This window comes from Rhinopithecus roxellana, chromosome 6, assembly GCF_007565055.1.
Source record: "Rhinopithecus roxellana isolate Shanxi Qingling chromosome 6, ASM756505v1, whole genome shotgun sequence".
In the NCBI taxonomy this organism is placed as follows: domain Eukaryota; kingdom Metazoa; phylum Chordata; class Mammalia; order Primates; family Cercopithecidae; genus Rhinopithecus; species Rhinopithecus roxellana.
This window is the reverse complement of record NC_044554.1, coordinates 2,526,041-2,814,398: the sequence shown is the minus strand read 5'-3', so window position 1 is coordinate 2,814,398 and position 288,358 is coordinate 2,526,041. Positions and strand designations below refer to the sequence as shown.

The 288,358-nt window shown below is 43.3% G+C and overlaps 1 protein-coding gene and 1 long non-coding RNA gene across 2 annotated transcripts; one reads left to right on the top strand and one right to left on the bottom strand.

Annotated features, from left to right (window-relative positions):
- Nucleotides 1–71,447: 71,447 nt before the first annotated feature.
- Nucleotides 71,448–263,649, top strand: EGFR (epidermal growth factor receptor). The gene is given in 29 exon segments (XM_010380548.2): nucleotides 71,448–72,476; nucleotides 195,418–195,569; nucleotides 196,436–196,619; nucleotides 199,764–199,898; nucleotides 204,463–204,531; nucleotides 206,034–206,152; nucleotides 207,495–207,636; nucleotides 209,508–209,624; nucleotides 210,217–210,343; nucleotides 210,442–210,515; nucleotides 211,343–211,433; nucleotides 214,352–214,551; nucleotides 215,728–215,860; nucleotides 217,965–218,055; nucleotides 219,518–219,675; nucleotides 224,624–224,662; nucleotides 226,432–226,573; nucleotides 227,384–227,506; nucleotides 228,192–228,290; nucleotides 234,646–234,831; nucleotides 245,016–245,171; nucleotides 246,064–246,139; nucleotides 252,002–252,148; nucleotides 253,547–253,644; nucleotides 254,413–254,580; nucleotides 254,947–254,994; nucleotides 255,730–255,792; nucleotides 255,794–255,839; nucleotides 257,250–263,649. Coding segments are annotated over 29 exon segments (3,633 nt in total). The 5' UTR covers nucleotides 71,448–72,388; the 3' UTR covers nucleotides 257,612–263,649.
- LOC104675887 lies at nucleotides 233,103–242,277 on the bottom strand. The gene is made up of 2 exons (XR_749849.2): nucleotides 242,184–242,277; nucleotides 233,103–235,815 (listed from the first exon to the last, which is right to left on the bottom strand). It is a non-coding gene; the product is annotated as an uncharacterized LOC104675887 (long non-coding RNA).
- Nucleotides 263,650–288,358: the final 24,709 nt, after the last annotated feature.

The window sequence follows — 288,358 nt, the reverse complement described above, 5'->3', positions numbered from 1 at the left end:
ATGAGTTTGAATCCATGAAGTCAAAGTAAGAAACAAGAGAAGAAAGAAGAAGCAGGGCAATTAGAAACTGTAAAATAAAATGGCAGAAGAAATGCAAATATACCATTAATCACAATATATGTAAATGAGATAAACACATTAAAACAGAGTTTGTAGGATTAGATTTTGATAAAGTCTAACTAAATGATACTTGAAAGAAACACTTGAAATTGCTACACAGAAAGCTTCAAAGTAAAAGAATGGAGAAAAAATAAACTCATTAAATACTAATGAAAAGAAGTCTGGTTCAGAGTTAAGAATGTCAGACAGATTAAATTTTAGGCAAAAGGATTATAAGAATATATCATAAAACATTAAATTAAACAATAACACACAGCAGTTTTAACCTTGTATAAAACTAATACATAGTCTCAAAAATAAAAAGAAAAAATGTACAGAGTCAAAAAGGTAGACTGAGAAATATAACAGCACATGAGAGATTAAAGAGAAAAAAATTTTGAACAAATAGTTACAGGTTGCTTCTTATGTGCCAGACACTCTTTGAGTTTCAGGGGATGCTACAAAGGGAAAAATTAATTCTCATAAAAATGCTTGCCCTCATGGAGCTTATACTCTAGTAACATGTATATGGTATTCCACGGGGGTGAGTACTATGGAAAAACAGAAGACAAAGGAGGAACATAGGGAGAGGGTTGGCCTTGCTGAAGAGTGTTTAAGAAAAGCCTCTCTGGAAACGGAGTTTTTGAGCAATATTTAAGGGAGTTGAAGAAGCAAGGACAGACATCTGGATTTCTAAGGGAAGAGTATTTCAGCAGAAATAACAACTTCTAAGACCTTAAAGGGGGCATGTCCAAGAAACAGTAAATGGGCCAGTATTTTTAGAATGTGTTGATTTAGAGGATGACCTAGTGGCAGGAGAGTAAGACCAAAAGGTAAAGACTGGAGAGGGAGAAAGTCACGCAGTGCCTGTAGGCTATTGTGTGAACCTGTGAGGAGGAGAGGCTGTGGAATGGGAAAGGAAGGGAAGAGTCAAATCTCAACAAGCGTCACACTGACGTATTTCATGAAGAGTGGAATTAAGTTAGATATCAGTGAAGAATAAGTTAAAATTTACACAGTTGGACATTTACAAATGCATTTCTCAGCAACTTGTGGATCAAATATTACACATAATAAATATTTTAAGATACCTAGATGTGAACAAAACATAAATACACCATATCAAAATGCATGGGCTATAGTCAAAGTATTATGAGGGCAATTTATATTTATAAATGCTTATTTATAAAAGCCCAAAAACCGGCTTAACAAGTTAGAAAATGAGGCCAGGTGCGGTGGCTCATGCCTGTAATCCCAGCACTTTGGGAGGCGGAGGTGGGCGGATCATGAGGTCAGGAGTTTGAGACCAGCCTGACCAATACAGAGAAGCCCCATTTCTATTAAAAATACAGAATTAGCTGGAATTACTCAATGATAGCTTCATTGAGTTGAAGAAACAGTGATTCGAGTTCAGTGAGTCTAAAGTCACTGGAATTGCAAAAAGTATTGGAAAAGAGTGAGCAAGGCAGAGAAAGAGCACCACAGCGTTCACTGGAGTCTTGGGCTGAATACCAAGCTATGCATGGTTAGAGTATGGATCCATGAGACTAGGCGCAAAACTATAGGGGAAAGAGCAGCTACTAGGAAACTAAAACTGAACACTTACTAAAGCTTGCACAGGGCGGAGGAATAACTGGCATCTGACCAGGCAGAGTGTAAGAAAGCTCGTTAAACACAAAAGGCATTCAAAAGAGCGCTCAGAAAGGTCAAGAATTAACAGTAGGGCTAAACTATCTAGCATAGGGAACTCTAAACCTGCCCTGACAGAATGCTTTTTTTTTCAAAAGCATTTTAAAATGCTTTTTAAAGATGTTTACAAAAATGCTTTTTCTAAAAAAGCATTTAAAGAATCCAGCTGATCCAAAAGAAACTTAACTGCCTGTTAAAACAAAACTCAGTGCTTTTAAAAGAAAAAAATCCTGACCTCAGTAATGTGATATTCACATTGTACAGTGTAAAAAAAAAAAACCCAAATGTGAAGAAACAGGAAACTAGGACTCATAACCAGAAGAAAATCAACGAATAAAAATAGACGCAGAAATGACAGAGATAATGCAACTGACAGACAAGGACTTGAAAACAACTATTATATAAAGGTTTTTAAAGGAAAGCATAAAAATAATAAAAGCAAAGTAGAATAAAAATTACTATCATGGAATTCAAGGAAGTTGATGCATACAAGAATGATGAGATGGATAAAGATCCTACAGGAAATGTGAACACATTGAATCAAGGTGCAAGGCAACATTGAAAATGAGAAGCATTTTTCTAAACTGGAAAAAAATGAGATAGAATAGATGATAACGCCATCTCACACCAGTTAGAATGGCGATCATTAAAAAATCAGGAAACAACAGATGCTGGAGAGGATGTGGAGAAATAGGAATGCTTTTACACTGTTGGTGAACGTGTAAATTACTTCAACCATTGTGGAAGACAGTGTGCCGATTCCTCAAGGATCTAGAACCAGAAATATCATTTGACCCAGCAATCTCATTACTGGGTATATACCCAAAGGATTATAAATCATTCTACTATAAAGACACAGGAACACATATGTTTATTGCGGCAGTATTCACAATAGCAAAGACTTGAAACCAACCCAAATGCCTATCAGTGATTGACTAGATAAAGAAAATGTGGCATATATACACCATGGAATACTATGCAGCCATAAAAAAGGATGAGTTCATATTCTTCACAATGACATGGATAAAACTAGAAATCACCATTCTCAACAAACTATCACAAGGACAGAAAACCAAACACCACATGTTCTCACTCATAAATGGGAGTTGAACAATGAGAATACATGGACACAGGGAGGGAAACATCACACATGGGGGCCTGTTGGGGGGTGGGGGGCTAGGGGAGGCATAGCGTTAGGAGAAATACCTAATGTAGATGATGAGTTGATGGGTGCAGCAAACCACCATAGCACATGTATACTTATGTAACAAACCTGTATATTCTGCATATGTACCCAAGAACTTAAAGTATATACACAAATATATATATATATATATATGTATGAATATACATGAATGGATGGTAATGCCAAAAAAACTATTTGTATCTAAGAAATAGTAAAAGCTTTCATGTCACATGGCCTTGTTGAGAATGAGAAGTTTCATGGGAAAATCAGAAAAAGTACGAATTAAGAGAAATAAAATGATGCAAGAACATGGAAGCAAATTATAGGACAAAACTAAAATATATATGTATATATATATAAGATGGTTTTGAAGATCAAAGCTATGTTAAATATATTAATTACTAGTGGAAAAAAGCTAACATATTACATGATTTTTGCCATCATAGTTTTAAGATTAGGAGGCCAATATGATACAAGGTTAGTCAATAACCAAAAAAAAAGTAGAGTGTTAGTTAAACCAAGCTACACAGAAAGATCTCAAGATAGAAACAGCATAATTAAATAATAGAAAGCTATCAACTTTCTAGAGATCACAAAAATGACAGAGTTGATTCAAGAGAATTTGGGGAACGGCGACAGGAGAGATGACTGTGTCAGAGAGAGCACAACACTTCAGAAGAAGGTCTGAATCAAGGCCTGGTCCTGCATGCAGGTGATTGAATTAGAAATGAAACAAGACTGAATTAAAGTAAGGATATAATGGAGTTGATAAGAGAAAGGTGTGGGTGTGTGTGTGTGTATGTGTGTGCATGTACCCCGTGATGGGGTAGATACAAGTACAGAAACATTCAAGGAATTTTGAGGATCTTTCTGTTGATTGGTTGACAGGGAATGTCATACGTTCAGTCACATGTTACTCTTTTGGGAGGATGACATGTTAGGAGGCCCTTACTGAGGCATGAGATATATAAGTTCTCATATTTGCTTTAAAAAGGTATCTGGGTGTTATGGTAACAAGAAAAACACACTAGCCCAGACCACATTCCTCTAGCCTGCCATGCTTGTACACCAACTCTATTAACAGACCTTTAGCTTAAGGTTTTGTTTTCTGTTAAAATTTAAAATGTTCTTGAAAGGAGTATTCATCTAAACTGATCCTTCATTTCTTTTGTGGAGCTGATGAATTTATCGAATCTTTTTTTCTGACAGTAATTTGAATAAAAAGAAAGGAGGAAAATACTAGGCCATAGAGAAGTTCCAGTAAGAAGAAAATACTGCAGTAAAGAAGCAGCTAGGAATACAGAATACATTATTTAACTGAGCTCACTTCTGCGTGCTACACTTTGTACATACCTGGGCCGTACAACTCTGAAATGAGGTGTGGCCCAGTGTTCCAGGATGAGTCCAGGCAGAGAATTTCCTGAACTCCTGTCAAATTTGCTGCTCAAAAAGCTTGAGTTTAAGCCAAATCCAATAAAAGGAAAGATTTCACTCACTATGTGGTAAGCTTGGTTTCCCTGATTTCTCAGCGAGATTGTCTACAGAAGATCTAATGGAAAAAACATTGTTATATATAATCTCTGGGTGTGCCTGAGATTGGGGGCAGGGTGGGAAAGTGAAGAAAAAGGGTGCATGCTATTTGATTGTCTGTATCCAGGTAGTTAATCCCTTTCTTTGAACAAGTCGAAATGATTTGACAGCCATTATTTAAAAATAGGTTCTGTCTTAGAACTTAAAAACAGATGAAAGTACATTTCCTATTTTCCTACTTGAATATATAGGTATCTAGTGTTTATTCTTTATTTTTTTCATCTGTATGTGTGCTTTTTGAAATGTATAACTAAAGCAACAAGATTTTAAGAATCTCTGGTTTGTCCTTGTTCACGTAAGAGTGAGGGACAGAGACCAAGTCTCAGGAGAATCTTGTCCTTCAGTGGTTACTCAGGATTCTGACGCTCACTCTATGCTTATAGGGGCAGGTTAATAGCCTTTTCACTGCAGTCTAGCCCTGGGCCTTTGAAATGCTACCATCCCAGTGAGATTAAAGGACTGCTTAAACATAGTTAGATGTTGGGAGTATGTGGTTTGCAATTCTATAGTTCATTGATTTTGACAAAACATTTTAACTATCTACATAAACTGTGTCCAAAATAACCAATTATTGTGTTATTGCAATGTTTCCATTGCCAAACTTCATGAACAGAGTTTCTAAAACTATGTGGCTTTATATAGATAATAGTCTAATGATGCAGTAATCTATGATATTCAAGATTTGTTATTAAATATATATACTTTATAATAAAAACTGAGTTTAGTAAGAGATATCAGTGAAAATGCTAGAGGCCGGGCGCGGTGGCTCAAGCCTATAATCCCAGCACTTTGGGAGGCCGAGAAGGGTGGATCACGAGGTCAGGAGATCGAGACCATCCTGTCTAACACGGTGAAACCCCGTCTCTACTAAAACGGGGAGGCTGAGGCAGGAAAATGGCGGGAACCTGCAAGGCGGAGCTTGCAGTGAGCTGAGATCGCGATACAGCACTCCAGCCCGGGCGACAGAGCGAGACTCCGTCTCAAAAAAAAGAAAAGAAAAGAAAAGAAAATGCTAGAAAAAGGAAATCCAAAAATTCTGTTCTTCAAAAGAGCAACATTCTCATCACTATCAAAAATTGCCAGAATGAACATTTCCCGAACTATGGAAATTGACCAAAGGTTCTCAGCAATTTAGGGAGCAGTTACTAAAGACAAATTCTGACTCTTAATAAGAACAGCAGGCTGTGGGGCACTTTAACATGCCCTCTTCCCATCCCTCTTCCCCAAAACTACAGCCGACTTGACAACGCATAGCCTGTGATCATGATGCACTCCAGCAATTTGGCTGCCACCACAGTAAGAACAAGCTTGGACCTCCTTCAAAGTCCATTTTCAATATTACCGTCATTATTTGACCTGCCTAGTAGTTCCCTACTCACAAGGCGATCTTCATTTTACCTGACTCAGAGTATGCCTGGTGCCAAGAATCTTTTCTCCAGGGATGTTTGGTCAAAAACGAACAGCAATATTTTAACATTGTGGATAGATATTGGGGTAAACAACAGGATAAGCAAAGAACTTAAAAGAAAATTCTGGGAAATGAGCTGTCCATAGGGGCTTCAAAAAGCTCCAATAAATTTCAGGGAAAATGGAAGTTCATGCCCATCCCCAGGGTTGTGTACATACTCAAGAAAGATCAGAGAAGACCTTAAACTCTCACCACAGGCAAATTTTGAGGCTCTGAACAAGCAGAAAGTAAAGGCTAAGGTAGAGTTGTTAAGTACCTGGCTGCATGTTAAAAGTGTGCTCCAACACACACACACACAGCCCATTGGAAAAGGCTGAAAGATTTCTATGTCTCAGGAATTTAAGCTAACCAAGCAGAAACTTTAGTGGCTCCAAATGACAAAGAATACAGATTTTATAGAACTAGTTCATAAATGTAACTAAACAAACAAGAGGAAAAAATATTAGTAAAAACAAGCCCTGGGAAGAAAAGAAAATCTGATTTCTAAAATTCACACATTATCTTATTTTAAATGCTCAGTTATCAACAAAAGATTATGAGAAATGCAAGGAAACAAGAAACGACGGTCCATACACAAAGGCAAAAACAAGTCAATAGAAACTACGCTGAAGTAGCCCAGACATTATATTTACTGAAAAGACAGCAGATCAGTTATTTTAAATATATTCAAATAACTAAAGGAAACCATGTTTAAATAACTAAAGGAAAACATGAAAATGATATCTCCCTAAGTAGAGGCTATCATTAGAGATTATAAATTATTTTCAAATACCAACCAAATAGAAACTCTAGAGTTGAAAACTGTAATAACTGGAAAAAATTAACTGAAGGTGGCCAGGTACCATGGCTCATGCCTGTAATCCCAGCACTTTGAGAGGCCAAGGTGGGTGGATCACCTGAGGTCAGGAGTTCGAGACCAACCTGGACAATATAGTGAAACCCTTTCTTTACTAAAAATACAAAAATTAGCCAGGCGTAGTGGCACACACCTACAATCCCAGCTACTCAAGAGGCTGAGGAGCAGAATCACTTGAACTCAGGAGGCAGAGGTTGCAGTGAGTGGAGATCACACCACTGCACTCTAGCCTGGGCAACAGAGTGAGACTCCATCTCAAAAATAATAACAATAGAAAAAAACTAACCAAAGAGCTCAGCAGCAGATTTGGGAAGGCAGAGTTTATAACTGTACAGCCTACACAACCTGTTTTTTATATATTAATAAAAAATTGATATACATATATAACTATGTATATGTATATACTTGTATGTGCACACACGTGCACACACACACACATATATCACATGAAATTGCCCAGTCTGAGAACAAAAAGAAAAAAGAATGAAGAAAAATTAACAGAGCCTCAAAGAACTGAAAGACATCATTCAGCACACCAACATACACATAAAGTGAATTCTAGCAAATGAGAGGAGAAAGGGGCAAATAGAATATTTGAAAACATAATAGCTAAAAAATTCTCAAATTTGATTTTTAAAAAACATTAATATACACATCCAAGAAGCTCAACAAGCCTTAACTAGAATAGATTCAAACAGATCCACACTTACATACATCATAATCAAACTTTCAAAAACCAAAGACAGAAATTAAAAAGCAAATTAAAATACTTTGAGATGAACACATCTCAAATAAAGACACAGCATTCAAAAACTTATGGACTGCAGCTAATACAGTGGTCAGAGGAAAATTTATAGCTTTATATGTCTATATTAAAAAGAAAGAAGGATCTCAATAACCAAATCTTTCACCTTAAGATACTGATAAAAGAGAAGCAAAATAAGCCTAAAGCAAGCAGAAGGAAGAAAACAAAAATATTAGAGTGGAAATTAATGAAATTGACACTAGAAATGCATTGGAGAAAATCAAGGCGAAGGTCAGCTCTAGGCAAACGTAGGAACTGATCCTTCAAGACAGAGAAACCCACCAGAGCAAAGTCCCTGAAGCAAAAATGTTTCTGCTGTGCTTAAGAATCAAAAAATAAAATAAAATAAGAGGCCATGGTTGATGGAAGGGAATGAGAAAGGAAGGAGATACTATAAAGGAGGATCAGAGAGGCAAGTGGGGCACAGATGATAGGGCCCCGAAGGGCACTTGAGGACTTTGGCTTTTACTCTGAGCAAATGGGATTTGCTCTAAGCAGATCAGAAAAGATCCCACCGGCCACTGTATTGCAAATAGACCTTGAGGAGGAAAAGAGTGGAGTGAAAGGGAAAGCCCAGATAGGAGGCCAGCAGAGAGTTCCAGGTGAGAGAAGATGGTGGCTCAGAATAGGAACATCAGTGCAGGAAGATGGTGAAGAGCAGGCAAACCCAAAGAGAGACCCAGGGAGATTCCCAAAGAGATTAGATGGGGGTAGTTTAAGGGGAAAAGATGAGTAAATGATGATCCAAGCGTCTTGGCCTGAACAACTGGAAAGATTGAACGCTCATCAGCTGAGATGAGTAGCAGCATCTCAGGTGGAGCCAGCTTAGAGGGAGCATGGGAAGTGCAATTTGTGCAGGCTACATATGAAATGACTATTTTGACATCCAATAGGGGATGTGAAGTAAGCAGTTGCTTACACAGTCTAGAGTGTGGGAATAAGTCCCAACTAGCATCATAAATTGGGGAGATCTATGGCCTTACAGAGGTTATACAAAATCAGAACCTGAATGAATGAATGAATGAATGAGCTAACCCTGGGAGCAAATGTCAACAGAGGAATGTAGACAAAGGATGACATAAAACCGAAAAGCTCAGAGGAAACATTAAGAGTTTTGCTATTGAATAATTTGAAACTTCTTTGCATTAGAAAAGGAAAAATATAAAACAAAAATAAATTCCAGATATAGAATTACTAACCTTAATGTACGAGGATGTCTTAAAAATCAGTAAAATAAAGACAACTGCACCAATAGAAAACTGGGCAAAAGACACCCGTATCAGTCCGAGTTCTCTTAGGGGGACAGAATTAATAGGATACACACACACACACACACACACAAAGAGGAGTTTATTCGGTATTAACTTACATGATCACAAAGTTCCACAATAGGTTGTCTGCAAGCTGAGGAGCAAGGAGAGCCAGTCTGAGTCCCACAATGGAAGAACTTGGAGTTCAATGTTCAAGGGCAGGAAGCATCCAGCACAGAGAAAGATGTAGGCTGGGAGGATAGGTCCGACTCTCTTTTTCATGTTTTTCTGCCTGCTTTATATTGGCTGGCAACCAATTAGATTGTGCCCACCAGATTAAGGCTGGATCTGCCTTCTCCAGACCACTGACTCAAATGTTAATTTCTTTTGGCAACACCCTCCCAGACACAGCCAGGATCAATACTTTCTATCCTTCAGTCCAATCAAGTTGACACTCAGTGTTAACCATAACACCACCAGAGACAGACAATTAATAAAAGGAAGAAAAAAATGATGAATAAGATTTGAAATGTCACCCTAAATAATAAACAAATAAATACTAATAAAAACAAGAATAAATACCATGATTTTATTATTAAATTAGGAAACAATTCTTTTTTCAGAGATGTAAGTAAATCTTTATTGTGTTGTGGATATTCAGTGCAGTGTAAAACAGACAAAATTGCAAACTCCCCAAAAAGATTAGCAAAATCCAAGATGCACAAATCCAAGATGAAATAATAAGCAGCTGATAAAAATCAGGGTTTTTTTTTTTTTGCATTTTTATTTTTTGTAATTTTTGTGTATATGTTTATGGGGTACACAAGATATTTTGATACAGGCATGCAAATGTGTAACAATCACATCATGGAAAATGGGGTATCCGTCTCAGGAAATAATTTTAATAATAAGACACTTGGGGAGATAAGATGATCTTTGTACTTTGCAAAGTAAAAGAGCATGTTGCAATGCAATATGTGCAGAATATTTCATTTTCATACAAAATAAACATATGTGTATATAATATTAACTAATCATAGAGTATAACTTTTTATATATAACATGATATACACTATAAAGGGGATGGTATGTGCACACATACAGAAAAATATTTACATGCAGAAGGAAATACATCAACTATGGATAATAACTGGTCCTAGGCCATGAATTATGGATTCCTTTTCTTGTGTGTTTATACTGTCTCTGTTTCTCAAAATGTCAACTGTCAACATGCACATTTTTGGTGAGCAGGAAAACTGTTGTTGGATAAAAATAATTGAGAATAAAAATTCCAGAGGAAAACACAGCTTACCTAAGTACTGATAAAATGTTAGCTGAACATAAAATCAAGCAGCTATAAATGAGGCAACCAAAATTTAAACTTTCTGCTCTAGCTACAAATAAAATATCCCACAAAGATTGGATGTATAATGTCTTTGTGTCATTGTGATATTTATAAAACTAAATTTGCCCAGTTCTATAATATTTAAGAACTAAGTGAACAGCACTGTTCTATATAGAAATGCTAAAATCTGAAATAAATGAAATCAATAGTGATCTACCCAATGCAGCTATCCCTACTCCACGTCCTGCATCTCCTATTATTTGGGTCACTTCCTGAGATTACCCAAGGCAAAAGCATATGCCCCTTGGATGAGAAAGAGGGGGCCAGATCTCTCCTTTGCACAGGAATTGAATCAGCCCTTGAGCTTGACTGACTGGACCTGCAGAAGGGAAACCAGAGTGTGGCCTGAGAATGAACTTCAACACACACCCTGGGTGAGGCACGACAGATTGAAACTCTACATTTATCTCCAGGAATTCCTGAAATTCCAAGACATTTTCCAAGAAATTTAAAAACTGATGCCTCTATCTGAATCTCTCCAAATGGAAAATGGAAACGAAAGAGGGAAGAAGGTAGGTGAGAGGTGGCAGCTGTGGACAGGCTTAGGAGGAGGAGAAAGGAGGCCACCCTGCAGTGGGGTGAGGAGGGGAAGGCAGCAGAAAGAACAAGCTAGTCTAGGCCCATGGAATCTCTAAAGGCACCACAGCTGGTAGCAGAGTCACCTCTAAAGGTTGGGCTTGGAATGTGGCTGAAGGAAGGGGTGGGTTAAAGGTCCACATGAAACAGTGACACCCCAGATGTCCAGTTCCAGCCACAGCACAAGAGGCCATCCCTCTCCATCCTTAGCATGGATCAGCCACCCATGCAGGCTCCTGAAGCAGCTAAGCAATTTGAGAAACATTTCTTACTATAGATTCTCTCTTATAAGTGAGAATGAGTCCAAATGAAGAAAGACATGCAGCCCTGGGCTTCAAGATACTGAAATCTGTTGAGTGTCATGCTGAGCTTTGATGGGTCTCATGCCTTCAGAGCTGGGGCCGTAGACATCAGAAGGTTGTATGAAGAAGGCACCTGTATGAGAAGCTTTGTGACCCCTTTTATTTCGGGAAGGCTTTTATTTGGAACTTTGAGCTTACGGTAAATACACATTTTAGAGGGTATTATTGCACAGTAGTCAATAATCTCAAGGCTTTTATGACTTCCGTGTGTCAAAATGAAGAGCAACCAACCAAATGAAATTACTCATGAATATTTTTTAATTAAAATAGAACATAAAATTGACTTAACATGCATTCAAATGCCCTACCATTTATTTGTTGCACTTTGTAACAGAGGTCAACATGTGCCAAAATTGTTTTCATTTATTTCCTTAATACTAAATCAGCTTTAGCAAAGAGGAATAAAATTCCCAAGTACTTACTGTATCTGAGCCAAGTTATTCAATCACCTTGGAACTATTCAATCAGTTTAATTTTTTCACTGGTAACTTCTTATTCACAGTTCTAGATGTTTATTCATGTAACGAAACTAAATACATTGAAAACAGCTTCAAATTATGTGCAAGATTACAATAAGAGGTTGTGCGTGTGTGTGTGCAATCTTATATCTATATTATATACATAGATATCACAGAGAAAGAGGGAGATTCCATAAGTACATTTTGGTTTGTGTTTGCTATCTGCTGTGGTTATGTGCAACCACATAGTTGGCACATAATGCATGAACTACTTTTATCCCTGCTTTTCAGTCATGCCACACAAATAATATTTAGACTGTCTGCTGATATATTTTGTATGGCTAGAAGAAAATTTTTTTTCATTTCCCAAGTTCTGAAAGCAGTCACACCAGTCTCACCTCCTAGGAGCTAACTCTGGGGCAACTTTATAAAGTCAATTAACAGAAAGTTTGAAGGAAGTTGCATTTGCCACAGTGCAGAGAACAAGAAGCAGTGGGGAAATTGCAAATCTTGCCAATTGTGGGTTCTGCCATTCTGGGATGCAGAAATAAAAAAAAAAAAAATTAAAAGGCCAGTGCTGGCCCCTGGGATTTCCTTTTCTCTGGGTCCAGCACTTTGGACTCCAGTCAACCCCGGCAGCTGGCATCCCAGACCAGTTTTAGTCGTCAGGTTGGAATCCTGGCCATTCCCACTCAGCGCTTCATCTGTACCCACCACACACAAGGGGCTGTTTGAATGAGACCTTAAGAATCAGAGCTCTGCCTATTCTTCATTTTGGGCAAGATTCATCTTTGTTCCTCAAGAGACAATGACTGTGCTCCCTTTCCTCTCAGTTGAACTCTTGGCAACCCACAAAAAGTAGGGCATCTGCTTCTGCATGTTCACTTCCCACTGCACTCACCATTCGGATTGCACACATCAACTCTCCAAATGCATTCGAAATAGATCTGTGGCTCTTGAGTGAGTTCTGTGAGCTTCACAGATGAGATGTATGTCCTTCATCACCAAATAGATGTGGGAACGGTGAGGATGACTCAGAACAGGAATGAAGCTGTGCTCCTCCCCCTGCAATCCTGGAAGCCATGACATTTGATTATGGAGGAAATATGTGGTGGGTCCTCATGTGTATGAGGTCTACACAAGGTGTTGGCAGTGTAAAGTCAGGGGAAACATGATCCCAGCCCTCAAGGATATTTCAGTTCAGAGATGAAGAATCTATCAGAATGAGATGCATAATACACGTGTCCATCTACTACCTGCTGACCTTAGGGGAGGTCATTTTAAGCTTGACTCCCAGTTTTCTCTCCCACCCACATCCTACTTGTTGCAAATCCTGCCCCATCTTCCGTGTATACTCAGGATCCAACCTTTCTTAAGATTGTCTCCAACCTGCCTGGAGCCATCAGCACCTCTGCCAAATGGGTACTCAGTTCTACTGTTTTTTTTTCTTTTCTTTCTTTCTTTCGTTTTTGAGACGGAGTCTCTCTGTCTCCTGTCTCCCAGGCTGGAGTGCAGTGGCGCGATCTCGGCTCACTGCAACCTCCCTCTCCCAGGCTCAAGCAATTCTCCTGCCTCAGCCTCCCCAGTAGCTGGGATTACAGGCGCATGCCACCGCGCCCGACTAATTTTTGTATTTTTAGTAGAGATGGGGTTTCATCATGTTGGCCAGGCTGGTCTCAAAATCCCCACCTCAGGTGATCCGCCCACCTCGGCCTCCCAAAGCGTTAGGACTATGGGTGTGAGCCAGGGCGCCCGGCCCCGGTTCTACTCTTTACCTCTGCTTTTTGTTCTCCAGGCAACAGCCAACAATCGTTATTGTAAAACGTGAGTCAACAATGAGAGGTCCTTGCTCAAACTACTGCAGAGGTTCCCAAACAGATGAGAAATATGACCTGAATCTCCCCCGTGGTCCACAGGCCTCACAGGATCAAGGTCACCGTAAGCCCGCTGAGCTCATCTCCTCTGGCTCTCACCAGCACTGGCATCCTGCTGGCCGCCCCGGCCTTCCTTGCTGTCCTTTGGACATCTCCCTCCCCAGCGGACCTCAAGTTGGGGCCTGCCCTCCCTGGGGACTCCCTGCCTGCAGCTCTCTTCCCTCACAAGTGCACAGGGATCAGCTCACTCAAGTCTGTGTTAGATGTCACCTTCTCGTGGTGGCCTTCTCTGACAGTTGAAAAGTCACGATGCCTCTTCATCCTCCCTCTCCCTTACTCATTTTCTCTCATTTCTCTGAAGTGCTTATGACATTTCAGCATGCTTCACAATCAGCTCTTGCATGGGGTCAGCATGTGCCTCCATGCAGTAAAATGCAAGCTCCCTAAGGAGCAGTTTTGTTTACTGCTCTATCTCCAGTTTCTAAAACAGTTACTGCAGCAGAGGAGCACGAAAAAAATTGAGCAAGACTGAGTGTTGGACCCCAAAGCACTTTTCAAAATGCTCACTCCCTGGTGTGGATGATTTATATACTAACTGGCATTAACAAGCCCACGCCCCTGTCTCATGTTACAGGGATGGACAACGTGCAGTGGGGCATGGAATGCACTTGCCTAACCCAGCCTGAGGGGATGAGGAGAGCTTCCAAAGGAGGTAGCATGCAGGCCGGGTCTTGCAGCAGAAAATGGGGCTCTTCTAAGAGATGGGGTGCGGGGGAAATGCTGGCAGGCAAAGAAAGCGCCTTCCTTCCTCCTTGTCAGTTCTCCTTTTCTTTCTTGCTATAACGAATGAGAACACGGCAGGTTTGGTGATGCAGCCAGTAAAGCACACATGCAAGATGCCACGCAGGCACAGAGCAAAGCTCCCTTAAAGGTGAGGTCGGCAGAGGTTCCTAGAGGAGATGACCCTGAAAACTAAGTTTTGAAGAATAAGTATGGAATGTTTGGAGGTTCTGCAGGACCTCAAGTAAGAAACAATGAGTGACTGAGCTAGTGCAATGACCATGGAGTGAGGAGGACAAGGTTGATATGAGAGGTATTAAGGGGATGGCATCACCGGGCATGGTAGCTTATGCCCGTAATCCCAGCACTTATGGAGACCGAAGTGGGCGGATCACCTGAGGTCAGGGGTTTGAGACCAGCCTGAGCAACATGGTGACACCCCGTCTCTACTAAAAATACAAAAATTAGCCAGGCATGATGGTCGGTACCTGTAATCCCAGCTACTCATGAGGCTGAGGGAGGACACTCACTGGAACCCGGGAGATGGAGGTTGCAGTGAGCTGAGGTTGCGCCACTGCACTCCAGCCTGAGAGACAGAGTAAGACTGTAAAAAAAAAAAAAAGAGTGAGGGGAGGGATGGAATCTGAGGAGTTGGACACTGACGGGATGTGGTGGGGGCTAGAGGAGGGAAACCACTCAGATGAAGCACTGGGGTGCTGCCTGGATGGCTGGAGGAATAACAGTGCCATTAGCAGAAGAAACAGAGGCCAGGAGCTGGGCAGAGGAAAGGACGTCTAGAATCAATGACCTGGAGATGCCTGTGGGAAATAGAGTGACGTCTCTGTGACTACCTAGTGTATAGTTAGATGGATTTGGAGCTCAGATATGGATGATGTTTAACTTTATTATTTGCTGATTTATTCTAAAACATTTAAACATATACTGAGATTAGGAAAATAAGATAGTGGACCTTATAATATCCATCACCAAGCTTCCAAGATTGTCATTCCACTGCCAATCTAGTTTTATCCACGCCCTCACCTAGGACCAGCCTTAACTATTTTGAAGTAAATAGCAGACATCACATCTTTTCATCCATAAATGTCTCAAGGATGAAGTTTTTTAAAAACACACAATACCTCTACCACACCAAAATATTAACAATAATTTCTTAATATTATCAAATATCTAGTTATGTACAAATTTCTCCCATTGACTAATACGTGTTTTTAAAATTTGAGTCAGAATTCAAACCGGGATGTCTCTTAAGGATTTTGCAGACTCTAAAATCTTTCTCTCTCTCTCCCTCTCTTTTTTTTTTACCTCCATTCTTCCCTTACTCTTTCTCAATTTATTTGTTGAAAAAAGTGAGTAGTTTGTTGGCAGAAATTCATATAGTCTACATTTTGCTAATTGTATCCCAGCAATGCACTGTCTCCTATATTTCCTGTTAACTGGTAATTCAATCTAGGTATTTTATCACATCCAAATTCAAATTTTAGCAATAAAATACAACCCGACTCCATATCTGTGGGTCCTGCACTCATGGATTCAAGAAATTGCAAATAAAAAATAGTTTTTAAAAAATTGTGTCTGTACTGAACATGTATAGACTTCTTTTTTCTTGTCATTATTTCTTAAACAATACAATATTATAACTATGATATAGCATTTACATTGTATTAGATATTATAAGTAATATAGAGGTGATTTAAAGCATATGGGAGAATGTATGTAGGCTACATGCTAATATGAAGCCATTTTTTATCAGAGGCTTGAGCATCTGTGGATTTTGGCACCCACGGGAGTCCTGAAAGCAGTGCCTACAGATGCTGAGGGATGCCTGCCCTCAGGCAATGCCAGCATTTCCAGCACTAGGCACAGAAGCCTGCTAGCCTCACCTTTCTGACATTAACAGACACTGGTGGTCAGGGCCCAACCTATTTCATTAGATGTGAAAAGATGCTAAGAATCAACTCCACCAATCCTTCCTTATTGTTTATCAGCTGGAAGACATCACCAGAAGTCACAAAACAGCAGTGCCAGGCCGTGATAAGGACATCCAGAAAGAGGGTACAGGGTGAGGCCTGGGGACCATCATCACTTCGGGAGAAATGAGAATGGGGGGATGCTGAGAGCAGCCTGGAAAGTGAAGGTCCTGTCAGAGGGGAGAATGCCATCAAATAAGCCAAGGTGGAGGACCATCATAAGAGATAGGGAGGACTACAGTACCTGGCATCCTGGCATAACACAGAGATAAAGCAGGAGAATCACATGGAAACGACAGTTCCTTGGGACAATTTCCATCATTGTATTTGAAGTAATGAAAGGTGATTCACCTTGATTTAGTGCCCTATATGACACCTCCAGCCTCCAAAGCTGGCTTCCACAGAGGAAGCATGACTTTCCCTGGCATTCCCATTCCCACTCACCTTCCTCTGCCTGTGGGGAGCAGTCAGGATAATTTAGGCTGATTTGCTTGAAGAAGCAGATGATATGTGATTGGAAGAAAAGCAACAGACTGTCCTTGTTTTTCTTTTTTTTAAAGTCTAGTCTCTAAGTAAAAGGAAAGTCTCATAAAACATAGTAGCAACTCATTTAGAAGCTGTGATGAGAAATGGCAGTTTCCTCATTGGTCAACCCAGAGAAAGGCTTTCCTCTTCAGGGGGAAGGCACAGAGATGGAAAGGAAATGAAGACAATGCAGGCAGTATCGGTGGACTCCTAAGAAAATGATGACACAGGCAGTTGGTGTCACATTGTCTGAGGGTGTCCAGTTGCAAGGGGGAATTATGCCCCTTAAGTAGGTGGAACCAAGGGAGGTAGCAAGAACTAGCCCAAAAGTATATATGGATGTGACTAGTCAGATGGCTGTAATAGTCACACAGGGCTCCCTTCCCACCACAGTCCAGGAAGCAACTGACTCCAGAGGCCTGAGAAAGGTCCTGAAGCAGAATGAAATCCTCCTTGACCCTGAAAATACTGAAGCAAAGTGTGATTCAGCAGCAAGTCACCCTCCGGAGGCTAGGACCAAGGACTAAATGGATTTTCAGCCATTGTCAGAGTGGATGGGTAAAGTCAAGGACCTGCCTACACAGATGACCCCCCCACCCACCCAGCATCACCACAAACATGATCTGTGTTCCTTCTATGCAAGCCCCTGATTGTTTGTGAAACACTGGGAGTGGAAGCAAGACACAAATCCAAATTAGATTTCTGTCAAATAGCAGGATGGAGTTCAAAAGGAAATTAAATTAGTGTTTAAAATAGAAAGAGAGAGGACAGAAAGAGGGAAGGAAGAAAAGAAAACAAGAAAGTTACAATTCTTTATATACAAGTTCATGTCTAGATGTTTATATATTATACACTCTCCTGCCCACACCCACCCACCTCTAAAATTTGGAAAACAGTAATTTTGAAAGCCCAATGTTTGCTAATTCTTAATTTCTTCTGCTAATAGCAACAAGGAGTTAAATTTTCTTTCCTTCTATTTAGAGGCATTTCTGCCCTTAGAGACCAGCCCACATCAGGTAATAACACGGCAGCCTCAAATTCAGACCCTTCATGTTTGTTATGCTCATTTCATAATCATTGTCTTCTCTGATGAGTCATTTCACCCTCACCATAAATCATTTATGACACTTGAATATAAATATGAAAATAGAAAGCTTTGTTTTAAAAGTGTAAGCAGGTTGGGTGTGGCGGCTCACGCCTGTAATTCCAACACTTTGGGAGGCGGATCACCTGAAGTCAAGAGTTTGAGACCAGCGTGGCCAATGCAGTGAAATCCCGTCTTTACTAAAAACACAAAACTAGCCAGACGCGGTGGGGGGCGCCTGTAATCCCAGCTCTCCGGAAGCTGAGGCAGGAGAATCACTTGAACCTGGGAGGCGGAGGTTGCAGTGAGCCCAGATCACACCACTGCCCTCCAGCCTGAGTGACAGAGTGAGACTCCTTCTCAAAAAAAAAAAAAAAAGTAAGCAACAAATTCAACTTTTGAAAGTTTTGCATCCCTGAGGCCAGGTAGCTAGGCAGTGGCTGGGCAGTGAGCACTTGGTCTGTTAGCCTCATGTTGCTCTTTGTCCTAGGATCAGAGCTGGGGCTGACAACACATACAAACCACCCACATCTTGGCAAATATATGCCGCCTTTGTCACATTTCCACCAGCTTGAAAGTGAGGTTAAAACAAATAATCCTTACCGGCCTCAAGCTCTAAGAAGGGAGAATCATTGCAAAAAGATCAGAAGGAAAAAATAAATAAATAATTTTATTCTCTTCTCTATAGCTTATCCACACCCTAATTAGCAGCAGGATCCTAATCCATATCCTGCTAATATATATCCTATTGGTTCTGTTTCTTTGGAGAACCCCTGACTAATACATCAATACTCTGCAGAGATTTCTTGATTTAAAATAACCATGATATTTTGAGTGAGGAGTAATTAAATGATTCTAAAGTTTATCTGTAAGCATACATAGAAGAGTTAGAAAAGAGTGTTTGCTATTGTGAATAGTGCCGCAGTAAACATACGTGTGCATGTGTCTTTATAGCAGCATGATTTATAATCCTTTGGGTATATGCCCAGTAATGAGATGGCTGGGTCAAATGGTATTTCTAGTTCTAGATCCTTGAGGAATCACTGCACTGTCTTCCACAATGGTTGAACTAATTTACAGTCCCACCAACAGTGTAAAAGTGTTCCTATTTCTCCACATCCTCTCCAGCACCTGTTGTTTCCTGACTTTTTAATGATTGCCATTCTAACTGGCGTGAGATGATATCTCATTGTGGTTTTGATTTGCATTTGTCTGATGGCCAGTGATGACGAGCATTTTTTCACGTGTCTTTTGGCTGCATAAATGTCTTCTTTTGAGAAGTGTCTGTTCACATCCTTTGCCCACTTTTTGATGGGGTTGTTTGATTTCTTCTCGTAAATTTGTTTAAGTTCTTTGTGGATTTTGGACATTAGCACTTTGTCAGATGGGTAGATTGTAAAAATTGTCTCCCATTCTGTAGGTTGCTTGTTCACTCTGATGATAGTTTCTTTTGCTGTGCAGAAGCTCTTTAGTTTAATTAGATCCCATTTGTCAATTTTGGCTCTTGTTGCCGTTATTTTTGGTGTTTTAGTCATGTTACTGGGTGCAGCACACCAACACGGCACATGTATACATATGTAACAAACCTGCACATTGTGCATATGTACCCTAGAACTTAAAGTATAATAAAAAAATTAGATAGGGGGAAAAAAGAGTGGTGACCTATATTAGTTGTCTATTGTTGCATAAAAAGTTAATCTCAAACTGAAAAGCAACCGTTAAAGCCATTGGGCAGCAGTTTTGGCAGAGTGTTCATATTGTCTTTGGAAGCCATGCACTAATCTGGAAATCATTCCCATGTGTATATCAGGAAGTAAGTCAAGGGTAAGCATAAAGAGTTTCCAAAGTGTTGGAACCTGGTGTTTCCAAAGAGGCAACACGTTTCTGCCAAGGATCATAGACTTTGCCAGAATTCTCAGGACAAGAGGGCTCCAGGTGTAACCAGAACACCAGTAATTCACATGTCAAGCTGGGAGTTAGAGTCCATCACAATATGAATACAGCTAAAGTTTGTTTTTAATAAAGCATTTTCTGTAAGGCAAATAAGGATAACTACTAAGGCCTCACAGGTGATAAATGGCAGAGCAAGAATTTGAATCCTGTTCACTTTGTTTACAAAGTTTGTGATGATTCTGGATTCTGGATGCTGATATTAGCCCTTTATGATGTTTAATTGTGATGATTAATTTCATGTATCAACTTGACTGAGCCATGGGGTGCCCAGATATTTGGTCAAACATTATTTTAAGTGTGTCCATGAGAGTGTTTCTGGGAGATTAGCATTTGAATTGGTAGGCTGAATAAAGTACTACCACTGTGCCCTGCCCACTGTGGGTGGACCTCATCCAATCTATCGGAGGCCTAAATAGAACAAAGTCTGAGTAAGAGAATTTGTGCTCTTGGTCTTCACTTGCCTTCAGACTCGGAATTGGTCTAGAACTTAGGACATCAGCTCTCCTGGTTCTCAGGGTTTTGGCTTCCTGGGTCTCCACCTTGCTAACTGTGGATCTTGGGACTTCTTGGCCTCCACAATCACATGCCAAGTCCTTATAATAAGTAAATAAATACAAATCCTGTTTCTCTGGAGAACCCTGACAAGTACATCAATATGCTACAGAAAATTCTTGACTTAAAGTAACAATGATATTTTGGGTGGGGAGCAATTAAATGATGCTGAAGTCTGTCTGTAAGCATAAATAGAAGAGCTAGAAAAGAGTGGTGATCTATATTCATTGTCTATTGTTGCATAAAAATCACTCCAATATTAAACAGAAAACAACAAACACTCATCATCTCACGATTTCTTTGGTTTGAGAGTTTGGGAGTGGCTTAGCTTAGTGGTTTTGGTTGAAAGTCACTCAGAATATTTGGCAATGATAAACATTTTATTAATGTCTCAAAACTGGGTTGTGGGGTTGGTTAAAATTTACTAAAAATTATTAAATGGATCTATGGTCTGAGCATTTGTGTTCCCTTCAAACTCTTACGTTGAAACCTAATCCCCAATGTACTAGTATTAAAAGGCAGGGCTTTGGGGGTGATCAGGCCATGAGGGTGCAGCATTCATGAATGAGCCTCGTGCCTTTACAGAAGAGCGCAGGGGAGCATGCATGCCCCTCCCACTCGGGAGGCTGCAGCAAGAGGTGTCATCTACGAAGGGAAGAGAGCGCCCTCACCAGACACAGAATATGCTGGAGACTGTATCTGCAACTTCCCAGCCTCTAGAACTTCCCAGCCTCTAGAACTTCCCAGCCTCTAGAAGGAATACATTTCTGTTCTTGATAAGCCAGCCAGTTTATGGAATGTTTGTTATAGTAGCCCAAGAGGGCTGAGACAAGTGGTAGGTGATGGTATGATGGGTGAGTATATGAATCCTATCTCAGTAAAGCTGTTAAAAAGAGAAAGAAAAACAAAGCCAAAAGCTGTTTCCTTTAAAAAATTAGTGAAATCAATAAAGTTTAGCAAGACAGATCAAGGAAGAGAAAAGGAGAAAACACAAATTACCAATATCAGGAGTGAAAAGAGAAATATAACTGTGTATCCTACAGATATTAAAAAGGTAGCAAGAGTATAATATAAACAACTTTACAACCCTGAATTTGACAATTTAGGTGAAACAGACAAATAAATTCTTTGAAAAAAATTCCAAAACTAATAGGAAAAGAAATAAAGAATCTTAGGTATTTTATGAAGCCAGAATAACTTAGATACCAAAACTTCACAAGCACCTTAACGAAATACATACATGCAAAACTCTTAAATAAAAATTAGCAATCAAATATAATAATATACAAAAAATACATTATTACCAAGTAAATTTATTCTAGGAGGTTAATAGTAGCTTAATACTTGAAAGATATTCATTATAACTCACCACATGTGGTGAAATTCAAATACGTCCACAAAGGCTTTAATACTCCTCCTTCAATACTGTGGTAGAACGTAATTCCCCTCCCCTTGAGTGTGAGCTGGACTTACTGACTCCTTTGTAACTAATAGAATGAAACACAGTGATGATATCTAACTTCAGAGACCAGGTTATAAAAGATACTGTGATTTTCTCCTCTCTCCCTTTCTTGGATTATAGTCAACTCTCTATATCTGTGGGTTCCTCATCCATGGATTTCATTGACCCCACATTGAAAATATTCAAAATAAATAAATAAATAATGCAACAATAAAAAATACAAATAAAACATACAGTGTAACAACTATTTACATAGCGCTTACATAGTATTTGGTATTATAAATAACCTAGACATGATTTAAAGTATGTGGGGAAGAAAGGTATATGTGTGTAGGTTATAGGTGAGTATTATGCCATTTTATATCAGGAACTTGAGCATCTGTGGATTTTGATATCTGCAGAGGATACTGAAACCAATACCCGACCAATACTTAGGGATGACTATGCTCACCTTGAAGTAAGCAAACAGCTTTATGGTAACATATATATAACATAAGATTTGCCATTTTAACTATTTTTAAGTATAAAATTCAGTGGCATTAATTACATCTCCACTGTCTCTTTCCAAAATTCTTTCCATACCCCAAGCAGAAACTCTGTACCCATTAATCCGTTACTGATTTTAAACAACAAAAGTTTTAATTTTCTTTCATTATCTCATTGGAGATAAGATATAGTCAGCAATAACTTAGTTAAAGCCTTTTCTTAATTTAAATTTAATTATAGGATACTTCTCTTGGGAAGGGAAGAATGACAATTGATTCTAACCACGGTCTAATGACTTTAACTGTTCTGGAGCTAACTTTACCTGTCTTTAGAAGGTTTGGAACCACGGTATTAACTACATCCTCTATTACATGAACAGCTTCCTTGGACACAATAGTTATATTCTACCCATTGAGATAGGTACAAAACAGGGTGAGATGTGTTCAGGAAAATAAGCTCATGACATCTCAGCAATGTCACTGAGCCACTAATACATACACACACTCTCCTTTAGGTAACACCTTCACTACCTAAGGCAGGTGAAAAAGGAAACGTAACCATGAGAGCTAGGTCAGGGGACATAACTATGTGAGATAGGTCAGGGGACAGGGTGGAATCAAGACACCAGGTTTACCCTGGTGAGAAAAGCAGATGTTTTGACATGTGACTTGAGTTTTCTTTGTTTGTGTTGGGCATGCCTCACATAGTGTGGTGTTGAGTACATGGGTTGACTCTGAAATAAAGCCATCTGGGTTTATATGAGAGCCATGGAATTTATTAAGTCTTAGAATTTACTAAAGCTTTTACTTATGAAGGCAAGTTAACAAACCTGTGTAAGTCTCTACTCTGAATAATGCACATAGAAATAGTAATCATGTCATAGGTGTGTCATGAAGATTAAATGAGGTAAACCTTGTAAATTACTCAGCTTGGTGCCTGAACCATAACAGCAGTTGTTACATTAAAAGTATTAAATTAGGGCCGGGCGCGGTGGCTCAAGCCTGTAATCCCAGCACTTTGGGAGACCGAGACGGGCGGATCACAAGGTCAGGAGATTGAGACCATCCTGGCTAACACGGTGAAACCCCGTCTCTACTAAAAAAAATACAAAAAACTAGCCAGGCGAGGTGGCGGGAGCCTGTAGTCCCAGCTACTCGGGAGGCTGAGGCAGGAGAATGGCGTGAACCCAGGAGGCAGAGCTTGCAGTGAGCCTGGGCAACAGAGCGAGACTCCGTCTCAAAAAAAAAAAAAAGTATTAAATTAAAATGAAACAGATCAATAAATAATTGTCAGTAAGTGAAGTGTTTATGTGCTGCTTTTGAGATGCATAAACACGGCTGGAAAGAGAAGGAGTTTAATGAACAAGACTGTTCAAAATGTCAAGTTTACAGATTATCAAAACTGTTTCTTTAAATAGTGTTTGGATGTCAAGTTTTGGAATGGAACAAATTAAATATTCCTTTCACAATCTTTCCCTTCCAGTTCTCAGATACCAAGTTTCAGACAGACAAGTGCCTGAATTCCAAGTGACATTCCAACATAGTTCTGTTATACAGTGCTTTTATGCTCATTCTTCTATAACCTCGATTTAGTCCATTTGTTTTTGGAGGGAGGAGGGTTTTGCCTTCAATAGCTACGTGAAAAGTCTAGAAATGCATTCAAGTTTATGAGAGGTTTGCACTTTGCATTGTTTGGGATTATTCTGACTCAAGCTGAACATCCCATTTCCCCGTATTGCGAAAGCCCGGGCAATTGCACACCTGAGCATGTCCTTGGAATGTGTGAGACACAAACATTCCAAGTTGTAGGGATGCCAACTATTCCAACTATGTATCCAGAGTTCCCCACACGTATCATAGCAAACAAGAACAAAACAACCCAATTCCATTGCTTGAACATGTTGGGCCACCTCATGCTCTCAGGCCACCATCCTCCACTTCAGGTCACATGGAGAATATTCATAAGTATTATTCAGACTGAAGGATAACAAGTAAATAAATAAATGACCCAGGAGAAACCATAGTATCTAGTTCAGGGTTTTTTTTTAGAGATTGTGGATAGAACAGTCATTGGGTCTACTCATGACCAGGGCAATGATTTCCCAAAGTCTAAATACATCCAACACATGCGACACACTGGACTGCCATGGTCTCGGTAGCCAAGGAATTTGCTCCCAAGTGGAAGAGAAGGGAACAGTGGTGGTTCTTGATATCCTGTGGGCATTCTCAGCCCAGAAAAGTGAGGCTGTTATGAACCCTCTGAGGAATAATACGTGATTTTAAACACAGAAGAATCTAGCAGAAGCTTATACAGGGAGAGGATTGCAAGTGTAAACCAAGACCTAGCACCTGGCAGGCCAGTCATATAACCTGGCCACACTTCGTGGTGGGGAGAGAGGAAGCCAGCCCAGTGTTCCTATAAGCACTGCCCAGCTCGATTTCCGGGCCTGTGCTAAAGCACACTTGCAGTCTTCATTTCACTCTGGAAGCTATCAGTACAGCCCAGGTGTTTCTATTGCAGGCTGGAAAGGGCTGAAACTGCCGGTGGCCATTTGGGGTTGGGGTTGAGAGACAGGGACTGACAGTTGCAAAGCCTTGAAATGCCACCACTACTAATCATAAGGAATGAAAGTATTGCTATGTTGACTATGCAACATTTAGTAACAATAGTACAATTTAAAATCAGTGTTTGCTTAATTGTTGCTCAATTAAATTGATGCTGCTATCCCAAAATGCCAAACTATTTCCACTTTTCTGTTGCAGAAAAAAAGAACATCACTTCTATAGTTATAACCTTGACATAGAAAATAAGTATATATTTTGTTTTTGTATTTATGCTAACATTGAACATATTTTGTGTTGCATAAACTCCATAGTTATTATTTTAAATTCTGCATTTTAAAAATTATTTCCATTTTTATCTTATGGTAGAATATTGAGGTTGATGCCAATATTTTGCTATTATATGTAAATACTACAATGATCATCTTTTTACTTTTAGATGAAGTCACAGTAGTAGGATCCTGATCAAAAGTATTTTTACTTGTCAGAATGTTTGTCTGTCAGTTATCACAGGACAGATACTGCAAACCTGGCTTCAGTAACACTGCATTCATTACGTCAGGTATATCACGGAAAGGCACCACCTTCACTGCTGACACCTCATTAATCATGAAAGGTATCTTATCAGTCTTTTAAATATAATTTCATTCACACATCACAATGTTAATCATCATTTGATGTTTGCATATTAAAAATATTTCCTACTAGGCAAATTTTCCGTACTTAAACTTGAAGCTCTCATTCAATTCTCATTCGTTTGAATAGCAAATACATTTTCCTATATAAGCCAAAAACATTTTCCAAGTTATCTGTTTTTCCTTTTGATAGGTATTTTCTTATATGTTTAGTGATTTGTGTAGTCTCATGATTGGGAGTCAGCGGGAGATCTCACCTCTTGCAGCACCCATGCTCCCACACTTGACACAATCCTAAAACTAATGACAGCATCATCTCACTTACACACAGGATGTAGCAAGGGTGGACTCACTTATGTGCGTGGAGAGCAGAACGGAGGTGAGCAGAGTCTGCAGGGAGAGACTGGGGAGGTGTTTGTCAAAAGATATAAATTTCAGTTAGACATGGGGAATAAGGTCAGGAGATCCATTGTACGACATGATGACTATAGTTCCCAACAATGCATTATATTCCTCAATATTGCTATGAGAGTAAGTTTCAAGCATTTTCACCACAAAACGATACGTTTGTGAGGTAATTCGCATGTTAATTCGTTTGATTTCACCATTCCACAACATACACACATTTCAAAACATATTGTACGTTATAAATACATACTATTTTTGTTACTTAAAAATAGTATAAAAGAAGCCACTAAGAGAAAAAAACCATGACAAATGACTAATATGATGAATCATTTGAGGAATATTGGTGAAGTAAGATTGAGAGAAGATTACACTGAAGAAGGACAGACCCACAATCCCTATAGAGGAAGGACAGTCACCAAGGGGAGCTCGCAGGGTGGCGGCGCTGCCAGGACCGCGAGGGCCACGTGTGGAAGCAGGGGCCATGAGGAACTGCCAGAGCTCACCCTTCTCATCCCTGCACTTGTCACCCAGGAGGATGGGCTTGAAGCAGGGTCTTCCCATCAACCTGCTGAGTGTGGGGTGTGAGGGTGTGAAACTCAAGTGTGTACAAGAGGTTACATTTGTATAAAAGCTTGTTTTTGTCTTTTTGTCTGATTAGATTTTTCTTTCTAAACTGAGCTATCGTTGACCTGGTTGTGTAAATTCAGTGAATGTCAATTTCCCCTCCAAGCCAATCTCTATCAGAAGGTTTTCGGTCCTTACTCAGCATGGTGTGGAAAGTAGGCATCATGTGAACCATTTATTGATAGACGCTAAATGAATCTGGCACACCCTGGAGCACGACATTAGAAGACATAGAAATGTCTTCTTCCATGTAATAGTGAAGAATATATTGATACTGAAGATGCATGTGAAAAGACTAAATAAATTTTTTTAATAAAAATGAAAGCATCAAAGATATCCTGCAATAGAGTCATAGTTCTGAGAAAAATTTAATGTATTCTGTAACTAAAAAACCCTGAAGTGCAAGAGAGGCAAACCATGTTGAAAAGAGTAAATACTTTTTCCTTAAATAGGCTTAGTATAAATTGTAGGAAAAAACTTTTAAATATTTTTCTGAGGTTTATTCTACATATTATTAAAAGATATAGGACATCTATGAAACATGTAAGTAATACTGACGAAGAAGCTACAACATACACGCTCCACTGGTATGGAGAGCCAGACGCTCTGGTCAACACTCACGCTCTGCGCAACACCACTCTTCTGGAGGCTCCTCAGCAGGAGGGCCGGCCTCTGGTGTGCTGGGGAAGGAGCCAGAGGCAGAAGGGCAAAGGAGATGGGCGGGACTGCCCTGAGGGCGGGCATCCAGTTTCAGGGCAATCAGAACACTGAGCACAGGGCGACAGAGGCAGGGGAGTGGGCTCGGGACAGAGTCGGACTCTCTAAGTGGGTGGCAGAGTCCCTGAACTAATTTCCTGTTTCTTCGACAACAACTAACTACAAATTCGGGCCTCAAAACAGCACACATTTATCATCTTACAGTCCTAGAGGTCAGAAATCAAAAACAAGTCTCACTGGGCTGAAATCAAGGTGTCAGCAGGGCCACACTCCTTCTGGAGGCTCTGGGGAAGAGCCTGTTGTCTCATCTCTGCCAGCTTCTGGAGGAAAACCACCGTCATGCCCTGGCTCATGGCCCCTTTTTCCAGTCAGCAGTGTCAAGCTGCATCTTCCTCATGCGGCCATCACCCATCCTTCTGAATCTCTTGCCCACTCCTATAGATCCTTGTGGTTACATGGGGCCTACCTAGATAATAAAAATATTTTCAGCATCTGTAAGTTAATCACAGGGACAAAGTCCCTTTTAAAATATAAAGTTAATACATTCATATGTACCGGAGATCAGGGTGTGGAAAATATTTGGAGGGGGTCATTATTCTGCCTACTGTAGCCCCTATATCTGTGATACTCCCAGGGCCTAATCGAGGCAGATGCACAAACTCTCTGGACAAACACATCCTCCGGAGAGGCCTGCAGGATTCACACACATGAAGACCAAGCAGCAAGCCCACAACCAACACCAGCAAAGCCCGAGGAGGCAAGCCATGAGAGAGGTGCAGCATCAGGCACAGACGGCAGACTCTCACCCTGCAGGAAGCAGGCATAGATGATCAGGAATGAGCATGAAGATCAAAGACACACACACACACAGAGAGAGAGAGAAAAAGAGAGAGAGACAGAGAAAGTGAGATACAGACACAGAGAGAGACAGAAAGAGAATGAATATGAAGGAGAGGCAATATTTGAAAAGGAAATGGGTGAGAATTTTCAGAAATTATGGAAAAATATGCAGATTCATGATGCAAAACATATATTAAACTGAAAAATAAGAGTAAAATGTACAGGACACTTCTTCTGCCCTCCCTCACATCTTCTTGGCCACTATTTACTATAATAATTGCTGCAGCAACCATCTTTCTGCAGGGACAGCTGACAGCATCATGCCTCAGTTGCAACTCATATCCCTTGCTTTTTGTCCCAGTACTTTTCTGATGCATATGGAAACCTGATAGACACCCACACATACACCAAACTTGAAAACTCAAGGAGGTTAGCATTTAATAGAATGATCCTTGACCACTGGGAAACAGAAACTGGTGGATAAAGTCTCCCTCCCCTAGTGCATGCCCACACAGCCAATTCTGGGGCACATTCTAAAAAGCACTCAGAACTTCCCAGAGGGCTTCAGCCCCAAGTTTCCACAAAAGTGATTAGATCAATAATGTACCCTTGCATTGGGTGTCCCTACATCCTTATTCTATTTTTCCAATCCCATTTTTCCTCTCCCTGGCCTCAATTTCCCCAAAATAAACTACCTGCCTTCAAGACTGTGAGTCAGTTAGGCTCTGATTTCTGGGGGGAATCAGAGCTAATTTTAAAAAGTGAATTTCCATATATGTTGGAGAGTAACTGCAAAGTACCAAATACAACAGAAAGTCTTAAAATTATTCAGAGAGAAAGAAGGAAACACTTAAAAAAATTATTGTAAGACTGATAGCAGATTTCTCAACAATAAGAGAATAAAACAATAGAACAATACTTTAAAAGGCTGAAAGAAAACAGCTATTAATCTAGAACTGCGTAACCAGCAGAATCATATTTTAAGAGTCAGAGTAAAATAAGAAAAAATTCTAGATAAATAGAAACTGGAAAGCTTACCGTCAATACACCTACATTAAAGAAACTTCTGAAGAATGTTCTTTAGGATGTAGAAAATAAACTTAGAAAGATGTAATCAGATACAAAAGAATGGCAGGAAAGCAAATTGGCAAACGTATAAATCTAAACAAGCAAAACCTCTAAGACATAATAAAAATAATGTCTAATTTCAGAGTTAAAAAATAAAACAAACTTAAATCTTGGGCAACAATAAATGTAAGGAAAAAAAGAGCATCCAATGTTAAAATGTTGCAAGTATCCCACAGTAGTGGGTAGAAAGGTTGAAATATTAATTTTAGACTTAGTTCAATATACATGGTAACATTTTAAAATTTAGCCTCCAGAAAAGGAGAAATATAATTTTAAACTTCCAAACACACTGAAGACTAAACAGAATTAAAATGAGGAAAAAAGAAACAGCAAAGTAGAATAAATGAAGAGCAAAAAACATGAAATGAGAGAAACAAATTCAAATATATCTGTGACCACAATAAATATAAACGATCTAAACTCTCCCACTAAAATATAGAGAATGTCAGGCTGGCTTAAAAATAAGAATAAAATGAGTCTATCTCTATGCGGCTTGCAAAAGGCTTGCCTAAATCATAAGAACACAGAAGAGTTGAAACTAAAACAATTGAAAATTTTACCAAGCACATACTACCAGAATGTATATTTCTAAATGCCTACAATAAAAAAGAAGTACAAAGAAATTTGAAAGCAGAAATCAGCTAAATAGAAAACAAAGATAAAATAGAGAAGTACAACAACAAAAAAGTAGGATCTTAGAAAAGACTGTTTAATAAAAAAGGTAAACTTTCACTGAGATTGCCAAGAAAACAGACTCAAGTATATGATAGAACTGAAGAGGAAGGCATGCCTACATGTAGAAAAGAGATTAAAATAATGAAATTACTAAAAATAACCTATTCCAATACATCTGAAAACAAGCAAAATGAACAAACTTCTAGAAAAATATAGCTAACCAAAAGCAAGTTCAAGATGAAATTTTAGAAACCTTAATATTCCTATAATTATAAAGAAATTAAAATAATGTTTCAAAATTTTATGCTCAAACTTTCTTGCAGACAAATTAAACAAACTTTTCAGAAGCAGATTATTTCAAATGTACATAACTTTTCCCAGAAAATAGAGAAAAAAAGGAAAATATTCCATAACCTTATAATTCATATGAAGCCAATATAACTTTATAATAAAAATAGAGATGAACAGCATAAAAATGAAAAAATCCAAATTAATTTTTCTTTACAAACATACATGAAATAAGTCATAACTAAATTATAAATATTAATTAAAATCATAGCTTAATGCAATAATATATAACAAAGATAACATATCATGAGCAAATTGCAAATGCCAGGACTTTTGCACTAAAAATAACTATAAATACCATTCAGGACATTAAATACTTAAAGAGTAAATATTTTATGACCACTAATAGATGGAGAACAAATTTTGATAATTCATCTCTATTCATGATTTTAAAAAAAATTTCTCTCGAACTTTTTTAGCCTGAAGAAGAATTATTTACAAAAAGGTTATACATAAAACATCAGTCTTGATGGTGATATCTTTGAAATAACATCTTTAAAATCAACAATGTACCAGACCTGGTGGCCCACACCTGTAATCCCAGCACTTTGGGAGGCCGAGGTGGGTGGATCACCTGAGGTCAGCAGTTTGAGATCAGCCTGGCCAACATGGCGAAACCACGTCTCTACTAAAAAAAATACAAAAAAATTAACCAGGCATCATGACACACACCTGTAATCTCAGCTACTCGGGAGGCTGAGGCAGGAGAGCCACTTAAATCTGGGAGACGGAGGTTGCAGTCAGCCGAGGTCACACCATTGCACTCCAGCCTGGGTTAAAAAGTGAGACTCTGTCTCAAAAAAAAAAAAAAAAAAAAAAAAAAAAAATCAATAAAAAGCTAGGGTATTCATTATCATAATCTCATTCAACCTTGCACTGTAGATCTTCCCCAGAGCAGTAATGCAAAATATAGAAATAAAGCCATAACAATTAGAAAAAGCAAAGCTGTCATTATTTGGATATAACTTTCTACATATGAAATCCAAAAGAACGCACGAAAAAATTATTAAAATAATTAAAAGACATGAATAGATGGAAGACTAATGGGAAAAAGGAAACAAAAGAAAGGAAGCAAGCAAGAAAAGAAGCAAGGAAGAAAGGAAGGAAGGAAAGAAGAAGAAAAGAAAACTTTCTCAACTTCATTAGTAATTAAGGACGTTTTATTTTCAAAATAAGGACACAATATGACATTGTTGTCAAAATAATAAAATAATGATAACATTCTATACCTACTCAAAATTGGCAAAAATTTAAAAGTCCAATATACTATGTGTTAAAAAGAATGTTGACTCAACAAGAATTTATACTTTTACAATGGGTACGTAAATCGGTACAATCATTTTTTGAGGAATAACTGGTATTAATCAAAACAGCATGGTACTAGTATGAAAAGACACAGAGATCAATGGAACAGAATAGGGAACCCAGAAATAAAACCACATATTTACAGCCAACTGATTCTGACAAGGTGACAAGAACATACACTGGGGAGACGACGCCTTTTCAGTAAGTGGTACTGGGGAAATTGGATTGCTTTATGCAAAAGAATGAAGCTGGATCTCTATCTCTCCATATACAAAATCCAACTCAAGAGTGATTAAAGACTTAAATGTAAGACTGGAATCTAAAAATAGTATTAGAAAACCTAGGAAAAACTCTTCTGGACATGGGCCTAGGCAAAGAATTCATGACAAAAACTTCAAAAGCATAGGCAACAAAAACCAAAAACTGGACAAGTAAGACTTCATTGAACTAAAAGCTTCTACATAGCAAAAGAAATAACCAACAAAGTGAACAGACAATCTGCAGAATGGGAGAAAATATTTGCGAACTATGCATCCAGCAGGGGACTTCCTTGGGAAATTCCAAGGGAATTTCAACTCAACAACAAACAACTCAACAACAAAAAGTCAATCCCTTAAAAAGTGGGCAAAGGACATGAATAGACATTTTTCAAAAGAAGATGTACAAATGGACAAAAAGCATATGAAAAACTGCTCAATATCACTAATTCTCAGACAGGTACAAATTAAAACCACAATGAGATATAATTTTACACCAGTCAGAATGGCTATTATCAGAAAAACAAAAAATAGCAAATGTTGGCAAGGAATGCAGAAAAAAGGGAGTGCTCATACACTATTGATGGGAATGTAAATTAATACAATCTCTATGAAAAACAGTGTGAAGATTTCTCAAAAAGCTAAAAATGAAACTACCATTTGACCCAGCAATCCCTCTACTTAGTATCTACTCAAAAGAGAAGAAATCATTATACCAAATGATACCTGCACTCATATGTTTATTGCAGCACTATTCACAATGGCAAAGATATAGAATCAATCTAAGTGTCCATTAACAGGTGATTGGGTAAAGAAAATGTGGTACATATATACAATATTATTCAGCCATATTAAGAATATTATTCAGCCATAAAAAGAATGAAATCATATCTTTACAGGGATGGAACTGGAGTCCGTTATTGTAAGTGAAACAACTTAGACACAAAGACAAATACCTCATGTTCTCACTTACAAGTGGGAGCTAAACATGTGTACACGTGAACATACAGTGTGAAATGATAGGGGAGACACGGAAGGGTGAGTGTGCAGGAGGAGAGTGGATGATGGGCAATTATCTTACGGGTACAATGTTCACTATTCAGGTGATGGCTACAGTAAAAGCCCTGGCTTCACCATTACACAATCTATAGTAAAAGCCCTGGCTTCACCGTTACACAATCTATCCATGTAACAAAATTACACTTGTACCCCATAAATTTATACCAAAAAAATTTTTTTTAAATCCAAACATTCACATACCCTGTAATACAACAATTCAATCCTTACGTGTATACCTAGAGAAACATTTGGGCACGTTTCTCAGGGGGCATGTACCAGCATGTTTATACAGTACAATACAAGTGCCCTTAGACAGAAGAATAGTTACATAAATATCAGTGTATTTGTACAATTAATATTATGCATCTGTGAAAATGAATAAACTATAGGTACAGGAAATGATTTTGATGAGTCTTAAAAATTCAAAGTTGAAAAAGAAAATCAGTTTTCAAAAGATTACATATAGAGTATACTATAACATTTATATAAAGCTCAATAAGCAACTATATATATATAATCCCCAATATGTATGTATATCACTAATATTTATCTCCCTAAAAATACACATCTCATATACATATAGGGATATGCCAATCTTCCAAATAACACTTCTTAACTTCTTTCATTTTCTCAGTTAGATTCCTTGGTCTGTCATGTCACCGGCACTCCTGTTAGTACCTTAAACTGTCTTTCTTAATATTCTACTCACCTGGAAAAACCCCTTTGCTCAGGCAACAAGTATAGAGAAAGTCCAACAAAAATTCAGAGGTTCCTACATAAACTCCGGCTGAGCAGTCTTCACAGGCCCTCAGTCGTTCTGGCTCCTCCAATCTCACTCTTCACTGCTTCAAATGTTTCACTGTTACCCAGCTTACAACGCCACCCTCATCCCCAGCACTTACGACAAATGCTTACACTTTTTACTTTAAAAGTAAAACACACCTTTGTCACCTGGACAAGAAACTGATAAAACTAACCCATGTACTCACACTTCCTTCCTATTACAAAAGAAACTGCCAATTCTCCAATCTCTTGGCCTAGGCTTTCTAGCGTCTCCACCCCACTGATTATTATAGAAACTTTTGTCACGTTTGTGTAGTAAGCTTTTCTCTCTCACTAATGCAGAACCAGATACATAATTTGTGGGTCCCAGTGCAAAATGAAAATGCAGAACAGCTGGCTCAGAAGTTATAAAGAATTTCAAGCTGGCAGCATCAGAGCCTTAACTCAAGGGCAGGGCCTTGTGAATCCAGGACCACCGCAAGTCAGCTTTATGGTGGGATCCTTTCCATCAGCTCAGAGAGGATCCACTCAAAAACAGCAAATCCACCTCTATCACTGTTCCTGTCCTGCTATGGAAGACCCTCTCCTCTCCCTTAGAAACTTACCTAGCGTCTCTATTTGTTGTCTCTCACACCTGCCCATACCTCAGTGCATTTCAAGCCGCCTTCCACCCAGTGACTTCACAGAGAGCATTATGTCCCGGGGCTGCCACGGACTATGGGGTTGCCAAGTCCAACAGTTGTTTTTCTGTTCTCTCCCCCTTCTGAAAACACTTTTCTTAGCTTCCATGGGCCACAATGTCTTGTTCTTACCTCTGCAAGAGATTTTTGCCTTCTTGCAGAATCATCCTCTTCACCTAGACAGTCAGTGAACACTAGAATAGCTTAAACAAACCAGCCCTTCCCTCTTGCAAATATACCTTCTTCCCTTGGTGTTCTCATTGGAGTACACATCTTTAGTTTAACTTCTTTATGGTATATACGTGATGGTATAGGATTGGCATATTTTTATGTAGTTAAAATCGCCATTTCTCTCCCTTTGTAGTAGATTGGCCTATTTAGGAAGGCTTTCTCCCCCAAATCCTAGGAACAACCTATTTATTTCTTACCACTTTTATGGTTTTTAATCTTTTAAAAAACAATTTTTGTATACTATTCCAGCAGAATTTATTTTATATGTGGTGTCTACGTTTTAAACCAATTATTTTAGTTTCCAACATCATCTGCCTAATAATTTGAAATCTCACTTTATCATTTTTTTGTAATAAACACACACTATTCTCATGATCAAAGAAAGTGACAAGTTTTAAATAAGAAAATAATATTGTATATAGTGAAATCTGTTTTTTCTTCACAATTTATCAGAGTAATAAATGATCAAAATTAAATAATTCTTTATCACATTTTCTGATAGTTTTACAATCATTTCATTTTCTATTCAAATCTTAAAGAAATCACAATTTTTAAAATTTTTTTCTCACTTCAGGATATAAGCTCTGTGAGAGCAGGGATTTTGTATCTATTGTTCAATGCCATATCCCTACCCTAGAGCTTGAAACAGGCAGGAAGTGTTTAATACACATTTGTTGTTAATAGGTAGGTAAGTAATTGAATGAATGATTTGCTAGCCAGTTTCTCTAATCTTGTACTTATTTATTTTTTCAAGGTGTTTTAAATCACCTTGAGCAATCTTTTTTTTTTTTTTTTTTAATGTGATAGGATCTCGCCCTGTTGCCCAGACTGGAGTGTAGTGGTGCACTGCTACCTCGGCTCACTGGAACCTCTGCCTCTGGAGTTTAAGCAATTCTCCCACTTCAGCCTCCCAAGTAGCTGGGATTACAGGTATGCAACACCACACACAGCTAATTTTTGTATTTTTTGGTAGACATGAGGTTTCACCATGTTGGCGGGGCTGATCTCCAACTGCTAACCTCAGGTGACCCGGTCCCCTTGGCTTCCCAAAATGCCGGAATTGCAGTCATGAGCCACTGCACCCAGCCCGAATAATCAGTTATTAAACTCTAATATGTCATTGGTCTATAATTACAATTATAAACCCTATTGGTTCCATTGATTTAATTGTCTAGGGGCATGCCCGTATGACCGCATTCCAATTACTGTGCCCATATGTTACACTTGTATAAGTTTTGGCTACGATATCTGAACTTCCCAGAATACTTTCCGACAGTCTTATATTTGAATAAATAGCATAATCATTTAGTTTTGTTCAACAAACATTATTTTGTGACTTCTAGTTGACTCAAAAACTATTTATTAATTTGCAAAAGCTTGTTTTTTAGCCTATCCATGTACATAATTTGCATTCGGGGATCCAGGGTGTGTGTCAAGGAGGAAGCAACACAGGCTCATCCCCAGGAGGCCTCTTGCCCCAGGAAGCCCTCGGGCGCCGTGGGAGAGAACTGTAGATGCTCTGAAGGCAGGGCCACCCCACTGGCCAGGAAGACAGAGGCAAGCAATATCCACGTGCACCGGGAGCACAGACATGGGCGGAAGAGCAGTGGCTTCCAAAGGCCGCAAGCAGGAAGGAATATCTTCAAAAAGAGGGGCTGAGAAAAGGAGCCCGCAGAGGCGGTGCCGGGACCCCAAGCCTAGGCAGGAAGAGAGGGAGGCATGAGGAGGAAGGACTCAGGAAAAATGGAGGAGGACTTTATTTCCTTGTATTTCCTGATCAGAAATTTAATGCTCAGCATAAGAAAAATATAAAGCAGGCCGGGCGCGGTGGCTCAAGCCTGTAATCCCAGCACTTTGGGAGGCCGAGACGGGCGGATCCACGAGGTCAGGAGATCGAGACCGTCCTGGCTAACACGGTGAAACCCAGTCTCTGCTAAAAATACAAAAACTAGCCGGGCGAGGTGGCGGGCGCCTGTAGTCCCAGCTACTAGGGAGGCTGAGGCAGGAGAATGGCGTAAACCCAGGAGGCAGAGCTTGCAGTGAGCTGAGATCCGGCCACTGCACTCCACTCCGGGCGACAGAGCCAGACTCCGCCTCAAAAAAAAAAAAAAAAAAGGAAATTATAAAGCAAAAATTTATGAAAAAGAAAATAACATTCACCCATCAGGTGAGAAATGAGGACTAATAACTTTTACTTTCTAATGTTTTACTTTGTAGCCATAAAAGCTAATATTTTTATAGTTTCATGTATATGTTTTCCCCTTCCCTATCCATTTCCTGGACCTAACACTTACATCTTTTTTTTCCCCACCATTTTGATCATATTTTAAATCTTTCTTTCAAACAGAAGATAGCTGGATTGTATTTTTTAGTTGAATCTGGTATGCAGTCATTTCTATGATCACGGGGAGGACCCACAGCCAAGACCCCTTGCCAGGTTTTTGCCAGGCCTTGGGTCGTTGATGGCTCTCAGTGGTGAGAGACTGAGTACACAAATGGACAATGGTCAGAGCATCTGTAAGAGTAGAAGTCCCACCCACCCCTCGCAACAGCCAGCCCAGGAGGCCAGCCTGCTCCAATGCCAGGCTTGTAGGAATTCAGATTGCTATCTCTATAAATAATATGGGAAATTAAACATTGCAGTCTGTAATAATCAGACCTAAATAGCCAGGACTTGATTAATAACTTAAGTTTCCTAGCTTTCGTCCCTGCTTCCAATCTAGGACCAACCAGAGAAAGTCCAGTATGTCCCCTAGCCAATTCCATGGGATGCCCACTTCTCACCAGCCGCCTCTGGCTTCCCCAGGCCCACAGCCTCTGCCAGGGCCCCCAAAGCCTCCCCTTTCCCACAGTGAAGGTTCCCCACTCCTCACCTGCCTGAGTCTGTCAGGACGCAAGTGATGGTCATGGACCCCCTTGCCATAGCAGCTCTGAATAAACAGCCTTTGCCTGTTCTTATTTGGGTGATCTTCGTTTATTTCTACAGTAGGAGACATCCGTTCCTTGCCACGTGACCCTCTCCACAGGGCAGCTCAGGACATGGCAGCCAGCTCCCCTCAGAGCAGAGATAGCAGCCCAAGGCTGAAACTGCAGTGTTCATGTCCCTAACCTCAGCAGTGATAGCCATAACTTCTGCTCTGTCCCACTATTAGAAACCAGTCATTGGGCCAGCCCATACACAGGGGAGGGGATTACACACAGGTGTGCTGACCAGGAGGTGGGGATGACCACCACCCACCCCACCTAGTGTAGTGACGAATGCACCTGATGTTATCCAGTCATAACATGTGTGTTATTTATGGCTTATTTTATACCGTTGTTTCTTCCTTTTGTTTTTGACTTTTTTTGATGTTTGTCATATGATTTTTCCACATGATTATTTTGAATGTCCTCTGTAGGTTTCCATTTCATTAACTGTAGTTTTCCTTTTCTCTGCTCTCAGAGATAGATGCATTTGATGAGACTACTTTTTAAAACAAGGGACCCACTATTTTCCCTCCATGAAACTCAATGTATCATTACGACGAGACTGTCTCATCATACAATAAGAGGATGCCTCTAAAACAGATCCACCCTAAAGTCTCTCATCCCATCATGATCTTTAAAACTTGTTCACACACTGCTCTCTCTGGGCCACCCCAGGGAACTCCAATGCCTTGCTAATATGTTGGTCATTTGTTAGGATTCCCTTCACATGTGTTTTCAGTTTCAAGAGTCCTCATTTCCTACTCCTAAGATGTTTAGTCTTGTCAATTTTCATACACAGACAGACACACACACACACACACACACACACACACACACACCAATTGCCAGGTTTGCTTTCCACTGCTATTTCCTCTTCTGTTTCCAAACTCCCATGTTAAAATTTGTCCTCGTGGTTTGTTTTTACTTTTTTTTTCACTTTTTACTGAACAGCAAAGTGAACACACCAAAAATGAACAACTTGATGAACAAATGTGAACATGCTCATGTAACTTTCACATGGCAGGAACCAAAACACGGCCGGCACCCAGCAGCTCCATGCCCCCTGCCTCAACCCAAGAGTAGCACCATGCCAACTTCTGATGCCAGGGGTTCATTCTGCCTGGCTTCGAACTTTCTATCAAAGGAATAATCATCATTCATTAATCTGAGCCTGACCTCTTTCACTGAAAATTACGTTTGTGAGATTGATCCATATAGCTTTAGTTAATTATTTTTAATTAATAGATAGCTTTTACTCATATGAATTACCATTTACTCATCTATTCTACTCATGGTGGACATCCTGGTTGTTTCTAATTTGAAACGATTACAAACAATGCAGCTATAATCCTTTGTATGTGTCTTTTGGCACATGTGGGCTTGAATTCGTTAGTTCTATATCTAGAAGTTAAATTACTGGTTTGCAGGAAATGAATTTTTAATTTTAACAAATAGTTTCCATTTCCAGTACTTGTACCTCTTTGATTCCCACCAGCAATGTCTAAAGTTTCCCTGTTCATTTTTTTTCTCTTTTAACTCAGCATTTGTTATGTTTAATAAAGACTTACTTGAATATTGACAACAAAAACAAAAGAATTTCAGGATTCTAAACTTTCCAATTATTTACCATGACTTTATCAGTATCTTCAGAAAATCAGAGCCCGGATGTCCTACCCATGTTCCCAGTCCCATGTTGAACACTAAGAACAGGGTCAATCAGAAAACTTACAGAAGGAGGTGCTATCGTGGCCATAGAATACTTGCCACCTAGAAATTCATTTAATTCTTCTTACCTATACAATTCCAATAGTAATTATAACAGCTAAAATCTGGCAGACCCTAGAAACTTAATGAAGATTGCTATATTCTTTATAGCTATATTGTTTATTTGTTGCTGCTGTTTTAATTTTATTTTTATTGAGGTAAAACATACATGTAAAATTTACCATCTCTACCAGTTTTAAAATGTTTTATTTTTAATTTTATGGGTACATGGTAGGTGTATATATTCATGGGGTACATGGGACATTTTGACACAGGCATACAATGTGCAATAATCACATCAAGGTAAATGGGGTATCCATCACCACAAGCATTTCTCATGTCCTTGTGTTACAAACAAGCCAATTACACTCTTTTAGTCATTTAAAAATGTACAATAAATTATTATTGACTGTAGTCACCCCATTATGGTATCAAATACTAGATCTTATTTATTCCCTCTAACTACATATTTTTACTCATTAGCCATCCCCACGTCCCCACTACCCTTCTTAGCCTCTGGTAACCATCCTTCTATTCTCTATCTCTATGACATCAATTGTTTTCATTTTTAGCTCCCACAAATGAGTGTGAACATGTGCAGTTTGTCTTTCTGTGCCTGGCTTATTTCATGTAACATAGTGACCTCCAGTTCTATCTATGTTGTTGCAAATGACAGGATCTCATTCTTTTTTACGGTTGAGTAGTACCCCCCTGTGTATATGTACCACATTTTCTTTATCCCTTCCTCTGTAGGTGGACATTTAGGTTGCTTCAAAATCTTGGCCATGGTGAACAGTGCTGCAATAAGCACAGTAGTGCAGACAGCTCTTTGATACACTGATTTCCATTCTATTGGGTGTATACCCAGAAGTGGGATTGCTGGGTCATATGGCAGTTGTATTTTTAGTTCTTTGAGGAACCTCCAAACTGTTCTCTGTAGTGGTTTCACTAATTTACATTCCCACCAACAGCTCACAAGGGTTCCCTTTCCCCCGCATCCTCGCCAGCATTTGTTATTGCCTGTCTTTTGGATAAAAGCCATTTTAACTGGAGTGAGATGATATTTTATTGTAGTTTTGATTTGCATTTCTTTGATCAGTGATGTTGGTCAACTTTTCATATGCCTGTTTGCCATTTGTAGGTGTTCTTTTGAGGAATGTCTATTCAGATCTTTTGCCCATTTTTTCATCTGATTATTAGACTTTTTCCTACAGAGTTGTTGGAACTCCTTATGTATTCTGGTTATTAATCCCTTGTCAGATGGGTAGTTTGCAAATATTTTCTCCCATTCTGTGGGTTGTCCCTTCACTTTATTGACTGTCTCCCCTGCTGTGCAGAAGCTTTTTAACCAGATGGGATCTCCTCTTTACCATTTTCAAGAGTACAGTTGAGTGGTAATAACTATGTTCAGAATCTTTTTTTCTCTCTCATCTCTCCCTCCCCATGTACCCTTCCCAGCCTCTGATAACCACCAATCTACTCTCTATCTTCAGGTGATCCTGTTTTTATCTGCACATATGAGTAAGAACATGTGATATTTGTCTTTCTATGCTGATGTCTTTCACTTAACATCCAGTTACTGCAAATGACAGGATCCATGTTGCCGCATATGACAGGATTTCATTCTTTTTCATGGCTGAGTAATATTCCTTTGTGTATATACCGCATCTGTTTTATCCTTTCATCAGTTCATGGACACTCCATATTCTTACTGCTGTGAATAGTGCTGCAACCAACATTACTGGACTATAATGATCATTTTATTTTCACAATGGAAATGGATAACAATAAATCATTTACTGGGTTTGTATGTGGGCAATTCAGGAAATGGTCAAAAATACTAAATGAGTTCCTCATGACTCACTCAGTCACAGTTGTCAGAACCAGTCTTGGTGATTTCTTTCAGCTGATTGCAGCCACTCTCATCTTCGATGACTCTGCTCGGTGCAGAATATCACTTGTGCATCTGCTCATTTGTCCAAACATTCCGTAAGGATTATCCAGCTCTGCGTCAACACAGCCCGGAGTAGGAGGAGAGCGAGGTGAAGAGGGCCAGGCTCTTCCTATTCAGATGGACCTTGTCATTTTGTTTTATTTCCCCTCCTTGAGCCATTCATAAACAATTCAAAGAAATGTACAAACCCATGTGACCAGCAGTGAAGCTCGCCTGTCAGCCACTGCCTCTCTGGGGCCAAGACTCAACTGTAGCTGAGCAAGACAGAGGGTTCCCAGTCAAGCGGCATGAGCCATAGATAGAGCTATAAGATGCCCTGACGTCTTGAGGACAGTGAGTGTCCCCTGAAGATCACATCAGCACCACAAGATGCTAGGGAGAGCTGTGTCAAATGCTCTTCCTATGGACTCCCAGCCAAGAGGGTCTGCCAGAGGCTAAATGAATTGTTATTTCTTATGAAAAGAACAGGAAAAAGTAAACAGAAAATATTCAAAGCTACGAGAAGGCTTTTCTAGAATAAGGAAACATTTCACAATGCAGATTAACCCAGAATAAACACATTCTGGAGAACACACAGCAAGGCACAGCCAGTGAAATTACTATATCTCAAGGATAAAGAATCATGTAAGTATTCAGGGTTAAAAAAAAAAGCAAGTTACATTTTGGGGAGGAAGTAGGGTTCCCTGTAATAACCAGAAATGCCGGAAGATAAATGGAACTATGCCGAACAGAATTGTTACACAGTCAATTTTTCCTTCAGGTAGAAAGGCCACAGATGTTCTCAAACACTTAAGAATCTACAGAGATTATTGCTCTCTAGATTTTTTTAAATAAGATTTTTCAACACAAAGCACAACAAAAGTGCTTCATAACATCCCTACACTAATCAAAGCACAGCATTTATGGTACTGAGTATTCAATCCATTTAAGTATGTAACTATGGAAAGAAATAATTGTGGTGAATAACGATTATAGAAAAGGATGTAACGGTTATTACCATGAGCACTTAATATAATACCAAACATTTGTAAGGATACAAAGAAATGGGATGGCTCACACATCGCGGGTGGGAATGTAAAACAGTCCAGTGATTCTGGAGTGGGGCAGTTTCTAATGACTAAACCTGTGCATATCACACAACCCAGAAATTGCACTCACATGTGTCTATTCCAGGGGGTCCCTGAAAATCACGGAACAACCTGCACATGAGTGTGCACAGATGCCTACTGGCGATACCTTAAAACTGGAAACAACCTAAATATCCTTCACCAGGTGACTGGTTAAACAAACAGTGACACATTCATGCCACGGAATACTATTCAGCAGTAAAAAGGAATGAAATACTGATACATACAACAACATGGGTGGATCTCGGGGGATTATGTGGAGTGAAAAAAGCCAGTATCGAAAGGTTAGTTACATAATGTGTGAATCCATGTACGTGCTATTCTTGAAATGACAGAATTACAGGGATAGAGAACAGATTCTTGGTGCCAAGGCTTGAAGAATCAGTGATAGAATTATTCTGCGTCTTGGTTTGTGGCGGTCACACAAATCTACACATGTGATAAAATTGCATGGAATTAAACACATACACATATAAGTACATATAAGGCTCGTGAAATCTAAATAAGGTCAGCGGATAGAATCAAAGTTGATTTCCTGGTTGTGATTTTGTACTATATAATGTCTATATGCAAGATGTTATATTTGAAGGAAACTGGATGAAGGGTAAACACAATCTCTGTACTATTTCATATATTTCTTTGTAGATGTGAATCTATAATTATCTCAAAATAAAAGTTTTTAAATTAAATAATAATGTAAATAAGAAAAATTAGGAGTTATAGGATAACAAATAACTAAAACCTAATGCTAAAATGCTTAGTTAATCAAAATAATTACTTAGGTCTTTTAAAGATTTTTATAACCTTTGCTTAAATTTAAAGAGATAATTTAGAATCAAGATAAAAATAAATTTCAGTTGTTCTAATTTCACTTTAGTTTCTTTTAAGTTCAAGTAAAATTAAATGTAATTTATTTTAAAATAACACATGCAATTTGATTTTATTGTTCTACAATTATTTCTGTCCATTTTTTCTTTCTTGATATCTGCAACTACACATAGATACTAGACTTAGAAAATTTTGCACCTAATGCCAAGAATGATCACTTCTTGTTAATGGGATTTGGTCTAAATTTGTAAACTTTCTTTATTATATTTTTAAATATCTGATTTTTATTGTGGATATGTGTTATGTTTAACCCTGAATAAAAAACAACCAAGAAACAAACAAGCCACCAATAAAAAAGCAGCCTCTGACCTTAAGGAGATCATTGTCCAGAATGATGACAAGCATGTAAACAAAGATTTACAAGGCAGGTCAAAGTCTTCACAAATGCACAGAGAAGGAAGAAGCTCAAGCTGCCTGAAGTCAGGAGCTAAAGAAGGCTGCCTAGGGGTGATGAAGCATTTACAATATTGTTTTTTAAAACAGTCACTCTTGGTAATTTTACAAGTTCTGGCTGGAAAATCACACCATAGTAAAAACGGTTTGAAGTCAGACTTTCCACTGTAAAATCCATTTTGGCTAGTATTCATAATTTATTGATACAACTTTGTAAAAAGTAAAAACTGTAAGTAGAAAAGCATGGATTTGAAGGCCAAAATGTGGACTTTTGTTTGTAATAAAGAATAGTTTTCATAAGCAGAACTTTACTTAAATAAGATACTTTTCAAAAATCATTTCCATGATTTCATCTACCATTTCTTTTTATCTTTGTAAAGATGCTATTAAGGCCAAACACTGCAGTATACTAGAAACCTACTGTTTTCACTTATACATACAATAAAAGAGCTTACAGATGATTAATTTTCATAATTAGTTGGCAATTTTTTTAATCATTAAATAGCAGGTATTAATTTGTCCCTTTATCTTCTTAATCTCTGAATATACAATTCATATATTTTTCCTCAGGACTTGACACCACACGAAAAGCTCTTGTAGTCACAGGGATGCATAATCTAAATCTTTCACTGAATCTATGTCTAATATTTGTACAGTTGACTGAGCATGTCTCCATCTATTTATAAGGCCTAATTGTGTAATAAGGTAATTGGCTATCATAAAATCATGTAAGTGGACATTCATCAGTCCAATCTCACCCACAGTCCTAGCTCTCCTGACCTGACACATGGTCCCTCAGCTCCCAAGTAAGTAACTAGTTTAGAAAGCTAGTTCTTCACAATCTAGACAGAAATGTGCTGGTGGAATTGATCTCGTATCTCTGTAGACATACCTTGCGTATTTTATATTATCACAGTTTGTGTTCAGGAAGGCTCTGTAGGTTGCAAATGACAATAACCATCTCAATCATGTGAAAGAAGAATGAGATGGTGAGAGTTCTTTGCAGGGGTGCTGAATGAATTACAGAATCTGGGAAATACTGCCACCACCACCACCAGCAAACGTGAAACAGTCCTTGGGGTTTTTTGTTGTTGTTAACCCAAGGACTTCCACATCAGGAATTTGTGGACCTTCCCTTTGCAACACAGCCATCAACACCTGACTACACACTTGTCTCTGTGTTTTAGTTCAAATAAAACAAATAAAACAGCCTCTAGGGAGCTGGTGCTTGCGCAGTGAATACCCAGGGTGGAGTATGAGTTCTGTAGGAGAAGACTGAGAAGAATACATCAATATATTGTGATGCCATTAATATTGCTAATTCCATTGATTTCCCTTTTTTCACTGAATTGCATATTGGAATGTTGACTAGACACAGCCATTGCTTATAAACTGTAGCACTGGCAATGCCAGGTTTGGTTTCACAGTTCTTCTCAAGTGTCCGCAATAACACATCACACATGTGAGTAGTTAATGCCATTTTTTATAACAATGAAAATATGGTTTGAAGCACTTTCACAAGTTAATAATCCACAAGCAACATATAATTGCAAAATTGTCCACATACTACATAAAAGAAATGTCATTTTTGAAAACCAGATGTGATGACATTTGTGGAGTATTTAACTCAGAATACGTGTCACATGGCTGAGCAATGTTTATTAAAACCTCATGTTGTATCTCCTGATTGTACATGTAAATGTGTTTTTATGGGTTTTGGAACATATGTGCTTCTGTTTTTTTGTGGTTCTGAAAATGAGTAGAACAGGGTGGGAAAGAAAACCGAGACCTGTCTCACCCTGTAGTGACAGGTTGCAAAAACCACATTTTTACACAGATTTTGTGACAGAAAGTTGCCATGTTTGTTCATTAAGAAACAATATTTGAATTTCATCATGACAAGCAACTACTGTCTCTCAGTAGAAATTCAGTAACAACTTGCCATTGAGGGGTGGAGAACTGGAAATTAAGCCAAGATGCTGAGGTACTCTGTGATGTTGAGGAAATTACTCTGTCTCTCTGAGTTTTACTTTCTTTGTCAGTAGGAAATGAAATTGCATATGAGGCGACTAAGACTCTACTGTATGACAAATGATTCACTTACATTATGTCTAAGCCTCAGAACAAAAATTCAACCATCCCCCAAATGTTTAACAACCGGCAGATAGAATTTAAAACCAAATTCTAACAGCCTCTTATCTTCTATGTGCTCTCAGTATACACACCCCTACTCATCCCTAAGAAACTCACAGAGGATCCAGGCCCAATGCACCCTCAAGAACAAGCCTGTGTCACCTGGATGTCCACATCTCCATGGCCTGGCACCTCCGCTGTTACTTCCTGGCTATCCCCTCACTTCTTCATCTCCCTGGGTCTCACAGGCTCTGCGAGTCCTCAGTCCCTACTCCTCTGAGAATGTGCCTTATCCAAGGCACTTTTCCCAGGACTTCCAAAGCTGCAAAGCTTTTGCAATAACCCCAGGCATTAAATACTCAAGCTTCTCCTTCTGCCTGCTACCATCTACACTGCCAGCAAATTATCCTCTAGAGTTACTTTTTGGAGTTAGAGTAAATATTTCTCTTTCCCTCTTGCAGTGGCAGTACCCAAAGAACATACAGAAAACCCTTAGCAAGAGCTATATAATGCCCAACTCAACATGACCCTTGTCTTCCTCTCCAGCCTTATCTCCAGCAAATTCCTTGTTCCTAGAAACTCAGGTTCTAACAGTAGTGAGCAGCCCATAGGCAGCTTCATACCTCTTTGCCTTGTGTAATCTTGCTCTCTCTCCAGCTCCATTCCAACAGGGTTGAAAATGTGCTTCCTCCATGAAGACTGAGAGGATCTGTGCAGCAGAGTTCATCTTTGTGTCCTCTGTACCCTATGGTTTGTCCAAACACATTCTGCTATTGCCAAATCAAGTTCATAGTTTTGCCTTGTTTTGTTTTAATTGGGATCTTCTATACTAGTCTGCCCCTCAGAGGTGCAGCCAATGTTTAAATTCCTTTGGACATCTTTGCCACTTAGCAGAGTGTCTGGCCCACAACTGACATTCAACGAACAATTGTTAGTGAATGAGTGAGTGAAAAATGAAAAAACAAATTACAGTCTTCAAAGGAACATGGTAGCAAGGGATCACCATAGGGACCTTCATGGATTGAGCTGAGGGTTGCCCTTGAGAATGGCATCGAGCTCTCCAGCCATCACTAGTGTGACAAGTAACATAAGAGGTAAGAGTGCGTGAAGAAATGCAGAGAGCATGACCAAGTTCCAAATAATGGCAGCTGCTGGCCTTTCTCATGAGAGCATCGGAGAGCTGAGACACATTAGGCAATGGCCGCTGCTAGGAGCCAAGGGAACCACCAATGGCAGACGCACTAGTGATGCTGGTTCGGGAAGGGCTGTAATTCCAAGGGCCACTGGGCGGAAGATGATGACAGGCTTCCTGCTGCCAGCTCGCATCAGGAGAGCGTCCACCCATCGGGAGGCATCATACACAGGTCATCCAGGACTGTCATCTCTGCCAGAAAACCACGACCCTCTCCCTCCCACACGGCATCCTCTTTGCTATTCCAGTGGGCAGAGCAGAGATTGTTTTCAGTACATTCTCCTGAAAGAGAGAGAAAGTCATTTTCCCCCACAGAAAGCCAGGGAGCAAGAAGATCTCAGTGAGCTTTCAGCCAGCGACTGGAAACTTGAACTAAAACCCAATCTTCACATTTTGGTTGAGGGCAAGGGGCAGGGAAAGGGGTTAGAGCTAGAAACACGATAACAAGAACTGATGTCACGTGAAATCTAGTGAGAGAAGTGTTCAGTAAAAACCAATACAAATACAAAAAAAAAAAAAAGAGAGAGAGAGGAATTTCAAACCAAAATGAGGGATTAATGATTCTTTTATTGCTGGAAAGAACTGAGTTCTTCCAATTTCTCATTGTGAGAAAGGAACTATGTGCCTGATGCTGAAAGTCCAGCAAACCATTTAAATTGCTGAGTTTTCCAGGTAATGGGATATTTCTTTTGTAAAAGCTAATATTTCCTAAATTTTCATGTTTTCTTCCTCTGTTGCACCTATAGCATATGAAATTCAAACAAGTCACCTAGATTAAAATATTTTAACCAGCACAATTCTAACCAACACAATTGTTAGATTTCTCAGCCACAAATAGATTAGAAATCACAAGTGTTTAAAAGGTTATGATTGACTTGCTCACCCGGCAGATTATGAAAAGGAAAGAAAAATGTTAAAAGTTAGTGAACGCATAGCCACCTAGATTAGAATCAATGTAGAGGTGAATACACCTGCACGTCAGTAGCTTCTCAGGGGTCTCCACAGATAGCCCCATCTATCAGTGAATGCCAAGAAAGACAACTGTCCTTGGCTCCATCATGCCCTTTAGATAGCAGCTTATACATCAAATTTTCAGAAAATCCTTCCTCGATGGCTTTGCTTGAAGCATCCCCAGGTCCTCATTCTGTTTCTAAGCCCCCATTGTTTCCTTCCCCGGAGCCTATCACAGTTCACAGTCATGTTCTTCATGACTCTTCTGTGTTCCACATTTTCCTACCTCCTGCACACGTGGCACGTGGCTGTGTCCTTCTTGTTCATGGTTGGCTGCCCATCCGAGCTCTGTGCTTGTCACATGGAAGGTGCTTGATAAATAAATGTTGGATGAATAAAGAAATGTCACAGGGAAGCATTTACATTCCCTGATTACAATACATCACTTTAGGAATACTCATTTCAATCTACGAATGTGCCACAGAAAGATAGGTACAAGGACATTAATTTCTCAGAGGGACAGGAAAGTTGGAAGAAGGTAACCAACATTGATTGAGCAACTGTCATGTACTAAGAGCTTTAATTTTCACAATAATATAGTAAAATAGGGGTGATTAGGTCTCACCTCACTGAAGAAGAAACTGAGGTTGAGTAACTTTCCAGTTTTATGCAATTAGTGGTAAGCTGAGCTGAAGCCTGAGCTCTACATGCCATGACTTGGATGGGTAAGCTTCAATTACCCTCGCTTAAAGGGTAGCTCATGTGTTGTCAGGGATGCTCGATGGGCCAGAACCAAGGATTGGGTTCCAAAGAGAATAATTAGGATTGGAGCAAAACCTTGTAGATTGGGGCTGAGTCAAGAGTGAGCATCAAAACAGAGAGACCAGGTTCAAAGAGCAGACGTGGAATCATAAAAAGATAGAATCAAAAGACAAGAGTCCCATAAAAACAGGATCTGAGTCAGTCTTCAGCCCACTTCAATCTGTCTTCCACCCCCAAACTTTCCCCAAACAGCACTCACTAAGGTCACCAATGACTTCAACATCATCAAATCAAATTGGTAATACTTTGTCTTTCTCTTGCATGGCTTCTCAGCAGCCTTGGCATTCTGAGCACTTCCGCCTTTATGAATCATTGTTTACCTTGGGCTTCCCCGTCTTCCTCTTACCTATCTGTCTACTTCATCTCAATCTCATTTGCCACTTCATCCTCCTCCACCTCACTCATAAATGTGGGATTTTCTAGGATCAATGTGAGACTTCCTCTTTCTCTTTCTCTTTCTCTCCATCTCTCTCTTCTCCCCCTGCACCCCTCCCCCTCAAAAACTCTTTCATTCCCATGACTTTAAATATTATTGACAGATTGATGAACTTTTAAATTTTTATTTCCCATCCTACACTACACCTCTGAGCTTCAGACTTGATTTTCTCACTCCCTACTTGGCACTGCTTCTTGCATATTTCCAGAGAAGCTCAAATTTAATGATTTCCAAAACAAACTCATTATCTTGATCCTCATTTTCTTCAGTAGTCCCAACTTGAGAATGAGCACCCACTTGAGCCAGCCAGAAATGCAGTATGCATTCTCATTATCTTCCTCTCCCTCAATCCTCAGATGTAAACCTATCCATTTAAAACTTCTAAGCATCTCTAGACTTTGCCCATATCTCTTTCTCTCTAGCCACCATCCTGATTAAAGAAACTATCTGTTTTGTTTTTGTTTTAGTTTTTTTTCCAGCAGAACCACCCCTGACTAGCCTCTCCACCTTCACTCTTGGGCCCCTCCAGTTCATTCTCTATGTTGTCAGGGGGGACATCTTTTTGAAATATAAATCTGATTACATGATCCCACTAAATATAGAATAAAACTTCAAGTTTTAACATGGTCTATGTGTCCCTGCATGATCGACTTCTGCCTTGACCACTGCTCAATACATGAGACTGAGGAGTGACAGGCAGGGCCCCAGCTCCAGGGTTGGTGAATTATCCACGCCTGAACCATCAGAACACTCTGCCATGGAGACAGACACCACATCCAAGCCAGACCGATGGGACTCGAGCTCAGTTCTTTGCGCTGAGTGGGAAAGAGAATTTCTCCTTCTCCTTTCCTCTGCTGAGTGGGTAGGAAGCTCATGTGTGATGGTGCCACCCTCTTGCCCACACAGTATGAAAATGGAGCCAACACACAGGAAGGCAGTGGGGGCAGGTGGAACGATGCCAGTGGATGTAGCTCAGTGCTAGCACCATTGAGCTTCCAGGGCAGGGCCACAGACTTTCTCTGTAAGGGCCAACTAGTAAATCTTCTAGACTGTGTGGGCCATGAAGTCTCTGTAGTGATTCCTCAACTCTGTTATCCTAGCGTGAAAGCAGTACAGTGTGTAAACAAAAGGGCATAGCTATGTGCAATAAAACTCTGTTTATGGACCCTGGCATTTGAATTTTCACATGCTCTGAAAGACTGTTCTTCTGTTGATTTTTTCCCCCAGCCATTGAAGAGGTATAGGAACCATCCTTAGCTGGCTGACCCTCCATCAGGCAGAGGCCAGATTTGGCTCACAGGCTGTCACAAGCTGCACCTGCCTCTCACTCTGGGCTTTTAGAAATGGAGCCTGTAAATTCTCTCTCTCTCTTTTTTTTTTTTTTTTTTTTTTTTTTTTTTTGGCTTAAGCCAATTCTGGATATTTTGTTTTTCTGTCACTTGTAAGTGAAAGAGTCCTGAACTTCTTATTCTTCATGTTTAGTATCTGGGATTTAGTTTCTCTCTTTTCTTTGCTTAAACAGCTAAGAAATCTAAAACAAACAAACAAAAACAAATAGAAATGAATGCTTAAGTGAATATAAATGAATGCTTTTCACATTTGCTAAGATTTAAAAAAAAAGTTGAATAATACCTTAGCTGGTAAACTGTGGCGAAGCTGGGACTGAATGCATGTTTCAACACTAAATGAACAATTCATACATAAACACCAAAACAGTTAGTTATAAATTTACTAACTTAAAATCCAGAAATGTGATAAAAAGAATTTATTTTAAAATGCCATATTTGTGATTGACACTTTCAGCTTGAACACCCATAAATGGAAACTATATTAGACTTTACTAGTAATATTTTTGTCATTGCCTTAGGTGGAATTTATTACCAGTGCAGAATACATAGTTAAAAGTGATTTCAACAATACTTTCATTCATTTACCCCAAATTCAAGTTGTCTGTGTCAACTCTCCATTTATCTCTCTTTCTGTCCATTACCTCTTTTTTGGTCATTACGTTGGTTTGAGGTATTTTAAAAACTGATCTTTTGGTTTAAAGTAGCAACAAAGGAAAATGAACAAATAATTCTGATAAATTTATCTCTATACCAATAATTAACTTAATACACCTACAATATTGAAACACACGCTTAAAATTACTTTTAAGAAAAGAAAATTAATTTTTGTTGCCACAATGCACACCCCGAAGTGGATTCAGATGTGCAAACTCGTAATGAAAGGAGATTTAGATCATGTACTGAAAAGTTAGCAGAGCATTAACTTTAGTATTTGGACTACTCCTATAAAATAGCTTTAACAGTATACTCAGTGGGCCCAGGGATACATTTTTGTGGATCCTAAAATTTTTTCCATATTGGTCTCAAAAATTTAGAAAGTTACCAGCAAGGAATATGTCCAGTTTCATCTTGACCTCACCAGCATTATATAAACATATATTATATATGTAATATGTTTACATATTTATTTATATATATTACTAAAAAGTAATTTAAGTTTCCTCTTCTCTGATTCCTAAGAAAGAAAAATATTTTTAATCTCTATTTGTTTTACTCCTGTTTGAGTTAAACGTTCACATTTTATGCCCATTTTTTAATATGATTATTATTATTTGAGACAGAATCTCACTCTGTCACCCAGATTGGAGTGCAGTGGTGCAATCTCAGCTCACTGCAGCCTCCACATCCTGAACTCAAACCATCCATCTTCCATGTCAGCATCTCAAGTATCTGGGACCACGGGTGCCAACCACCATGCCTAGCTAATTTTTTTGCATTTTTTGGTTTCACTATGTTGCCCAGGCTGGTCTTGAAGTCCTGAGCTCAGGCAATCCATCTGCCTCAGCCTCCCAAAGTGCTGGCATTACAGATGTGAGCGCCCATGCCCAGCCTCGTGTCCATTTATTTTGAGGCCTTTTGCTTCACTCTTCTCTGTCGTTTATAATTTGGTTTCGATTATTCTCTAGTTGTCATTCTCTGCTATCTTTTTCCATCATAGCTTTTTAAAATATATGAATTATGCTCCATTTACTTTTATATTTTTTATGTTAGATAGGTGTTAAATATCTTTTTAATACCACATTTACTTTAAGCCCTCTCAAATAGATTACTGTAACTTATATACCTAACAAATAAAAAATATTAAGACTCCAATTGGGTTGGTAATTAACGTTGTATTATGTGTGCACTTTTTCTAATCTCTATTAGTTTAATTGTAAATTCTGACACATATGTGATTTTTATTTCAACTACAACTAAACATTTTAAGTAATTTAATTAGCTTTTTTATGAGAAGTAGGCAGTGCAATTTCATTAACATTTAGTCTCCCCATGGTTTTCCGAGAAGTCTGAAAAAGTGCCCCCATCCCCACCCAAGAAGAGAAATCGGTATCCAATTTTAATTTGTTAATTAATACTATGGTTTCAATCTTAAATATCATGTAGGCAAGAGATACATGCTTCTCGTAAATTCTAGGTGACTTGTATTCTTTATCAATCAAATATATTTGACTCCAAAGGGATATCCACTAAGAATTAACTTTCTGTTGTTTCATTTCATGCAGGTTTAGGCATGGCAAGGAAATGGCAGGGCACACACCCTCCTGAGGAACACCACGGTTATCCATCCAAACCCACTTCCAGATCTCACCTAAAGAGAAACTAGTCAAGGCCCGAAACACTGAAGAAAAGCATCACTATGCTAAATTTTTAGAGTCTGATGAGATAAAACACTGTTTAGAGAAATGTGTCACCACCTTCTTTTTTAACTAGTGGTGAATGGATAAACAAAAGGTTGTTTATAGCCACACAATGGAGTACTATGCAGCAGGAAAAAGAAACAAACTACCGATCAATGCAGAAACATGGAGGGAAATTATTGAGCTGAGTGACAAAAGCCAAACACAAAATGCTTCATAATGAATGATTCTTTTTGAAATCTAAATTCTTTTTCAACTTATAAAAAATGCAAACTATTCTTTGGTGACATCAGATAGATCAGTAGTTGTGTGAGGCCACGGGCAGAGGCAGAGGGTTTTGCAAAGTAGCATGGCAACCTCTCGAGGTGATGGAAGCATCCTGTGCCTTGATTGTAGCAGTGCTCATGGTGTCACAGCACATTGAATGGACACCCTAAATAGTGCAGCTTTTTGCTTGTAAACTATGCCTCCATTAAGTTGAAGATAAATGGCTAATGAGTACATGAACAAAGCTTGATGCCATTAGACAATAAGGAAATGCAAAAACAAGATAAAACCATTTCATGCCTGAATTTTATTGCATAGAAATTTATCTTAATATTAAAGGTGTAGATCTTTTAAAAAGAATATAAATAAAAAAATTAAAATTAGAAACAAAACACTCAGAAATTCTACTTGCAAATGTGTGAAATCATATTACAGGTTATTCAGTTAGCATTGTATGGAAATACTCTAAGTGTCCTTCAGCAGGAAGCCAGGTAAATAAATTAGCTTCAACTTAATGGAGGTATAGTTACATACAATAAGCCGGATCTATTTAGAGTGTCCTACATAGATAGATAGATAGATAGATAGATAGATAGATAGATAGATAGATAGATAGATAATAGATAGGCAGAGAGAGAATGTGTGTGTGTGTGTGTGTGTGTGAGAGAGAGAGAGAAAGAAAAAGAAAGAAGAAAGAAAGAATGAGAGAGAGAGAAGGAAGGAAGGAAGGAAGGAAGGAAGGAAGGAAGGAAGGAAGGAAGGAAGAGGGAAGGAAGGAAGGAAGAAAAAATATACTAGGCAACAAATAATAAGTAACACTTAAGTATTGACATGGAAAGAGCTCCAGGATATATTATTACACATTTTTTTAAGTGCAGAAAGAACACTGTATATATAGAGACTATCTCTGGTTTGAATGTCCTCTCCAAAACTCATGCTGAAACTTGATTTCCAATGTGGCAGTATTAAGAGGTTAATAGATTAGATTAACGAATCAATGTGTTATAATGAGAGCGAGGCTTGTGGTTTGTAAGAAGAAGAGGAATCTGAGCTAGCATATTATGTAGCACGCTCAGCCCCCTTACCATGAGATGCCCTGCGCTACCTGGGGACTCTGCAGAGGGCGCTACCTGGGGACTCTGCAGAGGGCCCCACCAGCAAGAAGGCTCTCAGCAGATCTCAGCAGATGCAGTTCCCCAACCCGGTACTTCCAAGCCTCCATAAATGTAAGAAATAAATTTCTTTTCTTTGTAGTTACTCAGTTTCAGGTATGCTGTTATAAGCAACAGAAAGCAAACTAAAACTCCCAAGGAGCTGATGAGCATGATCATCTCTAGTGGTGGCTGGAGATGGGATGGGGCTTTTCACTGTACAGTTTTAAAACTAATTTTGAACGAATGAATTAAGTATTCAAAATTTAAATGAAATTAAATTAATAAAACGTGTGGACATAAACAAGAGCAGGTGACTTTTCTCAAAGGTCCATCTCATTCACCGTTTCTAAGGCAAGCCTTGGTAGTGATGCTTGCCAGCCACCCTGTTCCCTTCCTCCTCCTTCCTGGCACCCTTAGACACTCTGCTTTGATGCCCACCCCTTCAGTACCCTCACTTCCCATTGTAGTTGCCTGAAGGATAAGCACTATCCCGCCATCCTCCTTCCACAGACACCTTTCAGATCCCTGGCAGAGCAAACTTTTCACTTGATATCTGCCTAGGAAATATGTGAAAAAAAGAGACATAAATGGGAAGGCAATGTGAAGACTTAATAATATAAGGAGGTACAGAAAATATTGTGAAGATATCAATACTTCCTAACTATGCCCATAGATTATTAAAATTCCAACTAAAACCCCACTCAGATCAGACTCTTTCCTCATCACTCCCATGAATCTTTTCCTTGATAAGAACACCAGGGATATTCTATTTGCTGGAATCCGCTGACTTATCTGCAGCTTTGGGTAAGGCTGATTAATGGTTGCTCTTCCCCTTGCTCTAGGACAATCACATCCCTCCCTTTTGGTGCCTCTGCTCCTTCCTCGTCTCCTGGGTCTCTTCCCCTTGCAGGACCCAGGGCTCAAGACTCAATCTCTTCTCCTTGCCCTTTATATTCTCTTCTAATCTCTTTATGATCTGGCTTAATCTCAAGACTTTAAATAGCAACCGTATATTGAAGATCCCGATTTTTATCTCTTGCCTAGACCTCTCTCCTGAAAACCAAGCTATATATTCAACCTTTAGCTCAATACCTCCATTTGAAAGTCCAAAAACTACCTCAAACACAGGAGACTCTGGGGTTTTCTCCTTCCCTCTCCTCCCTCTCTGTTTTTCATCTCAGTGAAGTCTCATCACCAAGTTGCTGATCAAAACCTTGGAGTCACCCTTGGTTTGTCTGTCCCTCACACCCCAGATGTGATCTGTCAAGAATTCATGTCAGCTGTTTCTCCAAAGTACAAGCAGAATCCAATCACACCTCTCTGCCTGCTCCACAGCTGCAAGCCAGTCCTGTGTCTCACCTGAACTATTGCAGCAGCCTCTTATCTGCCTTCCTTTCCTTGTGGACACAGCTGGAAGAAGGATCCCACTAAGACCAACTTGACAATGCCTGACACTTGTCTGTTACAGTCTTCCAATTTTTTCTCATCTATTTTTCATTTGTTTGTTTTTTGAGACAGGGTCTTAGCTCTGTCAGGCTGGAGTGCAGTGGCATGATCATGTCTCACTGCAACCTTGGCCTCTGGGGCTCAAGCGATCCTCCTGCCTCAGCCCCCAGTGTAACTGGGATTTCAGGAATGTGCCATCACACCTGGCTACTTTTTTAAATTTTTGTAGAAACAGGGTGTCGCTATGTTACCCAGGCAGGTCTCAACTTCCTGGGCTCAAGTGATCCTCCAGCCTCAGTTTCTCGAAGTTCTGGGATTACAGGGGTAAACCACTGCTGTTCCCAGCCTCCATCTATTTTTTAATAGAAGCTGAAAACATTACAATAGCCTACCAAGGCCCTACAAGACCCCTTCCCTACATCATCCCCTTCTTCGCCCCCCCCATGCCCTCCTCCACTGAGCCACGTTGGCCTCCCTCCAGTTCTCTAGGTAAACACGGTAGAGTTCTGCATACACGGAAGGCTGCTCCTCCCAGACACACATGGCCTCCTCTGTTAGCCCCTCCCTAAGCATCTTATTTAGGAGGCATTCCTCTCTGTGCCCCTTCCCTACTTCATTTTTTTGCATAGCACCTATCCCATGATATCTACGATTACTGGATGTTCACAGGCAGTTTTTTACCCCCTGGAGTATGTGCTGGGCACTATTTTAATAATTTGGGGTTTGGACAGCAAGCAACGCCGAAGTCCCTCGACCAAATTCACGAATGCACATACGACTGAGGCGTTCATTACACAAATGAAGCAATTTCACTTCGAACTGGAATGAGCTAAAGGCCATCTCCCACTCACTTTTCTCCTGAACCCCAAACAAGGCCTGGAAACAAGGCAAAGGTCTGTTCTGCACAGCTCCACGCCCCACATCTCCTGTGAGAGGTGACAGATCAATGAGCATTCGAGGCTTTCTTGAGTGGGACCAGAAGAGAATCCAGCCTACCTCTGGAGACAGAAAGGACTTAGTGGCTTCTGTGAATGAACAGCCTTGAGGACACAGCCTCCTGAGGTGGCTCCTGGGTCAAGCTAACAGTCTGTTCAAGGCAAAGGTACAACTGCTGTGCCCTGGGTCAGGCAACATGTCAGAGGCAGAACCCTAGGCTTGGAGATGACAGAGGGGAGGCGGTCCTGCATGGGATTCGGCCTGCTGGAGTTCGTCAGCGTGCAGAGGGTCTGCATCCCCAGAACAGGTTTCCCGCTGTTCCACCCCGTTAGCAGCCTTCGGTCCTGCACAAGATCCAGCACTGACCAGTGCTGGTCCTTGAAACTGTCCCATGACACAGACTTTATCTTCATACTAACCTAGAGCTTGGGGTCTTTAGGTCTCCTAAAGCCAAGTAAAGGCCTTGCCTGAGTGAACACAGCTGGCTGAGCTCCTTGAGGCCCTGCAGTGTGAAGCCTCCAGGGTGTGTGAGAGCAACTTCCCTTCCAGGTCCTGCAGCTCAGGGCTGAGTGTTTCCTCTGGAAGATGGGAGCTCCTTAGGGAAACTCGAGCCTCCGTGAGGTCACCCACGGATCAGACCGGCTGTAGAACCGGGTTTCCGGGCTCCTGTGGGGAACTTCTCTGAGGACCTCTTAGCACTGTGTCAAAGGACCAGGTCTGCCTATTCACACTTCTTGGAGAATGAGTTAAATCTGGTGGCCTGGAGGGAGATGATGTGTCCCCTCCTACGAACCGAAGGATGGCATTTCCTGGATGCACTTCTGTGAGCCCGGTGCAGCCAGAGCAGGGGGTCCAGGTTCGCCGCGGCCACGGGGAGCAGGGCGGGCCTGGCTGAGGCCCGCAAGGAGGGAAAAATGTGCCCGGGCAGGCTGGCCAGCCGCCCCTCGCTCAGTCCGCGGAAACCCTACCTCAGAAAGACCCATTAGAGAGGTGGAGAAGGCGATCTCAGGCCTTGGCTACGGAGTCACCGCGTCAGAACCTGGCCCTGACAGTGGGGTTGGGCGCTGAAGCCGCTGCTGCGTGCGGGCCCCGAGGGCTGAGGCACCTGCCCTTCCCTGCCGCCCACGGAGGGGAGACCTCAGCCAGATTCCAGCGCGACTTGTGCGACCGCTAGCTTCGGTGCCAGGTGCTGGGCAAAGCCACTGCAGACTACCTAATAATTTGAAAAACAAATTCTAGAAACATCCCAAATTCAGAAAAGGAAAGGAAGCAAAAGCCTCCAATACCCCTGCTCCATCCCGCAGAAATCAACCCCCCCGGCCAGTGAGGCCTCCAAGTCCTCAATTAAGACAGAAAGATTTAAAATAAATAAACAAAAAGTTCCGGGGCGGGGGAGGGGGAGAGCCAAATTGGTAAAACAAAGCAGTGAGAAACCCAAGCTTATTAGCAAAGGCCCAATAAAGAGCCAGGCAGTGAACTCTGGCAGCATCGGAACTCACCACCTCCCCGAACACGGCCTCGGAGGCTGAGAGGCCTGGGAGGCAGGGCCGCGTCCTGCAGGCTCCAGCAGAGCCCTGTGAAATGCCAGTCAGGTCCTGGCCCAGCGCCCGAGGTCCGCCCGCAGCTTCGGCAAAGCCCTCCCGGCGCGCTGGAAATCTCCTGCCAGGCCCGAAGGCCGCGCGCAAGCACGCAGCTCACTGTCACCTCCACCTGCTCTGAAACCTCAGGCTCAGCCCAGGATCAGAGTCCCCCATCCCCACCCCACCAAAACGCCAAGGGACGCAGGATTGACAGTGACCCTGAAGAAATGCAGTCGGGAGCTATTGTGAAAGGCCGCTGGCCCCGAGGCCCCCCAGCCCGCGCAGGACAGGCCAGTTCATCGTGTCGGTCCCAGGCCCCTATTAGCGTGTCCATCTGCGACAGCAGGACACGCCTGCCAGTGCCAGTGGCTTTGGGGCCCACGCGGCCCTTTTTCCCTCGCAGCTGCTGCAACAAATAGCAGTTCTTTTGAGGGAAGGAACAGTGTGGTCTTCAAAGTTCATAATGAGAAATCTCAGAGAAAAGTCATAGTTGCTAAGCTGCGCCATTGGAGACTTGAAGGGGTCTTCTTAAAAAAATTAATGACTAATTCTATGTTTTGATTGTTCATATGACGACCAATTAAAGGGGAAATCTAATGGGCTGGGCTCCACTTCAGGCTTTTTTTGCTCTATCTGCATATGCGGAGCTGCTCACACAACTTACAGGGAAAGGAAAGAACAGTAACCCTTTAAGGGTTTATATAGGCAACCCTTCAGCTGGAAAAAACGCCTGTGCACAATGGTTCTATCAAGAGCCGACCATGTGCCGGGTGCTGTCCCTGCATTATTTCAGGGCAGAGCAATCCTGTATGCAAACACCTATGCCAGTCCACAGAAGATCACACAAGGCTGTTGCTCGGAGAGATTGAAAAAATATCACATGCTCAAAGTCACAGTTAATGGCAAATGGTCCTGGCATTTTTGGGTCCCTGTTCATTTGGATACTCCACGTTATCTCTCTCTCCCCGCCACAAATACACAGAAAGAGTGTGTGTGTACAATGTACATATTATAGAAATATATATAGTGTATGATAATATAATGTATGAATGTTTATATATTAAACATAAAATAATTTAATCTCAAGTATATATAAAATATATCATTGAAATATTTAACAAGGGGTTGACTACCTTCTTCTATACATTAAGGTGTGTTGTGTTATGATGAGTGACAAACAACCTGCACCTCCCGTGAGCCTAATGAGGGGGTGTTTCTCTCTCTACACACCCATTGTCAGAATGCCACCTATGAGTCCAGCCCAAGGGGCTGCTCCCCTCCCTCTGGGCCCAGGCTGAGGAGGAGGTCACTGGCCAACATGAGGGAGGAGGAAGTGACCTGGGGAGGCATGGCCTGGTTCAGGGAGCCTCTGCCCCAGAGTGACAGGAGTCCTACCACCAGCAGGTTATGCAAGCCTATGGTGGACTTCCAAGGACCGCCAAGAACCATCCACCAATGGGGAGAAAAAAAAGATGCTTCTGATCACAGAAACAGTCTACCCTTCTCCTTTAGGCTACAATTAACTGGCCTCAGTGACATTACTAAGAAGGAAAGGCAGTGCACACCTGCCAAATGATCTTAGCAGGTGACAAAACTGAATGCCACAACGTCAGAACAACTCCCTAATCTCCAGTGACACAGCAATTGCCCTAAATGCAGGCACTGATGATTCTAATGCTTGTGTCACCACTAACTAGTTGTGTTTGACATTTATTTTAACAGTGGATAGCAAAACATCCTATTTTTTATGGTGTTGAGAAACCAGAGAAATTGTTCATTACGGAAGAGTAGAAAGATTTCTAGTGCTACACACACACACACACATACACACCTGGTTAGCTTAGGTGACCTTTTGTAGGTTGACTGTAAGTTCTGCAAGGCAGGAACTGGTGAGTGACCGACCTCATATCCCCTGCCACCTCTGGCTCTTCATAAATTAGCGTTGAGTAAATGCCATTTACTCCAACTCTGAATTTTAATAAAATAGCCAACAACCCTGAAAACTCCTATGTGTTTTATTTTATTAATAAATTATTATTTATTAATCCTTTGTCTCTTTCGGAAACAATTAACTTGGACAAGGTGCTTACCTTGGCATCTAAAAAATGGCGAAGAACTATCTGTGAGGTCCTTTCCAGGTCTGTTGCAATGACTCAGGCTTTGTAAGCTCAGTCCCTCAAAAGTAACAACTGCAAGAATTTCTGCTGATTTTTTTGGAGGGGCCCTAGAAACTCTAATTTTCCATTCAATTGCAGAAATAGAACACCAATTTGCTTTGGATTTCTCTAGCCCTGTCATTTTTAACGTACATATTTTTTGACCTTGCAGAACCTCCAAATTTTCTGCCACCTAAAAATGCCACTTGAAATTTAACTTCTGGAGACCTCTTCTCAAAAGCGATTTATTTCCTTCTATACTACAGGTGGAAACTCCATTCTCTCTGTTTATATTCCTTGTGAAAAAAAGATAAAGTGACACAATTTTCTCAGTTGGTGATCTGCCTTGATTTTCTCCTTAGAAAAATACAAGCTTGAGAATAGGTCTTTGCTCCAGGACCTTTATTACATAAGGTGAGATGTAATCACAATAATTAAAATAATGAAATCAGACATAACTAAAATGCTTCAAAATGTCTCTTTAGTTGTGTCCTAATAAGCACTCATTCTCACTTATTACAGTTTATAGACAAATTAGCCAGACGAAACTTGCTGCTTTGTAAGATTGGCAGTGAAGTTGACTCCAGCCACCTTCCTAAACCTCTATCCCCTAACCCTGATTACCTGCAAAGCCAACTCATGGTCAACTCATGCAACATGGTCATTCCACATGTACCATGAATTAATGGATAGATCCATTTTTCTCTGTTCTGCAATAGAACTGAATTTGCTCCCAGAAATGTTTAACTGGTTTTTTGAAGGTCTGCCTATAAGGATAATAATGAGCTGTGATAAACATTTGTGCTTGAATATTACTCCATATTTGAAATACGCAATTGAAAGAGATGTCTATCATGATATGTTATGTATTATGGCATCTGGACAAAAACCTGTCAACAGAAGGATGTATATACATATATGAGATGAGAGAGAGAGAGAAAGAGAGAGAGAGATGAATGAAGAAAGATAAGGAGAGGGGAAAAGCAGAGATAGGAAGCATACCTATAAAATGGCACTACCATGATTTAACCACCCGGGATGAGCTGCAAACTCTAATGCCTACAGTGACCTCACAGACCCATGAACAAGAGAATCAGGATGGCAGCTCCAGTGTGAACTGGAGATCAAATGTACCTCCTAAAGGGGACAGTTACCGTTTAGCCACTTGCCATCTCCCATGAAAGCAAACACAGTTGGCTAACAATTCCCATTTTTCAAGAAAAACACAAAATCTACAGTTTAAATGTAAAATCTTCTGATTTTCAAATGTTGCCATTAATTAAACTAAAAGAAACATTGAATGGACCTCACAGAACTACATCTGTACCCTGAACTTGGTTTGTAGACCACCAGTTACAATCTCCAGGCTAGTGTTTCTAGTAACATCTGTCCCTGAAACAAGCTATAATACCTTGAACAAAATTATTTCAGCTCAGTTGTAAAATCATCATTAGGGGGGAAGCATTGTGAAGGATTCAGAACTTTCTACAAGATCCCTCTGCAAAGTAATTAACAAACATCTCAACGATTCTGAAATTAGCATTTAAACATACAGTCATGCTTTTTCATTGTTGTTGTTAATTCATAAACTTTATTTTTTTAGGGTAGTTTTAGGTTCACAAAAAAGTTGTGCTAAATGTATAGAGAGTTTTTGTATACCCCTGGGCACACACATAAATAGTCTCCCCCAAAAAAGTGGTGTCTTTTTACAACTGATTACCAACACTGACGCATCATTATCACCCAAAGTCCATAGTTTATGTTAGGGTTCCCTCTTGGTGTTGTACATTCAATGGGTTTTTACAAATGTAAAATGACAGGTATCCACCACTGAAATATGGTACAAAATAGTTTCTCAGCCCTAAAAATCCTTGTGTTCTGCTTATTCATCTCTCCTTCCCACCAACCACTGGCAGCCACTGATCACCTTACTGTCTCCATAGATTTGCCTTTTCCAGAATGTCATATATAGTCATGCACCACTTAACAATGAAAATATGATCTGAGATGTGTGTCATTAGGTGAATTTGTCATTGTATGGTCATAACAGAGTGAACTTACACAAGCCAAAATGATATAACCTACTACACACCTAAGTTATACGGTATAGTCTATTTTTCCTAGGCTACAGACCTATCTGACATGTTACTATACTGAATACTGTGGGCATTTATAACATAATGGTAAATATTTGTGTATTTAAACACAGAAAAAGTACAGTAAAAATAAGGTACTATAATCTTATGAAACCACTATTGTATATGGGTGCCACTGTTGACTGAAATGTCATTACGTGGCACATGACTGTAGCAGGAGTCATAAAGTATGTAGCCTTTTCAGATTGACTTCTTTCACTTAGCAACATGCACATAAGTGTCCTCCATGTCTCTTCATGGCTTGATAGCATATTTCTTTTTAGCACAGAAAAACAATCCATTGTCCACATGTACCACTGTTTATTTATCCACTCATCCACATGAGGACATCTTAGTTGATTCTAAGTTAAGGAAGTTATGAATAAAGCTGTTATAAATATTCATGGGCAGATTTATGTGGACAACAGTGTTCAACTCATTGGGGTAAGTATCAAGGAGGGAAATCTTTGGATCATATGGTAAGAGTATGTATGTACACTTTTATAGGAAACAGCTAAGCTGCCTTCCTAAGTCGCTGTACCATTGTGCCTTCCCATCAGCAATGAATGAGACTTCCTACTGTTCTACATCCTCATCAGAATTTGGTGTTGTCACTGATCTGAATTTTTTCCATTCTAATAGATGTGTAGTGGTATCGTACTGTTTCCTAATGACATATGATGTTGAACATCTTTTTACAAGCTTACTTGCCATCGGTGTATCTTCTTTGATGAGGTGTTTGTGTAGGGCTGTGGCCCATTTTTAAATAAGGTTATTTATTCTCTTGTTACTAAGTTTTAAGAGTTTAGTTCTTTGTATATTTTGGATAGCAATCCTTTATCAGATGTTTCTTTTGCAAATTTTTCTCTAGTATATGGCTTGCCTTCTTCCCTTGGCATTGTCCTTCTCAGAACAGAAGTTTTTTTAATTTTAATAAACTCCAGTTTATAAATTAGTTATTTCATGGATTATGCCTTTGGTTTTGTACTTAAAAAGTCATCGTCATACCTAAGGTCATCTAGGTTTTCTCCTACATTATCTCCTAGGTGTTTTATAGTTTTGAATTTTACATTTATATGTATGATCAGTTTTGAGTTTTTATAAAGTGTGTAAGTTTGTATCTACGTTCATTTTTTGCATGTGGATGTCCATTTGTTCCAGCAATATTTGTTGAAAAGACTATATTTTCTCTATTGTATTGTGTTTCTTTTTTGTCAAAGATCAATTGACTAAATGTGGGTAGATTTCTGATCTCCCTGCTCCATTGATATATTTGTCTATCCTTTCACTAATACCACACAGTCTAGACTACTGTAGTTGTATACGTCTTGAAGTCAGGTAGTGCTGATCCTCCAATTTTGTTCTCCAATATAGAGTTGGTTATTGTGGGTCTTTTGCTTGCCCATGTAAAGTTTAGGATCATTTAGTCAATATTTACAAAGTAACTTGCTCGAATTTTGAATGGGATTAATCTACAAATCAACTTGGGAATAAGTGACATTTTGACATTATGGAGTCTTTCTGACCATGAACACAAACTATTACTCCATTTATTTAGTTATTTGATATCTTTCACCAGAGTTCTTTGGTTTTTTTCTTATAGATCTTATACATATTTTCTTACATTCATAGCTCAGTATTCCATTTCAGTGTGTTAATGTAAATGGTAATGTATTTTTAATTTCAAATTCCCTTAGTTCTTTGCTGGTATATAGGAAAGTGATTGGTTTTTGTATGTTAATCTTGTATCCTGCACACTTGCTATAAATGCTTATTAGTTCCAGGAGCTTTTTAATTGGTTCTTTTGGATTTTCTAAGAGATAATTATGTTGTCAGTGAACAAACACAGATTTATTTCTTCCCTTCCAATCAGTATTCATTTTATTTATTCTTTTGTGTGTTATTGCATTAGCTAGGACTTCTAATACAATGTTGAAAACCACTGGTGAAAGGAAACATCCTGCTTTGTTCCTGATTTTAGCTATAGGTTTTTGTAACTGTTCTTTATTAAGTTGAGGAAATCCTTCTCTGTTCTTAGTTTGCTGAGAATTTTTATCATGAATTGGTGTAGGATTTTGTCTGTTTTCTTCTATATCTATTGACATGATCATGTAATTTTTCTGTATCTGTTGATATGATCTGTTGATGTGATGAACTACATTAATTGATTTTTCAAATGTTGAACCAGTCTTGCATATCTGGAATAAATCTCAGTTGGTCATCACGTATAATTTTGTTACACTTTGTTGCATTTGATTTTGTAATATTTTCTTGAGAATTTTTACATCTATGTTCATAAAAGATATTGGTCTACAGTTTTCTTTCTTTTCTTGCAATATCTCTTTCTGGCTTTCCTATTAAGGTAATTCTGGCTTCACAAAATTAATTATGGAGGCTTCCCTCTATTTCTAGTTTCTGGAAGAGATTGTAGAGAATGGATATAATTTCTTTCTTAAATATTTGATGGAAATCACCAGTGATCTCATCTGGGTTTGGTGCTTTCTGTTTTGGAAGGTTATTAATTATTTATTCAATTTCTATAGTAGATATAGGCCTATATTAATTGTCAATTTCTTCTTGCATGACTTTTGGTACATTCTATTTCAAGGAATTGGTTCTTTTCATGTAGGTTGTTAAATTCGTGGGTATAGCTGTTTATAACATCATTTATTATCCTTTCAATGTTCATGAGATCAGTAGTGATGTTCCTTCTTTCATTTCTGATATTCATAATTTGTGTATCCTCTCTTTGTTTCTTAGCCTGGTGAGAGGCTTATAAATTTTATTGATTTTTTGAAGAATCACCTTTTGGTTTTGCTGATTTTCTTGCTAGGATTACAGGTGTGAGCCACCACACCCTTGCTCATTTTTTCTATTTTTGTTTTCCACACTTTTTCTGCTTCTGTGGGTTTTACATAGCATTTTGTAAAATTCGATTTTCTCTCTTTTCTTAGCATATCATTATTTTAGTTTTTAACTTTTTAAAATCAGTTGCCCTAGATTTTTTTCTCCCAACACTTTGGGAGGCCAAGGGGACAGGATCGCTTCAAGCTAGGAGTTTGAGACCAGCCTGAGCAACATAGCAAGACACTACCTTTACAAAACATAACTTTAAAAAGTCCAGGCATTAGCTAGGACTGTGCCTGTAGTCCCAGCTACTCAGGAGGCTGTGATGAGGAGATCCCCTGAGCCTAGAAATTTGAGGCTGCAGTGGGCTGTGATCGTGTAACTTCACTCCTGCCTAGAAGACAGTTAGACCCTGCCTCTAAAATAAACAAATAAATAAATAAAAAGAAAGGAAGAAGAACAAAGGCAGCAAACAGAAAATAGTAATAAATATGGTAGATATTAATCGAACTATGTCAATAATTACCTTAAATGTTAGTGGTCTAAATATACCGCAATGGACTGAATGTTTATTTCCCCCCAAAATGTATATGATGAAATGTAAGTTCTCGAAATGATGTTATTAGGAGAGAGTGTTTTTGGGAGGGGATTATGTCATGAGGGTAGAGCCCAGATGGTGTTAGTGCCATAAAAGAGACCACAGAGAGCTGCCTTGTTCCTTCTGCCATGTAAGAGCACTGTGAAATTATGGCCATCTATGAAGAAGTGGGCCTTTATCAGACATCAAATCTGCAAATACCTTGATCTTGGATTTCCCAGCCTCCAGAACTATGGGAAATAAATTTCTGTTGTTTACAAGTAAATCAATTTATGTTATTTTGTTACAGAAGCCCAAAAAGATGAAGACATTCACCAGATCACTCCATTCTCTTCTTGCTTGCATGATTTCTGAGGATACGTTGGATGTAATTCTAATATTCTCTATAGGTATTTTCTTTATGGCTCCTCTACAGGTAAGGTGTTTTTTCCCTTTAGCTTCATTTAAGAATTTTTCATTAACCTTTGATTTTCTGAAGTTTGAGTATGTTATGCCTAGGTATCATTTGTTTGTTTGTTTGGATTTTCTTGGCATATATCTTCTTGATGTTCTCTGAGCTTCTCAAATCTGTGATTTGTTGTCTGACATTAATTTGGAGGAATTTTTTGTATTATTGCTTTAAATATTGCTTCTGCTCCTTTTTCTCTTTCTTCTACTTACAGTATTCCCATTACATGTAATTATCCCACAGTTCTTGAAAGTTTTGTTTTGTCCTTTTTGGTAGTCATTTTTCTTTCTGCTTTTCAGTTTTGGCAGTTTCTGTTTACATATCTTCAAGCTCAGAAATTCTTTCCTCAAGCATGTTCAGCCCACTAATGTGTACTTCAAAAGCATTCTATGTTTCTTTTAGAGTGTTTTTGATCTCTATAATTTTTAAATTCTTTCTTAAAACTTTCATCTCTCAGGAATTCAAGACCAGCCTGGGCAACATAGTGAAACTCTATCTCTACAAAAAATTAGTCAGGTGTAGTGGTACATGGCTGTAGTCAGAGCTACTCAGGAGGCTAAGGTGGGAGGATTCCCACTGAACCTGGGAAGTTGAGGTTGCAGTGAGCCAAGGTCATATCACTGCACTCTGGATTGGGCAACAGAGTGAGACCTTGTCTCAAAAAAAAAAAAAAAAAAAAAAAAATTCCACTTCTCTGCTTACATTGTCCATCTGATCTTACATGTTGTCTATTTTTTCCATTAAAACTCTTAGCATATTAATCATAGTTTTTTTATAATTAATATCCCTGATATGATAATGTCTTAGTCCAGTTGCTGTGGTTATAACAGAATGCCACAAACTGGATGATTTATAAACAAAAGAAGCTGATTTAGAGAGTGGGGAGTCCAAGAGCTTGGTGTTAGCATCTGATGAGTGCCTTCTTGCTTCATCATAACATGGGGGAGGGTATCACGTGTCAAGAGAGCTTACTCTTATAACACAGCCACTTGCACAAGAATTAACCCACCACCATGATAGCCATGTGAATTCATTTATGAGGACAGAGGATTAAGTTTCCAACATATGAACTTTTTGGGGACACATTCAAACCACAGCAGTTAGTTATAACGTTTCTGTCATGTCTCATTCTGGTTCTGATGCTTGTGCAGTCTCTTCAAATGGTGTTTTTTGCCTTTTAGTGTGCCTTTTGATTTGGTTGTGGTGGACATGATGTACTGGGTAAGAGGAGCTGCAATAAAGAGGCTTCTAGTGATGTAGTGACAAGCTGTGGGGAGAGGGAGAGCTGCACAGTCTTCCAGTGAGCCTGTGTTCCTGAACTGTGAACTTCAGCTTGCTCTCGGGTTCCCCAGCCCCTTAGATGATACAGAACAGTTGGAGGGGGATGGAGGTGTATATTTCCCTTGCTCCAGGCAGGTCACGCTCTGATAAAACACCAGGTTAGGCCTCTAGTGAAATAATTTCTCCTGAGGGCAGACCTTCTATTAATAATAGAATGTTCCAACCTATTTCAAAATGATTCCCCTTCTCCTTCCACTGCCAGAAGCATGATGAGATTTTCCCCCTAATATTCGTTGTAAGGACCTGGCAGAGCTCTAGGAAGTAACACTCTCAAGTGTCTCATACCACCCTGCACCATGACTGGGCTCTGCTGGAGTTCTTAATTCACAGAGCTGCCCATACTGAGCCTCCCGCAATTTCTCAATTACAGGGCAAACTTTCTCACCCAGCACTGGGTCCTTGGAGGTTTCTGTATGCTGCTTTCTGCCCCTGGAGGTTGTGCTTCTGTGTTTGCCTGTCTCTCCAATTTGGGGGGCAGTGGTTTGCCCGATGACCTCAATTCTCTGAAAGATCTAAGAAGAGGTGTTAATTTTTCTGTTTGCTCAGCTTTCTACTTGTTGCTAGAATGAAGTGCCAATTGTGCCTCCTATAGTGACATGTAACCCTCAACTCTAGAGATAATGAAGCATACCAATGACAAAGGAGAAATACTTCAGCAGTTTTCTGTCAGCGCATTATCCCTTGAAAAAGCTGCTTCTTCCATATTCTGCAAGAGATGGATCTTAACTCAGAGCTCAAGGCAAATGAGTGCCTTCAAGGAGAAGGAATAAACAGTCTCAGAAACCATGAAAGACTGCCCCCAGGAGTGTCCCTGAACCTCGGCAGGGGCCACACTTACCTTGCAGAAATAGGCGATTCATGTTCCCAGTACAAAATCCCAACGGTATAGAAGGACAAATAATTGAAAAACAAGTCTCGCTACAAACCCCTGACCCCGAGCTACCTAATTCTCCTCCCTAGAGGCAAAGCTCTTACCAGATTCTTGTATCTCCTTAACATATATCTTTAGAAGAGCTGTCAAGTGAACATATAAAACCCATTTTAGAAGTGCATTTTCTTAAGGAACTTTAGAGTTGGAAGGAACCTGTGTCAGTCCTTAATTCACAACCTCCATTAGTACTTATTGTTCTTGCACAAAAATCTTTCTCAAAAAAGCCCTTTCCACTCTGAAATAGCTTATTCTACCTTTACTTAGCTACAGTAGTTTATAAAACATATTTTTTGAAAGTCTAAACTCTGCCACTATGTTGTTTTTTTTTTTTTTTTTTTTTTTTTTTTTTTTTCCTAATCAATCTTTACTTTGACCTCCAAGCCAGAGAAAACAGGTGGTCAAATGCCTTTTGCCTAAGATGGAACTTGGAATATTTGAAGACCTCAGATCTTCACCCTGCCAAATAACCTGTTTTTCCTCCCCTTTCACAGACAATTTGGTTTTAGAAAATTCAGAGCCACGTTCCTTACAGACAAGACTAAACTCTTATTCAACATACTCAGAAACTTCTTCTAAGAGGATAACCACTCATCAGAGGAAAAGTTTCTCATGTACAGCTGGCAAAGGGATGGAACCATCTGTGTTATTAAAATTGACAGACACTTATGAGATTTATTAAGGGAAATACTAGAGTCTTAGTACATGCTTGCTAATATAGCACACATGAAGGCTTTATCTATAATTTTTGTTGGCCAAGCAGAAATTTTGGTATTATTCACCCTAACAAATTTCCAAGATATTTTGAAATAGAATTTTAGGTCCTGACATCACCATTTGTCTCAGGTTTAGAAGCGTTGCTGGACAAGAGGGATAAAACATGGCTCTGCCTTGGGTTCAAAGTTGGCCTCTCATACTAGCAAGCATACTTTGGGATCCTGGCCACTTCTCGCGGCCACAGCATCACATTGCTATAAGAGGCAGATACAAGTATTAACCGGCTCATAGGTTGTCAGATAAGCTTAGTCTGACCAATGCTTAGTGTAGCAACTGGGCTGCTATTGTCATTCTTATGGTGGTGGCACATGGCACCCAGCCTCTGTCCGGGCCACGATCTGGGACCACCCTCCACAGAGGCTGTGAGCTGGAGCCCTAACTGTGCAGGGCCCTAACTGTGTCAGGCTCCTTATCTCTCTCAAGAGGCCATCATTATTGCCTGCTTGGCCATACAGTTCTTTACTTACCAAGTAGCACAGTTATCAGCCCACTCCAGGTACTAGCCAAGGACTACAAAATCAACATGAATGTCAGCTTTTGTATAAAAAGTTCAAAGGAGAAACGCAAACTTTACATAGATGTCCCAGGAGGATGTTCAGCAAACCCATTCTTCTCTGTTCCCTGGAATCCATCCCAGTATTGTGCTGTGTGTGTGTCTAGTAATTCTTTACAAAAAGCTCTGTTTCTTGTGATGCCATCAGATCACATTGAAGAATATACAAGCCGTACTATGAAGGCTGTTGTCTCATATAGTCCTAAGGTAGTGAGACTATGTTCTAACATACTGTTTTTTTTTTTTTTTTTTTGGTCACTCAAAGGAGAAATTCCTGTGCAGTCTTACAAATCAGTTGTAGCTTAAATTGATTTGTGTTGTGACTTGTGCACATAGGTCACATTCCCTTGACAGAAAATGTAGTTTAGAACCAAATTTGCAGCCGTTGTTCAGTGAATGCACATGAGTTTATTGTATTTAGGTCTTTTATTGTAAGACTCACTCCTATCTTCATTTTATGTTCCACTGTTGTGCTTCGCATTTGCCTTTCTCTAGTTTTGTTTTCTATCTCTGTGTTTCTATACGGACTGCTCTCAGCCCAGGTGTGCAGGAAGCACACATGTGCCTGCAGAGCCTTCACGATCTCTGCATCCAGGGGCTGATTTCAATGCACAGTGGCTGAACTGATTTGTTAAAACAAGGAACAAATTACTTCTCATAATTCACAGGGAAGTTCCAGGTTGTGCGGGTGGTGAGGAGCCTTGTGTCTGTCTGCGCTTGCCCTGGTGAAAAACCCACCATTCAGGCTGCAGGGTGTGAAACCCAGGCACAAACACTTCTCTGAATGCGGAGGAAAGATGCAAGGTTGCTCCCCTTCAGAGACAGCAAAGGGCAGGTCTGTAGCTCCACTTACTTCAAGATTATGATTTTTGACAGAGCTGGGAGATCAGGGTTGTTGAACCAGGCCTGAAGGTCCTAGTGAATCTCGTGAAGAGAGAAGGGGTCTGACTGTAACATGGACCTAGAGGACATTCTTACTGCAGGAGAAGCAACAGTGGGGATGGGGTGGACTTGCCAAAGGATTGTAGCTCAAGTTCCTGCAGCCTAAAGAAGCTCAGTTTCTTTTGGCCAAACTTTCGTGAATTTCCCTGGCATTTTCTCCTGCGGGAGCTACCGGTGCAGTGGGACACTTAGCCTCTCTAAAAGCATCTCCACAGCTGTTTGTGTCAAGCCTTTATTCCAAGAGCTTCACTTTTGCGAAGTAACGTGCTTCACACATTGGCTTCAAAGTACCCACCACCAGTTGCAGTAAACATTGAGGAGGACTGTCTCTGCGCCCAGAGTTGGGTGCCCTCATTTCAGACGATTTCTAGGGTGCTTCACAGGATCTGAAGGACCCTCGGACTTTAGAGCACCACCTCGGACCCCTGGCACCCTTGCCGCGCGGGCACCGCGACCTCCTCAGCTGCCAGGCCAGCCTCTGATCCCCGCGAGGGTCCCTGGGTGCTGCCGGGGAGGTGGGGACCAGAATAAAGGAGCAGTTTCCCCGTCGGTGCCATTATCCGACGCTGGCTTTAGGGCTCGGCCAGTCTGTCTAAAGCTGGTACAAGTTTGTTCTGTAAAACAAAAGAAGGGAAAGGGGGAAGGGGACCCTGGCACAGATTTGGCTCGACCTCGACATAGGCTGGGCCTGCAAGTCTGCGGGGACCGAGTCCAGAGGGGCAGTGCTGGGAACGCCCCTCACGGAAATTAACTCCTCAGGGCACCCGCTCCCCTCCCGCGCACCACCTCCTTCCCGCCGGAGACCGGGTCCCGCGGGGGCCACCGCTGTCCACCGCCTCCAGCGGCCGCTGGCCTTGGGTCCCCGCTGCTGGTTCTCCTCCCTCCTCCTCTCATTCTCCTCCTCCTCTGCTCCTCCCGATCCCTCCTCCGCCGCCTGGTCCCTCCTCCTCCCGCCCTGCCTCCCAGCGCCCCGGCCCGCGCCGAGCTAGACGTCCGGGCAGCCCCCTGCGCAGCGCGGCCGCAGCAGCCTCCGCCCCCGGCACGGTGTGCGCGCCCGCCGCGGCCAAGGCGGCCGGAGTCCCGAGCTAGTCCCGGCGGCCGCCGCCGCCCAGACCGGACGACAGGCCACCTCGTCGGCGTCCGCCCGAGTCCCCGCCTCGCCGCTAACGCCACAACCACCGCGCACGGCCGCCTGACTCCGTCCAGTATTGATCCGGAGAGCCGGAGCTAGCTCTTCGGGGAGCAGCTATGCGACCCTCCGGGACGGCCGGGGCCGCGCTCCTGGCGCTGCTGGCTGCGCTCTGCCCCGCGAGTCGGGCTCTGGAGGAAAAGAAAGGTAAGGGCGTGTCTCGCCGGCTCCCGCGCTGCCCCCGGATCGCGCCCCGGACCCCGCAGCCCGCCCAGCCGCGCACCGGCGCACCGGCTCGGCGCCCGCGCCCCCGCCCGTCCTTTCCTGTTTCCTTGAGATCAGCTGCGCCGCCGGCCGGGACCGCGGGAGGAACGGGACGTTTCGTTCTTGGGCCAGGAGAGTCTGGGGCGGGCGGAGGAGGAGACGCGTGGGGCACTGGGCTGCGGGCCGGCCGGGAAACGGCCGCCTGGACCTCCGGCGCCCCGAACCGCTCCCAACTTTCCTCCCTCACTTTCCCCGCCCTGCTGCGCGGGATCCGCGTCAGTGGGCGAAAGCCGAGTGCGGGTGGGTGCCTGGGGCCGGGGTCCCGCACGTGCGCCCCGCGCTGTCTTCCCAGGGCGCGGCGGGGTTGGGGCGCGCACCCGAGGGGCTGGCGCTGCCCACCCGCCGAGGCTGCGCTGTTTAGGGAAGCTGAGGAAGGACCCCGAAAATAAAGCCTCCCTTCGGACCCCGCGGGACAGGCGGCTTCCTGAGAGAACCTCCCCGCCTCCGCCCTCGGCGCAGGTCTCAAACTGAAGCCGGCGCGGGCCAGCCTGACCCCGGACCCTCTCCAGGTCCCCGAGATCCTCGTTCCCGGGTGTGGAGTCGCAACCTCGACCTGGGAGCTGGGAGAACTCGTCCGCCACCACCCGCGGCTCCTGGGAAGGGGTGGTGCTGGCGGCGGTTAGTTTCCTCGTTGGCAAAAGGCAGGTGGGGTCCGACCCGCCCCTTGGGCGCAGACCCGGGCCGCTCGCCTCACCCGGCGCGCCCTGGTCTTGCCGGTCCAGGTATGCCCCCCACCTCCCGAGGACCCAAGCTCCCTCCTGGGTGCCCGCGCAGAAAGCCCCGGGCTCTCGTTCGGTGGCCGCCTCGCGGGGACGTCCGGGTCTGCCCCACCTGCAGCCCTTCGGTCGCGCCTGGGCTTCGCAGTGGAGAGGGACGCTGCTGTCCGGCCACTGCAGGGGGGATCGCGGCCTCTAGTGTGGAAGCCCAGGAAGCAGAATTCATCCTGGCCAGCACCACGGTGTTTCAAAATGGGGCTCACAGCAAACTTTTCTCCTCAAAACCCGGAGAGTTTCTTTCTTGGATGTTACTTTTTGCTGTCTGAAGAATTTGACATTGAGCCAACTAAAATATTAAACCTGTCTTACCCACACACACACACACACACACACACACGCACACACACCGGATTGATGTCCCTGGTTCAAGTGTGCCAAGTGTCCAGACAGAACATGAGCGAGTCTGGCTTCGTGACTACCGACCATAAACCCACTTGACACGGGAAACATGCCTCGGAAGGTTTAATTGCACAATACCAACCCTGAGCTGCGCGGGTTCCAAGAGCCAGGCCCGTACTTGCTGTTGATGTCACTGGCATGGGGAGTTGGGGTTTGGTGCCCAGCGCGGTCGTTGGGGGAGGGGCAAGGCATAGAACAGTGGTTCCCAGACCTTGCTGCACGTTAGAATTACCTGGGATTTAAAAAAAAATCAAAGCAAAAACCAGTGTCTGAATCCCACCCCCAGACATTCTGATTTAATTGGCATGGGGCAAGACCTGGACATGGGATTTTTTTTAATGCTCTTCATGTGATCTGTTGGGGAGCCAGGTTTGGGGATCACCGGACGGAAGAAGGATTGTTAAAGTCTCCGGAGAGATTACTTGCCAATGCAAAGAGCTCTTTGAGGACATCTGGAATTTTAACAATCTTGCCAAATATAGGAAAGAGGGAAAAGGTGGGGTGTGGTTCCAATAATAAAAGATTCCTCTTTTCATTGAAGGAACTGGTGGAAAGGTTTCTTCTCTGCTGAGCTTGCAGGGCCCCTCCTGCCTGCCTGGGGGCTGACTGTGGGTCCTGTTAGTCAGGTGTCAGCCCTGTCTCTGCCGAAGAGACTCTTCTCTTTATTTTAAATTAAACCCTCAGAGCACCTCCAAAGCATCACTTTTCTCCCTCCAGTGGGGTTCTCATTCTTTGATGTTACTTGCTTGAACACCACTATTAGTGATTGGAGATTTGTTCCTGAGAAAAATATAAATACCACTTAATTTGTCTGTTTGTCCCATATTCACTCAAAACAGAAAGCTCCTGAAGACAGAGAGACTAGGTGAATAGGTGCTATTCTCTTACAGTAACATAAAAGACTGAATTTTCAGGGGCACCTTATTAAAGTAGGAGATGAGCTCTTTTAACTGAAATTTGTTTGAGACCTGTGTCTTATCAAATTCAGTCGGTTTTATTCAAGATGCACTTTGTTTAGTGAGGGTTTTGTTTGGTTCTGGGACATGCTAACTTCTGGACTTGCTGCTCTTAGAGGTAATGACTGCCAGACACCGTTTCATGTGTCCTAATCCCCACATTAAGCATAAGAGGTGTACACTCTCCTCCTATAGGGGAAACTGAGGTACAAAGAACTAAAGTGACTTTCCCACAGCTGGTAGGAGGCAGACGTGAAACTCACACCAGGGGCTTCCGACTCCAGATCCCTCTCTCAACTTCCAAACTCCACTGCCTTGTCTGAGTTCTGGTTTCAGGAAATCCAAATCAGGTGTGTGCGAATGTCTAACGACAGAGCTGGCAAGGGGAAAGGGCCCAGGGAGCCAGCTCATGAAGATGGGTCTGTCTGAAGCTTCAAAGCGGGCTGTCCAGCAGTCTGTGTTCCTTCAGAGTTCCTCAGCCCTCTGTTCGGTCACCTTCCATGGAAGCAGCTCCGTCCCCAGGTCAGTGAGCATGGAGTGGAGACTGCTTGAGGGGTGCTAAGCAAAGCCCTACCTCTTACAGGATGAAGGTGCTCTCCAGAAGGGACCTTGGAAAGTATTCCAAGGCGAGTCGGAATTCCCAAATGAGGGAGCTTTGTGGAAATAAGCCTGCCCAGCCCCACTTCTGGAGACGTTCCTGTTCAGTAGGTCCGAGCTGTCTTAAAGAGAAACCAAAGTGGGGATATTAATGGTATCCAAAGTGAGATCCACCACCCTCCGTCTTCAAAGGAGGTCAGATCTAGAAAGCCCAAGCCTGGCCTGGCAACTGGGACCTTTCTTCTCACTCCAGCCCAGGGCAAAGGTGGACAAGTCACTTTGACCCTTCAGGCTTCTGAGCTGTTGTTTCTGAATTCAGTGAATATTTACTGAGTGCATAGAATATGCTAGATATTCTGGGTTAAAGGGTGAAGCGGGGTGAGTTTTAAGGGTTTCTGCTCTTGCTTCCAGATTGCTTTCAAATCTGGAAAGGACACCAGTGGTCTGTGTGTTAGACCCACACTGCTGTAGCACAGAATACAAGAAACTGGCTGAGAGCTCCAATAGGCTTTTAACGGTAATTTCTGGCTTCACGTATATAGTTTCATCACTCATAATTTTTCAAAAACTTCTGGTTTGAAGACACCGATTGCCAAAAGTCCGTTGTGCTGCATAATTACACTTGGTCCACGTGACAGCACTAACATGTTCTGAAATGTTTTTAGAAGTAGTCTCAGTAAAGATGAAGGATTCCTCCCTGTTTGAAAAGAAAATATTCTTTGTTTTTTCTTTGATCCAAGCTCCAAGACTAGCAGCTAGCATCTGAAACTTTTTTGACGAGAGTGGCAAACCAACTGTAATATTAAAGGCAACTGATGATTATGGGCACTGAAAGGAAGGTAACCCCAGGCTGGTGCCCTGGAATAGGAATGGGTCACAATGTTGAGAACATTTCGCCTATTGCAGAAACCACTTGCAACACAGTGTAGCCCTTGCCGTGTGACTTGTGTGCATGTCTGTGGTCTGTGTGTGTGTGTTTTAATTTTGACTTCATATGTACTCTAGTTATGAGCTTATTTAACATTAGGTTTTACTAATAGAGGTATGTTTTGAGAAAATTTCAAAGTTTTAGAATATGGTTCACCCACATGTTGCTTCCCTATAAATACAATTTTTAAAACAAGATTCTGGGCTGGGCGCGGTGGTTCATGCCTATAATCCCAACACTTTGGGAGGCTGAGTCAGGCGAATCATGAGGTCAGGAGTTTGAGACCATGCTGGCTAACACGGAGAAACCCGGTGTCTACTAAAAATACAAAAAAAATTAGCTGGGTGTGGTGGTGGGTGCCTGTAATCCCAGCTACTCAGGAGACTGAGGCAGGAGAATCACTTGAACCTGGAAGGCGGAGGTTGCGGTGAGCCAAGATCACGACACTATACTCTAGCCCGCATGACAGTGTGACTCCGTCTCAAAAAAAAAAAAAACACAGATTCTGTTCCTCAGATTCTTTCCATTTTTGTTTCCTTTTGTCACTTACAGACATTTGAAATTATGGTGATAAACATTTTTAGTCTCAGTTAATTATTACTGGTTTATTCTTGAACCACTAACCTATAGAGAATAGTGTAAATCTTAACTTGTTCCTGTAGGCCATCCCCATTAAACATCATAGTGTTTTCTCATTCATTCTTTTTCATTTTCCTCCTGCAGGGCTGAATTTTCTAAGAAAATTTCAGCAGTTGGCTCTTTGGACAACATCATTAGATTGTCCTCCATTGGGCCCATAGGCACAAGCTGGCCAGTTTGAATTTGGCAAAAATCCAGGCATTGGAACTTATTCAAATAACTAGTTTGCCTGTAATTTTCACTTTTTCAGAGTCATCTGGTAAAGCTTTCTTGTTACACATTTAGATAGATACACTCAATCCAGTTGTCTAGAAAGTTCCCTGAGCCAGTTGGGAGCAGGAGGGGTAGCTGGGGCCTGGAATATTGGGGACGTGTTTACTGAGCCCCTAGAAAGTAAGTGCTAGATTTAACATTTGAATCCCTGAAGACCCTGAAGTTCAGTATCAGATGACTGGTCCTGTGGACTGAGCATCTGTGAATTGCATATGCTTAGAATAAATTTTACTCCCACCAGTTTCAGCAGCTTGCTTTAGCAAGCAGTATGAAAACACTAACATGGGGGAGTAGAATTTCTCTCTCTGATCAAAGTTTTTATCTCATTCTGGTGGGTTTTCAAGGAAAGACCCGGAGTCCAAGTGTCCTTTCTGAATATATCTGGAACTTCTCATTAACAAAAGACTCAAGTTATAATTTAGGGGACAACGCACCCAATGAGAATGCCTTGCGGACAGCCCTAAGTACACCTGCAATTACACCATTACTAGCGGGGCAGCACACATGGCCCTGACTTGGTTTAAATAATTACATAAGTCAACCATGATTGTTTGCCCTTTGAGTAGAAGGGCAAGTATTGGTACCTGTTACAAACTTAGGCTTTTTTTTCTTTATGTTTGAGCCATGATGAGTGATTTACACTGTTCCATCCATATGTTGAGATGTAAAAATAAATTAGACTTGGTACTTGCCCTTAAGTGTCTGGAAGTCAACTGGAGGAAGAGAGAGCTAGAGATAATAAGTGTGAAACAATGTCACAGAATTAATGACAGAACTCTTCCCAGGACAAAGGATGACTTTTGAGTTCAGTCTTTGCCTTTAATTCTACATGGGGAGGAGAGCACGTTTAGCCACAAATGGAAGGGATTACTCATTTGAGCTATTTGGTTATATGGTTATTTCCCCGGAGAATAGGTTGTGGAGGGCATTGCACAAGCAGTTCCAATAGGAGCAAAGTTCTTGACAGTGCCAGTAATTCAAATGGCAGGAAGAGAAGGAATAAATGGTAAGGCTACCTACAGTTCACAGAGAGCTCCATCCCGTGGCTTTGGATTTTGTCCTGTGTGAAAGAGAAGTGACTGTGAACTGACATGCTGTGTTTGGTGTTTTAGAAAGATGGCTGCAGCTGTGGTTTGGGGAATGGACTGCAGGGGTGGCATTGGAAACAGGGAGGTTTGTGACTATTGCCAGAGACAATGAAGCAAGAGCAAAGAAGATTCAGGACAGGGGACTCTGGGACTGATCAGGAGGCAGAACTGGTTGATAAGTATATGTAGCAGCATAAGAAAGACAGAAGCCCAGATTGACACCCAGGTTTCTTACTTGGAAGCCTGGATAGATCCTGAATGCAATCACAAAGGCTGGGAAGTCAATGGGACTGCAGAGAAGGGAAGGGCAGGGAGGGGAAGGGCAGGAGAGTCCAATATGAATATTCAGCTTTTAGATGTGTTGAGCTTGAAGTGCTTAGATGGAGAAGTCCAAGAGGCAATAGAATATGGTGGTCCAGAGCACAGGAGAGCAATGTGGCTTGAGTTGTCATTTGCTCACATATTTCCATGTCAGTTACTTGTCTTAGGTCACAGAACAACTCCTCCCCTCACAGTCTCCTGGCTCCACCTGTCTCATGCTCACCATCAGCATTGAAATTGAGACACACCAGGGGTTCTGGATACCACCTTCTCTCTAGGTGAGGTTGCTATAGTCAGTAGCTGATTAGCTGCAGTTATCGGCCACTCGTAATATAATATATTGTGTATATAAGTGTACTGGGAGTCATGTTTGTATATTGCTACAAATCCTCAGAATGGGGATCTCTTGTTCCCTGCTTAAGACTGCATCACATTACTTGGTTTTGTACATTAGTGACTGAACCAAAAAAAGTAGGAGATTTTTTTTTCTTTTTTCTTAAAGCAGTAGCTTTTGAACCTTGATCATGCCTTGTAACCAGCTGAGGGGCTTTTGAAAAAGAGGGTGCCTTACTGTGCCCCAGATCAGGACAATCAGTATTTCTGGGGAATGGAACCTGGCACGCACACATTTCTTAAAGCTCCCTTGACAATTCTGAGGACTGGATTAGGTGTTGTATGTAGCTTGTAACGGAAGAAATCTTGTCTTTGGTCTCAGACCCCCATTTCTTACTCATCTCATGAGCTCCTTTGAGATCCAGAAACAGTTGCATATTTCATTAGTAAATCAGTTCCAGAGTCACATTTTATTTCACAAGTTAGTCCATTAAAAGTTTCCTGCAGTGAGGAAGTAGCCAGAAAGAACACGCCGTCCCTCGTCCTTTTTATAACTATAGGGTCTGGCTCAACAGAGCAGGAGCATCGCCATCTTGGACAAGCCCATCATTCTTAAGTTCACCTTAACAAAAAACTGCCTAAATTCAAAGGGCATCAGCCTAATGGCTAAGGTCAGCATGACCATAAATCACAAATAACATCTCCAACCAGAAACATTCCAAACTCCTCCCTGACCAGAGACATGCTAGCCTCGACCAGAGACATGCTAGCCCCAAGATAACCCCCCTCCGGCTGGGAAGATGCCAGTCTCGAGATAACCCCCCTCTGGCCGGAAAGATGCCTTCCCCAAGATAAACTCCCCTCCTCCCAGTGATATTCCAACCCTGCCATAAAACTTCTCCCTCACACAGGCACATTCCAAGCTTCTGATAATCCCCCTCACCCTAAAACCAATATATACTCCTAGTCGTAAGAGAGAGCGCTCCTGACCAAAATTGGCCAGGAGCGCCTCTCAGGTTTTAACTAAAGAAAACGTGTCTTTAGCTACCAAAAAAAAAAAAGAAAAAAAAGTTTTCTGCAGTGGCTGTCAGTGGGTCCAGCATGGCAGCAGCACCTGAGAACCTGTTGGAGATGCACACCCTCGGACCCCATCCTGGCCTCTGAGTAAGATACTGGAAGGGCAGGCCCCGGTCTGTGCACACAAGTCCTCAGGGAGGTTCTGACTGATGCATGCCAGAGTTTGAGAACTGCTGATAAACTCCAGGCACATCGCATGCTGGGATCTAGATACACCAAGGGAACAAAATAACTGCACTTGTCCTCCAAGGACCGACTTACCTTCTGGAAGGCCTGAGAAAGAGAGAGACATACATGATCACTCCCTGTAATGCAATGTTTTATAACAGATGTGATTTGGGATTTCAATGGGAGCCCAGAAGGGGGACTGACTAATTCAGACTCTGTGACAAGGGGAGTTTCTCAGAAACAGAATGCTTAGCTGGGCCTCCAGGCACAGGGACAGGAATGAGGAAATACTTGTAGGCCCTGTGCTCCTTCAGCAAACCCTCAGTTTCTTGTTATTTTTATAAATGCAAACATCTTATTAAAGTAGATGCTAAGGCGTTAGAATTTCCTGCTTTATTTTTCTAAATGACCCTGGGAAACTTGGAATATCAAAGGTAAAGTGCAACACATTTTGCATTTAAAAATTAAAATGATCCTTTTTTAAAGTAGCAACCAGATGTGAAAAATTGGACTAGAGTCTAGAGTATAGTTGATAGCTTTAACTTTCTCCCCAACAGCACGATTTTCCCTGAAATGTGTTATGAATAAGTAAAATGACTACTTCACATCCTTTAACTCTTCCTACAGAAATCAAAGAGAGAAATGAAACAAAAGTTTGCATAGTTCTAGACATGATAAATACATGTGAAATCACACAACTCAGAAAATGTCCCTTAAATTAATTGAGCCATTGGTACTTGTGAATTAGAAGAGACATCTATTTTCTGATTCACTGTTGAAAGTTGTACAACATTACCTATTTATTTGCAGAGATCATTTGGAAACAAATAGGTAGATTTGTAACAAATAAAGAGTAGAGTACAGCTGCTGGTGTTACCTTGTGCATTCATGCCTTTATGTAAAAAAAAATACACACACACACACACACATATATATATATGGAAGTAAAACCACTGCTTGCTTTGCAGTTGTTTTAAGAGGGTTCGTGAAGGATTTTATTTTATAAGCAGAAATATGATATCTAACGATTTTACCACTACGTACTTGCAGGCCGGCGCACAGCAGATGACGTCGTGATTGTTTTAGCAGTCCTATCGTTTTACTTATGATGTCATTACAACCCTTTGCTAAAATTTCTTTCTTTTACCCCAGGTTTTGGATAAAACTGATGCATTGCACATAGTCTCTCTGATAAGACAAACTGGCATTTGTATGTGAAAAACTGTGCATGTAGTGTCTCTACTGATACTCAAATCATCCATTATTTTAGTGCCTGGAATAAAAACAAACCACTTAGTGAATTTGTGCAGGTCCTTAAGGACAGGCAAAGGTGTCCTGAGATTTTTGGATCATTGTATACCAAATTTTAGAAAGTGTTTCAAAAACATTTTTTTTAATTTCAAAAACCTGGTTTTGTTTATTTACCAGCAAACATTGAATACCCAAAAGCTTTTGGGAGATTTTATTACAATGATTTCTCTTCACTTACAAAATTATCTCCTAGTTCATTTTCATACACTGTAAGCCATTGTAAATGCTTCAAATTGTGCTGAACAAGATAAACTAGACAAACTATTTTAAGTTTGCTCTAGTGCTAACTTGCAAGATCTAGTGGCTCCAACTAGATTTTTAAACTAAAGTATGTCTTAATATATTATTAGAAAGTTAAACAGTTATCTGTTTATAGGTAACAAAAACCCCAGAACCCCAATGTCAGATGTCATCCACTTTTGATTAAGTCCAAATATATGACAGATAAACAAAAGGTGATTGGCTGAGCACGGTGGCTCATACCTGTAGTCTCAGCACTTTCGGAGGCTGAGGCAGGCGGATAACGAGGTCAGGAGTTCGAGACTTGCCTGTACAAACATGGTGAAACTCCGCCTCTACTAAAAATACAAAAAAAAAAAAAACTTAGCTGGGTGCCTGTAGTCCCAGCTACTCGGGAGGCTGAGGCTGAGGCAGGAGAATCGCTTGAAGCTGGAAGGTGGAGGTTGCGGTGAGCTGAGATCACTCCACTGCACTCCAGCCTAGGTGACAGAACAGAGCAAGACTCAGTCAAAAAAAAAAAAAAAAAAGATGGTCATTGAAGAATTACCGTGTCACCTGTTGTTTTCTAACGTACTAATTTTGAGGAGCTTTTAAATAGAGTGCACTATAGAACTTTTTATTGGCTTCAATCTGCTACAATGTTAGTAGAGAATCAGAAACCTTATCCTTATAGATACTTAATGGTTTTTTAAGAATTTCTGATGACATTTATGAGTGAGAATACTGTATTGCTCTGTTTTCTTTCTTTACTTCTCTTTCTTCTTCCTTCCTTGCTTTCTTCTTCCCTTCCTTCTTTCTCTTTCTCTCTCCTTCTTTTTTGCAAGCTGTAATGAATTAGCCTTCACAGAAAAAGAAAAATTTTGATAAATAACTGGAAATGAAACTTAGCAAAGGACTGCAGATGAAAAACTTTGTCAAATGACTGTAAAAATATACTATACAATTTGAAAGTTAGAAACTACCAAACACTCAGTATTCGTGGTTATACAAGTATGCATACACGTGTATTGTCCCTGAAAAGTGGTGTTGCTAAGGGAGTTTTTCTCAGTACATGGCTTAACATATTTTTTTTTCTGTAATTTGTTGTTATAATGGAGAGAGAAAACAGGTTAGAGTCTCCCCTCTCAGTTTCACCTTCCATAGAATAGTTAAACTAGACAATCCTCAGACTCCTTCCAGCTGAAAACATCTGTGAAATTAAAAACAAATCTAAATGTATGCAAGATATATATTTAAACATGCTGGTAATAAGGGTGCTGTCCCTATAATTTAGATGCTAAAACATTGATGTCATAATAATAACAACACCTCGCATTTGTACAGCCAGCACCTCATAGTTTACACAATGCCTTAACATCCTTCTGTCTGAGCCTCCTACAACCCCACAGGATTGGGATAGCTTTCCACACTGGGAGGTGAGGGACCCAGGCTCAGAGCAATTCTGCAGTTGTCCATAATCACCAGGCTGGTGAGCACTGGGCGCTGGGTGCTCTCCTGCTACACAGCACTGTCTCTCAACATGCAGGTCAAAGTTCCTTATTCCTCCTTCAAGACATCACTGGGTTTTTTAGCTATTGATGCCCCTATCACTTTCAGTTTATTTGTGAATCAAAGGCTAAATAAAGTATTCCTCAAAATTTGTTATACTTCTATTACTAATGCTTAATGCCCCTCACAATTTCTGTATGTTTCTGTGTATTTCTGCTCTGTTTTGGCTCCTTTCCCAGTTTTCTTTTTTGTTATGAAGTAGTTTTTAGACTCAAGTCTCTTCTGCGTGTGTTATAACTGCCCATTCCATAAGATACAGGGCAGTGAATTTGTGAGCCTTGAAAATATTTACTTTAGAAATGAGAAGTACGACTTTTCAACGTTGTGTCATCAACTTCTGTAAATTTTCCAGACCTATAAATACTTGCAGGGAAAACAAAATGAGGGGAGAAGGCAACTTGACTTAGCAGTTGGGTCAGTTAGCAATGCTTATGGCAAACTGTAGTAATTCCCTTACATAGATCTGTAAGACTCATTTCTGTGATTTAAATGAAGGCATACACTTAACCTCATTAGGGTGTGAAATAGCTTTTACAAAAAGAGACAAACTTAAGTAACAGTGTGGCCCTCCAAGAGTGTTCATTTTCCATATCATACCATTATAATAAGCCATTCTGGCTGGAATTTACTTGCAAGCATTGGCTTTTAAGAAGAGATGGTTACACACATCAAATTATTCACTTGGAGGCACTTTCTGGGTTGAAGGAATGGAAGGGAGAGTGTGGCAGTGAGTAGATCTATCAGTGATGGTGATGTGCCTCTCACAGAAGAAATTTTAAAATGCAGTGTTCGTTTTCCTCCACAAGAAAGGAAGAAACTGTTTTGTTATTGTTTATTCCTAACATAGTGGAAACTTTTCCATACTCTGGCAGAAATTTCCAAAAAGCAATTTTCTATTTCATGATTATAAAGTGGCAAAGGAAAAAGTCCTGCATTCCAGCTGAGCAATGGATCTCCAGTTGTTATCTAGGTGCTGTAGGTTTAGAGAGTACTGCCAGGAGAACACATCGATTTTTCAGGCCTGTGATGACGTGTCTCTTGTTGAATAAGTAAACCCTTCCAGTAAATAGACAGTGAGTATATTGATTTCAGGGTGGCTTTAGTCACTGAACCTCTAAGTCTTGCAAAGGTTACTTGGGCAAAAGCGTCATTATTTTACCTTCAGTCAACAAAAATCTACCTAGCCAAGGCAGAACAGAAAGTCCAGCAACATGAAGGACAACATGAAGAATCAGGTGAGTTGCCTACTTTTTCACTTCATTTTCCACCTTTAGAGATTCTTGTTTAGATGCAGAGTAGTGACATGCCTGGTGTCGGGGAGAGATAGTTGAATGAGAAAAGTCCCAGAAGGGCAGAAGACTTGGGTGATTATCTGAGTCCATCGTTCCTTATCGCTGGACAGAGTTCTTAAAGTCTTGGCTAGAAATGCTAGGCTTTTAGATTTGTTGGGCAATGGCTACTAAATGTTCAAAATGTTGCTCAGTTGCAAAAACAAGACATTCAAACTATAGCCAGGGAGATAAGTAGTCATGAACTCAAGGCCTAAACTCTGCTGATGGAGCCAATGAGAATTGGGTGCTAAAGCAAGGAGACTTGCCAATATTGTATTCTTTGGGGTTTTGTGTTTTTATTCCCATTTTGGAGAAGGAAAATATTAGCATTCCTCTGACTTGATACGGGGCAGACATTGGGCACTCTTTTTCCTCCCACAATTGTCTTCTTTCACTAGGTGACAAGGGAAGAGGTAGCAAGAGGTGGTGGTCACAGGTGAGAGGGGCTGTTGTGAGCACAGGCATGTTGAGTGCACATTGGTCACCTAGTAGAAGTTTTATAGGCTTGGTGACTTCTGAACACTGTTTTCGAGGTTGACTTTTAGTTGAGAGAACCTCTAGGTACCATGTAATGTGATAACAGTAGTACTGATCTCACAATTGCCCTATGTCCCATTCACAAGATGTTCTGCCAAGCCGTCCTTATAGGTAGACAGAGGATGATTAAATCATTCATCCCATCTCTGTCTGAGGAAGCAGCTTAGCACAGCATGATGGAGGCTAAATGGGCCTTAAGGGAAAAAATGATGTCTGAAGATGCATTTTATTTCAAAAAGAGTTTGCTCCTGTGAAGTTTCACTCTCTATGTAGATTGGCACCAGCGCACACTTTTCCTGGGCCTCTGCATGTGTGGCAAGTAGCGGCCTGGCAAGATTCAGGTCAGTGCCAGCGTCCTGGGGAACTGAATGAGGACGCAGATGACCAGGATGTGTTCACAGTTGGACGCATCTGACTCCCAGATCAGTGACCGCTAACTCTGCTGGCTGGTTAAGCTGATGATTCCATCTTTACCTGGTTCTCTGACTGTCTCATGCTTTCTGTTATTATTATTATTTTGTAGCAGATATTTCTGCTCATTGTCAATCATATATGCATCCTGGATGGTATAGAGTTGATTCTCCTAACGAATCAGTGTCCCTTTGTATTTTTTTCTGGTCATAAGATAGAATATATATGTCATTTATTAAAAATGGAGAAAATGTTCAGGAGTTTCTTGACTCAGAGAGGGAAAAGGGATACTCAGGGCACTTTTTCAGCCAGGAATTTACCACCTTCGTAGGGTTAAGGGGACTCACCATGCTGGAAGTCAAAATAAGCCACCAGTGCCAAGTGTTCAAAGCCCTTAGAATCGTAATACTCTTAAAACAAAGTCTTCAATGCTTGAAAACTTCCACTGGTTCTCAGTGTGTCCCAAACTGTCGTGTCTATGAATGATTTTCTCAATCTGAAAATTTTTATGACAGGCTAAACAATGGGGTAGGTCAGTGATTCTAGGACGAATCATTAACATTCAATAGATGACTTTTTTGTCTAGAAAAACCAGCAACTTTCTATTTACTCTCTATTTTGATGGTAAATTCTCTGTAAGTAGAAAAAGCAAAATGTGGACATGGGACTAACATATGAATACACAGAGCAAATGTACCAAAAAAATCTTAAGACCTGCCTTGTGGTGTTTTGTTTTTGTTTTTGTTTTAATTAAAGTGACTTGTTAGCCTCTCACTCCCTGTGGAGCACAGGGAGGTGATGTGACTTGCGCAGGGCAGACTCTGCCACATGCCCTAGCCTTGAACTCAGGCCCCACTGGGGGCTGCAGGGGAAACTGGTCATGCTGAGCAATGCCTGTGCGTATTGGTTTCCTCATCTGCAGAATGAGGGTAGGCTTGGTGCTTATCTCATAGGGTTGCAGAGGGGATTCAGTGACAGGGTGGTGTAGAGGCTGGAGCACGCCCCATGTGTGCACAACAGCCCTCCGACTAGGGGAGGCAGACCTGGACTCTCACCAGTGAGCCTGTGTTCTCCATGGCTACGTGACTGTTCCCCAGACGTCCTTCCCGTGGTCTGGACCCTAGGAAGTCGCCAAGAGCCAGACAGGAGAAAGGCTCCACTTGGCTCACCTCTTTGGTGATCATCCCTTGCCTCCATGGCTGGACTCTCAGATGACATCCCAGCAACCCTCACTTTCCTTCCCTGGTGGGTCTCACTTTCCCTCAAGATTGTTGCTTTTTTGTTTCCTACATAGTCCTGGGCCAGTTTTGATAACCCTCTTCATTTCGTTTCAGAAACCCTGATGCTTTCTTCCTGTGCTCTTTTTGCCTTAGGACTTTTACTGTGACGACTGTGAATGGCCCATTTCTTGTTTTTTTCTCTTGCTCTGCTTTTTCCCCCATCATCACTAAAGCAAACATGGCAGTGATGGCCATGCACACTTTCCAAGGGTCCAGCTGTATATCCTCATGGTTCCCCAGGTGCCTGGACCATCTCACGAGGAGGGGGGCAAACACACCCTACCTGGCCCTTTCGGCAATGTTTCAGCTTCCTCAAGTGAGAAAAGAATGGATTTGTATTCCCCCTCTCCGTTATTGTTTTTGCTTTGTTTGTTTTTTGTTTTGTTTTGTTTTGTTTTGTTTTGTTTTGTTTTGAGACAGAGTTTCACTTTGTTCCCCAGGCTGTAGTGTAGTGGTGCGACCTCACCTCGGCTCACTGCAACTTTCACCTCCCGGGTTCAAGTGATTCTCCTGTCTCAGCCCCCTGAGTAGCTGGGACTACAGGTGCCTGCTACCACGCCCAACTAAGTTTTGTATGTTTTGTAGAGACGGGGTTTCACCATGTTGGCCGGGTGCCCATTATTATTTGATCTGGAATTAATTGAGCTACTGCAGGAATTGCTTGATTCACTGATGACTGGTGTTGAGCCAGTCCACACCCACACCCAAGGACTGTGGCTGTCATCTGGGGTCCATCCTCAGAAATTCCTGTCTCTTCACCTAGTATATAATAAGGCCTGCACGTGTTATATGGAACTGTAAAGAAATGCGTCGACCATCTGTCCTTTCTCTTTATCTGATTATTTATCATTGTTCTCTAATTTGCAAATTAATAGACTGATCATAAATTAATGCATGCTGGAGACTTGCTGTTTCCTACTAGCAGCATATAAAAGTTATTTTTAAAGTTGTTTTAAATCTGTGAGTAAAAATAAATCGCTTTGCTGCAAGAAACACCAAAAATGGAAAAGCTAACGGTTCAAAGTTGGTCATTTATCTTATGGACATTGCTAGTGGCATAGTTGCCTTAAACAGTGAGAGGATTTATTAGATATTTAATTTGCAAATGGGATAAAGGGTGGTCTAACCTTTGTCCTGTGTTCACCTTCCATGAGATCCTAGAGGTTGTAGAGCACAGTAGTGACATGTGACACACTTGAGAGTGCCTGTTCTGTTTGGAAACCTGGAAGCTATGAAGGGAAGTGGCCTTTGAGCTTAACATATACGCCTTGGGAGGCAAAACTTTTTATTATCTTTAAATATTCACTTTAGGATAAGCATTTTTTAGGTGCTAGGAACAGGGAAAAATGTGTGGTTAGGAAGGAAGAAAGAAGAAAGTTAACTGTTGTACATTCCCTAGGTAATGTTTTTAAGCATTGTTATTCATTTTCAAAACATTTTATTTATTTGAACTTAATATTTTGATCTTATTTTTTCAATTTCTTTTAACAGACAGGAAGAGTTTTTTACAGTCGTATTACTTAGAAATTATACTAAAAATGGCCGAGTGTGGTGGCTCACACCTGTAATCCCAGCACTTTGGGAGGCCGAGGTGGGTGGATCACTTGAGGTCGGGAGTTCAAGACCAGCCTGGCCAACATGGCAAAATCCTGTCTCCACTAAAAACAACAACAACAACAAAAAAAAAAAAAAAACTAGCCACACAAGGTGGCAGGTGCCTGTAACCCCATCTACTAGGGAGAGTGAGACACGAGAGTCACTGGAACCCAGGAAGCAGAGGTTGCAGTGAGCAGAGATTGCACCATTGCACTCCAGCCTGGGTGACAGAGCAAGACTCTGTCAAAAGAATAAAGAAATCATACTAAAAACAAAACAGAATGCTGACCACCTTATAGAAATATAAATAGTGGTTTGCTGTGATAACAAATTTTCTTGTTAACTTTTTATTTTTAAAGAATTGCACATTCACAGGAAGTTGCAAAAAATCTACTGGGAGGTCCTATGTACCCTTCCCCCAACCTCTTCCATTAGTAACGTCTTAGTAGCAAAGTTTCGTGTATTTATTTTGATATCATTATCTAAGTTTGACATCATAATATTAACCTAAGCCAAAAGCCCACTATTTTAATTACCTCGTGATGCAGTGTTATAGAACTCATAGCCTTTCACAATATTATTTGGAAGTTAATTTTCTTAAGGGAAATGTTTTTGGTCTTTAAGGTTTGGAGGCCATGGAGGCATGAGGAGAAATGGGAGGAGGGAGAGAGAGCTAAGATAGATAAACAGACAGAGATCTGGTTGAACAAACCAGATACTTCCTTATAGTTTTTGGATTAACTTACATGAGCTAAGTGTATATTCTGTTCAGATCACAAATGGTCAAGTTTGTGTGTGTGTATGTACCACTCTACCCATCCTGTATTTATTGCCCTGTATTTGGTCTGTTCTGCCTTCTTTATTTTCAGGATAGGTGTCCTAAATGAGGGTCTTTGGAAAGCTGATGATGCCATATTTCCCATTTCAGGTGCTCTGTGTTCAAATGTATTCATTTCTTAAAAAATTCAGGGAGTGTACCCTTTTGTACACTTTCCTATGTGTATATGATACCATTATAAAAATCTTAACAATATATATATGGTTCCCCTGAACTCCCAACCATTCGGTAGAGAAGATAGAAAACCTACAGAGGAGGCTAAGATTTTATTAGAAAATTCAGCTTCTCGACGGAGGTATTGGACTTTAAAGTCAAGGCAAAGCATCTATTCTTTCTTTTGATATAACTAGTAGCTAAAAGATCTCTTAAATTCAAAGTGGCCCTCCTCTTACTGTTACTGCAATTTACTCTTAATTACAAATTATATAAAAAATAGGGTTTGAAATACTGTAGCAACAAAGTAACATACCCCTGCTCCATTACACAGATAAAACCTCTAAGGAACGCCTCCTCTCTTAACAGGCATCAACCAACTGCAGAAACTGCAGAAGGACAGGGCTATTTGGGAATAACCACAGCTCCCTTCCTTGTCTGTTCCCTCCCATCCTCAGGCTTCTGTGGAGCCATATTCAGAGCAACGTAGGGAGAGGGAAGAGAAAATAAACCCCTTGGTGAAGGAAAGTTCCCAATTCACTGAGCAAACATGGGTACTCTTGTTTGTGGGAGCTCCCGGGGCCTCCCAGCTCACCCAGCATTCTGAGCCCTGATCCTTACACCATTTGTATTATGCAACCGTAAGTGATGTTTGCGGTACCAGCAGGGACAGTTTATTTTAATAGATTGGTATAACTTGGCAGAATCTTATCTGCATGTTTCATCTTGGATTTTTAGCTCAGTTCAACTCGACAGGCATGCGTCAAATGTCTACTGCAGACTGCGCACCGAAAAGCTGCTGGGTACAGGGTTACATGGATAGAAAACATAGCCTCTGCCCCCTTAGGAGCCTGTAATCCAGATCCCCATTCTTTCCATCCCATTCCCGCAAGCAAGAATTTACCTAATGTGGTTTGAGAGAATTTAAGAGCTGAAAAGGTGGTCCGGAGAAACCAGAATGGGTTCACTAAAATGTGTCTATATAATTAAGTGTGATGTAGCTTTGCAGCACACTTCACAGCTTCCTCAGAGCGTTCCACACATGGTGTCTCATTTGAATACTTCTGTGAGGATAGCCTCATTCCCCTCAGTGAGCTCTTCATGGAGTGATGCAGTAAACAGCAAGCCCCACATTTCTATGCTCACGGAGGACCAAATTCGCCTTGAAAATCTGTATGATCTCTTTGCATTTCTAAGTTGACATCAAAAATCGGTTATTATAAAAGCCTAAGCCTGAAGAGATGTAATTTCAATTATTTGGTAAAGCTGACCTTCATTGTCAAAGCAATTAGTCAACTCAGGTTTACTTTCTCCCAGATAATAGATTTTGACTTCTTTTTTTCTGATTAAAAAACTTAATTCCTTCCTCAGGAGATCTCAGTTCTGAATGCTGATTCTAACTAAGATGGATATTTTGTTACATACTGGGAAGAGGGGTACTGAGGCATGCCGTGATTCCATGCCAGCATTTCCAGTTAGTCGGGTACCTCTGCACTCCCAGTGTTCCAGTGCCCAGTTAGTTGCTGTGTACTCCAGGCTGTCCCTATACTAGAATTCTAAAACGCTTAATGATTGCAGATAGGGGGCAGGATTTCCAAAATCTTGATTCTGAAAAGCCACAGAAGGGAGATAGAGAAGGGGAGGGTGGAGCCACGGTACATTCAGGTGGGTCAGTTTTTGGAAATAGTACAAATTGGAGGTGAAAACCTGGAAGTTGCTCTGTCGTTCCCATACTTCGTGCTAAGTCCTTGTGGACCCACAGAGACACACTCGTCCCAGTTTGAAGGCTGCTAACTTGATTCCAAGGACACCAGCAAGGTGGTAGTGTGCAAAAGACGTGTGAGGAAACTTTGGAGGAGTCTCACCCTGCCTGGAGCACGTGGCCCCTACAACAGTGCAGCCTCCCAAAGAGAGAAGATGTGGACTGTTGAGGAGCCAGGTTCGGTGACCGCTGCTGGATGGAGCTTGTCCCACCAGAGGCTCGCTTGTTTCATTGAGCATCTGCTACGTGCTTGTGGGATGAAAACATGCGTGTGGGCCCTGCCCTCAGGTTAATAGGTAGGGGTGGAACAGTTATGAAACTGCTCTAAAGTCATTTTCTCAAGCTGGGAGTGACAAATATATCCACTGGGCAAAGACTGAGAATTTTATAAGATTTTTAATTTTTATTTATTCACATTGAGGAGAATCTAAATTATTTTGAACTTATGTATAGATTTCACCATTTGATAGCAATAAATCAGTCCTTGTGTGTGTGTGTGTATGATAAACCTCACCTTACAATATTATTATTTTAAATAGTTACTTGCATCTTAAGGAAATTAGGACAAAAGAAAAGCTGCTGTTTTATATGTATTCACATATTTACCGGGTGCTTCCCTGCTGGCAGGTGCTCTGGTTCTGCACTGCCTGTTGTCCCTTGCCTGAAAATGGTTGCCTCCAATATTTTGCTCAGTTTTCTGGTTGTTTACAGTGGCAGAGGAGGGTAGATCTGGTACCAGTTGGTAATGGCCAGAGGTAGAAGTCTGTGGTTGAAATTTGTATAGCATGGAACCTTAGTTCCACAGTTAATGCTATTCACACTGGAACCCATGGAAACGATTTTTCTGTGAAAAGTGCCCACGCATTATGAAATTTGAGATCCATCACTATAAATGAATGTAGACCCTGGATACAGTGGGAGCTCAGAAGAGCAAATCAGTTGGTCGCCTTGCTCGACATATTTTACTAAGGGCATCAGTAAGGCTTTCTATGACCTGCTCCTTCAATGCTTGGTTGACATTTGGGGAGCAAAGATAAACTAAGGATTCTAAGCTCTGTCCTGTGATGCTGTAAAGGGAGCCTCGAACCTCCAGGTGGAGGAGCACAGAGATGACTAGGACAGTGGAAGCCTGCAGGAGATCTGAACACCTGAGGACATTCAGTGGGAAGAGCAGGACCTTTAACGTCCATATCTGCTGCTCAAGGCTGGCAGAGAGAAGAGGGTTTATGATAAGAAAAGGTGGTAAAAGGCACAGGAGGCACAAAGCATTTCAGGTCCCAAATCCCAAGAGGAATGTGCTTGGGTGAGGGAGAGCTCCTCCATGGCTGGAGGCGTTCAGAGATCAGGCAGTCACTTGTGGGTTTGTGATTAGAGTGAGGTTCATTTATAAAGGGAGTGAGAAGAGAAGGTCTGTGGATACTTGAGTATATCAGTAAATAAGAAATAAATAGGCCAGGCGCAGTGGCTCACGCCTGTAATCCCAGCACTTTGGGAGGCCGAGGCGGGCAGATCACGAGGTCAGAAGATCGAGACCATCCTGGCTAACAAGGTGAAACCCCGTCTCTACTAAAAATACAAAAATTAGCCTGTCGTGGTGGCAGGCGCCTGTAGTCCCAGCTGTTCAGGAGGCTGAGGCAGGAGAACGGCGTGAACCCGGGAGGTGGAGCTTGCAGTGAGCCAAGATCGCGCCACTGCACTCCAGCCTGGGCAACAGAGCAAGACTCCATCTCAAAAAAAAAAGAAAGAAAGAAATTGTGTACATCCCATTTCTTTCCACATTTTCCTGGGCTGTCACAGTGGCTTCAAAGAAAGCAGTCAGTGATCTGAACTGTGATCCCAGACAGGCAAGCACACCAGGAATCTCTTCTCAGCTGTTGAAAATGAGGGAGCACTGGGAAGAGAAATGGGGTCCTTTTTGAGTTTCCTCTCTGCCGATACCTTTCTCTTTATTAAAACAGCTAATTAAACACTGAAGCAGTATAGCTCTCTTATTATATACTGGTAGTCATAGTTCTCTTACTGTTCTCTTCACTGACTGTTCTCTTACTATACACTGATGGTGAAACAGAAATTCAGAATTCCCTGCATGTGTCCCGGTTTGAAAGCCGCTGTGCTTTGCTGTGGATTAGGATCAGACAGTTGAGTCTTGTTCCAACAAGGAAAGTTGCTTATTGGAAAGTTTTGCTGCAGTGAGCCCTGAGTCTTCTGCATCAGGCTTGGAAGTGGGCTCTGTGGATGTCAGAAGGAGGATTCCCCACCCACAGCCTCAAGAAAAATATGAAAAGTGGATTATGCCTCTGTAGTTATATTGCCTATAAACTTTCTGCAGAATTACTGTATTCATATACTACATTTTTTCAAAGCAATATTAATCCTGAGACCTGCAGCTAAAGTCAAGTAGAATTTAGGGATAATTAATAGGAGAAAGGTGGGGTTGGAAGATCTGCATGATTACAGTCCTCTGATATAACTGGAAACTTCTTTCCATTAGCAAGAAGCTTTGGTTAATATAAACTGGGCAGATTAGACCTATACAATTTATTTTACTCATTGCTGTATTTTTATTTCAGAGCTGGTTGAAAATATTACAAAGTAATATTTTAAAGTGCTTATCTAAATTCTTCACTCTGCGTTTTATCATTGGGTTACGAAACGACTGGAGAAAAACTTTTCTTGCTTTTATTTCTCAGTGTCTACTTGTAAACATGTTTTTTGAACTACTGTTTTTGTGACAACATGCCTTTTTCCCAGAAAATCTCAGGTTAACATTAAATAGGCACTGGATGTTTATCTGATCTTGTTTATAGAAGCACAAGAAAATTTTAACCTTGTATATACTTTACTCAGTTAACTAGGTAAGAGGTCATTGAAACATTTAGAATTCCACTCTACATTTCAATAATTATCAGGTGAAATCTACTGCATCTACATCAGAAGATGTTTGTAATTCATTTAAGAATAAAATTCGCTATGCAAGAAATTGTATGTGGAGTCCTATGTGGAAATCTCTTCACTCAGTGACAGAAACCCTGACAACTTGTTGATCTTTCCCCAAGTTAAAAATATCACTCTGGATCACAGCAGTAGAGGTCTCTGTAAATTTAATCTGTGTGTCTTCTGTAAACAAGTGCTTTAGCAGTACAGAGGTGGTGTCAGAGTCAGTGATGATGGATAGAAGTTCTATATAAAATCCAGGCTTACTGTCTCACGCCTCTAATCCCAGCACTTTGAGAGTCCGAGGTGGGTGGATCGCCTGAGGTCAGGAGTTCAAGACCAGCCTAGCCAACGTGGCAAAACCTCATCTCTACTAAAAACACAAAAATTAGCTGGATGGTGGCACATGCCTGTAATCCCAGCTACTCAGGAGGCCGAGGCAGGAGAACCTCTTGAACCCGGGAGGCGGAGGTTACAGTGGGCCGAGATCACACCATTGCATTCCAGCCTAGGCAACAGAGCGACACTCCATCTCAAAAACAAAGAAGTTCTACAAAAAACGTGGAGTGAGCCCAAGGCACCATTCATCCAGCCCATACGCATCGTACCATGTACAGAGTGGACACCAGATAAATACACTGACTGCATGCCGCAAACATATGCAGGCACCATTGCATTCAAATAGACATGTGCAGTCCTAACACATCTTTATTTGCTAACAAGCATCAATGTATTTAAAAACAAACAAGAAAAGACATTTTTAAACTAGTGGATGATTAGATTATAATGATCTTAATTCATAAATTTTCTCATTGGCTTTTTTTATACTTGAATTGTAATACCTAGAAAAACAGTTATGTCCAAAGGAGTGAATAGGCCTTATCTGAAAACAGGTGGGTGTGACAAGTATTTTCTTACTTATTTTACTTTTCAGATAATTCATCTTTAAAGTACATTAGTTTAAAAGTACTTTTAAGGAAATAGTAGTTGGATTAAGAGTTGAATCATTGTTAAGGAAAAGTATACCTTAATTTCGTGTAATCACAATTAAACCTCTTCATATAGAAGGATCTAAGAATTTTCTGCAGCATTCACCAGCACCAAAAAGCTCAGAGACACATATTTCTTTCTCTGTATATATATTTTAACTTCAAGTTAGTATAAATTGACGGCAGGTCAGCGTAATATATGATCTTCTGAATCTCCTTAGTAATGAAAAGAAATGATTATTTTTGCATGAAATATGATAAAGTGATTTTAAGTGCCTGATAAAAAGTTTTAACCATAACAACCATTAAAGATTACATCAAAGAAAAATAAGTTTGACTCTCATTTACCCTGGAAACTTCTATTAACTGGTAACCTCAAGAAACACCATGAAAAGTGAGTTCGCTCCACACGTGTCTTGGAAAAGTCAAATAACTGGTGGTTATCCAGTAATGACAAGAGGTAGAAGTCACATCCTTGCTGTCTGATCGAAGCTTCTCAGAGCTGGCACAAGGCTGGGAAGACCATAGGTGCTAAATGAGGAACTACTTAAGGAAATAAAATGGAATTTCAAGGACAAGAAAAGCCATGCCCCATTTGGTTCTGTGACCCATATCCTATGTATCCTGTGCTTTTTTACACTTGGTACATGGTTGCAAGATTGCTCCTGTTTTCTACTTACAGTTCCATGCAGATGGATGTGGTAAAAAGTCTTCTCTGCAAAGGGGGTTAATGCAGGTCACTCTACATATGTGCACAAGGTCATTATAAAGCTTGAAAATATGGACTCACCAACCAGGTGATTTTTTAACTTATCCAACCGGAAGACATAATGTATAGGGGAATCAAAAGAAATCTCTGAATAAAATAATAACAGGTCACACTTTGCTGTCTCATGTGAGGCTGGAGATGCATATTGTCTTGACTTTGCATGTACAAGTTTAACAGATGATTCTTTCTCAGTTTACCTCTGGAAATGGAAATTAGCATTGCAAGAGACTTCATGAGGAGGTAGAAGCTATCTGTAAATTTCCTTTTGCTGTGTTTATGATAGACTCTCACATCTAGATGTGTCATGTATTATGAGAAATTGGCATCTCTTGAAGATATAAAGCACAGCCCTCTATGAGTATATATATTCCACCTCTTTCCAATCAGATGGTACCTATCCTTCAAACTGCGATTTAATGACTGTCTGCTACATTCAAGACACTGCTCTCAATGTTAGTACTTGATGAGTACTAACGTTCAAGGTGATGTGGCCGTAGACTCAGTGTTAGTACCTGAAATATGGCCTACGAGCTGAGTTGTGAATCAAGTTAATAGATTTTGGGAATGTGAAGGTCTAAGCCAGTAGCTCTTAACCGAGACAATCCTGTCCTCATCTCACCCGGGAGACATTTGGCAATGTTTGGAGAACCTTTTGGTTCTCCAAAAGGTTGTCACACTGGGGCTTCTAGTGAGTAGAGGTCAGGGATGGTGGTAAACAATTTTTTTTTTTTTTTTTTTTTGAGACAGAGTCTCCTCTGTCACCCAGGCTGGAGTGCAATGGTGTGATCTCAACTCACTGCAACCTCTGCCTCCTAAGTTCAAGCAATTCCCATGCCTCAGCCTCCCAAGTAGTAGCTGGGATTACAGGTGTGCACCACTACACTAGGCTAATTTTTGTATTTTTAGTAGAGATGGGGTTTTGCCATGTTGGCCAGGTTGGTCTTGAACTCCTGGCCTCAAGAGATCCGCCCCCTTCCTGGCCTCCCAATATGCTGAGATTACGGGTGTGAGCCACTGTGCCCAGACTAACATTCTTTAATGCATAGGACAGCCCCTACCACAAAGAGGAATCCCCAGCCCAGAATGCTAATAGTTCTAAGGTTGAGAAACCCAAGGTTAAGCCAAATCAACTTATCTATCTTATTTAATGTTGCATAAGAATGCAGTCCTGTTCTTCATTCCTCTTGCTTTGCAGTTATTGATCCTTTGCCTGGACTTTCTAAGTGCCCAGAAGTGCAACAACCAGCATGCAGGTTGGCATTCCTGACCAGCTGCACTTGGCCCAGCATTCCAACCTCACCTGCCCCAACTTGTTCAACCTGAAAACCTACCAAGTGAAAGCAAGAGCCACGTGAAGACGCCTTAGTTATATGCACCTACCCATACACTTGCTCAGAAAGGAATCAGTGGGGCCCTGGCCTTAGAAACTGGCTCCTTCACTGCTGTGGAAACAACATAAATTTAACATAGAACACATGCTTTTCTTTTTTCTTCTTACTTTTTCCTGTCTTGGCAATGCAAGGACGCCATTAGGTAAAGAAATCCTTCACCACACTAATCCTGCAGAGCCAGAAGAGAAACCAGCTTGTTCTAGCCCAGCTTTGTCATGGAGAGAAGGCAGCTGCTCCATTCTGAACTATTCTTTCTTTTGGTAGCAGCCTGCCCAAGGGTGAAAGTGTGTTTAATACTTTGAATTACACAAGTGAACAGTAAATGTATGCCTGTTTCTACTTTATGGGACTTTGAAATAATGTTGTTTGTGCCAAAGTTTTAGATTACTACACCTAACGACCTAGAAAAAGAAATGGAAAGGAAGCCTTCTGCTAGGCAGAGGTAACTGTGGGCCTGGAGCTGGGCACCTGACTCAGCAGCTGCCCAGATCCCCAGAGGACTGAGAAGTGAAGTCACCATGCATTTGTGGTGCTTCAAGCGAGTTACCAAAGTCCTGGAACAGAGCAGCATACCTGTGAGGTGCCCCCTTGGCATTTGGGCAGGGCAGGTGACCAAGGGTCTTGTTGGAATTGAAGTCTAACTTGAAAAGCAAATCTGGTTGTGAGAGTCCAGTAACACTTGTTTCCCACCTAACCCCCCTCTACCCATAACTCGTGTGTGGCCTGAAACACAATAATTTCTTGAACTTCAGTCACTTATGCCTACAAGCAAACATACAACAGGGGCACAATAAATGTTTGTTAAGTGAATGAATTCTTTCTGAATTAGATGGAATCTTAGTCCAACTGTCTTATTTAACGAGGTCCATAGAGGTTCCCCGATTGTCTAAGAAAGAAGGCTGTGTTCATGGCCTAGTTGTTTACGTGGCCCTGTGATTCTCTTGGCTCCATGAATGTCCTGATGCAGACACTCCGGCCATCTAGAAAGGCATGCAGACAAGGCATCCAGCTGGCATGATCCTGAGTCCAGCTTTCTTTAAAAGAGCTTCCAAAAACTGCTTAAGCTTTGACTGCACAAAACCTGCATCACCTCCAGTTGAGAAACTCAAGAGAATAAATAAGTTATGGAGTTGGAGACCCCAGCTTAACCACTAGTTTTAAAATAGTGAAATCAACATTTTTAAATGTTTGACTTCATTACATTTAGTAAAGTTTATTAATCATATATTATGAGTTATTGCTGTCTCTATATGTCTGTAATGCAGTTGTTCCTCTCTGTGTAAATTAATAAGTTTTAGAGACCCAAAATGAGAATTTTAAAATAAATTACATGTATTTTAATCAAGTTTAATTTGACTATATCCAGCTAAATAATTGATTGAACTTCACTTGATTTTCTATGATAGGTTTTTTAATAAAAGACCCCAGTTTTTTCACTTGTAAAAAGAAGGGGTTAGACTTCATGATAGCTAAGTTACCTTCCATCTCTAACAAAAATGGCCTGTAAAAAGAAGGGGTTAGACTTCATGATAGCTAAGTTTCCTTCCATCTCTAACAAAAATGGCCTGAAGAGAGGCTTCTAGACCATATTCATGGTGGATTCTTGGAACCTCAGAGTCAGCTCCATAATTTAAGTGACTGTGTGATTGAGTGGAGACACCTCAATCTGTTTGTGCCTCAGTTTCCTCACCTGTCAAGTGTCAACATGATAGCACCTAAAGCTGTTGAGGCTTTGGGAAGGTAATGTGTGAAAAGTGAAAAGTGCTTGGCATCCAGGAAGCACTCAATAAATACTAACTATTTTATTGCTACAACTATTCTTATAGATGTGATTTCTAGAATATTGCCTTCTAATAGGGTAGCCATGGGCCACATTTGTTGGCCGTTGGGTGTTTCACATACGGTTAGTCTAAAGTAAGATGTGTTGTGAGTCTAAAATATACACTGGATTGTGAAGACTTAGGACAAGGAAAACAATGTTAATAAAATCTCATTTATAATTTTTAAATTAATTACATGCCGAAATGAAAATATTTGGGATACATTGAGTTAAATAAAACAGGAAATTAATTTCTTCTGTTTCTTTTTACTTTTTTAAATTAGTGTGGCTACTCAAAAATGTGACATTATATATGCATCTCATCTTACATTTCTATTGGACAGCAGCGCTCTGGACAGTACTATGGGTGGCATCTGTGGGGAGGTTCTCAGAAACATGCCACATGCTCTTTTAGAACCTTAAAGCATTCCTGGTCTCCTCCACTTCCAGCCCTTGGCTCTTGGGCCTCGGTCTTTTTACTTTAGTGGCTGTGTTTCTCTGAAGGATAGGCATTAGTAGATTGAAAAGAATAACCATCTAGGGAAATGTGAATTCACTTTCTTTCCGACATTCTGCTCTCAACAACGGGATATTATGTGCGCATAAACCTACTTCCAAAATAATGAAGTGAGGCCTAATTCCTTACTCTTCAGAGAGCTCACTGCGGAAGTGTCACTGACCCTGCCTATGGGCTGCCCTTCATGGCTCTGGGAATCATTATAAAGGGCAGCATTTGGCCTGGTATGTCCTAAGCCAGTGTTTCTCGGCTCTGTTCCTTAGACTCGTGTTAGTGGTAGTAGATGTTCTTGAAAAAAACAAAAAACAAAAAACAAAAAAACAGCATTCTGAGGTCAAGGATGCTCAGAAAGCTCGGAATGTGCACTACGCTTCTTGTGCGCAGTTTATATTCAATATTTTGGAAAGCCCCGCAATACAGAGCCCTGTCTAACATTGCCGCAACCCATAATTGCTCAAATTTAAATAGATTTGAGTTTATTTACATTCAGATCACCTCTTTAGGCCCCACCTCCCAATGCTGTCACCATGGTGATTAGATTTCCACATGAGTTTTGGAAGGGACATTCAAACCACGGCAGGGGAAAGCAGGGCACTTACTGTTTTCCAAGTGTGTCCACGTCTAACTAACAGTATGGTTCTTACTCTTGGTAGGACTGGTGATATTAAAAATTAATGTGCCTTGTTTAGATAAGTAACATAAAAACCCCAAAATGTATGCCTTAGATTTATATTTATTTATAGCTAGTCTATTTCCTGAAAATAGTTGAGACACCTTGTAAAAGTTACCAGTATGATAGGGCCATTCCAGCAAAGCTGTAAAGTGGTGATAACACAGTCATAAAGAAGAAGAGATAGCTCTGGGAGAAAATGTGGCCCAGAAACCAGCTCTGAGTCTCATGGCTGCAGGCAAGGCCTCTGCAGGTTCATGGTCCTGATTCCAGGCCATTTGCTGCCTTGAGTGGTGGTTACCCAAGGCCAGCCCTGGGGGTATCACCCAGAACACCTAGTACACAAATTTTAATTTAGAGGATGAAGCATTACTGGAGTATTGTTATGCAGAAAAACTTCTTCCTAAAAATGCCCTGAAAAGAGAGTAGCCTAATGCATTCAATCAAAATGTTTTTAAGTGGAAAACATATTGTGTGTACTTGATCTGGCCTGCTGCTTTTAAAAGATTAAAACTGGGACTGGGCACAGTGACTCACGCCTGTAATCCCAGCACTTTGGGAGGCATAGGCGGGTGGATCACCTGAGGTCAGGAGTTGGAGACCAGCCTGACCAAGATGGTGAAACCCCATGCCTACTAAAAATGCAAAAAGTTAGCCGGGCTTGGTGGTGCATGCTTGTAATCCCAGTTAGTTGGGAGGCTGAGGCAGTGGAATGACTTGAACCTGGGAGCCGGAGGTTGCAGTGAGCTGAGATCACATCATCATACTCCAGCCTGGGCAACAAGAGTGAAAACTCCATCTCAAAAAAAAAAAAAAAAAAACCTGGGGCCAAAGAAATCTCTGTGCTGTATCACCTAACCACATTTCATGACACAGCTAGAGAATCATGCAAATAAAAATTTCCAACATATTCATAAACTAGGAAAGTATTTCACTGGGGAGTGAGCAGAAAAGTAATACTATAACCTCTATATCTAGGCAAATGTGAATTCAGTTTCACATATAAATATATATGTGAAAAAATATATAAATATAAATAAAATGAAATAATGGTTATCTCACCACTTTCTACATCTTTTGTGAATATTTTATAGTGTTCAAATATATTAGTGCACTAGTATATGTACATTATAATTGAGTAACTAATCATTTAGCAGAAGGATGTGCTTGTGTGTTTTGCTAATAAGAGATGACGATAAAAAAAATCCTTAGACCCCCTGGTCTTGTTTTCAGTTAGTAATTAGGGGTATTTGGCAGACACATATGTGTTGTGTGTACAGGCTCCCAGCGTTTCCAGGGCCCTGCTCAGAATGTAGGCCTTACTGATTCTTACAGGGTTACAAGCGCTTGTGAGGTTGGTGAGGTTTAGGTAAACACAGCTGGGACTGCCCCATGGCCTCTGGGTGACCTTGGACATCACTGAACTTTACCTTTAGAGATGCATACATGCATCTTTTTTACCCTGATAGGGCCTTCCATGATGCTTTCAAAGTGTTTTTGTCAGTTTTTCGGTTAATAGACTTTCATGGTTGACAATTGAATATGGTGGTTAAAGGCATCTCTTTATACACAGACTGGCTCTCCCTGGCTCCCTGGCTGTGTGACCTTGGGTAGGATCCAAGTGTCAGATTACTCAATTTCAAAATGAGGACAGAGCCTTTCCCTTCCAGGGCTGCCAGGAGTATTGAATGAGAGAGTGCTGGCAGCTTAGTACAGGTGTTCATTGCTCTTGTATGGTACTGTCTGTGGCACAGCTAGATAAAATACAGTAACCACTGATTCAAATTTCAGCTGAGGAGTAAAATAAACCGAATAACTTAGAAAAGTTTTCTTCTTTTGAATGACTCTGAGAATTTAAAGAGCATGTGAGTGTTGATGGCTCTGAAAGGGTAACAGAGCCCAACTAGCTCAGTTCTCAGCATGGAGATAGTCATATGGCGCAGACTCAAAGGAGTGGGTGCACTTTTGTAACAGAAGCACAGATGCCACTTCAATTTTGCTGATGCAATACAGTTTTACAGGACTTTTTGTACTCAAATTAGTGAAATTCTGTATTCCATCCAAATTATAAATTACAATACCACCTAGATTGGACATAGGAATAATGACCACTGGTATCTGCACAGAAAGCTCTACCCCCTGTTTATAAGCTCCTGCAGGAGACACAAAAAGAAGAGAATGTGGATACAACTTGAAATGACCGTAATCTCCTGCCCCTATGCATTTCATTACCAAACCACCTCTTTCTTTGTTATTTCTCCTGAAGCACAAATCTATAGAGAACTCAACTGCCCAGTCTCTCCCACCCCACTCAGCAGTGAAAGGGTTAGGCCTACGCTTTTCAAGCAGACCAGTGCTTGTATCAGCCCTTAAACATCTCTGGAGAAGAGAATGGGATCCTTCTTTGGTAATTCATTTTTGACAGATGGGGATTAGGTGTTCTGTATCTGGGGGACCTTGCTTTCTGCTCTCCTCCTCCCACTGCAGACCCTCTCCTCCCCTCCCCTCTCCAGCTCTCTGATGACTGTTTCATGCTCCTTCCACCCGAGAACTGCCAGCACAGCCTATTGCAGGAACAGCCAATGGGGGGATGATTGTGCTCTTTTATTTATAAAATTATAAACTCAAGCAAAATCTAGACTATGTGTCCCCAAGATCAGAGGAGCACAAATCCCATGCTTACAGATTGCACGGTGGGCGGGGCAGGGGGCACATCCTTTAAAATTAGTCCCTGATCTAGACTCTAGACTGAGAATCATCTTTAAGTTCAGAATTTCCACTCATGACCTCACATCTGTGGGCTCCCACATTGTCTTCCAAAACACACATGGCATCTGGCATCCTCTTCACCCCCACCCTCAGAGCCTCATCTCCCTGCAGGTAGGTAGTCATGACAACCTCTTCACTCTTCTGCCAAACCTCCTCTTCTCAGCTCTTCCTTTTCTCTCTCTTTTTGAACGTATTTTTCATTGTGGCAAAACACACATAACATAAAATTTATCATCTGAATCATGTACAAAAGTAGAGTTCAGTTGCATTAAGTACATTCACGCTGTTCTATAGCCATAAACACCATTCATTTCCAGAGCTCCTTTTATCTTGCAAAGCTGAAACTCTGTCCCCATTGGCTCTGTATTCCCCGGTTCCCCCAGCCCCTGGCCACCATCCTCAGTTTTCTGTCTTTGTGAGTTTGATTACTCTAAGCACCTCTTATAAGTGGATCATACAATGTATCTGTCTTTTTGTGACTGGCTTGTTTCACTTTCCATGATGTCTTCAAGGTTCATCCACGTAGCAACATGTGTCCATTTCCAGGCTGAATAGTACTCCTTTGTACATATGGACCAGAATGTAGGCCTTACTGATTCTTACAGAGTTACAAGTGCTGGTGAGGTTGGTGAGGTTTAGGTAAACACAGCTGTGACTGCCCCATGGCCTCTGGGTGACCTTGGACATCACTGAACTTTACCTTTAGAGATGCATACATGCATCTTTTTTACCCTGATAGGGCCTTCCATGATGCTTTCAAAGTGTTTTTGTCAGTTTTTCAGTTAATAGACTTTCATGGTAGCCATGGACCACGTCTCATTTATCCATCCATCCACGGGCACGGGAGGGCACTTGGGTTGCTTCTGCTTTTTGGCTATTTTGAATAACGCTGCTATGAACATAGATGTATGCCTTTGTCTTTTAAAGCCCAAATCTGATCAAGTCACTCCCCAGCTTAAAACCTTCCACTGCTCCCCAGCAGTGGGATAAGGGCCAGTCTCCCCTGTAGGTCTCTCCTGCTAGCCCTGCTTAGTCTTCTTGCTCGTCATCCTTGCCTAGGCCCTGCATTGCCATAGCCCTCTGCCTCTGTTCACACTCTGTCATCTTGGAGCATGAGCCTTCCATCATCTCAACCCAGTGAACTCTCATTTCTTCTTTCAAAAAATCAAAAAACCAAAAGATCCAGAGATCCCAAGTGTCCTGGTGTCTGCATAGTCTTCAGCACACACCCTCTCCATGGCCCCTCCTCCATAAGCAGAATCACTCCTCACTGTTCTTGCAGTACCTCTTGTGTGCCCACATGGCTGTCCTCGGGTGGGCTGTGTGTGTGAGTGTGCCCCTTCCAGGACCTGAGCTCCTTCCTGGAGGGTGGGCACAGCATCCATTCATTCTGGGAATCCTGGTCGGCACTGTGCTCTTCTCCAAGTGAGTGCCTTTGGTGCTGGCCCATGGGAGAGCTGTTGGTAAGGCATAGTTTTACAGATTCCAGTTGCTGCTGAGGTTGCTGCTCCTTGTACAAGTTTCTTCTAGTCACCAGTGAAGTGACATGTGTGGCAGGCATGGCCCAGGGAAGTTTTTTCATAACGAAGCGGTTGAATCTTTGGGGCTATGGTTTGAATTTGTCCCTCAAGGTTATGTGTTGGAAACTTATTCCAGATGCAATAGTGTTAGGAGGTGGTGCCTAATCATAGGTGATTCAGTCCTAAGGCTCCACCCTCATGGATGGATGAACATGGTTAGTGAGGCAGTGGGTTAGCTATTGTGAGAGTGGGCTTGTTAGAAAATTGAGTGCAGGTCCCTCTCCCCCTCTTGCTTGCTGGCTACCATGCTGTCCTGTGGGGTGACACAGCAAGAAGACCCTCCCCAGATGCCGGCACCATGCCCTGGGACTTCCTGGCCTTCAGAACCACGAGCCAGACAAATTTCTTTTCTTTATAAATTACTCAGTCTGTGGTATTCTGTTATAGAAACACAAAATGGACTAAGACAATCTTCTTTAATCAGGTTAGGGTCCCAAACTTTAAACACTGCCAGTCCAAGGTTAAAGGAAACTTTTCAAGAGCAGACCAAACAAGATCTGGCCCTCAGCTACTCTCCAGGGTCATGCCACCCTATCAGCCACTGTTTCATACAGACGCTGACCACTGCTTAATTTCTCAAATTGAAGTTTATTTCCTCCTCAGGGCTTTTTCACAACTTTTTCTTTGCCTCAAAAACTTCCCCCTCAAATCTTTAGTTGTAGGTTCCTTCTCATCTTGCAGGATTATTAGTTTGCTCTTTAAATGTCTCTCCAGCTAGACTATCAACTGCAGGAGGGCAGAGTTCTTCTCTGCTTCCTTCACCCATGTGCCCACTGAGTCCAGGACTGTATAGCAGTTTGATTGACAAAGTCCACAGGGTGAAGGATGAGAGGACCCTGGATCCCAGCCTCATAGACTCTTACTTCAGCTGTGTGATTTTGGTCAAATCCTTTATTCTTCCTGGGCTTTACTTTTCTCTTCTGTAAAATATGAGAAAAGTTCCCCTCTCCTGGGTGTTCTGGGAGACTCATGGAAAAGGCACTGAGCCAGTGCAGCACACCTATGACCAGGAAGGGTCAGCTTCCTGCCTTGCATGAGATACACATTCCCTTCTTCATGCACGGTTGTTCATGAGTTAAATATGCACTGAGAAGTGGGTTCTCAGCAGATGATGAATCCACAGTATTGTTGGTATGCCTCTGTCTTTGATGTCCCTCCCTGAGTCCCCCACTTTAGAGCCCTTTTGTTCTTCAAGGGCTTTGTTCAGACTTTTCTTTCAATAGTTTTAGTAATCAATCAATCAATCAACCAATTAACAATGATAATAATCAATGAATGAGCCCCTGCCCCGTGCTGGCTGTGTCCTGCTGAAGGCACACTAAGTGCTGCCCTCCCCAGAAGCCTCAGGAAGCTTGCGAAGCTCAGGTGCATGAATGCCCGGTGGAATGAGGAAAGGATGCAGCCAGGTAGAGAAATGCTTCTGCCATCACTCGCATCTACAGCTGTGAAGAGCCGGCCGGGCTTTTGCTCACAGTGGTTGACACGGTCAAGGAGCAAGGGCCCCGTGGGAGAGGGGAGTCGTGGGGCTCCTGGTGGGAATGGAGCTGGGGGTTGATGCTGGCTTCTGGGATACCGTAACGTGACTGAGAAAGGTGAAGGAGCCATTCTGAAAAAGCAGAAGGCAGGAGCTCGCACAACTCTTGACTTATCTTGACTTCCTGTTCCTGCTTCATCCAAGCAGGTCGACTCTCTCGTGATCTCAGAGACAGAGTGAAGTCATGAGTGGGAGGGGAGCACAGAAAAGAAGACCTTGATTCCCAGCTTTGGGAGACTTCCCACTGCCCTGAGTCTCGGAAAATAGCGCCCTTCAAATGTTTTGGGGATCCAGGTTTGATGAAGAGATGTTATTCTGGCTTTTAGATTCTTAGGAGAGATTTGTCTTTCTCAGGTCAGGAAGAAAATGCTGCCCACTGCACATTCTTCAGGGCAGACTCTTTTAATTATTACTAGTTTAATGTATGTTTTGCTTAGTTAAGGAAAACCCCTGTGGTTTCTTGACATGCTTCAGTATTCTGACTCACAGCCGATTCAATTCAGGGGGCTGGGGAGATGTCCTAGACCCCTAGAAAGGAGGGTGAATCTCTAGAAATAAGGCTAAGGATGTCACTGATGTTGTCTGCATAAACATGTGTGATCTCAGGTCCAAAGGATGGGGCCTGGTCCAAGCCGGAGCCATGGGAAATCATTTTCCTGTGGCAACTTGTGAAGACCATTCTGTGACTTTGGTGTCTCCGGGTCTTCTCTTAGATTTTCTAAGTTGGCTCGTCAGTGGAGCTGCCATCCCGCCTTTGTCCATGTTCTACTCCCAGAGTTCCTCCAAGACATTGCAGAGCAATGCCTGTTTCATGAGAGCTGAATTTGCTGTGTCCTCCACTTGGAAACAACACTGTGGACCAGGAGGACACACAGCTCCCAGAGCCAACACCACACAAAGTGAAGGCTGGTGAATCCAAGGCTTCCAGCCCTTGCTGGGCCAGGCCCGCAGCGCTCTGCTCCCCAGCACAGCTGCCACTTTGTCGCTTTGTTGCAGGAACCTCAATAGGGCAGGGTGTTTCCTAGGAGGACGTTTGATTCCCAGCCATTCCCTTCAGTGAATCACCTGAGCTCACATTCTTTTTTCTTTTATTTTTTAAACTCTTAGCCAATCTGCTTTGCAATGAACCAGTTTTGCTTGAAGCAGACAAACCCGATTCTCAGGAGACAGTGATGATTTCTTCAATCTCTGAGGAAGAGTTTTCATTTTCCACAACTAGCAAAAAAAAAAAAAAAAAAAAAAAAACTCAGGTCCCTCCCTCCCTCTCTGTAGAATATTTTCCATGTGTGTTAACAATGGCTGAGCGTAGTAGATGCCAGGAATTTCTGTCAACCCTCAAAGAGGAAAGCCCTGCCTAATGGTCTGCCCGTTCTTGTTCACTCCCTGCCCCGGGCTCCCCACCCGCCTTCTTTCTGGAAGGTCTAAAGGCTCCTGCTTATACCTGGCACTGCTGGCTTCGCTCCCTCTGATCTCCTCACCATCATGCCCAGTGTCTCAGCCTATCATTCCACCTCTAACTTGACCCTGAGTGACCTTGAGCAAGTTTCTCAGAATTCCACCTCCAAGTCACTCTCCCTTTGGGATGTGCAGTACTAAGTTAAGCTTCCCTGGAAAACATCACTTGAGGCTTGAAAACCACTTTTAACACAGTGGGAAAAGCTATTTGTTCAGACAGGAGTGGAGTGGGTCTGGACAGAGCACGGCTCTAACTTAGCCATGCCATGGCAGCAGCTCCTTTAATGCCACTTTTTCCTGGCGCGCCTGCGGGGCCTGGAGCTCAGAAAGCGGGGAGTGCTCCCTCGTCTCTCAACGGTTGCTCCAGACAGGTTAGCAAACATGGAACTCAGGATGTTCATTAAACACTGACTGTGTCTTTTGTGTTCAAAAGCAGGACACTCTCTCTGAACCATGGCCCCACAGAGACTGCAGAATGTATGAAACCTGCCGGGAAGGTCTGCACCCCTTGCAGGGCAGTGGGCAGCACCATGCCTCCGTTCACACCCCTCACATGGCCGTGCCTCTACTTCCTCCTGGCATGGCTGCTTCTCCCCCAGGTCTCAACAATCTCCCTCAGAGGCTCTTCCCTGTGTTTGTGGATAAAAGTCTCTCTGACCTGCAAAGGCAGAGCACTCACCAGCAGCCCAGCCTCGTCGTGCACCCATGTTTGCACTTGCAGGCCCTAGAACCACTCCAAGCTCTGTGTGGCGAGATGCACTCTCCTGCCCTTCACTGGGGAGCTGCCCTCCTGTTCACAGTGGCACCTGAGTCACACATCCAGAGCCATCCTGGACTGCCTCGTTTCCCTGACTTCATCCATCCTGTCTTTTGGGTCCCGATAATGACTGACATGGGTTGGCCCTTACCAGCCCCTATGAGAAGGACTTTAACTGTCCTCCCACCCACTGCTCATCTTAAGGTTTCTCTACAGTGCTGCTGAAAGAATCTCTAAATCAGTGATTCTCAACCTCAGCTGCACATTGAGAATCACCTGGGGCCCTTAAAAAATCTTAACACTTGGTCCAATAATTCTATTACAATCAGACTGGGATGGGGTCCTACAGGTATTTTTTTAAAGCTCTCCAGTTAGTAATGCATAGCTAGAGTTGAGTATCGCTGTTCTAATGTGCCGATCTGGTCATGTTACCAGCCTTTTAGGTGGCCTTCTTTGGCTTTCTCTATCTAAAGTTCAAAACTGAACATGTGCACATGCAGTGCACACATTTTCAACTGTGCGTTAATGCATTCAGCCCACCGGCAAGATTTATGAACCCTTTTCTGCAGTTGTATATAACATGTCGTATGCATAATGGCATAGGTTATTGTTTTCTTCAAAATGTATGAGATGTGAGTCCTTCCACAAACTGACCCACACCGATTGTCCAACTTCCTCTCTCAGGGTCTTGTCCTCTTTCTCTGCAGCTGTGCCCCTCACACACACACACACACACACACACACACACACACACCAAGATCGATGCCATCTACCCTGGACTTCATCTTGAACTTCTTTGAGTGTGAGTCATTACTCTTTTGTGCACCTCTGCTTTCTCTTCTCGAGATGTTCACCTGCTTGAAGTCAGTTCCTTGAGCGTCTTCCACTTGCCATGTTCACTACAGTACTCAACATGCCTGAATGCATGGATGGTGACTTCTCAGAGCCTCAGTCTCCTCATCTGGGTAATAAGGCATTGAGTTGGTGGGTCCACCTGGTTTCTTCCGGCTCTGAGAGTGCATTTGCTCTGTGATTCATTTGTTCCACAACACTTCACCAATTAAAGAGAGGGTACAAAAGGTGAGCATCCTTGGCTCCCAGCAGGTGCTCCTCAAAATCTGAAAAACCAGATAGGTGAGGGAAGATTGAATGAAAGGCCTCTTATGATTCTGCAGCAATTTTGGTGGTTTAAGTACTCTATGGAAAACTCATCAGTATTTCTGGAATTTAAGTAAAATGGAGAGTGAGCCTCTATGTATGTGTAGGCCCACATCTGGAACATGAAGGAACCTGTCTGATGCATTCTAGTCAGGAAAGCAGTATTACTAAATACTAATTTATTAGTATTAAATTCTAATAAATACTATTTATAGAATTTACAGAAACTGAAGATTTTGTTTCTACTGATTTTCAAAATAGTATTAGGTCTGATTTTTTTCCTCAGAAATATACTTTCTGCTCTTCTCAACAAACTCATTTGAAAATATGATCAAAACATTTTACTGATTTGCCAACTGCAGTTCCCATTTCACATATAGTTAGAATTCTGCATGGTAGCTTTGCTCTTTAGCCACTAACTGATAAATGATGTAGTTAGCTTTTAAATTTGTGGAAAAATATAATTTCAGGTTCAACCACAGGTCAGAAGTCTATGTGTTTTGTTAGTCTATTTGTCTCTCAATCATCTCATGGAAAATTGTCAGCTTTTGGTATGGAAATAATTTTCTTGAAGGCAATATTTGTTGAGTGACTGACGGAATGAAAAACGCCAGTTGCGTAAGTGTGAAAAAGATCTGGGTGTTTTCGTTGGATCCAAATTCCACATGAGCCAACAACAGCGTGGTGTGGAGGCTGGAGCACATTAATAAGAACAGTGTCCTGAATTCAGGAGGTAATGCTCTACCCATGCCCTGTGCAGGTCAGATGGTGTGTGCAGTGCAGTACATAGCCCAGGGCACATTTCAGGCGTCCACAGGGAGCTACAGTTTGTAAGGTGGAGTGCAGCCAACAAAGCAGAGATTCAGAATCCCTGCAGAGCCATTGAAGACACAATGACATGCAGCACGGAAGACAGACTTATAGGTGGTGTGACTGCCATCCTCCTGTACTGAAGGTGCTATCGTGGAGAGAAGAAGGAGATTGACCCTCCTGGCTCCAGAGTACAGAACTCAGACAAACGGTCAGAAGCTTACAGGGAGGCCGATTTTGGATCAACTTTAATAAGAATTTTATAAACAGCTAGAGCAATCCTAAAATGGAATTTGCTCTTTATAAAGTTGCGAACGCCTCACCCTGGAATTGCTTAAGCAAAGTTGGGACGGGCAGTTGTGAGTAATCTCCTTTCCAATGCATACCCACAATCACCAGAAACGTGTACTTCCCTGACACTGAGCGCCTCTTAATTAAGCATCTTATGAGTGAACAAAGCTCAGCACTTCAAAGAAGTCACTTTATTTATGTGCGGGTCTGCACCTTGGATTTCTTGGTAATGTTAAATAAAACTCCATCTACTCTTCCACAAACACTTCAAGAAACCTAAGACTTTTGGCTAGAATAACACTGAAGTTTGAGAGAAAAGATATGTGTGTGAGAGGTGTAGTTTCATTAGAACGTATTATTTGACTTCATGTTGAATCAACACTTTTGTGCAAAATGCAATTTTACCAGCCTCCTTCCTTGTTTTGGTCACATAATTTAACTTAACATTCTCAGTACTTGATTTTCTAACATAAAATGGGATTGAGAGGGCAGTTTTGAAGTTCCCATGGTCTGTCCTCTACATTCTGACAGCTCATTATCTGTGTAGTATTGTTCTCACATTTAAGTGAGGTTAGCGGAGGTAGAGGACTCTCGGGCCTGAAGATAGCCTCTGTTTTCAGGGAAATGCTAGACTGTGAGATCTGTGACACTGAAGCACTAAGTTCATTTCACAAAAGCAATGTGGTATTTTTAAATGGTTGATCAAAGTTACTTTCAAAAGAAAGTGTTAGTTTTTGTTATTAGCCAAATCAAGAGATGATTAAATGTAGTATATTTAAAGTCACACCTCAATTAAGATGTTATTCAAAACACTATTCGACCCACCAATCTCATTACTGGATATATACCCAAAGGAATAGAAATCATTCTATTATACAAACACATGGCTGGGCACAGTGGCTCACGCCTCAATCGCAGTACTTTGGGAGGCCGAGGCGGGTGGATCACGAGGTCAGAAGTTCAAGACCAGCCTGGCCAAGATGGTGAAACCTCATCTCTACTAAAAATACAAAAGTTAGCTGAGCGCAGTGGCAGGCACTTGTAAGCCCAGCTACTCAGAAGGCTGAGGCAGGCGAATCGCTTGAACTCAGGAGGCACAGGTTGCAGTGTAGCCAAGATCATGCCACTGCACTCCAGCCTAGGCAACAGAGAGAGACTCTGTCTCAAAAAAAAAAAAAAAAAAACCACATGCATATGTGTTCAGTGCAGCACTATTCACAATAGCAAAGACATGGAATCAACCTAAATGCCCATCAATGGTAGACTGGATAAAGAAAATGTGGTACATACACACCATGGAATACTATGCAGCCATAACAAAGAACGAGATCATGTCCTTTGCAGGGACATGGATGGAATTGCAGGTGATTATACTTAGCAAACTAATACAAGAAAAGAAAACAAAATACCACATGTTCTCCCTTATAAGTGGGAGGTAAATGATGAGAACACATGGATACACTGGGGCCTAGTTGAGGATAGAGGGTTGAAGGGAGAGGAGCAGAAAAAATAACTATTGGGTACTAGGCTTAATACCAGGGTGACAAAATAATCTGTACAACAAACCACCATGACACAAGTTTACTTGTGTAACAAACCTGCACATGTACCCCTGAACTTAAAAATTTTTTTAAAAGATGCTATGCAATAAAATTGTCAATTAAGAATTTAACTTGGTAAATGTTCATTTAATGATATAAAAATATGTGTCTGGACAGCTCTAGCAAAAAATAAATAAATAATAAGTTTCTCAGCAATGGTACGGCTGAAATAAATGGGGGAAAATCTGAATTGTAATCCTTTTTCTGTTGGACTTGGTGTTGAGATTTCACACTTGTGGGTGAATGTGGGCCTCCTGTGAGCACCAGCACAAAAGACTGAACTGAACAAAGGATTAAATGTCACCTCTAAAATTCTGGGCAACAAGACTTCCAGCCACAGAATGTGCAACTCAGATTTCCAAGTAAAAACACACCAGGAAGCAGATCTCAGGTCTCTTTTATCTCCTTGGCACCAGCTGGTATTCATCCTCAATGCTAGATAAAGTTGAAATAAAGAGTGAAAGAACTTTCTCTCTTATTACTTAATAAACTTTATTGTTTGAGCTGTTTTAGGCTTACAGAAAAATTGAGTGGCAGGTTCAGGGAGTTCCTGCACGGCCCCTGTTTCTTCCTCATGGTCCCAGCAGGTTTCCCCTATTATTAACATCTGGCATTAGCATGGCACATTTGTTACAATTAATGAGCCAATATTGATACATTATTCACTAAAGCCCACAAGTTGCGTTAGGGGTCACTCTTGGTGGCGCACATTCTTCAGGTCTGGACAAATCTATAATAATAAGCATTCACCATTACTGTATCATGCAGAGTCATCTCCTGGCCCTCCAGGTCCCCTCCTTCCCCACCTGCTCGTTCCTCCTTCCCACCCTCCCCAAACTGTGGCAACCACTTAACTTTTGACCGAATGGATTTATTCTTATTCTGCCTTACTATATGTACACCATATTTTAACAATATAAAAGAATAGTCCATAGTAGGCTTCCATAAATATTCAGTGAATAAATACTTGCATGGATGCAGGAACAATCAGTCAGTCTTACAGGATTTCTTATGCATTACATCGTCCTTATGAGAAAGCAGTCATTCTCACTGAGATGCGATGAGTGGACACTGTACACGTTCTGACCCAGCTGAGGGCTGGGTGGAAGTTGGGCTGGAGACACAGAGAGCCAGTGCCGACTTCCAGGACCACTGAGCGTGAGAAGAACTGAAGGCAGAGAGGTCCTCTCAGTGTGGACTGGGCCTCTGCTGGCAGCCAACGGTGGGCACAAGGCTGATGTGTGTTATGCCATGTGGGGAAAACCTACAGACGATTCCGAGAAAGGCTTGCAGGGACACCCTCTGCCCCTAAAAGAACAATTTAATTCTAATTTATTTCTGTCACTCTACATTTGCTGACTTCTCCCAAGGATACAGTTTTATATGCATTTAACTGCCAAATTGTCATGTGGGATTATATGATTATATTTCATTAATATATTCTAGTTTGTTCAGCTATTCTTAATGGGTGAATTTGTGTGGTTTCCTGACATTTTTGTTTTTAGTAGTGCCTCAGTAGTTTTATACATAATTATGTTTCCCTTCTGGATTATTTCCTTAGTATCTGGTTCAAGAAGTGAAATCGCTGGATTCTCATGGTAAATTTTGAATTTCACAGTATAATACTGATGTTTTTCAAAGTTTCACATTCTAAGAAAGTATAATGAGGCAAAACAAACAACAAACATCTTAAGTTGATTTTTTCTTAGTGTCTTTTCATTCTGTCTTTGTTTGTAGAATACCAGACTATTGCATGAACCCAAAATATAATCAGTATCCTTCTTAAGTATGGCCACAGTGAGTTTCTCATTATTTTACCTCCCCTTCAAGAAATGACTTTTCATCTTGTGTTTCGGGAGCCATAGATGGTTCTGGGCAGGAGACTGTCTCTGGATAGACCCAGCATGTAGATGTCTATTTGGCCTTGCTCCCAGCATAACGATGCAGTTCCCTGTGAAAGGGTATGAGTAGGTTTTGGGGCCCTGGATGCCGTGTGGCCTGAAGAGACAAGGGCTCAATGCCAACTCTGCCTGTGTCCAACCATGTAACCATGTGAACATCAAAAATCATGGATGTGCTCTGGTTAACACAGAGTGGGAGCTCAACAAATTATTATTTTTAATAGTTACTCGGACAAGGCCAAGTTGACTACACTTTATGCTCTGCTACCTACCAGTCTGAAAGTGACGCCACAGAAGGTGAACCACATATTGGGAGATGCTCCTCATCTGCTTAGATGAGGTGCAAACACAGCCCATGTGCCTGCTCTTCATAACTGTATCTGTACCAGCAATATTTGTATTGGCAAATCACATGCCCCAGTGGGAACTACTTAAGGAGAATTCAATGGATTTCATTCCTTTTATGTAACTGGCCACTTATTAATAGACAGGTCTCTTGTGTGGATGAGGATTCTGCCTTTTATGTAAGATATGTGCTGCAATTCAGCTTTCAGGCCCCAGCCCCGGGGAGGCTCCTGGCCTTCACAAACTGGCCCACCCACGAGAAGGAAAGCAATTGTCCAAATGTGGGTAGCTTTTCTTCCCACTGTTGTCAGCTGCTTCCAATTAGCCCCCATATACATAATCCCAGTTTGTGTCTGTATCAGTACAATTCTCCCATGTCAATGTGAATTTTAAGCCACAGAGGGAAAGGGGACAGAGAATATGCTTTCATTCAGCTCTCCTCGTCTCGCACCTCTTGTCTTGCATACATTTCTTTGCTCTGATTAAACGAGCATTTTATAAGCCACATTTGCTGTGTGAAAGGAAAAGTTTTCCCTCCCATGGATGATGGTCTCCAGGGATGTCCTGTGTGTGTGTGTGTGTGTGTGTGTGTGAGAGAGAGACTGTAAACATATATCTGTGTGAAACTTCATTTTCCATATGTGAATTTTTCGAACTGAGACAAATGGAACTTAGCTAAAAGATTGGAAAAGGTAGACTGACTCTGACCTAATCTACTTAACCTACCAGGCAATTTATAACTTGATGGCCTAATTTTTGCAGCACCCAGAAACAAGCCTGTCTCAGTACGGCTAAGTGAGCAGCTGAAACAAGCCTGTCTCAGCCGCTAAGTGAGCAGCGTTGTTGGAGGTGAACAGCTTAGGCTGACTGTTCACCAAAGGACCAAGCGCTTGAGGTTTGCTCATTGCTTGAGGGCAGAGTGGGGAGGGCCATTTAACTGTGTAAGGCCATGGGACTTCACTGTCAGTTTCAGGGAAATTTGGGACCCTGGAGCAGAAACCAAAACTCCAATTAACTGGGAGAGAAACTCAATCCCCGGGAGATAAGTGAAGAGTAAGAAGTATATCTTTAGAAATAAGAGATGTCCAAGGCTAGAAAGACGGGGAAGGGGGGTGGAAAGGTTCTGGAAGTGGGTCTCGATCTCAGCACTGGCAGCTCTCAAGACTTTCTAGAGAAGGAAACTTAACTTCTGAATTTAAATTAGTCTTCAACGGCATGGCAGGGATTTCGGCACACTCTCTCTCGCATCATAGTCCACTGTGTTGGAGGCAGAAGTGTTGGCTTCGGAGGCACAGAGATTAAAATTAGAGTAACACATGAGCACTGAAAAGGTTAAATAGTAGAGACATGGAGGACTCCCGACCCCAATGTACCCCTTTCTTAACCCTTTAATTAAGATCATAGCCCTAGAAATAACTTGCAAAACTATTGATTATGTATACCTTAGTGCTTCTGTGAGCATGTTTTCTCTTTCACTGATGCTCTTCTGCATGGAAATGTGTGTATGGGTTTCTGAGTATAATTCCATGGTGCTTGCTTCCATTATATTTGTGCCGTTTGGATCATATCTGATAAGCAACCAAAGAGCCCCATATTACTGCATGTTCCCATTACTATTTTACGTGAACGTGGTGCTGGGGGCTGTTCTGAATCCTCAGTTGCCTTTCTTCCCCTCCCCAGTTCTTTGAAAATATCAGAAACGGACTTGTGGCATCTTTGAAAAGCTACTTAAAATGTGCTGCTGTGCTCTGAACTTGAAAATGTGCTTTTAATACAAAGTTTGTGCAGCTCTTGCTGCCCATACGAGATGAATCCTACCATGTGGTGGATGCCCGTCTCATGCCAGGCACTGTGCTCTAAGCCCATCGGTTTATTTCAGTGCTTGAAATTGGCTTTTGAGAGAGGCACCACCGTTCCCTTTTTGCAGGAGAGGAAACGCCAGAGGATCAGAGATGGAGAGTCTTTCTCCACAAACTCACAGACCCCAAACGCAAGCTCAGGGTTGTTAGCTTCCAAAGTCTGCCTGCTCTAGGACCTCATGTTGCGTCTCCATTCTCTTCACTGAGAGTCAAATGGAAAGAACACATGGGGGTCAAGTTTCAGAAAATAAGAGAAATTAAGAAATATGTGCCCGGAAGCAAGAATGACTGACCTCATTAAACTGGCTCCATTCACCTCCTCTCACATCTTTTTCTGCCTTTTGGCCAAGTTTTCTCTCCCCCGCATTTCCTCCTTGATCTCGTTTGAATCCTCTTCCCTGGTGAAGTCATTTAGGTTCAGGCTCTTATTTTACTTTGGTCCGTAATTTAGATTGAACCACATGTGCTGATGTGATTGAAACGACGTGGAATTCTCTGGACAGAGATTATGAGAATTATGGAGGGGTTAGTGTGTGTGTTTAAGATTAAAAGACCAGGTGTAGGGGAGGGAATATAATGAACAAAAAATGGTATTTTAAGTGAATACTAAACTTGCACTCATGGAAAAAGTTCTCTTCCCATGAGGTTCTCGCAAAGCATTTTACCATCAGCACACGCAGTTTTTCTCAGTCTTCTGAGATGGGGCCATCTTGAATCCAGCAGACAACACACAACATCAGCCAGACTAACACAAAGGATGTCATGGGCATGGACATAAATACTGGTGTCAACACTAGGTCTGCGCCTCGAGAGGAGCGGAGCAAGAGGATGGAGTGGCAGGTGAAGGTACGCTGTTCAGAAGGGAGGCGGAAATAAAAAGGAAGGCCATCAGTGCACCCCACAGCTTGAGGACCGTCCTGGAGGGCAAATGCCAGCTGCTCACTTCTGAAACAAAAAATTCCAGTGAAATGAGTACAGTCATTCTTAGGATTACTCGCTTGATACTGCGTATGTTTCTTCTTGGCTTCTCATCGCCACACGAAACCCTCAGGTGGTAAAAATCTAATAGAAAAGAATTATATAAAGTCTTATAGATTTATTAGCCTGAACATAATAGGATATTTTTAAAAGCACATTAAGTCTTCCATGGACTAAAAGAAAACTTCTAAACCTAAGAGAACCTCAATTTTTGTTATATAAAATGATACATTTCCTTAAACTATGATCTTGATACTAGAATTTTAATTAAAAAATACCTGCAGTTTATATGCAGTTATAGATTAATGCTTAAAAATAGGTTGTATGTAGTATCCACAGGTCATGTTTGACTGTCAAATAGATGTCATTTTAATTCACAATAATTGTGTCATGTTCTTCCCCACTAGAAGCCAATTATGCAAGCTTCACCATTCACACATGGAAAATAATTTAATGGAGTACTCATTGCAATTTCACTTATCCAGAATTGGCTGTTGTTCTCAGAGCAGCTTGTCTTGCCTTGTTAAGGAGAATATGTTAGTATCCAGACATCCAGAAAGGATCCTTTACTGTTTCAGAGTCCATTTTCCCCGCTTTTGAAATACACACACAAACACCCATTCATGCAAACCAAACAGAGATTGTAAAGTGATTCCAATGACATTTATGCACTTCTTTTTTCTCTTTCGTTCTTCAAACTCTCAGTCAGTGCCCATTTACTCTTAATTTAGATACAGTTTAAACCTAATTAGAAACCAAAATCTCTTGTATTTCCACAAAGGATTATGACAGCCCCAAGAAAAGATAGTGGAATAATTATATAACAAGATAAAGACTTCTTAACAATACAAGGATGGATTTTCTCGTTGACGTAGCCTTCCGAATTTTAGAAATTGCCATTTCAAAGTCTAAAACAAAGGAAAAGTCAGGGAATAAAGAATGGCAAGTAGACACAAACCTACTGGCTTTATCATTTTCTGTTATAGCAAATAACCTGCCACACATACCAGTAGCCCAAGAGATGGGCATGTCCCTGCATTTCCTGGTCAAGGTGACCACACTGCATGCTCCTGGAAAAGGTCTACCATGCACCATACGAGAAATCAAATATAATAAAATCAGAAGGCACACTATAGTGAATTTTTTAGAGCATGTATTGAAAAGCATCTCAAAAAGCTTTCTCGAAGCTTCCAGAAGTCAACTTGAGTTATCTGAAAAGTGACACTTTCGATGATTGCTCGCTTGATACTGGGAGAGCCAGATGAAGATTCCTCCCTACTTCCTCAGATGTGCAACTCTGGAATTTCTTAGTCTTACTGGAGATTCCTGCTGCATTCTAGGTCTTTAATGCATAAACACTGAGATGTTCTAAGGAGATTACTCCCTAGGGAGGAGAGGGGTGGACGAGGAGTAAGCTTTGCTGGTGACTCATGTGCTGAGTGGAAACTCCCTGCACAAGTGAGCTGTACAGGGTGAGTCTAAAGGGTTAATGTACTTTCAAAAGCCTCTAATTTGTTATTCCGGAAGAGTAATTTACTCACTAGAAGTATCTGGGTGGCTACTAACACATTTGTGTCCTTGAAAAGATCAGTTTTATTTTAAGATTAAAAATATAAAGCAAGAGTTGGAAAGTCACTAAAAACTGACAGCCAGTTTCCCATTTTCAAGAGTATTTATTAAAAGGTTCTGGGTGCAGAAGGAATAAGAAATGGCTTGAGATCATGACACAGTGAATCATATTGTAAACATGTTAGCTCTGGCTGTGAATTCAACCAGTGATGAGATCAAACGTCCCCAGAAGGTGTTGGGGGAATTAGGGACATGGCTGTGTTTCCCCAGAGAAAAGTGGTCATTTTACTTTCCCTCTTCACTAACATGCTTTTGACGTGCATGGCAGAGCTCAAGGCAAGGGGAAGGGGACAATGTAGTAAGTGACTAAGTGGCTTTTTTTTTTTTTTTTGCCAAGTGAAGCTGAGTCATATGGCCTCTGTCATTCCAAAACTATTCTCTACGGCTGCATTCCTTTCGCTCTTGCCTTCCTTTAGAACCCTGGAGAGGGCGGCCTGAAGCCTGGCCCTATTATTATGTATCCTGACAAAGATAAACTTTTCCAAAAAGCTGCATGTTTTTCTAGCATAGTTTTTCCTCGCAGTGACTACGTGATGAAAGTGCCATGCAGAGGAGGTGTCTGACTGAGGTGCTCATGGTATGTGACAGAGTCCCCTGTACAGGACGGCGGCCGCACTCCCCTTCTGCGTCCTTTCCTCCCGCGTTTGCAAAGCCTCTTTCCCTGTCAGCAGGGGGTGTTTTGGCAGTTGACATTTCTGAACACTACAGCCTACATTTTTTAAAAATCCAGTAAGTGAAAACTAAAACATTAACACTGTGGTCATAATAGTGAGGCATTTGATAGATAATGAGGCATTGTCATGCCACCTATTATTTTCAGACATTTACAGTCCTTTTTTCAATACAAAGAAATATTTGGTGTGAAATGTTCCCTGGGAGTGGGTGCAAGCAGAGGCGACAGGGCAAGGGAGCTCGAGTTGTAGCCTCGAATTCCTCCTGGCCAGGGCTACTGTCAGCCTGCAGCACACAAGTAAATAAAATATAAAACCAAGACTTCTATAAGCAAATCAGTTTCTAACTCATTGTAACGAATTATCTTTCGCACATCACAAAGGCATCTCTTTTCACTGAGTTTGGTTTGCTTTGTTACAAAAAGGGCAGTTCAAAAGCTTTGGTTCTTAGGTTGCTATTGTGAAAGTCAGCTGAATTCCTCCCACCGTGCTGATGTTGGGGTGGGGCTCACGCAGATTCTCTTTTGTCACCAGGGATGCTGTGGATTCCCAAGTAAGCGAGAGGCTCCTCAGGTGAAGCCTCTGGCTGCTCCCTGAGGTCAGCTGCCTAGCTTCTCCTCCTCTGAGGTAGACGGGAACAAAGACTATGATGTTTGCATTTCTCAACCTGACAATGATACAGCTACATAAAAACCCATGATTTCATATAGATATTCCAAAATGTAAAAGTAAACCATGCATTCACAGAGACACGGAATTACAGAACTGGATGCTGAGCTGGTCACTTGGGAGGCAGGCGTCCTTGCCATCGGTTTACGCCTCAGCCCCACCGCGCAGTGGCTGGCCAGGTGACCTAGGCCAATCCTGCATCATCAGCTCCTCACCTGTCTGGTAGAGCAGTGACATCTCTCCTGCAGCACTGCTGTGAGGATGAGGGAGGAAGGGTGTGGTTTCAGAAAACCATCCAGGCTACACCTGCGTGAGCACAGCTGCGATTTCAGGAACAAAGCTCCTGCGTGAGCACAGCTGCGATTTCAGGAACAAAGCTCAGAAGAAACCCTGAAGGTGGTTGTGTCTGCAGGAAAGTGCTGTCATCTCCTGCAATGCTTTCGAGACTACTCAGAAGCACAGTGTGAAGGGAGAGCCGGAGCCCGTGGGGAAATGACTCCAGAGTGTTCCGCATATTAGAGGAAGGTGTCTGTTGGAAAACAAACATTCAAGCAAATAGTTGCCTGCATAGACACGCAGAATGACTGGGAAAGCCCCAACAGGTTGCTTACTGGCAAATGAGGTGAGAAACTTAAAGGGAGAACCCCAATGCTGCCTCTTTCCCACTTTAAAAACATTTCAGTTTTGAATTATGGTAAAATACACATAAGATTTACTATCGTAACCATTTTTAAGTGTACAGTTCGGTAGTGTGAAGTATATTCACTTTGCTAAGGAACCAATCTGCTACCTTTGTTTATTAATTTTTTCCTGAAGGGAAATATTTTTAAATTTTAAAATATTTAATTGACAAATAAAAATTGTGTCTATTCAAGGTGTAAAACATGATTTCATATGCATGGACATTGTATACTTATTACCACAATCAAAGAAATTAATACATCCAACCCACCCATAGTTGCCATTGTGTGTGTGCATATGTGCGTGCGTGTGTGTGTGTGTGCACGTGTGCACCTGTGTGTGTCTCTGTGTATATGTGTATGTGTGTACATGTGTGTACATGTGTGTCCTGTGTATGTGTGTCTGTGAGCGTGTGTATACATGTATATGGGTATGTGTGTACGTGTGTGTGCATGTGTGTATATGTGTGTCTGTGTGCACAGGTGTGCCTGTGTGTATGTGTATATGTGTATGTGTGTACATGTGTGCATATGTGTGTGTATGTGCACAGGTGTGTGTGCCTGTGTGTGTGCGTGTGTGTGCATGTGTGGTGGGGGCACTAAAAATATCTCTTATCATCTTTTTAGTCAAAAGAACAGTTGTTTTGGTTTGGCTCTTCTGTTTTGAAATATCAGAACAATAATAATTTCCCGTAGACAAAATCCTCAATCCCACCATCCTTCTGTTTCCTATATTCATCATAAACTTCATGCCTGATGTTGAAATTGTTTTCTGAAAATAGAGAATACAAAGAGGAGATTTTTAAATGTCAGTGGCAGTCCCACACTCCTTTTTAATCTTATTTCCTGATACCTTGAGTTTACTTGGGCGTAGAGTTTTCCTTGACTGTGGTTATTTCTGGTAGTAGCAGCTCCAGATTAGGCAATGGTTTTCTTCAGAGATAGCTTAGAGTAAGCCCCAGAACAAGGTCAATGCGAAGATTGCTTGCGTCTGTGTGTCCAGGGCACGGTGATCCTCATCACTAGCCGGGGCTCCGTGAGGATCTGCTCCTGGTCGTTTCTATTCTGTATGTTCCCTGCAGCCTTTGCTGAAGCTGTTACCAACTGGCTCAATTCAATTCCTGCTGTCTGCATCATCCACAGATTGCTGAAGCATTGAGAACACTCCAGTGACCAGGAGGCAATAGTCTGTCCACATCTAAGAACACACTTGGATAAACCTTAGAGGAGAGAGAGAGAGAGAGAGAGAGAGAGAGAGAATGCATGGTTACTGGGTTATCAAACTCCTATGACTTTTCCCAGGAAAAGGCCTCATCCACACCAACTTTAGGAATGTGTAGAAAGAAGGGTCAGGGGCAGGGGTGAAATGGTGGGCAGAGCAGTTGGGGGGCACAGGGAAAAGGCATCTGGTCATGTATTTGGAGTAGGAGGTCTTGCTTTACTGTTGAATTGCAGCGACACTTTGGGAAGAGTGTTCACTTCTTTTTGCAACCATTTCTTCAGAGAAAAGTCATGAGACTTAAGTCTTCTTACAAAGCAGTTTGAGGCTTTGAGTACCAGATTGATTACAGAGACGACTATGAAGCATTATTGTAGTATTTTTTAAGTGAAATTCACTAAATGCAAATAAACTAGCAAATGCTCTATGGTTATTTTTTTTCTAAAATTCAGATAATTAAGACAATTCATTCTCCTGAAACTGCTGTTCATGTAAAAAGAAACATTTTATCGAGATGGTCCTTGAGTGCCAAACAGCCTGTACTCAGCTGCAAAATGAGTCTTTGATGATCCTCCAGCAACAGATACTTTTTAGCTCATGTGGTGACTGCTGCATCCTGGATATGTCCAGCAAGTACCTGCTGAGCTAATAATAAACAGCCTCAGGTGGAAAGACAGTGGGCACTTGCCACAATCTGTGGCACAAGATCATGCTTAAAAAGACCCCTCATTCCACTGCATCCCAGCTCCCCACCATGGGGCCTCACAGGTCTTGGTGACCAGCAACATCAGACTTGGTTCTTGCTCAGTCCTGGGGGCCACAGAACCCAGCACGTACTTTGCCCTCAAGACCAGACTCCAACTTGGCTTTTGTCCTCCTCTCCAGGATTGGTGACCTCCTAGGTCATGATGCTGTGACAGGCAAAGATACACTCCTCTCCATCCTCCCAGCTTCAGGTCCCTTTGACAGTGTCAGCAGGCATTTAAATAGCAGACCACCCACAGCAGGACTGGTAGATGCAGTGAACTCAGGAAGGTGCCTGCATAGACTGTAGTGTTAAAGACAGAATTCTTACAGGGCACCTCCATAGTTACCTAACTGCTGTCTCCACTGGTCACAGAAGTGTGATAACCCACTAATCATCATTCTCTCTCTGTCTCTCTCATACACACTTACACACACATACAAACGACCTTGTTGCTTAATTTTTAGAGAGTCTACTTTCAGAAAAGCCTTCAAGAATACATCATGTACAAAACTGAGAAATTACCTGAAATATCTTTAGATTTAGTAAAAAGTTGCATTATTTTTTGAACATCACACTTGAAAAGTACATGAATACAAATATACTCAGGAAATAAAAACTTTAATTAATTTAAAAAGGAGAACAATGCTATATGCTGTATCCCACCTTTCTCTGAATGTTACGTTTTCTCCCCAATCCCAGGCTGCAGCCAAGAAAACTCAAAGGGAATATGCTATCTATCTTTTCCAAACAGTGAAAGTTCTGGGTTTCCCCGGCTTTTCAGGACACACTACTTCCCTTTCTTCCTGATTAGACAGGATAGGTTCTGAGTCCCCTGGTATCATCAGCTTACTTATTCTCTGTTAAATGTTCACAAAAATCACTAACTTTCATGCCTCAGCAAACCTCCACTGCCTAAAATATAGTGAGGTCATTCATTTTCAGAGGAATTGCCCCAACTACAGTGGGAAAAAAACCAATGTGTTGGACTATTTATCTAATTTTTATTTAGTTCTGGGATATAAATAAATGAATAGATACATGCAAACATACATACATAATAGCAGTAGCAGCCTGTGAAACACTGACAAGACCTGGAGTTGGAAGAGGACTTTGCAGTCCTCCAGTCCAAAGCTTCCTGTCACAGATTAGAGGACTGGGATGTGCACAGGTGATTATTTGCAAACGGCCCTGAGTCCCCCAGTTTATGTCTTAATTCACAGCCAGTGCTGATTGTAGAAGCAAATTTGCAAACATGTGCAAGAAGAAATCACACATCCTAGAGCCTGGATGTCCTCCTCTCTTGCTATTTCTATCCGTAGACAGAACCATTGCTGAGCTGTTGAATTTGTCTCCTTCCCCCATACCAGTCTTGAAAAAGGAAAGGAAGTGGAGAAAAGAAAAAGAAATTAATAAAGCCGACAGATCCTAGGAGAATCTTAATTCCAGCTTTGTGAAGTTTTGCTTTATTCCATGGCAACATGGGTATACACATCCCACCGGATGTTTCAGTGGCTCAGAGCAGGTTAGACTTGTGCCAAACGCCACTAGCAGGAGGAACGTGGAGACAGCCCCAGAGGTAGAACCTTGGCTCTTCTGTGGCTCCGGTGTCTCAGGACCTCCCTAAAGCCCAGCCCTGACACGGAGCAAGGTTCCGCTGCTGTGAGGAAGAAGTAGAAAGGAATTTGGAGGGTTGGTGTTACTGTTCAGGAGCTGGAAGGCTCCTAACCCCATTCCCATTCCATTAATTGTGTGAGGTAGAGAACTCATAGAAGATAGGAACACATATGCTTATTTCCAAAATTGCCTTTGTATATTTTCACATGAAGACTTTAGGGGCAAAAGAAAAGAAGCTAGCATTTGGAATATATGTTTCAATTTGCCTTCTGTTATATAACATTGTGTTTTCTCTATTCTTTTTTCATTATTCAGAACCTTCAAGAAATAAATTAAGTTCTCTCAGAACTGTGTTTTTTGAAGAGGACTAAAACAGATGGCCTGACTATGTTAAACACAGGGACCAGACCAGCACCCACCTCTCCACCCGCCCTGCCTTCATTGGCAGGATTGTGATCCGTCATGTTCTCTGTTCAATGTCATCACCCCTTTCAGAGCATGTGGCTCTTCCTTTCTAGGCAGTCTTACCGGGATGCATGGGTGTGCCTGTGCATGCACACACGCAGCTCCCAAGGACTCTAAAAAAGATATTTTCCCACTTATATCCTAATAATATGTTAGAGATTTATGTTTCAATTCAGTACAGAATCACATGCTTCTCTCCAAATTGTATTTGAGAAAGAAAGAAAAGAACAAAATTTATTTTACAAAAATACTCAGTACATTTAGGACACATGCGAAGATGTTCCAGAATGTAGCTTATCTCTTTAAAGACAATTAACACAGTTTCTGGGCAAGGCAAGGCAAAATATTCAGTAACTTAGCAACACCAACAGAAGACAGCCAATATTGCAGCACATTTTTCTCTTGGATTAAGTCAGAGAGTACTACGGAGAAAATGGTGTAGAGAGATCTGAAATACTTTCCCACTCATGGTGGTCAGTGCAGTGTCCAGTGAGTGCCACAGTAATACTAGAAACTCCCTGGCCAGGCCTTGGAATCCAGCTCTCATTTCATATGTGACCTGCAGGGAAGTAAGTTAAATGCACACATTTTATCAAGTTCAAATGCAAACTTAATTTTAAATGTATGTAACATCAGTTTAAGTGTTATAGCTATTACTAGCAATTGTAGCTATCACTAGTCTGTACTCTGCACAGACTTTGGAGCATACCGCCTACTCAAGGTGGATTTTAGAGCTCTATTTGTGGCATTATATCACAGACAAAAGCATGTTCATCAGAGTCAGAGGAATGTGGTGCAAATCCCAGCTGTCCCACTTACCAGCTGTGGGCTTGAGTAAGCTCCTGAAGCAGCTGCACCTGCATTTTCTGGTGGGCACCATGGAGCTATCAGCAGTGCTTTCCTCAGAGGGCTGCGGGCTGGGTGAGGTTTGCTGGTGGATGTGAAGTGTCAAGCATTGCTCTCACGAGTGGTGGTGCTGATGGTGTTCCCTTTTTTTAGGGAGGTGACTTTCCCTTGCAGAGGCAGCAACAGTTGCATGTTGGCCCATTTTTCTATTAATTATTTCCACTAATAGGACCAACAGTGATCGTCCCATCATTTTATGACTGCTGGTCGTACCACAAGCAGGTGCTTCATTGTGTTTAGATAAATATTGACGGCTGCTTTTAACAGTCTGCTGTTTTGTCTCCTTTTGAGGTCCTTAAAGTAATCCTTAAAAAGATGACAGTGCAGATGGAAAGATGTCTGGAGTCAGTGAACCTGCCTTCTTTCCGGTGTGCTTGTCAGTTTCTAAAATGCCATCCACAAAGGACTTTCATGATTTCTTTTTAGGTACATGGTTACAGTTCAATTCACTTCACTGTGAATTTCCACTGTCTGGAAAATTTCCTTATAATCAGGCTGAAATTTCTCATGTTAGCATCTCACATCTCACTACTTTTAGATAAGGAATTCTCAGGCTTTGTTATATCTGACTGCTCTTGGAGGCTGAGCTTTTGGCTCACTACCTGACCCACCTTGTCATTTCTCTTCCCTTGGAATGAAGCAAATATCTAACTTCTCACTCATTGTTTCTGCTATTTCACCATGTAGTCATCTGTGATTTTTCTAAATACTGAAGGACTTCCCTCAATTCAAACTATGTGCCGGATCAAGGAGAGGGCAGTTGGATACTGCAGATAGCATAGTGCGATGGTTAAGAGGGCCTGCTTACCAGCCATGCCGCCTTGCACAGGTTATCAAGCTTCTCAACCCACTTCCTCAATCTGTAAAATAGGTATGAGTGTAGGACCTTCCCAGGAGGACTTTTTTGTGAGAATAGAATGATTATCAGAAAAACTTTCACTCAGTATGCACATGAGGCACACACTGGAAAGGCTTCTGCAGATGCAGTGATCAATGCTGTTCCCAGTGTGTACATCCCATAATAGAGACACGTTACCAGAAACTCCCTGGCCAGGACTTTGATTGCAGCTCACATTTTGTATATGGCCCATAGGGAAATGAAGTGTGTATTTTTTAAAAAGTTCAAGCATGAACTTAATTTTGAATTTACTATCAAATCTCAGTTGTTATGGGCATAGCTATTGATACTTCGTCCCATGTGTCCCATGAGGAAACTAAGGAACAGAAATTAAAGTTCTTTCTGGAGTCCCCTGAATCTCGTTCCTGTTCTTTTGCCACCCTGTTAATTACATAGAGACATTCACAGCTCTTCAGACGTTATCAGCGTTAAGGAAAACAGAAAACCAGTGTGCTATTTGTTCTGTCCCTTAGTCAAGCCTTCTCAACATATATTTTTCTTCCAAGACTTTGCATACGCACAGGGATGCCTATCCTCTACAAGAAATACATTTTAGGCATATTATAATTAAAATGCTGTTTATATCTCTTCACCTTTAGAATTTAAAGAATGATCATTTCTTAGATTGCGTTGGAGCCACACCCTTCCCCTGGTCTGGAGAGGGCGAGGCCCATGGGTACTGCAAACAGCCTGACGTGGTCAGGGGCGGTCTCACGGCTCGTTCACCACATCTGCCTCGCGATGGCTAAGCCACGTTCTGTTACTCCTGCTGCGCCCTGGCTGGTTCTAAGGTACACGCTATCAACCTTGTGAGAAAACAAAGAGGCCAGCCCCACCCTTCCTGCTCACTCTTGAGTCATGGTGAAAACATTTCAGGATCTCTGTTTTGACCATGAGCCCTGTCCAGGTCCAGGAGGAAATTCGGAAGGACCACATGTTCACTCTGAGATCCCACTTTCATTTCCCTCCTGTTGAGCAGCATTAATACTCTCACTAGATTTAAATTCTGGCTTTCTCCAGTTAGAACTGAAAGTTATGACAATGTCATCAAAATAGAATGCGGGTTTACAGCTGGCCCCCTGGCCTGGTTTGTGTACATGAAATAGAAACAGAAAGTGTAAGTGGTGACATCATATTCTCTCCTTCAATGTGAAAGGCCGCTGAAATCTTTCCAGAATTATTTTTGAGAATAATATGAATTTCTTAAAAATACCCAATATTGTCTTGCCTGTTCCCCAAATACGTAGGTGTTTTCAACTTGGATATATGACATGATTAAGGAATATCTGAATATCTAATATTTGGGAATGCATACTTTAACCTTATAAATGACTACTGTAAATAGACAGATTCATTAAAGTGAAAGGACATTTTAAATCAATTAGTAAGCAAATCAATTAGCTGGCAAAGTCAAGATTATTTTTCCTTATGGTAGTTGAAGAATAATGCTTAACCTGTCATTCTAATTACCAAGCACAGTGTTCTCTTTGGAAGGTCATTTCAACAAAACATTATTTTCATCCAGAATTTGAACCTTGAGATTGTATGGTATTTTAGAAATCTATTTTAGAAATCTTTGGCAAAGGTTACTATTAAAACAATCACATTCATGGAAAATCAGTATAAGAGCAACTAAAAGAACTCACAATACCAGTAAAATCACTTTGTCATCTTCTTAAGACTTTTAAAGAGCATTTGTAAGTCACTGAATACAAGGCCAAAGGGTGTGTAGGTAACTCAGACCATCAGTGGGCAGTCAGGGCCAGGGCAGGGGCCACGGTTGCAGTCCGCATTCTTCTAAGGGGCAGAGCAAATTAAAATTGAAGCAGGAGCTAAAAAACAAAACAAGTGTTTCAAATAATTCCACCAACCAGAGGATACTACCTAGGACAGTTTGGTCCTCCCTTGTCTGTGAAGGCCTCCAGCTTCCTCCATACCGGTGGCTACTTTTCATTCACTCTGATCCCTTCTTTGTATGGAGGTCATTTTATCAATTGAGCTGTGACCACCACAACAGAATGTCCTGTTTTAGGGGCTTTTATAATATAGATAGTTTATATCTAATTTCAGAATATATTCACTGGGGAAGGGACTTAGCAACCACTACCACAACAACGCAACAATATGTTTTGGAACAAATTTACCAATCTGAATTTCCCCCGAGATTAGGTCACAGGAACATCACAGCTGATGCACAGCTATGTTCCTTCTGAAACTTGGAGACACATCCTCTTGAGCTGGGTTATAATGGGCCACCTGAAGCTCGAGTTCCTGTAATGGATATACTCAGGCAGCGGAACCTACCACCGTAGTGAGGACAGCGTCCAGAGCCCTCAGAGGCCATCGCAAGTGCACCACAGCTGCCTTCTCTGGCACGCTTGGAGCTACACAGTGTACTCTGGGATTGGAACTCTTTATTTTTTTTTCAGTTGATTTGTAAATAGGATTGCACAAAAATCCATGCACATCAACTCTCCAAATCAGAATTTGCTGAGCTAAAAAGAGCATTAAATTAGATGGGCTGGCTTTCAAGTGGTGGGGGTGCAATAGTGGAACTCTGCACAACAGTTCTTTACAAAGAGACAAGCAAGCACATCGCGTGGAAATTTCCATTCAACTGGAAATGTCCAAGCCTGTTTACCTCAATTAATTGTCCTTGTTCACTTGTCCAGCTTAGCAATTGTCCATTAGTAATTTGTTATAAATGAGACATTTGGTATTAAAGCATCTCTTTTGGGATACTGGTATGGTTTATTATAACATTTTGTTAGTAGTGTTGTACCAGCTTGAGATGTATTAGTACTAAACCCAAGCTGCATGAGGCCTTTATTACTTTTTCAAGCACTGCACCTTGCTGAAATTCTGAATGAAATTGTGATTCTCAGTACAGATGATTAAATCAACAGAAATGGTAATGCAGGTCAAATATTCTTAAAACCAAAGAAAGCCTTGTAGCTTCCTTCAATCTAATGGGAAATGCAGGCAAATACAGAACTGTTGTCCTTGAGTTTTGTTATCAAGACTGAAGGGCACCAGTAAAATCTAGTTTCATTCATTGGGAAAAAAATCCCGATAAGCACTGTTAGGCATATTAACTTTAATGATTACAATTTTTAGGACACTGTGTGACCTAGACTTAGGAACACAACTAATGTCCAGAAAAAGACTCCTTTTTTTATTCCATCATCTGATAGGCCTATTTTTACACACACACACACCAACCAAAAGTAGCCAAGCAAACAAAACATACATACTCACACCCCTTCACCTATTATCATCTAGGTGACTTTCAATGCTCATTGCAATAAAACCTACTTAGTGTGCATGGCACCCACCCCCACTGAGGAATACTGTAGTTTCTTTCCCTTTGAACTTCATTAGTAGAGCACATAGTTCATTCACTGGTGAAGAGTTCTTCCTATGTGAGAATATATATATACTAGGACATAATTTCCATCAGAGCTCTGACCACCCCCTTATCTGTTTTCATAATGCCTGCCACTCCATCATTAGCTGCTGTCATACAGGCTTTCAATAAATATATGATAAATAAAACAGTGAGGGAATGAGGGAAATTGACTAGCAGTCAAGGACCTACGCCATCCTCTGCTTGGACAGTCGAAAACTGAGTTCACTACAGTCATAAGATATACAAAGGCAGAATGTAAGTCATACAAAAATCCATGTCAATCCCAATAGGTGAGTACAACTATTGAACACCATGTACTAATGGATGAGTTGGTAAATCATTCAATGTCTTGGTGAGGTCAATTACAGATTATTATTTAGACCCCAAAAATTCCAAAGACGATATTTCAGTCAGATCTTCATCCTTTGTAAGCCTAGCAGAAAATATGGCAGTTTTATTGACCTATATTCTGTGCTGGGTGTGGTATTTTTAAACTGAGACATCAGTGTGCCTAGCACGGGGCTTCAAGCACACAGAAAAATTCCTTGATAATCATTAAATAAAATTTCAGCAAAAAATATCATCTTAAGGCTGTGAAATTATCTTCCTGTATGGCTAAAATAGAATAAAATTCAGCACAATATAAATCATACTAAAATGTCATCACTTAATTTTCTGATCGTGGCCTTGTCATTTTACATTGGAAATAAAAATGTGTCCTCCGCTTTTTCTCTGATAGTGAAAAGTGTGTGTGTGTTGCGTGTCCTTTTGCACACCCTGCCTCACACTTGCTGGTCTTTCCTTCCAGCATGATTATGATATAATTAAACGAAGAAATGTTTACTTCCAAGTGGAACTAAGCCAGCGTAACTCAGGGTAGGGCAGCTGCTTGCACCGAAAGACCAAGACTGCTAAAGAACTAGGAAACAGGTGGTGCAAGAACTCCAGACCCTCATGGAAGAGCGGGAGGTTTCCAGGGGGCTGCAGAAACTCTTTGGTGCTTGGGGAGAAAAAATGGGTTAAATACTCATAAAAAAGAAACCCTGGCAGAGGTAGTTTCCGGATGCAGGCCCGTCTTTTATTTTAAACAGAGGCAGCACCGAAGAGCTGGACATTGAACCCTGAGCAGGAACTGGAGGCCATCAGCGCGACTTTGTTTGGCGAGCGGGGCTTTGCAAGGGTGTAATGCTGCACCAGGGAGACGCTATCTGCAAGGACCGGTGGCGTCGTGGGTGTGGAGGGGGAGGCAGTGGCTGGCTTTCTTGGGGTAAAGTACGCCCAGGAACAGTTTAGAATAACGTGCGCGAGTCAAAGGGAAGAAGAAGCTCCTGCAGACCTTCTGGGCACTGTGCAGGGTTTCTCCTGTCCACCGTGCCATGTTCCTGTCCTGGGGTATTTGGGTGTGTGCAGTATTGTGGCGTGCGCGGAGGCGAGAAGGATCAGAGCCTCGGCGAAGGGATGAGGACCGCCCTGTCAGTGGTACAGGCCCTGGGCCCCGCGTCCCGCATCCGCACTGTCCTGGGACCCCCTACAGCTCAGAGCGGTGCCAGGAAGCCCCCTCGACACAACCGTGTCTTGAGGCTCCAGCACCATCCCAAGGGTACCATGCCATGTAGAGACACTATTTTTCACTTTGTGTTCGTCACTCCTAAAGCATGTGTGCCGGCTGCACCAACCCTGGGATGCCTCGGTGCATAGGGTTTGTGTGCGTTCTCCTTCTTCCCTCTGAGCTGGTCCCCCCTGGGGAACCGCTGCCCAGACCGACCTGCGTCCTTCTGCATGTGCAGGAAGATGTCCACGTGCACTGGTCAGTGTGGGGGCCACACGGGCAACACCACTGATCATCTGCGGCGTCGAGTCACTGCCCATGCAGGTCCCATGCGCAGGGACCAGTCCCTTGGATGAGAGAGTGGACGCTGTGGTGACTCCACGGCCTGTGGCTGTGCTCAGGAGGACAGAGAAGGGACATCCTGAGACAGTTGGGGCAGCCCGCGGCTCCTGTGCATGTCCCCAGAGCCTGCACCTTCTCCGTGGAGGAGTGGAGCGGCGTTGCTGAGACAGACGGTTAAGGTTCTACTCCCCATGCAGCCCCTACTCCCCTGTCTCTGGCCGGGCACGCGTCTTCGGTGGAGACTCCAGGTGCCCGGGGCCCTCCAGTCCTCTTTCCCCACCCCCGGGAGCAGGAGGATGCTTCTATTCCGTTTGGCTTCAGAAGGGAAAAGAGAACCTAAGTTCGGGGAGTTCTCGTCCATTCCTCTCCCGTGGGCCGGACGGGCAGCAGGGACAGCCTCCAGGAACCAGGAGGGGCCTGAGCTGCGAGGCCCTGGAATGAGGCAGGCATGGGCTGAGGCTGGAGGGAAAGACCAGCTAAGGCTGGAGGGGAGGGGGGTGGTGGGAAAGCTTCCCACCAGGGGGCTCGAGATATACAAGGAAAGATCAGAAGCGGAGCGGCCAGGCACGGGGTGTGGGAGGCCTGCAGAGCTGGAGCAGGTGCTCTGCCCAGAGCCAGGCATGCACACTCGGAGTAGGTGGCCTGTGCAGCAGGGAAGAGGGGCGGGTTGGCGTGCTGCTAAAGATGCAGGAGTTGCGGCCTGCTCTGTGGGTGCTGAAGGTGTGGTGACAAGCACTTACGAAAAGAAATGGACGGTGTTAGGATTGCACATTTTCCTTTGTTTCTCCCAAATACGTGTTCTTTGAATTTTTTCCTTCCAGGGCCAGGATTGGAGTGATGGTTGAGACAGGCACTCACTGGGTCTTGTCCGTATTTACATTTTAATATTTTGTTCAGCATGGATTTTATGGAGGATTTTGTTTTCTAAATACTGCATCGTTTATCGTGATAACAGAGTCCTTTGCTGCCCCCTTAAGTTTTGTGCCCAAGAACATGCCCCACCCTAGGCCTGGGCCTGCTGGATTCAGAGCTCTCATCACTGCCATGGAACCTTAAGACCTGAGGACAGAAAGGAAGGAAACAAGCGCAGTTGTATGAAAATCTGGGGTCTCCCCACCACAGGTGTCTGCAGCAGAGCTGAACACATGTAGGCTGTTGCCAGGAGGGGCATCTGTATGTTCTGAGCATTCCTTATATTCTCAATATGACGCCTTTGAAAGATATGTGGTTTGCAAATCTTTACTCCCAGTCTATAGCTTATCTTTCCAACCTCTTACCAGGCTCTTTTGCTGAACAAAAGTTTTAAATTTTGAAGTCTAATATATTTCAATTTTTTTTTTATTTTATGGATCATACTTTTTGTGTCAGGTTTGAGAAGTCTGCACCAAAGTATGTCCTGTGTTTTTCTCTTAGGTCATCTTCCACAAGTTTCATAGTTTTGTGTTTAGATGTAAATCTGTGACCCATTTTGAGTTAGTTTTTGCACAAGGGTTGAGGTCAAGGCTCTTTTTTTTTTGCCTGTGATGTTCAGTGGCTCTGGCACCATTTGTTGAAAACATGATAGCCAATGTCAAGGCTTAATCGTTATAATAATCAGGAACTTTTGTTTCTTTTTGTTTTGTTTTTAGTAACTGCCAGTCACTGCTTGTGGTATACATACACAATGGAATACTATTCAGTCTTAAAAAAAAAAAGAAGGAAATCCTGTCATTTGCAAACCTGGAGGACATTATGTTAAGTGAAATAGGCCAGGCACCAGAAGAAAAACATTGCATGATCTCACTCCTTCGTGGAATCTAAAAAATTGTATTCGGAGAAGCAGAGAGTAGAATGGTGGTTACCAGGGGCTGGGAAGGTGTGAGCTTGGGGAGATTTGGTGAAAGGACACAGAATCTCAGTTAGATAGGAGGAATAAGTTAAAGAGATCTATTACACATCGTGGTAACTGTAGTTAGTGACAATGTATTATATACATGGAAATTGCTAAGAGAGTAGATTTTAAGTGTTCTCACCACACCAAAAAAAGGTATGTGCAGTAATACAGTCATTAATTAGCTTGATGTAGCCATTCCACAATGGATACATATATCAAAACATCATGTTGTATACCATAAATATATACTGTCTCTTCATGTAAATTTTAAAATAAGATAAAATACATGTTATTCCCTGTGTCGTGGATGTGGTAGGGACAGGTGTGGAACAGCCTTCCCTGTAGAACTAGGACCTAAGGGTGATCTAGTGACATTGGCCATTTATCAGGAGGTATGGGTGCCAGTCAGGATGATAAAGCTTCCTTTTGGCCACTACACTACTTAGAAATGCCCTGCAAAAGGTGCACATCAAAGATTGAAGGTTCAATCCTGGATTTTAAGTGCTTCAAAAGTGCACTTAATTGCCACATTTTTGTCAAACATTTTCCCAGGTAGAATTTTTCCTCATGTAAAACAACAGCAATTTAATTTGAACAGAAAGCATTTTGAAACACACTTTTGCAGATAGAGTGGAAATGATTAACAGGGGAATTATCAATCATGGACTTTTGGCAGCAGAAGGAATGGTATCATTTAGCAGTCTGGGCCAGGGCCACGCACCCTAACTGAGATACTTGATTCTGTGGACGGTTGGAGGGGGCTGTGCTGAGCAAGGGAACTGCATCTTTTCCTGGGCTGTTCACACTGTTGCCATGAAGGAGTCTTGTTTAGACTGGACCTTCCTTTCTTCTTCTCAATGAGTGTTGCAGACTCCCAACAAAGGCCAGGTGGTAAAGTGGGGCATGGGTGAGCAAGAGCCTGAGATGCCTGAGCTGACCTGTTCTCAGCCACCTGCCATCGTGCAGAGGTGGGATCAGCCCCTGAATTCTGCCCCTCAGTCTCTCTATAGCTAAAGCAAAACCATCCTTCCATGCTCCCAGGACAAGTAGGCTATTACCAAATCTCCCACTAACCCTGGGAGAGGAAGAGCCATCACTGCACCGTTCGTCAGTGATTGTTTGAGAGTGGTATTTTTTTTTTTTAATTTGCAAGCTTTTTTTCTCTTTCCAAAACATGCTTTCAGTGTGTTCTAGTTTACTCTGTAAGGAATTCTGGAGCCAAACATATGCTCACAAAAAGTCAGCACAGGAAAGTTTCCCAGATAACATCTATTTCAGTGGCTTTCAAACATTTTTGACCTTACCAAAGTAACAGATGCATTTTAATATCATGGCACACATACAGCTGTATCTAAATTTCTGCCTTTACGATATCACTCTGATATTGTCTATTCTTTTCTGTTTACTTTTCTTTCTGTCCCTTGTTATGCTGGTTGCTACCCACTCCAGTGATTTCGCAATGCAGGCTGGGTGGGGGCCCACAGTTTGAAACCCCAATCTAGGGCCTTCCTCTCACTGTACAAAGTAGGTAACTGGGGACATTAGTGGATCAGTGATCAAACCAAAGTTATTTGATCTTACCAAGTGGCGTCAGGATGAGAAAGCTGTTGGACTGTCGGATATATGAAGGGACTTGGGTCATTTCTGATACCTCAAAGAGAAAAAAGGTAGTCCTTGAACGCCACCTACTTGTAAAGGATGCACGATCCTACATGCCCCCCCTTTCCTTTCCTCCCCTCTGCACCCTACTTCTGCCCACATTTTCTTCATAAGCAGCTTTGGTGTTTTGGTTTGTTTGTTTTCCTTGTCTCCTACCTGTGACTTTATAGCGTTTTGGAGATTCACAGCAATAGTTGTATTTAAACTCAGTGGGTGGCATCCAAGGCTAAAAAGGAGATTGCCCAGACACAAAACCACCCACAGGAGAAAGCAGGACCGCATCCTACTATGATTATTTCTTGTTTCTTCCTGTTTCATGAGGATTGTTATCCAGGGTTTTCATTGTTTTCATGTCATGATTCATTTTCGCTCCAGTGTAGACATACAATAGACCACTCATCCCTGCGGCTCTGGGCAGCGGCCTTATCTGAGACCCTCCTGAGACATCTGGTGCAGGGCAGCCTTAGTGTGTGGCTTCCCCAGGGCTGCTCTAACAGATCACCATCCTTGCCATGGCTTAAGAAGCTGCAGATTTATTTACTTACAGCTCTGGAGGCCAGAAGTCAAAAATGGAGGTGTCAGCAGGGCCTCTCTCTCTGAAACCTGCCAAGGAGGATGCCCCTGGCCTCTCCCCAGCCTCTGGTGTTCCCAGCAGCCCTTGGCATTCCTTGCCTTATAGATGCAAAACTCTGATCTCCACCCCTGTCCTCACAGTGCGTTCTCCTGCATGTCTGTCTCTGTGCCTTCACATTCCTCTCTGTGTGTCTGTGTTTCCATCTCCTTAAGAGGACACCCATCACTGAATCAGTGCCCACTCTATACCAGTACGACCTCATTTCAATTCCATTACATCTTCAAAAATCCCATTCTCAAATAAGGTTCACAAATTATTCTCAAATATTCACAAAATATTCTCTTATTTGAAAACCTTATTCTCAAATAAGGTTCACAAGTGCTGGAGGTTAGGACTTAAACATACCTTATTGAACAATTCAACTGATGACACATAGTAATTTATGCACTCCTCCTTGGAGATGTTGACTTTATTTAGTATCATTAGCCATGCCAATGTCACCAGCGTTGCTGACAGCCTGAAGCATATGATCTCCAGAATGTATTTTAATAATCATGTTCACTTCCTTGGTATTTTTTAGACAATAACTCAGCCTTGAACTCCAGAAAAGGGTTTCCCTGTGATTTTCTTCTTGACTCACTCCACTGAGGCCTCCCCCATCCAGGACTGTAACAGACGCCTGACGTCGGTGGTCTAGACCTCTCTGCTGAATGTCATCTTTGGTGAATATCTTATGAGAAAAACACATGGTAGATCACTCTTAGAAGGGCATGAAAGGCTGTCTGCAGTATAACCAAAACAGGCACATGGTGAGGCACACTGTGTGCACGTGTGTACAATTAATATCATGGTTTTAAATCACTTTCAGGCAAAGTGGAGATCTTTGTTGCATCTACTGAAGAAAGTGAATCTTTTTCTTCCTGAAAAAAAAATGGCTACTCATTAGTCAAATTTGTGTTTTAAAAATATGTGAGCTAATATAATGCAGACATGCATTAATGTTTAAATATACGAGAAGTTTTTGGTAAAATGAAACCCAATGTCTCTGTTGATTACTTAAATGAGTCAAGTAACACCCTGGGAATGATCGGCCAGTTTAAATGAGTGCCCCAGGCTTTTGGAATATAAGAAATCAAGAGGAAGGGATTAGAATGTATAGGTTAGCAAGATTGGGATCCTAAAATACAGACCCAAATGAATGGAGCAAAATCATGGAATTTGTTAATAACAAGGTCAAGGCCAAATCAGTAACAAAGACACTGAGTGGAAGAAAGGTGGTTTAACAAATGCCTCTATGAAAGATAGAGATTGGCTTACCATAATGAGATATAAGCCCAAATTATAAGGTTGTCACACATAACCACAAATGTCATAGCTTAAAACAACACACAGTTCTTGTCTCTGTTTCTGTGGGTCAGGGTCTGGGTTCTCAGGGCACTTAGGGACTTTGTATGTTTTCATCTGGAGCTCCAGGTCCTCTTCCAAGCTCATAAGGGTTCTTGGGTTCTTAGCAGAATTCAGTTTCTTGAGGCTGTAGGACTGAGGTCCTGGCTCCTAGAGGCCGTCCTCTCCATAAGCAGTTCTCAGCACAGCCGCCTGCTTCTCCAGGCCCAGTGGGAAAACGTGTGCCTCCTCCATCCATTCTTCATGGCTTTTACCTGATTAAGTCAGGCCCGCTCAGGATAACTTCATTTTTTATTAAATCAGAACCAGCTGATTTTGGGATCTTAGTTACATCTGCGCAACTTCAACTTTGCCATATAACCTAACCATGGGAGTGATATTTATCATGCATTTGGGTCAAGTTGCCTTAAGAGATGTAATAAAGCTGAACAAGCTTCTGTTGATTAGAAGTGTTCAGTTACAAGGCTACACTTGGGAGGAATGTTTACAAACTGGAATGGTCAGAGGATGAGGAAGGCACTTGAGAAAAGTCAAGTGATGGATGAAGACGAATGTGGATATTTATCTGGGAGAAAACTAAGAGGAGTTATAATAACTGTCTTCAAATATTTAAAGGGCTTTTGTTAGGAAGAGGAATTTGGCATATTGGATTTTGCCTTCAGAGGAGTGGAATCTGAGATGCTCTTAGCCATTCATTCCAGCCTCCGGGGCTCACCTGCTCTCTTCTGTCCAGGTTCTCAGTAACAGGGGAGTACAGCCCCATCCATGATCTTCCATAGTTAGGCACATTTTCACACTCAGTGAGTGGAGAGTCAACCGGGAGGAAGGCACAGTTTTGTTGGAACGACCTACGAAATGGTACGCTCAAATGCAAATTCTCCTTCCCTTCCCCAGTCCTTGTCCTTCAGATGGTCATTTAGGAGCTTAAGGTCAGGGCACCAGCAGCCTTTGGAAGCCTACAGTACCTCAGAAGACAACAGTCAGCCTGGCTAAAAAAAAAAACAATGTCACAGGCATGTTGTGTTTAATCACGTGAAGGATATTTGCCAAGTTGGAAAACAATGCCAGCAGACACAGTGTCGGTGGTATCATGCCTGGGGTGTCAGAATTGACACTGAGTTGCCCCTTCTCCGAGGCATTCATGTAAATCCTTTTAATTTTACAAAACCTCCATGTGGCTCCTGCATGCTTCGTCATTTGCACGCGTCTCTTTTTCCAGGAGAGGCAGCATGGGGAGCAGGATGCTGGTGGGCTCCAGGCGCAGAGAGCAGGGTGGGCTTCAGACCCCAAGTCCACTGTGCACGCCCTCTTGTAGAGCCCGTTCCGTTGTCCATTAGATGAGGAAAGTTCTTATCTCTAAAGTATTATCATGAAAATCTAATAATATAGAAAGAATAAAGCACATGGGTGGTGCTTCATAAATAGTATTTCTCTCACTTTCTGAAAGCTCCTGCTGAAGTAACTGCCCAAGAATCCTTGAACATTCAGAATTCTAGTTTTAGCCATACCATAAAATCAGTAGTGTGTGGTGGAATTCTGCTAACGAAATTTGTGAAGGATCAAGGCGGAGTACAGAGCTGATGTGTAGCGGGTACCTTCGTCTGCTGGCACTAGGTATTTTACACATTAAATCAGCTCATTCTCACACCAGCTTTTCTAAAAATAAGGAAATGAGGAGCCACAGTGGCCCAAATGGTGCAGTGGCAGAAGTAGAATTTGAGCTTGTGCAGATGTGCCTCCGTGTTTCGTCTCCTGAACATGCTGCCCCAAGTTTGACAATACCACGATTTGTACTGGACCATTCCCTCCCATCCTCACCCCCTAGAAGCCCCTCTTTTCCCTTAGATTTGATACCTAGTTTGAAACCACTATTAACTACCTTATGAGAGCCACTGTTTGTCAAATGCTGACTATGTGCCACGCAATTTTTGTGAATTATCTTGTGTCTACAGTGTTTCACAATTTCTCTGCTCAATACCTCCATGTTACTGCCGAGGAAAGGGAAGCTCAGAGAGAGTAACTAATTTGCTCAAGTTAAAGAGTTGGCCAGGACAGCCAGGGACTTGCACCCCGGAGCCTTCATCCACTACACTGTCAGCTGGTATCTTTTTTTTACATTACAAGCTGTAAAAATATTATTTAAGATAGTCTATGGTAATGCAGAAAAGGGAGGTTATTTTGCTCCCTTTGAGGAAAAAAGCCCTGGAAAGACGTATCACTTGAGTATGGGAAAAAATGAAGCTGTGGCTTTTCTGTGAGCCAATTCTTTCCTGGCAGCATCTTGGAATAAGACCAAGTATAGCAGCAGAGTTCTCTGTTTTAATATGAGCTGCAGGGTGACTTTTTTTTCTTCTATGCTTTCATCTCTCTGTGGCTTCTTTTGCCTCGTTAATTTCATGCCCTGCCCAGGCGGGCTACTGTGCTGCCCAGTCACCCGGGTCTGGGGCGGCCACTGCTGGCCAGCAGGCAGGCCCTCCAGAGGCAGAGGTGGCCACACTGAGGTCGCTTCCACTGTAGGGGCAGCACACTCGGGTGGCAGCACAGATGTGGTGTGGCGGCAGCTGGCGGCCCTGTGGGAAAGATGTGTGAAGTGTGGGGTTTGACGACCCATGGGAGAACAGACATTCTTCCTCTTTTTGTTTGCCCTTCAAAGCCGTGAGTCAACCTCAAATTCTCTGTCCTTTTTCTCCACCCCCTCGTGCCTCTCTCCTTCACTCTCTGCATCTCTCATTGCAAGCTTGCATTTTTTTGCACACAACACTATCCTAATATTTCTCTTTTCTACAGGCAGGAAATGAGAAGTCATTTTTTAGGGTCATTCAGGAAGTCGTCCAGAGTTATAATGGCCCATTATCTAACGGTCAGAGTTTACTTAGGCTTTCACTACTTCCACTGCCCACTTGAAACAGGGAAAAATATTTTCCCCCAGCACTGTGAGCATGCTATTTAGAGCTGACCACAAGCAGGGGGAAGACAGGATGGCTCGGATGCTGCGTTTCCACTTGGAACACAAGGCTGGCAAAGCTTGTCTGCTGTCCAGCAAGCACCTCAGACTCACACCATTTTAGGTTCACTTTAAGAAGTTTCTTAATTATTAAAAAAAAAAAAAAAAAAAAAAAAAAAAAAAAAAAAAAAAACCTGTACTCTGAGCATATGCTTATAATCCCACAGCTAACCCAGAATTTCTTAGAGAACTGATCAACATCAGCAGTGGCACTTATTGAAAATGCACATTCTCAGGCCCTGTGTGGGGCCTACTGACTTAGAATATTAGAGAGCAGGTCTCAGAAACATTCGATCAGGCAATCTTATTCTATGCACCCAAAGGGGTAAGAGCCATGCTTTCATGAAGCATGGGTTGTGTGTAAAATGTTGAAAAGGTATGGCAAAATATGTTTTATTGGCACCAATGATTTCTGGTTCCTCCTAGAGGCATTAATCAAACTTTGAAGGAGAAATAAGAGAGCCGGCATTTTCTTGCACACTCTTTGTGATGTTGTGATGAGTTAGAAACTTCCCGATTGGGTTTAATAGAGCATGAACACCCAGGCACCCAGCTTCAAGCCAGCCCTGTCAGGCACAGTCTCCTCGAAGATGTGGAAAGGACTGACCGACAGCCAAGGCTTACAGAACCTGAGCAGGCAAGGGGAGGGGCACCCTGGAACCAGGAGCAATGGCCTTCCCACCCTCCCTCGTCCTCTCCTCTTCTCCTTTTGGAGTTGCAGGCCACAGAAAGGAAGTGACATGAGTCACTTTGGGCCTTCTTAATTCCTTCATCAAAGGGGACACAGGTGTGTATGTGTGTTGGTGGCTAATTGAGGTAGGCCCACAGGGAGGTAATAGATAGACATACTATTTCCTTTCTTCCATTCTGATGTGATGCAGGGTACACACACACACACACACACACACTCACACTTCTTTGGCACCTACCACACCTGTCCCAGTGCCCATTCCTCTCCCACCTGAATAAAAAGCCCCCACAAATCCTGGGGTACATAGAAAGGAGCAGTGGTCTGGCTCCAAGGAGTATGAGAAGAAGCCATGTTTTCAGAGGCTGCATTCCACTTGGACTTGGCCCTACACTGAAGTAGGAGTGGATGGGGGAGGCCCCTTTCGCACAAAGAGCCCCATGAAAGAGTACACAGTCCAGTCTATAAAACAGATGCAGAAAATGTGTGTAGGACTTCTTCCTGAAGCAGAGCGCGGTGCATCCACTGCCTCCATGCACATGGAACTTCCCAGTCTGCAGTTTACCCTTTTGTGCAGCTCTCTCTTGGTAAAGCCCTGGTCACACTTCTGGTTGTTCAGATTATACAGGGATAATTCCAGAGTGATTTTAAAGTCAACTGCCAGGCATCCGCACTTGCAAATTAGATGCCTGGCACATACTTGTGTTAAGGTAATAATTCATTACAATACAAATTACAGGGGAGTTCCTCTGGGCATGCGACCTTTCCCGTCATTTGACTTTCCCTGTGATTATCAAGGGAGCCTCCTTCATGCTCCTAATGGGACCTTAGCCATGTGTCAACCCATGGCTGTAATGCTGACACTGTTTTCTTTCTGGAATGAAAGGCCTTCACAGATGAAACCAAAATGTTATCCATCTCAGTCCTGTCCCTTTGACGATGAAAACATCAAGCTCTGGAGACTGGCCAGCCGGCCTCCCTGCCGCCTCTCCCACGCCCTCATCGTTTTTTGTCTTTACTTACTTATTTATTTGACTGTATTTTACTTACATAATGCAAAAATACTCCTCTTTGTAAAAAGTATAATGATTTCAAGAAATTAGAGGGTAAAAAGCAAGAACCATGCTTTCACTCCACTGTCAAGAGTTGTGGAAGAATCCTTCCAGCATTTTTTCTTTGTATTTTACATACACACAAATATGTGTACAAATAAAGGTCAGTCATTTAGGTTTTGTTTCTATTTTTATACATATGAGCTTATATCATTCATGCATATTGTTTTGCCACTTGCTTTTTATTTAAACTTAATTTCACTTTCCTTGAGGGCTTTTTATACTGAAGTATGTGTAAGTTGGCCCCATGCGTGTAATGGCTCCCTCATCTTCCACGAGGCTGTCACTAAAAAGGGGTTTTAGCTTGTTCTGGGCTTTGCAACCCGTACACTGGGCACTGTCCATACGTGCTTCTCTGTGCACACAAAGGAGGGCTTGCTAGGGAGGCCTGGCAGAGGGTGCCATTCAAATAGGATTTTCAATAGAGGAATTTTTAAATTTTTAGTTATGCATAGAAGTTTTAATACACATCCAGAACCCCAAATCATCAAAATTGTTTTCTTTCACATCTGTCCTTCCATATCTGAACTATTTTAAGAACAGTCGAACAGTCACGTCTCATCCAAGAAATCCTATCCTTTCACCCAACACTATCTCCATTTCACGTTATGAATCTCTAAAAGTATGATTTTTAAAACGTAATCACAATATTGTCATCAAACTTAAAACTTAGCCATAAATCTCTTGTTACCCAAAATCCAGCCTACTGACACATCTCTAGTTGTCTCAAAAATGTGTTTTCCACTGTGGTTTGTCTGAAACATGATCCAAAAGTTAGGCCCACCTCTCACCCTTCCCTGACGTGCCAGAGCCCACGTTTCGTTCCAGCCAGGCTAGGAGACCCCCACACGGGGTTTGCTTCATGGGGCCTCCCTCTAACCCGTTATGCAGGGTGCCCTCTTTCCTGTCAATACAAGCTGCTCAAAGGACTCATTCAGTTCAAATTCACCTTTGTGAGCCCAGGTGATACTTTCTACTTTATTTATATATTTATTTATTTATTTAGAGATGGAGTCTCACTCTGTCACCCAGTCTGGAGTTCAGTGGCGTAATCTGGGCTCACTGCAACCTCTGCCTCCCAGGTTCAAGTGATTCTCCTGCCTCAGCCTCCTCAGTAGCTGGGATTACAGGCACGTGCCACCACGCCCAGCTAATTTTTATAGTTTTAGTAGAGACGGGGTTTCATCATGTTGGTCAGGTTGGTTTCGAACTCCTGACCTCGTGATCCACCCGCCTCGGCCTCCCAAAGTGCTTCATGTTTTCAGGAGCTGTATGTGCATTTTTAGTTTTGATGATCGGGTCCTTTTTCTGTTTTTTAAAGAACTTCAAATAATCCCAGGGTACACAGTGCTTGTTTGCTGATGAAAAAGCTGGCAGTACAAAGGCCGCTAGCCAAGGTCACACAGCCAAGAAGCCCCTGACCTTGGGCCCCTTCCCAGACCCTGGGTCCTCTGCTGCCACATGAATCGTCTTCAAGGTCCTACGTGCAGATTTTCTTGACTTGGCCATATTATTTAGGATTCAGATATAATAACAAAATAGATGATAAAGTATAACATGAAGGCCTTTAAAAGGGTAGAAAGCACATGATTTACTAAAATCGTAAATCTTATCACCTGAAAGGTTCACCTAAGTTCTTAAAAAATACCGTGCTAAACCCTAATTGAAAATCAGAGCTCAGACATACAGCTCGAGATGCCAAAAAATGGCCAGGCTTGTCTGCTGAGAAAGCCATATGTAACTAACTATTTGGAAATTTAAAATATATCTTATCGTTTTAAAAACATCTTTCTTCTAAAGACAATCATCTTGGCTTAAGGAATGAGGCTAGTAAAAAGTGAAATACTCCTGCTTGTGGAAGAAATCCTCATTTTAACCATGAAGAACTGAAAAATGCATTCTGATGTTGATGGACCCAACCTTATTTGGGTATTTTATGATGTACATAATATACTTTTGTATATGGATGGTTATTAAATGCGACTTTGCTTTTTCAAGACATATAATGTTCCTCTGGGGTTCAGGCACTGTGTTTAGCACTTTGTCCTGACCTCATCTGACTTCTCAGCTGTCCCTGAGAGGTACCAGTGTGCGAGATCGCTGAGCTGGCAAGTGATAGAGGCAATATTTTGACCCCAATTTCTAACTTAAAGACCCCAATTTCTAATTTTGTTTTGTATTGGCTTTGCACAATTTCGCATTCTGAAGGAGGATGCCCTCAACTTTGCAAAATGGGCCTTTTGAATGAAAAGGATCAGTCATGTCAGGAAAAGCGCCATGATGATGAAATATGATAAATAAGCCTGTCATCTGTAATTATCTACTATGGGGTAAAAAGTGATGAAAACGACCATCTTGAAAGGTTCTGGTGATAGTGGTTCCTAATGCAGTGAAAGATGTGTAAGCCAAAGATTTGTAACCAGCCAGGGAATGGGAGGCGAGGCTGCAGCTGGCGGGGAGGCCACAGCTGGGTGTGGGGAGGCCACAGTTGGGTCGGGGGTGGGGCCTATAGTCATCAACACCCCTCCCACCTCCTTTCGACAGTACAGGCTTCCTGGTTACCTTCCAGAGAGTAAGGCCAGGGAGAGTTGAATAAGTTGAGAAATGCAGAAGCTATTGGTGGAAAGAGTTCCATTACTTGACAATACAAGTCCCTACTATGTTCTAAAATCTGGTCCTGACTAGTGACAAGCGGGGCCCAGGAGTAGCACTTAAACAATAGCAGGCTTGTGTCGCTGGCAGGATACTTCAGCCTCAGAGGAGCTGTGTGCAGCTGGAGAGACTCACACTCAGAAGATTTCAAAGAAGAGGGGATCTTATAGAGCAATTTATCCAAGCTCTGACCCACTGTACACACACACACATACACATTGAGAGAGAGAGAGAGAACTGAAGAGAGAGAACTGAAGTTTGGCAAAATAATGCATACTCTAATAAAGGTTTATTAATGATTAATCTACTCCTAGCATTTCCTAGTCCACTCTATCTCCTTTAAAAATATGTTCTGGATGCGGCCCACTAACTTGATTGTACAGCTCCTTAATGGATAGCAGGCTGTAACTTTCAGAGAACGGTGTAATGCAGGCTGCCTCTGTTCTTCCATGCTACTTGTGGTTTCTGCTCTGCTCAGAACAGAAGGGGGAGGAAAACAGGCCCTGTAGCACAATATTGGCAGGTGAAATTTCGTAAACCGACCCTCCCTTCCTTTTGCATTTGGCCTGAAAATTCAATTAGATGCTGAGTCCTACAATGTATTTGAGGAGCCCAGGAGTGCCCTAGAGGATGAGACTGGGTGGCTCCCCATCAGGTTGAACATTTGCCTTAATTACTGTGGCAAGATTTGCATCAGTGGTATTAGTCCCTGCCTCACTTGAGACCTGCAGTTAAGTGGCCACATTCAGGTTCCAATTTCCTGGTGATTTCATAGTGTAGGCCATTTGCAATCAAAACTAGTCTTAGAACCCAACCCTCTTACATTTTGCCCACCCCCACAAATTCAGCAAATAAAATGACTCTGATTTTCATTCCCTAGAACTCTTTTCTTTATTTATTACATTATTGTCAAGACAGTTTTTGAAGAAAGCTGTTTTATTTAGCAAAATAGCTTTATGGCATCAACTTCATATATCTTCTCTGCCAGATCAAAACAAGCTTGTAGTATCAGATGTCACCGAGCACCATGACAGGCAGATGCACATCATCCCTGTGCCCAGCTAATGATAGCTCGGCCTGCCCTGGCATCAGCTGCTCCAGGCAGGGCCAGCGGGTGGTGTGGGGCCAGCACCGTATCTCCAGCAATTTGCAGATAACAAACGTGGTTCTGATGATGTTACTAAAGATCTATCCATTTCAAGATTGGATTAGACATTAGGAATTTAGAGGGCTTTTTATTGCTAGCATTTTTAAGAATAACAATTAGAGTGTTGATCCTAAAGTCCGAAACCCACGTGGACAAAGTTCATGTAATTGGCTACTTTATGTGCCTCTTCCTAGATTGCCCTGTGTTTTCAAAACAAGAGCGTATTTTAATCAAAAGAATTCAGAATGAAATGAGACTTTGAAAACTCAGCCTATATTTGTCTTGATTTCCTTAACCGACATCTAGAAGAAAATATGAGCTCAGGAGTCCCCTGGGTTCCTTCCAGCACCTAAGCCTGTAAGCTCCTCCAGCTGGAACCAAGTTGTCAGTCATGTCCTATGAGAATAGATACTGCCTTCCATGTTTTTTTTTTGGTTCTGATTTCCGTGTTTGAAATGATGAAAATCATTTTTCTGTGCTTTTAAAAAATGGAATTGCTTTGTGTTGGGAATTGTGCTGACCATTTTTACTCTACCTCGTTTTGGAATCACTAACCTGGCCAATTTATAGCCAAAAATCAGTATCGTACAGTGAGTAATGAATGGCATGGTGACCGTGTGAGCAAATTCATGCCCTGCCTCCCCACCACTTGCCCTGCGTCTTAGTCCTCGGTGATGGTAAACAGAATGAGGACCCTCTCCCAACTGTGATGCGCCTCAGCCCTTGTCCTTTCCTCTCATAAAATCTTCTTTCATAGAAATGGTCATTTCTGTTCATATCTGTGGACTGTAAATAATGAGGAAGTCATTTTTGAGGTGAAAACTGCATTTAGACTCATTCCAATTTTGATGGAAACTTTTAGCTGGTGGATGGCATTTTGTTTTGTCTTGGTTTTGCATGGAGTTATCTTAATTTAGGGAGATGAAACTAGTCTGTGATCCAAGGTCTCACCTCCATCGGACCTCGGGCAGTGTGGCTGCCTGAATCATGCCTGGATGCCACAGGTGCTTAGCTGGCCAGTCCTGTCGTAACTGTCACTAGTAGCTCAGGGAGTGAAGAGGTGCCAGCAGACACCATGAAATTGGCCTCATAAGGCATCTGTTATGTTGCAATGGTGGCAAAGCTGCACACGAGATAGGAAGTGCAGCCACTGAGAACTCACAGTAGAGCGTGTGTAACGTAAAAGGATGAAACCCATTGCACACCACTGTGTACTGCCTCCTTGAAGTCAAATTTCCCCCATTACCAAGGAAAAGTCTTTTTCGGAACAGGGCTGCTTGACAGGATGACATCTGGTGATAACATTTATTCCTTTGGAAATCAATCTGTGGAAGCGAGTTTCCAATGACTGATGAGGAGAAAAATGAATTGGCTTCGCCCAGCATCCAGCTTCTTATCCTGGGAGCGATAGCTCTTGGTCTGTCATCCACGCAGCTGCCTGGTGCAAAAGCCAAGTTTGTGCAGTCTGCAGAGCACTCTTCTTGAGCTGTGGGCTGCCAGGCGGGGGACAGGGGGGCCTCACCATGCAGCCTCCTGCCACCCACTGGTCATCTGGGGAGACTGGCCTATCCTGTCAGGAGACCCAGTTGCCCAGATGTTTTCAAGGGCCTAAGATTTAGGCAGTTGCTCCACGGATTCTAGGAGAGTCCTTGAGTTGGAGATTACAGGTGACCTCAGAGGAAGGAGTGAGAACATCTGGGTCATGCGTTTCTACTAGGAGTCCACAGTGAAAACAGGAAGAGGAATTTATGATAGAGAAGTCTAACAACTTCCTTTCTAACTTCGCCTTTCACGTATGCTGGATACTCCAAGACTTTGCATTTACACGGTCATCACAGATCCACTTTGAGAGAAGTAGGGTAAGAAGAAATAAATACATAGTGCTTTAGGTGTATTTCTACACATCTTAACTGATATGGGATTACATTTTCACTTGTGTTTATTGTACAGACTCTAGACAGATCCTGCTCTTTGGCAGGTAAAACAAATATTTCTTAAAACCTAGAAAGACCCAAAACAATTTAACAGAAACATGTTGGACCATTTTGGACCTCAGCAGTTAGGCCCCAGTGCAGCAGCGGCAACCATAAACCTCTTCATAGGTGCTAAACCCAGGTGCTCCGTGGCACCGACAGCCTTATCTTAGGGCTCTCTTATCGCTGGTTTTCATTTCTCCTAATAAAAGTGATAAAAAGGTTCATCTTTTAAAGAAACAAGGACACAGAGGCAGATTCTCCCTGACACTAGCACAGCTCATGCCCAGGCCACTCCTGCAAGGCTCTGCTCTGAGTGCAAAAGCTGGAAAAGCTACAGGCCCCGCAAGACACAGAGCAACCCTGCAGGCCAGGTCACCTTCCCTCAACTCTGTTGTCCGACTGGCCCTCCACCATGCCACATTCAAAAACTCAAGTCACTTAACCTCTCAAAACTCAGCATCCTTTTCTGTATAATGGGGAAAATACTGGACTGTTGTGAGGATTAAGTGATGAGAGTGGCTCAATGAGGTTGACAGTTATTACTGTCATTGTCATTATTCGCCCTCTCACAGGCAGGCATGCCACAGTCATTTTACTGAAGTTGCTTCAGTGGGTCCTGAATTAGGCCCTGTCCTTTGGGAAAGACAGTCCTGGTTCAACACATGGCTCCCTACACAGGGCAGCTTGGGAGTGTAGGCCAGTTTCATCTCTAGAGCCACAATTCTCTGATATATGCAATGAGATAATTATTAACTCAAAGGATTGCATGCAGACACACACAGATACACACACATACACACAACACACAGAGTTACACACAGGCACACACACAGACATGCTGACAACACACAGAAATATACATAGACACACACAGCACACAGATATACACACAGACACACACAGACATACACACAGACGGGCACACACAGAGACACACTCACAGAGACACACAGGCACACGCAGGAACACACACACAGAGACATACACAAAACACACAGACACACACAGCGAGACATACACACAGCCCACAGAGATACACACAGACACACAGAGACATGCCTACAACACACAGAGATACACACAACACAGAGACATACATACAATATACAGAGATACACACAGAGACATACACACAGCACACAGAGACACAGAGACACACACAGACACACACAGACACACACAGACATAGACAGACATACACACAGACACGGGCACACACAGACACAGACACACAGGCATACACGTGCAGATAAGGTAATATTAGCTAGTTCAGGAGGAGAAAGAGATAAAGATAAAGTAATATTAGCTAGTTCAGGAGGAGTGAAAGAAGCCTTGTTTTTCTCCACTTTTTATAGAAGAGAAAGTGAATATTTGATTCGAGGTAAGTTCAGCACAAAAGCATATCCCAGGCTCTAGCTCCAACTGCACCCTCATTCCTTTCTACCTCATTCCCAGACCCCACCTAAGCCTTTTCTTTTCGAAATCTTCTCAGGCACACTGATACACATACCTCAGATTTTTAATTTTCCAGCTCTATTCACCAGGTGCTTGGTCATGATTAAGAATCCTGTGACGTGTACCCCGTATGTTTAAATTTGCTGCTGAGTTAATTCTGTGGTGGCCTATGGACTAGACCTCTGCACATGCAGTGGGGAACTGCAGGGCCAGATCTGAAATCCTGCTATCTTTTCACCTCCCTTGTAAAAATAACATCAGGCAATGGGAATACGATGCCAGAGGTCACCTGTGATAAGTTCTGTTTATGGCCATTTTACTTCTAGAAATACAGGAAGCGTCAGGATCTCAGGGATCAAGGAAGCCAAAATGTTTTTCCACTCTGAAATAGTGACTGACCAGGAGTTCCCAGCCACACAGCCCTGTGGGAACCGCCGCATGGCCACTTTTGTGAAGTGGACATGTGTTGGTCCCATTGAAAAGAAACTCCCCACCCCTGGCTCCCTCACACTGCCCAGAGGCCCTACCACAGCCCCTGTCAACTCCAGCCAGCTTGCAGGGGCGCAGGCGCAGAGCGGTTTGTGCCCTTGCTGGAGCCAGTGCAGGGCACGGGGTCCCTCCTGGAGTCATGGGTGGTGCTGCCTAGGTTCTGTATTAAAATACAGAGGCTACCGCATGTGCTCAGGGAATGCAGCTACAGCAGTGGAATGAACATACTGTCCATTCCTTACCCCAGCTCCTTACCTGTCCTCCACACGCATATCCCTGGCTCCCTTTCCCTAGTAAGGAGACTGAATTGAAATTGTGGCTTGCCCAAGGCCGCATACCTGTGCTCCTTCTGAAGCCCAAGTCACTGGCTCTAGAATTCTAATCTCTGAGGTAGCCACTGAGGATGTTTGTCAAAATGAGTATTTCTGTGCCTTGCCCCAGTGCCACAGCCCAGGAATCTGCAGTTTTCACAAGCACCCCCAGGTGATTCTGGTGGTGTCTTTGACAACCACTTCTTCAAGGCGGTACTGCCTGGAACACAGAATCCCAGCCTCCTCCATCCTTCTTGCCTAATGGCCTGGATGCTCTGAGATCTCCAAGGGAAGGGAAAGTCACACAGCCATCGCAATAGTAACTTCAGCTGACAAAGCCTCCCCCATAAAACTTATTCCCCGGTGTTTTTTAGTAGGAAACAATAAAACTGTAAAATAAAACTATAACCAGCCCAAATATCCATCAAAGAGAAAATGGAGAAGTAAATCATCGCACATTCACCTGGACCGGATCTATTGTAAAGCCAATAATACTGAAGCCCCTTCCAAGGCCCTGGGGGTCCTGACAGTGCACTGGCTGTGTCTACAGTTTATATTATGAAATTTGCATAACAAAAACATTTTGTCTCATTTGTGTGATTTCTCCTTCCAAATATACATGTCGCTTTGTATTTGATTTGTGTAAGACCCAGGACCTACAAACCCTGTGTCTGCCCCTGCAGCCACCCAGGGAAGGACTGCACAGCAGCAAGACAGATTGCCATGGATTGTGTTGTGCCCAACTAGGGACAGTGCAAATAGATTCTGTAATTTGCCTAACAGTGTCTATAGGATGATCCCATTTGTCAAAAAAAAAAAAAAAAAGAACTGGGCTTTATTGATGTCACCTAAATGCATCTAAACATTTTTTTTGCCCCATGCTCTTCTGTACTCTTGATCTTTCCCCGAAGTTTTAAAAACATGGCACTCATTCCCTTATTTTTCCTACTTAGAAAAGTATAGATGATTTTATCATAGGAATTTTGAAAAAAAAATTTAAATATAATGAAGAAATACTCATATAGTACCTCACAGCAGTAACTACTGCTAACATAAATAAAATCTGTATTTCTTCTCATACAGACCCTAGAGTTGCTTTGCCTGACACTGTAGTTGATAGAGAAAAGAATCTTTATCCTTAGCCTCCATCTGGTTGCAGACCATGAAGACAGGGCAAAAATGAGGGTACTGGTAGCTTCGTTAGAAACTGAAGCCTCATTGATTTTTTCAAAACCTAAATAGCCTGTGTTTCTCCAAACAACTAATTTGCAGCCTTCAGCAGCCAAGACTGGCAGGGATGGGACTCGGGGGCTGGGGAGAACTACTCCGTCCTGAGGGTGGGCTGACCCGACAGCATGTATGACCTTCCCACAGTCCCATATCACGTCTGCTAAGAGATGTGATGGCAACTCCATAGGATGAAATACTCTTCAGCCAGTAAAAAGTATTTTTGGATAAATATTTGCTTTAAGAAACTTTATTATATGTTGTTAAATGAAAAAAAAAAAAAAAACCTTAAGGCATCAAAAATAATGTGCAGTAAAATCTCACTTTTGTAAATAAATATACCTGTTTAGTATTATGCATAAAAAGAATCCTGAAAAATACAAGTACTGTATGCATATTGTTGTTAAGTATTTTTTCTGTTTGCTTACCTATAATCCTAATTTTGCTTCAAATAACATGTTCCTCCAGCAATATAAAAATAAAATAGTTAATTTATCTTACCATCAAACCAATAGTAAGAACAGGCAAACCTGGCCCTCCACACTGCCAACCTTTTGTGACTCAAGGCTTCAGTTTCCTCCACTTGTTAAAAAGATTCAACAAAGTAGTTGAAATAATATGTGAACCAGTAAACCCTAAAAGGTGTCCAGTGTTGTCTGTGAGCAAATTAAATGATTTGATTCTGACTCCCAGAGTCTTCTGGTTTCAAGGCAGTGGGGAGTCAGAAGAGAGCCTCAGGTGGCCTCTCCTGAGAGGCCCTGGAAAGTGATGAGAACCTGGCCACTGGCAGCTCTTCATCAGTGTCCATGTTTTCCCTCTACTCTCTCACTCCTTTCCCAGGGCCTCAAACAGGAGATGAAAATCAATTTCTAAAACATCCCTCTGTGTGCTCTCTCGTATCTCTCCTTTTCACACATTGTGGTGGCTTTCTCTGTGTTCCTCTGTTGATTCAGTCTCTGGAATTAGCGGATCAGGATTCTATGCCCAGAATGCTACAAAGACTGTGCTTGAGTTCTCCCACATCTCACTCAATTACACAGAAGTTTCAGATTATGTAACAGATGCTGTGCTGGGTTAGGCAGAGCCTTCAGACTTGTTTTGCTTTATTTTAGACCATGAGATGGGTGAGTTTTTCTTTTTAATGCCACTTTCTTTTAAGAATTAAAAGCCGCCACTTGGCTGTCAGCGTTGGAAATCAGAGTGATGGTGCAAGCCCTGAGGAGGACAATGTCCTTGTCTATGAAAAGGTGAAATAATTGCTTGAAATCGCTACGCGGGACATGCAGTCCCAGATGGAGGGGGGAATTCAGGAGCTGGTTGAAAAAGAGTATTTGGCACTTTGCAGCCTTGAGAGGCACAGAGGAGACACCGAGGGGTTCACGACCAGAGTCACCATCGTCAGAGAGGCATCCAGCTGTGTCCACCTGGGACTCTGCCTTCAGGGCGTCTTGCCTGGCTGGGAGCTGCACAGGCAGACTCCTGGGACAGGGTGCCGACAGCTCTGGGCACCCCCTCCCAGGGTCTGGTTCCTGAGGAATCACAATGTGGATTTCACAATCACTTCCAGTGTCTTTTGCCAACCTCTATGAACAGATGTACAATTAAAAAAAAAAAGACAAAGGAGTCCAATTCTCAACACTGTAAATGGAGACTTTTTAATGGAAAAGGACAGGCTAATGAATTGAACTTAAAATCTGAGACAGAACCGACGCATAAAATGTGCTGGTGTTTACAGATAATACAAGGGGGGCTGCATCTGATGGTTTCGATCCTCTTCATTTTTTTTTTTTTCTGAGAGATCCAGCCAGCAGACTGCCAGTCTTGTCAGAGACGTCAGTGGTGGCCACTCTGAATGGAAAGCAGCATCTCTCGGCATCTCAGCATCTCTGAGGCGCTGCTCCTCAGCGGAGACTGTGGTGACTTTGCGTTTCAGCACACATCCATCCTACGACGCATGACAGTGCCCAGGGAATGGGCAGAGCTGGGAGCTCTGAAGCCCTTTCACCTAAACCACCCCGGGTTGCCTGACCTAGTTTTCCTCCCAATTTTAATTATGTCAAGTACTTCACAAAGGCCTCCTTGGGGACACCGTGAGCTCACTGTCATCAGATTGCTCCAATCACAGCTGTGGCTCGCACACAACCGCCATCTCTGCCCCAGCAGATGCTGTGTGTAAACAGTTGTATTAATTACATCTCGAAAACATGGTTCTTGCCAGATCCTCAGGATTTGGGTGCAGCCTCTGAGGTGGGTGGGAGGCCCTCAAGGGAGAAATGTCTGCAGGAAATTCTTCCCCTCCGAGAGGTCTGTTTTCTAAGTTATCTAAGAGCTACTGCAGCTGTTTACTGCAGAGTGACCCTGCTCAGAGCTGTGGTCACCCGAGGCTTTGAAAGGGGACCTCCGCTTCCGCCCTGGGTGGAGCATCATGCTGGAGACCCAAGCCTGCCAAGGCCTCATTGTCATCTCCACACGCCGTCCTTGGGGTGGGCCGCTCCTGGGACACGCAGACAGGAAGCTGGCCACCTGAGCCACTCACAGGCTCTATCTACAGTCAGCTGCCAAGCCTCACGTCACACATCACTGTTAGTCTTGGAGAGCTGGCAGGGCCCTGAAGTCAATTGAACACTTGGATGACAGAAAACTTGCCACTGCCAGAGGCAATATGCTCCATTTTTTTGACAGTTCCAACAATTTTTCTTTAAACTGTCATAAAAGATTGCTGCTGTGAATACCAGTGTCGGCGTCCCTGCCTCACCTTTACCTGGTGCTTTTCCACCACACAAGACTGTTTCTCCTCGTGCTGGCCTTGGGCTTGCAGACAGCTGATTCTTCTCCCACGGCTGAGCAGTCTCCTCTGAGCGACCCTCTGACAACTCTGCTCCTTCTGACAACCTCTGCAACGGCTGCCAGATGTGAACAAGGGGCCTGGGCAGAAGATATCCAGGAAGACTGGAAACTCGAGGAAGCCTGCCCTCTCCTGTCCACCAGACTTCACACTTGCGTCACTGGGCTTTGGGACCTAAGTCCTCATCATTTGTTCCTTTTGCAGTTCGTGCTGTTTGCAGCACTTCCTTCCAGCTTACTGAGGTCCACTCAGATGTGGTATGTCGTCCCCACCGACACAGTTCTGCTCCAGTATTTCCCTGTGTTCTTTCTGTCGCTCTATTTACTGAATCACCACGAGGATGTGGAGCGAGGCTGAGTTCTGTATTTTAACACCACTTTAATTCTCACCTACTGAGAAATCCATCCTCTTATCACTGTGCTTTGTTTAACCTGTCACGAATCTGTGAAATCCTATCAGCCAGCCTGCATACTTCCTTTTAAGGTGCAGTTGAATCAGGAGAAACTTGCCTCACACGCTGCGTCCGGGCACAGCATTGGCTGAGGCTGCTGCCCTGACCTGTCCGTTTTGTAGTACTGCCCAGCTATGAAACAGGTTAGCAACATGTGACCTGCATTTAGGAGTAACAAGTCTGTTTGTACATGCACATACAGCAACTTTTTTAAACTATCTATATTTTTTCCTGAGATAGGTATTTATAGTATCTCCATCTTCTTTTCCATTTTGAAACTTAGAACAAGTTTGCCTGTCAACAGTTCTCCACAGCCTACTGTGTTTTCTAGGATTTTCTAAGGTTGAGCAACGGAGGTTCAACAACTTTGACTTAATTTCTTCCCATCCCTTTTCCATGCAGGCCAGAAGCCTTGGATCACGTGGTGAGGGAAGAGGCTGTGCTATGTAGTGAAACTCTGTACCAAAGCTCAGCTCAGATCATGACATTCTCTTGACTAAAACCCTCAGTTCCCATCAAATTCCTCACTCTGGCATTAAAGCCTGTCACTGTGTGGCCCTGAAAACCTCTCTGTTCCCTGCCTCTGCCCTGCAGGTCCCTGTGCTCCACAGGAGCCCACTTCTGACCCACCCCCACTCATCACCACCTTCCCTCACCCAGAGCCTCAGCTCCCCACTCCCACCTGTAAGACCCCTACTGGAAAGATTCCCACCTGCCCCTCAAGATTAATCTCCAAGGACATTTCCAAATGCCTCTCCCCATCTCTCAGTCAGATGGCTTTACCCCCTCCAGAAACCCCAGCCACCTTCAAGCTCCAGCAGGGCACTCTACTCCAACTTCTGCTGGTCTATCTGGCTCATCTTACCCGAGCCATCCTCTCCAGGTGAAGGGCTATGTCTAACTCAACTCTGGCTTTAAAAGCAGCTAACACACTGCTCTGTGCATATTGCTCACTCACTAAGTTGAACTGGACTTGGACATGCACACTGAACTGCAGTGTCTGCTGCTTCTTGGTGGCCCAGCTCGTCAAAAGAATAAGATTTCAGCAAAACAACTTAACACTTTTTCTTTACCAAAAGTAATGTTAACAATATATTTAAAAATTGGTTTTCCCCTGATGTTTGTATTAAAATGCCTTTCGAAAACACATTTTTCAACTCTTTAGGGTCAGAATTAAGTAATGAAATTTGTATACCACATGTATAATGTGTATGTTTATCTAAGTATCTGTTCATTTATATATCTTAAATTGAAATTTTAAAAATTATTTTAAAAACTCCTGACAAACATTACCAGGAGGCACGCCATGTAACTGTTGGTTGATATACCTAGCTAGACTGTAAAATCAGATTTTGTTTAAAGCATGGAGGAGAGGGAAAAATTAAATCCTGCAGATTTTGCAGTGCTTAACATCTTTGAAAGAGGAACATTTCAGACAATGTAATAAAAAGGCCACATGCTTTGACTTCTGTAGATCTTAAAAATTCTTCTGTATAGTTTCTTCTTCCTTGAAGAAATTAGGAAGTTTGGGAAGATGGAGAAAGATATAAGAATAGACACCCCATGTGGGCCATGAAGTATCTTTTTGCATCGGAACTCTTAGTGCAGTTTCAGTATGTTGCTCCTCAGGAGGGTGAGCTGCTTCCGAATATCCTTCCCTTCTTTGAGGCATCCTCTGTTGGTGAACTTTGAGAGCATCCATTTATGAAGTTGATTATCTTTCCCAGTCTCTGCAAGCCCTTCAGTATGTGTCCTCTCTGAGCAAATCAAATTGTGTGCTTAATACATGGAAAGGGATTTGGGAGGGGTTGCTTTTTAAACTGATTTCTTAATTAATATTATGATTTAGTTAACTAGACAGCCTCATTGCAGAAGTTCATAACCATAAGTCTTCAAATATATCTCCCTTCCTAACACCCTGTAATATGCTTTTGTAAAGATACCCTTACAGAATGTGATCCACCACTTATGAACCTGCAGCATCGCATTCAGAGACTAAGTGAAAAGCTGGCAGCTTTTCATTTAAAGCACAAGCTAAGAAAGTTGGTCTAGACAGAGCTACAGAAGGGTAATGCTTAGGGAGGGAATGATGTGCCTGTGGGTGGTGGTGGTTAAATCTGACCAAAGAATCATGTCGCGGGGGTTTGGATATTGGATGGCCCACATTGAGCCACATTCTTTCAAACACAAAAGTCTGTAGAAATATGTCCTGTAAAAGACTCTTAAATATTCTGGAAACGGTCTCTTCCTTTTCACATCCTTATATATATTTGAACCTATGCCTACCAGTCATGACATATGACTATTCATAGAGATTTCGTCATCTCTGGTTTTAAGAATAAAGGATGCTATATAGAAGGCTCACATCTTTTAATTCACAAGAGTGAAATTGTTTTGAAATGACATTTTTTCTAAAAATTCACTACTTGCATTATATTAACTTTTATTTTTCCATGCCAGAAGGATAGAAGTTCCAGTGCTCATATTAAGAAACAGCAATGTCAATCAAGGCCCAACTCAAGCCCAATTTATAAGAGTTATAAAGGGCGTGTGCCTGTTCTGTCTAGAAGCAGCCTTGGGCAACACTGAGTAGGATAGACCATCTGTTGCTACTGATAAAGGAGCAGCTTCTCGAATGCTCCTGTCTCGTAGGCACTATGCTGAGTGCTTTGGCCCCTCATCCACAATCTGTGTGGCAAAAGGCATTGCAGGCAATTCAGTGAGGAGACCGAGGCATGGAGAGCAAGTGCCGTGGAATTCCCTAAGGTCGTGCAGCGAGCACATTGCCAAGCTGGGTTGAAACCCTCCTCCGTAGGCTCCCAACTCCACCTCTGTCGCCACTACCACACTGGATGATACCTGGTAGATGCAGATGTCGAGTCCCGTGGATTCTGAGACAGGCCAGGTTTCAGTCCCACCCCAGCTGCCTATTGGCTGGATGACCTTGGCAAGTTGACTTTCTTGAGCCTCATTCGTCTCATCTCTCAATTAAGAAAACCTAGGGCCTATCTTTGGGGGTTATCTGAAGGATTCCAGGAATGCATATGGCACTGTCTACAGCACACAGTAACTGTTTCACAAATGATGAGGAACGATTTATGTTCTTAGTGGAAATATGTCGGCGTGTGAAGTCACAAAGCTCTGCCCTGCCTGGCTTGATCCAGTGCCTAGGCACTGCCCCCTCTCCCCTCTCCCCTCTCCCGTCTCTCCCAACTCACCATAGGAGGCTGGGCTGCCTCAGTAATTCTGAGGGGCATTGACTCTTTTCATCCAAAAATTCATGTTACTGCCCCTGCATTTTTTCTGTTGTTTTACAATGCAGTAGGAAGTGGGCAGACGGTCAGGAAAAGTGATAGTCATATATTGCTTGTGCTTTGGCTTCATTTGATCCAATGCGGATCAGCTGCGCTGAGAAAGCTACTCAAGTGAAAGAGAAAAAGTAACTGAAGGGGGAAATCTGGGTGAGTAAGAATTCCAGGGATAGAAGTATTAATAGCAAGCTTTTTGCCGATATAGTCACTTTATGCTGCAGTGGTGCCCCTTTACAAAGTGATTGTACAATGGATGTTTGCTTTTGATTTTGGATTTGGAGTGTAATGAATGTTCTAAATTATTATTAGAGGAGCTTGCGGTTGTTACATCTCTGCCTTTATTGCTTATTTTTAGCCATTTCCCCTGATGTCAAATGCTCAGGCAAGAATGATATATTCAATTATAATGTGGTTCCTTCAGAAATATACCACATACCTTTTGGTGTGGTTTGTGGATGAGAAGAGTGGGGAATGCACACGTGGGAAACTGCAGAAGGATTATGCCTTCATCGTTTCAAATATTTGAGATGAAACTAGATCATTTGCTGTTGCTTTTTATTCTCATTCTAAGTGCTTTTCAAAGTCAGCGCTAATATTTTAAAACGGTTTTCTGTTGTTGGGAGAGAGGGAATTACTCTATTACTTTCTGATAAAACAGAATCTTTTATGATCAAAGAGAACCAGGCTCTAGTAGTTTCAGTATCCTAATGTGGACACTAATTGTTTCCCTCCTTTTCTTCAGGGAAACAGGTTCTACACAAATGATAGCCTTGTGAACTAGCCATGGGCACAACTGGAGAAGCATTTAGGGAGCTTTAGTGCAAATTGAGACCACCTACACGTCTGACTCTACAGGGTTTGACAACATCCAGGGTGAATCACAAAACGTCATTCTAATTAGGGCTATATAGAAAGAGTAAAAGAACTCTGATTTCATCCTCAAGATTATTTATATTAACCAATGTTCCAAATGCATCAACTATTTTAATTTAGTTGTTTTGATTTAGAAAAAACACATCTGTTCGGTAGATAAGACATAATTTAAGACAAATGTCCTATTTGATAAGCTTTTAGAAACAACTTATTTTTATTCTTTCCTGTGAGATAACTCAGATGTGGAGAATGTGATAAAAGTTTCAAGCATAAAATAAGAAGGGCGGACACACATAGATTTCTGGGTTTTCACTTGAAAACAACAAAATTTAAGAATATGGTAAACGAGGTGTATCAGGTAGTGCAGAGTCCCCAGGAGACCTAGAGACCCAGGTCTGGGAGCCTAGCGGCAAGGGCTGGACGTGGGATGACCTCAGCAGAAACTCACAGCCACCGCTATTCCAAAAACCCAGCAGCAGCTCAGTGCAGGGCAATGCTGATAGTGCAGTACCTGCAACCCCGGAGGGGAGCTGGATGTGTCAGGTACACACATGTCACTGCTCCCCCAGCAGTACATGGAATAGTGTGTGTCCAGGCGTCTGTAGGGCCCCTCGCCCTAACTCACAAAACCATTCTGGGTCAGAAGCCACCAACATTGTCATCTTCCTCCCTTTGCTGAGAACCCTAGTAAGCCCTTCTAGTGGGCCAAGCCCACCTTTTCCCTTCATTCTGTGGCAATATGCCTTCATTTCCTAATCAGTTTTGCCCTGCTCATTCAATGCAAAATGGATCTGTTTTCCTTGGGCACCAGTATGTCCAGCGGTTGTTTATTAATCTTCAGTTCTATTTCTTTTACACATCCCTCCAAAAATCAGGCCTGCACTGCCTGTGCACTCCACAATCCACAGGCCTGAAGGAAATGTTATCTTTGATGTAGAGACTTAAAATAAAATTATTCCAATTAATTATTTCATGCAAGAGGCTAGTTCTGACTCTAATTCTAAGACATGTCTCCTAAACTCTGGAAGTCTGATGTATCCTGTTATCAACATGTATCCTTAATGTGGTGGTTTGTCATTTATCCTCAAAGCTGCATTGTAAAATGTATACTGCCACACATTTTAAAGTCAGTTTTAAAAAATCATATTTAGAGATCCTGGTAAAAATCTATCAAGTCAAGACGTTACCTTATTACCCATGGAATTGTCTTCAACTCTTATAGTTCAAATGTTCAGATATTCCTGAATTGGCTTTCACAATAAACATCCTAAATATGTAAGTAGAAACATATATATTGCCAGATTTGTGCCTTCCCAAGCAAAATTAAAATACAGGAAAAGTCAGTCTGTTTGGCCCATAAATAAATATGTGTGTGTGTATGTGTATGTGTGTGTGTATACATATACACACTCAGAAAAACTAGAAGCAGCAGCATATTTTGGCAGCGTTTGGTTTATTGGAACTCAAACATTCTGATTGTGCACACAGACTAGTTTATGTGGTAACAATTATGTATTTCTTCCCAGTTCCTTGCCTTCTTTTCCTCCCCATTTTTTTCTTCCTGATAGTAGGTGTATACTTTTTTCCTGTTTCCATTGGTAAGCCACATGACAGGCAAAATGATCACTAGAAAAATATTGTTCCCTCAATCAAGAAAAATGCCCATTGGGTTTTGTTATTTGATGTTATTTGATGACGGAGACCTATTGTTTTTCCGTTTTTCGTTTTTTGTTTTCCATGGCACCTCTGGAATTAAGTAATATAAAAAATCTGTTATTTCAGATGTTCATGTCTAATGAATTTCATGTGAAATACTGGCAGTATAACCCCAAATAGAGGAAATTTGTGAAGAGTGGATGCTGCAGGACGTGAGACATCTGCACAGAGTTCATCTCTTCCAGCATCTTGCATGTCCCAAGCACTGCCCTGCCAGGCAGAGCATGCAGCAGATCGCGGCAGTGAATTCCACTTGTTCAGAGCACATTTGACTTCCAAATTCGCAAGGCCACAGATCTGAGGACAGAACAATATTTGCATTTGAAACTGGAAGATTATTTTTTGCTCAAGTGCCTATATGCTATATAGAGTTTGCCTACTCTGCGTTATCTTCCCCCTGTTCCCCTGTTATCTGGCACAAGCTATTCAAAAGACAGACCCACTTGTAAAATAAATGGGTTGCAAACTAAGGAAAATATTTAAATCCCATGTAAATGGTACTATACTATGTATAAAAACGTCAAGAAACACAGAACAGCTCATGAACACCTCCACTGCTGTATAAAAGAACCATCTTTTTTCTGACTCCTATTGGATGCCTTAGAAAAATTTGTATTTCCTCTTTAGTTATTGTGTTTGAAAGATGAAGTTGAGACAAAAGTTCTATTCTTTTTAAGTTGGCAGAACTTCTGAAAGGTGATTTTTAGCTGCACTGTGACTCATTCCAAATGCAGAAATCTCTGACCCCGAGTTAGTTTATTTGTCATGCAAGAGCCTAGAAAAGCCCTGAGTGATAAGAAATGGCCATAGGCCATTCCCACAGAATTTTCAACAAAAATAGAATCATGCTCATGTTCTAAGTCATGACTTAGAGCTTATAATTCATGTTCAGAACTGTCCATGTTCACGCACAGAGGCCGCGTCACTCCGCCAGAGCTGCCCACACAGGGTGCCGGTGTGCGGAGGAGTCTGAGGCTGTCTGTCTCTTCCTCTGTTGTCGGGTATGTGGGTTATCTCCATAAACGGCTGCCATGAGCATCCTTGTTCACACATTTTTAGGTACTTGAGCGAGTCTCTGTGGGATAATTTTGGGAAGTGAAATCTGTGGTCAGAGGTTTGTGAGTTTTACATGCTACATTTTCAGAAGTTGAGAAACAGCAGCAGGCCGAAGGCAAGTCGCCATGCCTGGGATTCATGAACACTAGTTGAAAGAACTGATGTGATTTAGTCATGACAGGAGAGATGGGGAAGGGAGTTGCAGGTCAGAGGGCCCTCTTCAAATTCTCAAAGCACAATCACTCCAAACCAAAATTCAATTTAATCTGTAGGACTCCAGATGGCAGAATAAGAGGCAATGAATGGGTGGAAGGGAAACAGGGCCAAAGTTTGACTTCATGTGCAACTTCCTAAGGAGTGATTTGAACTCCACAAACATAAACCAAGCACCTCGACACAGGCTGGGCAAGTTGCTGTTCTCTTGGAGCTTACATCTTAGTGGGGAAAGAGAAATGCATATGTAAACATATAAATCAGCAGGATACATTGTGAGGAAGGTCATTGCTCAGTGAGGCTACAATAGAGTGATACACTGGAGGGGGCTGCAAGGGAGGGAGAAGGTAGGAGGGACAGCATTTAGTAGAATGAGCAGCATAGTCCCATAGGAAGAAGAATTTATTGCCTCCTTAGGCAATAAATTCCAAAACCTTGAACATTAGAAAGGAAATAGATTAATGTGCATAGAGGATTAAATTATGTGATCTGCAAAGTCATTTAAAATCTATTTCCACATAAAACATATTAATGCAATCTAAACAAAAGGGGTCCGGATACCCTCAGCTTCTTCCCAAGCATCAAGTCTTTCTATAGTTAAACTGAGATGCTTTTATTCTTGGAAAATTTTAAGGAATATATACAGCAATGGAAGAATCGGGTGTTGGGATGTGTTCCCAGGTAATGATTGCAGGCTGATTTGGCCCTTGAGGTGTGGCCTCATGGCCCTCTCCAAAAAAAATCAAGGACCTGCTACAAAGCACAAAGCCGACTGCAATGCTTGCTGCTTACTGGTTAGGCCAGCTCCTCTTTGCCAGGGACAAAGCAGAAAGCAAGACAAGACAGGTTCTGAAGCAGTAATTCAAAGCCTTCCTTGCTTTCCCATATGAGTCATTGCTAGTCAGAATATTACCTTTGCAGAGAAGCTTAATTCCAAATTTGCTCTTAAAGGGATATCCTCTCCTGATTTAGGTACAAACTTTTGACTCACAGGACAAATTCTGTCATTCCTTTGGGCCTAGGATTGCATTTATTTCCGTAACAAAAGGGCCTGTTTGGTATTTCAGCAAATGAAAACAAAAATATAAAGCCCATCTCCTTTTGAATGAGTTCCAAAACAGTTCTCCACTGGACTTCAGAAGAAGAGGGAGCTCTGGGCTGCTGGCTGGTTGTGCATTTACTCTGTGTTCCCTCTGGCAGGCGACCTCTCCATGCTGAGAAGGTTATCCGGATAACCAAGTGAGAAAGTACATGAGGAGGCACAGAAAGAAAAATGTGAAAGGTACTAGCATAAACACACAGTGTATGTTGTTATGAGGCATTACATGATGAGATACTGCTGGGGAGGGAAGAAGCGGGGAGATTCCTAGGAATTTTATGAGAATTTCCAGGGAGAACAAGTTTTGAGCTTTTTGTTAATTTAGAAAATTTACCTTATTTTTAAAAGAGTATGTAATATACCCCATGCTATAAAATTCTAGACATAGTAGATTTAAAAGCAGCATAATGGAAAATATAAATATCTGTTTTCTTTTCCTATTTATTTATTCTGTGCCAGAAGGAATATAGCCAAAAAGAGAGAAAAGGGGTCTCTGCAGACTTAGATGTCTCTGTGACTTGATCACTGCTAACCCGAAAAGATAATAAAGCAAAGCGTGTATCCGGGTTGCTGCAGCCAAGCCTGCCCAGTCTGCAGGGCGTCCTCAAACATGGGGCAGCCATCCCACCCCACACACTGGGAAAGGCGGACAGAGGCGGGGCAAAGCCCCCAATTTTCATTGGCACTGACCCCAATGATTTACAGGCCTTTGTTTCCCATGTTAAATGTCTTACGATCATTAAATTATTTATAACTCAATTAGCATGTGTCCAAAACCAGGAAGTTCATAGGAGACTGTGTGACTGGGAATTAAGGAGCAAAGCAACTTTCCAGTCTGTGATTTACTGGGTTTCCATTCTGTTTCCTGTTCGGATCCGGAAGTAGAATTTCAAATATTGCTTTTCATGCTTTATTTGGGACCGATTTTAGCCCCGCTCTCCTTTCTCCTGCCATTCGCTGGCCATTAGCCACCAGCCTCTGCACAATGACCAGCTGGCCCCTGGCAGATCTTGGGCCCAGGTGTGAAGTCGCTGGAGAAGCATTTCAGGGCCAAGATGGGAGTGATTTCATTTTCCATTGACACTATGCAGAAATGAAGGGGATTCAAGTGCCTTCAGAAAAGCTTCCTTCCAGCGAATGGAGTTTTGGGGATTTTCCAGACTTGCAACTGCTTTTATTCTTGGAAGCATCATTGTTGCTTTTTCCCCCTTCCATTTATATCCCAGGAACTGATTCAGAAACCATAGAAATTGGATTTGGAATCGCTGAATGCTAGCAGACAGCTGACTGCACTCTTCCCAAGAAACCCTGCCAGCTGGGTTCGGGTATCGCGTGGTGTGTGCTCTGTCTGCCTGGCCCGCTGAGTCCTCTAACTCTAATGGACTCCTTCTTACACCAAAGTGCACTAGAACTAAAGTGTTTTGCTTCATTCTTTAGACATTTTGTGGTTTAGGGCTCAATCAGCCAGGGTATGATTTGCAATCCACAGTAACCGGTTTCAGAGCAGCTGCCCAGCGAGGCAGGTTTCATCTCGCTTGCTAGACGTTTTGTTTTTTTCTTTTTTTTTTTCTAAACCTCACACCTTTTATTTATCAGACTTGGATTCCAGTTCCCTGAGACTGTTTGTGCCGCTGATTAGACAGGCTCGAAGGAGAACCCACCAGGCTTCCTGAATAAAACGCAGCAGTGACTATATTAAGAAGTTTTAAATTGCTCAAAATGCTGTCTAAAAAACACTAAAAATCATGCTACTCTCTAGACTGAATAAAATCCTATAGAAATGAATTCCTAGACTTGACATGTAGCAAGCTGACATGGGCTCGGGAGGGCTCGGGAGTGAGTGGGCTCAGTTAGGTAAGCTAAGATGAGATATCTGGTGCACAGGCAAACACCCACCTGAGGTGCGTTTGGACGTTATGATAGCCAGCTCATCTGTAGAGACCCGTCCTTCTGTATCAGCAGCCCACCAGATAAATGACTTGTAAATACCACATTTAGGAGGGCTTATGATGATGCCAATTAATGGAGACCTTTTTGAAACAGGAAGGAGGTGAAACATATCCCTTTGCTTCTATATCACTGTGTGCCGGCACTGTTTGCAGTATCTCATTTAACCAGGAGTCACCACCTGACGGATGGCTGATGTGGCGTGGGGTCCCGGGGTGGGGTCCCAGGATGGGATTGCATGATGGGCTTGAGGTCTCCGGCTGATGGGTACCAGAGCTGAGACTGGAACTCCTGGCATGACTGAGGCAGACACCTGGGCTACCCAGCCTCACCCACGACGCCCTCGCTAAGTGACACACAGAACTCACTGGCAGCAGGACAGCAAGGTCCCCCTACAGAGGCCCCCATTGCAAACCGATACCCAGCTTAGACAACAGATTCTGCAGTCGGCATCTCACCCCTTTGGGTCTCATCGTGACTCACTTTGATAGCCACATGATTTAAGGGTGGTTCAGTAATGATTTGATGAGTGCTGTGGCTCAGGGTCATTCCCCTGCCCAAGCATTTCAAATTCCAGAAGCTCATGCCCTGCGTGGTGGGTGAAAAGTCTCAGGCCAACCATGAGCACACAGCAGCCAGGTGACTGAGGCAGCTGCGCGGGGTGGCACGTTGCTCAAACCCATAATTTGGAGTCAAAACAAACAGATGATTAGCTAGGGTGGTCACCTTCAATCAAGAGTTTTCACATCGCCTAGACATGGCCTCAGGATCAGGCCTAGTGTGGCCGGAGGCTGATCTCGCGGTAGATGGGAAGTATGGCCTGAGGGCCATGGCTGCCCCCTCAGAAGGCCCTGTGGAGTGGCTGGTCAAGTCTCAGCAGCCTCCCGTGAAGCGAGGAAAGGTCTTTCTGCCAGCCTCTGGAGATCGGTATTGGAATGCACAAGAAGGAAATGCTGGATGGGAGTCCCACTGCTCTATGATACCGAGGCAGTGCATTTGCAGGCAGTGCATTCGTAGGCATGCGTTTGTAGAATTGCTGTCAGAGGGTTTCTGTAACTGGCCAAGGTCACCCAGGTAGCCATTGGTAGAGCAGGGACTGGAATCCCAGACCCCCGACTTCCAGGCCTGTGCACCTTTATTTATCCCAAACAGCCTTACAGTCAAGTGCCAGTGCAACCCCCGATTCTCGGGTTCCAGTCTTTGTCGTTTATGATGGGAATCAACCTTATCTTGATGATCCAGAGATAGTCATCAAGGAAGATTAAATTATCCCCTTAGACTCAGAGTGACCATATCATTTTCCCTCCACACAAGGACACTTTTGAGAATGAAAAGGAGGAGACGTCTGTACTGGACACTGGATGACAGGCACCGACAGGCTGTCTGCCAGGGGAGCAGCGATTGCTGTATGTTGTAGAAAGTTTTTCAAAAGTCACCTTGGAAAGAGGTTTTGTTCCTTAACCTTCCGTTAAATAGAAAGTTCCGTGAATGAAAACAACTCCCTTCCCTAAACACGCTAATAATGACCCAAAGCTGCCAAGCCTGCCGGCTCTGCCTCATGGTCGTGTTGACTGCGTGAGACTATGTGAGTGTCTGCTACACAGCACACTTCCAGTAAACACGCCTCAGTAATCCCACAAAAATGTCCTAGTCAAATCACCTGGCACCCAGGAAGTTTCCTTCTTTTTTTTTCCCCCGGTGAAATATAGAGTTGAAAACACCTAACGGTTCTTTCCCTCTCCCATGTGTTTGCAGGAGGGTGGTTTTGGTTCCTCGATCTTTGATATGAACAAATGTGATGTTTTCCGCCACAGACAAGTAACCATATTCTTTTCACATTCCCAATGTTTTTTCAATGTACCTCCTTCAATAGAGGATCGATAAGGAAAAAAATCATTGACAGTCTTCTCAATTAGATTCACTATTTGATCCAAAAACATAGCTTAGAACTCTAGCTTTTGCTCAACACTCTTGCCCTATGAGTGCACAGAACTTTAATACTGATACAAACATCCCTGAATGTTTAGCTTTGACAAAGATGCCAAGGTGATTTGATAAGAAGTGGGGCTGTGTTTGGGCTCTGGGAGTTTTTGATATGGTTTCAAGTCCCATCCAAAACCCACAGACCTCTAGAAAGTAGGTGCCTGCCTTCCTGCAGCAGCCCTGGAGTCTGCTGGGGGTTTTGAGCAGCTGCTGCCAAGCCAGGCCCCACCCAACACTTTGATGGGCACAGCCATGGTAGCAGGGGTTTGGACACTGCCAGGTGACTCTAACGTGTGGCCAGGGTGGGAAGCACTGCTCACAGAGGTGCCAAAACCAGGTTCCTCCCTGTGTTCTCACATTTCACAGCCTCAGTGTAAAAAGTAAGACATGGGCCCTCTGGAATACTATAAAAATATAGAAAAGCATGGTATAGTAAATAAAAGGCTCACAGAATTTTGTCATCTAGAAACAATGATTATTAATGTATTAGTATGTATTAGTATGTGTTTTTACTCGTTAACGGTATATCCTAAGATATTTCTTATACCATTTAATATTTTAAAAGATGTTTACACTGGCCACAGTAGCTCGTACCTATAATCCCAACACTTTGGAGGGCAAGGCAGGAGGATCACTTGAGGCTTAAAAATTAGCCAGGTGTAGTGGCACATGCCCGTAGTCCCAGCTACTCAGGAGGCTGAAGCTGGAGGATCACTTGAGCCCAGGAGTTCAAGGCTGCAGTGAGCTGTAATTGCACCGTTGCACTCCAGCCTAGGTGACACAGTGAGACCCTGTTTCTAAAATAAATAATAAATAAATTAAAACATTTAAAAATACATGATGTTTAATTATTAGGGTACTCAATTTTATATCTATGTATGCAATAATTTTTAACGGTTTCTTAATATTAGACATTTAGCACTTTTTAAAAACTATTGTTTTTTAATCTGTATTTCTAACTTTTTATAACAAGGAACCATTGACTTTGAGATGATTGGGGAATCCATTCTCTTCTACAGTTTCCATGTCCAATAGACTTAAAGTATTAATCAATGTGTTTATGTGTTATTATTTTTCTGGCATTACAAAAAATTTTAAATGTATTGTTACTTGTATAAATATCAGCTTTTGAGAGAAGGACATTGTGTAGAAATAATGAAACACTGCACCTTTTATTTGTATTATTTGTATTATTCTTTAAGTTCACATGAAAATTTAGTATGGCTTCAAAAAATATCGCAAGTTAAAATATCACCAAGACTCTGTTCAGACAAAAGTATCAGAAAAGTGAGCCAGGCACTTTACAGGCATGATCTCTTAACCTCACTATAGTCCTGTGAATAAGGATTATTTAAATTTCATTTTACCTGCCAGGATTATTGTAAAAACACAAAGCACATTGCCTACACAAAGTAAATAGTCAGTTAATGGCTGCTATTTTTATGAGTTCCTTTTAACATATATTTATCGTCCTCTATTGGATTTAAGATGTTATATTTATCATCACCTAAGATTTTAGCTATTCCATCTCTTCAAAATAGATTCTATAATCAATGGCAGTATGGGAGAGTGACTCGCAGGTCTCTGAATCTCAAGGGGTTCCTGGAAGCCTTCCTGAAGGTATAGTGAAACATTCGGCTTCACATTCCCATCCACAAGCTCCCTGAAAATATCCCAATCTGCTCTCAGGACCCAGTGACTTACCTACGCGGAGGCCGTGGATGGCACCTGGAACTTCCTGTGTGCCCTCCTCAAACTCAGCCAATACCATCATGCAGCAGCAGGCAGGTGTCTTTGCTGGGTAGTTGGACTGGTTGGCCCTGGGATTGCAGAACTGGAATGGGGAATGACATCAGGAAAGTTTATAATTATCAGGACAACGTGGATGGCCGTAACTTTAAGTTTTAAGCGACAGCACATTATGGGGAGGGAGATGCATGCCCACAGCCATGCTTCCCATGTAACTCGAGAGGGGTCTGAAGTTTGAAACAAGTGTTCCTAGGCACGGGTCATAGCGTTTGTTATCACCATACTCGATTTAGAATGGGGACAACATGTTGGTTCATGGTTACTGTTACAACCTTACTCATTTTAATACCTGAAAACATGCTTTCCCCATGCCGGGAATTGAAAGATTCTCCTAGGAAAAGAAAGGCTTGGCAACATCGATTCAAGAAGAGCATGCATTTTCCTCATTTAAATAACTCTAATGTGCAGGTAGATCCCCTGACCTCAAGCTCAGAAGAGTCCGGGCCTTCACGCCTTCTCTGCTCCTGCTCTGGGGCCAGTTATTGAGATCCCTGTGCCCACACAATGTGCACATCCCACCCTTGGCCGCTCTCCACAAGAAATCCAGTTGCACCAAGCACCCCACTTTTTGCACCTCCCATTTATGTACTCCTCAGAACCTCACCACAACTCCCTTCTAAAAACATGAGTTCCTGACTGGGAATTTGCTGCTGCCCAGGCAGCTTTGCTCAGAGGGAGCAGCTTTCTAGAAATGTTTCAAGTAAATTTTCAAGTATAATTACATTAAAAAAAAAAAAAAAAAAAACAGTCAAAGGTGTGCAATTTGGCCAATATCAGAAACCAATTAGCCCTTTGTAAGTGGCACCCAGATCAGGACAGCTGACCACACCAGCACCCTAGAAGCGCCCCGTGCTGCCTCCTGGGACAAGGCTACCACCATCCTAAGGCCAACACGATGGGCCGACTTTGCCTGCTGTTGAATTTTGCTTACATAGAATCATCCAGTAGGTACGCCTTTGGGTCGGGTTCTTTCACTCAACATTATGAGTTGATATGTTTCCATGCTGTGCTGTAAAATTGTATTTCTTGCATCCCATAGCTGGACAGTTCCATCGTAGGAAAATACCACACCACGTTCGTCCATTCTACCGCCAATGGACATATGGGTTCTTTCCCTTTTCTTGCAGTTACAAGTTTATGAATATTGTGCCATGTGTCCCTGGTGAACTTCTGTGTGCACTTCTGTTGGGTACCTCAGAGTCGCATTGCTGGGTCAGAGGGTACTGGTCACTTTAGTAGCTTTGATAGATATTGCCAAAACATCTTCCAACATGGTTATAGCAAATTATACTCCACCAGCGGTAGAAAACATTTCAAATTGCTTACAACAAACCCCCAAAGATTGCCGCATACATCTTCCATATCAATTACTTAACTACTCAGCAAATTTGAAGGGAAATATATTTTTTCTTTTTATTCAAATATAAAGTGGAATAGGGATATGGGTAAAAGTTGTCTTGCCACTTTTTTAGATCAGTAAATGTTTGTTGAATGAAGGTGAGAAACGATGAGAAATAATAGTACCCAATGAAAGACGTAGCAGTCTAGAAGGAGGGGCATTTCCTGGGGGTGGGGGGACCCACACTCTGTAACTCCCACATTTGGTAAGTGTGTTATAGGTAAGCTGCAGAAAACGAGGCAGCTTGTCAAAGAGGAATGGCTCTTGGCCATAGTTGCTGCCCTGGGAGGATATTTGATACTAGCAGAGCCAGGGCAACCCCGGAGGAAACCACCTGGAATGATGGGAGAACTCCTCCAGGGAACATGGCCCTTTAATAGATCTCTGTTGTGTAAAATAATCCCAAAGCAGCCACCAGGGCATGCTGCTGCAAGCAAGTCCTAGACGGTATATCCTTCTGTGCCGCAGACCCCGTGCAGAGTGCCCTCAGCTAAGCAGCAAGGAAGACCAAGTCTCCCGAGGGTTTGCGTATGTGTATGTGTTTCTGCAGTCATGGTGAATGACAGTCAGGGCTGCAGAAAAGCATTGGTAAAGTGTATATTTGAGGCTTCAGAAGTTTGAAAAGATTAGATTTCATAGGCCAAAAAAAACTGAGAATTTGCAATTAGAACTTCAGTGCTGATGCTGGGAAGACTGGAGTTAGTTTGAGACATGCACCTGTGCAGAACTGGGTCCCTGGAAAAGGAGAAGGAAGGGAATCCGGACCAGAGTAGGGCCTGACACCACTCATACTCGGCAGTGTCTGTAAATCAGAATTGCGTTACAATTACACTTTGACATTTTGGTGGTTTTTAAAGTGCCTAGTACAAGTTCATTTTTCATTAATGAATTCTTTATTCGTAAAATGCTTAAACAGAGATTACCCTTTTGAGCATTTTGCCAGTGCTTCTGAAACTAATGGGGACCTCCTGTTGGAGGACACAGTCTGTTGCAATAGGTGGCTACTGCTCCAAATCTGTGTCACCTCCCCAGGGCCGTGGGCACAACCATCACCTGAAGCATGTTGGAGATGCAGATGGTCAGGCCCTCCTAGAATCTCAGAATCTGCATTTTGCATTTTAGCAAGGTCAGGAGTAATTCCTATGTCCATTGGAGTTTGAGAAGCACTGGTAATCTCAAATGCTTTAAAATATTACTAGAGTAAGATAGGCTCAGTAGTTATCTGAAGGCACCATCCCAAAGACCAGAGCGGTAGGAGCAGGTGAACCAACCTCTGAGCACATTTCCCCCCCAATCCCCAGCTGTGTGGAAGGTTGCCACCTTTGGAGTAGTCATTCAACACGTGTCAGCTGTCCACTATGTGTCAGGCCACCACATGGCACTGGCTGTGGCTAGTTGGATAGACACCATTTCTGCCCTCCAGAAATGTCATGTCCATTGGCACATGACAAGTCACTTAATCATTCAGAGCCGTGGGTGAGAGCTCCAGGGGCTGACAAAGGAGCTGTGATCTTGCAGGACCACAGAGAAGTATCCCAGGGCAGGTGGGACCTAGGGCTACACAGGGAGGGGTGAGAAGTCAACCCATCAGCCTTAAATGCTCCCCCAAATCTTCCCATTCAGTGTTTTCTCAGTAGCAAACTCATGGGAAAATTGGTTGTTTTACTTAAAAAACTCATACTAGAAAGCTAGAGTTTAACTTTAAAAATAAATTTTGAAAACATTTTTATTAACAAATCCTACCTTTCCTCCAAAGTCAAGGAGAAAAGAATAGGAGTGAACAGTGGACCAAGTAAGCCTAAAACTCTGCTCTCTCCCCTGCTCATTTTACAGTTCAAGTGCCATTCAATTTATCGTGGCAGGAAGAGAATGGCATCATCAAGACCTTAATATTCTAATACGTCTGATCTGATAAGTATGTGAAAGCTATAAAATTAATTTTTGATCAATAACTACAGGCCTTTTGAGAGAGTGCCCTCCTAAGGAATTGAGTACCTATTTCTCCATACAGTGTCTATCATGACCTACAAACCCTTTTCCCATGAGGTGTAACAGAGAGGGATTATAGCCTTAGAACTGGATGTCAGACTCTCCTGGTTTAAGACAGTAAGCCATGACATAGTGCCTGAGACCAACACAACCTTCAGGGTGGTTTCAGAAACACACAGGGGACAATGTTGGCTCCGATGCTGTACATCCCCAACAACCATCAACTGTTTGGAAACTAGAATTTCAGTGTAATTGGAGTTGGTGTTGCCCTAGCAAATGCTGTGGGAAGAGAGTCTCACTGTGTGTCTTCTCCTGTTTAAAGCCTGAATTTATTCAGGATATAATACCTGTGTTTAGCCACTCTACTGAAACTGATCTAGGAAGTGCTCAAAAAAAGGTATCACAAGGATCCCTTTGTAGCTACATCTGTGGGATTCCCCTCACTCTGACGTGGCCTGGCCCCTCTGCAGCATTCAACAACACGGTCCTCTGCTTTTATCTTCCTGGGCTGCATGACCCCACCCTGCCCTGGTTCTCCTCTCCCCTTAACCCCTCCTTATCAATGTCTTAAAAGGTCTCTTCTATTGGAGGACACATTCTGTTGCAGTAGGTGACCACTGCTCTGAATCTGTGTCACCTCCCCAGGGCCATGGGCACAACCATCCCTGGAGTGTGTTAGAGATGCAGTTGGCCAGGTCCTCCAGAATCTCAGAATCTGCATTTTAGCAAAGTCCTGGGTAACTCCTATGTCCATGAGAGTTTGAGAAGCACAGGTCTCATGAGTTCCTGACATACAAATAGTGCTGAGGTTGGTATGCTGGCTGGGTAGCTAGATACAAGTGAAAACCTTCCTGTTTCTTACAAACCTGGATGGACCCAAGGCCGCTGACATGGGCCAGGACAGGCTACTCTTTTTCAGTGTTTCTGTTGTATTGCTGTGTCTCTCTGTGATCAGGTGCCACCCTCCCTGGCAGGAGGACTGCAGACAGGATGACCAAGAGCACTCTACACAGCCTGCTCTCCAATGCTCAGGGATGCCACCAACATTCATGGTTCCTTTTCATCCGCCTACACATGGAAGGCCCAAGAGGGCTGATGTGTGACTATCTCCACTTCCTGGTACCCAGTGTGAATGACTTCACTTACTAAAGAGATGTTCAGCAATTTTATTAATAATTAAGAAAACACTTTGGTTCGACAAATAATCACTCCATTTTTTTCATTTGAAAGTTATTCCCATTAGTAGAGAAAACAATGTATTACAACCACAAGAACGTTTACATGGAAATGAACCATCTGCAAAGCATCTCCCATTTTCCTTTTATATCAGCCAATGGGTGGTGGTGGGAGAAATATTCACTTGTGTATTTAACATCTATCGCCCTTCCTAGACTGTCACCTCCATCCAGGCAGATACTGTTGGTATCTCCACAGCACACACAGGGCCTGGCACGCATCCGGGGCTCAGTGAGCACTTGCTGAATGGTGAACAGATTAGTTCTCCTGGGAACGTTGTTCACACATCTCATAACACTCGTTTGGAGTGGATGGCATTCATCAGGCTGCATATTCCTATTATTTTATTGTATTCTCCACTAGTTACAGTGCCTACAGATGTAAAGGCATTGTTAATATTGCTCATAGGAAGACATGTTGGTGGAAATGAGTCCAAAGGCATTATGGTTAGAAACTGGCCAGGTGTCATTTTTGAGAGATTAGGTAACTGTTTTCTGGTAGAGTGAATTGCCTGTTTGTTGCAAGTTGGGACTTTGCAGGGCTGGTTTACAGGGCCAAGGGGAAAGAGATAAGTGGATCTTCTAGTGAGAGGTCATCTGTTTTGAAAGCCTGGAAGATTCCATGAACTAAATCCAAGTCTTACAACACAGGGAAGTGTGTCAGACTGTGCAGGGATGAAGTCTCTGATTTAGTATGAAAACAAGAGCTCCTCACACTGTCCTCTTCAGAAAGTCCATACAATCCAAACTTCTGAATGCTTAGCTGCTTACAACCATACATAGATTGAGGGATAAAACTCCGATATGGAAGAGAAGGTAAACCTTTTTTGGCAGACATCCCCAGGAAAAGGCGGCTCTCTTCTCTCATTGCCGCTGCTCTTTCAGAATCCATTTCAACAGAGGAGGAGTCAATGGGAGCCCCATGCCTCTGACAGATACCATATGGCATTTCAGTGGCATTGTGTGTTGCCCTTCTTAGGTAAGAGTTCAACCATTAGAAGAATGTCCTACACACCTTCTCATTTTCTGTGATGAGAGGAATGTGAGGTACTGTCCTTCGAGAGTTGTCATTTGTCCTAGTAGCCAGCAGCGTGACTGTGCTGTCTTCCACTCTGTCTCCCTCTCAGCCTTCTGCCCAGCCACCGCCACTACAGTTGCATTCTCTCCGTTGGAACTCCTGGTTCAGAGGATTACCGTAAGAAACAGACCCCTACACACACAGCACTCTGCCACGTAATGGGTGGCTTTGTCTTCTATTTTGGATTACTGAGCTTTCCTGGGTAACTGCCACTAAACTGAAGTTAGTATTAGAAGAACTTCCTCTTACCGGAATAGAAAAGCATTTAAGTGATGCAGTCAAGTTTGTACCATAATTAATTCAGTCATTTATCAAATATATATGGCCTCTGTGTGACGGTGACCTTGACTGGGAATGGAGCTGTCCCATGTGGGGCCTGTTCTTCAAAGGCAGTTCCCTGCTGCCCAGTTCAGTCCAGTGGATCTGGGCGTCTCTCTTTAATCTGCATTAGGGGCTCTTTACTGATTCTTCACTATCCAAAAAGGACTTGGAGAGGAGACCTGAGCCCACTTCTGGAAGGAAATGATAACAATTTATTTAGATAATCTTTGTGCAACAAGGCAATTCACTGAAGAGATCTGCTCTCTAGGAGCCCCTGCGACCCCACCATAACCGGGAAGGCTCTACCTCTCCAGTCTTCAGGGCCACATTTCTCTCTGACCTCCTGTCTTCTCAGCACTCTCAGCCTTGCTCATGGAGCACCCTAGTCCTCCATTGACCTTGGCCTTTGGCAATGTGATTTTTCACCTGGCAGCTCCCCTCTGGTCCCACTCCCTCTTTTTGTCCAGCCTGCATGACACTGCCTCACATCATTAGTGTTCCCTTACTCCCCTCTTACTGCCCAACCTGCAAAGTCCATGCCTGGGACAGTGCAGCGTGTGTCCTCACTGGGCTGCTGGCAGCAGTGCGGGGGACCACACAGCCGTGCTGTGTGCTGCTGAAGAAATGCACAGCCTCCTGCCCCCACTGGCCTGTGCATTCCTGCCCTTCTGAGCTCCACTCACTTTTGGCAGGAGCTTTTCCAACCTGCACGGGATCCTCACTCTCTCACAGACGTGAGACTCTTCCTACGGCCTCCCCTCTCTGTGCCTTCTCACTCTCTGTTCCCTTTCCCCTTTCTCCCCTTTTCTCCTCTGCCCACCTCCAAGCCATCCTTCACAGGACAGCTCAGATCCTCTGGGACACTTTTCTTAGTTGTTCAGTCTGATGAGGTGACCCTCATCCTCTCTTAGCTGAAAATTAGCAGCTGCCTCAACTTCTTTCCCAGCATGTCATGTGAGTATTGCTGCCACAGCATCTGTCACATTGTGGAGTAATGACTGACTTGCTTTTCTGCCATTTGACTGAGTTCCTTCAGTGCTGGGGCCAGTGTGCAGTGTCTTGTATTCAGTATATAGCTGATTAATTGATGAAATGAATAATTAATTAGTGGTTTACACTAGTACAGTGCAACCTTCAATGCAAAGATCTTACCAAATAATTCACATGGTGGGATATTTTAGAAGGGTGACCAGGCTAGTTTGTAGTAAGAAAAAATCAACAAGACTAGGTCAGGAATTCCTTTTTCGTCTACAGGCTTGCTATAGAAGATACTGAAAATCATCTACCTAATAACCTTTATTTTATCAGGTCGTATCTTAATTGTCATGTCTGGGAGAAGAAAATGTGGTATGTGATTATAACCTTTCCTGGTGCAACCTAGTAAGTTTCAGATTAACTCAAGGAATTGTGGTGATATTGTGGTCAAAGCCAGGTGATTAAAGAGTCATTCTTTGAAACAAATATCTGTGCGATCAATTAAGAAATTAATTTGCAAATTTTACTTGCTTATAGTAATTGATATATCATTCCTTTTACAAACAAATATAAAGAAAACTTAACTAAAAATACTTCATATCTCTCTTTCAGATTATGTATCCCAGAAAGCATAAATTTTTCTCTTTTTTGGTCTTCCTTTTTGGCGTGGCGTCTGTAGGAAATGTATTTCTTCATAGCTAAGTGCACCTCCTTATGAAATGTCTTCAGAGTCTACTGGTGCACATAAGTAATTGCAGGCAGCAGCTTGAGGATCTCCATCTCACATTTATCATATGCCTTATTGCAGGAGGCTTTGCAAGAGGAGGTCTAGAGCTACAACATCTTACAGATATGAATGTCAATTCAAATCCAAGAGACAATTTATGAGGGGGAAAGCCTAGAGGAGAAGAAACCTAGAGGGATCAAGCAGCAGGGGAGAGTAATAAAAGACTAAAGCAGCAAGTTTTTCTTAACTCAAACTAGAATTAAAGCTCTGTGTGTGTGTGCATGTGTATGTGCCTGCATGTGCATGCATGCATGTGTGTAAATGGATGTTTGTGTGTGTGCATGTGTGTGCAAGTGTGTATACATGTGTGGGCATGTATTCTGTACTTGTATGTGTGTTTTATGCATCTGTTTGCAAGCATGTGTGTATGCACATGAAAGTGTGAATGTACATGTGTGCTTGATGTGTGTGTGTGTATTAATGTATGCATGTAGTTCTAGAGTCTAGTTAGAGAAAGTGCGTAAAGAAATAGGGATATGAACAAGAAAGCCATAGCTTAAATTATAGGAAAAAACTTTGCTCCCTATCAGTCATGGTTTTAAAATGTTCAGACTTGATATATTTCCCAGTGCTATTGGCAGAAAATGTCCCTATGACATTCCATACTAGCTCAATCAAATCTAAAACCTTTGTTCCAACATGTTTTATTGATATCAGTATATTTCAAATTTCTACCAGGTTTTTGTAGAGGTATTTTGGCCATGAATTGACTAAATTATTCAAAATGAAAAATGAACAAACCTGGGCCAAGGCTTGGAGACTTGCTTAACTCAGTTCTTAAATTTTCAGATTTTCAAAATTATAAATTTAAAAACCATGGTGGTGTTTATGATATTCTTTGATTGCAACTTATGGTTGAAAAACTGTAGAGGGCTTTATACTAATAGTTGTGGATCTTAGGATTTTCATGAAATCTGCATTATCATCATCTGCAAGTTTAGATGGGGCATAACTGACCCAAAGGATGGATCCCTCGGGGGCAGTTCAACTGGATTCCAGCCAAGATGACAACAGTCAGGATCTGTTCCCTTCTGATCGTCCATTGGGTGCCTTGATTTCCTCTAACTGAAAGACCAGACGCTATCTCAGGCTGGCTGCCCCACATGCCTCACTCTAGACCAAACTCACAGTCTATAAACCTGAGCCTCCGATGTTCCTACTACCATATTCACTCAAACATTCCCGATTCTGACCTGGAGATGTCAACAACTGCTTGATGCCACTCTCTTCTATCTTTCTGTAGCTAAGCCATCCCCAAGTCTGTTGATTCACCCTGTTTAACTGCTGTCGGGGGGTCCATTGTGCCCCTTCGCCCTGCCATCTCCCTGGTGCACTGTTTTGCAAAGCTCAGCATACATGAGCATCACCTGGGAACCTTAATAAAGTGCAGATGTTGATTCAGCAAATCTGGGATGGGCTCGGGCTGCATTTCCAGCAGGCTCCCAGGGATGCCCCTGCTGCTGTGCTGCAGATGAGCTCTGAGTGGTGGGATCCCAGGCTCTGCTGTCACCTCCTAGGGGTCTCTCCACACTCCCTGGAGGCCTAATGGGGCCTTCTCCACGTGGCAGTGAGATCTGTTTTTGTGTTTTTGTTTTAAGTTGGGAGAAGGACATTATTTAATACTAAAAGGTGTAACATGGGATTGAGAAAACTGATTCTTAGTCATAAGTCAAGTATGCACCATTGAAACCACATGCTTTAAAAAGTAATGGCTTCTATCTTTATAAGAAAAAAAAATCATACTATTTGAAAATTACAAGCTATTGTGGCTAACTCCATTTATCTCAGTTAGAGAAAAAGAGTCACCTGTCACCAGGGCACTGCCAGAAGCCAGGCTCATTTCCAACAGCACTGGGTGCTCCAGCTTTGGGGTGCCAGCTCCTCCCATAAAGCTAATACATACCTAAGGATGATATTTCTTTGCAAGAGCTCTGCCCTACAGCTTGTACATCTCAAGAAGTTATGTAAGTAAGCTGTCTGTTTTGAGAAAAGTATAGATTCACACATACTAGCTGTAAGAAATGATGCAGAGAAATCCAGCGTACCAGCTTTCCCCCACAGAGACGTCTTGCAGCGTCACAGCCAGGATGAGACATTGACCCAGGCGAAGTCCAGAGCAACTCCACCACTACAGGGCCCCTCGCATTGTGCTTTCACAGACATGCCCACTTCTGGGTGCCATCTAGGACCCCCTCCAAAAAGCAGAGGTATTCTTAAAAACATACATCTGCACATGTTCTTCCTTGTTTGAAATCTGTCAGTGGCTTCTCAGTGCCTTTCAAATGAAATCTAAAGTCCTTACAAGCCTTGCAGCAGGAACCTCTCTCTCCTCCTTCCCCTACACTCTCAGCTTAATCTCTGCTAGGCTCTGTCCAGTCAGGCAGCCTTTCACAATCCCTCTCCTCCTGCCCTGCCAGGAAGGTCCCCTTCCCCCAACTCTTCCCCACATGTGGTAGGGCCCTGCTTGTCCTTAGAAGCCCAGCTGAACTGCTTCCTCAAGGAACCCCTCCGGAACCTCTCAGACCAGGTCAGGTTTCTGCACTCTTAGATCACCCCATGGCATAATCACAGTTGTGATGCTGTGATGATTTGGTGAATGTCTGTGTCCCCACTGGATGGTAAGCTTCCTGAGGGCAGGAACAGCATTGGTTCCAGTCAATGCCATGTCCCAGGACTGCTCATTTTTGCACACACTAATCCTAAAAGGACGATGACAACAGCAACCACTTACATGACCTAGACGCTCTTCTGGGTGTTGTGCAAATATTAACAATTTAATCCTTGCAACAAACCATGAGGGAGGCATTCTTCTACTCCCGTTTAACAGACAAGGACAGTGAAGCTAGTGAAGATAAGTCATTTGCCCAAGGAGACCCCACTAGTGTTGGCAGAGCTGGGTGCAAACGCAGGCATGTGAAGCTGGGACCCATGCATTCAAAGACCATGCCAGGTGGCCCCACTGCACACCTCATCCCCACACACCAGTGACAGGGAGAGAGATGTTCCTGCACTGCCTTTGATTAGCTACTTTCATAGAAGTCACACATATACAAAGGGATTTAATTCTAGTGGGATTGAATCTCAATAGTTTCCTTATTAGGTTGATTTCTGTTAATAGTTTAAGTACTGGGTATACATGAATTAGAAACTCTAGATTATTAGCAAATGCAAACTATAAAGCATTTTATAAATGTTATTTTGTTTGTCAGGGGATAAGTGAGATATTCATTATACAAAACGTAGTGTGGATTTTGAGGTAGAAAGTTTACTAAGGATCATACCATAGTATGAAATAGCCACAAACATTCAGTGAAACCCAAACACCCCCAATTTAACCTCAAACTAACACTAAATAATAAGGAATAGACTTGGGGGCAGTGCAAGTATATTTCTAATGGTGAAAAACATTCCCTAGTGAAAACTGATGTACGATCTAGTTAATAAGAGCTCCTCTGACCCGCACACATCAATAGTTACATCCCGATGATGATGTGACATTTTGGGTTTTGTATTTCTTTTGCAAATTGAGCTAGCATTTTTGATGAGTGGCCGGGCTCTGCTACCCAACCTTTGGACTGTTTCCAAGCATAAAATCACAATTCCAGATAATCCTGTCACAAAGATCTGGGTCTCATTAGGAAAGAGAGGAAGCTGGGAGATGATCCAGTCCAACCTCCCCCAAACCAAACACCACGGCCTTCTCAGTTGTTTCATCAACCATCTAAATGTTTTAGTAATTCTAAAAATTGATGCGTTTTTTTCCATGAAAGGAAGTGTTACCACATTTTCCAAGTGGGAGGCATCTATATCCTTACTCCTTCATCCTCTCCTTTCCACCCCCTCACCCCCACCACCCACACAACATCTGCAATTGTTAAACTAAAACACAAATTGTTATAAAAGTTAATTACACTTTCAAAGGAATGCTTGTATAGAAACTTTCTCGGCTTCAAGGAAAAATAATACGCTTTGAATGGCTGTTCAACAGCACAGAAATTAGCTGAGTAGAAGGCACTCATATAGCCTTTAGGACCAATCCTTTCTGCCACCAACACCCCCCTTATAAAGACTTGACAGTGAGCCAGAATAAACAACTTCAGGATCAATTAGTTGAGACACAAGTACACACTTCCAGTTTTTCCCTTCTCTGGTTCCTGGCCTCAATAACCAAGCAGTCAACTTAAAAAGAAAAACAAAAGCTTGCTTCAGATTACAGATTACAGACTTCTTATAATATGTCCATTTCACCAGGCCCTGCTCTCAGCCCCAGGAAAGGCCACTGGAAGCCACCTCACATGGTCAGGGCATTGCAGGAGCCAGTAATGACCTTAGCTCCATCAACATGTTCTGTCAGATTGAATGGAGCAGCCAGAGAAGCCAGAGTTGGCACAGGAACCAAAACGAAGGCTTCCCATCCTCCTGGAGTGAGCGGTTGAGCCTTCATTGATGCTTAGACCTATAATGGGTGCAAGCAGCATTCATTCATAGTGGTTTTCTGGACCCAGGGACTTGGCCCCAGCCCTGTTGCTCCACTCCTTTTCTTGCTTCATTACCACGAGTCTCCTAGACCACCCAACGATGCCTGCATTTGAAAGACACTTCTGCTGATCAAAGCAGCTGACATGTCCCCTTGCAGTTCATTTCTAATTGTCCCCAAGGAGGAGAAATTCAAATAGTTTATCACTAAGAGTTAAAGAAATCCACTGAAATATTATTTGGTCTAAAATTACTGTCATGGCGGAGCAGCTTCACCTTAGACATTGCCCTTAAATATGAAAGCTATTTAAGAAAGTTTAATGAAAGAAGAGAATCACAAAAGGTTTTCCATAAGCAAAAGAAAACCTAAGAGAAAAGTTGAAAGTAGGAATGTTTTAAAGAATATACGAAACGTGTTCTATGACTCACCCATGTAAGTTATTTGTGTGTATTCTCTTGCATAGTAATTAATAATGAAGCAAAGCATGGCAATGATATATTTTCTTATCTAGTATTCTAGCAGACTCCATGTTTTTGGAAAACATCACTCTAGTTAAATCTCAAATATATTCAATCGGAAAATGGGTTTTCTACAAGATTCTATATATAGCAAATATAATTTTATTAAGCTAGTAGGATGTGATAGGAAAGTAAAACCTAGGGGAGACCAAAGCAAGGAAAAATACTTCCTCATCCAAACTTGAGAGCAATTTACCGTCAGCCCTACTATTAATAGATAGAATACAGATTCCATTTTCATTACTCAACTGTCATATTCATTATTACACTGTACAGAAAAGGGAATCATGTCTGTTGAAAACTTATGTATGATGTTCGTGCTTGCATTCTAGTAATTCAACAATTTTTATTTATCTTTTTATTGCTTGCTAATTTTTCAAAATAATAAGCTAAAGAAAACAAAAGTTTGTGCTGTTCTCAGATGACATATTATCTCTTTAAAGGACAAAATGTGCTGTGAAATAATAGAATGCTTTCAGCACTCAAGTGTGAGCGAGCGCTCATACATGAGAGAAAGCTGTGGGGACTACAGAAGCCAAGAAGCAGATCTGGCTGGGGAGGCCTTTGCAGAGGATGTAGTTGTGCTGGGAGGCCACACACGTGGAATTCCCAGGAGGGCTGTGGAGGCGGGGAATCTGCAGGAAAGCACTGGGGTGAGAAACGTGATGAGAAACAATTACTGTCTTAAAATATCTGCAGGACTGTAAGGTAGAGAAGCAATACATTGCATCTGTGTTAAGCCAAAGGAAATTATCAAGGGACTGGTTTCAGCTCAACGTAAGGAACAATTATGTAATAGGGTTGTCAATAACAAGAGTAGACTGCTTCTTCACACACTCCTAGTCACTCAGAATGGTCCAGGAGGAGTGGACAACCATTTTGGTACAGTATGGGAAGGCAGGGATCCTCAGTGGGAGTGGCGGGGGTAGGGGTGATCATCCCAATCTAGAAGTAAATTGTGCCCAGAACGGAGCTGCAACACTGCCCTGCACAAAACACACACAAATAACAATCCCCAGTCCCTGCATTTCCCTCTCCATTTTCAGGACCTCGTATCTTACTTCAATTCCTTTATTTAGCTGATGATGAAATAGGAAGAGCTTAGCACTAAGAAAATCCTTTTGGAGTTTGGCCTGGGGGGAAAATGAATCACTCCAACCAGGTCTGTCTTCTAGAAAGTATAGGATGAAGGGGCTCCTCATCATGTATTCCCTGACCTCCTGCTAGGCCTTTCCCTAAAACAGGGACTGGCAAAGCACAACCTGTGGGTCACGCCCAACCTGCCGCCTGATTTTGCAAATAAAGTTTTATTGGAGCATGACTGTATGTATTTGCTTACGGTCTGCGACTGTGTTCACACTATCCCAGCAGAGTTGAATAATTGGGACAGAGACCGTATGATGGGTGAAGCTGAAAACATTTACTCTCTGGTTGTATTCAGAGGAGGTTTGCTGAGCCCTTCTCTGAGACATGGCAAGCGCCGTTTCAGGCTTACTCTTCTCTAGACTCAGGCCTGGGGCAGTGAAGAGCCAGCTCAGGATAGCATTCCCGACTCACTCATTTTTTCAGGCAGGGGAGCCATCTAACATCAAGTGCCTACGTGCAGGAACTGGTCTGTTAATTAGTAGTTCTCCTCATGGAAGGGCTAATATATTCTAGAAACAGGAGTACTGCCCTATTGTGAGAATGTCCTGAGCCAAAATTAAGATTCTTCCATGGCAGAAACTTGGCTGGGGCTTCTCCTGAGTTAACTTGGTAGTCGTTAGTGATTTTTTAGTCAGTTTTTCCTCGCCAACGACCCCAGGAATGAGTTTGGGATTACAGGGTAGCCAGGGAAAGGGAAAGCTTCACGCCCTCCCCCGGAACAAGGTCTGTCTTCACACTGCTACATCCCCTCACCCACTTTAAAATGAAACTTAAAAGGAGGACTTCAGTTAAGAAGGAGGTGAGAAGATAGTTCATTTTAAAACAAGCATTAAATGAGAACCCCCACACACACAGCATACAAATCCAACCACACTTACAAAACCACCACAGAGGGTCAGGTGAGACCCCTTTCTAAATGACAAAGAACAGGGGTGGGGTGGAGACTGTTCTGAGAGCACGCTGGCTTCCCTGAAGGGAATTCTCAGCTGTACGTGCCCGGCACAGGATCCCTGCTAGACACAGGGCCAGCTGCCTTCCTTTCAAGCCGCGGACGCATCCCTGTGTCCAGGCAGGCCGCTCAGCTGTGGTCAGCACCAGCTGCCCCGCTCCGTGGTGAGGTCCCAACGTGAGAGCAGGAGGGCAGGCCGGTGACCTCTGAGTGCTTGGAGAGAGGGATAGGATTCCTCCTGTGTGACCCCTCCAGTCTCACGCAGACTCAAGTCTGACTAAGGGGCCAGGCGCTTTGACCAGGGACTCTCTCCCCTCTCACTCCCCTCCCAGGAGTCACAGGTACATGAGTCCTTGTTTTACAAATGAAGAAAACAGACCCAACATGATTAAGATGTGGCTTTCATAGGGGTGGCACCAGGGTTCCAAACTGTGGACTCCACTGAACCCAGTGCCCACTGACATGCGCTAGTAACAGTGCAGCTGCCTGTGGTTCTGTCCACAAAACTGGCGGCAGGGACTGGCTTTCCACTTTCTTTCTTTTTTTTTTTTTTTTTTTTTTTTCACTCTTCAAACACTATGACGTGAATATGAACTACTGGCTCCATAGTTCTGCTAACAACATGACATGTTTCTATAACTTGAAAAAAGCAAGCAGTGGACTGCTCATTGGCAAAATTGAGCCAGTAATTTTTTAGGAAGATTATTTTTCTTCCTTTTACTGCTTCTCATCTGTTCCCCACAGTAAAGAGGACAGGATCACAATGACTCAGGGAACACCTCCAGCCTGAAGCAGCACCATGGGAGCTTAGACCTTAGGGTCGGCTTGGAAACCACAAGCGGAGTGGCTTGAGCCCCTCAGACACTCCCTCCCGAAGCTGCTTCTCCCCATGCTACCCCAGAGGCACCGAGCGCCCTCTGCCCCCCAGCAATTCAATTCACTGGCTGTCCTGCTCCTGTCAGTACTGAGAGTTCCATGTTTGACCCTCAGGGGAAGAGTTCAGAGGCCCTTGGGTGTCCCAGCATGCCCTGAGGTCCCTGCTGCTGACCCCTCTGCTGTCAGCATTCAGAGGCATTCACATAGCATAGCCTCCCAGGCTAACAGCTGTCGTGGAACAGCAGAGCAGCTAGACGTGGACATTCTGTGGCCCAGTGCTGCAGAGGTCAAAGGGACAAGTGCAGGGAGCATCTTTGCTTTCAGAAAAAAACAAAACAAAACAAAACAAAGCACACTGGTGTACTGGCCTTCTCCTGGTATCTTAGTGATTATTCTTTTCTTTAGATTTTTGGTTGTCTTTTTTTTTTTTTAAAGAGAGGCTTTTGTGCTTTTTTCCTAATGTTCATGGGTAAACCAATGTAAATGTGTGTATGTTTATAGAGACGGCTTTAAATCGCAATTCTGCAGTAGAGATTGATTTTTTTAAAAACATGGGTAAAAACTGAAGAAAAATTTTAAAAGAACAGTTAAACCGTCTTGGGCTATGGGTGGATATGCACCTCCCCATGGAAGCCAAACAAAATCTCTCTGCAGAGAAGCATTTGCAAAAAGAATTTCCAGTCCCAATTTTTGAGTCAGATATCTTTTATTTCCTTGCAAATTACACATCTGTTTCAGGATTTTTGTCTATAAGAAGAATGAATGAAGATGTGATTCTTACAGATAACTATAAACAAACCAGGAAGGATAATAACTCGTACCCCCCAATTATAATTTGGGCAATGATCCAGAGAAGGGGAAGGCATTAAAAAAAAGAAATGGAAGAAACTTTATTTTTAGTGGTAAATGGTGGAACTATGTATTTTATGTATGGTGAAGTTACCAAACCCAACACTTGGCACCTGTAGACAATGTATTCTTCTAATCTGAATGTGAAGTATTATGTTTTCATTTGCTTGGTAATGAGGAATACTGGTGCTTCCGTCCCAGATCTCGAGCTGAGTGACTTCTCTTTCTGACATGTGTTCCTTTAGCACACCTCTACACTACATGGCTCTGAGATGTCCTGTGACTGTTTCATGTGTAAAGTTGCCTTCCCAAAGGACTCACATATTCCTTCAGGGCAGTGAGTACTTCTGATTCATCCTTAGCAGCTGCCTTCACACTACTTTACTAGATATGTTGTAGTTGAATTAATGAACAAAAGAACAAGCAACTTCTGGTGCCTGATGTGGATCTCAGAGCAGGGTGGAGTGAGCCTGGCCAAAGGGTCATCGTGCAACCTCTGTGGCTGACTCCACCTGGCCACAGAGCTTCTCAGCCATGCTCAGTATTCACATGACTTCTAGAACAACAGTTCAACCAGCAAATAAACAGCTCCATATGGGAAATATTACTCAGGCTTTGTCATCAAGGAGTGAGTCACAGGCCTGAGCTGAATAGAAGATAGAGGAGAGAAGGTATGTGGACTGGGTGGGACTGCGCCCAGCGAGGTGAACTCCCGGAAGCCCTGCCTCTCTTTACCTGCACAACATCTTGCTGGGATGCCTTCCGTTGTGAGGGCCTGTCTAGGAAGACAAGAGTTGCACCCTGGCAGGCAGCACTGAGCTGTCTCATGCAAAGCTGAGGAAGAAAGAGTGAGTTGCCCAGTGAGCTTGCTGGGGTGGTGGAGGCTGGGCTGGGCTGTGCAGTCCGCAGCCCCCAGCAACCCTTGGCACCTTTCTACTGCCTGGTGCTCACCAGCTCTCCAGTAAAAAAAGAGGAGCGTGAAGTCAGAGGGGAAGGGAGGTAGCACAGGGCAGTCTTGAGTTTGAACAAAGAGCTGGCTTCCTGAAGTCAGCTGGCCGGGTTTTGAAGCCAATTTTCCAGCAGTGGTCTTTGAGGCCAACCCCATTTAGGAATTCTGTATCTCCCCCTATCTTCTACCAGATGTCTCTGAGCTCACCTTCGGTGATAATCATGCAGTCCCCATCGTCCCCACGCCCACACTACCCCATTCTGTCCCACCCCAGGTTCTGTGGTGCCGTTGGCTCCCCAGCAAGCTGGGAAGGGAGAGGCCTGCTCTGCTGGGGCTCCTGCTGCCCTGGCTCTGCACTGCCCTTCCCTTGCAGGCCTGAGGCACCACTGGAGGAGGCACACAGCTCTCAAGCAGCAAAGCAGATGCCCTGGACACAGGGGAGGTGCAGGGTGCAAGTGCTGGCCTGGCCCACAGACTTTTGGAGGGGAAGTGGTATTATTCACTTCAAAAGTATGCCCGTGTGTAGAGAGAGAGCCCCTGAACATGAGTAAGCAAAAGTCCCAGCGCAGAGATTAGACAAGCGGAATGCTGGCCCGAGAGGAGGTGCTTACTCACGCTCTGTCTAGGAAGGGAAGCCAGGCCCAGCACACTCACCGCTATCTATCCTCTCACACAGAGGGATTTTGAATCCAAGCCAGCATCCTGTCCTTTCTCCAATGTCCCCTGCTCAGGAGTCAGGACTCAGCAAGGCCCACCCCAGCCACACAAAGATCCAGTTCCAGGACTCAGGCCTCAGCAAGGCCCACCCCAGCCATATGCAGGTCCAGTTCCAGGATTCAGGACACAGTGAGGCCCACCCGAGCCACATCCAGGTCCAGTTTCAGGACTCAGGATTCAGTGAGGTCCACCCCAGCCACACACGGGTGCAGTTCCAGGACTCAGGACTCAGTGAGACCCACCCCAGTCACATGCAGGTCCAGTTCCAGGATTCAGGACACAGTGAGGCCCACCCCATCCACATGCAGGTTCAGTTCCAGGTAAATCATCTGCTTTCCTCCGTCCAGGAGCCTTGTTCCCTGTGTGTCCTTGTGTTTAAAATGGAAACGTTCTGAGAAACTGCCTGCCAGGGCAAAGAGTACTGCCAGGCACACAGTAGGGACTTAATATGAATTTATTGTGTTGAATACATAACAGATCAATGGGTATTGCTTTCTGAAATCTTTTTTAGCCGAATTTTGTTTCTTATAGTCCAATAACAGGTCAAATTCATTTCTGATTTATTAGCCATTCAGTCGCCCGTAAAAAATGGAATGTGATTTAAGATTATTAGTTTAAAAACCCATGGAGGTAAAACAGGTATCACTGAAGACACATAGGCAGAAATAGATTGCAATAGTTGCTGCCATGTGAAGCCTCAGTGTCATGCTTCATATTTAGAGAGATCTGTGATTTCTGAGGCCCTTTCATGTCCATAATCTCAGTACTGCTCACAACTGCCCTGTGAAATTCACAGAACTGATCCCATGTTAATCAGAGTACACTGAGCACTGAGACCTAGCGTGTTGAGATAACTAGCTGGAGATCATCCCGTAATGGTACCATCACAATCTTCACACAGTAGAAGTTTGATGATGTCACTGGAAGCATATTCCATAGTCCCTCATGAACTGGCCTTCCTGTGATCACAAGCATCAGTGAACTCCCAAGAGGGTGGGACAAACTACAAATGTATTCTCACTCTACTTGGTATATATTTCACAAATCACAAGCTTGGTTTGGGATTCTTTTAATGGCTAGAAGGAGAATCATGGGGTTGAAAGTCCAGCAGTTTGGATATTCTGCTCTCTAACTCAAAATGAAGAGATGTTATTTTCAAGTCTTCTGCTTGTTAACTTAATTAGAGACACGTTAGTTTGCAGCTGTGTTGGGCATGCCACAGCTTGGCATGTTTAGTCCAGAAGGCATATTATAATGTACGTGGCAGATTGTCAGAAATTCAAAAGGACTTTTTGAATATCACATGTGCATTTTCAAGTTCCCATATAGATTCAAATTCAGTTTGACAGGTATCTTCAGATGCCTATCAGCTAAGAACCATTTATTAGTTGTGAAATAAAATAGGGTAAAATAAGGAACTGAGGAAAAAACATAAAATTTGTTAAATGAATAAAAATTGTCTTCAAAATTATGACTTTTTCCATCCCACAAAAGTTTTGATTAAACCCACAATGAAAATTTAAATAAAACAGTGTATTTACTTTTGTTTAACCAATTACTTCATTATGACTCACAACTGTAGGTTTTCTAGTTTCCATTATTACAAACTATTGTACGGGTTGAATCAATTTCATAGACCAGTCTTGTTCTATAGTCACAATTTATAAAATTGTTTTTAAGTGGTAAATTGAGTGTCTTCATAGATGTACATGATTATTTCTCAATTTTTAAGGACTGTATTTTTTAAGATATTCTTCTTTAGCCTTCTTTAACACTGATTTTTGTAAACTTTTTACAGATTTTTAAAATTTTCTTTTTGGTAATTTTTTAGCATAAAGTAATACATGGTCAGCTTGGAAAATTTTAAAAACACAAAAACTATGAAGAGTAAATAAGAAAAACACTCCGAAATTTACCATTCAGAAAAGGTCATTGTTAAAAACATGGTGTGTCTTCCTCTTGTCATGCTTCTGTGCATTTGAGCACATTTGAGATGTGTATACATGTTCATTTTTAGATTTTTAGTATAGCAAAAGAAATGACCAATACTGATTCAATGAAACCTCTGGCAAACTCACTGAGTATCTTTTCCTTATATATTTTAAGTTCATCCTATAAATGAACTATCCATCCACCTTATTTGAGATTTTGTTAAATCTTTCAGCAAGAAAGCAGGAAAAAAAATCCTCTGGCCTTTAAAGCCTAATTAAATATGTGACTATGCTAGAAATATTTTATAATGACCAACCAGAAAGTGGCGAGAACTGTCACTCTTCCCATACAGACCACCTCCTCCTCTGTCTCCCTCAGGCACGTGGAAACCAGAAAGGCAGAGAAACCCAGGATAAGTCATCCAAGACTTTGGTCACATCCATCCAAGACATTGGTCACAACAATGATGACTGATACTTTCACAACAAATATACAAATGCAACATGTGTGTTTGCATTTCATATCAGTAGGTCCAATAAGCTATCTATATATACACATATGTGTACACACACACACACACACACATCCGTACAGTCACTCCCCAGCTTACTACAGTTGGACTTACGATTTTTTGACTTTACAATGGTGTGAAAGCAATGCACATTCAATGGAAACTATACTTCTAATGTTAAATTTTTTATCTTTTCTCGGGTGAATTGATGTCTGATATGTTACTTTCTTGCGATGCCAGACAATGGCTGGGAGCCAGAGCTCCCAGTCAGCCATGCAACCAAGAGGCTAAACAGCCAATTCTATACAGTGGACTGTGTCACCAGCATTTTGGGGATATTGTGTTTTGTGTTTTTCAATTCTTTCATGTCTACAAAATGCCATTTTCGATGGCTATTTTCAATTTAGGGTGGGTTTATGAGGACATAACCCTGTAGTAAATTGAGGACCATCTGTATATCTGGTAGGGAAAGATGGATAACAAATTCATAGGCAAATAATAATTTCATGATTATTATTAAGTTTCCCTACTTAATAATAAGTAGTGATCACTGCTAGGGAGCAGAGAATGCAGGATAATGTGACAGAATGTAATGGTGAGTACTTAAGCTAATGTAGTTGCAGAACAGGCTTTTCTAGGGAATAGGCCTTTAAGCGTACCTCGTACCTCGAAGATGCAAAGGAAGCAAAGATGCAAAGATCTGGGCTGGGGATGGAAGCAGAGACAACTTGGAGGTCAAAGGGAGAGACCGACAAGAGCCCAGCTCCTACCTCAGCAGCCGTTAATGCATAGCTGAGAAAACAAGTTAAAACAATTATAGTTTTGCTTAGACAATTCTAAGTGTCTAGGTGGATTTGGGCAAATCTGGAGAAACTTGTTCTAATACTGTGTCTTAATAAATAATATAGATTTGCCCAGGCTTGTAGGCAGAGAGGTATACACCCCCATAATAGCAGAGGAAGGCCACAGGGCCTACCCCACAAAACCAGAGACATTTAAAAACTTAAAGGAGGAAGACTGCTTTTCTTTTCAGTTAAAATAAAGTGAGGATTTTCTTAAGAAAAATAATAATGAGACCACTGGCCTGCCCTAGATGTCCAACGAGAATGCACAGATAACTTCCTATATCCACTTTCCTGAACCAGCCCCTGACAGCCAAGTGCACAACAACAGAGATGAACCTCAAAACTACTGTGCTGTGACATAAGCCTTGCTCAAGAAGACAGTGTGGTGTGAGTCCATCTATGTCCTAAAGCAAGCAAAGCTATTCTGTAGTGAAAATGGATCAGGACAGCGGTTGCCTCTGGTGTGTGGGGGCAGGATCGACTGGGAGAGGCATTAGGGATGACAGTTAACTGTTTCGATCATGACAGGAATTCAGATTACTCCAGCGTGTGCATTCATTAAAGCTCATTAAATGCTACACTTAAGATTAATCCTCTCACAGTTTGTGGATGTTACCTTAAAAACAACAATGATGACTGAAAACTAATATTGAACTCTGGTTAGTGATATGCCAATATGAAGTATAATGATATCTCTACTTTAAAATGCATCCAAAAGCAGACTAGAGGACCACATCTGGCAGACAGATAAATAGATATGTGATAAGGTGAATGTAGTAAAATGCTAACATAAGGATGTGTGCGGTACAATTCTTTCGGCTTTTCTATACATTTATAAATCTTCAAAATAAAATTTTAGGACAAAAAGTTACTTTCTTGAAGACCTAAGTTATAGGGCCTGCTGCTCTTGATGCAGTAGAATTTGTCTTCAGATTTGCAAGGGGTAGGGCAAACCACTAGCATTTTGTATGGAACTTGATACAAACACTTTTAATTATGTGATTTTCAAATGTATAGACTTAAATTAATAACTCGTTCTTTGAATAAACTACTAAAATACCTAGTCTTAAATAAATATTTTTATGTAATTCTTAGAGTACAATGTATTCCTTTTTCTTTCTTCTTTCTTTTCTGATTTGATAAATATTCTATAAAGTAACTGTGTTTAATGGCCAACATTTGAGTAAGTCCATATGCAGATCCAAACATCTCAGTTTAGACAATAACTTAAGACAATATAGAGTGGCTGACATCCCCTAACATGGGTCCAGATGCATGTTATGTTATGCTGCTGTTGCATTCTCAATAGTTAACTTTAATAAAAGAAAGTCAAAAGCTTATATATTTATTCAATCTTCAAAACATTTCTGGGACGTTGTCTTAGTTAATTTTATGTTGCTATACCAATATCACAGACTGGGTAATTTATAAAGAAAATAAATGTATTTGGGCCATGGTTCTAGTGGCTGGGAAGTCCAAGGGCATGGCATTGGCATCTGCTTGGCAGCTGGTGAGGGCCTTCATGCTGTGTCAATCTATGGTGGAAGGTCAAGAGAGCATGCATGTGAGGTGGTGGGGAAGAGAAAAAGGGGGTTTAACTCCTCCTTTTATCAAGGACCCACTCCCATGATAGCTAACCCACTCTTACAATAATGGCATTAATCCATTCCTTAGGGCACAGCTCTCATGACCTAATTATAATACCTCTTAAAGGTTCCACCTCTCAACACTGTTGCATTGGTGATTAAGTTTCCAATAAATGCACTTTGGAAAACACATTCAAACCACAGCAGAAGTCAATGTTATTGTCACCATTTTCATATTTGAGGAAAGCATGACACAGAGAGCTTGGAGAGGTACTTCAAGTTCACACAATGAGGAAGTGGCTAAACAAAAACCTTATCTTAGATTAATTAAAAACCTCTTGCTCTTTGCAGTTTTGTCTTAAATCTACCTAATTTGTTACTGTAATTTTTAAGTAATTTACTCATACAAGTGGTCTCACATTAAATTTTCTCATTGCTTTATATTTCTAACATGAGATATTTGGTATAAGGATGGAACCAAGATCATACCTTGTTTTAATTAGAAAATCTAGACCTAGTCATTCTGATCCTCATCCTAGATTTCACTTAAATGCTGCTGTCTCCTTTTGGGTGTTTGACAAGGGAAAGCCTCAGAAGAAACAACCTTATATGTTTTCTTTTGATACTTTTGTTATTAACCCAGGATAGTATTCAAGATTGACATGCCTTATATTGAATCAAATAGTATGTCAACTGCTTTCTTATTCTCAAGAATAGACACGTTGAGTAATTGGGCACTTAAGTTTCTTTGCAGTTTTTTCCATTATTAACAAAATTAATGAACAACATTCTGCATAAGGTCTGTTTCCTCAGAATAAGTCTCCCAAAGTGGAATCATCATGATGTAGAATTTAGGCATACTTGCTTGTTTAAACAAATTGTCCAGTTGCTTCCCAAAATGTTTTGTGAATTAAGATTTACATCAAGAATATGTAATGTTGTTACTGTCTCCCAAATACAGGATCTTTTTCTGAATATAAAAGTTACTTATGCTAATTGTAGACAATGAAGGGTCATTATCTTCATTGATAATGAAGTGCTTCTAATACTTGTGCTTTTATTCATTTATTCAAAAAGTGCTAAATAAGCCCCGAAGGGGCTTTTGGGGGGTTATTTGGGGCTCATTTAGGACTTTTTGAATAAATGAATAGAAGCACAAGTACAGGTTTTTTTTAATATTGTTTTCTGTAATAGATTAATCTTAAATGGCATTTTTCCTTTACTGACACAAGTTACTTACTCTTTGATTTAATAATAAAAATTCTTCGGTTCACCTGAGAGAAACTTGCAAGCTGATGTCCTTGATTATTTAAAATGAAAGCAGCTGCCTGTTTTCATCCGTCTGCATCCTGAAGAAACTCTTCTGCAACGTGTTCCAGCCCTAGGTTCCAGTTGACCCCGTTCACCTGTTTGGCATGAGGGGCCCAACCAACACTTACGGCTACCTGGACCACAGCCAGTCTAGTTGGAATGAGAGTTAGAGGCCATAGTCTGTCAGCTGGGAAAGCAGCTTTTATTCCAAGGTGTGCTAACCGAAAGGCCATGTGTTATTGTCACAACCGTGTACCTACATCAGTGTTGACATCTTTAAGGACTTTAGAATTGGGAAATCAGTTTAGCCCTATCTGCATGTGTAACAGACAACCATACAATTGTTTCAACTTGAGGTTGCTTTCAGAACAAATTCATTTCCCCCATACTCCTGGAGAAAAGCAGACCAGAGATGCTGGGTCAATCCAGAGTTATGGTTGGAAAAATGATGGAATAATTCTGCCCCTGGAGATAGGAGAGAGGGACTCCATCTTGTCAACTGTCATGGTTCCCATGTGAAAGTTATTGTTATCACTGAAATTGAATGAGAACACATAAGGGAAGAACAGGGAAATCCCCACAGAGTTAAAGAGGATGTGAAGATTGCTTCACATTTAATGTTTGTGTAAGTGCGTTGGGTTGGTTATGCGCTGTCTGAACATGTGCTCATTTCCATGGCTCATTGCAAGGGCAGACAGTCCGATGATACTCTTTAGAATCATTCCCATGGGGAGGGAACAAAGAAGCCTATAAAATAGAAATGCACATGTAAAAAGCATTGAAGAAAGTGCCAGTGTATTGATTTTGGCCATGGTTTGTGCTCTACCACCTGGTTACTGTGATTGCAGGAGCGCCTTTGCAGACGAGGAAGAACCTGGCCAGGGCTCAATCCAACATCCAAAGCCAGAGGCCATGTTTCTTCACTCTTAAGATAATTTGGGTTCAAATTATAGTCGCTTTACACACTCTGCCTCAAAAGCCCCAAGACTCTGTTTTGTTATGCTCGCCTAAACATGCCTTTCAAAGAGCTAGTTCTGTAAATACAACTTTATTATAATCCTCTCCTTTGCTTTTAAAAATGGATAACCACTTCCATTTATATGGTCCAACTTTTTCCCTTAATTTAAAACTTTTTTCTTGGATTAAGTTTGATGCCTTGAAACAGTAAGGACTCAAGCATACAGGACTGCGTGTTGGTGGTGAGGGAAGTAACTGCACCTCCGCCTGTGCTGGGTGGATCAACACGGAGTGTGGACGAACACAGGGATGTGTGGGTTTCTCACTAGCTGAGGGTGTTTTTAAATGTTGTATTTTGATGTTTGTTATTTTCTGAATATTCTACATTAGACCTTTGATTTATTCTTTGATGCATTCATTTGAATAATATTTTTAATCTCCAACCAGTTAGGTTTTTAATTTACACTTTTGTCACTGATTTTAGGTGTACAATGTTGTGTACACTACTGCCCAGTGTATGCTATGTTTGTAGACATTCTTTGCACACATAACAATGTGACATACTATATTTTTGCGAAGTAAAAAGTTCATTATATAGTTATTAACTCAACTCTGCAGTTATATTAGTGAAATACGTTGTGAAATTTATTTTTTGCCTACTAGAGCTCTTACAGGTTAATCTTGTCTTGGAGATTTTCATAGAATTTTCATCTACCGCCCATGCCTTTAAATTTCAACTTTTTTTATTTTGGCATTTTAATGCAATTTCATGCATTATAGGGACAAGCTATCGCTTACTATGAATTGCACCTTATATAAAGATCTTTTATCACATTTGCTTTGCTGTATCCATCAGTGAGAATTTGTATTATCAGTCACTAAAGCTCACAAAGTTAGTAAGCTTTGTGACCAGATGACTTGGGCAGGAATGGGCGAGTCTGTGTGGAGGGAGTGAAGAAACTGCTAGCCTTATTACCTAGACGTTGAGGGATTGTTTTATTTTAGTTTTTCTGCATTTCTCAGTATTTCATGTGATATCTTTCTTTTTATTCCAGTTTGCCAAGGCACTAGTAACAAACTCACGCAGTTGGGCACTTTTGAAGATCATTTTCTCAGCCTCCAGAGGATGTTCAATAACTGTGAGGTGGTCCTTGGGAATTTGGAAATTACCTATGTGCAGAGGAATTACGATCTTTCCTTCTTAAAGGTTGGTGACTTTGATTTTCCTACACAAATAAAATTGGAGAAAATCTAAGTGGAGAAAGCCCTGGGCAGAATTCCACTTGAAGTGTGTTTAATTTTGCTGTGGCAATGACAAGTCTTACAGAGCTCCAAATGAGAGTTTTAAGAGAAAGCCATTTTACCAGCTAGTGTCAAGTAATAGCTAGAAAAGAATATCAAAGAGAAACAGGCTAATCTGGAGTTCCACTGTCATCATAGACACAGATGTTTATCCCTGACCATTGCCTCAGTCATGGTGTGTTGCCATACTAGCTCTTAAAAACTCTTTTTAAAAGCCCTGCTTTGCACCATTTGCCTGTTTCCTTAGTGTAAATACTCCTACCAGAGCTGATATCAAGCTACTAAGAGTTTCACCCAGCTGGTCGCAGAATTATTACTTCACAATAGGTGCTAATGACCCCATAGGAGCCAGCTCTGAAGGCTTCAGAGTTTCATTGAACTTTGGATGAGATTTACTTCGCCTTCTGTTTTTCTTTTTCCTTTCCTTTTTAAATAAGAAATAATGCAAGACAGATACAAAGTAATTCTTTTTACTTTCCATTTTCACTGGAGAGTGTTGAACCCCATGCGGCATGAGAGCACGGCGTTCCAGAACAATGCTTACTGCTCGTTATCACAGGCGTCAAAGGCTAACGTGCAGGGATTGTTGCAAATCGTGGAAATGCTTCCTCCTGTGTCCATGACTGCAGTCATCTACCTGTTTTACATTTGTTGAGCACTCGTGGGCATTAGGGTTCAACTGAGTGTCCTAGGGCTCCCTGGACCCATTTTAGACCTTGAGTTCTTGAGTCCTCAAAAGAGAAATCACGCATTTATGTTTTCTCTTCTTAGACCATCCAGGAGGTGGCTGGTTATGTCCTCATCGCCCTCAACACTGTGGAGCGGATTCCTTTGGAAAACCTGCAGATCATCAGAGGAAACATGTACTATGAAAATTCCTATGCCTTAGCAGTCTTATCTAACTATGATGCAAATAAAACCGGACTGAAGGAGCTGCCCATGAGAAACTTACAGGGTGAGAGGCTGGGATGCCAAGGCTGGGGGTTTATAAATGCAGAGAGCAGTTCCGACGGCTCCCAGTGAGCTTGTCACTCAATTCTACCTTGGAGAAGACTTTTATTTTTATCCAGTACATGTGCACTGAGTGCCAGCTGTGTGTAAGATACTGCAGGGGAAGTTACTGAGAAGATGGCAGATACTGGAATGGGAAGATTTAAGCGGGGTACCAGTGTTTCCATGGACATGAAAAAATACGGAGAGATAGTAAGAAATTGTAAAGATTCTGAGTAAAAGAGAGTATGAGCAGACAAGCTGGGCAGGAATCGTGAATCTATGTGCATAGACAGTGAATAAACTGCCAGTCTTTTTACCTGGACCTCAAGGATAAAAGACATACATGCAGTAAAAATCAACTCACATTGAGGATAGTTTCGAGAGTTGCACTGCTACACAGAAAACCATGTGTAAGTTAAGGACAGAGAATGAGGTGTTCTAGAACTTTGAATTTTTATGAGTAGGACACATGAGGCTCCTGTGAGAGGAAACAATGAAGGATGATAGAAGAGAGGGAAGTTGATTTTTAAAAACTGGAGACAGCAGTGATTGTGCCTCACTGGGCAGTAGGTTTGGGGCCAGGAATGTTAAATCGGTGACTTCATTTAACGCTCACAACCTTTCTTCAAAGTAGGCATTGTACAAATGCTCCTTGACTTACGATGGGATCCTATCTGGCTGGACCCCGCCAAGGGTGAAGGCGTCATTAGGTCGGATTTCAGGGCTGATTGAATGTGTATTGCCTTCACACCATGGCAAAGTCGAAAATCTATGTTAAATCATGGTAAGCCAGGGACTGGCTGTGCTCTGCCATTTCACAAATAAATAAATGGCAGTCAAGTAACTCCCTTGAGGCCCCCAGCTTGTGAATGGAGAAGCCAGCTATGGCCACCAGTCTCTGCCCCAGGGTTCTCAACACCCCTCCTGTGCCATGCAGTTCTGACAGGGAGGCAGTGCTGGTAGGAAAAGGGTGTGATGAAAGGGGTGCCCAGCAGAGGGAGTCATATCGGAAGTGACAGGAGCCCAACAGGAGTGCAGCTCTGGGACCCAAGCCAGCACCTCCAGGCGTGGGTCCTCGGTTCACCACCTATAAAATTGTGTGATTCCCCCACACCCCCTGCTTCTCAGAGCAGCCGCGCACATGCTTGTGCTGTGCCTGCTTCCTGTGAGATGGCCTGGTACACAGGTTCCTACAGTGCGCCTCACACGCTGTCTTGGAGGGAGGCAGCCTGTGCGGGTGCCTGGACCTCAGAGCCAGACCCTCTGGGTTCCTGCCCCGCCCCATCCCTCAGCAGCCAGAAGGCTCCGGACCACATTCTCCAATCCCTCCGTGTCTCTGTTTCCTCATCTTCAAAAATGTGGATGGCATAGCTGCTAAAATAATGGTGACATACTTCCTAGGTGGTACAGAAAATTAAGTGACTGTAGGAAAAGGTCTCAGCAGCTCCTTCCACTTCCTCGGTATAATTGCTTTTTAAATCAAGGCTGGGACTGTATAGATACAGATTAGTTAATGTGATATCATTAATAGCTAACCTAGTGCCTGCCATAGGGTGAGCCTCCGTTACACCTGGGTGTCTGCCTCCTCCGCTAAGCCACCCGGAAGTGGCTCCTGCAGCCTCCCTCACCTGTGCTGGCCCTCCTCTGGCAGTCACTGCCTGGGGTGTGCTGAAGGCCCGCTCTGACTCTCCCTCTGTGTTCTCCCCACCCCACCCCCTGCTGTCTCTCAGTTCCTTGGTCTGTTGTCCAAGCTGCCACAGCTGCCTGGACAGCCCTGTTGGTGTTTCCAGCCCTGCCCTCTCCTGAGTTCCATCCACCTGTGCACGGCTTTCTCATGAGTGTTTTCACGGATGGTTCTGCTGTCCTCTCCAACCTGATAAACAAAGCACCACGATTCAGCCCTCATGACCCCAGGCTTCCTCCCTCGGTTCCTTGCTTCTGCGCATCCACTGAAGAAGCCGTTCACCTGTTCCACTGTTTCCCTGCACTGCGTCTCCTGTCTGCAGGAAGCCTTCAGCCCTCACTTCCACACTCCTCTAAGATGTGTGCCTGTCCCCTCCTGGGAAAGCTTTTTCCTAGCAGCCTCCAGGGGTGAATCCCTCCTTTCCCACATTGGTACTATGTACACACACACACACACACACGCCCATTCCCTGCCTGGGGCGCTGGGCGTTGCTTCATGTATCAAAGGTCGATTTTCTCTCTGTTAAAATCACAGATGGTCATTGCACCATTGTGAGAATGAATGAAGATAGTGCTTATAAATCAGCCAGCGAGGTACCCAGCCTCGCTGTGTGTCAGGGTCTCCCTGGGCATAAGGTGGTTAGAGTGTGTGACATATCTGTCCCCAAGCCTGTCAGCTCTCAGATCGAAGCCAGTGGGTCTAATTCATCCTTGCGGCACCCACAGCACTTGCACAGTGTTTTGTACACATATGTCGTTCTGTCAATGTTCATGTTTAATGTCATCGATGGAACACTCCCACTTTGTAAAGGCTTGAATGTGTTCATCCCTGACCTTTCCACATCTTCTTAGTTCTTACTTGGAAACAGCTGTACAGTTTCAATGCCCTGTGCATCCCTGGAGTCTATCTGTCTCTGTCATACATTCAGATTCTTGCTTCGTGTCACTCTCACACCCTTTTCTCTAATGAAAAGCTCCGCCTGGGCATGCAAGGTGGAGGCTGACCCCTCACCTGGCATCCAGGACTGTAGTGCTCGGGACCTGCCTCCCTGCCCTGCCTACCCCCTACATCATGTGACCATTCCAGTCCAACCGATCAGTCCCTCAGGACCCCCAACTTACCACATGCATATCATTTATGCTGTGACCACTGACTAAACTATTCTCTTCCTTCCTCCCCATATTTCTAAATTTCTAATCATTGCTCAAAGCCCAATTCAGAGAAAACCCTAGCTTCTCCATGGCACTATCATTAACAATTTTATCTGGCTGTCCCCCAGGAAGTTCACTGGGCTAATCGCAGGACTCTTGTTTGCACCATGGCATCTCTTTAGCAGAACATAAATGTGAAGAGCACGTACATCCTTCATGGGAATTTAAAGGAGCTGGAAAGGGTGCTCACAGCAGTTCCATTCTCCCACAGAAATCCTGCATGGCGCCGTGCGGTTCAGCAACAACCCTGCCCTGTGCAACGTGGAGAGCATCCAGTGGCGGGACATAGTCAGCAGCAACTTTCTCAGCAACATGTCGATGGACTTCCAGAACCACCTGGGCAGCTGTAAGTATCACATGCACACTATCTCTGCCTCCAGTTCCTATGCGGGGAAGCTCTACAGCACTGGGGTGGGGGAGAGAAGCCATGTTTAGTAAGTCACATTAATCAGAAACAAAAAGTAAGCAAAATATCTGACCACTAGAAGAGCATGTATTTACCACAGACGTAGACATGGTTTTTTTGTGGCAGGTGGCAGCCCAGCTGGTTGGCAGTGCAGGCCACCTGAGGCAGATCCCCTGCAGGGACAGCACTTGTGTCCCGAGAAGAGCTGCTGTTCACAGGGCGGGCAGCACCAGGGCCTCTCCCAGCCTGTCCTGCTGAGACTGGCCAGACTCCTGCATGCTGCTGAGTCTCCAGAGGCTCCCCGGCCCTCCTGAAGCACCAGGGCTGAATCCACCCCCAGCTGAGGGCGTGAACACTGCCACATAGAGTCACACACACAGCTGGGCACTGCCCATGGGGAGGAAGTCTGTCCATGTTTCCTTGAATGCTGGTGGCCTGGTCCCTGTCCCATTCACCAGTGAGGCAGCCTGTGGGGAAGCCTGGCAGGAAATCAGGGGCAGGTCAGGGTGGCGCCCTGGCTGAGGCCAGCGCTGATGGGGAACTCTGAGACGCAAGCTCACACTCACCCAGCTCCCCTGGGCTTTGCCTATTCCTGATCGCCCGGCCTTTCTGTTCTTTAGAATAAGAAGTGATCACCATTTCCTGCTTCTCTGTTTCTCCACAACTGTGCAGTGGATGCCTGTTTATTTTCTGCCCTCAAAAACAAAAACAAAAAGAGAGAGAGAGATCTGACATGAATCTTCAAAATCATCAACTAGAGGACTTTAGATTTTTGCATATTTGTTTTATTTTTTATTTTATGGATAGATTATGATGAAATGCCCATAATACAAGATTTTCCATCTTAATCATTGTAAGTTATAATGTCAGTGGCATTACACATCCACATTGGTGTGTGGCCATCACCACTATCCACACACAGAACTCTTTCATCTTGCAAAGCTGAAACTCTACCCATTAGACAGTAACTCCCTGCTCTCCCTTCCTTCCCAGCCTCTGGCCCTGGCAGGCAATAGTCCACTTGATGTCTCTGTGAATTTGACTGCTCTGGGGCTCTCATACAGGTGGAATCATGTAGTATCTGTCCTTTTGTGTCTGGCTTATTTCACCTAGCAAAATGTCCCGAAGTTTCATCCATGTTGTAGCATGTGTTAAGAATGTCCTTCCTCTTCATGGCCAAATAACATTCCATTGTATGTTGACACTACATTTTGTTCGTCCATTCACCCATCTACAGACACTGGAGTTGTTTCCATCTTTTGACTGTTTGAATAATGCTGCTGTGAACATGAGTATTGAGGCTGTTTGTTTTATAGATATATTATTCCACCAGATACCCATCCCGATACCTACTATGTTTGCAAGAAACTGAAAACTTTATTTTACATAGCAACATTTCGTATTATGAGATCAAGGTTAGCATTTCTTCAGCTGTCTGGTGGACAATGGGGAGGTTAAATTGTGCACATTTTTTTAATGAACCTGGAACAGTTATGGGGCCAGTGTTTGCCATGGATCAGGTCAGGCAGCCCACAATAGCAGGCCTCCATGTTCTGTACAACAACTGTGGGAAAGACCCACAAAGAAGGTGCTGGAAAGGGGAATGATGGGTGGGCTCGTGCAGTAAAAAGACTCAAATACTACAGGGCTTTGAACTATAGACCAATATAGCATTGCTTTAAGAATAAACATAAAAATAAGACAAATAAGAATAAGCCTAGCAAAATTAAAAGTCCATAAAGAGCTGACATTTCAAGCCAATAAGGGAATAATTCATTGTTCAGTAAGTTGTCTGGAATGACTTAACTATTAGGGGTGAAAATATCACAGTGAGAGAACTATAAAGAGTTTTTTAAAAAGAACTAGGTATGTTGGGTTAGTCGCATTGGAGAGTGCAAATTCACCATCGACCTGGTACCTGAAATTCCCTTCTTCCCATCTAGAGGCAAGTTGGGACTGCTGCCAGGCTCCTGCGGTAAACAAAGCCCCTCTCTTGACTGGTGCTTTATGGCTACACATTCCTGCTCAGGATGGGTCTCATTTAGTCTTCACCAAAAAAAAAAATCTCATGAGATGATTTAAGTGTTTTATGGACAAGATGTCTAAGATTCAGAAAAATTTCACAGTGTGCCCAGCTTTTATGTTTATGTTGAAGTTGGGCATTAGAAGTTAGAATGAATGAGTTTACTTGAAAGAAAATTAAAATAAATCCATCACCTACTCCATGTAATATAAATTCCAAATGCATATTAAATACATATAATATTTAAAATATATGTAAGTGCCGGAAGGAAACATAAAGTAAAGATGAATATTTTATAATATCAAGTTGAAGAAAAGCCAAAATCTGACATCATAAAAGAAAACTTTCATGTAAAATATGTTAATGGCTACCAGGAAAATATTGTGCAATGTCTGATTGCCATGAAGAGGGTTAATGTCCTTGCCATATCCCTCCCTGAAGTCATCTTTAAAAGACTACGAAAGAGATGAATCTCTTCATAAAAACCTGACCCAGAACATGAGCAGCCTCTCCTTCTCCCTCTCTCTTTCTCTCTCTCTTTCTGTCACACACACACACACACACACACACACAAAGATGGCCAAGAAATAAAGAAAGATGTTCTTTCTAATGTAGTAAAAAGGTCAAAATAAAATAAGAAAGCATCACATCTTCCTTTGTGAAGTATTTGGGTTCCTTTTGCTTTTAAACACCTGGGTCAGCCGGGGTGTGGAGAAACAGAAATTCTCATGTTCTGCTTGTGGGCATGTATGTTAATAAAACCAAGCTTGGCAATATGCCTGCAATATGTATCTAAAGCTTCAAAGTATGTATAGCTTTGACCAATGAATATCACACTTAGGAATAAGAGAAAAAGAAATAATAATGAAAGTGAAAATCATAAGAGATGTACAAACATATTCTTATACAAGAATCCTTGCAGCCTTACTTATAATAAATTTTCTGAACAAATTATATATCTAAAAATAACAGATTGGTTGAATAAATTATGCTGCAGCAATGCTATTGATAATCATGTTAGATAGAAGCATATTTAAAGGCATGGAAAAATTGTCATGTTTTATCTGGGTTTTTAAGGTTATAACACAATGTTTAGTGGGATTCCAATTCCTGTATATACATAGACTTATATGTCTATATTGATTAACTCTGGATGAGTCTCATGTCTTCTTTTTGCTTTCTTCTATTATCCATATTTTATACGATGTGCCTGCATTTCTTTTTTGTAACAGATGGTCAATACTAGAATCATAAACAGATCTTAAGTTTGTTTGTTGGCAAACGTTTCCCCTGTTAGGAAAAGATGCATTTTTCTTTTAAACATTTCTCTCTTACACAACGATTACGTGCTTATAATAGAAATTTGAAAATTATATGTGAGTACAGGGTAAAAAGTAGAAAGAATGGGATTGCACGCTGCAGACCTAGCTGCTTTTAGCATGCCTCTGTATGACCTTGCTTTCTCTAGACCTCTGTCGCAGTCTCTCTGCCTCCCTCCTCACAATGTCCATCCCCCGCTGTCGCTGTCGTGATGCCAGCCTCCCCAGCCTTCATGACTCTAAGGAGCACCAGTGCGGCATTAGCGCCCTTCGCCCTGGTGGTATCCTGGCTTCACAGTCACATGGGAGATTGATCGTCAGCTTTTCTGTTTGAAATCTAAATTCTTCCTGACTGCAGGGGACCTCGGGACCCATGAACTCCTCTAGTTTACTATGTCTTCACAGTAAAAGATATCTGCATGACTGGACTCTCTAACAAATTTGGTGGTTAACCTGCTCTTTCTATATAGATATAGCACTTCGACCTTCAGACTTCTCAATACTGATAAAAAGAAAACATGACAGATGAGAGAAAAACCTTTGCAGCTGTAATTTGTAATCAACTAATTATAAAAACTGCAAAAATTGACCAGATAGCTAAGATTTTACACAGTCATTAAAGTGATCTGCACTGTTAACATTTCACCCTCTGTGTACCATTCTATGCTTCTCTCTGGTTTGGAGTCTAGAAGGTTTTATTTACAGGCCATGACTTAACAATCCCAGAATGGCTGACACATGCAGTCACTCAAGACTGGACACAGCAAGGAAGCAGTGGGTCCATGCCAAAGGCTCAGCCAGACGAGACACTCTAGCTGTGGCGGGAGATGCCAGGGAATGCTCCATGCCCAAGCAGATTGTAAACAAGGAACCTCAAATTCATGAAAAATTCTCGCTTATGTGGCCTGTATCAGTAATTACTCTCTGCCTCAGTTTCCACAGCTGACATGTAAATAAAAGCAGTTCATGGTTCATCTTCTTTTCTTATCGGGGTCTCTTAAGTGATTCTACAAACCAGTCAGCCAAACAATCAGAGAATAAGTTGAAAAGATTGTCTTCATTTATTGAACGTGTTTAACTCAGGCCTGGGAAAGGGTGTCATCAGTTTCTCATCATTCCTTCCCTTTCACTGAGATATGCATCTATTACTTTTACATTTCAGGCCAAAAGTGTGATCCAGGCTGTCCCAATGGGAGCTGCTGGGGTGCAGGAGAGGAGAACTGCCAGAAACGTAAGTCAGTGAACAGTCCTCAGACCCACATGTGACCGCCGCTCTCTTCCTTCACTTACTTAGATGATTGGATTTGTTTTCCCTTTGAAGACTCCGGAGAGTTATTTTATTACAGGGCCAGATGTGAACTGGTAGGTGAAGGACAGTCTTGCAAATCTCACCGCATGTGGTTAATCCAGGGTGGGCTATTTTGGGTGCTTCAGCCTGTCACAAATAAGTGAACACCAGCAGGTGCCGGGCACGATGGTTCTCGCCTATAATCCCAGCACTTTGGGAGGCCAAGGTGGGCGGATCACGAGGTTAGGAGATTGAGATCATCCTGGTTAACACGGTGAAACCCCATCTCTACTAAAAATACAAAAAATTAGCCGGGCGTGGTGGCGGGCGCCTGTAGTCCCAGCTACTTGGGAGGCTGAGGCAGGAGAATGGCGTGAACCTGGGAGGCGGAGCTTGCAGTGAGCCGAAATCGCACCACTGCAGTCCAGCCTGGGCAACAGAGCGAGACTCCGTCTCAAAACAACAACAACAACAACAATAAGTGAACATCAGCAGGTACCCCAGCCCTGTCCTCTGAACACAGCACACTTTCCTGGGAATGGAAGACTTGTCCCTGTTGACAGCAGTCACCAGGTTTCTTGTTTCCTCTCCCTCCCTGGCTTTCTTTGGTATCCACCTACACAGAAGCCTGAGCACGGTTTCTCATGGGGACTTTTCCATGTGGACCGTGCTTTATGATGGAGAGGGCCATTCTCCTGGGTATGGCTGTCTGGCTCAGCCTCTCAGTGGCCAAGGAACCTGTGGACATGAGCTCAAAAACGGACCCTATGTCCTTAAGCTAAATTGTGGGATGGCTGTTAGACCCTTCTAAACACTACTTCCCAGGCCAGGCACGGTGGCTCAAGCCTGTAATCCCAGCACTTTGGGAGGCCGAGGCGGGCGGATCACAAGGTCAGGAGATGGAGACCATCCTGGCTAACACGGTGAAACCCCGTCTCTACTAAAAAATACAAAAAACTGGCCGGGCGAGGTGGCGGGCGCCTGTAGTCCCAGCTACTCGGGAGGCTGAGGCAGGAGAATGGCATGAACCCGGGAGGCAGAGCTTGCAGTGAGCTGAGATCTGGCCAGTGCACTCCAGCTTGGGTGACAGAGCGAGACTCCGTCTCAAAAAAAAAAAAAAAAAAAAAAAAAAAAACACTACTTCCCAGCAGGTATTTTTGTTCTTTGTATGTGCTTCCTGCATTGCCCAAGATGTATCTAATTATTTAGCAGGTCTCAAAGTCTAGACTTGATCTGATCAGTTCTCTTAAGTGATTAAAAATAAATCAGGAGACAAAAGAGGCAATCAGAAAAGGGCACGGTTTGACTTAGCTTGAGTGTGATTTCACTGGAAGCAAATGTGTCTTCACTTTTTCGTGAAAAAGTCTGCAAGCACTCTGCGACGTCCCTGGGAAAAGATCCTACCCTCACTCTTCAGCTCACAGGGGACCTTTGCTCTTTTTCAGTGACCAAAATCATCTGTGCCCAGCAGTGCTCCGGGCGCTGCCGTGGCAAGTCCCCCAGTGATTGCTGCCACAACCAGTGTGCCGCGGGCTGCACGGGCCCCCGGGAGAGCGACTGCCTGGTAAGATGCCCCTCCGGCAGCCTCCCTGGAGCAGGCTATGGCTGCACTCTCTCCACCCACACCACGACAGAGGACCTCCTGTGGGGGAGCTGTCAATTAGCATTTGTAGTAACAGAGAGGATATTGCCCTCTGCCTGGTGACAAAGTATCTTTAGTATCCTGCCTCCACCACTCACTGAGACCTTGGGAAAATGATAGGACCTCCATACCTCCATTTCCTCACCTGACAATGATGCATAACAAAGTCCCCCCCAGTTGAATGCTTAAATGATGCGACGCCTGTGATGTCCAGCATTAGGACCTGGGCACAGAACAAGCACTAAATACTACATGCAAGTATTTGCATGAATGTGCCTTGTTGCCAGCAGCACACTCTCTTTATTGTTTGACATCGGCTATACCTCTAGAGACTTGACACTGTGAGGTCCCTAAGATACCTATGGAGAACCGCACAGGTCTTGCTGACTGGGGCTGCATTAGGGCCTCCTGACACGGATCCCTCGGCTCCTCCACCACTGCTCAGGCACCTCCTGAGCTGCACCCTGCCCTCAAGGGGTCCTGAAGTACTCACTCTCGCCCCATTACTGCAGAAAGTGCCAGCAGAAGCCTTGCTGCCCCAGTGGGCTCTGGGCAGCACTGGAGGGTGCAGGTCAGAAGTGTCTTGGAAGTCCTGGAGACGCCAAGGCTGGTGGATGTGACTGCTGGAGTGGGAGCTGGTGTGACGAAGCCCTCCCTAAGACTAAATCCAGATCTCTCTGTGGTTTCAGGGAAGATTCCTAAATTCCAGAGGCTGGACCCAGACCCAGGAATTGTGACTTGGTTGGCCTGGGCTGTTTCTAATGTGAGCCCCAGGGAGAAGACTGTGAAGACGTAGGGTTGATCCTAGGGAGAGCCCCCGCTGCATTGGGTCTGGCCCCTTTACAGGGCATCGTTCTAGCAAGGCTTTCTGCCATTCAGCAATACATTATAAAATGTACCCTCAACTGTACTTTATAAGGGAAGCCCAGTGTAATCTGAGTTTAAACATAGTTTCACTTCATAGTCACCGCTATAATATGTGAACTCCATCATCTGTATGTTAGTAAAGAGACGTATTTTTATAATAATCCATAAATTATGATAGGTGGGACAGTGCACCTAAGAAAAAAATGGACTTTTTAGAGAAGGGTCTTTCTGACTCTGCAGAGGGCACCAGCTCGGTTTTCCCCACTAGTTGAACACTGAGCTGTGAAGATGGTAACTTGGGCTTTCTGATAGGAGTCAACACAGTGCTGCGCTTCCTCCGTGTGTGGCGCTGAGTGTCCTTACGTCACTTGCCCAGAGTGTCCTTTCTCCTCCACAGGTCTGCCGCAAATTCCGAGACGAAGCCACGTGCAAGGACACCTGCCCCCCACTCATGCTCTACAACCCCACCACGTACCAGATGGATGTGAACCCCGAGGGCAAATACAGCTTTGGTGCCACCTGCGTGAAGAAGTGTCCCCGTGAGTCCTCCTCTGTGGGCCCTCTGACTGATCAGGCATCTTTATCCCGCTCTGTCTCCTGCTGAGCCCTGGAGTATCCCGTCTTGGAGAGTCTTTGGGTGGATGTGTTTGCCTCGCTAGGGGGAGGCAACCCTGTGCCCGTCCAGGCACAGAGGCGAGGGGCTGCCTTGCTCCCGAGGAGCGGGCAGGTGGTGGCCATCTCCACCCACGGGGGCTGCTCAGTGCACAGGGTAGAACTTGGGACCAGGCCACTTCACAGGAGAAACACCTGCTGCTCAGCCCTCACCATTCATCCAGCATCCACAGCCGAGAGTATTCAGTTGTCTGCTGGGCACAAAGCCGTGGGCATGTCACTATTTAGTGCTTGTGCCAAGCAGGTATTTAATAGACCGAAATCAGAGAGTCTATCAGAAGACCTGCCTTCTTGAGTGGTTAAAATTCTAGTGAAAGTTATGCCTCTTAGTATTGCAGAGGTTTTCTCTTTGTTTTTATTTTGTTTTGTTTTAATGGTTTGGGTTTGAGTTTTGCATGTTTGTACTTACATTTGTACTGGTGACTCCAGAGTTTAGGGAAATTGTGACATAAAATACTTCCTGATAGAGAAAGCAAAACTTTGTCTAATGAAAGAGTTTTAGAAGCCAGTCTTGATCTCTAGAAGGGGAGATTAACTGAGAAAAAAAATTGAAAGAAAAATTATGAGGGGTAGATTTTACCCTGCCAGATTTGTGTACATGAAAAATATTACACTCTGTATGGGGAAAAAAAAATACAAAATAATAAGCCATTATAAGGTAAATGACAAACGAAGCTAAAGAAAAATGTGCCACAGTGATGACACAGATATAGTCTTTGAGATGGGATTTAATAGAGCTTTAAAATCCATAGGAAAATACTTCGAGCCAATCACTAAGGTCCTATAAATATTTTTGAGGATCTTCTTGGGGAACTTAAAACAGGAAGAGGCCGGGCACAGTAGCTCATTGGCTCATGCCTGTAATCCCAGCACTTTGAGAGACCAAGGGGGCGGGATTGCCTGAGGTCAGGAGTTTAGGACCAGCCTGGCCAACAGGGTGAAACCTCGTCTCTACTAAAAATACAAAAATTAGCTGAGCGTGGTGGTGCACACCTGTAATCACAGCTGCTCAGGAGGCTGAGGCAGGAGAATCACTTGAACCCAGGAGGCAGATGTTGCAGTGAGCTGAGATCACACCACTGCACTCCAGCCTGAGTGACAGAGCAAGACTCCATCTCAAACAAACAAAAAAGGAACACATAGAGCTCCTAAAAATAACACAGAAGTCAGCTATCAACACAAATGAATTACTTTAAAGGTGGGAGCAGGTGGAGGAGAGGGCTGAGGTGCCTGCTGGGACACAGCACGGCTGGCCCCTCAAGGGACCCAGGGCCACGTCAGGAAGGGCCATGGAGAGCAAAGCTGGCATCAGCTGCAAGAATAAAATGCAGCCTCACCTATAGCTGCTTCGGTGGAAGAGTGCTCGTTTTAGGTTTATGCATTTTTAATGAGCATTCCAGCTTTAACCATAAGCCCTGAGGACAGATCCTACGAGGAAGAACATGAGCTCACAGAGGTGCTTTAACCTAGTGAGCAACACCATGCTTTTTCCCTGGCACCTGTTTCCTGCCCTGATGAAACACCTGTATTATCCACGCTGTGGCCTAGAATTTATTAAACTATTGAACGGAATTCCTTGTCTATTTGCAACCTTTCATTCTTTGTCCTTAAAGTAAATAAAGCCAAAGGAGGATGGAGCCTTTCCATCAGTCCTCGAGAGGAGGACCTGGACTGTCTGTGTGAGGCCCGAGCACCTGGCGCCACCGTCATCACCTTCCTTTCATGCTCTCTTCCCCAGGTAATTATGTGGTGACAGATCACGGCTCGTGCGTCCGAGCCTGTGGGGCGGACAGCTATGAGATGGAGGAAGACGGCGTCCGCAAGTGTAAGAAGTGCGAAGGGCCTTGCCGCAAAGGTAGGAAGCCCGCTGGTGTGCGGATGAGGCTTGTTCTCAGCTGCTGAGGCTGGGCTTTCATGCCACCTCCAAATGAACACATCTTCTTCTCATTAAAAAACAACTATAAATATCATTTCTTTAAAACAAAAGATAAAGAGCTGCAAAGCCAGGTTAGGCAATGGGAAGGCACTGAAGGTTGTGATAGGGTGGGGGGCTCTGATGAGAACAGTGCACAGAGCCAGCCCCTCAGCAGCTGCCAGATGCCCAGCCCTGGGGAGAATCCAGGGAAGGCAGAGCTGGAAGCAGTCCAGCTCCACGCGGCCCATGGGAAATAATGAGGAGAATGCAAGGTCAGTGTGGGGTGACAGTGATGGCATCTCCTACACCGCCATAGCCCCAAAGTGTGCTATAGGTCCTCGTGTCCCCCTGCCCCCCACACCCTCCCCCCCACACCCTCCCCAGCCCCATCAGTGTTTGTTGAGTGAATGAAGATGATGTGGCAGTGGCAGTTCCCACAACTGGAATTCCTTCCTGCTTCCCTCTGCCTGTGGATCCCTAGCTATTAATCCACCAAATGTGAACGGAATACATGTCTCTCTTATCTCTGCAGTGTGTAACGGAATAGGTATTGGTGAATTTAAAGACACACTCTCCATAAATGCTACAAATATTAAACACTTCAAAAACTGCACCTCCATCAGTGGCGATCTCCACATCCTGCCGGTGGCATTTAGGGGGTGAGTCACAGGTTCAGTTACTTGTATAGAGAAAAACTAAGTCTGCCTTTTTAACTGGTAGAGACTGGTGATCAATAATCACCTGTTGTTTGTTTCAGTGACTCCTTCACACACACTCCGCCTCTGGATCCACAGGAACTGGATATTCTGAAAACCGTAAAGGAAATCACAGGTTTGAGCTGAATTATTACATGAATATAAATGGAAAATCAGTGTTGTAGAGCGAGAACTTTTCGACATATTTCCTTCTCCCTTGGAATAAAAACATTTCTTCCGAAATTTTACAATTAATGGCTAATGTTTTGATACTTTTCAAAAGTACAGTTTCCCCTGCAGGCAAAAGGGGACACGTTAAGCCCAGGCTTGGGTCATTCACTGCCCATGTGAACACACTTTCTCCCTCCTACCGGCCCCAGCCAGCTGCCTTGGTGACCCATAACCCCTGCGCGTAGAGGGAGAGGACAGGGGTAGGTGAGGGGCAGCCTGGGCCTCAGGCTTTTGAAACTGGATGCCAGAGTCCTGTGGGGCCACGGGCAAGCCTCGGGTCCATGACTGCCGCCTGAGCTCCGCTTCCTTCCTCTCTAAAATGGGAAAATTAGACCTATATAACACAACTGTTTTAGGGTTGGAATCAAATAAGGAAAATCTGTAAAGCTCCTTGTATGTGTTACCAGATCCATAATTGGCAGATAATCGCAGCAGGAGCCTCTTCGGGGTAATCAGATACGCCGCGCAGCAGGGGTCCCAGAGCCACAGCCAGAGGGGCGGCGGGAGACATGCGGAATCGCTGGGGGAGGCGAGAGGCAGCTGTGAACTCTGGCTAGCCTGCATCCGCCCATCCGCATGTACACTCAGAGAAGATGATAACGCAAAAGAAAGCAAATCCAATTTTCCCACTCACTGTTCCTATAATACAAAGTCCCTGAGAGTCTAGAGTAATGTCTCATACAAAAAAGAAACTCCTGTGTGGTGTGTGTCTGAGTCTCTTCTGCCTTACAGGGTTTTTGCTGATTCAGGCTTGGCCTGAAAACAGGACGGACCTTCATGCTTTTGAGAACCTAGAAATCATACGCGGCAGGACCAAGCAACAGTAAGTTGACCACAGCCAAAGCCTGGTAGATTACATTTTGCCTTTTTAGTTGGAAATTAGGCTTAACAGGAGAGTTGCTAAGATAGGGCACAGAGCTCCTGTATCTCTCTCCAGCATTCCCGAATGCTATCTCACATGAGCAGGCACAAGGATCAAGACTGAAGGACCACTGGCACAGGCTGTCCGCTGAACCACAGACTTCTCAGCGTTCGCCAGTGCTTCTGCTTCTGTGTCCACTCCAGATCCCACATTGCACTTAGTTGTCAGATCTTTTCAGTCCATTCTAACCTGTGTCTTTCCTTGTCTTTCATGGCCTTGACTCTTATAAAACGTGTTGTTCAGGTACTTTGCAGACTGTCTAACCATTTCAGTTCGGCTGGTGTTTTCTCAGGACGCAGTTGAGGTTATGCACATCTTATCACAGGGACCAGATAGACATTTTAGCACCACTCTTTAAGAATTTCCACATTTTCAGCTTTGACAATGGAATAGACCTGCAGGTGCTCACACATAAGCATCTTCAATATGGTAATGGTAATCATCAGTTTAGTGGTGTGGAGGAGGAGATGGGAATCTCTTAGTGAAACCCGCCTTGGAAGCAGCCTCCTTATGAGAACTGCTGCCCCTACTTGACTCCTAAAGCACTAGATAATACTGTGCAACATTAAAGAGAGTAAGAGTGCATGAAATATGCATTGCCTCCCATAAACTCCCTTGGCTCTGAATCTCTGATACTAAATACGTGGCTACCGTTGCTTCCCAGAAAAGCCTTTTTGCTCTGAATTCTCTGGAATACCTTCTTTGCCTGAGATTCTTATAAAAACAAGAGATTTAGAGCAATTTTCTTGGATGGCTGGTATGAGCCAGTTGGCTTAGCTGTAGGGATTTAAACAAGATAAGGGTTACTTACTTCTCACATTTAATGAGAAGTCTGGTGATTCCAGCTCCTACTGAGGCAGGGTGGCCACAGGTTCCAGGTCATGACTCACTGAAGCTCCAGGCCTACCCTGCAAGGAATATCTGGCTCTTCCCTGGTGTCTGGCCTCCCTGGGCATATGTGGGGGAGAATTCCTAATGGTATTGGTTACAGGCTCCTGTGCAAGACCACTCATCAGTGTAGGAGAAAGGAAAAAGATGGGGGAAAGAAGAGCAGCAGGGAGAGGAGAAGTCTCCGGATGATACTCTAACCCCCTGCCATCCAACATCTGAACATCAGTCTTTTCATCCAGTGCTCTCAGCTGGCCCAGTCCCCAGCCTGGGGTCAGATGAGAGCTTCCTGCAAATGCAGATCTCTTTCCTGTGGCTCCTTCTCAATTACAGACAGCTCCTCCACAAGGTGCACTCTGGCCTTTTACTCCCTCCCCAAACCAGCCCAGCCCTCCCAGCCTGCATCATCGTGGTCCTGCAGGGGCTAGAGGTTCTCACACCTATCGTGGTCCAGGAGGGGCTAGTGGTTCTCACACCCATCGTGGTCCAGGAGGGGCTAGTGGTTCTCATACCCACCGCGGTCCAGTGGGGCTAGTGGTTCTCACACCCATCATGGCCCGGCAGGGGCTTAGTGGTTCTCACACCCATCGTGGTCCATGAGGGGCTAGTGGTTCTCACACCCATCATAGTCCAGGAAGGGCTAGTGGTTCTCATACCCATCGTGGTCCGGCAGGAGCTTAGTGGTTCTTATACCCATCGTGGTCCAGGAGGAGCTAGTGGTTCTCACACCCATCGTGGTCCGGTGGGGCTGGTGGTTCTCATACCCATCGTGGTCCGGCAGGGGCTTAGTGGTTCTTAAACCCATTGTGATCCAGCAGGGGCTAGTGATTCTCACACCCATCATGGTCTGGCTGGGGCTAGTGGTTCTCATATCCATCATGGTCCAGGAGGGGCTAGTAGGTTCTCACACCCATCGTGGTCCAGGAGGGGCTAGTGGTTCTCACACCCATCGTGGTCCAGGAGGGGCTAGTGGTTCTCACACCCATCGTGGTCCAGGAGGGGCTAGTGGTTCTCACACCCATCGTGGTCCTTCATGGGCTAGTGGTTCTCACACCCATCGTGGTCCAGGAGGGGCTAGTGGTTCTCACACCCATCGTGGTCCTTCAGGGGCTAGTGGTTCTCATGTCCAACGTGTGCCTTCCTGCTCCTTCAGGTGACTGAAGACATCCCCTCTTCAGTCTGAATGACTTCCATCCAGTCATCTGATATACACATTGGACCACCCAATAGTGTCCTAGCATCATGTTGGATGGTGAAGAAAATGCCACAGTTCCTGCTCTCAGGACCTCACAACCTTGGGCATAGCTTTTTGGAGGAAGGCCCGGCTTCCCAGGCATCCCTCCCAGACCTGTTCAGAGGCCCCTGCTCCTTGCTTCCATGTTGCCCACACTCACTGTGCTCTTCACACCAACTCAAAATTATCTGCTTACAGGGTTGTGTCACCACCAGATCAAGGGTCCTTGAGAGGAGGAAACATATTTAACCTGCACAGAATTTAGGACACAGAACATCAAGTGTTTGTTCAATAAATATATGAATGGATAGAGGGACAGGTTGGGTGCTGGACAGAAGGACAAACCCACACTTTTGAAGTGTATTTGGCTGTTTGAGAGGCTTTTTTAGAATATGTTCTCAATTTCCAGGCAAAATGAAAATGGAGAAAATATAATGACATTAAAGCATTTTATTCATCCTCCCCATCTGCCAGTGGGGTTAAAGATACTAAATAAACAAGGAACTAGCTTTTGTCTGCAGGAACTTAAAAAACACCTGCAGTTTTCAAAAGTTGCAGTGTGTGCCTCCCACAGCATGACTTACCTTCATTGGAAAGCAGTTTGTAGCCAATCAAAGGTGGTCTGGAAAAACAAAGTTTTCAGGGATACATTGTTTTTATAATTTTCACCACATGATTTTTCTTCTTTCCAATGTAGTGGTCAGTTTTCTCTTGCGGTCGTCAGCCTGAACATAACATCCTTGGGATTGCGCTCCCTCAAGGAGATAAGCGATGGAGATGTGATAATTTCAGGAAACAAAAATTTGTGCTATGCAAATACAATAAACTGGAAAAAACTGTTTGGGACCTCCAGTCAGAAAACCAAAATTATAAGCAACAGAGGTGAAAACAGCTGCAGTAAGTCACTGCTTTCTCTTTTGTTTATGGAATTGGTTCTAATGGGTCTTTTATTTTTATTTAGAATATTGAAGGGCTATTCCCTTTAAAATCCTTTTTTCAGTTCCTTAAGAAGCAAATTAAAATCTTAAGATTCCTAATTGTGAAATTACCATGTGAATTCCATTAAAACTTTTTCCAGATCATTATCATTCAATAGGATGAATTTACCCTGAGGTTTAGGCTACCAATTATTTGTAATTTAAGTAACTAAATTTAGTATTAGTTATATTACCTTTTAGCTGTAGGTCACTCTCTGCTCATTTCAGCCTGTAAAGATTGCAGCTACACACACACACACACACACACACACACACACACACACACACGGGAATGGAATGAACACTTTACATCAACACTTCCTGTTCTTACTCTAGAGCTTTTGAAGCTGGCAAGAGCCTGGCCTGTGCTGGGCTTTGGCCATGGGCAGCGTCAGCTTTGAGTCAGGTGCTGGTCTGCCCTCCCTAGCTTCGAGGCCCCTGTCAATTCCCTTCATCTCTTTAGGTTTTGGCTTCCTCATCCATAAAATGGAGATATGAATGATTCCCACGCCATAGTGCTTGAGAGAATTCAGTGAAATTCTGTGTGTAAAACCCATCCATGGTGCCTAGCACATAGCACACAGCCAATGGCCCAATGGCCCCTATCGGCTGTGGGATTTGTCATCAGAACATCACCAGCTCTGCTCCAGGCTGCCCTGGGCACCATCAAAACACACCCTGTGCCCAGCAGCACCTGCCCCTCTGCACCCCTGGCCCCTTCAGCAGGGGTGGTGGCTGTGGGAGCACAGAAAACAAGGAGTCCCATCTGGTTTAATTGATGCCATTGCCAAAGGGGAGGACTCATGGCACCCCCTCTCGGGTGCCAGAGCGCCTGGCTCCCACCAGGAGGAAGACCTGTCCTCCACTGTCAGGCATATTTCAGTCTTCCCAGCAGCCAGCACAACTGTTTTGTCCTTCCAGTCACTGTCGGCCTCTGGGAAGCCCAGTCTGTGTCCTCCTCCTTCAGGGATGCCCAGCATGTCTGTGCCACCCAAAGTCACGGAGCACAGGACCCCTCCCGGGAAGGTGCCATCTCCTCTGGCCCCTTGGGTCCCTGCTCCATCACTGACTGCTGTGACCCACTCTGTCTCCACAGAGGCCACAGGCCAGGTCTGCCATGCCTTGTGCTCCCCCGAGGGCTGCTGGGGCCCGGAGCCCAGGGACTGCGTCTCCTGCCAGAATGTCAGCCGAGGCAGAGAATGCGTGGACAAGTGCAACATCCTGGAGGGGTAGGAGGTTATTTCTTTAATCCTCTGGCTTTGATCAAAAATAAGGCTCCAGGTTGTTGTTATAGCTTTACAGGCATTCTGTTGGATTTTTTTCCTTTTATTCTTTGCCCTTGGCTTTTGGAGGTTTTGGGGTTTTCTGTGGGGAGATGGGAATTTGTTTGATTGCTTTATTTTTTGGCAAAGTTAATCACAATAGGAAATAAGCAAGTATTATTACCTAATTTAATCCAATAATTTATAGAATCTCTTTTCCTGGAAGTATCTTCAATTTGTCTAAGCTACAAAAAGTTCCTAAGACAAATGAGACAGTCATCAATGGTTCATCTGGCCAACACCATGGCCATTTGGGCTTTTCTTTGCAGTGCCCGATTCCTAGTGTGTGAAAATAAATTAACACAAATTATATTGCCAAGTTAATATCTGTTTTATGTGCCCCCAGCATGTGTTGAACATCAAACAGTACCAGGAGCTTTAAATATACCCATGGACAAAGAAATAATTCATAGTGATGCTTGTTGAATTTAGTTGCAATCAATAAAAGGTGCAGTTCGTGGATGCTCTGAGGATCTTGATATTGACATAAGGCTTTGAACAACAAATGAGGACAAAAAATAAATAGGAAAGTAAAACTGAAGGATAGAGGCCAAAGGCCATGTTTTAGAAGATTTAAAGAAAAAGGGAAATTTGGTGAGCACCATAGGAATTACAGAAGGCTGTAGGAAATCTTCCTGTTTTACTCTCTGGGCATGGACCACAGCTTGGATCCAGAAATATTTAGGACAGGATAAGAGAACCAAGTTCAATTCTATAGGAATTTTTTAGCTGATAGGCTCAGAACAAATCACATAATCAGTAGTGCTGCTTCAACTTCAAGTAAGGAATATTAATGCAATCCTTACGGCTACAAATGGACAGTGGTCTCATGTTTTCAGTTTTCAAGTGTTTTTTAAGAGGCAAGGTGATGAAAATACCCATGTGGGGAGCCCCATGTCCTTCCATTAGTGTAGAAAAGCCTGGTGTCCAGCAGCACCTGCTCCCTCTGCAAGCCTAGCCCCCTTCAGCAAGGGCAGTGACCCGGAGAAGAAGCACAGAAGCCCCAACCCTGTATCATATTTTGTTTAATTGGTGCCACTGACCAAAGGGGAGGACGAAAGGCACACACATTTTTGTTGCTGTATTTTGAGACAGAGTCTCACTCCATCACCCAGGCTACAGTGCAATGACGTGATCTCAACTCACTGCAACCTCTGCCCCTTGGTTCAGGTGATTCTCCTGCCTCAGCCTCCCAAGTAGCTGGAATTAGAGATGTGCGCCACCACGCCCAGCTCATTTTCCATAACTTTAATAGAGACAGGGTTTCACCACGTTGGCCAGGCTGGTCTCGAACTCCTGACTTCAAGTGATCTGCCTGCTTCGGCCTCCCAAAGTGTTGGGATTATAGGCATAAGCCACTGCGCCTGGCCAAGGCACATGCTTTTGAGAATAAACACTCCTTGTTCACTGCTGGAGGACAGAACTATGCTTGACAACCAGGCAGAGTCCAATCTTCCTGACAAACAGCCACACGTCTACTCTGTCTTTTCAATCAAACATCAGCTTCTTGCTTAACATTGATCTGTACATCTTGAGGGATGTCAAAATATTACAAGCTAAGTTTTGCACACCTGTGTTTCACACTCACCATTTTTAGTAATAACCATTGAGCAAGTTCATTCTCCCTCCTTCCTTTTTCTGTCACTTAACCTAAAATTATCATTTTTCCAGCTTAATTTCAATAACCATGAATCTGGTATTAGAGGCAGGGAGCACCTCTTCAGGATTGTCTTTTCTTTTATCATTTGACTTGCTTACCCAATGTGCAAAAACTATGCTGTAGAAAATGCAGAAAAGATATCTTGATTATGAATGAAGCTCCTGTGTTTACTCAGAGAGAAGATGACCCAGGATTCAGTTAACAAAATCAGCTGATTATATTACTGTATAGTCCTGGAGTCCCAACTCCCTGACCATTACCTGAAGTTATTTGGAATTTCAGAGAGGTGATTTGTGTTCCTGCAACAATGTATCAGGGGAGGGCTGACAGGTTTCCTCTTCCTCCTCTCAGTGAGCCAAGGGAGTTTGTGGAGAACTCTGAGTGCATACAGTGCCACCCAGAATGCCTGCCCCAGGTCATGAACATCACCTGCACGGGACGGGTAAGAGCCCCTTGCTGCTATCCACATCCACTTCATGGGAAGGGCCTTCACAGAAGCCAAAACCATGACGATGGCCCAGGGCATCCAATGTGGGCAGGACAGCCATCAGAGCCACTTCCCAGAGGAGACTGCAGGCTCTGACAGTGCTGTCCAGGCAGAGTGTCTGTGACATTAGCACACACCCGCCTGCGATGAACATTCACTCTTTCTGCTGACACCCCAACCTTATCTAAGCTTATCACATCCTCACATTTAACAGCGGCTGTTTTCACCTGGTTTTCCCCATCCCTAACCTAGTCAGCATTGCTTTATCACTTTCATCAAATGTTCTCAAATTTTTAACATTACTTTATAATTAATTGAAGAAGTTTTAAAGAAATTCCTAGCAAAACTTTTTAAGCTGCACAGTTTTGTATCTATATGTTCAACAACATATAGATACAATATTCTTTACAATAATCTTGTAAAGAATATGAGTGAGAATCCATGCCTCTCTCACACAAAATGTCCTGATGTTGTTAATTCTCAATGTTATTGTATAGGGAGCTCTGTTTGTATGTGAGCTTAAACAGCCAGTTGTAAATCTACTAACTGAAAACATTTTTTAGACATTCTCTAAATTGGGCAGTAGATGACAGGACCGTGTTTTGAGGGATAGGCTGCCAGCATGACTGGTTACAAAGTAAAGCCTTGGTTTATAGGTTTACATGGTGTGGGTTAAATTTCCGTCATTAAAATAATTGGCGATATTGACGTAGTCATCTAGTTGTGCTGGCTCTGGGCACATGCAGCCTTTGAGTGGACAAAACCGACATTAGAGAACTTAGCCAAGGGGAAAGCCTTTCCCTGCTGGTTTTATTTCTGCTACTTCTGAAGTGTGGGGCACACAACCTGAGCAATGCTTTTGTTTGAGTCCCAGTGCTTTTATTTGAGTTTTGCAAGGTTATTCCAAGTTTTGCAAACAGAATCAAAGGTAGCATATGACTCAGTCCTGGATACGCCAACCACTGCACAGAGACTTGCCACCTTCCTGTCACTGGAGAAACACCCATGTGGGTTTTCTTAAACTTGCCTCCCTCTGAGCTTCCCTTTAGCTTCAAATATAATATGCAAGAAAGACTGTCTGACCATAAATACACATATGGGCCAATGAAGATGGTTTTACCAAGGGAAGATGCCCACAATGTGTTAAGCAGAATGCAATAATGTAGAGAATATCATTTCGTTCATGCTGGTGTATATTATATGCATTCAAAAACAGGGAGAATTTCTGCTAAGCAACTGACAGTGACCTTATCAAGCAAGTGCAATCACAGAAGAACTGGTTTTCTTCTTTAAGAATTTTTCTATCATTTGGCTTTCCACACTCACACACACTAAATATTTTAAGTAAAAAGTTACTTCCATTTTGAAAGAGAAAAGAAAGAGACATGCATGAACATTTTTCTCCACCTCGGTGCAGGGACCAGACAACTGTATCCAGTGTGCCCACTACATTGACGGCCCCCACTGCGTCAAGACCTGCCCAGCAGGAGTCATGGGAGAAAACAACACCCTGGTCTGGAAGTACGCAGACGCCGGCCACGTGTGCCACCTGTGCCATCCAAACTGCACCTATGGGTGAGTGGAAAGTGCAGGATAACAGAACATTTCCTCTCGCAAATTCAGAGATCGAAAATGTCTCCAAAGTTTTCAGGCAACAAATTGCAGAGGTTTGTATTTGAGTCAGTTACTTAAGGTGTTTTGGCCCCCACAACCATGGCAGTAGCAACATGATTGTGGGCAGGCTTCGGTGCAGTGGGAATGACTCTCTGCCGTGCACCGTGTCTCCGGCCGGGCCTGTGTTGTTCTTTGCTGCACATTGCAACAGGAGGGTAGGGGGACAAAAAGAGCACAGGTCCTGGCAGCTGCCACCTCGGCCTGCCTCCAGGGGCTTTTGCGTATCTCTCCAGATTTCTAAGGTTAGCATGGGGATTAACTGTTTTGCAATGAATAAAAGGTAACATTGCCTGGAATGTTGCTTAAAGACACTTTTTAAAAGCTAGTTGGTTGTTAAGTTGTTGCTACTTGAATTAAAACTACTTTAACTGGACCAGACGCAGTGGCTCACGCCTGTAATCCCAGCACTTTGGGAGGCCAAAGCAGGCAGATCACTTGAGGTCAGCAGCTCGAGACCTGTCTGGCCAACATGGTGACACTCCATCTCTACTAAGAATACAAAAATTAGACAGGCGTGGTAGCAGGCATCTGTAGTCCCAGCTACTCAGGAGGCTGAAGCAGGAGAATCACTTGAACCCAGGAGGCAGAGGTTGTAGTGAGCCAAGATCTCATCACTGCACTCCAGCCTGAGCACCAAAAGCAAAACTCCGTCCCAAAAAAACAAAAGCAAAAAAACTACTTTGATTGGAATTAGCAGAAGCACTCTGATTGTGTGTATCTAATTTACGGGAATAGTAAAGCTGTCAATCAAACTGGGTCATACTCAACAATCAGAAAGAGAAGTTGAGCTGTCATGTAGTAGTTCACACTTACTTCTGTTTCTCAAAATCCCCAGCCTTGTTTGGAAATGTTACTCATTCTTTCTCTGAATCCATCTGTATGAGTTGTGTGGCCTTGGGCAAGGGTCTTACCTTCTCTGTGCCTCACTTTCTTTTCTGTAAATTGGGATAATGATGCTGCGTAGCTCACAGGATATTTATGACCATGAGTTAAGATACGTGATATACTTAAATGGTGCCTGGAAAATGGTGAATACTGAGTCAATGATAGCATTATTGATGGTGGTGATGGTGATGAGGAGGTGGGAGTCACAGTGGTGGTGGTGTTGATGGTGGTGAGGAGGTGGGAGTCACAATGGTGGTGGTGATGATGGTGTTGATGGTGGTGAGGAGGTGGGAGTCACAATGGTGGTGGTGATGAAGGTGGTGATGGTGGTGAGGAGGTGGGAGTCACAATGGTCGCAGTGTTGATGGTGTTGGTGAGGAGGTGGGAGTCACAATCGTGGTGGTGATGATGGTGGTGATGGTGGTGAGGAGTTGGGAGTCACAATGGTGGTGGTGGTGGTGATGGTGTTGATGGTGGTGAGGAGGTGGGAGTCACAGTGTTGGTGGTGGTGATGGTGATGAGGAGGCAGGAGTCACAATGGTGGTGGCGATGATGGTGGTGATGGTGGTGAGGACATGGGAGCAACAATAGTGGCAGTGATGGTGATTGAGACATGATGAGGATTTGTGAACTTTCTAGGAAAACAATCATATAATCTCCAACAGCAGTATCTTAATACCTTTTCCAAAAGTATTAGATCATATTATAAGGGCCAAGTTTCCAGAATAATATCAGACATAATTACAGTGGACATCAGAGCTTGGCATCTAAAGGTGACAGGAATAACTCTAATGTCTCAGCGTGAAAACAACATTTGCTATTAGTCTGAGATACTAATTATCTAATTAAGGAAGTACTCACCTATACCTAGTTTTTAACTGTTTTTAAAATCTGGAATTGATTTTGAATTTTAGCAAATATTTCCCTGGGAGCAATGTAAGATTTTTCATATTTTCGCCTTTGGGTATACCAACATGCCAGCTCTGTTGGCCACTTTGTGGGCTCGGTGAAGCGTGGTATAAAAGATGTTTTGCTAGTTTTTTACTTAATCTATTTCTATAAGCAATTTTGGAGCTAAGTCTTTGAAACAGAATTATATTATCTGTATAGAATAAATGTTTTATCTTCCCCCCTTTTCTCTCTTTTGGAATAGATGTGCATCAGTATCTCTGTGTCAGTATCTCTGTGTCAGTGAGTGTATGTCACTGGGCTTAGGGGAGGTCCAGAACGTGATTGGGTGTTGGCATTTTCAATACACTTACTTTGTATAAGAAATAGTTTGCCAAATATAGAAAGAGGGGATTTACTCAAGATTTAAATTTAAAATGTTAGTGGTCATTTTTCTAATGTCTTTCTATTTTTTCCCAGGTCATAATAAATCTTCACTGTCTGACTTTAGTCTCCCACTAAAACTGCATTTCCTTTCTACAATTTCAATTTCTCCCTTTGTTTCAAATAAAGTCCTAATGCTATTCATTTGACATATGGAATTTTATAAGTATTTTCTTTAGTATGTGTGATTACATTCCTGATTCTGAACCTTTTTAGAAGAGTATATAGTTTGATATAATCTTGTTATTGACACCTGTGTCTTCTCCCAAAGCCATTAATTATATAGGAATTGCACAATAGAAATGGGTTTAATTTTTTAAATATGGTGAAATGTTGATGAGAGTAAGGGAAAATTTTTTAAATTTCTTTCACTGAGTATTTATGATGTGCACAACATTCCTGAATATATTGTCTCTCTCCTTTCTCAGACGGGATGTATTGCCTTCTCCATTTCTATTGTTAAAGAAACACTTACAGGGGTTTCTTTAACAGGCGCAGCCACCCAGACGAGGGGGAGGGACCCTGGAGGAAGAGCTCTTTTTTTTTCTTCTTCTTCTTTTTTTGAGACAGAGTCTCACTCTGTCACCCAGGCTAGAGTGCAGTGCCGTGATCTCGACTTACTGCAACCTCCACCTCCAAGGTTCAAGCAATTCTCCTGCCTCAGCCTCCCGAGTAGCTGGAATTACAGACGCCCACCACCACGCCTGGCTAATTTTTGTATTTTTAGTAGAGACGGGGTTTCGCCATGTTGGCCAGGCTTGTCTTGATCTCCTGACAGGTGATCCACATACCTTGGCCTCCCAAAGTGCTGAGATTACAGGCGTGAGCCACTGTGCCCGGCCAGAATATCTATTTTTAAATGGAACTGCATTTTCATAGTACAGTGAGGAAAAAGTTGCTTTGAAATCTTTATCCTGATAAACCAAATAATATGAAAATTTGCCTATTTTAATTATATGTAACAAAGTTTAATTACTGCTATAATTGCAAATATGTATAAATTCCTTACCAAAAAAAAATGAATCAAATGGGGCACAGAGAATAATTTTTCTGACAGAATTAAATAACATGCTATAGCCTGCTTGACTTCATACCCAATAGTCATTACTGCAGAGTCACCGAGGACCTCATCAGCGTCAGCAGGAGCCCCTCGCCTTGTGACGCTCTCACATCCTTCTCTCCTGCAGCACCGTCCTGCCATTGTCCTTGTCTAGCTTCTCTTCAAGGGTCAACTGGTCTACCTTTCCCTATAAGCTTGTGTGTCACAGCTTCTTGTTAGCAATCCCTGTGGTTGCCCAAAAGCACTTTCAGAGGCTGCATAAGACTCTGCATGTTGTAGAAAATTTGCAGTTTCAATCTGCCCTCCCTCTGCAGGGTATTCCCATTGTATTGCGTTCAGTAGGCAGGGAGAGACTGCTGTAAGGACAGTTCCTGAGTGACTGCTTTCTGTCTTGGACTATTTGGTGTCTGCAGGAGGTAATGGGGTGAGCAGTAACAAGGCCTCCTGTATATTCCACCCCCTATGAAGCCTGCGTGTTTGGTTTATGAACTAAGCTCAAAGGCACCACAGTGGTAAGACTGCACTACATGACACCATGGAAAAGAGGTAGCGTCCAGACCCCCAAATTAAGAAGAGCAGTGTAGAGACTAGAGACCTGGAGAGCAGAGACGGAAACTGTTAGGACCAGATTATAGTGTTAAACCAGGGCTCCCCAGGCCTCTCACATATTGAAATGTACTTGTCCATCTTTCCCTAAGTCAGGAAATGGGAGTCTCAAAGCCACGTTATTCTGCCTTTTTAAACTACCGTCCTGTAATCAAAGTAATGATGGTAGCGTGTCCCACCAGAATGGGAGCCCAGCTGCTCAGGAGTCATGCTTAGGATGGATCCCATCTCTTCTGCCGTTAGAGTTTCAGCTGGGTCAGGGTGGATGCAGCCACCTCCCTGCCTGGCCTTCTGCATCTGTGATCCTCACAGCCTCCTCCAGCCACTGAGCCTCATGCCTTTACTTGTCTTCCCCCCCCACCCCCGCTTTTCCTTTCTGCAACCTCTGCATGTGGGCCACCAGATTCTCAAGAGTATCCTACCAGTTTCCTTCCTTCCACTCCCTTTGCCGGTGCCTCTCACCCCATCTAGTAGCCTAACCATCACCCCTAGGACTGACCTCTTCCTCCTCACTGCCAGATGGTTGTTCAAAGCACAGAGTTTGTCAGAAACCTGCAGTGACACCATGCTGCCAGGCTTCTCCGTAATTAGCGTGGCCCCAGTCCATGCTTCTAGCCTTGGTTCCTTTTGCCCCTCTCTTTGAAATTCTAGAGCCAGCTGTGGGACAATTATCTATGTCAAAAGCCAGATGTGACAACATTTCAATAACAAGCTAGCTGCTTTGTTCAGTGCTAGAACAACGCCTGTCACAGAGTAGAAACTCAAAAATATTTGCTGAGTGAATGAACAAATGAAGAAATGCATACTAAATAATTAACCACCAATCCAACATTCAGACACATTGTGATTTTAATTATTTAAGAGTAGTTTAGCATATACTGCCTTATAATTTAAGTAAAAATCTCCAAGAAATATGCCAAAGAAGTAGAATGAGAAAAATGTATATTTCTCTTTCACTTCCTACAGATGCACTGGGTCAGGTCTTGAAGGCTGTGCAAGGAACGGGTAAGTGTTCACAGCTCTGTATCACATGGACCTCATCAAGAATGACCACACTGCTGTGGGTGAAGATGATGCTTTCCTGCGTTTCTGACTGTCCTCTGTCCTGATCAAGTTTCTATGGCTCTGGGCCAGCCTTCCCCCAGCCAGGGTTTCTGCAGAGACTGCCCAGCTGGTTCCACGTGGCTCCGTGTGCCAACTTTGTCCTCAGTGGAGGGAAGGTTGGACGCGCAGTGCTGGAGCTGCTCCCTGCTCCGCCATTGCTTGATGCATGGCCTGCCTCTGACTTCCTCGGTTCCACTGGTTTTGCTGTGTCCTTCTCTGCCTCTAGCTCCTCTTCTTTTCTGTCCACTTACCCCATTGGTCCCATCACAAGCCTGTGTATGAGTGGCCTTTTTGTTCGATGACACCCTCCAGCGTAGGGGAGTGTTTCTCCTCGCTTTCTTTCCCAGACACACTGCCCAGCAAAGGCAAAAGGGCTTCCTTCAACATCAGCTCTGGCCAGTTTGCCAGAGCAAAGCCCTGAGAAAAGCAAAGTTGTAAAATCTTGTTCAAACTCACTAGGAAAGAGTGGTGTTACCCTCGACGGCGTCTAGCCGGGAATCAGGGAATTACACACCGCGCACCTGTTTGCCATTCTGGATGTTTCCGAACACGAACCGAACTTCCAGGCCACTCTGCCATCTCTGGTAACGTCTACAAAGTCCCTTCCTCACCACTGCCCTTCCTTCATTTTGGCCTGCTCTTCTGCCCCTGAGTGGACAACCATAGCTCTCCCTCCTGCCATCAGTGCCACATGATCGAGGAAGAAGGCAACTTTGCAGAGACTGGGTCCCCTTCCACTCCCGTCTCTTCAGTGAGCTGCTACGACACCCAGTAGAACTTCCCCACTCCACCCTGCAATCTCAGGGATCTTAATCATGGGGCTTTCCACCACATGTCCACCTTGAAACCAGTCATGGCCATTCCTTCTTACATCTGCTCTTTTCCATCTTTTTCTTCTTCTGTTCACCCACCCTCACTCCTGTGGCTCTCTATGGACATGCGCTCCATAGCACATGATTCTGTATATCTTCTGGTATTCTAGTGAGCTGACACACGTGGCTTCTGGTTTCTTCTCTCTGGAACTAGACATGACCTCTCTAGGAGGGAGGATTAAATGCACCTTATGGATTGAGGCTTCATGACGACATCACTCATCACAATGATTCTTTCTATGTCTGGATCCTATCCCTTTATAACCCCCTTCAAGCTCGTTCAGAGAGTATTTCACACAATCCGTGTGCTCATCTTGCAAGTCAAGGACCCAGAGGAGTCTCAGCATTGTCAAAAAGTCCCTTCACACAGCCTGACCGGAGGCAGTGCCTGCTCCATGTGTATGGACTACGGCACTTCAATTGCATGGAAATACTCTTGAAATGAACAAAATACCAATCCATGAAAAAGCATTATTGAAGTCTAAGTTATTTTTTGAATTATATTTTGTTAATCAACAAATTGAAAAACACTCATCATATTGAGAGGTCCAGATAAAGCCTCAATTTTTAAAAATGAGGAAAATTGGGCCTGGTAGGAGACTGGGGGGAACTTGAGAAAGTTGGAAACATTGCCCTAGAAGCCTGTTTTTTCTCCTTTTAGAAGCTACACGGTATCTCACTTTCCCAGATCATTCTACAAGATGTCAGTGCGCTGAAATATTCAGGGGCATGTTGAGTGCCAAGGCCATGGAATCTGTCAGCAATCTCACCCTTCCTTGTTCTTCCACCTCATTCCAGGCCTAAGATCCCGTCCATCGCCACTGGGATGGTGGGGGCCCTCCTCTTGCTGCTGGTGGTGGCCCTGGGGATCGGCCTCTTCATGCGAAGGCGCCACATCGTTCGGAAGCGCACACTGCGGAGGCTGCTGCAGGAGAGGGAGGTGAGTACCAGGACTGGGTGCGCTCAGGAGCCCTCGCACCCCAATGGGAACAAGGGCCAGCCCCGGGAACGGACCATTAGCAGTTGTGTATGTTAGACACATAATTGTATTATGATGCAGAAAGAATCTCTGAATGTGCAGTTATACCCAGTTAGTGACATATTGGTACATCCATCCGAGGAAACGGCAATGTTTCTAGACTGCACCCTTCAATGCCCACAAAGCTGTGTGGCATCTGCTTAGGAGCTGGTGCCTGTGTGTGCATAGGATGGAGGCCGGGAAGTCTAGATGCTGATCCTCTGCTGGCACTGTGGCAGAGGCAAGAGATTCCTGCTTTGGAAAACACCATTGTCTACACAGTGGCTTTGTCCATGATGGACTCTGCCTCAGCCCAGTCCTGTGCTGGAAGCCATGATCTATGGCAAGAGCACCCCCCCCCCCCCATCTCATAAGCATAAAGGCATGTGATATGCCCCGACAGACACCAAAATGACTGCCACACACAACTTCCCTATTGGAGTTTTTCAATCCAGCTAGTAGGCGTGGAAACAGAAATAGAAATTGTGTTTGTTGAAAGGTAGCTGTTCATTTAAAGAACACCTGTATCAGAGCCTGTGTTTCTACCAACTTCTGTCAAGCTCTGTAAAGAAGGTGTACATTTGTCCTTCCAAATGAGCTGGCAAGTGCCGTGTCCTGGCACCCAAGCACATGCCGTGGCTGCTGGTCCCCCTGCTGGGCCACGTCTGGCACTGCTTCCCAGCATGGTGAGCGCTGAGGGGACCCTTGTCTCTGTGTTCTTGTTCCCCCCAGCTTGTGGAGCCTCTTACGCCCAGTGGAGAAGCTCCCAACCAAGCTCTCTTGAGGATCTTGAAGGAAACTGAATTCAAGAAGATCAAAGTGCTGGGCTCCGGTGCGTTCGGAACTGTGTATAAGGTAAGGTCTCTGGGCTGGACCGCAGGGCCCCTCATGGTCTGATGGGGAGCCCAGAGTTCTTGAAAACTGTATATTTCCATCATCGACTTTACTCTTTGTTTCACTGAATGTTTGGGAAACTCCAGTGTTTTTCCCAAGTTATTGAGAGGAAATCTTTTTCCAAGATTCTCTTTTTCCAAGAACCACAATGACCAGTAGTCCTGTGAGATCACTTCACAGACCAAAGGCATTTTTCTGAAAGACGCTATTGACCTTGCCGTGGGGCGCAGCACAGGGCGGAAGGAGGGCTGCCTCTCACCGCACGGCATCAGAATGCAGCCCAGCTAAAATGGGCTCATCTTCATTTGCTTCTTCTAGATCCTCTTTGCATGAAATCTGATTTCAGTTAGGCCTAGACGCAACATCATTAAATTCTGGATGAAATGATCTGCACGGACTTTATAACAGGCTTTATAAGCTTGAGATTCTTTTATCTAAATAATCGGTGTGATTCGTGGAGCCTAACAGCTGCAGGGCTGCAGGAGCGTCATAGCCCCCAGCAATATCAGCCTTGGATGCGGCTCCACAGCCCCAGTGTCCCTCACCTTTGGGATGCATTGCTGGTAAAATCCACCCAGCTCACTGGGCAGCTTGTGGCACTGTCTCACAATTGCCAGTTAACATCTTCCCTTTCTCTCTGTCATAGGGACTCTGGATCCCAGAAGGTGAGAAAGTTAAAATTCCCGTCGCTATCAAGGAATTAAGAGAAGCAACATCTCCAAAAGCCAACAAGGAAATCCTCGATGTGAGTTTCTGCTTTGCTGTGTAGGGGTCCATGACTCTGGACCTCAGGGCCCACCTTTTCTCATGTCTGGCAGCTGCTCTGCTGTAGACCCTGCTCATCTCCACATCCTAAATGTTCACTTTCCATGTCTTTCCCTTTCTAGCTATAGTGGGTATAACTCCCTCCCCTTAGAGACAACACTGGCCTCTCCCATGCTGGTGTCCACCCCAAACAGGCAATCACTGGCATCTGCCCAGCACTAGTTTCTTGATGCATGATGAGTGAGTGCTCTTGGTGAGCCTGGAGCATGGGTGTTGTTTGCAGTATCTTTTGGATGAAGAAATGGAGGCATAAAAAAATTGACTGACCATTATATGGCTGGGATAGGGTTTAAACCCCTTGTTATTTCTGACTCTGAAACTTGCATTCAATTCACTACACCAAGTTATCTCATCTTTGAAATGGCTTTTTTAAAGGTGCCTAGAATATGATGGCGTGCAGTCTATAAACTGTTGCCCACCTGCTGTACTTTCTCTCAAAATAATTCACATTTTTCTCCAGTGTCTGTTCATTGTTACTTTGTGGAATAAGTTCTTGGAAAATTCCACAAGATAATTGTTATCTTCTTACTACCAATTCTATTGCACTTTCTCCACCTTCTCTGGGCCTTCCCCCAGCCAGTGGTGGGAAGACATTGGCTGGGGTCTGACAGAGCCTCTTCTACACTGGCTTGGGTTTGCTGTGAGTTCATGGAAACCTTTACTCTTGTCCCAACACAGAGCAAGTGAAAGAGGAGGTCAAGGGGCTCAGGCAGCGGACTAGGGAAGCAGAATCAAGGAAAAGGAAAAATGGCTGTCCTTATTACCTCAAAACCCTAGAGAATTTAGTTGATCTTACAGCCAAGAAGGACAAAAGCCAGAGAGTGATATCTCCCACCTCATGTCTAACACACAGAATACACAGCAAGCTAAGAGAACATGGGCCTTCATAAAATTGTCTTAAGACACTATTTTTTAATTGGAGAAAATCTACCGTTTAATTTTCTCTCAGCAGCTTTTCTTCCTTTTATTATAGTAGGGGAAATGCCATGTTGATATACTTCTAAATGAAAGATGATGAATTGATATAGTACAATAAAAAATCTGCAAAAATTGATGATATACTTATCAAGAAAAATTAGCTTTCATTTTAATGGTTTACAAATTGAGTCAAGTCCTAGTAACAAAATGTTAAGTCTATTAATATAACCACAAGAAATACAGAAAGACGGGCAATTTGTGAAGCCTTTCACTTAAAATCTCTAGTCCCTCACCTGTGCTGTGTAGGAAAATCTTCATGCAGAATTTGCTTCCTTAATTCATTTTTTATTCATTCAACACATCCTAATAAATTACATAAAATCATGTTGAAATGTGAATTTCAGTGGTATTTATAATGCAGTATGAGGAGGGTTTGGATGTATTCTAAGACAATAGCTGTGCTTTGGGAAGGAAGCAGTGTTCACTGAAAAGTGCCCCCCAGAACCTTTTAATTGGAGGAAATATGCTTCTATGGAGTTGGAAATGGAGTAGAAGATAGATAAGGTCAAGGCTTAAAAGTTAAGTGCACCCAACATCTGAAGCGTCCATGGGCCTGGCGTGGTGGCTTTTGCCTGTAATCCCAGCACTTTGGGAGGCTGAGGCAGGAGGATCCCTTGAGCTTAGGAGTTTGAGACCAGCCTGGACAACATACTGAGATCCAGTCTCTACAAAAAAATAAAAAATTAGCTGGGTATGGTGGCTCATGCCTGTAGTCCCAGCTACTCAGCAGATGGGAAGATGGCTTGAGCCCAGGAGATCTAGGCTGCAGTGAGCTAAAATCTTGCCACTGCACTCCAGCCTGGGTGACAAAGCAAGACCCTGCTCAAAAAAATAATTAGATATATATAGATACCTATATATATCTGAATATAGATATGTATATATATATATATATACTCTGTATATAGATATGTAGATATATAAATATATCATATATAATATCATATGATATATATTTAGAGAGATATATATCTCTCTAAATATATTAAATAAATAAAAGAAAGGCTCAGTTTGGCCTCCTGCTCATCCTGTCTCCTCATCACCTCTTCCCCCTCCATCATCTTATTTCCTTGCCCCATGTTTCTTCACTGCAGCCATGTCCCCCCTCCTCTCCAATGGTGGATGTCATGTCTGCTGCAGTCAGAGGGCAACAAGCCTGGAGTGTTCCCTGAAGCCTGTGCTTTATCCTGCAGCTCAGGCTGCCCGGGCCTCACCAGCAATCCCGGCAGGCAGGGCACGGTGCTGGGATGGAGAGGGGGAAGCTGGAGGAGGCACTTTCTGGTAAAGAAAGCAAAAACCAGCAGTGCCCAGGCCAATTTCAACAGGGAGTTAAATAGCACCTTAATCGTGTGGCAGGACACCTCATGGGGCCACGTGTGCTCTTAGAAAGACTCGCATGCATGCATGCACGGCAGCAATGACTCCATACTCACGTTCCCCTGCAGACACCAGGCCCCGCGGCTGGCACACACACTGCAGCCCAGTTCCATGTTGCTAGCAGTGGCTTAGTAAATGAGTAAAGTTCTTAAAATGCAGGGGACACCTGCCCTTCATTCATAAGGCTGGACATACACCTCTCCTTAAGGAGTTCAAAAGCTAGTAGAACCCCAATTCTTACGGTAGAGCCGTTCACAGATGAGGCAGACAAGCCAGAAGGAAGGAACCAAAAGTCATGTCAGCAGTTAGGACAAAATAACAGGCTTTCAAGGTCACAAAGCCTCAGGGACACTCCTGCGGTGGGACTGGGCCAGGAGCCATGGGGGCTCCAAATGTGCACTCTGCCTGCCAGCCTGCGGGCGCTGGGGCTCCGCGGAGATTGTTGTGGAATACCAAGCATGCTTGCTGTAGGTCACGGTATGCATTTACCACTTCCAAGACAAACAACCTGAGAACAAAGCTCGCTTTAGCTTCTGCGTACACCGAACGGGACACACGACTGAACAGCGTTCCCATTGTGCCTGCTGGGTGGGGAGGAAGTGATGGCCCAGTGGGTCTATCAGATGTTAGTAGGATGGGGCCTGGCAGGGCTCCAGGCTCTGTGTGGCCGACACCCACGCCCCCCGCTCTGCTCCCCATTCCCAGCCCCAGGTCAGCCCTGCGAGGCCCTGCAGCAGATGGGCTGCTCAAACTGCTCTGGTTTGCAGATTTTTCTTCCCTTTCAAATGAATACAATATGTTTTCAAATCTCAACCAGATCTTGAGAAAATAGGAAGAGCCAGAGGGTTTCTTTGGTGTTATGGTTGTACAGCTTCCCAGACTCGGGGGAGAGATGTGATTTGTGCTTTCTGGCAATCCCATGGCCTATTAATTTTTCCATAGGCTTTCCAGTTTAAATTTAGAGTAGGCAATGGAAAGGGAATGCAAAACAGATTTCTAGGTGTGCTGTGTGTGTGTGTGTGTGTCTCACGTCTAAAGTCCGTTAACTGGAGCACCCAACAGGCCCCACAGGCTGCCCTCACACACAGGACCTGGGGAGCCTCCGAACCATTGGGGTGAGCAGCGGGCCATGGAGGGAGCCAGGGTCAGGAGACCTGGCTGTGGGCCCAGACCTGACCCTGTGCAGGGTGGCTTCAGGTGGGCCGTTCACCTCGTCAGCCTCAGCTTACCCTCTGACTATGGTGACCTCAGACAAAATACACTTCCTGACCCTGTCCCATTCTGACTTTTTATAAACAAGCACTTTTCCGAGTTGAAAGGATATTTTCAATATCTACTGAGTCCACAGATATTTAAACATCTCTCTTCTTTAAAATTGTGACATTATGTTTAGAATATCAAAGGAAAATAACACACACTCTCCTTGAAAATAGAAAGCCTAAACACTCTGCAGAAAATATTTAAAGCTATAGTTTTTGTTTGTTTGTCTTGAATGAAAGTGGCCTGGACTTTGACTTGCTTTGAGTCTTTGACCTTGCGTGACTTCAGTACAGTTCAACCCTGACAGTTTTGAAGTAGGTATGTGCCTAGATCTGCCCTAGTCCCTGCTGGAATGTCGAAGAAGCAAAGGTCCAGGCCCTCAGAGCACTTGCCACATACTTGCCAGCAGATACGGGGCAGAGACTTGAGGCAATATAAGAGCAAGTGTGTGCCAGGCGACCCGACACTGCAGAGCGCCAGCTAGACCCTAGGTGTGTGTTAGGAGCTGACCAAGCCATTCTTTCCTCAAAGAGCTTGGTGGGAAGGGCACTTTTTAAATCACACAAACATTTAAGGACAGATTATGATGAGTGCCCCAAAGCAGTGGCTCTTCAGCTTCATCAAGCTTCAGAATCCAGACGGTTTGTTCATAGGGAAGGCTGGGCCTGTCTCCTGCATTTCACCCTCTTGGCCTGGGGTGGGGCCCAAGAATGTGTGGCTCTAAAAGGTTCACAGGCAATGCCTAGGCTGCTTTCTGAAGGAAAAACTGCAAGATACCAGGAGAGTTTCATTTAGATTGAAGAGTCAAGGAAGGCTCCTCTGAGAAAGAGTCTGCTAAGGAGGAGGTGGAAGGTTCTGGGGACAGAGGTCCTCCTGTGGGTAAGAGCGGAGGGAAGCTTTCCTGGGGAGAAAGTGGGCAGCAGGACCAGAGGCTGGAGGGAGGAGGGCAGGCAGTCTTGGGGCTTCCCAAGAACAGGGAAGGCCAGGGCAGGGTTTAGGGCAAGGAAAGTGTGTGAGCATATTTGTATTTTAGTAAATATTTACAGTTTGCCCTCCATGTCTGCAGTTTCATATCCATGGATTCAGTCAACTACGACCAAAAACATTGGGGAAAAAATTGCAACAGTACTGAACATATACGGACTTTTTTTCTTGTCATTATTCCCTAAACAATACAGCATAACAGTTATTCACATAGCATTTGCATTGTATTAGGTACTATAGGTAATCAGGAGATGCTGTAAAGTAGACGGGAGGATGTTTGTAGGTTACACGCAAATGCTGTGCCATTTTATGTCAGGGGCTCGAGCATCCTCGCATTTTGATATCTGAGGGAGGTCCTGGAACCAATTCCCCAGACACTGAGGATTGACTGTCTGTATCCCCTCGCCCCACCTTGCCTTTGTCTCCTGTCTCCTATCTCCACCCTGCCTCCCGCCAGCCTGTTGCGCCTGACCTGCCCAGGCACCCTGGAGCAGCACCCTATCTCAGACCCTGGCCCGGTGTGTTCACTTCTGCAGAGAAACTAACTTGCCCAAGTCCACACTCAAACACAGGCATTGCTGTGATGTGAAAAGCAGCTCTGGATGCATTCTGCTTCAGTCTGTGTGTTCTTTTCCACATCTGAATAAAAGGTCACCACCATTTGTATTTTAAAGGAAAAGATAATTTATGGGTGGAAATTGGAGATTCCCTTATTCTCAGACAGAAAAGAGGGCCCCATTGTGTGCATGACTGCAAATAAATTTAGCTTCCTCAGCCCAAGAATAGCAGAAGGGTTAAAATAAAGTCTGTATTTATGGCTCTGTCAAAGGAAGGCCCCTGCCTTGGCAGCCAGCCGGAATTAGCGGGCAGCAGATGCCTGACTCAGTGCATCATGGATTTCCCATAGGAAGTCTGGGGGCACAGCACAGAGAGACCACTTCTCTTTAGAAATGGGTCCTGGGCAGCCGGGCAGCCTTTAGTCACTATAGATTGAATGCTCTGTCCCTTTCAAAGCCTGGGACTGGTCCATTGAAAGAGCTTGTCCAGCTACTCTTTGCAGAGGTGCTGCGGGCAGGATCCCCAGACCAAATGCCCACCCATTTCCCAGAGCACAGTCATGGCCAAACCTGGCCTGAGGGGCAGGGAGGCCTTTCTCCCCACTGGCTCAGTGCTCCCTAGATGCCTTCTCCATCGCCTCTCCCCTGCAGCACCGCAGCCAGTGTCCCTGATGTGCAGGGTCAGTCATTACCCAGGGTGTTCTGGACCCCACACACAGAGTCCCACAGGCCCTCATGATATTTTAAACCACAGCATCCTTAACCTTGAGGCAGAGGTCTTCATAACAAAGACAGTATCAGTTCCCAAACTCAGAGATCAGGTGACTCCGGTTCCTCCTTTATCCAATGTGCTCCTGATGGCCACTGTTGCCTGGGCCTCTCTGTCATGGGGAATCCCCGGATGCACCCAGGAGGGGCACCCTCCCACTGCATCTGTCACTTCACAGCCCTACATAAACGTCCTTGCTCTAGGTCTTTTGCAGGCACAGCTTTTCCTCCATGAGTACATATTTCAAAACTCAAGATCGCATTCATGTGTTTTCACCTGGAAGGGGTCCATGTGCCCCTCCTTCTGGCCGCCATGGGAAGCCCCACTGACACGCCTCTCCCTCCCTCCAGGAAGCCTACGTGATGGCCAGCGTGGACAACCCCCATGTGTGCCGCCTGCTGGGCATCTGCCTCACCTCCACCGTGCAGCTTATCACGCAGCTCATGCCCTTCGGCTGCCTCCTGGACTACGTCCGGGAACACAAGGACAATATCGGCTCCCAGTACCTGCTCAACTGGTGTGTGCAGATTGCAAAGGTAATCGGGGAGGGGAAATAAGGAGCCGGGATCCTCACATGTGGTCTGTGCTCCTGGGATAGCGAGAGTTTGCCATGGGGATGTGTGTGTGCATGCATGCAGCACACACACATTCCTTTATTTTGGATCCAATTAAGTTGATCTTCTTGTGCACGAATCAGTGCCTGTCCCCTCTGCATGTGGAAACTCTCATCAGTCAGCTACCTTTGAAGAATTTTCTCTTTATTGAGTGCTCAGTCTGGTCTGATGTCTGTGTTCTTATTTCTCTGGAATTCTTTGTGAATACTGTGGTGATTTGTAGTGGAGAAGGAGTATTGCTTCCCCCAGTCAGGACTTGATGACAAAGTAAGCAAGCCAGGCGGAGGCCAGGAGGACCCAGGTGATGGTGGTGGAGTGGAGCAGGTGCCTCGCAGGAGGCCCAGTGAGCAGGTGCAAGGAGCCAACAGAGGGCGCAGCTGCTGCTGCTATGTGGCTGGGGCTTTGGCTAAGTGTCCCCCTTTCCACAGGCTCGCTCCAGAGCCAGGGCGGGGCTGAGAGAGCAGAGTGGTCAGGTAGCCCTGCCTGAGTGCCAGAGGCAGGCACAGAGCAACAAGCCAGGTATTTAACAGCTTGTGTGGACCCAGAAAGACTTCTGCTTTTGCCCCAAACCCCTCCCATCTCCATCCCAGTCTTGTATCAGTTATTTGCACTCAACTTGCTAAGTCCTATTTTTTTCTGACAGTGGGTATATATTTCACCCCGTTGACTTTAAAGAATTTGCAGGCAGGCCCTGTCTCTGAGAATACGCTGTTGCCCCTCCTCTCCCTCCGACAGCAGGGCAGGGAGTCCAGGGATGTGCCAGGGACCAGAGGGAGGGAGCAGACGCCCACCCGGCCTGGGCAGGTCCTCCTTATTGCTTGCATTCCCCTGGTTAGCTGTGGCAGTCAGTCCTGCCAAGTCACTCGTGAGGTGTTTGCCCAGCTCCAGGCAGATGTGAAAGGTGACCTACAAGAAGACAAACAAAAACATCTGGAGTGCTCTTATGCCAGCAGCTGCCCTTGACACCACCAGGCAGGCTCTTGCTGGGAGCCATGGTGCTTGGGTCCACTCCCTCCCATCACGGAGCTCCTGGGCCGCATTGCAGAAGCAGGGACCACCTCCCAGGATAACCAGACAGCAGCACACCCTGAAAAGCCCCTTTCACTCCAGCACCATCAGGCATTGATTTCTCAGCTGCAGCCACAGGCGGCCCCCAGCAGCCCAGGAAGTGGGGAACGCTCACGCTTCTCTGACCACAAAAATCACTGAATGTTTTTGCCATTCTCATGGTCATAACTTTGGCCACAGAGTAGAACACTCCCATGACCGTTGCTAGACAGTGGTCCTGGGAGAGGATCCTGTGTGCCTCTTTTTATTGGGAGATGCTTGTTATTTCTGTGTGTGGCTGCATTTGTTTCCCAAGACTGCCACAACAAATCATCACCAACTTGGTAGCTCAACATAGCACAGATTTATTCCCTTCTGGCTCTGGAGGCCAGGCATCGAAAGGCCATGCTCCTGCAAGCATTCTGGGAAGGATCCTTCCTGCCTCTCTGGCTTCTGGTGGCCCCAGCATCCCTGGGCTGGGGCTGCACCTCCCCACGTCAACCTCTGTCTTCATATGGCCTCTTCCTGTGTCTCTGCAACCACAGGCCCCTCTCCTTTCTCTTAATAAAGATACCAGTCATTGAGCTCGAAAATTGCTAAGAGAGTCTATTGTAAATCTTCTTAGCACAAAAAAAAGATAGATATGTGAAGTGATAGATATATTAGTTTGATTTGATCACTCCACTGTGTGTATAGATGTCAAAACAAACATTGCACTCCATAAAGGTATATATTAAAAAAGATCCCAGTCATTGCATTTAGGACCCACCCTAAATCCAGGATGATTTCATTTCAAGATTTTTAGATTTGCAAAACCCCATTTCCAAATAAGGTCACATTCTGCAGTTCTGGGTAGACGTGAAATGTGGGGACACTGTGCAACCTACTGTCTTGGGGAGTGGGTGGTCAGCCTGGGGCAGGTGTTGCTGTGTGTGGAGCTAGGTCCACTCATGCCCTGACCTGGAACCCAGACCTGCTTCCCCAGCTCTCCTCCTGGTTATCTGAAGCAGGGAATGTAGAGCACTGCCCTCCTTGCCAGGCAGTCTCTATCACCTGGTTTTACTTTCCTCTTAGCACATATTGCCCCAGAAGATCTGGTTGGTTTATGGCTTACTTGAGTTTGTGCCTACCTGTCCCAACCAGGAGGTGAGCCCTGGCTGTCCCCCGAACCCAGCCCTGCATGTGGGAGCTGCCCCTCCCCCGCTTATCAGAGGGGGCCAACAGTCCGCAGCTGTTCTTAATCGTCTCCCAGTAACCCCCAGGTCCACAAAGGTGACTCCTCACGTGGTGGAGAGGTGGCCAGGCCATCCATGTGTAATGTGTACGTGACTGTTTTCCTTAAGGGGCACGTAGTCTTGGCAGGTTTCGCCCAATACAGGACGAGCTCAGGACTCCAGTGGACTGTGGATTCAGATCTGGATTCTGGCACATTTGCCGTGTGAGCATGGGCACGTTGCTGGCCTCTCTGCGCCTGGTCTCCCGGCTGTGGAGTGTGTTCTGCACCTTGTCTTTCTGGGAAGTAGGGAGGGCAGTGAGCCCCTTCGCATCGCCCACCATGGGCCCAGCACACGCCTGATCCCCACTGAGTGTTCCTTTCCTCCTTTGATCCCCTTTGGCTGACCTAGGTTGGAGCAGCCACTAAAATATACCCAGAAACATCCTCCTAATCTACATCTGCGCCAACCCTCATTCCCTAGCTCAGCATGACCGTCACGCGCCCGCCATTGCTCCTGAGCTCCGCTGCTCATGAGCTGCTCTCTGGCCCTCCTTCTCACCTCACACTCCAGTCGGCCTGGCCTAGATAAGTGGAGGTTTATTTGACCCCAAAAATTAGCCTTCTACAAACGAATATAATAGTGCCATTACAGAGAATTCACTTAGTGCGGGTCCCATTTAAGCAGAAGTTACTGAAAGCCTGAGTTTAAGTTTCCAGGGCCTGAAAGTTTTCCATGATAGTTTTCTACGTAATGTTACCTACAATTTCAACCTGTTATTTAAAGCCATCCTTGTGTTTGTTGTACTTTGATTAGCTTTATTTTGATTTGAAGTCCTTTTACATTATGGGCAGTTAACACTTTGGCTCTGTTAGATTTGCTTTTTAGTTCACAAAAGAAATCTCATTCCTCTGTATTTGAATAGCTGCAATGATGGAACAGCTGTTCCCGGAGGGAAATTAAAACAATGATTCCCCAAATTGTAAAGACAGAAATTTGCTCTTGGGTTACTTACAATGTATCTGAGTATTAAAAATTTTTCTTTTTAAACGTTTGAAGTAAAACTACCCAGAAACACTTAGTGGCTGACTAGAAACTAAACTCCTGGCATCCTCAAAGTGGGATTTATTGGCTTATAAATGTCCTGTGTTGATTGACAAAGGCACAAACTATCTTGGGAAGTTTTCTTCTAAATATTGATGGGAGAGCTGGCCACTGTTATGCAGGTTTCATTGTCCTGACTAAACTGCTAAAGAGATTACATAAAATGATATCAACTAGACAAAAGAAAGAATAAAAAAAAACCGAGGTGTCCTGGGAGGAATCCGGATGAGACCAGTAGACCATGAGAGAGACATCCCTTGCCCTCTACAGGGAAAATGGGTTTTGTTCTCCACATGCAAAACCATCTCAGGAGCTTGTGAAGACACCACCTGCTTACCAGCCAGAAAGAGCAGGTGCCTCCTAAATTCCCCACGCAGGAGATCACGGTGGCTTTCATGCACTAGGAGTAAGTTAGACTTAAGAAAACCTGTCTACTCTTCCTGGGATTTACAAGCCAACTAGTAAATCCCAGAATAAATCACACAGCACAATCATCCAAAGATCCCGTCATCCGTGCCATTTGGAAAGCCCTGCTCCTGCACCGCCCTCTCCCCGTGGAGCCTCCCATGCCCAGGACTGCAGAGTCCTGCCATTCAGACTGCAACTCATCTCACATTCTTCCAAACTATTTGGACAACAGAGCTTTCTCATCACCATTGCAGATTATAGTCTCACAGAATTGAGTGTTCAGGCAGACAATGATGTGGTTCTGTAGTACAGCAAACAATAACAATTTACAGTGCTGAGGCAGTTTACCAGGCCTGGTGAACTATGCACGGTAGCGGCAGGGCAAGGCTCTCAGAATGAAACTGGCTTACAAGTGGCACTCTCTGACCACAAATCTATAAGCACCAAACTATACTCAGTTCCATCTATGTGGTAAAATTTAATGCAGATAAACATCAAAGAAAACTTCAAAGCTTCCTTTTTTCAAGTACGTGGGCTACTTAATTTGGTCCAAGTTCATTTTAAAAAGCCCTAGGCGCTTTCACGGCTCCCCTACTGACAAGAGGCCCCAGTGCCTGTGAGCTGCTAATGGGAAGGAGAGGAAGAAGAGCTGAGTGGGCCTGGCTATCCCGTCCACACCGGGAGACAGGGAAGGAGACTCCACGCTGGTGGCGCCAACACATTCCAGGCCACTGGGGCCTATTCCTAGGCACCAGGTCACGAAAACCACGCTGACAGATCGTGCTGTGTGTGTGTCATAGTGCACAAGCAGGACAGTGAGAGAGTGAAAGTGACACTAGGTGGAGCGCTGAGGAAGGGCCACAGTGTGTTGGTGGAGATAGGCTGTCGTGGAGAAGAGACCCTGGCTTGCTCTACGTAGCTTCCAATGCAGCTTCAAGGCAGGTCCCAGAGGGCTCCAGCCTTCATCGTCCAGGTCTACTCCCTCCCCTCATGGCTTTCCCATCCTCAGATGAGGATTTGGCAGAGCCTACCCCTGCTGACTAACTGTGGCCCTAGGGTGGTGACTCAGCCCTGCACCTCCTGCTCCCATCTGCACTGGGCCAGAGAGGATGACTTACCCAGCACGTTCACATCACACAGCTTTGTGGGTTCCTAGGTCCAAGGACCAGAGATTTCAGTTATGTGAGTTATTTTTTTTTATTTGTTCTTGCATGTTCCACAAAGGGTTGTAGCTAAACTTAACCTAATGATCACTTTAGTATGTCACTAAGAAGCCAAAGCTCACAGTGCTGTTGAAGCACATTCATCATCTTTAGACATTTTGACTATTTATTTCTTAAGCACCTGCTAGTGTTAAGCAGCACATGAAATATATATAGAAGTAAGACAAAATTTCTTATCTCCCCAAGTTTGCCAACAAATACAGAGCAGGAAGGGAAGCAGATCAGAGCAGGAGACGCAGCTGTCGTGAAGCCACAGTGCAAGGCACAGGGAGGGTGAGCTCCGAGGCCAAATGGACTGGGTCTGTCAGCCAAGCCCCCTGGCTCTGGAAAGACAGCAGTGAACAAGCCAGATGGCCTCTCACTCTCCAGAGCCCTGAGTCCTGCAGACCAAACAGCGTGACAGGTCATTTTCCTGTCCTGGAGGCCTCTGTAGGTGAGAGTTGGCTGTGAATAGGGCATGAAGGCACTCAAGGGTGGGGAAGTGACTCTGACTGGGAGATGCTAAGGACAGGGAGGAAGCCACCAGGTAAGGGACACTGGGGAGGGAGGGGTGGACCCCTCAAGGCCAAGCACATGGAGCCTCATCACAAAGGCAAGATGGTGGCCAAATTCAAGGTCGCTGCAAAAGGGATGGAGAAGAGAAGATAGATTTGGCATTTAGAGGAATGGTGACAATCACAAGCACCTCCACGGGACTCTCCATGGGTGCTATCTAAGCAAGTGCTGTCTCTGCATAAACTCATTCCACCCTCTGATTAACCCATTCTACATATGGGAAAACAAAGGCATGCAGCGTTCATGTCACTTGCCAAGATCTCAGGATTTGATCCAAGTGGCCCAGTTCCATGGCGCAGCCTCTCAGCCTGCACGGATGCCGAGCTCAGAGCACAACTCTCAGGATAGGGGTCCCAGCAGCACCCCCTCCCTGAACAGCAAGGGTGCCCGTGCTACACCACTTCTGTCTGGGAATAGGACATTCTGACACTTTCCTGCCTCTTCCGAGGTCCAGCACTTACTCTGTGCCCGCCTGGGAAGGTGACAAGATGGCCCGAGGAACAGACTCTTCCATTTTTGGGGAGCTCAAGGCCACAGATGCTCTGAAATCTGGAGTCCAGAGGCAGGAGCGGAGGCTTCTCCTGGTGGCCACTCTGCTTAAACACGTCATCAGATCTGTAGCTTCGGAGTCCCCCGAACCCCATCCCTTACCTCTACCAGCTGCGGGTGGGTCTCTGGGGTGGGGCTGCCCTCCCCACCTGCACCCCAAGGGCTGAAAGGTTGAGGGGAGAACACCATCATTTATACAGGGGGATCCTGGAAGATGAGGCCCGAGAAAGCCCTGCGGGGCCTCTCACCTTCTCCCTAGCTGTGGTCAGGAATGTCTGGCCTTGCCTGCCTCAGGACCAGCCCAAAGTGGAGGTGAGGGGTGAGCCCCAACCCCCAGGGGAAAGGTGATGGTGATCTTGGTCTCAGCATGGTTCTGGTAGAGGTGGGTTAATTTGAAGATGATGAACCTTAAGCCTCTTTCTGATCTTGCTTTAAATAAATACTTCTGAACAACAGCAACAACAAAATAGTGTTGATAGGAAAACCCTCTACTCCTCAAGAACCATGCGGCTTTCTCGTCCTCGCATCCTCCACTTCCTTCCTCACTAAGTCACTGCTCCATGAGCTCTTCCACAGGAGATTTACAAAACAGTACAAACAATCCAGTTCCCGCCTCTCACTCTGAACTCCTCCCAAGACTTGTGGGGTGCGGCAGCCCCTGGGAACATCCAGCCCTTCAAGGTCAAACACAGCCCCCGCCCCTCGCTCTGGGGAACCCTGCCAGAAAAAGCCCCAACAGCCACGTGGAGCAGAGCCTTCCTTTTTGTGAGTGGAAGTTCCAAGCTGACTTTTCAAATCCCCTTTTAACCTCAGTGCTGTATTTCAAAATTCATTCCAGCTTTCCTGTAGTTATTAACAAAAATAAATACTTTAATTTCAATTAAAGTGAGGGTCTCAGAGAAGAAGCAGGAACTGAGTTTCCTAAGAGGCCCCGCTGAGGCTTTGCTGTTATTGCTTCCTGCGGCCTCTGCTCTGACCCTGGGAGCTCACAGGCCGTATCGTGGCTCTTATCTTTGGGGAGCGGTTAAAGCATAGCTGCGCCAGGCACAGAGTCGTCCTTTCAAATGTGCCGGCAGTGGAATAGAGACCCATGCGTCAAGTCTCCTCTAAGTTCACATGAGATTCTCTCCTTGTCCCAAAGCTGTCTCTGATTTAAAACCCTCCAGCTCATTACCTGAATTCCAGAATATGTCCTGTGCTCTCTCTGCCCTTTCCCACGCCTTTGCTGAAGACCTGTGTTCTGAGGAAACAGACACTGTGTGGAAATGCCTCAGGTCCTTTAAAGCCCTGGCCTGAGGAGCGGGGAAGGGCTGGGCCAGAGGTCAGCTGGATTTGTTAGACTGACAGAGTGATGCGGACCTCCCCAGAGGCACAGGACCAAGGTGTGTGCTCATGCTGTCTCATGCTCTCACACATAATGTGTGTGTGTGTGTGTGTGTGTGTGTGTGTGTGTGTGTGTGTATACATATACATAAAACCCCAAGCAGCCTCTGGCTTAGCAGGCACGTTTCCCAGCAGAGGAATTAAAGCCATGGTCCCAGTAGTGGTCTTGAGGACTCAGGGGATTTGGTCTGTGCAACTACATGCTTCAGCCTCTGGACCCCAGGTCGTCTAACGAGGTGGTTGTGTGGGGACTGGGATGGAAAAGGCGTCTGCACAGACATGTGTAAATGACTGGCACATCACCAGTGCTCAGCACCATCAGCTGCTATCACCGATCATTCAATCAATCATTCATTCATTCATTCATTCAGTTGTTCATTCTTCAGCAGGCTGTTTTAAAAATGTGCCCAGTATACCAAAATCTCCGCTAAGCATTTAAAGAGGCAGAAGAGAAGTTAGCAATGGTGGTGAAATGAAGCTGGGAATGTGCTCTGAAGGCCTCCTTGTGGGCTTAATGAACATGTAGAAACCACACATTTTAAATAGAGACGGAGAAAAGGAGAGGCTCCCGGTCCCCTGCACAGGGACTTGTGTGTGGCTCTTTACTGTAGGCCTGTGCCACTCCTGCTCAGTAGCTACCACAGAGAACGCCTTCAACAAATGTGAAGAATGAGCAAAAGAGATACAGGGTAGAAGGAAAGGAGAAAACAAAGGTGAGGGTAAGAAATCAAGAGATAGAGAAGAGAGAAGGGGAGACAGCCTGGGAGTCCACACAGCCAAGAAGGTAGACACTCAGTCAAACCAGCAAGAGGCAGAGCCTAACTCTCCCTTTTGAGTGGGCAGGAGTTCATGATATTTAATAAACAGAGGCCTTGCTCTGTAAGAGACAGGGTACCAGGCAGAGAGCAAGTCCGTATCCCAGGAGTCAGATGAGGCAGACGGGAGTGGGGGGGCAGGGAGCTTGCCTCTGAAGGAGACCCAGGCTGCCAGAGTAGCAGGGAGTCTGGGCCAGTCCTCTTGGGAAGCGCTTCCTCTGCTTCTGCCCCTCCCTCTCCTCTCCCTTTCCACCCGCCATCCTGACATAATACTTCCTAATTTGGAAGTGTTGTTCCGGAGAAGAACCTGCTTATTTCCTCTTAAGTAGGCAGGAAGCACTAACGTCCAGCAGCACCAGAAACCCGTAGGAGCGCTCTCGGCAGTGCAGGGTGAGGGGACAGTCCATGTAGTCATGAGACGTGGGTGTCAGGCAAGCGTCTCTTTTCCAAAAGAGAAAAACATTAAAGGCCTCACAAATGGCACCTGAAGACTAATTCTGCATAGCATCTTTGTAAGACCCTACGTTCTTGTGATGACTGGTTTTGCCTGAGAAAGAAAAAATTTTAATTTTGCTCTGACATGCCAATTCAACGCATCATTTTCACATAACATTCGTGCAAAAAAAAGCAAACAACTTGCCGGAAAACTTGGGAATCCATCCACATCTACAGCTCTTCCCTGCAGCCACACTACAGTGGGATCCCTCATATAGAAATGGCAGAGTGGAGCAGGCTGGGGATGCCTGTTTGTTTCTATTTGCTGCACCACAGCGAGCATTTCTGTGGTGCCCACTCTGTACTAGAAAGTACATGAACATCAGCCATAAAGGGAACTAGAAAGGTGGCCCACCTTCTTGGTGGACAGAGAAGAGAGAGTGGTAGAAACAAAGAGGTCTGCAGAACTTGACCCCTCCCAGCCTCTCCCACCTGCCAGCCTGGCCCTTGCAGAGAGATGCAGGCTGCCACGCTCATGCCAAAGCCTGGGGCAGCTGGGCTCAGCAAGGTAGGCATCCATCGAGCAAGGAGGAACAGAGGTCAGCAGTGACCCCAGCAGCCAGCAGGGAGGAAGGTGCATGTGACAAGGATACCACAGGCCATGGGTCAGGGTCAGCCAGGGTCAGAGTAGCATTTCTAGGAATTCACTCTGTTGGGCACTGTGCTGGCTGCTTCTCACATATTCTTTCTTTCTTACTCTCAGAGCAGAGATTCTAATTGCAGTGGGATTGTGGAGGCAGCCAGGAAGGTGAGGGCAGTGGGGTCTTCTAAAAGCATATTCAATATCCATGTGGTTTCAGTAATAATAATAATAAACCAGTGAAAAGTAAAACAGTACAAAAATCTTCATAGGCAGTGAACCATGTCAGAGAGTCCAAGAAAGCACAATGAGAGTGAGGCTTAAAAACCGTGACAGACATTCCTTTGCACCAGCTTGGTGAGGAGGGCATGGTCCCCACCACCCCCACCCTCGCTTTGCAGATAAACCACATGCATGAAGGTCAGCCTGGCAAGTCCAGCAAGTTCAAGCCCAGGTCTCAGCAGGGCAGCAATGCTCCTGCTCTTCTTTGTCCTCATATACGAGCACCTTTGCGCTTAAAACTTGAGGAACTGGATGGACAAAAGTCAGCAGCGGGTTACATCTTCTTTCATCTGCCTTCCCATTCTTTGGATCAGTAGTCACTAACGTTCACCAGCCGTAAGTCCTCGAGCTGGAGAGGCTCAGAGCCTGGCATGGACATGACCCTGAATTCAGATGCAGAGCTTCTTCCCATGACGATCTGCCCCTCACCACAGGGTCTTTTGTGTTTCAGGGCATGAACTACTTGGAGGACCGGCGCTTGGTGCACCGCGACCTGGCAGCCAGGAACGTACTGGTGAAAACGCCACAGCATGTCAAGATCACAGATTTTGGGCTGGCCAAACTGCTGGGTGCAGAAGAGAAAGAATACCATGCAGAAGGAGGCAAAGTAAGGAGGTGGCTTGTAGGTCAGCCAGCATTTTCCTGACACCAGGGACCAGGCTACCTACCCACCAGCTGTATTATCTAACTCATGCAGGGGAGGACGCTCTCCAGACTTTCTGGGTGAGCTCGCAGCAGCTGTCACTGGCAGCTGGGTCCAGCCGGGGTCTCCTGGCAGTGTGAGCCAGAGCTGCTTTGGGAACGGGACTTGCTGAGACAGTGAATGAGGATGTTATCCCCAGGTGATCATTAGCAAAGGTTAGATTTCAGCCTCTCCCTGCAGGATGTATAAGTCCCCTTCAATATCACAATTGGGAAAGGTCACAGCTGCCTTGGTGGCCCACTGCTGTCGGGGACACCTAAGGAACAGGAAAGGCCCCTATGCGGGCCCCAGCTCCCAGCGCTGTCTGTGGCTCGTGGCTGGGACAGGCAGTGATGGAGTCCTTCTGTCCCTTTTCTGGCTCGGGTTTCTCTTAGGGACCCTCACAGCACTTAGGGATGCGTGTCCCCTGTCATGCCCTCGAATGCCCTCCCACAGCCATGCCCTTCTGAGGTTTCACCCTGGCCTGCTTGGCTCCTAGCAGCCACCAACCCTGTGATGCTGGGCCCTGAAAACACACAGACCTGGATGAGTGAGGCCACTGGGCCCAACCAGGGCCCCCAGCTCACCAGAGCAGCCTAGGACCCAGAGGTGCTCAGAAACCTACCAGAGCAGCCCTGAACTCCGTCAGACTGAAATCCCCTCTTGCCAGGAGGAGGCGCCAGGCCTGGGGGACGGGTCATGGGGTGACCTGGCTCCTCTGTGTGTGTCACTTGTAATTAGGTCCAGAGTGAGTTAACTTTTTCCAACAGAGGGAAACTAATAGTTGTCTCACTGCTTTATCTCTCACCATCCCAAGGTGCCTATCAAGTGGATGGCATTGGAATCAATTTTACACCGAATTTATACCCACCAGAGTGATGTCTGGAGCTACGGTGAGTCATAATCCTGATGCTAATGAATTTGTACTGAGGCCAAGCAGGCTTTTATTGTTAGTTAATTTACATTATATCCTCTGACATCCAAGTATTTTCTTTCGAGATAATGACTAATGATAATGTAATCGTTGCTGTCTATCTATTGTACTGAGAAAACATGACAGAGGAAATCGAGTCCAGCTGCTGTCCGAAAGTCACTGGAGATAGCGATGAGCTGGTCTGGCAGGGAGGGGGGTATGGGAGGGAAAGAGCTTAGGAAATGCCTCTCCCGGCAAAGTCCAACCAAACTTTAACCAAACCATTAACGTTGCCATGAATTTGAAGTGAACCAGAGGGAGGTGACAGAAGCAGCTTGGTGGGGAAAAGTTCCAGTAGAGAAGTGAGGCTTATGATGAACTACCCTGGCCCTTATGTGTCAGAGAGAACGGCTTGACACACACTGAGGATGTCTGCAGGGATAAAAGAAGAAAGGGAGATGGCCCTTGCTTCTCGCTCTTGGGAGGACCATCTGGTCTGGCCCCAGAGGATTCTCTGTTTCCTCTTCTGAATCCCACTGTTGCCCAGCACAGGCCTGTACCCATCCTCACGAGGGCCCCTCTCCTCACCCGGCCCTAGGTCCCTGCCCTGTCCTGAGCCTACAAGGGCCTCCCATGTTAAGAAAGTGTTGCTGACACATTGTCTCTGACCGCTGTGCCAGGCACGTTCCACTGCGTTACCACATATGGTCCTTGAATTTCACCCAGCAACTTACTGAAAGGCTGGAACCCATGAACCTACCCCTTTACTGAGGAAAATCGGTTACCCCAGGCATCTACAGCGACAGGAGCAAGGGGAGGAGTCGCCTCACCTCTCTAGAAATGTGTATTTGAACAGCACACTATTGAAGGGAATTTCCGAGAATAATATAGTCAGTACCACAAAAGCAAAATTATTCAGGATATCGTCCTTTTTTATTTAGTATTTTTTATTTTTCCTATAGCATTATTAACTTTCTGATTTTCCAAATACATACACATTTTTAAATTTCCTGAGTCTTTATCTCTTCTGTTAAAATGTAAGATTTATGATACAAAGGCAGAGATTTGTGTCCATGAATAAGTGAAGTTTGGTGTGCACCTGTGAGCTGAGCTGCCTCGATTAATGGAGCAGATAAGGAAATAAAGGTCTGCTGATGCATTGTTATTTTCAGCCATTTTCAGAATGTATTTCCTCTCCACAAAGGAACCCCGGGGTCCTGCCCCAAGCCATTTCTTTTGTCCCCATGCAGCTGGCCCCTCCTGCCCCAGTCACAGCCTGGTCTCCTGCTGGTCTCCCCTCTTCCCACTTGCTCCCCCTCATCTATGCTCCAGACAGTGGCCAAATATATTTTTTACCTTTTTTTTTTTTTTTTTTTTTTTTTTTTGAGACAGAGTCTTGCCCTGTCGCCCAGGCTGGAATGCAGTAGCGCAGTCTCGGCTCACTGCAACCTCCGCCTCCTGGGTTCAAGCGATTCTCCTGCCTCAGCCTCCTGAGTAGCTGGGATTCCAGGCACAGGCCACCACGCCCAGCTAATTTTTTGTATCTTTAGTAGAGAGGCCAGGCTGGTCTCGAACTCCTGACCTCATGATCTGCCTGCCTTGGCCTCCCAAAGTGCATATTTTTTAACTTTATCAGACTTTTCATTCTCTGCTCAACATCTTTCTTTTGTCCTCCAGGTATGTTCAGATAAAACCTGAGCACCTGGCCATGACTGATGGGATGCTGGGCCATCTGGCCCTGGCAACTGTCCCATCCACGAGGTCCCCCTCCCCTCACGCTCCAGGCACAGCCTGTGTGTGCCAGCGCACTGCCCACACTCCATGTACAAGTGGAAGCCCTCTCGAATTCAGTGGCTTAGTGCCTTGATGTGGTCGCACCCATTCTCAAGAAGTAGGTTCCCACTGAAAACACTGTGTGTTTTCAACATCATTGAGGCTGCCACAGCAGATTATAATCACTGGCCTGGGCAGCCCACTGGAACTACCAGACCATGAGCCTGAATTTTTAGTCTAAAAATCATATCCTGTTTTCTCTACTCTCTAGTCTCTAGTCAAGGCAAATTATTCAATTTAATAAATTAGGGACCTAGTGTGTTGTACCAACAAGCTAAAGAGAGAATTCACAACACCTTCCAGTCCATTCTCCACCTAACACTGGCTACACTGACTCTCCTCCCTCTCGCCGTTTGTTCCGAAGTCTAATAACCTGTCTTCCCACTAGAATTCATTATGCATGTTTAAAAACCTAGTTAAATAGTAAACTGACTGCATAGATCTGGAAATGAGACAGTCTTTCTTTTACAAATCCATATAGACTATGTGTTGGGGGCAGGGGATGACACAAGAATCTACTTTCTTGCCCCAAAACTGTTGCTTTCCTTCCATCGTTAAGCTTGCATTCTGTATATTAATTCAGGTGGCTCCATTTGGGAATGGCCTCTGTTACCCAGAGATGGGAGGGCCATGAGAACTCAGGGTTGTCTGAAAAAACACTGGTTCTAAAATTATCACTGCTTTCACTTGTTTTTAACTGTCATAGTTGTTTGATTTTGAAGGAAAAATATGACGGTTTTTATTCTATGCTTGTTATATCTTTATGTGGTTTTGTGTTTTTTAGATTTTAGTACCTGTCGTTTTTTTAACTTTCATTTTAGGTTCAGGGGTACATGTGCAGGTTTGTTACATAGGTAAATCTATGTCATGGGGGTTTGTTATACAGATTACTTCATCACCCAGGGATTAAGCCTAGTACCCATTAGTTATTTTTCCTGATCCTCTCCCTCCTCCCATCCTCCACCTTCCTATAGACGCCAGTGTGTGTTGTTCCCCTCTACATGTCCGTGTGTTCTCATCATTTAGCTCCCACTTATAAGTGAGAACATGCAGTATTTGATTTTCTGTTCCTGCATTAGTTTGCTAAGGATGATGGCCTCTAGCTCCATCCATGTTCTTGCAAAGTATATGATCTCATTCTGTTTTGTGGCTGCATAGTGTTCCATGGTATATATGTGCCACATTTTCTTTATCCAGTCTGTCATCAACGGGCATTTAGGTTGATTCCATGTCTTTGCTATTGCGAGTAGTGCTGCTGTGAAAATACATGCATATGTCTTTATGGTAGAATGATTTATATTCCTTTGAGTAATGGGATTGCTGGGTCAAATGGTAGTTCTGTTTTCAGCTATTTGCGAAACTGCCACTCTCTTTTCCACAATAATTGAACTAATTTACATTCCCACCAACAGTGTAAAAGCATTCCTTTTTTCTCCACAACCTCACCAGCATCTGTCGGGTTTTCTTTTTTTTTTTTTTTTTACTTTTCAATAATAGCCATCTGACTGGTATGAGATGGTATCTCATTGTGGTTTTGATTTTTATTTTTTTAATGCTCTGTAATGTTAAGCTCTTTTTCATATACTTGTTGGCTGCATGTATGTCTTCTGAAAAGTGTCTGCTCATTTCCTTTGCCCACTTTTTAATGGGATTGTTTCATTTTTTCTTGTAAATTTGCTTAAGTTCCTTATAGATGCTGGTTATTAGATCCTTCTCAGATTTATAGTTTGCAAAAATGTTCTCCCATTCTGTTGGTTGTCTGTTCACTCTGACGATAGTTTCTTTTGCTGTGCAGAAGATCTTCAGTTTAGTTAGATCCCATTTGTCAATTTGTGCTTTTGTTGCAATTACTTGATGTGTCTTCATCATGAAATCTTAGCCCATTCCTATATCCAGAATGGTATTACCTAGGTTGTCTTCCAGGGTTTTTATAGTTTGGGGTTTTACATTTAAGTCTTTAATCCCGTTGAGTTGATTTTTGTATATGGTGTAAGGAAGGAGTCCAGTTTCAATCTTCTTTACGGCTAGCTAGTTGTCATTTATTGAGTAGGGAGTCCTTTCCCCATTGCTTTTTTTTTTTTTTTTTCTGTCAACTTTGTCAATGATCACATGGTTGTAGGTGTGCAGCCTTATTTCTGGGCTCTCTATTCTGTTTCATTGGTCTGTATGTCTGTTTCTGTACTAGTACCATGCTGTTTTGGTTACTGTATCCCTGTAGTTTAAAGTCAGGTAGCATCATGCCTCCAGCTTTGCTCTTTTTGCTTAGAATTGCCTTGGCAATTCAGGCTCTTTTTTGGTTCCATGTGAATTTTTAAATTGTATTTTCTAGTTCTGTGAAGAATCTCATTGGTAGTTTGATAGGAGTAACATTTAATCTGTAAATTACTTTGGGCAATATAGTCAGTTTAATGATATTGATTCTTTCTATCCATGAGCATGGAATGTTTTCCATTTGTATGTGTCATCTCTGATTTCTTTAAGCAGTGTTTTGTAGTTCTTATTGTAGAGATCTTTCACCTCTCCGGTTGACTGTATTCCTAGGTATTTTATTCTTTTTGTGGCAATTGTGAATTGAATTACATTCCTGATTTGGCTCTCGGCTTGACTGTTGTTGGCATATTGGAATGCTAATGATTTTTGTACATTGATTTCATACAACTGAGTCTTCATTGAAGTTGTTTATCAGCTTAAGGGTTTTCGGGTCAAGACTATGGGGTTTTCTAGATATAGGATCATGTTATCTGCAATCAGGGATAGTTGTTTTCCTCTCTTCCTGTTTGGATGTCCATTATTTCTTTCTCTCACCTGATTTATCTGGCCAGGACTTCCAATAATACGTTGAATAGGAGTGTTGAGAAAGGGAATCCTTGTCTTGTGTCAGTTTTCAAGGGGAATGCTTTCAGCTTTTGCCCATTCAATATGATGTTGGCTGTGGGTTTGTCATAGATGGCTATTATGTTGAGGTTTGTTCCTTAAATACCTAGTTTATTGAGAGTTTTGAACATGTTGAATTTTATTGAGAGCCTTTTCTGCAGCTATTGAGATGATCATGTGGCTTTTGTCCTCAGCTCTGTTTATGTGGTGAATCACATTTATTGATTTGCATATGTTGAACCAACCTTGCATCCCAGGGATGAAACTGACTTGATTATGGTGGCTTAAGCTTTTGATGTGCTGCTGGATTCAATTTGTCAGTATTTTGTTGAGGATTTTTACGTCTATGTTCATCAGAGATGTTGGCCTGAAGTTTTCTTTTTTTGTGTGGTATCTCTGCCGAGTTTTGGTATCAGGATGATGTTGGCCTCATAGAATGAGTTAAGGAGGAGTCCTTCCTCCTCAAATTTTTGGAATAGTATCAGTAGGGATGATATCTGCTTTTTTTGTACATCTTGTAGAATTTGGCTGTGAATCCATCTAGTCTTGGGCTTTATTTTGGCTGGTAGGCTATTACTGATTCAATTTTGGAGCTCATTATTGGTCTGTTCAGGGATTCAGTTTCTTCTTGAGGTTTTTATTTTTATCAAAAGGAACATAAGCTTTTTCATTTCCAATTTTTTATGATCTAAAAATGTGCAGTTTACAGCCCTGTTCAGAATCTGCATCTTCCTCCTTCTGCAGATACAGGTCCCTCAGAGCAGGTGACTGAATATGTATCCTGTCTGGAGCATAATATTTATGCTAGTAGAGTTACTGTTGTCTTTATTGTTAATTACCAAAGTTTACCACTTATCAGTCACTTACTACTTGCTGGGCATTGCGCTAATACAACAGATTTCAGTTGTATTATCTTGTTGGGTCCTCACAGCCATCCTGTGAAACAGATACTGTTCTTATCCCACTTTATAGAGAGGGGAACTGAGGCTTCCAGCACTGAAGCAAATTGCCCAAACTACAGAAATGTAGGTTTCTAAACATCAAGAAACAGTAACCAGTAATGATGACTAAAGCAAGGGATTGTGATCATTCATTCATGATCCCACTGCCTTCTCTTCTTGCTTCATCCTCTCAGGGGTGACCGTTTGGGAGTTGATGACCTTTGGATCCAAGCCATATGACGGAATCCCTGCCAGCGAGATCTCCTCCATCCTGGAGAAAGGAGAACGCCTCCCCCAGCCACCCATATGTACCATCGATGTCTACATGATCATGGTCAAGTGTGAGTGACCAGTGGGGCTGTCCACACTGCCTAGCTGAGCCTTGGTGGCTGCTCTTAGCCAAACAGCTGGGGCCTTTGCATCCCTGGAGAAATGTCATCACATTACTTAAGGCAGGCACACAAATCCAGAAACATCTGTAAATACCCCTTCAAGCATTCTTCTAAAGATACTTCTTGACTCATTGGGCAGTGTGACCTGACATTTGCCTATGTTTGCAAGCAAATAAATAAAACAAGTCTTCCACAAGCCATTACACCAAAATACTCTATTCACTGAGTTACTCAATGAAATACCGAGTTGCCCTGTACTTTGAAGCCTGTTACCAGAGAGACTGAATGTTTTTAAATGCATTACAATGAGTAACAACATAAGGCTAATAGAGTCAACATTTCTGCTTTGACTTAAACCTTTTAAACCAGTGGATTTATGTGAAGTCTCTGCACATAAGAGTGTGTAATTTGATTGATACTATTATTCTACCAGATTCACGAGTGCAGTGGGCTCCGGAGGTAGCATTACATACATGGGATGAGCATTTGCAAAAGAAAGTTGTATAGGGAATATGACAGAGCCAAGTTAATGTAAATATTAATGCCTTTCTGAACTCTAGACCACAGAGTTAATCTTTTTTAACTTCCTTGGTTTGAGCTGAGGAAGCTGTAATCCAGAGAAGCCACGTGATTCATCTAAGGTTACATAGCAGTCTGGCCTAAAATAGCTTGACATCCTGTGGACGGAAAATAAATGTGATCCCTCAAGAGGCCTGAGGATTTCCAGGCAGTAGCCATACCTCCAACTTGTTTAATCTGGATTTAGATTGTTGGGTAGTCACATGCAGCAGCACAGTTAACAGTGTGTCCTTCTATGGAAGTTGCCAGCGCAGCCAGCTCTCTCACTTGCATGTATGCCCACTGGGTATGTGCTGTACTGGAGACGCCAGGGGCAGGGGCCTGGTCCCAACCCCAAATTCTTTAAAGCCTATTTTGCTACGTTGCATCTGATTTCCTGCCTGAAGGAATGCTGAGAGTGGATGTTCGAGTGAGGACCTTGGTGCAGGGCACCCTGCAGTCAGGATAGTTCACAGAGAGCAACTGCACAGACCCACACTGCTCCATCCCCTCAGGCGACAACACAGGATGCTGACCCCAGGAAGAGTGGGCGTAGAAAAACTAGAGGGTATTATTGTTATTCTGATTCAAATGTACAGTGCTGGCATGGTCTTTAAACAGTAACCAGTACTAGTTGGCCAAGACAGAAAAGTCTACCACAAAGACTTGGTTCTTTCATCATTTATTTGACTGGAAGTGTTGCATCACCAATGCCTTCTTTAAGCAATGCCATCTTTATCATTTCTTCCAGTGTTGTAATTGCACTGTTTTTTCTCATTCCTTCCCCAGGCTGGATGATAGACGCAGATAGTCGCCCAAAGTTCCGTGAGTTGATCATTGAATTCTCCAAAATGGCCCGAGACCCCCAGCGCTACCTTGTTATTCAGGTACAAATCGCAATCTGTCCTTCCATTGGGAAGAGTCCCTCTAATAAGCATCTCATGTCACTGTGCTCTGTCACATGCCAACCTGGCCTCCTTGTGTCCCAGATCGCATTATTAAACCCTCCAGCGCATTAGAGCAAGCCTCAGTCAAGGCACAGGCCACATCATGAACTAAGCAGGGTCCGTGAGTGGGGCCCACCCAACTCCGTCTCCCCGTCCCCGTCTGAACTCTCCTCCCACGCTCATCCTCACTGTCCAGCTAGCCAAAGCTTCAGCTGGGTCTAACAAAGAAGCATGGTCTATTGGCCTTGGTGTCAGGCAGACCTGGCTTCACACCCCTGACTCTCCACTTCGTCCCATTACCCAGGCAGCTGATCCACCTATCTCCTTCCATAACATGGGAATACCAAAACCAAGCTCACAGGATTGGTCTCAAAGATTTAATAAGATATGTTGCAAAATACACTCCCTAGTACCTCACAGCAAGGTGCACACTCGATGAATGCTGCAGCTTCTTCCCTGTTTCCTCAGAAGCTATTTGCATCTCATGTAGGGGCTTTCAAGCATCAAAGGATGGTTCATGTTTTATTTTAAGGCACCCACATGCCATGAGGGGAGGCAGCTATAATTCAGAGAGCTAAGGGGGATTTCATTATAACAAAATTGGCAAACACACAGGAACCTGCTGGCAATAGAGCCCTGCTCCTATAGCCAAGAAGTGGAACAGCATCTCTATGGGCCATTCTAATAGCCTCAAAATCTCTGCACCAGGGGGATGAAAGAATGCATTTGCCAAGCCCTACAGACTCCAACTTCTACCGTGCCCTGATGGATGAAGAAGACATGGACGACGTGGTAGATGCCGACGAGTACCTCATCCCACAGCAGGGCTTCTTCAGCAGCCCCTCCACATCACGGACTCCCCTCCTGAGCTCTCTGGTATGAAACCTCTGTCTCTCTCAAGCTGTCTCTCAAATTGAACAAAATGAATTTTAGGGAAAATAACAACCATCTAGTGAAACTCACATGGAGATGAAGTCAATTTTAACCAAATGGTAAAATCAAAATAAATTAAATAAGTGTATTACTTTGTTGCATTGCAACAACTTGATTGTAAGCCTTTTAGGTCCACTAGGGAACAGAATTAAATCAAAACTAAACATAGTTGCTCTAAAACTAATGATTAAAACAAAAATTAAACACCTTCATGATATACCCTCCATGAGGCACACCACCTGCATTCAGGAAAAGTGGATGAGATGCGGTACAAGCATTCCATGGGCAACTTCTCTGTTTCTTTTTCAGAGTGCAACCAGCAACAATTCCACTGTGGCTTGCATTGATAGAAATGGGGTATGTATTAACACCTTATAAGCCAGCATTTACAGCTCTGCACTACGACTCTATTATAGGTGGAAAATGCCTTAACCTAAATAATCTTAACCCAGATAATCTTGAGTTTTCTTCCTGTGTGGGTTTTTCACTGCATGGCTGTCACGCCTCACAGTGCCATTCAAAGCGTGGCTCCTGGACCAGTAGCAGCATCACCTGGCAGCTTCTTAGAAATGCCATTTTTCAGGCCACCGCCCCAGATTGACCAAATCAGGACCTCTGGGGGTGGCGCCCAGTAGTCTTTGTTTGAGCCGCCTTCCATGTGATGCTGATGCCTGTTGAAGTGTGAGGCTCTGGTCTAGACAGCACTGTGCCATGCAGAAACCACTAGCCACATGTGGCTACTTCAACTTAAATGTTAGTAAGTTAAAATGAAATGAAATATAAATTCAGTTTCTCACACATGTGAAGTGTCCAGTAGCCACATGTGGCTAGTGGCGACCGTATTGAAGAGCACAGCTCATAGCATACCTCCCTCACTGCAGAAAGTTCTGCTGGACAGCACCTAGCACAGCCCTGCTGCCTGCCCTGCAGCCTGCGGCCCAGCAGCATGGGCACCCACTAGGGTGCAGACTCTCAGGCCTGCCCGACCTACGAATGAGAACCTGCATCTCAAGGAGATTTCAGGTGATTTTTGCACACACTGAAGTTGGAGCAGCCCTGACTGGAGTAACCTTCCCTCATTTCCTCCTGCAGCTGCAAAGCTGTCCCATCAAGGAAGACAGCTTCTTACAGCGATACAGCTCAGACCCCACAGGCTGCCTTGACTGAGGACAGCATAGACGACACCTTCCTCCCAGTGCCTGGTGAGTGGCTTGTCTGGAAACATTCCTGCTCCTCAGCCTCCTCGACCCACTCAGCAGCAGCCAGTCTCCACTACCCAGTGTCCAAGCCAGGTGCTCCCTCCAGCATCTCCAGAGGGGGAAACAGTGGCAGATTTGCAGACACAGTGAAGGGCGTAAGGAGCAGATAAACACATGATGGAGCCTGCACAAGCTCTTTGTTGTGTCTGGGTTGTTTGCTGTACCTCTGTTTTAAGAATGAATCTGCAAAATTTCCAGCTTATGAAACAAACCACAGACATACGTGTGTGTGTGTGCATGATATGTGTACATCTGTGTGTGTGTATGTGTGTGTGTGACAGATTTGATCCCTGTTCTCTCTGCTGGCTCTATTCTTGACCTGTGAAACATATATTTAACTAATTAAATATTAGTTAATATTAATAAATTTTAAGCTTTATCCAGACACTCACAACCTGCTAACACACACACATATATACACACACATACACACACATATACACACACCACAAACATAGACCACACACACCATACACAGACACATGCACATGCACACACATACACACACACACACACACCACACACACACATGTATACACACACCACACATACACCACACACACCACAAAAACCCCACACACATACACATATACACACCACACACACCACACATACACATGTATACACACACATACACACACACACACACACCACACATACACACCACACACACACCACACATACATACACATATACACACCACACATACATCACAAAAACCCCACACACATACAAACATATACACACCACACACACATATACCACACATACACACATGTACATATACCCACACCACAGACACACATGTATACACACCACATACACATATGTACACACACATACACACCACACCCCACACACACCACACTTACATACACACATAGACACACACCACACACACCATACATACACATGTACACACACACCACATATACACACACATACACACCACACATGCACACACCACACACGTACAAACATACACTACACACACATACACCACACGCACAGCACGCATACACACATATACACACACCAGACACACATACCACATACACACCCCACATACATGTACACATGCATGCACATACACACACACACACACACACTCTCCTCAAGGCAGGCTATCCTCTGAGAACTTTAAATTTACAAAAGACACATGTGTCCATTACTTTGAGAAGTGCAGGAAAGAACCCACTTTCTTTTGCAGCAACAGCAAGAGGGCCCTCCCAAGGCTCCTGCTCCCTGTCATAATCTCCTTGTTGAAGACATTCACAGGGTTCAGAACCCGGGGATCTTGCATGGGATGGTGTTTTGCTGATTACTTCACCTCTGATTTCTTTCCACTTTCAGAATACATAAACCAGTCTGTTCCCAAAAGGCCCGCTGGCTCTGTGCAGAATCCTGTCTATCACAATCAGCCTCTGAACCCTGCGCCCAGCAGAGACCCACACTACCAGGACCCCCACAGCACCGCAGTGGGCAACCCCGAGTATCTCAACACTGTCCAGCCCACCTGTGTCAACAGCACATTCGACAGCCCTGCTCATTGGGCCCAGAAAGGCAGCCACCAAATTAGCCTGGACAACCCTGACTACCAGCAGGACTTCTTTCCCAAGGAAGCCAAGCCAAATGGCATCTTTAAGGGCTCCACAGCTGAAAATGCAGAATACCTAAGGGTCGCACCACAAAGCAGTGAATTTATTGGAGCATGACCACGGAGGACAGTATGAGCCCTAAAAATCCAGACTCTTTCAATACCCAGGACCAAGCCACAGCGGGTCCTCCATCCCAACAGCCAAGCCCGCATTAGCTCTTAGACCCACAGACTGGTTTCGCAACGTTTACACTGATCAGCCAGGAAGTGCTTCCACCTCGGGCGCATTTTGGGAAGTTGCAGGTGCATTCCTTTGTCTTCAAACTGTGAAGCATTTACAGAAACGCATCCAGCAAGAATATTGTCCCTTTGAGCAGAAGTTTATCCTTCAAGGAGGTATATTTGGGAAAAAAAAAAAAAAAAGTATATGTCAGGATTTTTATTGATTGGGGATCTTGGAGTTTTTCATTGTCACTATTCATTTTTACTTCAATGGGCTCTTCCAACAAGGAAGAAGCCTGCTGGTAGCACTTGCCACCCTGAGTTCATCCAGGCCCAACTGTGAGCAAGGAGCACAGGCCACAAGTCTTCCAGTGGACTCTTGATTCCAGTGGTTGTGCTTCAAGGCTTCCACTGCAAAACACTAAAGATCCAAGAAGCCCTTCATGGCCCCAGCATGCCGGATCGGTACTGTATCAAGTCATGGCAGGTACAATAGGATAAGCCACTCTGTCCCTTCCTGGGCAAAAAAGAAATGGAGGGGATAGAATTCTTCCTTAGACTTACTTTTGTAAAAATATCCCCACGGTACTTACTCCCCACTGGTTGACTAGTGGTTTCCAGTTGTGAGCATTAGACTGACTTGTTTGTCTTCCATTCCATTGTTTTGAAACTCAGTATGCTGCCCCTGTCTTGCTGTCATGAAATCAGCAAGAGAGGATGACACATCAAATAACAACTCGGATTCCAGCCCACATTGGATTCATCGGCATTCAGACCAATAGCCTACAGCTGAGAATGTGGAATACCTAAGGATAACACCGCTTTTGTTCTAACAAAAACATATCTCCTAATTTGAGGCTCAGATGAAATGCATCAGGTCCTTTGGGGTATAGAGCAGGAGACCACAAAAATGAAGCTGCTCTGAAATCTCCTTTAGCCATCACCCCAACCCCCCACAATTAGTTTGGGTTACTCATGGAAGATAATTTTCTCCTTTTACTTCACTTTAAAAGCTATTTACTCAAAGAGTATATGTTCCCTCCAGGTCAGCTGCCCCCAGACCCCATCCTTACCCTTTTTCAAACAAAAAGTGTCTCCTCCCTGAGTCAGCTATTCAAGCACTTACAGCTCTGGCCACAACGGGACATTTTACAGGTGCGAATGAGAGTGGCATTATGAGTAATGTGGAATTCAGGTAGTAAATATGAAACTAGGGTTTGAAATTGATAATGCTTTCACAACATTTGCAGATGTTTTAGAAGAAAAAAAGTTCCTTGCTAAAATAATTTCTCTACAATTGGAAGATTCAGCTAGTTAGGATCCCACCTTTTTTCTTAATCTGTGTGTGCCCTGTAACCTGACTGGTTAACAGCAGCCCTTTGTAAACAGTGTTTTAAACTCCCCTAGTCAATATCCACCCCATCCAATTTATCAAGGAAGAAATGGTTCAGAAAATATTTTCAGCCTACAGTTATGTTCAGTCACACACACATACAAAATGTTCCTTTTGCTTTTAAAGTATTTTTTGACTCCCAGATCAGTCAGGGCCCCTACAGCTTTGTTAAGAAAGTATGTGATTTTCGTCTCAATGAAAATAAAATTATATTCATTTCCACTCTATTATGCTCTCAAATACCCCTAAGCACCTATACTAACCTGGTATGGGTATGAAAGATACAAAGATAAATAAAACATAGTCCCTGATTCTGAGAAATTCACAATTTAGCAAAGGAAATGGACTCAAAGATGCTAACCTTAAAACAACCTGACAAATGCTAGACAGGACCCATCAGCCAGGCACTGTGAGAGCACAGAACAGGAAGGTTGGGTCCTGCCTGAGGAGACCTGGAAGGTTCATTAGGGAGGCCTCACAGGAGGATGACCAGGTCTCAGCCACAGGGGAGGTGGAAAGTGCAGGTGCAGCAGGGGCACCCTGATCAAGGAAACAGCTGCCAGACACCTTCACTGCTGAAGTCCGCATAAGGCTGAGGTCAGTCGCCCTAGCAACCTGCTCCCTCTAAGTCAGGGGATGAGCTTGGCTCATCCCGCAAGAGCCCTAAAAGTTGCATCCCCCACAGGGATTTTGAGCTATCATCTCTGCACATGCTTAGTGAGAAGACTACGCAACATTTCTAAGAATCTGAGATTTTTTATCGTCGGTAAACCACTTCCATTATTCATTCACCTCAGGACAAACAGAAATATTTCAGTCAGAACTGGGAAACAGAAGGACTCACATTCTGCTGTCACTTATGTGTCAAGAAGCAGATGATTGATGAGGCAGGTCAGTTGTAAGTGAGTCACATTGTAGCATTAAATTCTAGTATTTTTATAGTTTGAAACGCTAACATAATAAAAGAGCAACAGCTATTCTAGCTTTCTTCTTCATATTTTAATTTTCCACCATAAAGTTTAGTTGCTAAATGTATTAATTTTAAGATTGTACTTCCCAAAATAGTTCTCACTTCATCTGTCCAGGGAGGCACAGTTCTGTCTGGTAGAAGCCGCAAAGCCATTGGCCTCTCCACGGATCTGGTGACCATGGTGGGCAGGTCGGGAGAGGAGCTGCCCAAAGTCCCATGATTTTCACCTAACAGCCCTGTTCGTCAGTTCTCAAAGCTTGGACTCCATCCCTGAAGGTCTTCCTGATTGATAGCCTGGCCTTAATACCCTACAGGAAACCTGTCGGCTGTTTCTTCCTCAGATTCCTGGAAGACCTTACCCCATGACCCCCGCTTCAGATGTGGCCTTTGGAAACAGAGGTCAAAGGAAAGTAAGGAGCTGAGAGCTCACATTCACAGGTGCCGCCAGCCTTTCGCATCTTCTTGCATCATCTCTAAGGAGCTGCTCTAATTGCTCCATGCCTGTCACCCCATGAGGGATCAAAGAAGGGATGAGTCTTCTAAACTGTATATTCGCTGTGAGTCCAGGTTGTAAGGGGGAGCATTGTGGACGCATCCTATTGCACTCCAGCTGATGACAACAAAGCTTAGGTGTTTGCTGAAAGTTCTTGATGTTGTGACTTACCACCTCCGTCTCACAACGGCAGACATAAGGGGACTGTGGATTGCTTAGCAGGAAAGGCACTGGTTCTCAAGGGTGACTGCCCTTGGGAATCTCCTGGTCCCAACCAGAAAGATTGTGACTTGATTTTCTCAGGTGCAGCCCAGCCGTAGGGCCTTTTCAGAGCACCCCCTGGTTATTGCAACATTCATCAAAGTTTCCAGAACCTCTAGCCTAAAGGAAGGGCCTGGTGGGGGTCTGCTTGGCACTCGCTGGGGGGCCACCCACCGAGTGCCACTCTCACTAGGCCTCTGGTTGCACTTGCGTAGGATGAGGCTGGTTAGTGACTGGAACTCAGCACCTCCCCTCAGGCAGAAGAGAATCACCTGTGGAGCTTCAAATGAAGGGGCTTGGGGTCTCTGCAGACCAATTCAACCCAAATCTCAGGGGCTCTTTCATGATTCTAATGGGCAGCCAGGGTTGAAACCCTTATTTCTAGGGTCTTCAGTTGTACAGGACTGTGGGTCTGTACCAGGGCCCCCAGTCAGAGTAGAATAAAAGGCTGGGTAAGGTAGAGATTCCCATGTGCAGTGGAGAGAACAATTTGCAGTCACTGATAAGCCTGAGATTTGGCTGCTAGTGGTCATTCCAAAAGCCTCCAATTCATCATCATCACCAGCAGTTCAGCTGGAAAGGGGCAAATACCCCCACTGGAGCCTTGAAAAAGCCCTGGGAACCCTCCACATTCTCTAAGTAAGTTATAGAAACCAGTCTCTTCCCTCCTTTGTGAATGAGCTGCTATTCCGCGTAGGCAACACCTATTGAAATTGCCCTCAACGTCTACTCTGCATTTCTTTCTTGTGATAAGCACACACTTTTATTGCAATATAATGATCTGCTCACATTTCCTTGTCTGGGGGCTGTAAAACCTTACAGAACAGAAAACCTTGCCTCTCTCACCAGCCACGCCTGCCATACCAGGGGTACAGCTTTGTACTATTAAAGACACAGACAGGATTTTTAAATGTAAATCTATTTTTGTAACTTTTTTGTGGGATATCATCCTCTTTATGTAGCACTGAACTTTGTACAATATATTTTTAGAAACTCATTTTTCTACTAAAGGAAACACAGTTTACTTTAGAGACCAATAAAATCAAAATTTGAAACGGAAATCTTTGTTTAAAAGGGTTAAGTTGAGGCAAGAGGAAAGCCCTTTCTCTCTTACAAAAAGGCACAACCTCATTGGGGAGCTAAGCTAGGTCATTGTCATGGTGAAGAAGAGAAGCATCGTTTTTATATTTAGAAAATTTTAAAAGATGATGGAAGGTATATTTAGCTTGGTCTGAGGCAGGTTCTGTTGAGTCTGTTGGGGCAATGTTAATGGAAAGGGCTCACTGTCTGTTGTTACAACTAGAAAAATCCAGCTGCATGCCATACCCTCATCATCTGCCAGTGTGACCCAGTACATGTAAGAAAAGCAATAACATAGCATTTTGTTGGTTTATATATATACTGTGACTTCAATGCAAATTATTTTATTTTTATATTTAAAATTGATATGCATCTATCAGTATAAACTAGTCATATCTGGAGAGCCCTAATAATGTTCAGCACACTTTGGTTCGTTCACCAACAGTCTTACCGAGGCTGAGCCCAGCCACCCTAAAGAAGTTATTTAGCCCTGGCTGCAGTGACATCACCTGAGGAGCTTTTAAAAAGCTTGAAGCCCAGCTACACCTCAGACCAATTAAAGGCAAGTCTCTGGGGCTGAAACCCAAGCGTTTGTAGTTTTTAAAGCTCCTGAGGTCATTCCAGTGTGCAGCCAAAGTTGAGAACTACCGGCCTAGGGATTAGCCACAAGGACTTGGACTTGGAGGCAAATTCTGCAGGAGTATGTGATCCTCAGGACTAGAGAACTGAGACACAAAGACCTCCGCATCTGTCGCTGAGAGTCAAGAACCTAAACAGAGTTTCCATGAAGGTTCTCCAAGCACTAGAAGGGAGAGTGTCTAAACAATGGTTGAAAAGCAAAGGAAATATAAAACAGACACCTCTTTTCCATTTCCTAAGCTTGCTCTCTTTATTAAGGGTGGACTAGAAATAAAATATAATATTCCTGATACTTATGCAGCTGACATTGTTGCTCTCCCCAAAGCAACCAAGTAGGCTTTATTTCCCACAGTGAAAGAAAACATTGACCTATCAGTTACATTACAAAAGGCAGATTTCAAGAGGAGTAGTAAGTGGTTGGATGGCTTTTATAAAAACAAGAATTCAAGAAGAGGATTCATGCTTTAAGAAACATTTGTTATACATTCTTCACAAATTATACCTGGGATGAAAACTGTAGCAGACAGTGTGTTTTCCTTCCATGTCTCTCTGCACTACCCACAGTGTGTCCTCTGACGCTGCAAGTCTATCCTATCTGAATTCCCAGCAGAAGCACTAAGAAGCTCCACCCTATCACCTAGCAGATAAAACTATGGGGAAAACTTAAATTCGTGCATACATTTCTGGATGCATTTACTTATCTTTTTAAAAAAAGGAATCCTATGACCTGATTTCGCCACAAAAATAATCTTGCTGTACAATACAATCTCTTGGAAATTAAGAGATCCTGTGGATTTGATGACTGGTGTTAGAGGTGACAGTGTAACCGACTAACAACAGACAGCAATAACTTCATTTCAGAAATGTTCAAGCAATAGCTTCGTAGCTTCGACATATGGTACGTTTTAACCTTGAAAGTTTTGCAATGATGAAAGCAGTATTTGTACAAATGAAAAGCAGAATTCTCTTTTATATGGTTTATACTGTTGATCAGAAATGTTGATTGTGCATTGAGTATTAAAAAATTAGATGTATATTATTCACTGTTCTTTACTCATGAGTACTTTATAATAATAATAATGTATTCTTTGTTAACAAAGCCGTTTTGGTACTAGTTATTAATCATATCTAACCAACTGTAGATGTTCTTTCCTGATAACTTTTTAAAAAATTAATAAACTATTTTTAGAGCAGTTTTAGGTTCACAGCAAAACTGAGCAGAAAGTACAGAGAGCCCCCCTTTCCCTATCAGCCTCTCCCACCATCACCATCACACCCCAGGAACCAGATAACTTTTTAATGGAAAAAAATCCAGGCCAGCTCAGAGGCTTCCTCCTGTGGCTGGGCCAGCCCCTCGGGCTCTCAGGTACATTGCAACTCAAGCTCGTCACATGCCAGGGCCTTCCAGTGCCCCTGAGACCCCTCATTCCCAAGATCCCTTCGTAGTTTTTCTCCTTCACAGAGCCAAGAGGGAATTCCCTGAGGGAACAGATTTTTCTATGGCAAGCCCAGGTTTTGTTTCTTCAAAGCACCAAAATAAGTAGAAGTTTACCCTGATTCTGCTAAAAATCAGAGGAATTAAGTGGGTCTCAGCATGGGCATGGGGCCTCCCACTCAGCTGCCCCACACACTCCCCGCCAACCTCCCTTACGTGTGGGCGGTCCCACCCTCCACCCAGAACTTTCATGGCAGGAGCTCTCCTCTCACTGCCATGTTTAATGTAATGAAGCCACTACCCGCACATCGGGAATAGCCATGGTGTGGCAGGGGAGGGTTCTAGGGAGATCGAGCTCAGACTGCAGTCAGGCTTCCTTAACACAGGAGCATGTTCTGAGAAACACATCATTAGGAGATGTCATCACTGTGCGAGTGTTACAGAGTATACGTCACACACCTAGATGGCACAGCCCAGCACACGCCTAAGTTATATGGTGTAGTCTGTTATTCCTAGGCTAATGATCTGTACAGCCTGGGACTATACTGAATTCTGCGGGCAACTGCAGTACAATGGTAAGGATCTGTATATATAAAACATAGCTAAATATTAAAAAGATACAGTGAAAACATGGTATTATCATCTTATGGGAAAACTCAGGTTATGTGTCTAAATGCTTAAACAGATAAATGAGTATGGAAAGTTTTCTCAGTTCTAGCTGTAAAAGTAGAGTTAGGGGATTTGAACTCAACACCTGAGAAAAAGCAAACCTGTTGATGAAGCAGAGGATGCCACCGAAGAGGAGAGAACAGCTTCCCAAAACCCAGCATCAAGGGCCAAGCAGCCAGGAGGCCAGGTGGGGATGCGCAGGGCAAGGAGGGCAGGCAGGGTGCCTCCCATGGGCATCGGAGAGTGGACCAGCACCAGACGCAGCTCGCCTGGCCTGATGGGATGGCCCTGGGGCTCCTGGTGGCTCTGACTTTCGTAAAGCCTCTCCCTCCAGCACCTTTCCCTCCACCAGCCGGTGGCTGCACAGTGCCCTGACTTATTTCTTTCACACAGAAGTAAGGGCAGGAAGCAGGCTGTGCCAGCTCACACCACCCCTAATGCTCGCAGTGCTGACTCTGTTTCCAGGAAGATCGCAGCTTTGCTTTTGTGCTGTTCCTGGTGAATGCCATCCGTTGCCTATGCACAAACATGGGGCTGAGAGTAAACCACATTTCCATGTGGAAGCAGGACTTCAGAATAGCCAGGTCCAGGAAGAATGAGAAAATCTGGAGCTTCCCAGCATTCTGCTCAAGGCCCAGCATCCCATGTGGGAACCCACCGGCCTCTGGGCCTCGCCTCCACCCACTCCTCTGTCAGCTCCTGAGCCTCCACACCCTGGCTGCCTGGGAACACCTCAGGCACATGCAGGTTTGTTATAATCAAAGCCTTCAATTAGGGGGGTTAGTCCATATAGAGAAAGGCCGGATTCCTCAGATGAGGCAAGTGTGGGGAGTACTGTGGGGTGCTGGCTTTCTGAGCCTGAAATGTTCCCCTAAGTGGAGGCCACGGCTGGCCATCCCGCTGAACAGCCTTCACCTCAGGGCAGACCCAGTGGCACTACTGTCTTGTCGCTGACCATCACGATTCCAGCTGAAGCTGGGTGCAGATGGGGTTTCAGCTGGAAGAGGTTTTCCCTTTGGGCCAATAATCCTATAAAAGTCATCATACCTGTGTGGGGAGAGGGGCAATTTCTCTAGAATGGAGAGTCCAATGCGCAGGAGGGAGCTGCTCTTCCTATCGGGCCGTGGGTGCACCTCTCATAGGGCTCAGGCCCCAGCCAAGAAGCAGCAAGATCACATTTGGTATTTGCCCTGGTCTCAAAAACAATAAACAAAGCATGATAGGGAGCCCATGGGCAGATGTCTGCAAATTATAAATGTGTGCCCTGAAGCACCCTTACCCTTCTGTGCTCATCACCTCTGAGCCCCAGGGACATGCACCCTGGGGAGGCCAGTCCTGCCCTCACTGCCTTCTGTGGCCTCTGCCTTCCATTTGTCTCCCTACCTGGACACAGGGCTAGAAAACCTGGAGACTGGGTTCTGAAAGAAACAGAAAGCTCTTTTTTATCCTGCTCCTGAGAGTCAACCCGTCTGAGCTCAAGCAAACGGCATTCCCGGTCCTCAGCTCCTTGCCCCCATGTAGATCTGAAGTGAGCCTGCACTGCCCATCCCTCGGTTCTCACCTGTCACTTAATCCTGCCCCACAGTGGGCCACCCCTGGGCTACAACTTGAGCTTCTAGGTGTGCACACTGAAAGCTCTGAACAGGCTCACAGCCCAGGGCCACTCGGCAAGGACTCCCCACATTCCCAGCACCTGAGCATGGCCCAGAAGAGAGAGGGGCAGGCCCCAGATTGGCAGCTTTGTGTCCTTTCTGCCCACCCCCAGGGAAAGGGTGTAGCCCATAGATGGGGAAGGGGGGCTGGGGAAGCCAGGGGCTCTGCAATCCGGGGTCAGCATCACTTAGGACTGAAGGCAGCAATGCCCAGGCAAATGGCACCTGAAGACCCAACAGGAAGCTGAAGGCCCAAAGCCTTCAGGTGCCTAAAAACCCATTCACTTTTCTAAACTGCATAGTCCCTTATTTGAACCAGTAATGCCCTTAAAACCTCCAGTGCAGCTCTATCTCAGAGGGAGTGGAGGTGAGAGCTGGGAGAGCCATCCCTCTCTCACTCCAGATGGCTTGGGGCCACCCCTTACTGACTATTTTCATTCTAAAGAGGTTGCTCCTGTCACCCTTTCAGCTTCTCCATACCCCTCTCCTTCCATCTTTCTCCCTTGTATGATCTAACCTTCCCTGAACCCAAGCAGAAATGCAGTGACAAACCTGCCCTCTGCATTTGCACTTTGCCTGCACTGACTGGCTTCCCAAGGACAAGTCTAAGGGAACACTGGCCAGTGCCGCACACAGACTTTAGGGGTCAGGGACAAAGAGACGTGATATGTGGAGGGGACAGCGTTTCTCCTGCAGATCAATGACACAGAAGACGCTGGAAGGGTAAGCCTCATTGCTGAAACATTTACCGGGTCCAAATGGTTTCGGAGCATATTTGCAAACTTTCAAAGAACAGCTAATTTTTGTATTAAAGTGTTTCAGAACACAAAAAGATAGGAAGCTTCTCAGTTTATTCTACAAGGTCTGAATAGTACTAAAAATCAGAGAGACACTACAAAAAGAAAACTATAGCTTTATTTATGAATGTAGATGTAGAAATCCTAAATGAAATGTAGGAAATGGAATTATTTATTCTAGGAATTAAAAGATAGTTCATTTTGTTTATACACATGAGGAAAATAATCGGTGAAATGTTAATATTAACACATGCTCAGACGGCATCAATAACACCCAATCACATTGCTGTTAAAATCTCTTAGTCACTTGGGAATAGAGGACAACATGTTTAATTGGATTAAAGTATCTGTCAAAAATTAATAAGAAACATCAAACATAAGAGTGAAATACCAAGAGTCTATCTAGCACCTTAAATCAGAACAAGACAATGATAACTATTATCACCTCTGTTATTCAACACTCTTCAGAAACCCAGTGTTTTGGGGGACAAGAGAAGACATATTACTTAAACATGATGTATTTGCATCATTAGAATATAGTCAGAAAACCAAATCTAGCCAGCAGCCTATTTCTATAAGGTTTTATTGGAACACAGCCATGCCTTTTTATTTATGTCCGTTATGACTGCTTTTATACTACAGTGGCAAGTTGGGTAGTTCCAACAGAGATCCTTTGACCTACAAAACCAAAAATATTCCGTCTGACCCTTTACAACAGAAGTTTGCCTCTCCCAAAATAATTAGCTGAAAACAAAATTAAACAAGAAAATCAGTAGGGTGAGCACATAGAAATGAAATCAGTAGTTTTTCTACATACCATCCATCATTAATTAGACAACATAATGGAAAAGAATTCCATTTAAAATAGGAAATAAAACAACAAAATACCTAGAATTAAATTTAAATGTGCAAGAATAATATGAAAACGAAAACTAAGAATCTTTGCAGGCATAAAAGAAGACTTAAAAAGATACATTACATTCATGGATATGAAGACGATGTTGTAAAGATACCAATTATCCCTAAATATAACATACATTCAGTGCAATTCAAATGGAAATTTCAGTGGTTATTTTGGGGAGTATGAGTTTTAGAATTTGGAATCTAGAATAGAAAATGTACCACAGTAGCCAACAACATTTGGAAAACAATTGAGTAGTGAAGGAATTATATAAAAATATACTATATAAAACTATAATAACTAAATCTGCACAGTAATTAATGGAAGCATAGTTTGGAAGCAGACACATGTGCATAGGAATGTGTCCATGATAAAGAGGACATCTCCAGATGGGCGGACATGACAGACTACCCAGTAAATGATTTTGGAGAAAACGTCTATACATATGAAAATTAATTATGGTTCTATTTCACACTCTACCCAAAGACAAATTTCAGATGGACCGAAGATCTAAACATAACAGCAAAACAAAGTATTGGGTAAAATGTATGTCAATAATTTTGAATCTCAGGAAGGGGAGGTGATCCCAGTGCATTGCACAAAACCCCAAAGGCATAAAGAAAAAGACGGACAAGAAGGAAATCCAATGTTTTTCAGTTTTTAAAGGAAAAATAACTAACCACTGAAGAAAAGCCAATATATATACAGGGAGAAAAACTTTTAAGATATATCAACAATTAATACCCTAAAATGTGAAGAATTCCAATGAATTTGTAAAACAATTAAGCACTATTAAAACTTTGACAGTGTATCAATGGACAATCTATGGAAAAAATACAAACGGCAAATAGCACTAATGAGTATATAGCCTACTTCACTAACAATGAAAGAAATGCCACTTAAAACAGAATAACATTTCACCACACATTTTGGTGGGAATGTGAATTACTATAAACTTTTTGGAAGGCAAACAAAATTTTACATTTGTATATCTTCTTGATATGGCAACTTCACTTGTAAAGATAAATTATATGAATGTATTCAACTATAGAAAGACATATAAACTAGAATGTTCACTAAACCACAATTTGTAATGGAGAAAAAATGGAAACATTTAATGTCCATCGAAAGGGAAACTATCCCATAAATCATGGAGCATCATAGTATAGAAGTCTCTGCAGTTGATAGAAGAATAAATCCAGCCAGGTGCAGTGGCTCACACCTGTATTCTCAGCACTTTGGGAGGCCGAGGCAGGCAGATCACTTGAGGTCAGAAGTTCAAGACCAGCCTGGTCAACATGGTGAAACCCCGTCTTTACTAAAAATACAAAAATTAGCCAGGTGTGGTGGCGGGTGCCTGTAATCCCAGCTACTCAGGAGGCTGAGGGAGGAGAATCGCTTGAATCTGGGAGACGGAGGTTGCAGTGAGCCAAGATCGCACTACAGCCTGGGTAATAGGGTGAGACTGCGTCTCAAAAATAATAATAATAATAAATGCATCTTCAATAACATGGAGGTATATCTTAGAGAGAGTTTTAAATGAAACAAGTTACTGAATAGTATTTTCGTTTTGAAAAAAAAAAAGGCTTCTATTTGTGCATATGCCTGTGTGTGTGTACAATCTGAAAACCACTTGGAAATATTAATGTCAATTCACTAATGGTGGAGACCTCTGGTGAGTAAGGAGTGGAATGTGAAATGACGAAATGACAAAGAGGAAATTTTACTTCTTATTGGATACACTTCTGTTGCTTGAATTTTTATAATGAATACATATTACTTCTGTAATTGTAATAGGAAAGCATTTATGTGTCTGTTCATGGCCTTTCCCCTTCCTTCCACTTGTAACAGAACATTTAGCAATTTCTTATTTAATTTTCTCTTCTTCCTGATCTCTCTCCCCCAGAACAAAATCCTTGCCGCACACCTCCCTGTGGAGGAGCCCTGAGTGGAAGTGATGCAGACCCAATGGGCTGAGGTGGTGGGGTGTGTGTTTCCTGTTGGGACCACTTCAGGTGGAATGCCCTGGCTCCTGGGAGACCAGGACGGCCCATGTAGGCACATGATGAGGTCCCCACTGGTGTAAGTGGGTGTCAGCCAGCTGGCACTGCACTCACAGAGTGCTGTGGGCCCAGTGGCTGACATAGTGGTGTTTACTTCTCACAGTCCTGGAGTCTGGAAGTCTAAGATCAAGATGCTGGCTGATTGGGCTCTTGGTGAAAGACAGAGAAAGCACTCTAGTGTCTCTTCTTATAAGGACACTAATCATATCCTGAGGGCTCCATGCTCATGACTTCCTGTAACCCTAATTGCTTCCCAAAAACTTCATCTCCAAATACCATCACTTTGGGAATTAGGGCTCCAGCATATGAATTTTGGGGGGACACAATTCAGTCCACAACAGAGAGGTGTCTTTATTTTAGGATGAAAGAGAAAAAAGAATGATAGAGGACTTTAATCAAAGTATATGCACCCAACCGTGTAAGGGAGAGCCAAGAATTACCTAGAATGTATGTTTGGGTCCTGTTTCTTTTTTCGAGATGGAGTCTCACTCTCTCCAGGCTGGAGTGCAGGGGCACGATCTCAGCTCACGGCAACCTCCGCCTCCCAGGTTCAAGTGATTCTCCTGCCTCAGCCTCCTGGAGTAGCTGGGACTACAGGCACCAGCCACCATGCCCAGCTAATTTTTGTTGTTTCAGTAGAGATGGGGTTTTACCATATTGGTCAGGATGGTCTCGATCTCTTGACCTTGTGATCCAACCACCTCAGCCTCCCAAAGTGCTGGGATTACAGGCATGAGTGCCCACGCCCAGCTTGAGTCCTATTTCTTGAAGTGAGATACCAATCCAAGTCTCAGCCATGATGGGTCAATGTTTCAATACAACACATTTTAAATCCTAAGAAACAAACAATATTTTTAAATTTATTGACTACAGGAACCAGCAACAGAAAGAGTTGCAATGTGCTTTTAAAAGGGAGTTGAAGCAGCAGGGTGTTGGGTGTTCTCAGTCCCACAAGAGAATTTATCCCTGATGCATGCAGGAATCTACTGAAAGTAATCAATACCTTCTCTCCTACCCTTCTAGAATTGTGCTAGTTATGCATCATCCCTGGGGGAATAGAAACAACGGTCACCTACTTATTTTTTGTAGGGCTTAGTTCTGTCCTGGGACCTTAGTTGAGAAAGGCCCACTAGCATCCCAGAATAAAGGCTGATTTCAAACTTCATCTATGACCTTAACCAAAAGAAAGACGTATAACAATTTAGTAAAGTTCTAATTGAACAGTGAAAGAACTGTAACTAAGGAAACAATAAGTGATTATATATAGAGAAAGAGAGAGTTTTAATATAGACAAGACATTGTCTTGCGTGCACATCTAAGACGGAAATTATTGTTTCCATTTTACTGATGAAGAAATATTTAAAGTGCAGTATTACACTGCTGTTTTGGACACAGTATCATAGATCTACTACATCAGTGTTTTACCTTCCTAAGAACTTCATTAGGGAAAAGTCATATCCACCTTGCTAGGGACCAATGCCTCCACAGCTGGATATTTCCTGGAGATCAGCTACCACACTGCCTGGACACCAACCCCAAACCAAAACCAGTCAGCTCTGGGGTAGACCAGGACCCAGGGCTCCCTGAGAGCGTTCAGATCCACACAGTCTTATGCCAGCATGCGCTGAAGACGCTCAGCCCACCACAGCACACATTTACTGGCATACTCTGTGCCAAGCCAGGTGTTTAGCACTGTGGAAATACCTAGGCCAGTGCTCCAAAACAAAGCTTTACACATGCAGACATGTGCACACACGCACCTGCCCGCGCACGCGCACATACACACACATGAAAGTTAGCAAAGAGCCCTGGGCAGAGACATCCTCACCCTCACCTGACAGAGGAGGATTCTGGCAACCGGTGACCACCAGGCTGATCTCCTGCAACCTGGTAAACTGTCAAAGTATTGAGTAAAATGGATGTGAATATTTTTGAATCTCAGGAAGGGGAGATGATCCTAATGCATAGCATGAAACTCCAAAGGCATAAAGAGAAAGATTGATAAGAAGACCATTTGACGTTTTTTAATTTTTAAAGAAAAGAATAATTAACCACATAAGAAAACAAAGCAGGAGTACAGGCTGACTCTTTCCATGTTAAAGAACAAATCAAAAACTCAGCATGGGCTCTAAGAGAACATTCTTCATTATAAAAAGTACAGACATAACACAGAAGATAAAGCAGCATACTTCTGTGTCTAGAAAAATATAAAGATCTCCTTAATGAGGTCCTGGAAAAGGTAAGACCAGGGAGGCAGTATAAAGATGCGTGCTAGCAGGGAGCCAGTGGGGATGAACAGATGAATCAGCTGAACACGGGGGATTTTCAGGGCAGGAAATTACTCTGTATGAACCTATGATGGTGGATATATTTGTCCAAACCCACAGAGTATACAACACCAAGAGAGAATCCTCATGTAAACCACGGACTTTGGGAGATCATGATAGGCCCATATATTGTAACCAGTGAGCCTCTCTGGGGCGGGATATTGATAAGGGGGAGGCTGTGCATATAGGGGTACAAGGGCTGTATGGGAATTCTCTGTGCCTTCTGCTCAATTTGGCTATGAACCTAAAATCACTCTAAAAATAAAGAATTTTTTAAAAATCACTTTAAGGGGAAAAGGACATGCATTTTAAACCAATTTTTTTGTACTCCTGGCAGAGTCTGCTAGAGCACAAGCTTCCCCATCGTGCCTCCCTTTCTTGCACATGAGGAGGTCACGCTTCCCTGCCCCAGAGTCAGGTGGGCCACATGACTCGCTCTGACCCACAGGCTGAGAAGGAAGTGACACAGGAAACTCCCAGGACACTGCAGTGCAGATGCCACCTGTGCCCTAGTGACTGCTGGAGCCTGTGTGCAGATGGGAACAGAGAGGGCCCATTCAGGCTTCTGCCATGACCCATGGATATGGCTTACAGCCTGCATTTTGAAGGGTTCCTCTTCTGGGCCTGCTCGCCGTCCCTTCACTCTGCTGCTTCCACTACATCTATACTTCTGCACCGGCCTGCATTTTCAGTCCAAAGCAGGGGGCTGTGGACTCAAGGGGTTGTCATCTTTCAGCACCCATTCATTATGGCAATTCTTCCTTTCCAAAAATAGCTTTAAACATCTACTTTGTTCCTTTTGAGCATTTTCTACAAAAGTTACTTAGGATATTAGCCAGGTTAATACTATTTGTTCATATCTTGCCATTAGGAAGTCTTCCATCCATCCATCCACCCATCCATCCATCCATCCGTCCGTCCACTTGTTCATTCATCTGTGCATTCTCTTGATGAAAATTACTAAGCACCTCCATGCCTGCTACTGTGCTAGACACTGGGAACTGAATGGGAACAAAGCTAGCAAAGCCTTGTCCCTACCAGGAAACTGCAGCTTATTTCTATGTCCCTCTCTTTCCTGGACACACAGGACTTTAAAAATATGAGCCTGAAGTCATACAGAGTTCCAGAACAGCCATATTGGTTTCTTTAGATGGTTCTGTTTTTCTCAGGGATGTATTTACTTATTTTAAAAACTTCCAAAACTCCTCAGCAAGCTTTCCTATGGAAGGTCACACCTCTCTCCACTTGAAAAGAATTCCACCTTGCCAGGTCTAGTATTACCTAAATAACCCCGACTTCCCCTTGCTCTTCATTACAAACTAAAGCAATGCAGACCTTCCACCATCTTTCACTTGGACCCCTGGGTGAGCCCACCAACCTGTCTTTCTGACTCTGCAGGTGGGCTCCTCACATCCCTCCTCCACACCACCCCTTCCCAGCTCTCACCACAGCTCTCACCACAGCTCTCACCTTCTTCAACCGCACATTGCCTTGGGGATCAAGCTCCTCAGCCGATGCCCATTCCGCACCTCGATGTCCTGTCTGTGCCATGCGCTAGCATCCTCCTCATGCCATCCAGCTCTTACTGTCCACGAAGCCCCAGCACAGGTGCTGTCACCTACAGAAAGCCACCTCTGCACCCCAGGTTGGGCTAAGCCCCGCCTCTCAGAGCCTTCATAGCACCCTGTACTTCTGTCCTCACACAATGTGTTAATATTGAATATCCCACTGTGTAGATTTTTTCAGACTAGAAAAAGGCTCCATGGAATCAGGGACTGTGCCATATTACTCTTTAGTTCTCTGGTGCCTGCATCAGCAACCAGCACATAGTAAGTGCTCCATAAAGGGCTGATGACTGAGCCAGCACAGCCACTGCCTGCACCCTCTGGCACAGCTCCTGCCTGCACACTCTCTTTTACTGAACAGGCAATCCTTCCACTTAGATCCAGAACAGGGCAGCTCCTGTGGTGACTTTCTCCTTGTTTTCTGAAATTAACTTCTCAGTGATCAAAGGGAAGACTTTTAGCAAAATGAAATGACCAGCCCAACTCTAATTAAAACCACTCATCAGGAAAGGCCTGAATCCTGTCTCTGTCTGTTGAGCAGCATCAGGACCACCTCATTTATCCATCAGTACCCTACACCCCTCCCCAGTGGCAGGACACCCTCCTCCTACCACTCTGTAGTTTCCTAAATGCTGCAATCTCGCCTACAGTCTTGGATATGAACATCCATGCAACAGAGGCTGTACATGGATACAGCCTTCTTCATAACAACTAAAATGTCATAGATGCTACTGGATCTTCTTTTGGTGGAGAGGGACACCTACTCCATCATAATTCTGTGTCTTGCTGTTTTCCTTCAGCACTGTCTTGGAGACCTCTGTTTATGACATAAAAGTCTAAGTTGTTCTTTGTTAAATATCACATAATACTCTATAGTGTGACTATAACTTCTTTTACACAGCTATTTCCCTGTTGATAGACCTTTGGAAGGCTTTCTCGTCTCCTCTATTATAAATAATTTTGCAGTGAACATAACTGGATCTCCTGGGTACCTCCAAATGCTCTCTCGGAAACACCACAATGAGGACTTGCTTTGTTCAGGGGTATGGAGATGCTGAACTTTCAACAGATACTTTCAAATTGCTGAATGATATAAGCGGGCCCATTTCTTCACATACTTGTCAATCCTTAATATTATCACATTTCATAATTTGTGTCACTTCAAGGATTTTGCTTTTGGTTTTTGCCTTGTCCTAGTGAAAAATTGGCATTGTTTCTCATTTTTATATAAAAATATGCTTATGTTTACATAAAACATAATATAAAAATTAACATGTTAAAATACGTTTTTCTTTATTATCCATTGACGTTTCTTCTGCGAACTTTTTCTATTGGATTTGTCTTGTCTTTTTTTTTTCTTTGACATTCCTCCTCTTGTGCTTTTTTTGTTTAACTTTGATTTTAAGTTGTGGGGTACATGTGCAGGATGTGCAGGTCTGTTACAAAGGTAAACGTGTGCCATGGTGGTTTGCTGCACAGATCATCCCATCACCTAGTTATTAAGCCCCACATGCACTAGCTATTCTTCCTGATGCTCTCCATCCCCCAACCCCAGAAAGGCCCCAGTGTGTGTTGTTCCACTCCACGTGTCCATGTGTTCTCATCATTCAGCTCCCACTTATAAATGAGAACATGTGGCGTTTGGCTTTCTGTTCCTGTGTTAGTTTGCTGAGGATAATGGCTTCCAGTTCCATCCATGTCCCTGCAAAGGACATGATCTCATTCCTTTTTATGGCTGCATAATATTCCATAGTGTATATGTACCACATTTTCTTTATCTGGTCTATCATTGATGGGCATTTAGGTTGATTCCATGTCTTTGTTATTGTGAACAGTGCTGCAATGAACATACATGTACATGTATCTTTATAATAGAATGATTTATATTCCATTGGGTATATACTCAGTAATGGGATTGCTGGGTCAAATAGTATTTATGCCTCTAGGTCTTTGAGGAATCACCATGCTGTCTTTCACAATAGTTGGACTAATTTACACTCCCACCAACAGTGTAAAGGCATTCCTTTTTCTCTATATCCTCACCAGCATTTGTTGTTTCTTCACTTTTTAATAATTACCATTCTGACTGGCATGAGATGGTATCTCATTGTGGTTTTGATTTGCATTTCTCACTATGGCTTTGATTAGCATTTCTTGAAAGACCAGTGACATTGAGCTTTTTTTCATATGTTTGTTGGCCACATTTTGGGAAGTGTCTGTTCATGACCTTTGCCGACTTTTTAATGGGGTTGTTTGTTTTTTCTTATAAATTTAAATTCCTTGTAGACTCTGGATATTAGACGTTTGTCAGATGTATAGATTGCAAAAATTTTCTCCTATTCTGTGGGTTGTTTGTTCACTCAGATGATAGTTTCTTTTGCTGTGCAGAAGCTCTTTAGTTTTAATTACATCACATTTGTCAATTTTTGCTTTTGTCATAATTGCTTTTGGTGTCTTTGTTATAAAATCTTTGACCATTCCTATGTCCTGAATGGTATTGCCTAGATTTTCTGCTAAGGACTTTATATTTGAATTTTACATTTAAGTCTTTAATACATCTTGAGTTAACTTTTGTATAAGGTGTGAGGAAGGGGTCCAGTTTCAATTTCTGCATATGGCTAGTCAGTTCTCACAGCACCACTTACTGAATAGGGAATTCTTTCCTTATTGCTTGTTTTTGTCAGGTTGTCAAAGATCAGTTGGGTATAGGTGTGCAGTCTTATTTCTGAGTTCTCTATTCTGATCCATTGGTCTAGGTATCTGTTCTTGTACTAGTACCATGCTGTTTTGGTTACTGTAGCCTTGTAGAATAGTTTGAAGTTGGGTAGCATGATGACTCCAGCTTTGTTCTTTTTGTTTGGTATTGCCTTGGCTATTTGGGCTCTTTTTTGGGTCCATATGAATTTTAAAATCGTTTTTTCCAATTCTGTGAAGAATGTCAATGGTAGTTTAATGGGGATAGCATTGAATCTATAAATTACTCTGGACAGTATGGCCATTTTTATGATATTGATTCTTCCTATCCATGAACATGGAATGTTTTTCCATTTGTTTTTGTCCTCTCTGATCTCTTTGAGCAGTTGTTTGTAGTTCTCCTTGAAGAGGTCCTTCACTTCCCTCATTAGCTGTATTCCTAGGTATTTTATTTTCTTTGTAGCAATTGCGAATGGGAGTTCATTCATGATTTGGCTCTCTGCTTGCCTGTTGTTAGTGTATAGGAATGCTAGTGATTTTTGCACAATTGATTTTGTATCCTGAGACTTTGCTAAAGTTGCTTATCACCTTAAGAAGCTTTTGGGCTGAGACGAAGGCATTTTCTAGATATAGCATCATGTTATCTGGAATAGAGACAGTTTGATTTCCTCTCTTCCTATTTGAATATGCTTTGTTTCCTTCTCTTGCCTCATTGCCCTGGCCAGAACTTCTAATACTATCTTGAATAGGAGTGGTGAGAGAGGGCATCATTGTCTTGTGCTGGTTTTCAAGGAGAATGCTTCCAGTTTTTGTCCATTTATGATCATATTGGTTGTGGGTTTGTCATAGATGGCTCTTATTATATTGAGGTATGTTCCTTCAATACCTAATTTATTAAGGGTTTTTAACATGAAGAGATGTTGAGTTTTATTGAAGGCCCTTTCTGTGTCTATTGAGATAATCATTGGTTTTTGTCTTTAATTCTGTTTATATGATGAATTACATTTATTTATTTGCATATGTTGAACCAACTTTGCATACCAGGGATGAAGCCTACTTGATTGTGGCAGATAAGCTTTTTGATGTGCTGCTGGACTCAGTTTGCCAGTATTTTGTTGAGGATTTTTGCATCAATGTTCCTCAGGGATATTGGCCTGAAGTTTTCTCTTTTTGTTGTATCTCTGCAAAGTTTTCATATCAGGATGATGCTGGCCTCATACAATGAGTTAGAAAGGAATCCCTCCTCTTCAGTTCTTTGAAATAGTTTCAGTAGAAATGGTACCAGCTCTTTTTTGTATTTCTGGTAGAATTCACCTGTAAATCTGTCTGGTCCTGGGCTTTTTTGGTTGTAGTCTATTAATTACTGCCTCAATTTCAGAACTCGTTATTGGTGTATTTAGGGATACAATTTATTCCTGGTTCAGTATTGGGAGGGTGGATGTGTCCAGGAACTTACCCATTTCTTCTAGATTTTCCAGTTTATGTACATAGTACTCTCTGATGTTTGTTTGTATTTCCTTGGGGTCAGTGGTGATATCCCCCATATTATTTCTGATTGTGTCTATTTGATTCTTCTCTCTGCTCTTCTTTATTAGTCTAGATAGCAGTCTACTCATTTTATTAATTTCTTCAAAAAACCAGCTCCAGACAGGCATGGTGGCTCATGCTGGTAATCCCAGCACTTTCGGAGGCCAAGGCAGGTGGATCACCTGAGGCCAGGAGTTTAAGACCAGCCTGGCCAAGATGGCTAAACCACATCTCTACTAAAAGTACAAAAAGTAGTCAGGTGTGGTGGTGGGCATCTGTAATCCCAGTTACTTGGGAGGCTGAGACAGGAGAATTGCTTGAACTCAGGAGGGGAGGTTGCAGTTAGCTGATATCAGGCCACCTTACTCCAACCTAGGTGACAGAGAAAGACTTTGTCTCAAAAAAAAAAAAAAAAAAAAAAAAAAAAACGGCTCCTGGATTTGCCTGGATTTGTTTTTTGTTGTTGTTGTTGTTGTTGTTTTGAAGGGTTTCTCATGTCTCTATCTCCTTCAGTTCTGCTATGATCTTGGCTATTTCTTCTCTTTTGCAAGCTTCCAGGTTTGTTTGCTCTCAGTTCTCTAATTCTTTTAGTTGTGATGTTAGGTTGTTGGTTTGAGATCTTTCTAGCTTTTTGATTTGGGCATTTAGTGCTATAAAGTTTTCTGGTAACACTGCTTTAGCAGTGTCCCAGAGATTTTGGTACACCATCTCTTTGTTCTCCTTAGTTTCAAAGAACTTCTTGACTTCTGCCTTAATTTCATTATTTACCCAGGAGTCATTCAGGAGTAGATTGTTCAATTTCCATGTAGTTGTGTAGTGTTGAGTGAGTTTCTTAATCTTGAGTTCTAATTTGATTGCACTGTGGTCTGAGAGACTGTTTGTTATAATTTCAGTTCTTTTGCATTTGCTGAGGAGTGTTTTACTTCCAATTATGTGATCAATTTTAGAGTAAGTGTCATGTGATGATATGAAGAATGCATTCTCTGTTGTTTTGTGGGGGCAAGTTTTATGAACATCTATCAGGTCCACTTGATCCAGAGCTGAGTTCAGGTACTGAATATCTTTGTTAATCTTCTGTCTCAATGATCTGTCTAATATTGTCAGCAGGGTGTTAAAGTCTCTCATTGTTATTGCATGAGTCTAAGTCCCTTTGTCAGTCTAAGAACTTGCTTGATGAATTTGGGCACTCCTGTATTGGTGCATATATATTTAGGTTAGCTGCTCTTGTTGAATTGAACCCTTTACCATTATGTAATGCCCTTCTTTGTCTTTTTTTGACCTTTGTTGGTTTAAAGTCCGTTTTGTCACAACTAGGATTGCAACCTGTGCTTTGTTCTGTTTTCCATGTGATGGGTAAATTTTCCTCCATCCCTTTATTTTGAGCCTGCACGTGCCTTTGTACGTAAGATGGGACTCTTGAAGACAGCATACCAATGGGTCTTGACTCTATCGAGCTTGCCATTCTGTGTCTTTTAATTGGGGCATTTAGCCCACTTACATTTAAGGTTAATATTGTTATGTGTGAACTTGATCCTGTCATGATGATGCTAGCTGGTTATTTTGCAGACCCTTTTATGTGGTTGCTTCATAGTGTCACTGGTCTGTGTACTTCAGTGTGGTTTTGTAGTGTCTAGTAATGGTTTTTCCTTTTCATATTTAGTGCTTCCTTCAGGAGCTCTTGCAAGGCAGGCCTGGTGGTGACAAATTCCCTCAGCACTTCCTTGTCTGAAAAGGATTGTATTTCTCCTTTGCTTATGAAGCTTAGTTTGGTCAAATATGAATCTGGGTCAGAAATCATTTTCTAAAAGGAGGTTGAATATTGGCCCCCAAAATCTCCTTTGGCTTGTAAGGTTTCCACTGAGAGGTTCACTGTTAGTCTGATGGGCTTCCCTTTGGAGGTGACCTGGCCTTTCTCTCTGGCTGCCCTTAATATTTCTTATTTCATTTCAACCTTGGATAATCCGAAGATTGTGTCTTAGGGATGATCTTCTCATGGAGTATGTTACTGGGGTTCTCTGCACTTCCTGAATTTGAGTGTAGATCTGTCTTGCTCAGTTGTGGAAGTTCTCCTGGATATCCTGAAATATGTTTTCCAACTTGCTTCTGTTCTCTCCATCTCTTTCAAGTACCCCAATCAGTCATAGGTTCAATATTTTTACATAATCTCATATTTCCCAGAGGTTTTGTTCATTCCTTTTCATTCTTATTTCTCTATTCTTGTCTGCCTGTCTTATTTCAGAAAGAGAGTCTTCAAGCTCTGAGATTCTTTCCTCCACTTGGTTTATTCTACTCTTCTATTGATACTTGTGTCTCCATTGTGACATTCTCGTGTTGTGTTTTTCAGCCCCATCAAGTCAGTTACTTTGCTCTAAAAACTGGCAATGTGGTTATCAGTTTCTGTATTGTTTTATTATAATTCTTAGCTTCTTTGTGTTAAGTTAGAACATGCTTTCTTAGTTCAGCAAAGTTTGTTATTACTCACCTTCTGAATCCTACTTCTGTCATTTCAGTCATCTCAGCCTCAGCCCAGTTCTGTGCCCTTCCTGGAGAGGTGCTGCAGTCATTTGGAGAAAAGACACTCTAACTTTTTGAGTTCTCAGCATTTTTGCATTGATTCCTTCTCATCGTTGTGAGCATATCTACCTTCAATCTTTGAGGCTGCTGACATTTGAATGGAGCCTTTTTTGTTGTTGATGTTGTTGAAGCTTTCTGTTTGTTTTTCTTTTAACAGTCAGGCCACTTTTCCATAGGGCTGCTGTGGTTTGCTGGGGGTCTACTCCAGACCTAGTTGCCTCAGTCCCTCCTGCACCTGGAGGTATCACCAGTGAAGGCAGCAAAACAGCAAATATGACAGCCTGCTCCTTCCTCTGGGAGCCCTGTCTCAGGGTGGCCCTGACTTGATGCTGGCCCAAATACTCTTGTAGGAGGTGTCTGGAGACCCTTCTTGTGGGGGTCTCATCCAGTCAGGAGGAACAGGATCAGGGACCCACTTAAAGAAGCAGTCTGGCCGCCCCTTGGCAGAGCAGGTGCACTGTGCTGAAAGGAACCTCCCTCATTCAGACTGTGTGAACTCTCTAGAGCCAGGAGGCTGGAAAAACTAAGAGTTGGCTAAATGGCAAAGACAGAGGCTGTTCCTCTCTGGGATGGGGGCTCCATCCCAGAGAGATCAGAGTTCTGTCCATATAACCCTGGCTAGAGTTGCTGAAATTCCCACAGAGAAGCCCTGCCCAGTGAGGAGGGATGGACAGGGGTCCCACTTAAAGAAGCAGTCTGGCCATAGTCTGGCACAGCAGTTGTGCTGCATTGTGGGGAACTCCTCTCAGTCTGAACCACCCAGACACCCCAGAGCCAGGAGGCTAGAACAGCTGACTCAAACCACAGAGATGGTGGCTGCCACTCACCCCAGGGAACTCAGTCCATCTTAGGCAATCTCCAGCTTGCTGCCACTAGCTGTCTAGAATGTCAGGCCAGTGGGTCTTAAATTGTGAGGTGCAGCAGTGGGGCCACAGAATGATACCACTTGGCTCTCTAGATTTAGCGACATTCCTAGGGGAATTCTGCCTAGGCAGAATTACCAGGGCTGGAGTATGCAAAACTCCTGGGTCTCCACGTGTGCCTGAGTGCCACTCCACTGAGACTCCACACAGCTCTGTGCATCGGACCTAAGGCTCCAGTGGAATGGGCTCACGAGGGGATCTCCTGATCTGCAGGTTGCAAAGATCCATGGGAAAAGTGTGGTTTCCTAGACAGGTTCGCACAATGACTCACCACCTCCCTTGGCTGGGTTGGGGGCTCCCCTGACTCTGTGCCACTCTCAGGAGACCCATACCCCACCCTGCTCTGCCTTGTTCTCTGTGGGTTGAGCACTCCGCCTCGTCAGTTCCTATCAGTCCCAGTGTGAGAACCTGGATGCGTCAGTTGAAGGTGGAGGATTCACTCCTTTTATTTATTTTCATTTTTCGAGACAGTCTTGCTCTATTGCCCAGGGTGGAGTGGCAGATCTCAGCTCACTGCAGCCTCTGCCTCCTGGGCTCAAGTGATCCCCTCACCTCTACTCCCAAGTGTCTGGGACTACAGGCAGTTACCACCACCCTCAGCTAATTTTTGTAGTTGTTGTAAAGACAAGGCCTCCTTATGTTGCCCAGGCTGGTCTTGAACTCGTGACCTCAAACAATACACCCATCTCAACCTCCCAAAGCGCTAGGATTACAGTTCTGAGCCACTGTGCCCAGCCTTGTCTTTTTATTGACTTATAAAAGTTCTTTATTTATTCTGGATTTTCATTTTTAATTTTCTTATCACATGGATTATACATTGTAAATATTATCTTCAGTGAAATGTAATTTTAAATTTTTTACATCAACTTTATTTTTTGATAAATGTGATGCTTTGTGCATCTTGCTTTAGAAGGCTTTTATTTTCCCCATAGACATAAATGTTCTCCCATATTCTCGCCTAGCTCCAGGGCACTTTCGTTTTCGACTTCATGACTCCAACAGAAGACTGCCTCTGGCTGCCCCCGATGTGGCTGCTTCTCTCATTCCAGGCCCAATCCTCAGTTGGCATTTCCAGGCCCAAGTCCCAGGCTGCCAGGTCTGCCATCCTCATTGCCATCTGCTCATGTCCACCCTCATAATCGCCTATTGCTCCCAGCATCTCAGCATGTGATGAAAGGTGGATGGAAGCATTCCCAGTGCCCCCACAGCCTTCAGAGTGCAGGCCCTGACTTTCTAGCTCTGGTGAAGAAACGCCTTCTACCACCCATGGCGCCTGGAGACCGAGGAGCAACCTGGGTCTTGACGGGTGGGAGATGCATCCAATCCCTGGACAGCTCTAAAAGATGCTTCTCTGGTTCTCCCAGGTAGAGCTATGTGTCCCCACAGGAACTAGCAGCAGCAGTTGCTTGCAAGGGTCTGGAAAATCTTGGCAGGCTCGGTCACAGCCTGCACAATCTTTCCCAGAGAATTGCCACAGCCCTGTTGGAAGAACCAGCCCCACGCCCAGGCCTCTCTTTTTCCAGGGTCAGCTCCCTCACCCACCACGGGCCTGGGAACCCCCTTAGGACTCCCCACTTCTCTGGAGCCTGGGCAGGCCTCTTACTACTGCCCCTTTTCCACAGGAGAGAACTTTTCCCTCTGTCCTTGTCTGTCTTTGCTGTGCATCTGTCACATTCACCTGGGCTGCACCTTGAGGAACACTGTGCCTAAGTCCCAGGTCAACAAGGAAGGGAGAAGGTCACTTAGGAATGAATCTGGCACAAATCACAGAAAACAATGTGATTCCAAAATGTTCACGCTTTAAACAAAAAGGGGTTAATTTCCTTATTTAGGATAAGCCCCAAGGGAGACAGCCCAGGGCAGATGGAAAGGCTCAGCATCGCCCGGAGGCACCGCCCTGACTGTGCCAGCTTTCATCATCGTACCAGCTTGCAAGGTTGCTGCTGCCGCTCAGCTGACAAGTTAGCATTCCAGGCAGGAAGATGAGGGACAGGGAGAGAGGAATGGCGACTGAACCCAGCCCCCTTGGATCAGGAAACCTAGAGGCCTGGTTGTGTATCATCCGCCAGGTCAATGGCCCCAGGTAGTGAGAGCTGCCTGAGTTTCACAGGGCAGCTGCATTCCTCCAACCTGGGCTGAGGAGGTCACCCTCCCAGGATTTAGGGTTTCCACCAATGACCCTAACACCTGGGGCTACTGTTAGCACAAAATAAGAGGGAAGAAATGTAGCTGGGCAGACAGTACGCAGTGCACACACAGGAGAAACCCAAGGGAGAACAGCCCACTCTCTAGGGTGGAGGTCGGGGCCCCACCGCAGCCTCCTTCAGGCAAGGTGGGAAACGGAGGCTGGACATGAGCGTGCACAGTGGAGTCAGGGTGCGTTTCCAGGCTTCTGGGGATGCCAGGGATGTCGCACTCCCACAGTTCTATGGAGCAGAACCCCAGGGGGCTATTGGAGGCCCAGAGAGCAGAGTCCAACCCATCAGGAAGGCCCTGGGAAACCGGAGCAGGAGGGTGAGGAGCAGGCCTACTGAGCAGCCTCGGGAGGAAACTCACAGGCACGGGGCAGCCCAGGCGGGGCTCCAGGCGGAGATAACCAAACCCAGGGTCCGCTACTCGCTGCTCGAATCCAAACACACGAGAGAACTGGTGGGAGGAAAAGAGTGCCAGCAAGCCAAGGAGATGGCCAACTAGCATCCTACAGCACCATCTCAAGTCGCTACAAAATTTAGGCTCTTTTATGTTAAGGGCAGGGGACAGAGGAGGGGGTTGGGATCAAGAAGTAATGGAGGACCGCAAACATCTGGGAGCCAGCACAGGTCCAAGAAGGTGGAGAATGGCTTTGTCACAGTGCTGTTGGTCACAGTGCTCTTGGTCAGGTCACAATGCTCTTGGAAATCTTTCACAAAACATAGTTGTAACATATTTATCCTTTAGTCCTAAAGCTAGTTTTAAAAACTATATGATATGATTGCTGTTAATTTTCTCTGTACTCTAAAATTATCCTCTCCTATGTTCAGGAATGGGTCAAGACCCCTTAAAAATGGGGTTAGTTGTGTTCTTTTGCTGTTTCACTGTGACAGCATTACAGAGGAAAGTCGTAACTTTGTAGACATAGAGGGGCTCCGCATTGCTCCCAGGTGCGCCCTAGGAGTGCTGGGAACAAGATCAGGGCAGGAAGGCCGATTCCAGACCGCACACCCGGCGGGAGCGAGCGCTGCCCTTGTTGCGGGTTGAGGTTGCAGGTGACCTGCACTGAGGAAGTGCAGGTTGCGGGTTGCGGTTGCAGCTGACCTGCACTGAACAAGTGCGGGTAATGCAGTTCTCAGGCCTCCTCCTCACCCCACTTCAGTCATGCAAACCCCCAGCCCTGTGGGGCTCTGTGCCAGCGGCTTCAGGCCTGCCGTGGCTCTAGCAGGAAGGTGGGGAAGAATACCCTCTTTTCTTGATTCACCATGACCCCCGGCCCAGCCTCCTGATTTGGGTTTGATTTTCTCCATTGTACCAGACTTGGGCACTCTCTGGCTTAATTATGCATCGTTGCCTCCACTCCATGTGGGAGCGCTGCACTCACGGGGGCAGCCTGGGGTGTGGAAGGACTGAGAGCCCTGCAGACCGCTCATGCTTCAGGCCCCACGGCCAGGACCTGGAACTCCTTTGCTTTTTCCCCGCCCCCTTCCTCCCACCTAGAATTCTAACGTTTGGCTGGAGGTGCAGCAGCCATCTTGCAACCAGGAGGGATGCCAAGCACCTAGTGTGTTCGTTTTGTTACCTGGAGCCTTTCCTTAAGACTCCTTAGTCCTTCCCAGCTTGCTCTGTTTCCACTCTTTCCCCCCCTCAGTCTCTCCAGCTCCTCCCTCTGGTAGCACAGAACAGTGAATAATCACGGTGGCCATTCGTCATTCACTGCAGAACAAGAAATAACAAGGTGCCGCGGCACAGAGCCTCATTTACTTTGGAGTTTTCATTCATAAACAAGATAGAATTGAGTATCCTCTTGCTAGTAAATTATCTGAAATCATTGGCATAACACATCTTGCTTAATAAAGACTGCAAGGCTGCTACAAAGTCAGAAGTTCTGTCCAGAAGTTTGTTTGGCATCTTCTTTCTTGCCTACTTTTTAAACTCACCCCCCAATTTACAAACACCAATTTTCTGTGCCTCTCCTACACAGCATCCCGGCTGCAGCCCTCTAAACATGGCCACTATCCCAAATTGGGTGTCTATCATGTTTTTGCTTTTTAAAAACAGTTTTATCACAAATGAATGCATTTCTAAACAACATGTTGTTTCATTTTGTTTGATTTTTGTTGAAAAATCTTAGCTTGGGTGTTCACCTTTCTCCACTTGAGACTATGCTGGTAAGATTACCCATGTTTTGTCAAAGTATATTGAATCCATTTCCTGGGCTGTAGTTTCGTTTGCATTCAAACAAAAGATGATGAGAATTACAGGCCCCCTTCCTCCTGCTTTAGCCTAAGTGGCATTCTGTCCTCCATGGTGAATTTTGCAGATGGCTCACATCATCACAGACACAGTGTCAGGCCTCACTCAAGGATCGTTTTCTCCGACATCAAGGTAGTTCCCCTGCGAGGGAAGTGAGGACTGCCACAGGTGTGAAGGCTGCTTAGTGAGATGGGAGCGATTTTAATAGCTCATAAAAAGTGTTATTGCTTCTCTGACTTGGAATTGCTCTGCAGAAAACAGAAACGATCATTTTATTTCTCAGGAATGCATTTCGTTAGTTCTAAGGTGATATTGTCATATCAACATAGCCTGTACTGCTAAGAGAGAGGGTGACTCCACGATTTGCTCAGTGGTCCAACACAGAAGGATCTTGTGGCTCATTGCATTTCTCTTGGTCCTGAATGCATGTAACTTCAGCCTCAAATCGCTTTCCATACGGTCTCAATAAACAAAATTCAGCAAAAAAAATGAGTGCCCTAAGCACTGCAGGCACTGAGCATCCTCTGGAGCAAGAGCTGTGAGATCTGGCCTGGTCCTAGGTTTGTGAGCCATTAGCAATGTGCCCTGGAGTGGCCCTTCCCCTCTGGCCTCAGTTAGCTCATCTGTAAAATGAGGACACTGGACCAGATGGTCTTCACTAACGTCCCTTCCAGCTCCACAATTCCAGAATCTTTCAACTTAGAAAGAAACCCAGAGAGTAGAAACGTGACTGGCGAATTCCAGGGTGGGAAAAGGGTTCCAGCCGGCGGCCTGCGCTGCATGCATATTCATGGTGCTCGCAGCAGCCAGAGATGCCCCATCGCTTTATTAATCTGCTTCACTGAGCCCAAGTTTGGATTGGAGGTAGACCAAGACTAACTGGCAGGTGATGGGACGTCAGTTTTCCTTTCTCCCTAACAAAACAACAAGATCCACTGCCTGGTCCAGCCTGCCCACATGCATTTTGCAATAACAAAGACTCTCTGAGACAGCTTCGAAAGGAGACTCTCCAGATTCTAAAGTTAGAAGGTGAAAGCAATTGTCCGCACCTGTCCTGGGATTGAGCATGGCCTCATCTCATAGGAGGACAGGAGCACAGCCCCGCCTTCTGATCGGAGGCCGGGGTTGAGCACAGCTTCATCTCACAGAGGACAGGAGCACACCCCCTCCTCCTGATCCAAGGAACTCATCCGTGCTCTGCTACTCGCTAATGGGTAGGATCTTGGCAAACCCTGCACCCCCGTACAGTGAGATGTGGGACGAGAGGGTCCATAAGGCTACCCCATCTCTAATGGATTGAGATCGAACAACCTGTTTATAATAAAAGAAACACACGCAGATGCCTATTCAGAGACATATAAATGTATATATAGGAAAAGAACTTGGAATCCAGATACTGCCTTCCTCTATGTCTGGGGTATTCATCAAGCACCAGCTCTGTGCTGGACTCAGGCTTTGTGTCCTTCAAACACTATGCCAAGGTATGGCAGGCGGTAATATGATATAACATATGGAATGTGCAAATATTCCATTTCACAGATGAGGAAACTGCATCTTAAAGACAGTAGTAACTTTCTTAATAACATGTGTATTAGTCACATAAATACAAAATGTCAATGTTAGGAATTGAACCGGGACCTGACCCAAAGTACAAGCTACATAAACAATAGATCTTGGATGTTTTTGCTTGGTGGAAAACACCATGTGAAGAAACTGCTGAGCTCCTCACGGTGGGGCACCACCCACAGTACCACCCACAGTCTAGGTGGAGCATGTGCTCTGGGCTCACATCTCCCAGCAAGCCAGCTTCTCTCTCAGCATCCCCCATCTAAACACTGTAATTGGGAGGAAAAAGACTGACAAGTAATTCAGTTATGGCTGCACTTCTGTGATGAGCTGCACACAGAAGGTGAAAAGGAGCAGTTCTGCTTACTTTTGAATTTTTCTGAAAAAAGAAGGAGCAGAGGTGCATTAAGCCTGCAGAAGCACTTCCTGGCACTGCAAGTTTCCAATTCACCACTGGAGCGACTTTTACACACCCACATGAAATAAAGCCCACACAGTTGGAGTGGCTTCATCACATAGAAAAATCTGTAATGATCCTGTGGAAATTAGCTTAATAATTTTTAAATAACTCATCTAGAAGGAAATTGGACTTTTTAATATGCAGACACAGCTTTTTTCTCATCAATTCAAGGTAAATATTTTATAGAATGCCCACAATGCTCTCACCT